The sequence below is a fragment of the Physella acuta genome, unplaced genomic scaffold, assembly GCF_028476545.2.
Source record: "Physella acuta isolate Inbredline_101_S28 unplaced genomic scaffold, ASM2847654v3 ptg000353l, whole genome shotgun sequence".
Lineage (NCBI taxonomy): Eukaryota > Metazoa > Mollusca > Gastropoda > Physidae > Physella > Physella acuta.
Window position 1 is genome coordinate 1,217,502 of NW_026731872.1, and position 288,358 is coordinate 1,505,859.

General features: G+C 39.8%; 11 protein-coding genes across 34 annotated transcripts in view; 3 read left to right on the forward strand and 8 right to left on the reverse strand.

The window, feature by feature from the left end:
• LOC131941215 (uncharacterized) overlaps positions 1-1,247 on the reverse strand; it is a 3,763-nt gene extending 2,516 nt beyond the window's left edge. The window contains exons 1-2 of one of the 3 annotated variants that reach the window (XM_059300291.1): positions 937-1,247; positions 1-517 (exon numbers count right to left, since the gene is read on the reverse strand). The exon at positions 1-517 is cut by the window's left edge and continues 2,516 nt beyond it. In XM_059300291.1, the coding sequence (XP_059156274.1) occupies positions 1-242 (242 nt within the window). In that variant the 5' untranslated portion in view covers positions 243-517; positions 937-1,247. Of the gene's footprint in view, positions 602-936 lie in introns of all 3 variants that reach the window. The other 2 variants (XM_059300294.1, XM_059300292.1) reach the window with 2 other exon arrangements.
• The window catches only part of LOC131941216 (monomeric sarcosine oxidase), a 20,124-nt gene extending 11,561 nt beyond the window's left edge, over positions 1-8,563 (forward strand). Inside the window, exons 7-9 of the mRNA XM_059300295.1 lie at positions 1,600-1,786; positions 3,898-4,031; positions 8,353-8,563. Coding sequence (XP_059156278.1) covers positions 1,600-1,786; positions 3,898-4,031; positions 8,353-8,509 — 478 coding nt within the window. The 3' untranslated portion in view covers positions 8,510-8,563. The remainder of the gene's footprint in view (positions 1-1,599; positions 1,787-3,897; positions 4,032-8,352) is intronic.
• A 10,676-nt stretch (positions 8,564-19,239) lies between these two features.
• On the forward strand, positions 19,240-61,353 carry LOC131941206 (leucine-rich repeat-containing protein 71). Of its 9 annotated transcripts, none has more exons than XM_059300245.1 (20): positions 19,240-19,391; positions 22,387-22,479; positions 23,472-23,501; positions 26,561-26,773; positions 26,986-27,111; positions 29,124-29,199; positions 29,404-29,478; positions 29,919-29,987; positions 31,607-31,766; positions 33,346-33,429; positions 33,717-33,803; positions 34,593-34,634; positions 36,086-36,170; positions 38,968-39,003; positions 46,687-46,772; positions 47,283-47,297; positions 49,322-49,430; positions 56,010-56,128; positions 56,605-56,706; positions 61,041-61,353. In XM_059300245.1, the coding sequence occupies exons 2-19, from the start codon at positions 22,392-22,394 to the stop codon at positions 56,701-56,703; spliced, it is 1,599 nt and encodes a 532-aa protein (XP_059156228.1). In that variant the 5' UTR covers positions 19,240-19,391; positions 22,387-22,391; the 3' UTR covers positions 56,704-56,706; positions 61,041-61,353. The 9 variants fall into 9 exon arrangements, with proteins under 9 accessions (XP_059156228.1, XP_059156230.1, XP_059156222.1 ...); XM_059300247.1 differs by lacking the exon at positions 34,593-34,634 and adding an exon at positions 35,048-35,149 and having other exon boundaries at positions 26,561-26,668; positions 61,041-61,350; XM_059300239.1 differs by lacking the exon at positions 34,593-34,634 and adding an exon at positions 35,048-35,149 and having other exon boundaries at positions 61,041-61,349.
• Positions 61,354-63,934: 2,581 nt separating this feature from the next.
• On the reverse strand, positions 63,935-74,865 carry LOC131941205 (WD repeat-containing protein 20). 2 transcript variants are annotated; one of them, XM_059300238.1, is made up of 4 exons: positions 74,620-74,865; positions 71,432-71,614; positions 69,435-70,679; positions 63,935-65,886 (listed from the first exon to the last, which is right to left on the reverse strand). In XM_059300238.1, the coding sequence occupies exons 1-4, from the start codon at positions 74,857-74,859 to the stop codon at positions 65,866-65,868; spliced, it is 1,689 nt and encodes a 562-aa protein (XP_059156221.1). In that variant the 5' UTR covers positions 74,860-74,865; the 3' UTR covers positions 63,935-65,865. The 2 variants fall into 2 exon arrangements, with proteins under 2 accessions (XP_059156221.1, XP_059156220.1); XM_059300237.1 differs by having other exon boundaries at positions 63,940-65,886; positions 74,611-74,865.
• A 7,633-nt stretch (positions 74,866-82,498) lies between these two features.
• On the reverse strand, positions 82,499-90,841 carry LOC131941204 (heat shock protein HSP 90-beta). The gene is made up of 6 exons (XM_059300236.1): positions 90,687-90,841; positions 86,154-87,467; positions 84,851-84,998; positions 84,481-84,749; positions 83,675-84,008; positions 82,499-82,821 (listed from the first exon to the last, which is right to left on the reverse strand). The coding sequence occupies exons 2-6, from the start codon at positions 87,465-87,467 to the stop codon at positions 82,700-82,702; spliced, it is 2,187 nt and encodes a 728-aa protein (XP_059156219.1). The 5' UTR covers positions 90,687-90,841; the 3' UTR covers positions 82,499-82,699.
• A 5,579-nt stretch (positions 90,842-96,420) lies between these two features.
• On the reverse strand, positions 96,421-103,550 carry LOC131941241 (uncharacterized). The gene is made up of 7 exons (XM_059300357.1): positions 103,000-103,550; positions 101,755-101,843; positions 100,961-101,044; positions 100,695-100,805; positions 99,916-100,023; positions 98,949-99,021; positions 96,421-97,239 (listed from the first exon to the last, which is right to left on the reverse strand). Exons 1-7 carry the CDS (start codon positions 103,202-103,204, stop codon positions 97,073-97,075), a joined length of 837 nt encoding a protein of 278 aa, XP_059156340.1. The 5' UTR covers positions 103,205-103,550; the 3' UTR covers positions 96,421-97,072.
• Positions 103,551-110,462: 6,912 nt separating this feature from the next.
• LOC131941213 (uncharacterized) lies at positions 110,463-172,661 on the reverse strand. Of its 2 annotated transcripts, none has more exons than XM_059300276.1 (10): positions 172,484-172,661; positions 171,442-171,701; positions 169,237-169,423; positions 161,902-161,985; positions 161,624-161,817; positions 160,532-160,620; positions 159,682-159,735; positions 159,072-159,194; positions 157,294-157,413; positions 110,463-111,607 (listed from the first exon to the last, which is right to left on the reverse strand). In XM_059300276.1, the coding sequence occupies exons 1-10, from the start codon at positions 172,537-172,539 to the stop codon at positions 111,437-111,439; spliced, it is 1,338 nt and encodes a 445-aa protein (XP_059156259.1). In that variant the 5' UTR covers positions 172,540-172,661; the 3' UTR covers positions 110,463-111,436. The 2 variants fall into 2 exon arrangements, with proteins under 2 accessions (XP_059156259.1, XP_059156260.1); XM_059300277.1 differs by having other exon boundaries at positions 172,404-172,536.
• A 12,690-nt stretch (positions 172,662-185,351) lies between these two features.
• LOC131941200 (tubulin epsilon and delta complex protein 1) lies at positions 185,352-216,394 on the reverse strand. 6 transcript variants are annotated; one of them, XM_059300222.1, is made up of 11 exons: positions 216,315-216,394; positions 216,238-216,261; positions 212,709-212,858; positions 211,749-211,845; positions 203,522-203,631; positions 201,007-201,168; positions 200,353-200,451; positions 196,863-196,949; positions 196,133-196,294; positions 194,202-194,450; positions 185,352-185,829 (listed from the first exon to the last, which is right to left on the reverse strand). In XM_059300222.1, the coding sequence occupies exons 3-11, from the start codon at positions 212,844-212,846 to the stop codon at positions 185,671-185,673; spliced, it is 1,263 nt and encodes a 420-aa protein (XP_059156205.1). In that variant the 5' UTR covers positions 212,847-212,858; positions 216,238-216,261; positions 216,315-216,394; the 3' UTR covers positions 185,352-185,670. The 6 variants fall into 6 exon arrangements, with proteins under 6 accessions (XP_059156205.1, XP_059156204.1, XP_059156209.1 ...); XM_059300225.1 differs by having other exon boundaries at positions 185,353-185,814; positions 194,202-194,236; positions 194,363-194,450; positions 216,238-216,394; XM_059300224.1 differs by having other exon boundaries at positions 185,353-185,829; positions 194,202-194,236; positions 194,363-194,450; positions 216,238-216,394.
• A 30-nt stretch (positions 216,395-216,424) lies between these two features.
• Positions 216,425-251,422, forward strand: LOC131941199 (putative lipid scramblase CLPTM1). Its single transcript, XM_059300220.1, has 14 exons — positions 216,425-216,579; positions 221,669-221,854; positions 223,756-223,914; positions 229,023-229,146; positions 234,589-234,674; positions 235,090-235,207; positions 239,079-239,181; positions 239,262-239,403; positions 239,864-239,957; positions 242,655-242,845; positions 248,319-248,414; positions 249,456-249,591; positions 250,369-250,536; positions 250,769-251,422. The coding sequence occupies exons 1-14, from the start codon at positions 216,517-216,519 to the stop codon at positions 250,942-250,944; spliced, it is 1,842 nt and encodes a 613-aa protein (XP_059156203.1). The 5' UTR covers positions 216,425-216,516; the 3' UTR covers positions 250,945-251,422.
• A 474-nt stretch (positions 251,423-251,896) lies between these two features.
• On the reverse strand, positions 251,897-259,966 carry LOC131941242 (chitinase-like protein 3). Its single transcript, XM_059300359.1, has 11 exons — positions 259,689-259,966; positions 258,050-258,355; positions 257,757-257,942; positions 256,083-256,245; positions 255,320-255,413; positions 255,023-255,147; positions 253,964-254,093; positions 253,528-253,713; positions 253,211-253,333; positions 252,706-253,096; positions 251,897-252,220 (listed from the first exon to the last, which is right to left on the reverse strand). Exons 2-11 carry the CDS (start codon positions 258,345-258,347, stop codon positions 252,030-252,032), a joined length of 1,887 nt encoding a protein of 628 aa, XP_059156342.1. The 5' UTR covers positions 258,348-258,355; positions 259,689-259,966; the 3' UTR covers positions 251,897-252,029.
• Positions 259,967-274,924: 14,958 nt separating this feature from the next.
• Positions 274,925-288,358, reverse strand: part of LOC131941212 (von Willebrand factor A domain-containing protein 8) — a 75,775-nt gene continuing 62,341 nt past the window's right edge. For all 7 annotated transcript variants that reach the window (XM_059300274.1, XM_059300269.1, XM_059300273.1 and 4 more), the window contains 5 exons: positions 287,839-287,947; positions 281,132-281,257; positions 278,434-278,592; positions 276,385-276,722; positions 274,925-275,120 (listed from right to left, as the gene is read on the reverse strand). In XM_059300274.1, the coding sequence (XP_059156257.1) occupies positions 275,012-275,120; positions 276,385-276,722; positions 278,434-278,592; positions 281,132-281,257; positions 287,839-287,947 (841 nt within the window). In that variant the 3' untranslated portion in view covers positions 274,925-275,011. The remainder of the gene's footprint in view (positions 275,121-276,384; positions 276,723-278,433; positions 278,593-281,131; positions 281,258-287,838; positions 287,948-288,358) is intronic.

A 288,358-nucleotide genomic window follows, 5' to 3' on the forward strand; every position in this document is an offset into this window, starting at 1 on the left:
AACTTTAGTCTGGCCTCAAACTCCCTATCAACAATTTCCACTTCCCGTGCCAAAACTTCAGAAAGAAGACTCTCATCTAGCATGCCTTCATTAATGAAGTAAACAATAACTTTGTCCTTCAACACCCTAGAGGTCTGAGTAACAATATAGTCCAGGTTTAACTTTTTGACAACTGTTATCAACTCTTTCCTACTTAAGTTCTCAACTGCTTCCACAGTAGGACTTAACAACAAAGCCTCCATAGCTACAAAGTAACAATGTTTACCTTCAACTGATAACAAAAACAACTACTCAATAACTAGTTCAACTTCTTCGAACTACTGACCAAACTCTAAATCACAAACTCAAACTAATGCCAAACTTGCACATAAATCAAAATACCGGTCGAGCCCTCACTTGTTATGTCCGACCTCCGACAGCCAGTCAGGAGCGGACACCCCAGGTTCGTTTGGTATGGTACCGATAGAAGACGTTGTAACGGAATCTCAACAACTTGCCGTGAGCTCGTTAATGCAGTCTAGGGGTAAAACACGACAAATCGAAGAGACTCACACGACTTAAACTATGAATACCTTTTTAATTTATGTACAAGATAATGACACTAGGTAAGATCAAAATGTACAGATTCTCAGTGTAATATAAATAAACTCAACTCCAACTTACAGTTTGAGGAAAAATCACAATTCATCACAGCTGTGATAAATCATTAATACACACAACTGAACTGGCCTCATAATAATTACAACAAAAGACCAAGGAGAGACAATTTGCCTCTACAACAACAGAAATCCTTATACAGGTTGAACTATCACCGATAGTCAAAAAGGTGTAATAATACACCAGAACACAAATTCAGTAAACTACAACTAGTCACATAATTCCTTATACAAAAGGTGAAATCATGTCACAAAATAACAATACTGCAAAATGGCGTACCTAACCACAGGCACACCTCTCCTGGTCCCTAGGTCAATCTGGCGGCCCCTGGACATGAAAATCTCGTGATTAAATACAACTCAGAGTAAGGGGAAATAACTCAAAAGTCTTACGACTATTGGTTGAGGGTCAGTCAAGGATCCTCACGGTCGCAAGTCCATTGGTTGAGGTTCTGCCAGGGATTAAACTTACAATCACATGATGTGACAGCGTTCAGTTGACCGGGTTGTACCAGTGAACTGACAATTCTCCCAAGGACAAATACATAACTCAGGAGATTAAATATACATAAAGCCAAACAGACCTAAGTAGGTCACATCACCATAATCTAGTCAGTGTATCACCATAATCTAGTCAATATGTCACCATAATCTAGTCAATATGTCACCAAAATCTAGTCAATATGTCACCATAATCTAGTCAATATATCACCATAATCTAGTCAATATGTCACCATAATCTAGTCAATATGTCACATAATCTAGTCAATATGTCACCATAATCTAGTCAATATGTCACCATAATCTAGTCAATATGTCACCAAAATCTAGTCAATATGTCACCAAAATCTAGTCAATATGTCACCATAATCTAGTCAATATATCACCATAATCTAGTCAATTTGTCACCATAATCTAGTCAATACGTCACCGTGATCCCTAGATTCCCAATGTTTATCTACCACGCCCCTGGAAATGACATTTATGGACTTCCGGTACACGGAATAAGTGGCACGAAGATTGGAATCGATGCGGCTGGTCCTGTTGTTAGCGGCGACACGAGGACCTGGACCCCAGACCCCGTCCGTCTAGAGAGGGTGCAGGGTTTCTTGGCGAAACATTTGCCAAAGGTAGGGCATCATTATGGCTACACAGGGCATCATTATGGCTACACAAAGTAGGGCATCATTATGGCTACACAAGGTAGGGCATCATTATGGCTACACAAAGTAGGGCATCATTATGGCTACACAGGGCATCATTATGGCTACACAGGGCATCATTATGGCTACACAAGGTAGGGCATCATTATGGCTCCACAGGGTAGGGCATCATTATGGCTACACAGGGCATCATTATGGCTACACAGGGCATCATTATGGCTACACAGGGCATCATTATGGCTACACAGGGCATCATTATGGCTACAGAAAGTAGGGCATCATTATGGCTACACAAGGTAGGGCATCATTATGGCTACACAAGGTAGGGCATCATTATGGCTACACAAGATAGGGCATCATTATGGCTACATAAAGGTAGGGCATCATTATGGCTACACAGGGCATCATTATGGCTACAGAAAGTAGGGCATCATTATGGCTACACAAAGTAGGGCATCATTATGGCTACACAAGGTAGGGCATCATTATGGCTACAAAAAGTAGGGCATCATTATGGCTACATAAAGGTAGGGCATCATTATGGCTACACAGGGCATCATTATGGCTACAGAAAGTAGGGCATCATTATGGCTACACAAAGTAGGGCATCATTATGGCTACACAGGGCATCATTATGGCTACACAGGGCATCATTATGGCTACACAGGGCATCATTATGGCTACAGAAAGTTAGGGCATCATTATGGCTACACAAAGTAGGGCATCATTATGGCTAGACATGGTAGGGCATCATTATGGCTACACAGGGCATCATTATGGCTACAAAAAGTAGGGCATCATTATGGCTACAGAAAGTAGGGCATCATTATGGCTACACAAAGTAGGGCATCATTATGGCTAGACATGGTAGGGCATCATTATGGCTACACAGGGTAGGGCATCATTATGGCTACACAGGGCATCATTATGGCTACACAGGGCATCATTATGGCTACACAAAGTAGGGCATCATTATGGCTACATAGGGCATCATTATGGCTACACAAAGTAGGGCATCATTATGGCTACACAGGGCATCATTATGGCTACACAAAGTAGGGCATCATTATAGCTACACAAGGTAGGGCATCATTATGGCTACACAAAGTAGGGCATCATTATAGCTACACAAGGTAGGGCATCATTATGGCTACACAGGGCATCATTATGGCTACAGAAAGTAGGGCATCATTATGGCTACACAAGATAGGGCATCATTATGGCTACACAAAGTAGGGCATCATTATGGCTACACAAAGTAGGGCATCATTATGGCTACACAAAGTAGGGCATCATTATGGCTACACAAAGTAGGGCATCATTATGGCTACACAAAGTAGGGCATCATTATGGCTAGACATGGTAGGGCATCATTATGGCTACACAGGGCATCATTATGGCTACACAGGGCATCATTATGGCTACACAAAGTAGGGCATCATTATGGCTACACAAGATAGGGCATCATTATGGCTACACATGGCATCATTATGGCTACACAGGGCATCATTATGACTACACAGGGCATCATTATGGCTACAGAAAGTAGGGCATCATTATGGCTACACAAGATAGGGCATCATTATGGCTACACAAGATAGGGCATCATTATGGCTACACAAGGTAGGGCATCATTATGGCTAGACATGGTAGGGCACCCATTTCATTTTTTCTGTCTATGTTGTTCTTTGAGAGGGGTGGGGGACGAGCTTGGGGGGGGGGGGGGATGTTAGAGATGCCTAAAATGAACTAGAGGAACATAACGTGGTATGAGAATTTTTTTTTAATCCATTGAATTTGTTTGATACAAGGGATGTAATCTGTTTGATTAAACTAGATTGTGTGTACGTGTGTGTGTGTGTGATTGTGTGACATTATGTGTACTAGTGTGTGTGTGGTTGTGTGACATTGTGTGTACTAGAGTGTGTGTGGTTGTGTGGTGTTGTGTGTACTAGAATGTGTGTGTGGTTGTGTATGGTTGAGTATGTCTGATTAGATCGTCTCTCAGTTCCTAGGTCCGGTGATGAACTGTGTGTGGTTGTGTATGGTTGAGTATGTCTGATTAGATCGTCTCTCAGTTCCTAGGTCCGGTGATGAAAACAAAGACGTGTCTGTACACGATGACCCCTGACCGGGACTTCCTGATTGACACCTGCGCCAAACTGGGTTTTCCCGATATCGTCGTCTGCTGTGGTGCTGGCCACGCCTACAAGTAGATCTACTTACAATTTTCTTTTAGATCAATTTCCTAACATATTTCATATTTGCCTGTATAACTTTGTATTATTATATATCAATAAATAAAATCAATAGAGTAGATTACTCATGTAATAGATTGAAATAATTGTGAGGTCAAGGGAACTCACTCTTCTGTATTAGTTATATTTATAATATTGTTATCTTGAGTGATGTCCCTTGTGTACTTCCTCCCGTCCTCTCTGGTGTTACCATCGTGAGGTAGTTAGACCCATTAAATGTGTTATATACAACCACAGGCTTCTGTCGTCAATCTATTATAATTGGCGACGAAGGATAAACATCTACTAGAAAGAGCACCTACTTACGCAAAAAAGAGGTTTGCTAGAGCTTATTAGCTAATTATTTCTAGAATTATGGCGCTGTATGGCCAAATAAAAGAATTTGATGCGAATGATGAAATCATTCAAGATTACCTAGAGAGGTTAAGCTTTTACCTAGAAGCAAACAACGTGACGATAGAAGCCAAAAAGAGAGCTGTTTTGTTAACAGTCATAGGGCCTCAACAATTTAGGCTACTAAAAGACTTATGCGCACCAGCCAGTCTAACTACCAAGAGCTTTAACGAGCTGAGCAAATTGCTAACAGACCACCATGCGCCTACCCCATCAAAGTTTCTATGTAGAGCTAGATTTGACAGTAGGACTCGTCAACCAAACGAGTCAATATCAGAATATGTTGCTGCTTTACGTCATTTAAGTGAATTTTGTGAATTCGGAGAAACGCTGTCTGACAGACTGTGTGAAAAGTTTGTGACAGGTGTAAACAGCCCTGATATTCAAAGAAAGTTGCTGCTCGAGTCAGATCTAACATTAGAAAAAGCAATACAACTTGCAACTTTATTCCAGCAGTCATCAGATGCGGCGAGATCTTTAGCACCTTCAGGGATCCATGCAGTAAACAGCAGGTTAGTCAATAAACATCAACCCCATCAGAGCATTCCAACTTATGCTAAACAGCCTGCTCGTTCAAATCCTAGATCTAAATCTAGTAATAATTATCAAAAATGTCATCGATGCAAAGGTTCCCATGCATCTCATCGGTGCAAGTTCAAGTTAGCAACTTGTTATAAGTGCGGTAAGCAAGGTCACATTGCCAAGGCCTGCTTTGCAAAGTCTTCGTCTGTTGCTAAATCTAGCCAGTCAAGACAGTACCGCAACCAAAGGCAGCACTACGTTAACTCTCACCAAGACTACCTAACCCAACCAATGAACCACTCTACCTGTGAAAATGCTCAAACTGATTCGCAGCCGGATTTCAACCTGTTCTCTGTTAAATCAATAAGTCATGCTCCCATCAATGTACAAGTTAATATCAACGGTAAGAGCATCAGCTTCCAACTTGACACTGGAGCATCTCTAACAGTCATAACAAAGAAAGATTTTGACGCTGTCACAGGAGGATCAGTGCCTCTACAGCCATGTCACAAGTGTCTAACAACATACACTGGTGACAATGTTCCGGTAATAGGAGAGTGTATGGTTCATGTAAATTATAATGGTCAAAGTGTTAAACTTCCTCTTCTTGTGGTTGAAGGAAATGGACCGCCATTACTAGGTAGGAACTGGTTAAGTGATCTTAAGTTAAATTGGGAGAGTATTTGTTCATTGAAGAATGTAAAAGAATCTAGTCTTACTTCACTAGATAAAGTTATATCTGAAAATAAATGTGTTTTTGGTAATTCAGGTTTACTAAATGATAGAACAGTGAAGTTAAGCATTAAAGATACAAATCCAAGATACTGCAAAGCTAGAGTTCCACCTTATGCAATGAGGAATAAAATTGAAAATGAGCTAAGTAGATTGGAATCTAATGGCATTATAAAGATGGTAGACTATTCCGATTGGGCGACGCCCATTGTGCCAGTGTTAAAGAAGGATGGTTCTATAAGAATTTGTGGAGATTATAAAACTACACTGAATAAGCAAATAGAGCTAAATAGGTACCCTATACCTAACATTGAGGAAATCTCTTTGAATTTGGCAGGAGGAGACAAATTCACTGAATTAGACTTTAGTCATGCTTACACTCAACTAGAACTGCATCCAGATTCAAAAGTCTATACGACAATAAACACACATAAAGGACTCTACCAATATGAAAGACTATGTTTTGGCATATCATCTAGCCCTGGAATTTTCCAAGCTGTCATGGACAGTATTTTTAAGGATATTCCAAATGTTTGTGTTTATTTTGACAATGTATACATAACTGGTAAGAATGACACTGAACATCTTAAAACACTTGATAAAGTATTGAAAATTGTTGGTGAAAAAGGTTTAAAGATAAACAAAGATAAATGTCAATTCATGTTGACAGAAATTAGTTTTCTTGGTTATATATTAAGCAAGCAAGGCATCAGACCTCAACCTGAGAAAACAAAAGCCATTAAAGAAGCACCCAAACCTGAAAATACCCAACAACTAAGAGCTTTTTTGGGCTTGATAAATTACTATGCAAAGTTCATAGGGAATCTGTCTGGTAAACTATCACCACTGTACAAGCTGCTACAGAAAAATGCAACTTGGCACTGGGGTAAACAACAAGAAGCTGCTTTTAACACAGCAAAAGAGGCTTTGTCTACTGACACCTTACTAACTCACTATGACCCAGGGAAAAGACTTGTATTGACATGTGATGCTTCACCAGATGGTGTAGGAGCAGTCTTGTCCCACATGGATGAGAAGGGTGACAGACCCATTGCTTTTGCCAGTAGATCTTTGAATCAGGCTGAGAAAAATTATTCTCAGTTAGATAGGGAAGGCTTAGGCATCATTTTTGGTGTTAAGAAATTTCATAAGTTTCTGTTTGGTAGGAAGTTCACCATCTTTACAGATCATAAACCATTGCTAGGTTTATTTGGAGAAAACAAAACCCTACCTGAGCATGCCTCACCAAGAATTCAAAGATGGGCTATCACACTAACTGCATACAATTATGAATTGAAATACAAACCTGGATCTGAGAATAGTGCAGATAGTCTTAGTAGATTACCTTTAAAAAACCAAAGCCTGAGCTATGTACCAGAAGATGTATTTGTTCTCTTCACTATCATGGATAACTCCAATATAGATGTGAATGATATTAAAAGAGAAACACAAAAAGATGAGTGCTTAATAAAAGTATATGAGCACTGTAAGAATGGTTGGCCTGAAAAGTCTGTGAATGATGACTTAAGGCCATATAAAATAAGAAATTAAAACCCTTTGTGAAGATAATATAAAAGATGGAGAAGATGCAGTCCATTATCAGTCAGAGTTGCCTAAACAAAGTATTTGTAACTTAATAAATGATTATGGTGATATGGCAATTTCAAATACATTAGTAAGAAGGAATGTGATCATCAAACAACTTTGCTAACATCATTAGCACTTACAGAAACTAAAAGGGTAACATCAAAAGAAAAAAAAAAAGATTTTTTGCCATTTAATACTTTCAGATGCCAATTCAAAAATAGTTCCATTAAATCATGACAACTCATGCATTGAAAGAGAATTTGGTGTTAATAAGAATGTGTATCTAAGAAATTATGGGAGAAAGGAAAAATGGATACCAGGTCAAATTGTTCAATGTACAGGACCTGTGTCTTATAAAGTTAAAAATAACTTGTGCAGATAATAAGTGTGAATCTGTCAATCCCACCAAATCTGATCAGTTCACTAACTCAGTTTGTTCCACAACCAAGTTCTGTTGATATGAGTGAACCAAGTTGTCTGGAGTCAGAAAATGTAAATTCTGGAGTTAATGATTTAAATCCTAGACCTCCTGAGATAGAGAATCCAGATGGTCAGAATATTGAGTCACCAAATCAAAAGCCACTGAGAAGGTCAAGCAGGACAATCAAGGTCCCAAATAAGTTAGACCTATGATTCTAAAGGTCAAAAGGACTTTGACATTATTGTTTTGTATTTTGATTATGTTGTAGCATATTGTGCATTGTTTGTAAGGATGTAATCTACCATAGTGTTCATGTTACAATATAATTGGTGATTTTAGGATACTATCAATTGTTCTATTGAGAGATGTGTTATTGTGTTCTAAGGGTAAAGGGATGTAATAGATTGAAATAATTGTGAGGTCAAGGGAACTCACTCTTCTGTATTAGTTATATTTATAATATTGTTATCTTGAGTGATGTCCCTTGTGTACTTCCTCCCGTCCTCTCTGGTGTTACCATCGTGAGGTAGTTAGACCCATTAAATGTGTTATATACAACCACAGGCTTCTGTCGTCAATCTATTATAACTCATTTTAAAATTTGAATTTTTCTCTTCAAGGTTTGCTTCACTGCTGGGTAAAATCCTCAGTGAGCTGGCGGTAGATGGACGAACCACGTACGACATTTCGGAGTTCTCTTGGAACCGCGAAGCTCTGACCAACCCCAACTTTACCCCCGTGTTTGTCATGGGTACAAGCAAGCCAAGCAAACTCTGAATCCATTTCAAGAGATGGTCGTTGTAACGGATGCAGTAAAAAAATTCTCTTGTTTTTTTTTGTTCGTGTTCTTCTTTAGGTCCTAACTCAAGGCGATAAAAGTACGACACCAAACGAAGGCGACTTTAACTCCTTCCCCGAATCTCACATGTCACATGTCATCGTCAGAGAACCAACCATGTAGAAAACTGACCTCACGAATCTCGTCTGGACCTCAGCCCCACCCTGTGGTCCAACAGCCCCACCCTGTGGTCCAACAGTCCCACCCTGTGGTCCAACAGCCCCACCCTGTGGTCCAACAGTCCCACCCTGTGGTCCAACAGTCCCACCCTGTGGTCCAACAGCCCCACCCTGTGGTCCAACAGTCCCACCCTGTGGTCCAACAGTCCCACCCTGTGGTCCAACAGCCCCACCCTGTGGTCCAACAGTCCCACCCTGTGGTCCAACAGCCCCACCCTGTGGTCCAACAGTCCCACCCTGTGGTCCAACAGTCCCACCCTGTGGTCCAACAGTCCCACCCTGTGGCCCCACCCTGTGGTCCAACAGTCCCACCCTGTGGTCCAACAGTCCCACCCTGTGGTCCAACAGTCCCACCCTGTGGTCCAACAGCCCCACCCTGTGGTCCAACAGTCCCACCCTGTGGTCCAACAGCCCCACCCTGTGGTCCAACAGCCCCACCCTGTGGCCCCACCCTGTGGTCCAACAGTCCCACCCTGTGGTCCAACAGCCCACCCTGTGGTCCAACAGCGCCACCCTGTCGTCCCACCCTGTGGTCCAACAGCCCCACCCTGTGGTCCAACAGTCCCACCCTGTGGTCCAACAGCCCCACCCTGTGGTCCAACAGTCCCACCCTGTGGTCCAACAGCCCCACCCTGTGGTCCAACAGCCCCACCCTGTGGTCCAACAGTCCCACCCTGTGGTCCAACAGCCCCACCCTGTGGCCCCACCCTGTGGTCCAACAGTCCCACCCTGTGGTCCAACAGTCCCACCCTGTGGTCCAACAGTCCCACCCTGTGGTCCAACAGCCCCACCCTGTGGTCCAACAGCCCCACCCTGTGGTCCAACAGCCCCACCCTGTGGTCCAACAGCCCCACCCTGTGGTCCAACAGCCCCACCCTGTGGTCCAACAGCCCCACCCTGTGGTCCAACAGCCCCACCCTGTGGTCCAACAGCCCAACCCTGTGGCCCCACCCTGTGGTTCAACAGCCCAACCCTGTGGTCCAACAGCGCCACCCTGTCGTCCCACCCTGTGGTCCAACAGCCCCACCCTGTGGTCCAACAGCGCCACCCTGTCGTCCCACCCTGTGGTCCAACAGCCCCACCCTGTGGTCCAACAGTCCCACCCTGTGGTCCAACAGCCCCACCCTGTGGTCCAACAGTCCCACCCTGTGGTCCAACAGTCCCACCCTGTGGTCCAACAGTCCCACCCTGTGGTCCAACAGCCCCACCCTGTGGTCCAACAGTCCCACCCTGTGGTCCAACAGCCCCACCCTGTGGTCCAACAGTCCCACCCTGTGGTCCAACAGCCCCACCCTGTGGTCCAACAGTCCCACCCTGTGGTCCAACAGCCCCACCCTGTGGTCCAACAGCCCAACCCTGTGGCCCCACCCTGTGGTCCAACAGCCCCACCCTGTGGCCCCACCCTGTGGCCCCACCCTGTGGTCCAACAGCCCCACCCTGTGGTCCAACAGCGCCACCCTGTCGTCCCACCCTGTGGTCCAACAGCCCCACCCTGTGGTCCAACAGTCCCACCCTGTGGTCCAACAGCCCCACCCTGTGGTCCAACAGCCCAACCCTGTGGCCCCACCCTGTGGTCCAACAGCCCCACCCTGTGGTCCAACAGTCCCACCCTGTGGTCCAACAGCCCCACCCTGTGGTCCAACAGTCCCACCCTGTGGTCCAACAGCCCCACCCTGTGGTCCAACAGTCCCACCCTGTGGTCCAACAGCCCCACCCTGTGGTCCAACAGTCCCACCCTGTGGTCCAACAGTCCCACCCTGTGGTCCAACAGTCCCACCCTGTGGTCCAACAGCCCCACCCTGTGGTCCAACAGTCCCACCCTGTGGTCCAACAGTCCCACCCTGTGGTCCAACAGCCCCACCCTGTGGTCCAACAGCCCCACCCTGTGGCCCCACCCTGTGGTCCAACAGTCCCACCCTGTGGTCCAACAGCCCAACCCTGTGGTCCAACAGCGCCACCCTGTCGTCCCACCCTGTGGTCCAACAGCCCCACCCTGTGGTCCAACAGTCCCACCCTGTGGTCCAACAGCCCCACCCTGTGGCCCCACCCTGTGGTCCAACAGTCCCACCCTGTGGTCCAACAGTCCCACCCTGTGGTCCAACAGTCCCACCCTGTGGTCCAACAGCCCCACCCTGTGGTCCAACAGCCCCACCCTGTGGTCCAACAGCCCCACCCTGTGGTCCAACAGCCCCACCCTGTGGTCCAACAGCCCCACCCTGTGGTCCAACAGCCCAACCCTGTGGCCCCACCCTGTGGTTCAACAGCCCAACCCTGTGGTCCAACAGCGCCACCCTGTCGTCCCACCCTGTGGTCCAACAGCCCCACCCTGTGGTCCAACAGCGCCACCCTGTCGTCCCACCCTGTGGTCCAACAGCCCCACCCTGTGGTCCAACAGTCCCACCCTGTGGTCCAACAGCCCCACCCTGTGGTCCAACAGTCCCACCCTGTGGTCCAACAGCCCCACCCTGTGGTCCAACAGTCCCACCCTGTGGTCCAACAGCCCCACCCTGTGGTCCAACAGCCCAACCCTGTGGTCCAACAGCGCCACCCTGTCGTCCCACCCTGTGGTCCAACAGCCCCACCCTGTGGTCCAACAGCGCCACCCTGTCGTCCCACCCTGTGGTCCAACAGCCCCACCCTGTGGTCCAACAGCCCCACCCTGTGGTCCAACAGCCCCACCCTGTGGTCCAACAGCCCCACCCTGTGGTCCAACAGTCCCACCCTGTGGTCCAACAGTCCCACCCTGTGGTCCAACAGCCCCACCCTGTGGTCCAACAGCCCCACCCTGTGGTCCAACAGCCCCACCCTGTGGTCCAACAGCCCCACCCTGTGGTCCAACAGTCCCACCCTGTGGTCCAACAGCCCCACCCTGTGGTCCAACAGTCCCACCCTGTGGTCCAACAGTCCCACCCTGTGGTCCAACAGTCCCACCCTGTGGTCCAACAGCCCCACCCTGTGGTCCAACAGTCCCACCCTGTGGTCCAACAGTCCCACCCTGTGGTCCAACAGCCCCACCCTGTGGTCCAACAGTCCCACCCTGTGGTCCAACAGCCCCACCCTGTGGTCCAACAGCCCCACCCTGTGGCCCCACCCTGTGGTCCAACAGTCCCACCCTGTGGTCCAACAGCCCACCCTGTGGTCCAACAGCGCCACCCTGTCGTCCCACCCTGTGGTCCAACAGCCCCACCCTGTGGTCCAACAGTCCCACCCTGTGGTCCAACAGCCCCACCCTGTGGTCCAACAGCCCCACCCTGTGGTCCAACAGCCCCACCCTGTGGTCCAACAGCCCAACCCTGTGGCCCCACCCTGTGGTTCAACAGCCCAACCCTGTGGTCCAACAGCGCCACCCTGTCGTCCCACCCTGTGGTCCAACAGCCCCACCCTGTGGTCCAACAGCGCCACCCTGTCGTCCCACCCTGTGGTCCAACAGCCCCACCCTGTGGTCCAACAGTCCCACCCTGTGGTCCAACAGCCCCACCCTGTGGTCCAACAGTCCCACCCTGTGGTCCAACAGTCCCACCCTGTGGTCCAACAGTCCCACCCTGTGGTCCAACAGCCCCACCCTGTGGTCCAACAGTCCCACCCTGTGGTCCAACAGCCCCACCCTGTGGTCCAACAGTCCCACCCTGTGGTCCAACAGCCCCACCCTGTGGTCCAACAGTCCCACCCTGTGGTCCAACAGCCCCACCCTGTGGTCCAACAGCCCAACCCTGTGGCCCCACCCTGTGGTCCAACAGCCCCACCCTGTGGCCCCACCCTGTGGCCCCACCCTGTGGTCCAACAGCCCCACCCTGTGGTCCAACAGCGCCACCCTGTCGTCCCACCCTGTGGTCCAACAGCCCCACCCTGTGGTCCAACAGTCCCACCCTGTGGTCCAACAGCCCCACCCTGTGGTCCAACAGCCCAACCCTGTGGCCCCACCCTGTGGTCCAACAGCCCCACCCTGTGGTCCAACAGTCCCACCCTGTGGTCCAACAGCCCCACCCTGTGGTCCAACAGTCCCACCCTGTGGTCCAACAGCCCCACCCTGTGGTCCAACAGTCCCACCCTGTGGTCCAACAGCCCCACCCTGTGGTCCAACAGTCCCACCCTGTGGTCCAACAGTCCCACCCTGTGGTCCAACAGCCCCACCCTGTGGTCCAACAGTCCCACCCTGTGGTCCAACAGTCCCACCCTGTGGTCCAACAGCCCCACCCTGTGGTCCAACAGCCCCACCCTGTGGCCCCACCCTGTGGTCCAACAGTCCCACCCTGTGGTCCAACAGCCCAACCCTGTGGTCCAACAGCGCCACCCTGTCGTCCCACCCTGTGGTCCAACAGCCCCACCCTGTGGTCCAACAGTCCCACCCTGTGGTCCAACAGCCCCACCCTGTGGTCCAACAGTCCCACCCTGTGGTCCAACAGCCCCACCCTGTGGTCCAACAGCCCCACCCTGTGGTCCAACAGTCCCACCCTGTGGTCCAACAGCCCCACCCTGTGGCCCCACCCTGTGGTCCAACAGTCCCACCCTGTGGTCCAACAGTCCCACCCTGTGGTCCAACAGTCCCACCCTGTGGTCCAACAGCCCCACCCTGTGGTCCAACAGCCCCACCCTGTGGTCCAACAGCCCCACCCTGTGGTCCAACAGCCCCACCCTGTGGTCCAACAGCGCCACCCCGTCGTCCCACCCTGTGGTCCAACAGCCCCACCCTGTGGTCCAACAGTCCCACCCTGTGGTCCAACAGCCCCACCCTGTGGTCCAACAGCCCCACCCTGTGGTCCAACAGTCCCACCCTGTGGTCCAACAGCCCCACCCTGTGGTCCAACAGTCCCACCCTGTGGTCCAACAGCCCCACCCTGTGGTCCAACAGCCCAACCCTGTGGTCCAACAGCGCCACCCTGTCGTCCCACCCTGTGGTCCAACAGCCCCACCCTGTGGTCCAACAGCGCCACCCTGTCGTCCCACCCTGTGGTCCAACAGCCCCACCCTGTGGTCCAACAGCCCCACCCTGTGGTCCAACAGCCCCACCCTGTGGTCCAACAGCCCAACCCTGTGGCCCCACCCTGTGGTTCAACAGTCCCACCCTGTGGTCCAACAGCCCCACCCTGTGGTCCAACAGCCCCACCCTGTGGTCCAACAGCCCCACCCTGTGGTCCAACAGTCCCACCCTGTGGTCCAACAGCCCCACCCTGTGGTCCAACAGTCCCACCCTGTGGTCCAACAGCCCCACCCTGTGGTCCAACAGTCCCACCCTGTGGTCCAACAGCCCCACCCTGTGGTCCAACAGCCCCACCCTGTGGTCCAACAGTCCCACCCTGTGGTCCAACAGTCCCACCCTGTGGTCCAACAGCGCCACCCTGTCGTCCCACCCTGTGGTCCAACAGCCCCACCCTGTGGTCCAACAGCCCCACCCTGTGGTCCAACAGTCCCACCCTGTGGCCCCACCCTGTGGTCCAACAGCCCCACCCTGTGGTCCAACAGTCCCACCCTGTGGTCCAACAGCCCCACCCTGTGGTCCAACAGCCCCACCCTGTGGTCCAACAGTCCCACCCTGTGGCCCCACCCTGTGGTCCAACAGCCCCACCCTGTGGTCCAACAGTCCCACCCTGTGGTCCAACAGCCCCACCCTGTGGTCCAACAAATAGCGAATGGCTGAAGGGAGAGAACACACTTAAATGGATGCTTATGAGTATTTCATTAGTTATTTCCCTTTGGCCATATCGTACGTTTTGTTTCCGTCTCCAATACAAATCTATGAGTTATAAATTATATTTATTACAAGTAACTCGGTAACCTAAAAATATCTAACCTGTACCACTCTCTAGACTCTAGGGCCAAAATAGGATCTTGTCCAGATAAGCCCCGCTATAAAGTTAAACCCTGTCACTCAAAAACAGTTCTTTAAAAATGAGATGAAACTTGATCAGGGGTAGTTCTCAAGATAAAATTGGAGCTCGCAAGAGATGCCTGGAAGAAACTCTGTCCGTAATTTTGTGACCATGTGTAACATCACACTTTTGCATTATAAAAAAGCAATGTTAGAAAACGAGATTTAGCCGTTATTTCTCGTTTTAGAAATCGGGTTTAATAAATTGTAATAGGAATTGATCAAAATACTCTATGTTGACAGAGTTCAGACAAGATTTTGAAAAAATATCGATGTTTTAAGAACTGCAATGTTGAGGGGGTGGGGAGGGGTGTGTAAGTGCTGAGGTGTGACTCATTTTAGGGGGGTCTGGCTTTTTGTGACGATGTGTGACAGGGGGTGGGGGACGGGATAAAAATCGTCAAAAAAGCGAGACGTCATTTATGGATGACTCCATACACAATAAACGGAACTTCCATTCTCAGTTGTATCAACTAGACTCTTGCTCTAGATCTAGTAGTGGCAGTGCTGTAGTAGTACTGTAGTAGTGCTGTAGTAGTACTGTAGTAGTGCCGTAGTAGTGCTGTAGTAGTACTGTAGTAGTACTGTAGTAGTGCCGTAGTAGTACTGTAGTAGTACTGTAGTAGTGCCGTAGTAGTGCTGTAGTAGTACTATAGTAGTACTGTAGTAGTGCCGTAGTAGTGCTGTAGTAGTACTGTAGTAGTACTGTAGTAGTGCTGTAGTAGTACTGTAGTAGTACTGTAGTAGTGCCGTAGTAGTACTGTAGTAGTACTGTAGTAGTGCCGTAGTAGTGCTGTAGTAGTACTGTAGTAGTACTGTAGTAGTGCCGTAGTAGTGCTGTAGTAGTACTATAGTAGTACTGTAGTAGTGCCGTAGTAGTGCTGTAGTAGTACTGTAGTAGTACTGTAGTAGTGCTGTAGTAGTACTGTAGTAGTACTGTAGTAGTGCCGTAGTAGTGCTGTAGTAGTACTGTAGTAGTGCTGTAGTAGTGCTGTAGTAGTACTGTAGTAGTGCTGTAGTAGTGTGTCAAACAATGAAAAGGATCAACAGAGAAGTCACAATCGGGTTTTTATGTTCTCATCCGAAGTGTCTCGCCAAGTCAGCAGAAAATGAGCAGAGCATCTCGAGTTGTAAGCCTAGATGTTGACGCTACAAAGTCCACACTACGAGGGAGGGGATATAGTGGGCTGTCACAGTATTCACACAAAGCGTGGAGAGGCTAATGATTGAGTCTACTCAACTGTGTCAAGCAGCTTGTTACCAACTTTCAAATCTTTGTCTAACACATACCAGTCAGGGGGGATAAGTTACAATTTATTGGGTTGCTGCCCCTGTGGGGCCGCACCTGTTATGTTATTTTTTATGATCTTCTGTGAGCGATGTTCACCATGTTCACATGTCATGTGACCTCTGGGACTCTGGGTAGCTGTGCCTGTGTCTGCTGCATTCAAACCCCAGGCTGCTAATGACTAGGACCGTTCTGTTGCTGACGTGGGCATAGGTTAACTAGGTTATATATAGACCTAATTCTGACATGGGCATAGGTTAACTAGGTTATATATAGACCTAATGAAGGTAGTGTAATTTTATATTAATGGTTTTTTAGCATACTAGTGCCGCATGTTGCGGACTAGTTAGGTGAAGTATTTACATTGAGAATACTTGTTGGTAGTATTGTATACCTATTTAATGACACCTGTGTATTCAGATATGTAACATATTGTTTGTTTACATGTGCTTTATAGTTAAACGAGCTGACGTAGCATACGCCGCTATTTAGTTGTTTTATTTTCTATTTTTCAGTAATTCATAATTTGTGAATTCGACACTACCAGTGCTGCGACTGAAAATATTTTTCTTTAAAACACTATCAGTAGCTCGTGAAGGACGATTATCCTCACCCTCACTTTCTACTCTCCCCCCCCCCCCCTGAAAGCAGAACTTATTACCTCCCCTTAGTTTCAAATTGTTTAAAAACTAATTTATCTGCCCATAATAGCCGTCACCAATTCGACCCGGCTCTACAATTGAGTTAATCACAGTTCACCAAACTGGTGGGGGTGGTAGGGATATGCCTAAAGAGCAGGGGAGTAAGGGCGTGCGTTTACGTGGTGTCTCGCATGGTTCCATGAAGAGAATTCTATATATAGATGGCGTCACAGCAGCTTGCCGAGAAGACGGCTGATGGCGGAGCTACACGCACATGCGCAGCGGCCCGTGACGGTGGAGGTGTGTGCTCCAGCACACAGCAAACTGAACGAGTTCACCGGCCTTCCACCCACTAGTGGAGGGGAGGTGAGTTTTCTGGACTGGGAAAGCAAAGTTCAAGGTTTGCTGCGGAACACCAACGTTCCCAACTCGTTGCCACGCATCTTAGGCAGTCTGAGAGGGATTGGCTATGAGCAGTTAAAAACATGCTGTGAGTGCCGAGAAAGTGCTAAGCATATTGCAATGTACTTATGGCGAAATCCAGTGTGCCGACGACAGGTATCTGCAGTTCAGCCGACTCACTCCACATCCAAGAGAGTCAGCGTCGGAATTTCTCTGCCGACTGTGGTCAGAGATGACGAGGCTGAACCAGCAGCGTATCTTTACTGAGGCCGATGCCCAGAAGAAGGTGTATCACACTTTCTGCAAGGGGGTTTCACCTCTTCTGGCGCTCGAACTTCGTGGCACATTTGGTTTCGCAGGGGAAGCCAGTCCGAAGTTGGAGGACGTCCTGAAAGCTGTTAAAAGGCTGGACGGGACAACTGAGTCCCCAGTCGTAGCCACAGCAGCAGCTAACAGGACTATCCAGGTCGACGCAGTAACGGCAGCTGTTCGCCAAGAGACGACGCCGCTGATGCTCACGGAGGAACAACTCGACCGTCTGGCGGAGAAGGTGGCAGCCACATCCACAGGAGCCTGCTAGGGCGCGGATCCTTGGAGCACTTTGTTTGCGACTGTCCGAGGAAAGTTGGCAGGCGACGGGGTCATCAGCAGGTAAGCTCAAGTCCATCGGCGTCTCACGAGCGGATGCTGATACTAGTGATACGTGGTCTACCTAGATATTTGCCAGATGTGTTATTGGGGATAAAATTTTACTTTCTTGTAAATAGAATTATTGAGGAGGTATTATAGTCATGTACGAAATCGAAAAAGAGAAATTTAAACAAAATTTTGTCTGTATGTAGATCTACGTCTGGATAACTTGAGTGCAGTTGACAAATTTCTAAGTATTTGTACTTTTCTGTCTTTTATACTACTTTAGGGCCTCTTGAAATTTATATGATTTAATATTTAATAATTAAAATATCTGTACTAAAGAGGCATAACATGTTTCATAACTAGAATAATAATGAAAATATTAAGATAAAAATGTGATTAATAAATAAAGGGAATTAACCAAGGCTAGCTAATAATGCAAAAAACCATTAACTTGGTTATTTCCCTTAAGCCATACACATTATGCACTGAAGTAGTTCAAATTGGTCAACGAAGGGTGTTTTAGTTACTTTTACCTCTTGTGGATGGGGGGGGGGGGGGGGGACCGCACCGGGTGATACCATTTAGGAGGGTGACACCAAGATACAAAAAATATGGAAGATAATGCTTTTGCTAGTTTAAGTGAAAATTGATTAACAGTTAAAAAGTATTTTAAGTACAAATTGACGATCCCGACATGTTTTTTTTTTTGGGGGGGGGGGGGGGGGGGGGGGGGGTTGACACCATGACTTAAACATGCTAACTATAGAGAAAGCACAATGCTATATCCAGCTATATCAATAACCGACTATGGATAAACATCTTTACTATTAACTTTGCATACCCTAAAACCCATGGGGGGGGGGGGGGGACACCAACTTGAATATTTTTAAAACTTTTAAGTCAGTCAATGACCGGTGTGGGTGTGACAACATAAAGTGCCGCGACCTAGCGACGCCCCTGGCTGAATGTCTAGGGGGTTTGTTGGTGTAGTGACAAAGGTAGATCGAGAAAATAAGGTCACTCGTCTAAAATACATCATTGGTATCACAAAATTGGTTATCACGAGTTTTCTTGAATTGTAGCATCGCGCGCGACAGGTAGGGGCCTACGCAAGTTATATATATATATATATATATATATATATATATATATATATATATATATATATATATGCCATGTATTGCGCATAAAAACGTTAAAAATTAAGATTATATTAAGTATAAATGAAGAATGTAAAGCCCTGTAGTACTAGCCAGACAAGTCCGTTATGAGCTTTGTGAACCTAAATTACTAATCTGCTAGTCTTTACTTGGTATTCGTATTAAGTGAAAATATCTCCCTGTTTTAATGTTGTATGTGTGTGTTTTTCTATAAATATGTTCCACTTGAGTGTTTAAGGCATTTGACTCATTTTGAGTAATTTAGTCTGCCCAAAAAACGCTACGGCGCGTCGCTAAGATGAATATGAGGGCTTACTCATTAAAAATATCATTGCGCTAACTAAAAAAAAAAATAATCAATTGGCCTATTAAGTTGCTTAATTTTAATTCTTTACAGACAAAATTTTATAATTCTATTACTATTCAATATATTTCATAATGCTTTAATAAGAAGTTTTACAGTTTGATGTTTTTAATGTACGAACTATTTTATTTTGGTTTAGACAGATTATAGTAGTTATTAGGTTGTCGACAACTTTGTTTACAAATGGCGTACTGTTGGTGATAGCTGCTTGGCGATATTAGTTTATTACGCCTACTAATCCGTATCTTTAGGCGAACTGTGTTAAACCTTAACCTATTTATCTAGGTAGCTTTTATATTAATTTTGGGTAAAACTCTATTTTAGCGTATTTTATTCCCCGCTTCACGTTCACCTCCAGTTGAGCGTATTTTAACACGTTTTTAACACGTTTTTCTTAACTCAGCTTTGCGTTTGTGGATTTGTTTGTTTGTTGTTAAAATTGACATCGAAAATTAGCCCACTTCTGATTGCTCTAGAGATCTGAAATTTGGCATACACGCTACTTTCGCCTAACAATTTCAGATGCAATCATAAAAACTAGCAATTAGAGACCGTAATTAGCTTAATTTAATTACGCCCCAAGGACGATAAAATTGAGGACATGATTTCTAAAGATACCGACAAGACTGTAGGCTTATTGACACAGTTACTTCGGCCCCATTCGATGTGAGCGCGCTGGCCGTGATCGTATAGTGGTTAGTACTTCGCGTTGTGGCCGCGACAACCCAGGTTCGAATCCTGGACGCTCAAGATTTTTTTAGTCCGTGTATTTATAAACACTTAGAAAAGTCATACTTAATCAAGTCATTAGATAAAGTAGAAAATAAACTATATAAAAAACTTTTTTAAAAACCACGTTTTTCATGTGTAGCAACGGACTAAAAAGGAGAAAATAAAATACTTAAAAAAAACTTTTTTAAAAAACCACGTTTTTCTTGTGGACTAAAAAGTAGAAAATAACTATTTACATACATTTGATGACAAAAAACGTGGGTCGGGCAGATGGGTCGGGAAATTTGATGGTGAACGTACCCACGTTTTTTGTCATCAAATGTATGTAAATAGTTATTTTCTACTTTTTAGTCCACAAGAAAAACGTGGTTTTTTAAAAAAGTTTTTTTTAAGTATTTTATTTTCTTCTTAACTCAGCTTCGCGTTTGTTTGTTTGTTTGTTGTTAAAATTGACATCGAAAATTAGCCCACTTCTGATTGCTCTAGAGACCTGAAATTTGGCATGCATGCTACTTTCGCCTAACAATTTCAGATGCAATCATAAAAACTAGCAATTAGTGACCGTAATTAGCTTAATTTAATTACGCCCCAAGGACCATAAAATTGAGGACATGATTTCTAAAGATACCGACAAGACTTGAGGCCTATTGACACAGTTACTTCGGCCCCAATCGATGTGAGCGCGCTGGCCGTGATCGTATAGTGGTTAGTACTTCGCGTTGTGGCCGCGACAACCCAGGTTCGAATCCTGGTCGCTCAAGATTTTTAGTCCGTGTATTTATAAACACTTTTTTAAAAACCACGTTTTTCATGTGTAGCAACGGACTAAAAAGGAGAAAATAAAATACTTAAAAAAAACTTTTTAAAAAACCACGTTTTTTATGTGTAGCAACGGACTAAAAAGGAGAACGGACACGGTAACACATTGTTAACGGTGACACGGTTGGTACGCTGGGCATGCTAAAATACACATTAACACGTTTTTCCTTAACTCAGCTTCGCGTTTATTTGTTTGTTTATGGGAGATTTGATCACGTGATTCGTGAGTAGATCTCCACGCCAGCAACGTAAATTACACCCTTTCTCTGTTTAAAGCGTATCGGTCGCTCAAGATTTTTTTAGTCCGTGTATTTAAAAACACTTAGTCAAGTCATACTTAATCAAGTGATTAGATAAAGTAGAAAATAAACTATATAAAAAACTTTTTAAAAACCACGTTTTTCATGTGTAGCAACGGACTAAAAAGGAGAAAATAAAATACTTAAAAAAAACTTTTTAAAAAAACACGTTTTTCTTGTGGACTAAAAAGTAGAAAATAAATTTTTCTTTTGTGCTTCCTCGAGCTGTGCAGATTCTTGTGATGACTGACAAAAAACGTGGGTCGGGCAGATGGGTCGGGAAATTTGATGGTGAACGTACCCACGTTTTTTTGTCAGTCATCACAAGAATCTGCACAGCTCGAGGAAGCACAAAAGAAAAATTTATTTTCTACTTTTTAGTCCACAAGAAAAACGTGGTTTTTTAAAAAGTTTTTTTTAAGTATTTTATTATTATAATATAAATATAATATTAATAAACACAATGTGACAATTGAGGCACACAAATATTAGGAAAACACTTGGCCCATTTATTTATGTTTTTTGTTTTAGTTATTGATAATTTACTTTTGTTAAAACTTATGAAAAATCCAAATTTGAAACATTAAATGTGCACTATTTACTGTATCTCACACGCATGAAACTTTTATGAACTTAAAAAAGTTACTTAAGTGACTCAAAAACTGATGTAACCATAATTTCAAATAGCTATGATGTATGATGATAATTAAAGTGAATGTGAACTCATGGTGAACCATTGATTGTGTATGGATTTTTTGCCCGCTGATGTGAAAACGCGAGCCGGTGATCACACGCTATTTAATTGGAACTGTAGGCCTAATGCTTATTTATTATTTATGGTTTTTACCTGTTCTAATTAAAATACAATCATTAAAAAAATAAGTAGATATAGATCTAGTGTTTTCCTAACGTCTTTGTGTGTTTTGGCTGTGTTTATAATAAAATACACTCAACCGGAGAATAAAATATGCTAAAATGGAGTTTTACCCTAGCTCATTAATAACAATACAAAATAATGCAATAGTCAATAGTTATATTACTGAACTGATCATATTCATATGTCAGACTGTCATATGACATGTATAGAGTTTAGTATTATAGATCTATCTAGATCTTACATTGTAACCATATTATCTTAAGAATTTTGTTGACAACTATTTGTGAACAATTGATTTCATTTGTAACCCTCCAGGTCTCTGAACCTTAAAGCAGTACTACCTTAATATTTAATATAGTATCAACTATACAATAAATAACTTTCTATTCAATGTTATTATTACCAAAAATAAATTCCTAGTCATCACTTTTATAACTGGCAAATCATTTTTAATGCATTGGGCTTTTTTTTTCATACATTAAAAGTTAGGTCAATTCTTCTAAAACTCTTTACTGATACACAAAAGATAAAATGAATTTCTCATCTAAAACAGTTAAAATGGGTAAAAAGGTGGAAAAGAATTTGTCTAAAGACCGGCACCTATCATCAGCACACCACGAAGACGAGAGTTTGACTAAAACACCAGGTAACTTGTTGTTGAACCAACTTTATGTTTTGGGTTGGTTGAAAGATTTGGGTTGCTTGAAAGATTTGGGTTGGTTGAAAGATTTGGGTTGCTTGAAAGATTTGGGTTGCTTGAAAGATTTGGGTTGGTTGAAAGATTTGGGTTGGTTGAAAGATTTGGGTTGGTTGAGAGATTTGGGTTGGTTGAGAGATTTGGGTTGGTTGAGAGATTTGGGTTGCTTGAGAGATTTGGGTTGGTTGAAAGATTTGGGTTGGTTGAAAAATTTGGGTTGGTTGAAAAATTTGGGTTGGTTGAAAAATTTGGGTTGGTTGAAAAATTTGGGTTGGTTGAAAAATTTGGGTTGGTTGAAAGATTTGGGTTGGTTGAAAGATTTGGGTTGGTTGAAAGATTTGGGTTGGTTGAAAGATTTGGGTTGGTTGAGAGATTTGGGTTGGTTGAAAGATTTGGGTTGGTTGAAAGATTTGGGTTGGTTGAGAGATTTGGGTTGGTTGAGAGATTTGGGTTGGTTGAAAGATTTGGGTTGCTTGAAAGATTTGGGTTGGTTGAAAGATTTGGGTTGGTTGAAAGATTTGGGTTGGTTGAGAGATTTGGGTTGGTTGAAAGATTTGGGTTGGTTGAGAGATTTGGGTTGGTTGAGAGATTTGGGTTGGTTGAGAGATTTGGGTTGGTTGAAAGATTTGGGTTGGTTGAAAGATTTGGGTTGGTTGAAAGATTTGGGTTGGTTGAAAGATTTGGGTTGCTTGAAAGATTTGGGTTGCTTGAAAGATTTGGGCTTATCTTGTGAATAATATGTCATTGAGAACTTTGCACTTATATTTGTTGTTAGTAATTGACAAGATAGAACAGACTGCAGGCTCTGACATAGGCCTCAATATAAATTCTGTTAGCTTCTTTCTTTTTCTGCAACTTTTAGCAAAGATATCCCCTGGGAACTGAATATTTTCAAAAACTAGTTTATTCCAATAATAAAATGTTTTGATGCTAAATTTTAGAGATATTGCATGATGCTGACAGCTCAGAGCGTAAGTCATGGTGTTGTATGCTGTTTTTTTTTCTCCTGGTATTTAAGAGTTATCTTTCCATGTGTTTGTTTAGCATGTTGTATTTGAGTTTTCCTCTTTTTACTAGCTTGTATTCTGAAGAAAGTCATTTTAGTCAGTTTTTCAACCAATCAAATGTATAGGCATTTTTCAGTGTATGTTAATATGAAAATAAATGTCACACAAAAAGCCAGAGCTACACATCAACCCTCAACCAAAATGTTTTTTTTTTTAAAAATCAATTTTGGCTAAGTAGGGTGCTGACCCTACTATAATATTTGACATACTTTCCATTTAAATTTTGAAGGGAGGCCAATCTTAATCTTTATGTAAAATTACGCCAAATATTATCTTAAATGAAAGTTTATCCTAATTAAATCTATTCTAGTACTACAAAACAGATTTATATGAAATATTTAAGGCCTTAAATAGTTGAGTCAAATAAATACAGTTATTCTGACTTGTTTTTTGTTTTTAACTAATTGATATTTATTTGAAAAAACCTCTCAGACAAACCTTGGTTTTAAACTTCTAGATTCTAGTTTCTCCTAAATAAAATCATTAGATTCTCAAATTAGATCTGTCAATTTAATGCTATTGAAAATTGTTAATAGTGTTGGAACCTAATAAAAATAACTAGCAGACATTATAAAAGCTACCTACAGCCAAAATTTAGCTTACAATGCAATCAACTTTTTAATCAACTTTTTAATCAGCAACATAGCCTAGATTCCATGGAAGCCATGTTGTAAAAATAGTGTTCTCAAGTTGAACAATTAAAAGTGTGTTTTTACAGATAAATATGACATTCATTCAATTTAGATCTTTTGAAAAAAAAAACCTTTTTCTCTCCATAAATACATACATTTTATAGTTGAACACATATTTTGGATGCTCTGATGAAGCAATATGGACAAATTCATATCCAGACTTGTCAACATAGTTGAGTTTTAGAAGTTTAAAGATACTGTCGGGGGGGGGGGGGGGGGCAGAGCAGCAGTGTTTTTTCCACTTTTTTCTCAGGGGGGGGGGGGGGGGGGGCACTTGAAATTTTTGGGGGCAGACACTGTTAAAAGTATATATTTTCTATATAGGCCCCACTAAAGAGATGCCTGGAAGAAACACTGGGGAAGAGTTGCTCCCCCTACAACCATCTAAAGGACAATGGCACCTTTTTCTGAGATTAATTAAATAAAATACAAAACAACCTTGGCAACACAAAATTTAATTAAAAAAGCAAACACATTACTAAAAATATGAATTTAAAACAGTCATGTAACGTAGCCTAAATACCACACTTTAAATGCCTAGGCCTATACTTCTTGGCTTACTTCTCTGATCCTAGATGCTTGACAGGCACAAGCGAGGTGCTTTATATCAATCCACGTCAGCACCTGTACATCTGCTGTTTGTCACCATGACAACCCACGTCAGCACCTGTACACCTGCTGTTTGTCTCCTTCTGGTTACTTAAAATATCACAGCTCACAATTTGGCAATCTTGGCACAACCCACTACATGTTTTAATAGATTCATTTTTATTGTTCCCTTTTTACCCTAAGGCTTTGCAAATGTTTTTGGTATTGGCATAGACTATAGAATAATATCCACACAGTGTTGTAAATGTATTGGCATAGACTATAGAATAATATCCACACAGTGTTGTAAATGTATTGGCATAGACTATAGAATAATATCCACACAGTGTTGTAAATGTATTGGCATAGAGTATAGAATAATATCCACACAGTGTTGTAAATGTATTGGCATAGAGTATAGAATAATATCCACACAGTGTTGTAAATGTATGAGCATAGAGTATAGAATAATATCCACACAGTGTTGTAAATGTATTGGCATAGAGTATAGAATAATATCCACACAGTGTTGTAAATGTATTGGCATAGAGTATAGAATAATATCCACACAGTGTTGTAAATGTATTGGCATAGAGTATAGAATAATATCCACACAGTGTTGTAAATGTATTGGCATAGAGTATAGAATAATATCCACACAGTGTTGTAAATGTATTGGCATAGAGTATAGAATAATATCCACACAGTGTTGTAAATGTATTGGCATAGAGTATAGAATAATATCCACACAGTGTTGTAAATGTATTGGCATAGAGTATAGAATAATATCCACACAGTGTTGTAAATGTATTGGCATAGAGTATAGAATAATATCCACACAGTGTTGTAAATGTATTGGCATAGAGTATAGAATAATATCCACACAGTGTTGTAAATGTATTGGCATAGAGTATAGAATAATATCCACACAGTGTTGTAAATGTATTGGCATAGAGTATAGAATAATATCCACACAGTGTTGTAAATGTATTGGCATAGAGTATAGAATAATATCCACACAGTGTTGTAAATGTATTGGCATAGAGTATAGAATAATATCCACACAGTGTTGTAAATGTATTGGCATAGAGTATAGAATAATATCCACAGTGTTGTAAATGTATTGGCATAGAGTATAGAATAATATCCACACAGTGTTGTAAATGTATTGGCATAGAGTATAGAATAATATCCACACAGTGTTGTAAATGTATTGGCATAGAGTATAGAATAATATCCACACACACAGTGTTGTAAATGTATTGGCATAGAGTATAGAATAATATCCACACAGTGTTGTAAATGTATTGGCATAGAGTATAGAATAATATCCACACAGTGTTGTAAATGTATTGGCATAGAGTATAGAATAATATCCACACAGTGTTGTAAATGTATTGGCATAGAGTATAGAATAATATCCACACACACAGTGTTGTAAATGTATTGGCATAGACTATAGAATAATATCCACACAGTGTTGTAAATGTATTGGCATAGACTATAGAATAATATCCACACACACAGTGTTGATTTGTCTAGAATGTTGCTGAGCTCAGTTTTTCTGTTTTCTAAATGTAAACTTTGCTATAGATCTTCAAGTTACATATAATGAACCTGTCCAGGCAGGTAGACAAGAAGAAAAATATTTTGCTGAGAATTTTTTATTTGAAATCTCTACAGAGCCATACAAATGTGTCGGGAATTTTTTAGTTGACTTTACAGAACTGTGCAAGCAAAACTCTATGGCTGTCATCCCAAGCGTGACTGTCCGCCCCAAACCTCCTGCAGGTCAGTCAGGTTCTGTTGAGTTGAAATCTTCAAAAAAAGAGGATAAAAAACAGGTGATTCAAGTTCATGACCCTGAGCCAGACACAGAGCACCCAGAAGATGGAGGTCTGTTCCCATTGGTTTACTCTCTGAGTCATAACATTTTACACCATAAATACTGAACTCTTCATTTTTAAAGTTGCAAATTTTGTTCTTCTTTTGAGCATTAGTATATTAATTTTAATTCTATACTTGAAAAACAAATCACTGAATAAAGTTTAGAGTTAATACCTGTAGTTGTTTATATTTAGAATCTCCGTGCACATTTTGATCTTCAGAAGTGGGAGAGTGGCTTCCTAAAACCTATACAACTAAACCAAAGTCTGAATATTTCAAGCCCTCAGTGCAGGTGGAGTTGGATGTAGCTGAGAGATGGGACACAGTCACTGAGGTGCATGTGCGAGGTGAGGGCTGCTCAGTTTGGCTACTTCAGATTTACTACAACACTACTTTAGATTTACTACTGTGTGTGGGGATGTTGGGTTGTGTGTAGGGGGGGGGGGAATGTTGGGTTGTGTGTGGGGGGGGGGGAAATGTTGGGTTGTGTGTGTGTGTGGGGGGGGGGGAAATGTTCGGTTGTGTGTGGGGGGAATATTGGGTTGTATGTGTGGGGAATATTGGGTTGTATGTGTGGGGGGGGGGGGGGAAATTGGGATGTGTGGGGGTATGGTGGGTTGTGTGTGAGATGTTGGGTTGTATGTCAGATGTTGTATGTCAGATGTTGTATGTCAGATGTTGTATGTCAGATGTTGTATGTCAGATGTTGGGTTGTATGTCAGATGTTGGGTTGTATGTCAGATGTTGGGTTGTATGTCAGATGCTGGGTTGTATGTCAGATGCTGGGTTGTATGTCAGATGCTGGGTTGTATGTCAAATGTTGTATGTCAGATGTTGGGTTGTATGTCAGATGTTGGGTTGTATGTCAGATGTTGGGTTGTATGTCAGATGTTGGGTTGTATGTCAGATGCTGGGTTGTATGTCAGATGCTGGGTTGTATGTCAGATGCTGGGTTGTATGTCAGATGTTGTATGTCAGATGTTGTATGTCAGATGTTGGGTTGTATGTCAGATGTTGGGTTGTATGTCAGATGTTGGGTTGTATGTCAGATGTTGTATGTCAGATGTTGGGTTGTATGTCAGATGTTGGGTTGTATGTCAGATGTTGTATGTCAGATGTTGGGTTGTATGTCAGATGTTGTATGTCAGATGTTGGGTTGTATGTCAGATGTTGGGTTGTATGTCAGATGTTGGGTTGTATGTCAGATGTTGGGTTGTATGTCAGATGTTGTATGTCAGATGTTGTATGTCAGATGTTGTATGTCAGATGTTGGGTTGTATGTCAGATGTTGGGTTGTATGTCAGATGTTGTATGTCAGATGTTGTATGTCAGATGTTGGGTTGTATGTCAGATGTTGGGTTGTATGTCAGATGTTGGGTTGTATGTCAGATGTTGTATGTCAGATGTTGTATGTCAGATGTTGTATGTCAGATGTTGGGTTGTATGTCAGATGTTGGGTTGTATGTCAGATGCTGGGTTGTATGTCAGATGCTGGGTTGTATGTCAGATGCTGGGTTGTATGTCAGATGCTGGGTTGTATGTCAAATGTTGTATGTCAAATGTTGTATGTCAAATGTTGTATGTCAGATGTTGGGTTGTATGTCAGATGTTGGGTTGTATGTCAGATGTTGTATGTCAGATGTTGTATGTCAGATGTTGTATGTCAGATGTTGGGTTGTATGTCAGATGTTGGGTTGTATGTCAGATGCTGGGTTGTATGTCAGATGCTGGGTTGTATGTCAGATGCTGGGTTGTATGTCAGATGCTGGGTTGTATGTCAAATGTTGTATGTCAAATGTTGTATGTCAGATGTTGTATGTCAGATGTTGTATGTCAGATGTTGTATGTCAGATGTTGTATGTCAGATGTTGTATGTCAGATGTTGTATGTCAGATGTTGTATGTCAGATGTTGTATGTCAGATGTTGTATGTCAGATGTTGTATGTCAGATGTTGTATGTCAGATGTTGTATGTCAGATGTTGTATGTCAGATGTTGTATGTCAGATGTTGTATGTCAGATGTTGTATGTCAGATGTTGTATGTCAGATGTTGTATGTCAGATGTTGTATGTCAGATGTTGTATGTCAGATGTTGTATGTCAGATGTTGTATGTCAGATGTTGTATGTCAGATGTTGTATGTCAGATGTTGTATGTCAGATGTTGTATGTCAGATGTTGTATGTCAGATGTTGTATGTCAGATGTATGTCAGATGTATGTCAGATGTATGTCAGATGTATGTCAGATGTATGTCAGATGTATGTCAGATGTATGTCAGATGTATGTCAGATGTTGGGTTGTATGTCAGATGTTGGGTTGTATGTCAGATGTTGGGTTGTATGACTATTTTGTTTTTAAGGCTGGAAGATCGACACGTCTATGATGGAAACATTTCGTCAGTGCTGGACCCTACTGGAGCGCCTGCATACAATCAAGTCAGTCTCTTACACGTTGGCTTCTTCTCATGTACAAAAATAACTTCTCAATACCCCAGGGTCAGGGTTTTGGTTAGGGTTTTGGTTAGGGTTAGGGTTTTGGTCAGGGTCAGGGTTTGGGTCAGGGTTTTGGTCAGGTTCAGGGTTTTGGTCAGGGTCAGGGTTAGGCTTGTATTGAAATGTTGAGAACCTTTTTCCCACCAGCTTGTGGAACACTGGGCTGACTGAAGCTTCACTAGTCTCACTGGCCGCCTTTCTGCCTCTGTGTCTTCACCTCAGGTGGGTCAACTTACAGAAATGTCAAACACATTCTTGCATGAGCTAAGTTTAACTTTGTTTAACTCACAGAAATGTCAAACACATTCTTGCATGAGCTAAGTTTAACTTTGTTTAACTCACAGAAATGTCAAACACATTCTTGCATGAGCTAAGTTTAACTTTGTTTAACTCACAGAAATGTCAAACACATTCTTGCATGAGCTAAGTTTAACTTTGTTTAACTCACAGAAATGTCAAACACATTCTTGCATGAGCTAAGTTTAACTTTGTTTAACTCACAGAAATGTCAAACACATTCTTGCATGAGCTAAGTTTAACTTTGTTTAACTCACAGAAATGTCAAACACATTCTTGCATGAGCTAAGTTTAACTTTGTTTAACTCACAGAAATGTCAAACACATTCTTGCATGAGCTAAGTTTAACTTTGTTTAACTCACAGAAATGTCATCTTAGATGGAAACAATGTCAAGGGAGAGAACTGGTCCGAGCTGATTGGTGCAGATAGCTTGTGAGTGGTTGTGTGGACCTTGTGTGATTGTGTGGACCTTGTGAGTGCTAGTGTGAGTGATTGTGTGGACATTGTGTGTGGTTGTGTGGACCTTGTGTGTGGTTGTGTGGACCTTGTGAGTGATTGTGTGGACCTTGTGAGTGATTGTGTGGACCTTGTGAGTGCTAGTGTGAGTGATTGTGTGGACATTGTGTGTGGTTGTGTGGACCTTGTGTGTGGTTGTGTTGACCTTGTGAGTGGTTGTGTGGACATTGTGAGTGATTGTGTGGACCTTGTGTGTGATTGTGTGGACCTTGTGAGTGATTGTGTGGACCTTGTGAGTGCTAGTGTGAGTGATTGTGTGGACATTGTGTGTGGTTGTGTGGACCTTGTGTGTGGTTGTGTTGACCTTGTGTGTGGTTGTGTGGACCTTGTGAGTGGTTGTGTGGACATTGTGAGTGATTGTGTGGACCTTGTGTGTGATTGTGTGGACCTTGTGAGTGATTGTGTGGACCTTGTGAGTGCTAGTGTTAGTGATTGTGTGGACATTGTGAGTGGTTGTGTGGACCTTGTGAGTGATTGTGTGGACCTTGTGAGTGATTGTGTGGACCTTGTGTGTGGTTGTGTGGACCTTGTGTGTGATTGTGTGGACCTTGTGTGTGGTTGTGTGGACCTTGTGAGTGATTGTGTGGACATTGTGAGTGATTGTGTTGACCTTGTGTGTGGTTGTGTGGACCTTGTGAGTGGTTGTGTGGACATTGTGAGTGATTGTGTGGACCTTGTGAGTGATTGTGTGGATCTTGTGAGTGATTGTGTGGACCTTGTGTGTGATTGTGTGGACCTTGTGAGTGATTGTGTGGACATTGTGAGTGATTGTGTGGACCTTGTGAGTGATTGTGTGGACCTTGTGTGTGGTTGTGTGGACCTTGTGGTTGTGTGGACCTTGTGTGTGGTTGTGTGGACCTTGTGTGTGCTAGTGTGTGTGGTTGTGTGTGCTAGTGTGTGGTTGTGTGTGCTAGTGTGTGTGGTTGTGTGTGCTAGTGTGTGTGGCTGTGTGTATTAGTGTGTGGTTGTGTGTATTAGTGTGTGGTTGTGTGTGCTAGTGTGTGTGGTTGTGTGTGCTAGTGTGTGTGGTTGTGTGTGCTAGTGTGTGTGGTTGTGTGTGCTAGTGTGTGGTTGTGTGTGCTAGTGTGTGGTTGTGTGTACTAGTGTGTGGTTGTGTGTATTAGTGTGTGGTTGTGTGTGCTAGTGTGTGTGGTTGTGTGTGCTAGTGTGTGGTTGTGTGTGTGGTTGTGTGTGCTAGTGTGTGTGGTTGTGTGTGCTAGTGTGTGGTTGTGTGTGCTAGTGTGTGTGGTTGTGTGTGCTAGTGTGTGTGGTGGTGTGTATTAGTGTGTGTGGTTGTGTGTGGTTGTGTGTATTAGTGTGTGTGGTTGTGTGTATTAGTGTGTGTGGTTGTGTGTATTAGTGTGTGTGGTTGTGTGTGCTAGTGTGTGTGGTTGTGTGTGCTAGTGTGTGGTTGTGTGTGCTAGTGTGTGTGGTTGTGTGGGCTAGTGTGTGTGGTTGTGTGTGCTAGTGTGTGTGGTTGTGTGTGCCAGTGTGTGTGGCTGTGTACCATTAATTTGTCTGTTGGTGTCCCCCAGGATCCAGATGTTGTCGCTGCGCCACTGCGGCATCACAGACACCGGTGCTTGTGGCATCGGCCGGGTGCTGGGGAACATGAAAGCACCCAACACCAAATTAATTTCACTCAACTTGTCTGGGAACCTGATAGGAGATGTCGGGGCAGAGAGCTTGGCATGGGTAAGACAGACAGACTGAGAGACAGACAAACTTGGCATGGGTAAGACAGACAGACTGAGAGACAGACAAACTTGGCATGGGTAAGACAGACAGACTGAGAGACAGACAAACTTGGCATGGGTAAGACAGACAGACTGAGAGACAGACAAACTTGGCATGGGTAAGACAGACAGACTGAGAGACAGACAAACTTGGCATGGGTAAGACAGACAGACTGAGAGACAGACAAACTTGGCATGGGTAAGACAGACAGACTGAGAGACAGACAAACTTGGCATGGGTAAGACAGACAGACTGAGAGACAGACAAACTTGGCATGGGTAAGACAGACAGACTGAGAGACAGACAAACTTGGCATGGGTAAGACAGACAGACTGAGAGACAGACAAACTTGGCATGGGTAAGACAGACTGAGAGACAGACAAACTTGGCTTGGGTAAGACAGACTGAGAGACAGACAAACTTGGCATGGGTGAGACAGACAGACTGAGAGACAAACTGGCACACTTTACACTTTTGTCTGTGTGTGGAGTTCTTTTCCCTTGACGAGCTGATCTCAATGTGTCCCAAATGTCACCTAAATAAAACAATGTGTCCCAAATGTCACCTAAATAAAACGTGTTCCAAATGTCACCTAAATAAAACTGTTCCAAATGTCACCTAAATAAAACTATGTGTTCCAAATGTCACCTAAATAAAACAGTGTCCCAAATGTCACCTAAATAAAACAATGTGTTCCAAATGTCACCTAAATAAAACAATGTGTTCCAAATGTCACCTAAATAAAACAATGTTCCAAATGTCACCTAAATAAAACAGTGTTCCAAATGTCACCTAAATAAAACAATGTGTCCCAAATGTCACCTAAATAAAACAATGTGTTCCAAATGTCTCCTAAATAAAACAATGTGTTCCAAATGTCACCTAAATAAAACAATGTGTTCCAAATGTCACCTAAATAAAACAATGTGTTCCAAATGTCACCTAAATAAAACAGTGTTCCAAATGTCACCTAAATAAAACGTGTTCCAAATGTCACCTAAATAAAACAATGTTCCAAATGTCACCTAAATAAAACAATGTTCCAAATGTCACCTAAATAAAACAATGTGTCCCAAATGTCACCTAAATAAAAAAATGTGTTCCAAATGTCACCTAAATAAAACAGTGTTCCAAATGTCACCTAAATAAAACAATGTGTTCCAAATGTCACCTAAATAAAACAATGTGTTCCAAATGTCACCTAAATAAAACAATGTGTCCCAAATGTCACCTAAATAAAACAATGTGTCCCAAATGTCACCTAAATAAAACAATGTGTTCCAAATGTCACCTAAATAAAACAATGTGTTCCAAATGTCACCTAAATAAAACAATGTGTTCCAAATGTCACCTAAATAAAACAATGTGTTCCAAATGTCACCTAAATAAAACAATGTGTCCCAAATGTCACCTAAATAAAACAATGTGTCCCAAATGTCACCTAAATAAAACAATGTGTTCCAAATGTCTCCTAAATAAAACAATGTGTTCCAAATGTCTCCTAAATAAAACAATGTGTTCCAAATGTCACCAACAGGGTCTTCGAATGAACCGCACATTAATGGCCTTGACCTTGCTAGGGAATAACATTGGTAACAAAGGTGCCATGAAAATTTCAGAGGTGAGTGGGGGGTGGGGGTGGGGGGAGCTGCCCTGGGTGCAACACCTAGGAGGCAGTGAGTCATTGATTGTGTAGAGAGTTGAGTGTCTTCCTGCCATTTGTCATATATATATATAGATATATATAGAGAGAGATAGAGATATATAGATAGATATATATACATCTAAATAGTAATTGGAGGCACAATTTATTAGTTATGGTTGCTGAAAGTGGTTGCCATGTTTCTGAGTGAGTTGTTGAGAAAAAACTAGCAATGAAATCAACACTGACATTTTCATCCACTCAAGGCCTTGTCGCGGTTCCCTTTGAGCCACGAAGAGACAGTAGAGAGACGCAAGCTGCTGTCTGACCACAGTTCTCCAGAGAGGAAGTCTGTAAGTTTCTCTTCACCCTACCAGGTGTTAGATTGACCTGACTTGTCTACCAGGTGTTAGATTGACCTGACTTGTCTACCAGGTGTTAGATTGACCTGACTTGTCTACCAGGTGTTAGATTGACCTGACTTGTCTACCAGGTGTTAGATTGACCTGACTTGTCTACCAGGTGTTAGATTGACCTGACTTGTCTACCAGGTGTTAGATTGACCTGACTTGTCTACCAGGTGTTAGATTGACCTGACTTGTCTACCAGGTGTTAGATTGACCTGACTTGTCAATTGACCTGACTTGTCTACCAGCTGTTAGATTGACCTGACTTGTCAATTGACCTGACTTGTCTACCAGGTGTTAGATTGACCTGACTTGTCAATTGACCTGACTTGTCTACCAGGTGTTAGATTGACTTGTCAACCAGGTGTTAGATTGACCTGACTTGTCTACCAGGTGTTAGATTGACCTGACTTGTCTACCAGGTGTTAGATTGACCTGACTTGTCTACCAGGTGTTAGATTGACCTGACTTGTCTACCAGGTGCTAGATTGACCTGACTTGTCTACCAGGTGTTAGATTGACCTGACTTGTCTACCAGGTGTTAGATTGACCTGACTTGTCTACCAGGTTTTAGACCACACTTTGGTAGCCAACATTGTGGGCTGACCACAATCAAAACATTTTTTTCTGCCTGATCTAAATGGGAGGTGCAATCTCTGCCTGAACTAAATGGTGTTAGATTGACCTGACTGATCTAATGGACCGATCTAACAAACTTTTTATTTTTGTAATTAGACAACGCCAGAGTTGTTGGAATTTCTTCCAGACATTGAGGAGGTAACATAAGGTTCTGCTTTGAATTTTTCATCACGTTTGGAAACTTGACGATATCAGTTATCACTTGACTGTTTTTGTTTTTAGCCATTGTTTTCACTTTTGATGGCCAAATATTTTAATGTTAATATTTTTATGAGTGGTTTCTAAGTCACACAGCACTGGTTAGTAAAAACCTTTAACCCACTGACCGGCCCATTAGTGGACCGGCCCATTAGTGGACCGGCCCATTAGTGGACCGGCCCATTAGTGGACCGGCCCATTAGTGGACCGGCCCATTAGTGGACCGGCCCATTAGTGGACCGGCCCATTAGTGGACCGGCCCATTAGTGGACCGGCCCACTAGCCTATAGCTTGGAAACCACTAGACTACCTGGTACATCCCAAATTTTCCTGAGTTGGTGCTGTGATTTCAGCCAGCACTGAGCAGGAGGGCGGAGTCCAAGGATAGGCCGGGCAGCGTGCGCAGCATGACCACCACGGACAAAACTAAACTCAAACAATCTGCCAAAAAAAAAGTGAGAACCCCAAGCTTGCTCACATAGTGGACATTTAGGTGTTAGGGGGCGTTAACAGTGGGAATGTTGGATTGAAAACATCTAGTTCAAATAGATTGCATTTGGTTCATAAAATGTTCAACTGATTGAGTGGGTGTATCATAGTGTATGGTTAAAGGAGTGTTGCTTGAAGGAGTGAGCTTTGGTTAATAAAAAGGACATTTCGGCTACAAATTGCCATTTACAATCAATCTATGTCAATCTGTTATGAAGGAAAAAACAAAAATTGCAATGAGTGTACCATGTAGTCATTTTTTTGTTATTCATAGTGTTGTGTTGGAAAGGGTTTTAATATTTTTATTTGAAATGTTAAAAAAATGGTAGGAATTATTGCCAGAAGGTAAGTCTCTTCAATTTCATTTCAAATTCTGGACATCTGTTGTGATCACATCAGCCATCTGGTCAATTCTTCATTTTAGAGTTACCTCCCATAGGTTTTTGATCATATAATGCTGAAACAATTATTAGACTATTCCATTGGCCTTGAAAGAGTTAAGATCATTAATAGCTCATTTTTTTTTTAAATCTGTTTAATTCAAAATAATTAATTTTGAAATTCTTGTTTGATGAATTATTGCTTCATGAGTTAACAAAAATCGGTCAATTTGTCATTCAATCTTGGAAAAATATTCCACATTTATTTTGTCCAAATTTTCATCTTTTTAAAATGAAGTTAACATTTAATTTTAATCAAAGATTCAACTAACTTTAAAATAAAAAAAAATTATTTCTCTTTTGAACTAGATGAAACATAGTAACACTACAGTAGCAATAAGATTTATTTCAATCAAATAATTTTCTTTTTATTTCAATCAAATAATTTTCTTTTTATTTCAATAAAATAATTTTCTTTTTATTTCAATAAAATAATTTTCTTTTTATTTGAACCAAACAAAGGAGGTCAAAGGTAAAGACACAAAAGATGAGACAAAGACAGTCAAAAAGGAAGAGCCAAGAGAGAGTAGAGGATCCAAAACTAAAGGTTTGAAATAATTCTTAAAACATCTTAGCTAGAGTCTAGGATCCAAAACTAAAGGCGGGGGGGGGGGGGGGGGGGGGGGGGGTTGTGTTATATATAAGTGTTACATCAAACCAAAATAATTTTGATACTTATTGCTTTATAAAATATATTGAATATACTGTCAACCCAGTTTATTATTTGACCAATGTCATGAGAATTGAGCAAGTGAATGTTGACCTCCCTAAACTAACCCACATTCCTGGCTGATGAATGTTTTAGGTCTTTGAATATCTTAGTCAATTACTTGAGAAATCTAACTAGGTCTGTCAAAATCTTTCAGCTTTATGGGGTAAGCTGTTTTTTATATAGATCAACCAGCTTAATCCATCAGAACAACCGGCTTAACGGTTAGATCAACCGGCTTAATGGTTAGATCAACCGGCTTACTGGTTAGATCAACCGGCTTAATCCATCAGAACAACCAGCTTAATGGTTAGATCAACCGGCTTAATGGTTAGATCAACCAGATTACTGGTTAGATCAACCAGATTACTGGTTAGATCAACCGGCTTACTGGTTAGATCAACCGGCTTAATCCATCAGAACAACCAGCTTAACGGTTAGATCAACCGGCTTAATGGTTAGATCAACCAGATTACTGGTTAGATCAACCAGATTACTGGTTAGATCAACCAGATTACTGGTTAGATCAACCAGATTACTGGTTAGATCAACCGGCTTACTGGTTAGATCAACCGGCTTACTGGTTAGATCAACCAGATTACTGGTTAGATCAACCGGCTTACTGGTTAGATCAACCGGCTTACTGGTTAGATCAACCGGCTTACTGGTTAGATCAACCGGCTTACTGGTTAGATCAACCGGCTTAACAGCTCAAGTTGCTAATGCTTGTTTGGTCTGGGTCTGTGTTTGATGAAAGCTTTTTGCTGTCCTGTACAAAACTTGATCCAAATTTTATTTTTGCTGTCCTGTACAAAACTTGATCCAGATTTTATTTTTGCTGTCCTGTACAAAACTTGATCCAGATTTTATTTTTGATGTCCTGTACAAAACTTGATCCAGATTTTATTTTTGCTGTCCTGTACAAAACTTGATCCAGATTTTATTTTTGCTGTCCTGTACAAAACTTGATCCAGATTTTATTTTTGGCTTAGAAAGCTTTAACAGCATGAACATGTTTCATTCACTCAATTATCATCACAAATCTGCACCATCTGTTTAACATATAGATGTAAGTATCTCTAGAAGAAATTTCTAGAAAAATTCAATTGGTCAAGTTGATCTGTCACAAAAGTTAATTGGTGTAATAGTCAATCCCAACTACTGTATTTACAATCCAAACTTCTGTATTTAGATCAGTCCAATTTTTATCAGAGAAGTTTTTCTTAAATTTAATTACCTTTAAAAACCTAAATTTGGTCTTATATTTCTTTTAATTATAACGAGCCGACCCGCGGTGTATCATACGCCGCTATTTAGTTGTTTTTTTTTTCTACTTTTCAGTAATTCATAATTTGTGAATTCGACAGTACCAATGCTGCCACTGAAAATATTTGCTTTACAACACTAACCCCCCCCCCCCCCCCCCCCCGTGAAAGCAGCCTCCTCTTAGTTACCTCTAAGTTTAAAATCGTTTCAAACTAAATTATCTGCCCCTAATAGCCGTCACCAAACCCGGATTTGTAAAATGTAAACAGCGTGAACCACAGCTCACCAGGCCATGTGAGGGGGGTGGGGGGGTGGTAGCGACAGAGAGGAAGAGAGGAGAGGGGATTGCAAGGCGCGTTTGCAGCTTGTTTTCTAACGGCTCCCAGAAGAGAATTATATATACGAGCCGACCCGCTGCGTATCATACGCCGCTATTTAGTTGTTTTTTTTTCTACTTTTCAGTAATTTATAATTTGTGAATTCAACAGTACCAATGCTGCCATTAAAACTATTTGCTTAAAAACACTACCCCCCCCCCCCCCCCACGTGAAAGCAGCCTCCTCTTAGTTACCTCCTCTAAGTTTAAAATCGTTTCAAACTAAATTATCTGCCCCTAATAGCCGTCACCAAACCCATCTCTATGATTGTAAAATGTAAACAGAGTGAACACCGCTCACCAGATCATGTGGGGGTGGGGTGGGGGTGGTAGTGATAGTGATAGAGAGGAAGAGAGGGGACTGCTAAGGCACGCTTGCAGCTTGTTTTCTAACTGATCCCAGAAGAGAATTATATATATAGATTATACATAACTATATATATATATATATATATATATATATATAAATATATATATATATATATATATATATAATAAATCAAGCACCAAATTCTAAAGGGAAATAACCTGCTTCCTGCGTACATCAACTCTACAGTACATCACCAGACTCTCGTTTTTTTATTTGGTTTCCTTTGTGATCACATGACCTTTTATTGGCACAATAACTCTAATTATCATAACAAATTAGCATTCAGAGTATTTAAGATTTTAAATATTATTTAAACAAATATTTATATATTTTTTAAACTAATATTATGGCATTCAGTGAAGTAATAGTTTATATATGATGTTTTTAGTTTCAAATAGTCGTAAAAAGTTAAAAGTTGTGTAGGTTGTAGGTTGTTCTATATTAACAGATGTATGTCTCTGTATGTCATGTTGTGCCATATATACTGTGTACGTCCATCATGCCTCATACATAACATGTATGCCCATGGTGTTCAATGTATAATATGTGTATGTGTAGTTAAAAAATTTTCAGTGTAGACCATATTGACTTATGCCACCTCACTAACCCCCCCCCCCCCTCAGGTTCTTTAAAAGCAGCTCTCCAACTGATGGCCTCTGGTAACTCTACATGTCTAGTGGTACTAGGGTTAGGGTTAGTCTCTGGTTGCATGATTGATGTACTAATCTCTAGGGTTAGGGTTAGTCTCTGGTTGCGTGATTGATGTACTAATCTCTAGGGTTAGGGTTAGTCTCTGGTTGCATGATTGATGTACTAATCTCTAGGGTTAGGGTTAGTCTCTGGTTGCATGATTGATGTACTAATCTCTAGGGTTAGGGTTAGTCTCTGGTTGCATGATTGATGTACTAATCTCTAGGGTTAGGGTTAGTCTCTGGTTGCATGATTGATGTACTAATCTCTAGGGTTAGTCTCTGGTTGCATGATTGATGTACTAATCTCTAGGGTTAGGGTTAGTCTCTGGTTGCATGATTGATGTACTAATCTCTAGGGTTAGGGTTAGTCTCTGGTTGCATGATTGATGTACTAATCTCTAGGGTTAGGGTTAGTCTCTGGTTGCATGATTGATGTACTAATCTCTAGGGTTAGGGTTAGTCTCTGGTTGCATGATTGATGTACTAATCTCTAGGGTTAGGGTTAGTCTCTGGTTGCATGATTGATGTACTAATCTCTAGGGTTAGGGTTAGTCTCTGGTTGCATGATTGATGTACTAATCTCTAGGGTTAGTCTCTGGTTGCATGATTGATGTACTAATCTCTAGGGTTAGTCTCTGGTTGCATGATTGATGCACGCCAGTCTGTGTTAGATTTCTTTAGAGAACTGAAACATTGACATCCATACATACAGCAGGTTGATGAGCCCACTAAATGGCTCACAAGTTGACCAATGGCTCACAATACTTTATTTTAAACACATAGAAAGCCAATTGAATGAACACTAACAGGAAGAATTTTTTTTTTCGTTGCATCTTTTGAAGTCAAATAGTTGAAAACAATTGATAGTGTGAGTTAAAAACAATTGATATTGTGAGTTGAAAACAATTGATAGTGTGAGTTGAAAACAATTGATAGTGTGAGTTGAAAACAATTGATAGTGTGAGTTGAAAACAATTGATAGTGTGAGTTGAAAACAATTGATATTGTGAGTTGAAAACAATTGATAGTGTGAGTTGAAAACAATTGATAGTGTGAGTTGAAAACAATTGATAGTGTGAGTTGAAAACAATTGATAGTGTGAGTTGAAAACAATTGATAGTGTGAGTTGAAAACAATTGATAGTGTGAGTTGAAAACAATTGATAGTGTGAGTTGAAAACAATTGATAGTGTGAGTTGAAAACAATTGATAGTGTGAGTTGAAAACAATTGATAGTGTGAGTTGAAAACAATTGATATTGTGAGTTGAAAACAATTGATAGTGTGAGTTGAAAACAATTGATATTGTGAGTTGAAAACAATTGATAGTGTGAGTTGAAAACAATTGATAGTGTGAGTTGAAAACAATTGATATTGTGAGTTGAAAACAATTGATATTGTGAGTTGAAAACAATTGATAGTGTGAGTTGAAAACAATTGATATTGTGAGTTGAAAACAATTGATAGTGTGAGTTGAAAACAATTGATAGTGTGAGTTGAAAACAATTGATAGTGTGAGTTGAAAACAATTGATAGTGTGAGTTGAAAACAATTGATAGTGTGAGTTGAAAACAATTGATATTGTGAATCCCTGCATGGCTCTCCCCTGTGTTAGAGTAAGATCTCCTAGCCACATACAACCCTGGCCACACACATACACATACAACCCTGGCCACACACATACACATACAACCCTAGCCACACACATACACATACAACCCTAGCCACACACATACACATACAACCCTGGCCACACACATACACATACAACCCTAGCCACACACATACACATACAACCCTGGCCACACACATACACATACAACCCTGGCCACACACATACACATACAACCCTAGCCACACACATACACATACAACCCTGGCCACACACATACACATACAACCCTGGCCACACACATACAACCCTGGCCACACACATACACATACAACCCTGGCCACACACATACACATACAACCCTAGCCACACACATACACATACAACCCTAGCCACACACATACACATACAACCCTAGCCACACACATACACATGCAACCCTGGCCACACACATACACATATAACCCTGGCCACACACATACATACAACCCTGGCCACACACACACACATACAACCCTGGCCACACACATACATACAACCCTGGCCACACACACACATACAACCCTGGCCACACACACACATACAACCCTGGCCACACACATACAACCCTGGCCATACACACACACACATACAACCCTGGCCACACACATACAACCCTGGCCACACACATACAACCCTGGCCACACACATACAACCCTGGCCACACACACACACATACAACCCTGGCCACACACATACAACCCTGGCCACACACATACACATACAACCCTGGCCACACACACTCATACAACCCTGGCCACACACACACATACAACCCTGGCCACACACACACATACAACCCTGGCCACACACATACACATACAACCCTGGCCACACACATACACATACAACCCTGGCCACACACACACACATACAACCCTGGCCACACACACACACATACAACCCTGGCCACACACACACATACAACCCTGGCCACACACACATACAACCCTGGCCACACACACACATACAACCCTGGCCGCACACACACATACAACCCTGGCCACACACACACATACAACCCTGGCCACACACACACATACAACCCTGGCCACACACACACATACAACCCTGGCCACACACACACAACCCTGGCCACACACATACAACCCTGGCCACACACACACACACATACAACCCTGGCCACACACATACACATACAACCCTGGCCACACACACACATGCAACCCTGGCCACACACATACACATGCAACCCTGGCCACACACACACATACAACCCTGGCCACACACATACACATACAACCCTGGCCACACACATACAACCCTGGCCACACACATACAACCCTGGCCACACACATACACATACAACCCTGGCCACACACACACACATAGAACCCTGGCCACACACATACACATACAACCCTGGCCACACACATACACATACAACCCTGGCCACACACATACATACAACCCTGGCCACACACATACACATACAACCCTGGCCACACACACACACACATACAATCCTGGCCACACACACACACACATACAATCCTGGCCACACACACACACATACAAAACTGGCCACACACACACACATACAACGCTGGCCACACACACACACATACAACCCTGGCCACACACACATACACATACAACCCTGGCCACACACACACACATACAACCCTGGCCACACACACACATACAACCCTGGCCACACACACACACATAAAACCCTGGCCACACACACACATACAACCCTGGCCACACACACACATACAACCCTGGCCACACACATACAACCCTGGCCACACACATACAACCCTGGCCACACACACACATACAACCCTGGCCACACACACACACATACAACCCTGGCCACACACACATACATACAACCCTGGCCACACACACACACACATACAACCCTGGCCACACACACACACACATACAAAACTGGCCACACACACACACACATACAAAACTGGCCACACACACACACATACAAAACTAGCCACACACACACACATACAACCCTGGCCACACACACACACACATACAACCCTGGCCACACACATACACATACAACCCTGGCCACACACACACATACAACCCTGGCCACACACATACATACAACCCTGGCCACACACACACACATACAACCCTGGCCACACACATACATACAACCCTGGCCACACACACACACATACAACCCTGGCCACACACACACACATACAACCCTGGCCACACACACACATACAACCCTGGCCACACACACACATACAACCCTGGCCACACACACACACATACAACCCTGGCCACACACACTCAACCCTGGCCACACACATAGAACCCTGGCCACACACATACACATACAACCCTGGCCACACACACACATACAACCCTGGCCACACACACACACATAAAACCCTGGCCACACACATACAACCCTGGCCACACACATACACATACAACCCTGGCCACACACATACACATACAACCCTGGCCACACACACACACACAACCCTGGCCACACACACACATACAACCCTGGCCACACACACACACATACAATCCTGGCCACACACACACATACAACCCTGGCCACACACATACATACAACCCTGGCCACACACATACACATATAACCCTGGCCACACACATACACATATAACCCTGGCCACACACATACACATATAACCCTGGCCACACACATACACATACAACCCTGGCCACACACACTCATACAACCCTGGCCACACACACACATACAACCCTGGCCACACACACACATACAACCCTGGCCACACACACACATACAACCCTGGCCACACACACACATACAAAACTGGCCACACACATACAACCCTGGCCACACACATACAACCCTGGCCATAGACACACACATACAACCCTGGCCACACACATACACATACAACCCTGGCCACACACATACACATACAACCCTGGCCACACACATACACATACAACCCTGACCACACACATACACATACAACCCTGGCCACACACATACACATACAACCCTGGCCACACACATACACATACAACCCTGGCCACACACATACACATACAACCCTGGCCACACACACACACATACAACCCTGGCCACACACACACACATACAACCCTGGCCACACACACACACATACAACCCTGGCCACACTCATACACACATACAACCCTGGCCACACTCATACACACATACAAAACTGGCCACACTCATACACACATACAAAACTGGCCACACAAACACACACATACAAAACTGGCCACACAAACACACACATACAACCCTGGCCACACACACACACATACAACCCTGGCCACACACACACACATACAAAACTGGCCACACACATTCAACCCTGGCCACACACACATACAACCCTGGCCACACACACACACATACAAAACTGGCCACACACATACAAAACTGGCCACACACATACAAAACTGGCCACACACACACACACACATACAAAACTGGCCACACACACACACATACAAAACTGGCCACACACACACACATACAAAACTGGCCACACACACACACACATACAAAACTGGCCACACACACACATACAAAACTGGCCACACACACACACATACAAAACTGGCCACACACACACACATACAAAACTGGCCACACACATACACATACAACCCTGGCCACACACACATACACATACAACCCTGGCCACACACACATACAACCCTGGCCACACACATACACACATACAAAACTGGCCACACACACACACATACAAAACTGGCCACACACATACACATACAACCCTGGCCACACACACACATACAACCCTGGCCACACACATACACACATACAAAACTGGCCACACACACACACATACAAAACTGGCCACTCACACACACATACAAAACTGGCCACACAAACACACACATACAAAACTGGCCACACACACACACATACAACCCTGGCCACACACACACACATACAACCCTGGCCACACACATACAACCCTGGCCACACACACACACACATACAAAACTGGCCACACACACACACATACAACCCTGGCCACACACACACACATACAACCCTGGCCACACACACACACATACAAAACTGGCCACACACACACATACAAAACTGGCCACACACACACACATACAAAACTGGCCACACACACACACACACTATACAAAACTGGCCACACACACACACACACTATACAACCCTGGCCACACACATACACATACAACCCTGGCCACACACACACATACAACCCTGGCCACACACACACATACAACTCTGGCCACACACACTCATACAACCCTGGCCACACACATACACATACAACCCTGGCCACACACAACCCTGGCCACACACACACATACAACCCTGGCCACACACACACATACAACCCTGGCCACACACACACATACAACCCTGGCCACACACACACATACAACCCTGGCCACACACACACATACAACCCTGGCCACACACATACAACCCTGGCCACACACATACAACCCTGGCCACACACACTCAACCCTGGCCACACACATACACATACAACCCTGGCCACACACATACACATACAACCCTGGCCACACACACACACATACAAAACTGGCCACACACACACACACATACAACCCTGGCCACACACACACACACATACAACCCTGGCCACACACACACACATACAAAACTGGCCACACACACACACATACAAAACTGGCCACACACACACATACAACCCTGGCCACACACACACACATACAACCCTGGCCACACACACACACATACAACCCTGGCCACACACACACACATACAAAACTGGCCACTCACACACACAAAACTGGCCACACACACACACATACAAAACTGGCCACACACACACACATACAAAACTGGCCACACACACACACATACAACCCTGGCCACACACACACACATACAACCCTGGCCACACACACACACATACAAAACTGGCCACACACATACAACCCTGGCCACACACACACATACAAAACTGGCCACACACACACACATACAACCCTGGCCACACACATACAACCCTGGCCACACACATACAACCCTGGCCACACACATACAACCCTGGCCACACACACACACATACAAAACTGGCCACACACACACACACATACAACCCTGGCCACACACACACACATACAACCCTGGCCACACATACAACCCTGGCCACACACACACACATACAACCCTGGCCACACACACACACACATAAAAAACTGGCCACACACACACACACATACAAAACTGGCCACACACACACACATACAAAACTGGCCACACACACACACATACAACCCTGGCCACACACACACACATACAACCCTGGCCACACACACACACATACAACCCTGGCCACACACACACACATACAAAACTGGCCACACACACACATACAAAACTGGCCACACACACACATACAAAACTGGCCACACACACACACATACAACCCTGGCCACACACATACAACCCTGGCCACACACACACACATACAAAACTGGCCACACACACACACACATAACCCTGGCCACACATACAACCCTGGCCACACACACACACATACAACCCTGGCCACACACACACACATACAACCCTGGCCACACACACACACACATACAAAACTGGCCACACACACACACATACAAAACTGGCCACACACACACACATACAACCCTGGCCACACACACACACATACAACCCTGGCCACACACATACACATACAACCCTGGCCACACACACACACATACAAAACTGGCCACACACATACACATACAACCCTGGCCACAATCTGTGCTTTCTAAATAAAGTTTTGTTTTTAATGTGTAAGTTTTGACAGCAAATAATTTTATGTAGAACACATCTCATTGTACTGACTTTGTATATTGAAATAGGTGAAAGTAAATTGAATAGCTGCCTGTAGCACTAATTGATCATCAATTGTTTGAAAATCAACTGTAACAAAAACTATGTTCCCTCTAGCCAGCGTTGCGGAGTCAGCCAAGTCACAGAACAAAGCAAAAGAGAAAAAAAAAGAGAAAACCAAAAGTTCCGTCAACGAGTCTGACGTAAGTTCAGAAATGCTTTGTGGCGTCAGTTTTTTGTTCAAATCTTAAAAAAACTTTTTATTTAAATATGGCCAACTCCAAGTAACAATAGGCTGTGGCCAAATGTTTGACAGATGTCCAGGCATCTCTTCGGGGGGGGGGGGGCTTCGCAGTAAGATGTAATGAAAAATTATGTGTACTAGATAGCAGTAAGATCTAATGATAAATAATGTGTACTAGATCTAGATAGTAAGATGTAATGATAAATAATGTGTACTAGATAGCAGTAAGATCTAATGATAAATAATGTGTACTAGATCTAGATAGTAAGATGTAATGATAAATAATGTGTACTAGATAGCAGTAAGATCTAATGATAAATAATGTGTACTAGATAGCAGTAAGATCTAATGATAAATAGTGTGTACTAGATAGCAGTAAGATGTAATGATAAATAATGTGTACTAGATAGCAGTAAGATCTAATGATAAATAATGTGTACTAGTACTAGAAAACATTTTTCTATCTCAGGACTCCGACGCACTGGTGAGACTTGAGATTCTGTTTTTTGTTTTTTTGTTGAGACAATTTTTTGTTGTCTACACTCAAAATTTTATTTCAATCAATTAAACAGTTTAAGTTTTGTTATAGTTAAATCCAAAAGTCTTTCAAGGAGATTTTTTTAAATAGAAAGTAATGACAGACATTAGAGGGTTCATGACAGACATTAGAGGGTTCATGACAGCATTAGAGGGTTCATGACAGACATTGGAGGGTTCATGACAGACATTAGAGGGTTCATGCACACATGTGATCTCAACAAAGTCAACATTTCAATGACTGAATAACCTACTCAATGGGACCATTATTGGACAGTCGTTGACAGCAACTTGCTGCTGACTTGATGACATGGCAACTGGTGAACTTGACTTGACGACATTGTATAGAACCGTACAATAGCTAGACAATACCTAGACACCCCCCCCCCCCCCATACAATAACTAGACACACCCTTCCGCGCCCCCCCCCCCCCCATCCAATAACTAGACACTACCTAGAGTGACTCTACCCCCCCCCATCCAATAACTAGACACTACCTAGAGTGACTCTACCCCCCCCCCCATGTTTTAATGTATCCATCCCAATCTTCCTTTTCATATGCATATGGTTCTAATGTACACCTTGTACACTATCATATGGTTCTAATGTACACCTTGTACACTATCATATGGTTCTAATGTACACCTTGTACACTATCATATGGTTCTAATGTACACCTTGTACACTATCATATGGTTCTAATGTACACCTTGTACACTATCATATGGTTCTAATGTACACCTTGTACACTATCATATGGTTCTAATGTACACCTTGTACACTATCATATGGTTCTAATGTACACCTTGTACACTATCATATGGTTCTAATGTACACCTTGTACACTATCATATGGTTCTAATGTACGCCTTGTACACTATCATATGGTTCTAATGTACACCTTGTACACTATCATATGGTTCTAATGTACACCTTGTACACTATCATATGGTTACAATGTACACCTTGTACACTATCATATGGTTACAATGTACACCTTGTACACTATCATATGGTTCTAATCTACACCTTTTACACTATCATATGGTTCTAATGTACACCTTGTACACTATCATATGGTTCCAATGTAACATCTTCATCTGACATTATTGCACTGACAAGCCACAAAATGTACTGGCACTGACAAGTGACAAAATGGCACTGACAAGCGACAAAATGGCAATGACAAGCGACAAAATGGCACTGACAAGCGACAAAATGGCACTGACAAGCGACAAAATGGCACTGACAAGCGACAAAATGGCACTGACAAGCGACAAAATGGCACTGACAAGCGACAAAATGGCACTGACAAGCGACAAAATGGCACTGACAAGCGACAAAATGGCACTGACATGCGACAAAATGGCACTGACATGCGACAAAATGGCACTGACAAGCGACAAAATGGCACTGACAAGCGACAAAATGGCACTGACAAGCGACAAAATGGCACTGACAAGCGACAAAATGGCACTGACAAGCGACAAAATGGCACTGACAAGCGACAAAATGGCACTGACAAGCGACAAAATGGCACTGACAAGCGACAAAATGGCACTGACAAGCGACAAAATGGCACTGACAAGCGACAAAATGGCACTGACAAGCGACAAAATGGCACTGACAAGCGACAAAATGGCACTGACAAGCGACAAAATGGCACTGACAAGCGACAAAATGGCACTGACAAGCGACAAAATGGCACTGACAAGCGACAAAATGGCACTGACAAGCGACAAAATGGCACTGACAAGCGACAAAATGGCACTGACAAGCGACAAAATGGCACTGACAAGCGACAAAATGGCACTGACAAGCGACAAAATGGCACTGACAAGCGACAAAATGGCACTGACAAGCGACAAAATGGCACTGACAAGCGACAAAATGTACTGGCACTGACAAGCGACAAAATGTACTGGCACTGACAAGCGACAAAATGAGCCCAGCACTGATTGATGTTCCAGAGTCAGGAGCTGAGTGACCAGATGAACCCATTGTTAGAGACCACGGACCTGCTGGATGGCAACTTGTGGATAGCTGGCAACAGGACACTCATTCTCCTCAATTTATCACGTAGGTCCCTACTTATGCTGTATGCTGTCACGTAGGTCCCTACTTATGCTGTATGCTGTCACGTAGGTCCCAACTTATGCTGTATGCTGTCGCCTAGGTCCCTACTTATGCTGTATGCTGTCGCGTAGGTCCCTACTTATGCTGTATGCTGTCGCGTAGGTCCCTACATATGCTGTCATGTAGATCCCTACATATGCTGTATGCTGTCACATAGGTCCCGACATAGCTGTATGCTGTCACGTAGGTCCCTACATATGTTGTATGCTGTCACGTAGGTCCCTACGTATGTTGTATGCTGTCACATAGGTCCCTACATCTTGTATGCTGTCACATAGGTCCCCACATATGCTGTATGCTGTCACGTAGGTCCCTACTTATGCTGTATGCTGTCACATAGGTCCCTACTTATGCTGTATGCTGTCGCGTAGGTCCCAACTTATGCTGTATGCTGTCGCCTAGGTCCCTACTTATGCTGTATGCTGTCACGTAGGTCCCTACATATGCTGTCATGTAGATCCCTAAATATGCTGTATGCTGTCACATAGGTCCCGACATAGCTGTATGCTGTCACGTAGGTCCCTACATATGTTGTATGCTGTCACGTAGGTCCCTACATATGTTGTATGCTGTCACATAGGTCCCCACATATGCTGTAAGCTGTCACGTAGGTCCCTACATATGCTGTCACGTAGGTCCCTACATATGCTGAATGCTGTCACGTAGGTCCCGACATATGTTGTATGCTGTCACGTAGGTCCCAATATATGTTGTATGCTGTCACGTAGGTCCCGACATATGCTGTATGCTGTCACGTAGGTCCCTACATATGCTGTATGCTGTCATGTAGGTCCCTACATATGCTGTATGCTGTCACGTAGGTCCCTACATATGCTGTCATGTAGGTCCCTACATATCGATGGTCTCGGTCGCAAACCGTCTAACTCAAAAAAATTCGATTTTCTTTTTTTTACATAAATCAAAAGCCAATATTATTCCCCATAATGCCTGAAAATATTAGAGAAATCTGTTGAATGATTATTGAGATATAATCATTTGAACAAACCGCCTATTATTTCTAGCGCTAAAAATCTCGGCGCAAAACGAATATCGCTATATTTGTCAGTACACTTTTGATCGGGAATGCAGTCGTACGCTGCAATCACACAATTTTACAGCACAGCAGTCACAGTACTTATAGGTAAGGATATTGGATTAATTATGTTCAACTATTCTATTACATTTTATCATTTTAAAGAATAATAAACAAATAGTATTTGTTTAATATAGCCTATTTCCAGATTTTCAATAACCAAACTGATTTGTTTACAATTTTTTAGGCTAACACAATGCTTTGAAACTAGATCTTCATTCTAGAATTTAAATATCAATCAAAACAATATTATTCGAATTATATTTCCACAAGAATGTGCAATAAATTTCATTATTGTTAATTCACTACTAGCTTTAGATTGAGGGTTTAGATACGTGTTAAGAAATGTTTATATGGTAGGTTACAAAATGTTTGGCGTACATGTTTAACGATATGGTTAGTTGTCTTTAGTAAATGCTTTTATGATTAATTTTTCAATAGACAAGCCTATCTCAACACACCAGCCTCTCACAACAGACCAGTCTTACCACATAACAGACCAGCCTCTCTCAACAGATCAGCCTCTCTCAACAGACCAGCCTCTCAACAGACCAGCCTCTCTCAACAGACCAGCCTCTCTCAACAGACCAGCCTCTCTCAACAGACCAGCCTCTCTCAACAGATCAGCCTCTCTCAACAGACCAGCCTCTCAACAGACCAGCCTCTCTCAACAGACCAGCCTCTCTCAACAGACCAGCCTCTCTCAACAGACCAGCCTCTCTCAACAGATCAGCCTCTCTCAACAGACCAGCCTCTCTCAACAGACCAGCCTATCAACAGACCAGCCTCTCTCAACAGACCAGCCTCTCTCAACAGACCAGCCTCTCTCGACATACCAGCCTCTCTCAACAGATTAGGCTCTCTCAAAAGACCAGCCTCTCTCAACATATCAGCCTCTATCAACAGACCAGCCTCTCTCAACAGACCAGCCTCTCTCAACAGACCACTCTCTCTCGACATACCAGCTTCTCTCAACAGATTAGCCTCTCTTAAAAGACTAGCCTCTCTCAACATATCAGTCTCTCTCAACAGACCAGCCTCTCTCAAAAGACCAGCCTCTCCCAAAAAACCAGCATCTCTCAACAGACCAGCCTCTCTCAACAGACCAGCCTCTCTCAACAGACCAGCCTCTCTCAACAGACCCGCCTCTCTCAACAGACCAGCCTCTCTCAACAGACCCGCCTCTCTCAACAGACCCGCCTCTCTCAACAGATCAGCCTCTCTCAACAGATCAGCCTCTCTTGACATACCAGCCTCTTTCAACAGATCAGCCTCTCTCAACAGACCAGCCTCTCTCAACAGACCCGCCTCTCTCAACAGACCAGCCTCTCTTAACATACCAGCTTCTCTCAACAGAGTAGCCTCTCTTAACAGATCAGCCTCTCTCAACAGACCAGCCTCTCTCGACATACCAGCCTCTCTCAACAGATTAGGCTCTCTCAAAAGACTAGCCTCTCTCAACATATCAGCCTCTATCAACAGACCAGCCTCTCTCAACAGACCAGCCTCTCTCAAAAGACCAGCCTCTCTCAACAGACCAGCCTCTCTCAACAGACCACTCTCTCTCGACATACCAGCCTCTCTCAACAGATTAGCCTCTCTTAAAAGACTAACCTCTCTCAACATATCAGTCTCTCTCAACAGACCAGCCTCTCTCAAAAGACCAGCCTCTCTCAAAAGACCAGCATCTCTCAACAGACTAGCCTCTCTCAACAGACCAGCCTCTCTCAAAAGACTCGCCTCTCTCAACAGACCAGCCTCTCTCTCAACAGATCAGCCTCTCTCAACAGATCAGCCTCTCTCAACAGACCAGCCTCTCTTGACATACCAGCCTCTTTCAACAGATCAGCCTCTCTCAACAGACCAGCCTCTCTTGACATACCAGCCTCTTTCAACAGATCAGCCTCTCTCAACAGACCAGCCTCTCAACATATCCGTCTCTCTCAACAGACCAGTCTTACCATACAAGACACCAACATCTCTCAACAGACCTGCCTTTCACAACAGACCAGTCGTAACATACAAAAGACCAGATTTTCTTAAATGACTAATCTTACCATACAAGACACCAGAATATCTCAACAAACTAGTCTAACCCTCTAAGAGACCAGCAACTCTCAACAGACCAGTCTTACCATACAAAACACCAGTCTCTCTCAGCAGACCAGTCGTAATATACAAAAGACCAATCTCTCTCAACTGACCAATCTTACCCTCCAAGATACCAGCCTCTCTCAACAGACCATTCTTAGCATACATTAGACCAGCCTCTCTCAAAAGATTAGTCTTATCATACAATAGACAAGCCTCTCTCAACACACCAGTCCTACCATACAATACACCAGCCTTTCTTAACAGATCAGTCGTAACATACAATAGACCAGCTTCACATAACAGACATTAGACACCAACCTCTCTCAAAAAGACCAGCCTTACCATACAAAAGACCAGCCGATCTCAAAAGACCAGTCAGACCTATCAAGAATTCAAAGCGACAGATATTCGTGCACTGCAGTACAAGCCTGATGCTACTGTCTACTTCAAAGTGAATTAGCAGATAGCTGGCAATTGCTAAGCTAGGGTCGTAAGATTATGATCTCATCTGTAGCCCCTGTCAAGTTGTACAAGAGCAGAAAAAAGATAAAAGCTGTCATATTTAAGCACCTAAAAGCAAGTTATAAACACACCTTTTTATAATGATTTCCCTGATTTTAAAAATATGTTGCCATTTTGATGTTTCTTTATGTGACGTTTATTCAAAGAATAAATTTTAAAAATAAACACATTTTTTTGTGTTACATTTTTGTAAAATACGTAAACATTAAGTCAGTATTAATGTGATTAGTGTGTTATGTCTCATTCATAATATATCTTACAATACGGTTTTTGTTTTTACTATTATCATTCTACAAACTCAGCACCCACCAGATTTAGTAAAATAAACTGTGAGAATAGAAAGATGTAATAAATAAAGCATAACCTTCAACAGTTAACAAGTCTAGTGCTAAATACAGACATAATGAATACAGTCGAAAGCGATAAAGCCATACTAAAACATCTCTACTAAAAATTAAACTGACCCCATAATGTAGAATAAACTCAAATAATTAAAATATGAGCCCAAAACTATAATCTAAATATTATGAGGTGTTAATTATAACTTAAAAACATAAACATAACTAAATAACGTGCATTGGACAAAACGAACGAACGCGGATGAGACCAAAATTCTCGGCTCAAAACAGCTAAGTCTGCGCGCGCACAGATCAGGGGCGGAACTACAGTGCCGCCAGACCCCGCAATGCGGGGGGGGCCCACGCCATTTAGGGGCCCAGAGCCGACCATAATAAAAAAAATGTATAGTTTAAAAAAAAGTAATTAATTTTCTTTCATTTTTGACTTAATGGTTGTTTTGTAAAAATATTACTGTAGCTGCGGTTGGATTATCTTTATTCTATAGACACCACCCCACGCTCTTGTATCTTCTTTTTCCCTTTGTTTTTAAACAACTGTGAAAGACTAGTCTTTCTCCTACAATTAAACTCATCAAACATAAGCACATGTTCAAACCACTTCCATGACTTATTTCCCTTTTATTAAAAATAGTCAAATAGGGGTGATCATAAGCTCCTTTTAATAGATTTGTACTAAACAAATTCAAAAGCAATTACTTCTCTTAATTATTATCTTTTTAAAGTAATTACTAAAGAGTAATATTGTATAAAAAGGAAATGCATTGAAATATATTAAATCAATAATATTTAAAACATTAATAATATAAATCCAGAAAAATAAATAAAAATAAACATAACACGAGACACCATTACTTATACAAAGCTTTCATGTTTTATATTATTGTGACCGACTTGATCCTAGGAGTAGGGCATCTATAAAAATTAATTAAAACTGATTTTCACCTAACACACTAATGCATATACACACATGACATGATGTTGGAAAAAATTTATTTGATGTTTTTCAAACCGAACAGGCCAGCAACTAGCATCCTATGTTCGTATTTTGTGATTGTATATATATATATATATATATATATATATATATATATATATATATATATATATATATATATATATATATATATATATATGGGGGGGGGGGCCTAAAAAATTTTTTTGCGGGGTGGCCCTTTTTTTCTAGTTCCGCCACTGGCACAGATAGACGGTTTGCACCGAGAATTTTAGACCGAGCAAACCGTCTATCTTTTTAAACCTGCTATAATTTTGTAAATATTAACAAAACTCATTTTAAAACGCTACAGTATAGTCGGCAGAGAGTTTCTTCGGAGATATCATTTTAAAAAATGTGTATTAGAGCGACCGAGAAGGAAATAATCAGTTTTTTGTCTCTCCTGTAAAATTTACATTTTCGGAGTTAGACGGTTTGCGACCGAGACCATCGATATGCTGTATGCTGTCACGTAGGTCCCTACATATGCTGTATGCTGTCACGTAGGTCCCAACATATGTTTTATGCTGTCACGTAGGCCCCGACATACGCTGTATGCTGTCACGTAGGTCCTTAAATATGCTGTGTGCTGTCACGTAGGTCCCTACATATGCTGTCATGTAGGTCCTTACATATGCTGTATGCTGTCACGTAGGTCCCTACATATGCTGTATGCTGTCACGTAGGTCCCTACATATGCTGTATGCTGTCACGTAGGTCCCTACATATGCTGTATGCTGTCACGTAGGTCCCGACATATGCTGTGTGCGGTCACGTAGGTCCTTAAATATGCTGTATGCTGTCACGTAGGTTCTGACATACGCTGTATGCTGTCACATAGGTCCCTACATATGCTGTGTGCGGTCACATAGGTCCCGACATATGCTGTATGCTGTTACGTAGGTCCCTACATATGTTGTATGCTGTCACGTAGGTCCCAACATATGCTGTATGCTGTCACGTGGTCCCTACATATGCTGTCACGTAGGTCCCGACATGTTTTATGCTGTCACGTAGGTCCCGACATACGCTGTATGCTGTCACGTAGGTCCCTACATATGCTGTGTGCTGTCACGTAGGTCCTTAAATATGCTGTGTGCTGTCAATTAGGTCCCTACATATGCTGTATGCTGTCACGTAGGTCCCGACCTATGTTGTGTGCGGTCACGTAGGTCCTTAAAATGCTGTATGCTGTCACGTAGGTTCCGACATACGCTGTATGCTGTCACGTAGGTCCCTACATATGCTGTGTGCGGTCATGTAGGTCCTTAAATATGCTGTATGCTGTCACGTAGGTTCCGACATACGCTGTATGCTGTCACGTAGGTCCCTACATATGCTGTGTGCTGTCACGTAGGTCCTTACATATGCTGTGTGCTGTATGCTATCATATATCAGGCAGACATCTCATCTTGTTCAAGAAAAAAATTAATTTAAAAAAATGGTAAAACTTGATTCTTCAGGCAATAAGATAGGCGCTGAGGGCATTGAACATTTGCTGCGGGCTGTCCAATACCAGACAACACTGACATCACTAGAACACAAGCCTGGCGCCATGGGTCTGATGCGGCTAGCACTCAACGTAAGTGGCTAGTACATTCCCACTTGCTCGCTTCATTCCCTGCTACACTAAGTTTTTATTAACCAAAATATCAACTGACTTTAATCTTCTTATAGTTTCTGAATAATAAACACATAAAATTCTTAGTAAGTTTTAAATTGGACTAAAAAGCTTAAAGAAATAAGTTATTTTTACCTAAAATCTTTTTTTTAAAGTTACAATTAATTTTTTTCTCTTCACAGAAACAAAGAAATTTTTATTTTTAAATCTGGCCAGTTTTCTTGTTTCTGTTGGTGTAAAAATCGGTTTCCTAATAAATTGTAAAACTATTCAATGACATTGTTGGCTTATCAATACTTGGCCAGCTTGGGCAGTTGATTTTTTCAAACTTTTTTTAAAATGCTACATATTGATCATATAGATATTTGCTAGACAGAAATTGTTACCTGTTGCTAGATATTTGCTAGACAGAAATTGTTACCTGTTGCTATCAACAGAAAAATCCTGTGCCAGCTGACAATGAAAGTTTGAAGAAAATTTTGGACCTGATGCAGCCTAAAGACCCTTTTTATATCAGCTCTGTGGTGGCCCCTTAACAGGTGGGTACTGTGGTCACTTGGCCAGTAGATAGAGGTGACTTGATGGACCATTATACTAGTAGGACCAGTGGTCACTTGGCCAGTAGATAGAGGTGATTTGATGGACCATTATACTAGTAGGACCAGTGGTCACTTGGCCAGTAGATAGAGGTGATTTGATGGACCATTATACTAGTAGGACCAGTGGTCACTTGGCCAGTAGATAGAGGTGATTTGATGGACCATTATACTAGTAGGACCAGTGGTCACTTGGCCAGTAGATAGAGGTGATTTGATGGACCATTATACTAGTAGGACCAGTGGTCACTTGGCCAGTAGATAGAGGTGATTTGATGGACCATTATACTAGTAGGACCAGTGGTCACTTGGCCAGTAGATAGAGGTGATTTGATGGACCATTATACTAGTAGGACCAGTGGTCACTTGGCCAGTAGATAGAGGTGACTTGATGGACCATTATACTAGTAGGACCAGTGGTCACTTGGCCAGTAGATAGAGGTGATTTGATGGACCATTATACTAGTAGGACCAGTGGTCACTTGGCCAGTAGATAGAGGTGATTTGATGGACCATTATACTAGTAGGACCAGTGGTCACTTGGCCAGTAGATAGAGGTGATTTGATGGACCATTATACTAGTAGGACCAGTGGTCACTTGGCCAGTAGATAGAGGTGATTTGATGGACCATTATACTAGTAGGACCAGTGGTCACTTGGCCAGTAGATAGAGGTGATTTGATGGACCATTATACTAGTAGGACCAGTGGTCACTTGGCCAGTAGATAGAGGTGACTTGATGGACCATTATACTAGTAGGACCAGTGGTCACTTGGCCAGTAGATAGAGGTGATTTGATGGACCATTATACTAGTAGGACCAGTGGTCACTTGGCCAGTAGATAGAGGTGATTTGATGGACCATTATACTAGTAGGACCAGTGGTCACTTGGCCAGTAGATAGAGGTGATTTGATGGACCATTATACTAGTAGGACCAGTGGTCACTTGGCCAGTAGATAGAGGTGATTTGATGGACCATTATACTAGTAGGACCAGTGGTCACTTGGCCAGTAGATAGAGGTGATTTGATGGACCATTATACTAGTAGGACCAGTGGTCACTTGGCCAGTAGATAGAGGTGATTTGATGGACCATTATACTAGTAGGACCAGTGGTCACTTGGCCAGTAGATAGAGGTGATTTGATGGACCATTATACTAGTAGGACCAGTGGTCACTTGGCCAGTAGATAGAGGTGATTTGATGGACCATTATACTAGTAGGACCAGTGGTCACTTGGCCAGTAGATAGAGGTGATTTGATGGACCATTATACTAGTAGGACCAGTGGTCACTTGGCCAGTAGATAGAGGTGACTTGATGGACCATTATACTAGTAGGACCAGTGGTCACTTGGCCAGTAGATAGAGGTGATTTGATGGACCATTATACTAGTAGGACCAGTGGTCACTTGGCCAGTAGATAGAGGTGACTTGATGGACCATTATACTAGTAGGACCAGTGGTCACTTGGCCAGTAGATAGAGGTGACTTGATGGACCATTATACTAGTAGGACCAGTGGTCACTTGGCCAGTAGATAGAGGTGATTTGATGGACCATTATACTAGTAGGACCAGTGGTCACTTGGCCAGTAGATAGAGGTGATTTGATGGACCATTATACTAGTAGGACCAGTGGTCACTTGGCCAGTAGATAGAGGTGATTTGATGGACCATTATACTAGTAGGACCAGTGGTCACTTGGCCAGTAGATAGAGGTGACTTGATGGACCATTATACTAGTAGGACCAGTGGTCACTTGGCCAGTAGATAGAGGTGACTTGATGGACCATTATACTAGTAGGACCAGTGGTCACTTGGCCAGTAGATAGAGGTGATTTGATGGACCATTATACTAGTAGGACCAGTGGTCACTTGGCCAGTAGATAGAGGTGATTTGATGGACCATTATACTAGTAGGACCAGTGGTCACTTGGCCAGTAGATAGAGGTGATTTGATGGACCATTATACTAGTAGGACCAGTGGTCACTTGGCCAGTAGATAGAGGTGACTTGATGGACCATTATACTAGTAGGACCAGTGGTCACTTGGCCAGTAGATAGAGGTGATTTGATGGACCATTATACTAGTAGGACCAGTGGTCACTTGGCCAGTAGATAGAGGTGACTTGATGGACCATTATACTAGTAGGACCAGTGGTCACTTGGCCAGTAGATAGAGGTGACTTGATGGACCATTATACTAGTAGGACCAGTGGTCACTTGGCCAGTAGATAGAGGTGACTTGATGGACCATTATACTAGTAGGACCAGTGGTCACTTGGCCAGTAGATAGAGGTGACTTGATGGACCATTATACTAGTAGGACCAGTGGTCACTTGGCCAGTAGATAGAGGTGATTTGATGGACCATTATACTAGTAGGACCAGTGGTCACTTGGCCAGTAGATAGAGGTGACTTGATGGACCATTATTCTAGTAGGACCAGTGGTCACTTGGCCAGTAGATAGAGGTGACTTGATGGACCATTATACTAGTAGGACCAGTGGTCACTTGGCCAGTAGATAGAGGTGACTTGATGGACCATTATACTAGTAGGACCAGTGGTCACTTGGCCAGTAGATAGAGGTGACTTGATGGACCATTATACTAGTAGGACCAGTGGTCACTTGGCCAGTAGATAGAGGTGATTTGATGGACCATTATACTAGTAGGACCAGTGGTCACTAGGCCAGTAGATAGAGGTGACTTGATGGACCATTATACTAGTAGGACCAGTGGTCACTAGGCCAGTAGATAGAGGTGACTTGATGGACCATTATACTAGTAGGACCAGTGGTCACTTGGCCAGTAGATAGAGGTGATTTGATGGACCATTATACTAGTAGGACCAGTGGTCACTTGGCCAGTAGATAGAGGTGACTTGATGGACCATTATACTAGTAGGACCAGTGGTCACTTGGCCAGTAGATAGAGGTGACTTGATGGACCATTATACTAGTAGGACCAGTGGTCACTTGGCCAGTAGATAGAGGTGACTTGATGGGCCAGTAGATAGAGGTGACTTGATGGACCATTATACTAGTAGGACCAGTGGTCACTTGGCCAGTAGATAGAGGTGACTTGATGGACCATTATACTAGTAGGACCAGTGGTCACTTGGCCAGTAGATAGAGGTGACTTGATGGACCATTATACTAGTAGGACCAGTGGTCACTTGGCCAGTAGATAGAGGTGATTTGATGGACCATTATACTAGTAGGACCAGTGGTCACTTGGCCAGTAGATAGAGGTGACTTGATGGACCATTATACTAGTAGGACCAGTGGTCACTTGGCCAGTAGATAGAGGTGACTTGATGGACCATTATACTAGTAGGACCAGTGGTCACTTGGCCAGTAGATAGAGGTGACTTGATGGACCATTATACTAGTAGGACCAGTGGTCACTTGGCCAGTAGATAGAGGTGATTTGATGGACCATTATACTAGTAGGACCAGTGGTCACTTGGCCAGTAGATAGAGGTGACTTGATGGACCATTATACTAGTAGGACCAGTGGTCACTTGGCCAGTAGATAGAGGTGACTTGATGGACCATTATACTAGTAGGACCAGTGGTCACTTGGCCAGTAGATAGAGGTGATTTGATGGACCATTATACTAGTAGGACCAGTGGTCACTTGGCCAGTAGATAGAGGTGATTTGATGGACCATTATACTAGTAGGACCAGTGGTCACTTGGCCAGTAGATAGAGGTGATTTGATGGACCATTATACTAGTAGGACCAGTGGTCACTTGGCCAGTAGATAGAGGTGACTTGATGGACCATTATACTAGTAGAACCAGTGGTCACTAGGCCAGTAGATAGAGGTGATTTGATGGACCATTATACTAGTAGAACCAGTGGTCACTTGGCCAGTTGATAGAGGTGACTTGATGGACCATTATACCAGTAGATAGAGGTGATTTGATGGACCATTATACTAGTAGAACCAGTGGTCACTTGGCCAGTAGATAGAGGTGACTTGATGGACCATTATACCAGTAGATAGAGGTGATTTGATGGACCATTATACTAGTAGGACCAGTGGTCACTTGGCCAGTAGATAGAGGTGATTTGATGGACCATTATACTAGTAGGACCAGTGGTCACTTGGCCAGTAGATAGAGGTGACTTGATGGACCATTATACTAGTAGGACCAGTGGTCACTAGGCCAGTAGATAGAGGTGATTTGATGGACCATTATACTAGTAGGACCAGTGGTTTACTCAATCTGCAATTGGAACTAAAATACTTGAAATCTTCCATCCACAGATCAATGTCTTGAGTGGTGTGCCCAGTCAGCTATGTCCACAAATATCAAGTGATATTTTCTAACTTCTGCTTTACTCCATTTTGTACATTTATATTTATATTTTTTAAATATACACATCCAAACAAAGCAGTAGCGTTTTTCTCAATCACTTTGTTAAAATGTACCAAATAAACCAATAATTACCTTCTGAATTGATGCTGTGGCAAGTTTTTGGTTTGAGCAAATAAACTCCGCTGATTAAGTATTGAAACAGAATTTTATTAGATAAATAAAACCAATGAGCAGAAATGTGACAAAGATGCATATTTGAATCATTAAAAACTTGCAACAATTTTATGTGCTCAACAACAGCAGTCAACTAGCTGTCATCCATTAGGGGAGGGCAGTCAACATGACATCTGTCATCCATTAGGGGAGGGCAGTCAACATCTGTCATCCATTAGGGGAGGGCAGTCAACATCTGTCATCCATTAGGGGAGGGCAGTCAACATCTGTCATCCATTAGGGGAGGGTAGTCAACATGACATCTGTCATCCATTAGGGGAGGGCAGTCAACTGACATCTGTCATCCATTAGGGGAGGGCAGTCAACATCTGTCATCCATTAGGGGAGGGCAGTCAACATGACATCTGTCATCCATTAGGGGAGGGCAGTCAACATCTGTCATCCATAAGGGGAGGGCAGTCAACTGACATCTGTCATCCATTAGGGGAGGGCAGTCAACATGACTTCTGTCATCCATTAGGGGAGGGCAGTCAACATCTGTCATCCATTAGGGGAGGGCAGTCAACATGACTTCTGTCATCCATTAGGGGAGGGCAGTCAACATGACATCTGTCATCCATTAGGGGAGGGCAGTCAACATGACATCTGTCATCCATTAGGGGAGGGTAGTCAACATGACATCTGTCATCCATTAGGGGAGGGCAGTCAACTGACATCTGTCATCCATTAGGGGAGGGCAGTCAACATCTGTCATCCATTAGGGGAGGGCAGTCAACATCTGTCATCCATTAGGGGAGGGTAGTCAACATCTGTCATCCATTAGGGGAGGGCAGTCAACATCTGTCATCCATTAGGGGAGGGCAGTCAACATGACATCTGTCATCCATTAGGGGAGGGCAGTCAACATCTGTCATCCATTAGGGGAGGGCAGTCAACATGACATCTGTCATCCATTAGGGGAGGGCAGTCAACATCTGTCATCCATTAGGGGAGGGCAGTCAACATGACATCTGTCATCCATTAGGGGAGGGCAGTCAACATCTGTCATCCATTAGGGGAGGGCAGTCAACATGACATCTGTCATCCATTAGGGGAGGGCAGTCAACATCTGTCATCCATTAGGGGAGGGCAGTCAACATCTGTCATCCATTAGGGGAGGGCAGTCAATATGACATCTGTCATCCATTAGAGGAGGGCAGTCAACATCTATCATCCATTAGGGGAGGGCAGTCAACTGACATCTGTCATCCATTAGGGGAGGGCAGTCAACATCTGTCATCCATTAGGGGAGGGCAGTCAACATGACATCTATCATCCATTAGGGGAGGGCAGTCAACATCTGTCATCCATTAGGGGAGGGCAGTCAACATCTGTCATCCATTAGGGGAGGGCAGTCAACATGACATCTGTCATCCATTAGGGGAGGGCAGTCAACATGACATCTGTCATCCATTAGGGGAGGGCAGTCAACATGACATCTGTCATCCATTAGGGGAGGGCAGTCAACATCTGTCATCCATTAGGGGAGGGCAGTCAACATCTGTCATCCATTAGGGGAGGGCAGTCAACATCTGTCATCCATTAGGGGAGGGCAGTCAACATCTGTCATCCATTAGGGGAGGGCAGTCAACATCTGTCATCCATTAGGGGAGGGCAGTCAACATCTGTCATCCATTAGGGGAGGGCAGTCAACATGACATCTGTCATCCATTAGGGGAGGGCAGTCAACATGACATCTATCATCCATTAGGGGAGGGCAGTCAACTGACATCTGTCATCCATTAGGGGAGGGCAGTCAACATCTGTCATCCATTAGGGGAGGGCAGTCAACATCTGTCATCCATTAGGGGAGGGCAGTCAACATGACATCTGTCATCCATTAGGGGAGGGCAGTCAACATCTGTCATCCATTACGGGAGGGCATTCAACATCTGTCATCCATTAGGGGAGGGCAGTCAACATGACATCTGTCATCCATTAGGGGAGGGCAGTCAACATGACATGTGTCATCTATTAGGGGACTGTAGTCAACATGACATCTGTCATCCATTAGGGGAGGGCAGTCAACATCTGTCATCCATTAGGGGAGGGCAGTCAACATCTGTCATCCATTACGGGAGGGCATTCAACATCTGTCATCCATTAGGGGAGGGCAGTCAACATGACATCTGTCATCCATTAGGGGAGGGCAGTCAACATGACATGTGTCATCTATTAGGGGACTGTAGTCAACATGACATCTGTCATCCATAAGGGGAGGGCAGTCAACATCTGTCATCCATTAGGGGAGGGCAGTCAACATGACATCTATCATCCATTAGGGGAGGGCAGTCAACATGACATCTGTCATCCATTAGGGGAGGGCAGTCAACATCTGTCATCCATTAGGGGAGGGCAGTCAACATCTGTCATCCATTAGGGGAGGGCAGTCAACATCTGTCATCCATTAGGGGAGGGCAGTCAACATCTGTCATCCATTAGGGGAGGGCAGTCAACATCTGTCATCCATTAGGGGAGGGCAGTCAACATCTGTCATCCATTAGGGGAGGGCAGTCAACATCTGTCATCCATTAGGGGAGGGCAGTCAACATCTGTCATCCATTAGGGGAGGGCAGTCAACATGACATCTATCATCCATTAGGGGAGGGCAGTCAACATCTATCATCCATTAGGGGAGGGCAGTCAACATGACATCTGTCATCCATTAGGGGAGGGCAGTCAACATCTGTCATCCATTAGGGGAGGGCAGTCAACATGACATCTATCATCCATTAGGGGAGGGCAGTCAACTGACATCTGTCATCCATTAGGGGAGGGCAGTCAACATCTGTCATCCATTAGGGGAGGGCAGTCAACATGACATCTATCATCCATTAGGGGAGGGCAGTCAACATGACTTCTGTCATCCATTAGGGGAGGGCATTCAACATGACATCTGTCATCCATTAGGGGAGGGTAGTCAACATGACATCTGTCATCCATTAGGGGAGGGCAGTCAACATCTGTCATCCATTAGGGGAGGGCAGTCAACATGACATCTATCATCCATTAGGGGAGGGCAGTCAACTGACATCTGTCATCCATTAGGGGAGGGCAGTCAACATCTGTCATCCATTAGGGGAGGGCAGTCAACATGACATCTATCATCCATTAGGGGAGGGCAGTCAACTGACATCTGTCATCCATTAGGGGAGGGCAGTCAACATCTGTCATCCATTAGGGGAGGGCAGTCAACATGACATCTATCATCCATTAGGGGAGGGCAGTCAACTGACATCTGTCATCCATTAGAGGAGGGCAGTCAACATCTGTCATCCATTAGGGGAGGGCAGTCAACATCTGTCATCCATTAGGGGAGGGCAGTCAACATCTGTCATCCATTAGGGGAGGGCAGTCAACATCTGTCATCCATTAGGGGAGGGCAGTCAACATGACATCTGTCATCCATTAGGGGAGGGCAGTCAACATCTGTCATCCATTAGGGGAGGGCAGTCAACATGACATCTGTCATCCATTAGGGGAGGGTAGTCAACATGACATCTGTCATCCATTAGGGGAGGGCAGTCAACATCTGTCATCCATTAGGGGAGGGCAGTCAACATGACATCTATCATCCATTAGGGGAGGGCAGTCAACTGACATCTGTCATCCATTAGGGGAGGGCAGTCAACATCTGTCATCCATTAGGGGAGGGCAGTCAACATGACATCTATCATCCATTAGGGGAGGGCAGTCAACTGACATCTGTCATCCATTAGGGGAGGGCAGTCAACATCTGTCATCCATTAGGGGAGGGCAGTCAACATGACATCTATCATCCATTAGGGGAGGGCAGTCAACTGACATCTGTCATCCATTAGGGGAGGGCAGTCAACATCTGTCATCCATTAGGGGAGGGCAGTCAACATCTGTCATCCATTAGGGGAGGGCATTCAACATGACATCTGTCATCCATTAGGGGAGGGCAGTCAACATCTGTCATCCATTAGGGGAGGGCAGTCAACATCTGTCATCCATTAGGGGAGGGCATTCAACATCTGTCATCCATTAGGGGAGGGCAGTCAACATCTGTCATCCATTAGGGGAGGGCATTCAACATGACATCTGTCATCCATTAGGGGAGGGCAGTCAACATGACATCTGTCATCCATTAGGGGAGGGCAGTCAACATCTGTCATCCATTAGGGGAGGGCATTCAACATCTGTCATCCATTAGGGGAGGGCAGTCAACATGACATCTGTCAGGTACATCTCTAGTGTCACATGACTAGAAAACCTAATCTGGTCATTCCTTTCTTTCTCTAACCCTCACATTATCTGACATATATAAAATCCTCACATTACGTAATTTTTTAAAATATGTGTTTCTTACATACTGAAATGATTACACACTTTCTTATATAATCATCCATTACATTTTGTAGTCCAATGCTATTGTTATTCCATATCTTACAATACACAATTATTACATTGTCATTTTTTGTCTGATCCTTACACACAATCTTACATTCTGTAATCCTTGGATCCACCTAGGGGTCTGGAATAAAAACAAGGCCTCTTCAAGCAAACAAATAAATAAGACAGTGCCTGCCTGTCACCTCATTCATTGCCTTCTCTCATCTGAAACAAAATCAGTTGTTTTATTAGAGCAGCACAACAGTCAACTTGATTTAGCCAATAACCTAGCACACAACTAGTAGTGCCAACTAGAATAAAAACACCCCCCCCCCAAAAATATTTCCGTGCCCCACTCATATATATATCTATATGTCTATATATAGCCTACAAATATTAGCAGACTGTCTCCCTAGATTATTAAACTATTTAATAATGTAACCAATAATACAGTCTGTTACATAACCTATTGAAATATATCCATCCTGAGACAACATAGCACACAGAAATCAGCTCAAACTAATTTCTGGCCTTCAATTATTGAGTTTTAAATATGTCTTTATCTTCTTTATGCCCGACGAATATTGTGAAAAGTGTAATTTCATATCCGTCAATCAAATGAATATGAACCACGGAAGTTTGATATGTGTAATGGTTTCCTGTGTTCGTTTCATTTTTATGTTGTTTTTTTTGCATGTATATTATTAATTTTCTCTGAATTCCTTTTTAAAGCTATATCATTCGTTAGTATGCTTTATTTAAATAATATTAAGAGAACAAATTGCTTTTTAATTTGCTAAGTAAAAACTATTTCAATGAGCTTTATGAGCACCACCATTAGGCTATTTATAGAAGAGCAATAGGACGTGGGAGTGGTTTGGAGGTTGGCCTTTCTTTCACACAACAACTCATGTAGTTTGTGGTGGTTCTGGTGGTATGGTAGTTCTGGTGGTATGGTAGTTCTGGTGGTATGGTAGTTCTGGTGGTATGATGGTTCTGGTGGTATGGTAGTTCTGGTGGTATGGTAGTTCTGGTGGTATGGTAGTTCTGGTGGTATGGTAGTTCTGGTGGTATGGTAGTTCTGGTGGTATGGTAGTTCTGGTGGTATGGTAGTTCTGGTGGTATGGTGGTTCTGGTGGTATGGTAGTTCTGGTGGTATGGTGGTTCTGGTGGTATGGTGGTTCTGGTGGTATGGTGGTTCTGGTGGTATGGTAGTTCTGGTGGTATGGTAGTTCTGGTGGTATGATGGTTCTGGTGGTATGGTAGTTCTGGTGGTATGGTAGTTCTGGTGGTATGGTAGTTCTGGTGGTAAGGTAGTTCTGGTGGTATGGTGGTTCTGGTGGTATGTTGGTTCTGGTGGTATGGTAGTTCTGGTGGTATGGTAGTTCTGGTGGTATGGTAGTTCTGGTGGTATGGTAGTTCTGGTGGTATGGTAGTTCTGGTGGTAAGGTAGTTCTGGTGGTATGGTGGTTCTGGTGGTATGGTGGTTCTGGTGGTATGGTAGTTCTGGTGGTATGGTAGTTCTGGTGGTATGGTAGTTCTGGTGGTATGGTAGTTCTGGTGGTATGGTAGTTCTGGTGGTAAGGTAGTTCTGGTGGTATGTTGGTTCTGGTGGTATGGTAGTTCTGGTGGTATGGTAGTTCTGGTGGTATGGTAGTTCTGGTGGTATGGTAGTTCTGGTGGTATGGTAGTTCTGGTGGTATGGTAGTTCTGGTGGTATGGTGGTTCTGGTGGTATGGTGGTTCTGGTGGTATGGTAGTTCTGGTGGTATGGTGGTTCTGGTGGTATGGTAGTTCTGGTGGTATGGTGGTTCTGGTGGTATGGTGGTTCTGGTGGTATGGTAGTTCCGTCCCTGACAACTAGACAGCAACTCAAGTTGATGTGTCAAATTTAATATATAAAACCTAGCACACAACTAGCCAGCAACTCAAGTTGATGTACACAACAACTCCAAAAACAAAAAAAATTAAAACAAATAAGTAAAACAAACTCAAATAAAATGACAACACAACAAAAAACACTAATAGCATTGTGTATAACAACACCTCCCTTTCTGCATAAACCAGCCCATACTCTCACAGCATGATCAAATCCACTAGAATTCAATGCATGAGTGACCAGTACCACATCTGGCTGTCAGAAATCTTTGTCCAGCTAACTTAACAGTACTCAAGTTATTTTATTCACACACAGACAGTCAGACACACATACACTATACAGACAGTCAGACAAGCAGACATACAGTCAAGCAGACACACATACAATATACAGACAGTCAGACAAGCAGACATACAGTCAAGCAGACACACATACACTATACAGACAGTCAGACAAGCAGACATACAGTTAAGCAGACACACATACACTATACAGATAAGCAAACAGACAAGCAGACACTATACAGACAAGCAGAAACTATACAGACAAGCAGACACACAGAAACTATATAGACAATCACACACACAGACATAATACAGACAAGCAGACACACATACACTATACAGACAAGCAGACACACAGACACTATACAGACAAGCAAACAGACACTATACAGACACAGACACTATACAGACACATACACTATACAGACACGGACACTATACAGACACAGACACTACACAGACACACAGACAAGCACACACACACAGACACTATACAGACAAGCAGACACTATACAGACACACAGACAAGCAGACACTATACAGACACACAGACAAGCAGACACTATACAGACACACAGACAAGCAGACACTATACAGACACACAGACAAGCAGACACTATACAGACACACAGACAAGCACACACACACAGACACTATACAGACAAGCAGACACTATACAGACACACAGACAAGCAGACACTATACAGACACACAGACAAGCAGACACTATACAGACACACAGACAAGCAGACACTATACAGACACACAGACAAGCACACACACACAGACACTATACAGACAAGCAGACACTATACAGACACACAGACAAGCAGACACTATACAGACACACAGGCACTTGAAACAACATGTCTGTAACACTTGGAATTTAAATTGTAGGACAATCACTGCATTCAAAAAGCAACCCAAAGGAGAATACTTTCACAGAAGCAGGAGTACACAATTAGGCCTACATTCTTTTTGAAAAACTTTCTCTATGCTAAAAAAAATAAATTTCTAGATGTTCAAATCACTTCCTACTCATTCAATGTAAGAACGGGGGTGATGAAGATTGAAGGATTGAAAGAACAGAGGTGATGAAGATTGAAGGATTGAAAAAACAGGGGTGATGAAGATTGAAAGAACAGGGGTGATGAAGATTGAAAGAACAGGGGTGATGAAGATTGAAGGATTGAAAGAACAGGGGTGATGAAGATTGAAAGAACAGGGGTGATGAAGATTGAAGGATTGAAAGAACAGGGGTGATGAAGATTGAAAGAACAGGGGTGATGAAGATTGAAAGAACAGGGGTGATGAAGATTGAAAGAACAGGGGTGATGAAGATTGAAGGATTGAAAGAACAGGGGTGATGAAGATTGAAAGAACAGGGGTGATGAAGATTGAAGGATTGAAAGAACAGGGGTGATGAAGATTGAAAGAACAAGAGTGATGAAGATTGAAAGAACAGGGGTGATGAAGATTGAAGGATTGAAAGAACAGGGGTGATGAAGATCGAAAGAACAGGGGTGATGAAGATTCAAAGAACAGGGGTGATGAAGATTGAAAGAACAGGGGTGATGAAGATTGAAAGAACAGGGTCTAAATTGTACTCACTTGTCCTGGCCTGGCCCATGTCAGGACAATGCCCTCCTGACAAGCTGTAACAATGCACTCGTTGCGGAATGAAATTGAAGTCAGTCTCTCATGGGAAACTTTTTTGCAAACTAAAGGTTCTAAGATAGGGACTTGGTCAAGCCTTGGACATGCCTGAGTTCCATACAGCTTCATGGCACTGTCCACTGGACGCAGATGGTTTGATTTAACTACACAAGACTTTTCACAATTTCTTGCCGCTAAACTCAAGTTTCTTTTATGTTCTTTTTTATCACTAGCATCTTTACGCTCAGACAAAGTAGCAAACTTGGTATTCATCACAGGATAAGCATGACCATCTGCATAGGCATTGGAGGAAACATCGTTGGCTCCACAATTTTGTGAATGAGGTAAACTATTAGAACGTGGTAGAGGTACCAACCCTACACTGCTAGTCCGTGATTTCCCGTAAGGCTGCTTTAATACATCTTCTGTCAAGTCCCATAAACACAGCTCAGTGTCTTGCCCCACTGAACCAAAACGGTAAGAAATACAATTGAGTGTTGTGCTTGTTTCTAAGGTTGAAGAAGAATAATGGTTGGAAGTACTAATGTGAGCACCATTTGGATGCTGATGTGGTGTGTGGGGGTGCCCACAGCTGGAGTCAATGTGGTTAGTTCCTTCATTGACTGGTAGCAAACCACCTTCTGGTGCTATCACATCAGTCAGTTCTTCATCACAAACTATACATGTGTAGGGGTCAAATGCCACCATGTTGACCCAGGATTTATGGCCATGACCACGACATACAACACGTTTTTCATGAAAGGACCAAACAGTGACCAAGTCGTCCTCTCCACCAGTGACCAAATACTTGCCATCAGGTGACCAGTTGACACACAATAACCCACCAAAAAAACTCTTCATTGTCCCCAACAACTCCATTGTACTGTATTGAAAAACACGAAGATGCCCATCTTGGCTGACCACAGCTAAATACTTGGCACAGGGCGAGAAGGCAAATTCATGAATAGCACCTTGACCAATGAGCCAGCGATACATTGGATTGCGAGTACTTTTAGTTTTACAAGTGAAAACAGCGTAGCCTTCTCCTTGTTTAAAGGGTTGATAATTGGGCGGTGTCTGCCCACATGGGAGCTCTTCATTGTAAAGATACATTTGTCCAGAGGCGTGGGACACAAGGAACTGGTTGGGTGAGTTAGGAATCCACTTGATACAGGTCACTTTAGTCTTGTCAATCAGCCTCTGAAATCAAGTCAGGTAAAGCTATTTCAACAACTACTTTATGAAAAGTCTTTTGGAGTGCACTAACCCTGGATTTATCTCTTGGAAACTGCAGTGGACAATCAATGTTCCATAAATGTTCTCATTAATAAATAGTCAAACACAAAATAAGAATGCATCTACTTGCATCTTTTCTACATTGGGAACAAAAACAAACAAGATGTTTCTTCAATAAACCAAGTTCTTAGGTCAAAGTGCTACCTAGATCAAAAGTTTTATAACATAGCTAAAAAGTGCTACCTAGGTCAAAAGTTTTACAACATAGCTAAAAAGTGCTACCTAGGTCAAAAGTTTTACAACATAGCTAAAAAGTGCTACCTAGGTCAAAAGTTTTATAACATAGCTAAAAAGTGCTACCTAGGTCAAAAGTTTTATAACATAGCTAAAAAGTGCTACCTAGGTCAAAAGTTTTATAACATAGCTAAAAAGTGCTACCTAGATCAAAAGTTTTATAACATAGCTAAAAAGTACTACCTAGATCAAAAGCTTTACGTTATAGCTAAATAGTGCTACCTAGATCAAAAGCTTTATGTTATAGCTAAAAAGTGCTAGCTAGATCAAAGTTTACTTTTTGTTTCAGTTCAGTGCAACTCGAAATATATAAAAATAAATTCTTAAAATCAATGGCTAAATGTTGAGCCCTGAATTCAATGTGCTTATCTCTCAATAAGTGATAGTGTGTGTGTGTGTGTGTGTGAGGGAGAGAAAGATACCTCTTCATTGTAGAGTTTGCTAATCTCCTTTTTGATGGGGTCAATGAGCTGGACCTGGCCGGCAGTGAAGCCAACCAAGAGCAGCACACTGTCAGGGTTAAGAAAATGTTGGTTGAAGTCATGGCATGTGGGCAGCGTTCCCTTGTAGATCCTTTTATCTATTGGCTTGCTTAGGTCTGCTGCCTGAAATCAAATGGTAAATTTTTGCAATTTTGTTTCCACCAACATTTCATGTCATAACCTCACACATCCACCAACATTTCATGTCATAACCTCACACATCCACCAACATTTCATGTCATAACCTCACACATCCACCAACATTTCATGTCATAACCTCACACATCCACCTACAATCCCTCTTAAAATTGTAGCTTCTGCTCCTTTTTTTAAATCCATTTCTACTAATACCATATCTACCAAGTTCAGTTATTATGGTATAAAAATAATTTCTATTAATTTCTATTATAGTTTACAATAATTCTCAGTCTAACATGTAAAAATAATTTCTAAGGAAACGATAAAAAAATCAAGTGAAATAAACCGGGAGTGATCTCCCCTAAACCTTCTCGAATATTCTTATATAACACTACAGGAGATGGCACATCATGATTTTTAATACATATTTAATTACTTAAACTTTTTAAAATAGAATAAAATCTCGTAGAAAAAAGAATTGCACAACAATTGAATGAAAAACAGCATGCGTATAACAGTGCGGAATATTATTAGTACTTTATAAATTCATATGCGGGTTTTTTTGAGAAATCTGAAATAGCGTAATTTACTACTTCCGGTCAACGGAAATTGCTCAAAATTTGACAGAAGGCAGAGAATAAGATATTTTACTTTTATGTGAAATGCCATTTATCTATCTGAAACAGTACTCAAGTATAAGTTCCCTTTTCAAACCTGACGGTCTATAAGGCAAGTGAAGTAGAGTTCACTTGTTTCTGTGACCTCGGCATATGAAGAGATAGTGTGGTCAGCCATATGCCCAGCCGCCTTTACTTTCCCTAATGTGAGTTAGGTACCCATCAGAGTTGGGTGGACTCAGGGACGGTCTACTGACTTGAACCCAGATTCAAACTCGAGACTTACGGGTTAGCAGTCCAGCTCTCTACTGCTAGACCACTACGTCCCCTCAAGATATAGGTTTTGAAAAATTGAAAGTAGAAAAAGTTCCACTTCCGCTTATCGGAAATTGCTGAAAAGTTGATACAGAACTACAAATTTAATATAATACTTATATATAAAATTTCATCAACCTAGCTGTAACGGTACTCAAGGTATCGTGTTTACACACAGACAGACACACAGACAGACATACGGACAAGAATTATGTTTTCCGTATCAGTGAGGTGTAAAACGTTGAGATTTGTAAAAATCTCGATTTTTTTTTTGCTTGATTACAAGACTTTCTCTATAGGCCTACTTCGTATATACGAGAAAGTAAAAAATATATTAGGTAATACTTTGATGTTTAAAACACAAATTTTCCTTTGTAGACTCTAGATTCTACTTTTAGTATTTAAGCCTAATAATAAACATTATTGAAAATATTAAAGCTGTATATCGGTTATTAGGTACACAATTTGTGTTATTGAAATAAAAAATTGGTAGTAACAAGTAATGAGGGGTCTATTAAATTTGGCTGATTCTAGAGGGAAAAAGATTTAATTGTATTTACAAACAAACCTCATAACCCTAACACCAACCCTAACCCTAGCGCAGCTAATAAAGTCACTACGAATGCGCAGAACTATTAAGTTTTGTATCTTCTGCCGCCGATCAGATAGAGATGCTGGGGCGAAATTTTTTTGGATGTCAATGTGTTTGTATGTGTGTGTGTGTGGGGGGGGGGGGAATTGAGTTTTGTCAAATGTGGACTCATGTAGACAGGGTGAGTGGTGTAATATCCAAAATTTTTGTGGACATCATAAAAATTACCCTGTAATGACTAAATTTCAGTTTCTAGCATTACTTTTAAAATGTTTAAGTGTTGTTACACTTTTTGAACTCCGTGCCCCATGTCACATTATTCTCACACTATTCTGAACTGCCTCTCCCTCTAAGGAGAGTGAAATCATTTATGGACAACCCCTACACTACAAATTTTAATACACTGTATAACATAGAGGCTAAGCCAGTACTAGCTCCTCAAATCCACCAAAAAAGCAATAAAAAGTGCATCTTAAATAATCTTTTGTTCAGCTTGGGACAGACTTTCCAAGCAGATGTTTTTTTCAGGCCTTAAATCAGTTTGGGCCTTAACTTCTGAGTTTTGTTAGATCTATATGATAATGGATAGGCCTACCTTGCAATGGAGTTTAATTTTTCATTTTATGAGACAGCCCAATAAAATAAGGCCGATACTAGCCGGAATAAGATACGCATGCGCAATGGAGAGAAACTACAACTTGCCGTCGTGGCGATGTTTTCGATGGTACTGCGCATGTGTGTGTTTACAACCGCAGAACCCTAATACCAACCCTAACCCTAATCCTATCCCTAACCCTATCCCTATCCCTAACCCTAACTCTAATCTTACCCCTAACCCTCATTCTAGCCCTAACCCTAGCCATATGTCACTGCGCATGCCCAGAGCTATCTTTTGCCGACTAAGTGGAGACGTTGGGGAGAAAAATCTTCTTCCGAGTAGTCACTTTGATAAAATAATAAAGGCCGATACTAGCCGGAATAAGATATGCATGCGATATGCATGCGCAATGGAGAGAAACTACGACTTGCCTTCGCGGCGATGTTTTCGATGGTACTGCGCATGCGTGTGTTTACAACCGCAGAACCCTAACACCAACCATAATCCTAACCCTAACCCTATCCTATCCCTAATCCTACCCCTAACCCTCATTCTAGCCCTAACCCTAGCCATAGGTCACTGCGCATGCGCAGAGCTATCTTTTGCCGACTAAGTGGAGACATTGGGGAGAAAAATCTTCCGAGTAGTCACTTCGAATAATAAATCTAGAAAAAAAAATCTAGATCATAGTAGATAGGTTACTAAGAATCACTAAGAAGATGATCGAATTTTCTATGGGTCTGGCCTAGTCTAATAAAAATTTACTATGGGAGCTGATAACTCAGATAACTGAGCTAAATCTAAATGGTATAATAATCTACTTATTTAAAACAGATGACCTCCCAATGGGTAATATTACCTTACGTACACCTTTGTAAACATAGACGTACAGCTCCCTGCCAACATTAAAACACAAACGATCAGGTGACGTTGTACCGTCATTAACATCTACAAATGAAACTTTAACGGGAGTGTTTGCTTGACCATTAAATGCAACACGGCTTGGCTTTGAATACTCAGAATGGGACATCAGTTTATAGGATCCTTCGCGAGTAACGAAATGTGTTTTTATGTCATCTTTACCCCCACCCTCACTCTGAGCAGCCATGTTGAGATTTGGATAACTTCTAAGCGATACCCGGATATTAACTAATAAGGCGCATGTACCTGTAATGGTTCCTGTTATTAAACCCTAAACTAGATCTAGAATCTAGATCTAGACTCTAGATCTATATATCAAATTTGAAATATAGTTTTCTAGAGGCCTACTAATGTTTGTCTTTATATATTTTATTATTGTTTCTGTTTATTAAAATAACAATTTGCAATACGTTGGACATTTTTGCCTTTTTAAAAAAAACAGTATGATTTTTGTTGGGCCATCAGCATCAACTATGATCAACAGCGCAGAGCAGCCCGCTTATGAAAATCAAATTAAAATTTACCTTTAATAAGCTTCTGAAGTATAATTGTAAACACTATTAAACAGGGTTTCTTTTGTACATTTTTCTCCGGGGCGAGGGGCAGAGGCGTAGCGAGGGGGGGGCGGGGACATATGTCCCCGGGCGCCGACCTTAGGGGGGGCGCCAAATTGAAAGTTTGAGGGGGGGTGCAAATGAAAAGTTCGAGGGGGGGGGGTGCAAATCGAAAGTTTGAGGGGGGGGTGTGCAAATGAAAAGTTCGAGGGGGGGGTGCAAATCGAAAATTTGCTCCCGAGGGGGGCGCCAAATTGAAAGTATGTCCCCGGGCGCCGGGAAGGGTCGCTACGCCTCTGGCGAGGGGGGGGTGAAACTTCCGCCGCTAGTTAATCAGATAGTCAAGTTATCTTATTTCTGCTCGTGTACCCGTTACACTGCAAGAGAGGAAATTATATAAGTTTGTCCACACCACACTTAGACGCCCGAGGGTGCCCTTGTGTTTCTTCCAGACTTGTCTTTCTCCGGGGAGGGGGGGGGGGCGACGACTAAATTTTACGGGGGGGGGGGGGGCGGACACTGGTTAAGGTATATATTTTCTATATAAATTTCCATTTCGTTCGGGGGGGGGGGCGGTAGACTTTCTTCATTTCGAGTCAGTGTTTCTTACTTAAATGAGAATCAGAAGTGTAGGCTAATCACTCTCAATTATGGCGAGGAAGAACCTACAGTTCATGGCGTCAGAGACGTAGCGAGGGCGGGGGGTGCGGACCGCACCGGTGACACAATTTAGGGGGGGGGGGGGTGACAGCTTGGCAAAAAAATTGCAAAATGTACAGTAGAAAAATGCTTTTTTTTCTAGTTCCATTAATGATTAATTAATGTCAGATAGTCTTTTAAGTTAAAAGCGACAAGTATTACAAGAGTGTGGGGGTGAAACCTTGACGTAAACGTGCATACTATAATACATCACACTGTATTATTAATAGACTATAGATAAACATCGTTACTATAACGTCTGCAGTGATTAAAGCGTATACACATACATGTATACGTATACGGCGTATATTTAAATTATTAGGCCTATGTAGGCCGACACACACGCACATACCCCACCACACACCCACACACATGTGTATATATATATATATATATATATATATATATATATATATATATATATATATATATATATATATATATATATATATATATATATATATATATATATATATATATATATATATATATATATATTTATATGTAACTAGGGGAAGTTACCAGAGACATGAGAACGCAGTACAGCGCTGTCAACTTTGACACGACTGATGTAATAACGCAGGTGTTGGCTGATAACGATCAGAAAGCCAAGGCGTAGTATCTTGGGAAGCGATACGAGAAGAACGCAATACGGTCTGTCAACTTTGATGTGACAGGATGCAGATGGCTTATTAAATCGGACTGTACGACAGAAGCGGCGTAATTAACATTCTGATGCAACGATTAGAATCGATTACGACTACGATTATGATAGGACCGAATACGATTACGAATACGAAGGGGATATATAGGAAGGCGACGGCTGAGCTCGGTCTCTCTCTCTCGCTCGCTCTCGATCAGTCAGTCTGTGTGGCAGTATCAAGTTGGTTATTGAACGGGTTAGCCGTATTGTGTTAAGAAGGACGATAGACATGTGCATTCAGTTATGTGAAGACTAGTGAGGACTGTTGGGGGTCAGTTGATTCAGACTATTATTGTGAAGCATTCCTTTTGATTCATTATATTATTGTGAAGCATTTCTTTGATTCATGTAATAAAAGGATCAATAGCGAACCTGCATCTTCGAGTATCTATACTGTGGTCGATGTTGTGTAGAATGAGTGGTTAGACTCGGTAACATTTGGCGTTGTCGAGCAGAACTCGTTAACATTTGGCACTACAGGCAAATAGTCTCGTTACATATATATATATATATACACCTTTCTTGTGGGGGGGGGGGGTGACACCCCGAAGTGCCACTCTTTCAAAATGTAGGCCTATATATGCGTCACATTTCTCACGCGGAACACTCAGTTTACCGGTCACTTGAGTGCTGGGGCATCGGAAAAGCAAGGACGATCAATAGACGTATCCTAGAGATAGCCACGTATCCTAGAGATAGCCACGTATCCTAGAGATAGCCACGTATCCTAGAGATAGCCACGTATCCTAGAGATAGCCACGTATCCTAGAGATAGCCACGTATCCTAGAGATAGCCACGGTGGAACTCTTATTCAACTTACTCACTGAATGTCGTTTGACATCATGTCCCTATTGTTGGGTGCTCTATATAATGAATGTAAGCTTAATAGTGCTCTTGGGGAGCCCATGGCGCTCCAGGTTACCCAAGGTGCGTGACGCCGGCAGACGCACCTGATTCGATATAAACGACAGTTAAAGTAGCCCACCGTATCCTAAAGGTATAACGTACTTAAAGACGAACGTAGGCTTCATAATGCTCATGGGGGGGGAGAGTCAGCGGCGCCAAATCACACAATATCGGGGTGCCAATAGATGCGCCTGAATCAATTTTTTTTGTCATTTACGTAGCTCATTTCCGACACAATCTAAAGTGAAAGGGAGGGGGGGGGGACCTCTCTGGGAAAGTGAGGAAATCGTGGCGAAAAAAGCAAAGACCGAAGAAGAGAAAATAAGTGATGAAAATTAAGGGGAATTAATTTTGAAATTCCTAAAAAAAACTTTTAATAACAAACTTTTATATAATTATAATGATGCACTGAAAGTAGAAAATAAATGATAATAAAGTGACCCACCCTTTTTATATTTAGTGATTTACATAATAGTGCGCTGGTATTTACAAAAAAAAATATTTTTTTTTTTAATTTTAAGTGTATTATTATTTTTTAAAAGCAGAAAATGTTTTAATAACAAGATTTTATGTAATAATTCACTAAAAAGGAGAAAATAAATGATTTTCTTTAAGGGGGAAGGCTCCGGTAAAAAAAAAAAATTTAATACTCGTTAGAAAACAGTTATTTCTTTACAGCTTTATTAAGATTATTCCGAATATGCATTTCCACTAAAAAAATTGGTTTAAAAATCTTGGTACATATGACAACGGCGGCCATCTTGAAAGATGTTTTCCACAATACATAAAATATTATATTTTAAGCTCAATAAACAATGAATTCATAATCTTCTTCCATATTTTGGGGCACTCAGCTAAAAATTTTACGTGCATATCTTCAAAATAATTTATTAGGAATTTTCAAAATTTGTGTCCGTTCAAAACACTTAATTTTGGGGAATTTTGGGGCATTAAAACTAGTGTTTTAAATGGACCCCCCCAATTTGAAAATTCATAAAAATTTAAACCCTAACCCATCCCCCGTAGTGTTATATACGAATATTCGAAAAAGTTTTGGGGAGATCACTCCCGGTTTATTTATTTTTCTATATTACGCAAGAGCGGTGTCCCGGGAGGGTGCGATTTTTATTTAGCCTATTTACGGTATATGAACACCTCTGGGATTATATCTGTGGGGGAATAATCTATTTCGTACGGGCGTCGCCCCGGCTGGGTGCGATTTTGCGCCCCGGGCTTTCCTGTGAGCGCTATAGCGTTTTAAGGATAAGAGGGAGTTTTATGGTCGTTCACTAAATTGAATCAGGAGAGTTCGCAGGCGCCCGGCAGGATGTGATCTGTGTCCCGGGCTATGGCGCCTACGTTAGTTTTAAACAGTGCGAAAGACTATGCATAAGATGGGGTATCATTAGCGTCGTTCACTAAACAAAATTTTGGTTCATCATCCTTTGGAGGCAGTTTTACTCTTATCATCCACAGTATTTTTCTATTGCTTTAACTAAATTTACCCGGTATATTTAATTGTATACACAATTTTTTGAAGTTGTGTGTGAATGTGATTGTTATGTGATTTATTCTACTTCCTCAAAAGTATGCATCTGAACAAGATAAGCTGACATACAAGGGGTTCCCAGAAAGAAGCGCAACAGAAAAAAAGCGCAATGGAAAAAAGCGCAAAAAAAGCGCAATGGAAAAAAGCGCAAAAAATGCGCAACGGAAAAAAGCGGAAACAGAAAAAAGCGCAAAAAGAAAAAAGCGCAAACAGAAAAAAGCACAACGGAAAAATGCGCAAGGGAAAAAAGCGCAAAAAAAAAAAGAAAAAAACGCAAACAGAAAAAACACACACAGAAAAGTGTGCACATCGAAAAATGCGCAGAGAAATTTTAGCACAAAGACCTCTTTATTAGGGCTGCTGTGAGAGGGTCGTGTTTGACCTGACGCGATCTACTACCATTTAAAGAATACCACTACCATGTGCATTCATATTGCCACGATGCACTACGATACAGGCGATAATCGCTTGACACTACGCCAATTATTTTCTTGTTCACTATTTATTCAACTACTATTCTCGTATAAATAAACATAAAACTATCCTTGATATTGGCATTACACGGAGTATCTCTCACATTCTCCCTAGTCCGAACTCCCAAGCCTGCCTACTATATTAACCCGTTCCTATCGCAAAACTTCACTCTCTTTCTTCCGCGTCATCAAACATGCATTCGCTATATCTCTCGCACACAACACTCATTCGCACCAAAATACCATGATAAAACACACATCATAATCATTATGTATTTAATATTATTTCATCATGCACCTACCTACCTGTACTTCCTGTATTCTACAAATAATCATCAAGAATATAACAATAATTTCGGTTTTACGTACGTTTACTAATGTTTGTTTTACAAAATACGTAATCAGATGGTTTTCCTCCGTGTGAGCTGGGCACATACAGCTGTACACGTGAACACCGTGTGTCTGTCTTTTTATGCGTTACTACACCCTTCATTTGGGGGATAGGTGTACTACTTGAATCATCAGTCTCGCTGCATTAGGGACCTCCGCCGGGGGAGGGGGGTGCGGGATGAGCTTTATTTTTAAAGTTTCGCCACTGGCACCTTGATAGTGGTTTTGTAAATAAAGAGTAGTGATGTTATACAGTAGCTAAGACATGCTGTTGCGTAAAAAGAAATATACATAGTGTATAGTGTAGTGTGAAAGAAAGGAAAACATTCAAACTACTTCCATGAATTATTTCCCTTTTTTAAATAGTCAAAGAGGGGTACTCATAAGCTCCTTCTGATAGAAGAAATATACATAAGCTGTAGTGTGAAAGAAAGGAAAACATTCAAACTACTTCCATGAATTATTTCCCTTTTTTAAATAGTCAAAGAGGGGTACTCATAAGCTTCTTCTGATAGAAGAAATATACATAAGCTGTAGTGTGAAAGAAAGGAAAACATTCAAACTACTTCCATGAATTATTTCCCTTTTTTAAATAGTCAAAGAGGGGTACTCATAAGCTTCTTCTGATAGAAGAAATATACATAAGCTGTAGTGTGAAAGAAAGGAAAACATTCAAACTACTTCCATGAATTATTTCCCTTTTTTAAATAGTCAAAGAGGGGTACAGTCTGATAGATTTGTACTAAACAAATCAAAAAGCAATTTTTCTCTTAATCATTATGTTTTTAAAAAATACTTACTAAAGAATAACATGTGTAAAAAGGAAATGTATCTAAAATGAATAATATAAATAAAAAAAAAACAAAAATAAACAACACGAAACACCATTACTTATACTAAGCTTTCATGTTTTATATTGTTTTGACCGACTTGAGAATTAGGGGTCTTATGGCAAAGATAAAATAAAACAGATTTTCAAAACATGACATGTTGATGTATTTTGTTTTAATTGAAAAAAAAAATTGGCGGAACTAGAAAAAAGGGCCACCCAGCAAAAAAAATGTGCCCCCCATATATATATATATATTTTGCTGGGTGGCCTTTTTTTTCTAGTTATGTATATATGTATATATATATATATATATATATATATATATATATGGGGGGCACATTTTTTTGCTGGGTGGCCTTTTTTTTCTAGTTCCGCCACTGGTTCGAAGTGAGTTTTCATACAAGCTCAACGTTCTAATTAAGGCTGTCGCAAATGATGTAACATGTCAAAAACCTTCCATAACTTTTTTATATAGAAACAAAGAGAGATTAAGTTTTATTATAACTTCAGACTTTGACTCGGACCTACTTCAATGGTGTCTACATTGTTAAATTGATTAACTATTTAATTTAATGTAGGGCTTAATTGGCTCAATGGAAATATGCATTATCTGTATCATCTACACTACACTATTGTTTCTTCCAGACTTTTTTCTCCGGGGGCTCTAAAAATTTTCAAGGATAGTTTTGTTTATTTATACGAGAATAGTAGTTGAATAAATAGTGAACAAGAAAATAATTGGCGTAGTGTCAAGCGATTATCGCCTGTATCGTAGTGATATGAATGCACATGGTAGTGGTATTCTTTAAATGGTAGTAGATCGCGTCAGGTCAAACACGACCCTCTCACAGCAGCCCTAAAAAAGAGATCTCTGCGCATTTTTCGATGTGCACACTTTTCTGTGTGCTTTTTTTCTTTATTTGCGCTTCTTGAAAGTTCTTCCGGTCACCAATACAAATGACCTTTCACTTCCCGCTAGTACTACAACATCAAAGATAAGCTAAATCGTATATGATTGCCTACTTCTTAAAACTCTAAGTAATCGGCCTTCCGTATAAAAGATCGCTAAATTGAATTAAAGCAAAGGATATACTTGCGAATTGTATCAATGTATGAGTGGCTGACCACATCCATCAAGAATAACACAAACAGCCGGCGTACAGGCAGAGACGTCGTGATGTCACCCCCCCCCCCCCCAAAGTATGTGGGTGTCGGCCTATTTATTAAGTTTTATAATTAAAATATATGTATTTGTATAAACTTTAATCATTGCAGTAATAATAAATCCATCTAATTTGCCTTGTCAAACCCCCCACCCCCATTATGTGCCCTCAGTAATGACAATTTGGTACCTGATCTTGCAGGATTATCTACTACCATCTGAGCATTTCAACAACGATGCTTATATTACTGATAAGTGTTAAAATTCGCAGACCACAAGTTATGTGACACATGTATGAAATTCACATATTTACTTTAATCTGCAACCTCCATTTAGTCATGGGACGTGTAGTATACACCTCCTAATCTACAAAGTACTTCCCCTAACATGCCAAGGGCATTAACTGTCACAGAGAAAGTTAATGTTGAGGTCAATTTCAGAAGCAGGGTATTCACCCTATTGCAGATAAAAAATTGGCCCCATGTGAGACCAAAACAATTTTATTAATTGTAGTTAAAACAAGCTACTACACACAGTACTTGACAAAATTGCAATAACAAAATTCAACCTTTTATTCAACTTAAAAAATTGCACAACAAATGACATGGCAGTAGTCAAATATTCGAAGGATCAAGTTTGATTCAGCAATATCTATAAATAGGCAGATGAAAAGCTACAATGATGGAATGAAAAAAAAAAATGAACTAGAGGCTAAATTATTGGTCACGTAAACCAAAACTTCAAATAGTATAGTCAATTTAATCCACTTCCTCCATACGTGATGCATCATCCTCATCTCCTTCCAGTGGTGGCATCTCTTCAGCACTTGCACCTTCAGAACTAGGTGTCTCAGTGGCTGTAGTATCATCCTCATCAATACCTGAGGTTGGAAAATAACTGGGCTTTAGACAAGAGTCATTTTTTTAAAATGAGCCATGAAATGTGTACAATTTTGTATTCTAATTTTTAAATGTACTACAATAAAATATCTCCAGTATTTTGTGCAGTCCTTTTCTTCGTTCTTAATTTTTAGTGTTGGAAGGGATCGAGCCTTTATGCCAGAGGGTTTGAACTCTCAACTTTTTTGAATTTATCAACCATGAACTTTGCCTCCATCACAATTAAGGCTACGTGTCAGTGTCAACTGGTTATGCGTCATAGAGGCCATTGACTCAGATTTCAGCCTGCTTTTCTTTTTAGATTTGCTTCCATAGCATTTGTTCAGCCAAGAACAAACTACAAGGCATCAGTTGTTTGATTTTGCAGTCTCTCCTAGAAGAGTTGCTGCCCCCCCCCCCCCCCCAGCTAACTAGCCTCATCTGCCCGAGGGTTTGAACTCGAGACTTTTCTGTGCAGTCCAAATTCTGTGTGGTTAGATCCAAGTTAAAATGTATATAATTGCCATACCATCAAGGCATTCATTGAAGTATGCTCTTGGACTGTTATAATGGGGACATAAAATTACATCATACTATGCAGTTAAGTGGCACTATCCAAAATGGAAATCAAATGGCACAAGAATGCTGCTTTGATATAGGTCAAAATAAGAGGCACCCAACCTATGTAAAACCATTTGATTTTTAATGAAGGAATTGCCCATTAAGCTTAGTTTTTGAAAATGGTGGAAGATTTTTTACTTATAGTACAGTAAGTTAAAACATCTACCAAGCCTCTTTCCATATATTGGCAAGGATTTTACCATAAAAAAAAAAACACACAACCAAAATACTTACCCAATCCCAACTTAATCATTCTGTGAATCCTGTTTGCATGTGAGGTTGGGTCCTCAAGACTAAAGCCAGATGCTAAAAGAGAAGTTTCAAACAAGAGGAGACAAAGGTCTTTCACTGCTTTATCATTTTTATCAGCATCAGCCTTCTCCTTTAGAGTTTTGACTATAGGATGGTCTGGGTTGATCTCTAGGTGTTTTTTGGCTGCCATATAGCCCATAGTGCTTGTGTCTCTCAGAGCTTGTGCTTTCATTATTCTCTCCATGTTTGCTGACCAGCCATACTGAGATGTGACAATACAGCATGGAGATGTCACTAGCCTATTTGATACAACCACCTGTAGACATTGAAGTTATAGCTAAATTATTACAAATAAAAGCAATAAATACCTTACCGTATCCATTACACTTATTTGGCTACAATTTCACAACCAACTCAAACATATGTAAATGTTTGCACTGTAGAACTGCTGATATTTTAGCCCTACGATACCACAAAAGCTCAGAATAACCTAATAAATAAATATGGGGGGGGGGGGGGAGAGGAGGAGAGAAAGGATATAAAAATAGTGGTTTTCACTTCTGCATGAATAGTTCAATAAACGGGCTTAATAAACAACTGCCAAACAATGAGCCCTATTTAAGATCAATGAAAAACAATTCGACAAAAGGTTATAAATGAGTTATTAAATATGGTTGAAAGATGTCTTGCTAAACCTTATACAAAACACTTCTGGCTTTCCAAATTGATAAACATTTTAAAGAAATATAAATTTTGACCCACATCATGACCCAACAGTCAACACAAACCTTTTCTACTTTTTTGTCCAAGATTTCCTTCATTACTTTACAGAGTCCCTCAAATTGAGCTTTAGCTTCCTCCAAGCGCTTCTTCTCAGCCTCATCTTCTGGCAGTTCAAGGCCTTCTTTAGTGACACAAACTAAATTCTTGCCCTCATACTCTTTCAGCTGCTGAACTGAGTACTCATCAATGGGATCTATCATGTAAATCACCTCATATCCTCTCTTCTTAACTCTTTCAACAAAAGCTGAATTCTGAACAGACTCTTTTGTTTCACCTATTGTGGGGAGAAAAAAAAAATATTTTAAAAATATAAAAAAATAAATAACCCAAAATCAATGATGACCCACCGCATTTTAAAAATATCACTATACAAACCTGTAATGTAATAGATATCTTTCTGGTTCTCTTTCATTCTTGATACATAATCTTTCAATGATGTCAACTCATCACCAGACTGAGATGTGTAGTACCTCAAGAAATCTGCCAATTTCTTCCTGTTCGTACTGTCTTCATGGATTCCCAACTAGAGAAGAAATATTGTTAAATCTATAAAGGACTAGGATAACCCACTTAATTCCTTAAATTCCTTCCCCAGTCTCTAAGCATTAAATAACCAACAACTTGTTTGAAATGTTAAAATAGATTTAATAATATTAAAAAAATAAAAAATAAATCCCAAGCAAAATAAAACACTACAAATATTTCTGTAAATAGTGTATTTTAAATGCTAAAACAAGGTAATTAAAAAGTCTAGTGACAATTTTAGCGCAATTTCCTTATGTTATCTAAAAATAGCTCTGTCGTAGCGTAAATCAAGAGCAGGGTTAGTAAAACCATTGGTTAGTTATTAAAACTTTTTTTATTAATTTTTTTTCAGTATTTTACATGTTTTATTTACAATAGAGTTACATGACTAAAAACCATCGCGCGCCTACTGAACATGATGGCGCAGCCATGGAATGCGATGGCGCAGCTATTGAACGTGATGACGCGTGTGGTGTGGTTGGAAAAAATGCCTACTAATTCGGTCCAAATTTTAATTAATTTAATTTTTTGTGACCAAACGAAAGGATATTTTTGAAAACTTTCTTAGGCAATAGTGTTCTAAATTATGGCAGGAATCGATTGGTACATGTTTCAAGTCGCTAAGTGGTCTGGTTGATGAGATATGGGCCAAAAACTGCTTTTTTTCGAGGTTTTTTGGCTTTTCCGGGAAATCCATGAAAGAAGCCCGGAATTTTTATGGCCTATGCTCATCCTCGTAACTTGCTTAACATATTTGCTTTTGGAACTAGTCCTCGATATTGCTTCGTTGAGGAGGAGATACGACTTAAAGCTGCGGACACATTCATACATTCATCCAGAAATGACGGGTTAATAAACGCAATTCTCCAGAATGTAAATTGCGCAAAAAATATGAAATAACTGGAAAGTAAAAAAAAATTAAACTAAATAGCAATGTATGCTACGCCGCAGGGCAGCTTGCTAAGTTATAAGTTACAAAAATACTAGAATATTCCAATAGCTATTTTGGAAAAAATAGAACTTTCACATTCTTGTACTAAAATATGTAAACGAAAGCGTAGTAGCACTTTCTGCATTAAAATAAAGCGATAGAAACATAGTTAAAGATGCAATGGCGGTTGCATAATGTTGAAAATGAGATAAAATAACATACCTTTAGATTCTTGGAAAACTGCTCAAAGAACTTTTTGTAGTTCTCTTTATCCTCAGTCAAGTCCTCAATAAGTTCAATGCACTTTTTGACTAGGTTTTTCCTAATCACTTTCAGAATTTTACTTTGTTGTAGCATTTCTCTTGATATGTTAAGAGGCAAGTCTTCTGAATCTACAACACCTTTGACAAAATTTAAGTATTCTGGAATCAAATCTTCACAATTGTCCATGATAAAAACTCTACGCACATACAACTTAATATTGTTCTTTTTCTTCTTATTTTCAAACATATCAAATGGAGCCCGCTTTGGAATGAATAAAAGAGCCCTGAATTCCAATTGACCTTCAACTGAAAAGTGTTTCACTGCCAGATGGTCTTCCCAGTCATTGGTGAGAGATTTGTAGAACTCTGCATATTCCTCTTGAGTAATATCATCAGAGTTTCTGGTCCACAGTGGCTTCGTTTTGTTCAACTCTTCTTCTTCGTTGTACTTTTCTTTAATCTTCTTTTTCTTTTTCTTGTCTTTTACATCTGCATCTTCCTCATTATCATCAAGATCTTCAACCTTTGGTTTATCTTCATCTTTTTTCTCATCTGCATCATCTTCTTTCTTCTCTTCCTCTTCATCATCAGAAACCTCCTTGTCACGCTCTTTCTCTACCAATAGTTTAATTGGGTAACCAATAAACTGGCTGTGCTTTTTAATAACATCTTTTATTTTCTTTTCCTCAAGGTATTCAAGCTGATCTTCTTTCATGTGCAAGGTAATTCTTGTGCCTCTTGACAATGGTGCTGATCGTGATGAAGCAACAGTGAAAGACCCACCAGCTGATGACTCCCAAGTATATTGCTCATCATCATTGTGCTTTGAGTCAACAACCACTCGATCAGCAACAAGATAGGCTGAGTAAAAGCCCACACCAAACTGTCCAATCATAGAAATGTCTGCCCCAGCTTGCAGAGCCTCCATAAAAGCCTTGGTTCCAGACTTTGCAATTGTTCCCAAGTTGTTCACCAGGTCTGCCTTTGTCATACCAATACCAGTGTCCTCAAGAGTTAGAGTTTTGTTCTCTTTGTCAGGTATTATTCTAATGTGAAGATCTTTTCCTGAATCAAGCTTGCTAGGGTCAGTTAAAGATTCATATCGAATTTTATCTAAAGCATCAGAAGCATTTGAAATCAGCTCTCTGAGAAAAATTTCTTTGTTGCTGTAGAACGTATTGATGATAAGACTCATCAGCTGTGCAATCTCAGCTTGAAAAGCGAAGGTTTCCTTTTCCCCCTCCATATCTTCAGCAGGATTTATTTCAGGCATCTGAAACAATCATGAAAATTAATAGGGATTTCCTACTGATTACTATTTAGCCAATAATGGATAACCACACATTTATCATAATACATCATGGTGGAATGCACCCAATTTCATACTTATGTCTGCCATAGGCACACTATTTGGTCTGGCGTACTGGGACATCATGTGTGTCTATCTACCCAGTCCATTACTAGGGCACTAAAATAGACATGTAAATTAGTCATGGGCCATTAAAATAACCGGTTTCCTGTTGTAGGAAAACATCTGATTCCAAAATAAAACCACGGGTACAGAAACTTGTAACCGGGAAATCAACATTTTAACAGTTCTGGCCTTAATATAAGTTGAACTTGTATCAAATACAACTGCTGCGTAAAACAATGGCAAAGTCTGTCAAACAGTTCTGGAATCAGCTGGAAGTACTGTAATCCATACTTTATTTGGTGTCATCTTGTATGTTAAATACAAAAATGTTTAAAATATGGATAGAAATATTTTACTTGTGTGTTAAATACTGCTTTACTAATCATATTGCTAGTTATATTAAAGTGTTTCTGCTTCTAAACATTGTTTAACAGGGCCCTTACGCAGTGGTGGTGGAGGAGTTACACAGCATTCCAAAAAATTGTTACTTTATGGAAGAATTATTCGTCATACAAAAAGGCTGGTAAATATGTTACCAACAAGGTTCTATGGCTCATGTAGGTTTTATTGAGCCGCAGAACTGGTTAGTGACCTACTTACCAGACCTATTCTTGACCCTTTTATTTGAAACAGCTATTGTTCCTTAGGTTTGTCTAGGTTTGCAGGCAATATATATAAAAAAAGGGAAGCTGCAAGTGGTAGGCTACGTATAATTTATCTACCTGCACTTACAATTCACCTTCCGTTTAAATGTTTTTGGAATCTTCGCAAAAGCTGACCATTAGGGCTAGACTAACACACCACCCCTTGTAAAAGGTCACTATTATCTTAAATTTGTATGAACTGACTGACCACAAGTATGAAGTTCTTGTTTGGGTGGGAGGGGGAAATAGGTTACAGTTTATGCTTCGTATTAGACTGGACTACACTGACCCCCACCTACCATGTCTTGCGTGTACATTTGTTTCATTTTCACAAGTGTATGAACCCTGTTTTTTTAAAGACTGTCGTAATTTTACTTGGCTTAGCAGCTAGCTAGATCTAATTTAATTAACCGATTGATAGACGCAAATCCGCTGTAAGCCAAAAAACTATCGAATCAACTTTAAAACAATTTACTACAACCAACTTCATATTTCATAGTAAAATTAACTGTAACTTTACATAACTTAAACATTATACCAGGTAAACTAAGGTTTTACCCTTTGCTGTTCAATGCAATGTCCTAAAACTAAGCATTTTGGTAAAAATGTTTCTATTTATCACAGAATGATAAAATTTACATAGCATCAGAAAACGACATGTGACGTTTCAGGGTCAGAGGTAAACAGTAAACAGCCATCTAAGCAACAAACCGGCCTACTAATTACAGTTTCTATGAGCAAAAACCCGACGAAGTGTTCGCTCCTACGTAGTGTTCGGTGTGTGTCAGCAAAGTGTAAGGTACTCATAGTGTTTTTCATAGGGGGAACTAGAATCGCCTACGACGTCATACCTCAACTTAAATTTAAGAACTTGTCTTCAAGGAGAAAAAAAAAATTTGACCTGGATATATTTAGATCTAGAAATGGACACGCATTCAGCAGATACTAGATCTAGTTTCATATAAAACATCCTAACAATTATATTTATAGAAGCAATAAACAGACTCACCGCTCAAGGCGTTAAGGCTTGAACGCGCAGAGGAAATCTAGAGTAAAGTTCCGCGTGGGATCGCACATAGCGAAAAATTCCAAACTCCCGATTTTTATCGGGCGCTATTTTGTAACCGTTTCACACAGAAACAAACCGAAAGTACGTTATTACTCCACTGCCATTCTACTCTAATATGCATGAAGTATTTTGTATTCATACGCATAGTATTTGAGATATTCATGTTTTAGTGACGAACCTGCTTGGGATCAACTTTTCCCCCTTTTTTTTTTGCTTGAGATCACCTGTCCCTGCTTGGGATCACTAGCATATTTTTTACGTTTTGATCCAATTTTAACAATTGAATTAACATTTTACACATTTAAACGTATTGTTGATTGTATAATTAATTAATAGATTGCAAAACTAAATAAAAAACATGTTAATTAAATTTATTAACTACACATTACGGATGACCCAGTGATGACTCAAGGGACGCAACTATAACAATCATAACAAAGGGACGTAACAATCACTAACATGACATAACATTTGCTTAACATATGATTGAATGAGAGATACAAACTAGATTTAGAAGAGGTAGATGATTGAAATAATTTAAAACAACAGAAAAAAATAGAAAGTATACAGATTCTAGGCTTAGCTTGAAATATAGAGCATCTAGATCTAGGCTAGTCTAGCTCAAGTCGTAGGTGTACCCAGCGAGGTTAAAACACAAAAATCGTTACCCCAGCTGGGATCACCCCCATTTCACCTCCAAGATTGTTTTAATAGCCTTAACTACAGTATTTTCAGTGTCCCGCACATAAATAGAAGCTATTTATAGTTAACCTAGTTATAAAAGCTTTGATTGGTTGGTTTTATTCATCTCATCCGGAACCTAGTGCTTTTCATAGGGGGGAACTAGAATGGCCAACGACGTCATACCTCGAAACTTGAAAATTTAAAAACTAGTCTTCCAGAAGGAGGGAAACAAAAGAATTTGACCTGGATATATTTAGAAATGGACATGTTTACAGTAGATATTGGTAGTTTCGTATAAAACATCCAAACAAATATTATACGAAGCGATAAACAGGAATGTGATCCCACCGAGGTTTTGATCTCACGCGGAACTTTACTCTAGATCTAGTCTAGAATGATTTTTTGAAAATGCGCGAGTGAGCATTATTAGAAGTTTATCAGCCTATCAATTAAAAGAAATAGGCCTATAACGAGTCTATAAGATTCTAGAACTAAATCTAGATCTAGATTTCTCTCTAATCTAGAAAAGGCCTAATGAATAATATTACCGGCATCACACAAATTGAAAAAAAAAAAAGCATGTGATAGCTTTTTGGTAATTAGAATCTTGAAATAGACCTCGTTAGATGTAGTCCTAGATTTAGATAAGAAATAGACTAGATCCTACGTAGCTTTACTTACGGTTTATCTCTCTTAGGGTAGATCTTGTGGTCTACCTGTACACTTGCAATTAGTATTTCAACCCGGCGTCAGTTGAAAATTTCTTAGAATGGCGTGGTTGACTACGCTAAAATAGTTTTCGAGTAATGTATTCTTGCGCTCATTCTTTAAAATATTTGCTACATATTTGGTTACATTTTAGCTAAATTAAAGTTAATATTGTTATTTCTAGTCATTATTATAAACTTTAAATAGTCGTCATATTATGTTGAATTGTTTTTTTCAATTTTATAGCATTAATAAAATTCAGACTATTTTAGGAAGTCGCAAACGCATACGATAATAAAAGCAGTAACGAAGCTGTTCTGGATCGTTCTTGAATCTCGTCGAAACTTTCGGAAGCTCCGGTGGTATTACAACTTCCCATCGGCATGCTGTTGGCTAATTTTAGTAACGGAAATAAAACGGTTGGAAAGGTTTTCTGGAAGTACCGAGAAAAACAGAAACCAAATGATACTACTAGTCTAGATCTCAATCTATACAAGTAGTGATCTAAATTTAAAATACAAATCCTACAGCCAGTTTAATGTATTCAGAACATTTTATTTGCTGAACTGATTCTTGCGTTTACACTTGGAACTGTTTTAATACCGTAATGGATCAAGATACATTTTCTAACCATAACGGCTAGGCGTTGCTCCAACCACATATGGTCATGTTTAAATTTAAATATTTAAACATACAGATTTAGACATAGGCTTTATGTATGTTAAAATATTTTTTTTAAAAAAGCGATGAATAACTATGTGCCCAAACCAGCAACATGTACAATTTAGCCTGATCCTAATAATTAACCAACATCGCCTATAATTCCCCGATAATATGAGGGGGGGGGGGGGGGGCTCTTACATCGGATTAGCGAGTAGATAAATCTATTAAGACTATAGAAGAAAACAAACAATAGTATCCTTATAGAGAGAGAGCAATGTTCGCACTTTTCTCTATGTGTGAAACTTATATACGTGATATAATGATAATCTAGTAACTCACGCTTTACTTTATAGGATTGCAAAACACCATAACTGCCATAAGGTTATTAAACGTTTCATTTTTTCATTTTCGCGTTTAGATTTTCCGTATACGATAAAGTAGTGGGATGTAAAATGACAAAAACTAAAAATTTTCTATTCTCCGTATAAGTACTATAAGAGAAAGTAAAAAAAACGAGCGTTTTTATTTTTAATCGCAAACATCTATATTATTAGGAATAGGACGAGAAACTTTAGGGATTTTTGTGAGACTTCGATCTGAATATCTGGTGACAACACTAATCACCCGGTATCAGACAGGCCTACAATCCCACCCTGTTTGGCTGAGATAAATATACTATACCGGAACACTGATTGATTTATCACTGAATAGAGCAGATTTCTAGATAAATGGAAAGAGAATAATTTTTTTTGGAAAATCTCAAGTGCCGTACAAATAAAGCGAGAGTGATCTATCCTAAACTTTTTCGAATCTTTATAAAATCTATTTATATAAAAAGCAATGTATGATATGCGTGTGTCTGTCGGTCTGTCTGTGTGTCTGTCTTTTAAGCATGACTACACGTTTCTTCCGGTCGCCGTGAAACTTTGGGAAGTTGTTGAGAATATCCCTGGGAAGGTTTCTGCGGACAAAAATTTCAAATTCGCATGGGTGGCGCCCCGGCAGGGCGCGATTTGTTTTCTTCTCTCTATGCGGTATATAAAAAATAAAAGTCGATTGCGGTCATCCGATCACCGTTCATCAAACTTTGGTGAGTTCATTAGAACACTCCAGGGAAGGGTTCTGTAAAAAAAAAAAAAAAAAAAAAAAAAAAAAATTAATTTCGCAAGGGCGGCGCCACGGGAGGATGCGATTTTCTCTACATACGGTATATAAAAATAAAAGTCGATTGCGGTTTCACACCGTTCATCCGATCGCCATCAAATTTTGGTGGGTTTATTAGAACACTCCAGGGAAGGGTTCAGTAAAAAAACTTTTTTTTTTAAATTTGCAAGGGCGGTGCCACGGGAGGGTGCGATTTTTCTCTATATACGGTGTATAAAAATAAAAGTCGATTGCGGTTTGACACCGCCTATTCGAGTGCCATACAAATTTAGGGAGTTGATGAATACTCACGAAAGGTTTCTGGGGAGGGTGGGTGGATTTAATTTTGCATGGGCGGCCCTCGGCAGGATGCGAATCGGCGCCCTGGTTTTTTCCGAGAGCGCTATGGCAACTACGTTCGGTCTAAACAGTGTGATAGACAATGGATAAGATGGGGCGTTACAGTCGCTAATTAAATTGAATCAGGCGTGTTCACCGACGCCCTGGTAGGGTGCGATTTGGCTGCAAACAAAAATTTTAGTTTCGGCCTCCAAAGGCTCACATGGGCCGCTGAGGGCCATGTGATACGTTTTATTTTAATTATCAGAAAAATTAACCAGATGTTTCTTTTTGTCCGTAAAAAAATCCTAACAGTTTCGTCGCTTTGCGAATGATGCAGCTAGTATCTATTTTTAGACGATCCAATCAGAAATTGAGATCATCAAATAATAGACCATTAGTAACGCTAACATATTGCATCAGTCACACTGATGTTTAAAACATCAGATAATTTGTTTACGTGTTAAAGAAAAATTCCTGTTCTTTTGTGTCACTTTAGCGAATGACGCAATCTGCATCATTGTTAACATGATTTTATGATGGCGAATGTTATTTTTAAGGAGCCAGGGGTCGTACGCGGCGCCTTTGCGGTAGTGTAATCGTGGGGGGGGGGGATGCTCCTGAGACCGCCCCTCTACGTCCCTGACACATGGGCAGTCACCCAAGTGTGTTCTACCTCATTATTTCGGTGAGTGATAAATGTACACGCAAGCTTTCATGCGGTAGTGTAGGTAAACCCGTGTCCCGATATGTATGATCCAAGCGCAGGCATTGTTTACATTTAAACAACTCACTTTTAGAAAACAAGGATTGGTAACGCATGGATGAAACCCTTATTATATATCTCGTCGTACTTTCTTCTATCCGCGCGGCAACGCGCGGGGACGGGTACGCTAGTTACATATAAAGCAATGCATGTTTTTCTGTCATGCTGTCTGTCTCTTATGCATTACTACACCTTTCATCCGATCGCCATGCAACTTTGGGGAGTTGATTAGAACACTCCAGGGTAGGTTTTTGCGAAAAATCTTTTTTTTTTTTTAAATTTCGCAAGGGCGGCGCCCCAGGATGGTGCAATGTTTCTTTATACGGTATATAAATAATAAAAGTAGGATGCGGTTCCACACCGTTCATCCGAGTGCCATGAAACTTTGGGCAGTTGATGAGAATACTCCGAGAAGGTTTCTGCGGGAAAAAAATTAATTTCTTATGGTCGGCGCCCAGGAGAGTGCGATTTATATCAATACACGGTTTGGCGCTCAGAGTTCCAGAGCGGTTATGTTAGCACTTGACATCCGATAATCGGGCGTCTTGCATAGCGTGTGAGGGGCACTACTATATTCAGCGTTAAAACTTCAACAGGCGCAGCCGCCGGCGTTCCGGCTATTGCATGACCCAAAGCGCCCCTGGCTTCCTTGAGAGCACGATGGCTCCTACGTTCGTTTAAAAAAGGCAAAACACTAAAGACACGATGGGCAACACTAACCGTTGACTATATCGAATCAGGCGCGTCCTCCGACGCCTCTACAGCGTGCGATTTGGCTTCTTGAAAATTTCCCGTTAGTGCAATGGCGCCTACTTAAAGAATGGATGAAACACTCCTAATACTAATATATTTCGTCAGACTTTATTTGTCTTTTATGCATTACTTCACCTTTCATTCGACCGCCATGAAACTTTAGACGGTTGTTGAGAATACTCCTAGTGAGGCTTCTGTGGAAATAAAAATTCAATTTCGCACAGGCGGCGCCTCGGTAGGGTGCAATTGGCGCCCCGGGTTATCCCGTGAGCGCTAAGGCGCCTACGTTCGTTTTAAACAATGCGACAGACTATGGATAAGATGGGGCGTTATAGTCGTTCATTAATTTCAATCAGGCTTGTTCGCTGGCAGGGTGTGGTTTGCCCCAGGCGATCCTCTGACTTTCTTTTGAGACAGCGGGAACGCACATGACGGCCACGCTAGTATTCTTATATCAACTTGTAGAAAATAAAATGGGAATGATCTCCCCTAAACTTTCTCAAAAATTCTTATATAACACTACGGGGGATGGTAACTCGGAATAATCCATTTTTAATTACTTAAACTTTTAAAAATAGAATAAAATCTCGTAAAAAAAAAGAATAACACACAATGTAAACGGCAAACAATATCTGTATAATAGTACGGAATAATAGTACTTTAGAAATTCATATACGTTTTTTTTTTAATTTTTTTGCGAAATCGGAAATCGCGGAAATTACTAAAAAATTTGACAGAAGGCAGAAAATAAGATCTTTTACTTACATGTGAAATTTTATGTATCTATCAGAAACAGTACTCAAGTTATAGGATATATTAAAATAAAATGAAAGAATAAGTTCCACTTCCGGTTACCGGAAATCGCTGAAAAGAGTTGATACAGAACTACGAATCTGATATAATACTTATATATGAAATTTCATTAACCTAGCTGTACCGGTACTCAAGTTATCGTGTTCACAGACAGACATACACACATACACACATAGAGACATACGGAAAAAATTGCAAAACTCAGGGAGGTGTAAAAGTAAAACGTCGAGATTTGTAAAAATCTCGATTTTTTAATACGATTACAATACTTGCTCTATACTTCCTATACGAGAAAGTTAAAACGTGATGACCATGGGAAAAAAGTTTTCTTGAGGATTGTAATAACTGACACGTCAATCCACGTCTGGAGTTGAGGTGACACCAAATTTAGTAATTCACTAGGAATACAATGATTATTCCAATTGAATTAATAACCGTTATAATTCTGCCCCTCAATGCTGTTTCTAGGTGGATGCTCAAATTGTCACACAAAAAGTTAGGGGGATGACACCAAATACACCGAAGTGGATTGGGGTGAAACCTAATTGGAAATTTACAAATCTACATATCATTCGATCTAGCAAATTATTATACAACAACCTACGTATGTGTGTATGTAAGTGTGTGTGTGCAGGCGGGTGGCAGACACCAGTAGAACAATAGTTGTACCTTTGATTGTGCTTAAGTTGTTGATTTGTTATTATGGTGTGTGATATGTTTAATGGGTTATTTTTCAATTCCTAGTAAAAGTTGTGTGATATATATCCATGCATCACAATCTAAATGTGTAGTAAAGCACAAATATATGAATCCATGAATCACAAGCTAGTGCTTAATTCACAATATCTGTGGCGAATCTTGTAACTCAATTTTGATCCACTTCTGTGATGCGCTATTTTATTCAAACTTTCCAGTAACACATTTGTCTCTGTGAGGATGTTTATTTTTAATCTTATTAGACATTAAAATTTCATGTAAAAATGTCAAAGTTCAATAGCAACTGGAGAGATAAGATTCAATGCTAGAGTCTAGTGACCAGCCAGCTGTCAATGATGAATTTTTTTTTCATGGTTGAGTAATTTTTTTCCCTCAGTGTGGACTAAAATTGTCTTTTAGAGACTGCAAGCTACTGATTCAGTTGAAACATCAGTATTTCAAATATTAGCCTCTGTCTATTGAAAACAAAGGACTAAGTGGAAAAAAAGAAATATGAAAAAACCCAAATGCCAAGCCTTTTAATAAAGTTTCACACAACATTTTTATGATAAGATGGAGGAAACAACAAAGACAGTCAATAAAGAATTTAATGCTGATCAATATTTCAACATCACAGTAATACTTGTAGAAACCTTGAAACCTACTTGAAGATTTAAAAAAAAATGTACATGAAATACTTTATTGATATTCATATAGAACTTATTTAGAATAAAATATCACAAGTTGAAAACATCATACTGGTATCAAGTACTGAACACCCTCATGATCTATTAAACACCCTCATGATCTATTAAACACCCTCATGATCTATTAAGCACCCTCATGATATATTAAACACCCTCATGGTCCATTAAACACCCTCATGATCTATTAAACACCCTCATGATCTATTAAACACCCTCATGATCCATTAAACACCCTCATGATTATGATCACAGTAGCAAATCCTGTGACCTTTTTTTCTCACGCTGCCCAGAGTGGACAGCCTAGCAGTTTTCCTCACAGAACTTTTTCTTTGACTAGATGTAAAAGCACATTTATTTTCATACAATACAATTTTTAAAAAATCAAGAGATCTATCTCAAATACACGTCATTGCACTTTTATACGTGTAGTACTGAGTCATGCATCCAAATAATGAGGCGGATCCAAGCAGCAGAAACCATCATGAGCCAAAAAAATCTGGGTCAAACAGCTCTTTTGTATCAGATCCTTTTCTCATAAATGCAGCATCATAGCTATCCACTGTGCTTGCACTGACCACTGGTCGTACTTGACCTACTTTTTTCTTGAGACCATATTCTTCTTCCTCCTGGGAACCAAGCCACGAATCTGTCAAATAAAAAGGGTCAAGGTCAGGGTTTTAAAAAGCACACCAATATCAAATGTGTTTCAAATAAAGAGGTTTAGAGTTTGACACTACTATTTTAGGCATCCAATAGCTCAAGTTGTTCCAGGAAAAAGACAAGCATTGAGTTGTGGGCCAAAAGATATTTTCAAATTTGAAAGCTAAAATATTTTAACATTGTATCTTAATAAACTGGGAGTAAAAGTTCCCTTTTCAAACCTGACGGTCTATAGGGCAAGTGAAGTAAAGTTCACTTGTTTCTGTGACCTCGGCAGATGAAGAGATAGTGTGGTCAGCACTATGCCCAGCCGCCTTTACTTTCCCTAATGTGTAAACTGGGAGTGATCTCCACTAAACTTTCTCGAATATTCTTATATAAGACATGATTTTTAATCCATTTTTAATTACTTAAACTTTTTAAAATAGAATAGAATCTCGTAGAAAAAAGAATTGCGCACCAAGTGAACGCCAAAAAATCTGTATAATAGTGAGGAATATTATTAGTACTTTATAAATTCACATGCGTTTTTTGAGAAATCGGAAATAGCGTAAATTACTACTTCTGGTCAATGGAATTTACTCAAATTTTGACAGAAGGCAGAGAATTAGATGTTTGACTTTTAGATCTATGTGAAATTTCATTTATCACTGCCTGCATTAAACTCCACATCAAAGTTTGTCTTACCATCACTGCCAGCATTAAACTCCACATCAAAGTTTGTCTTACCATCACTGCCAGCATTAAACTCCACATCAAAGTTTGTCTTACCATCACTGCCTGCATTAAACTCCACATCAAAGTTTGTCTTACCATCACTGCCAGCATTAAACTCCACATCAAAGTTTGTCTTACCATCACTGCCAGCATTAAACTCCACATCAAAGTTTGTCTTACCATCACTGCCAGCATTAAACTCCACATCAAAGTTTGTCTTACCATCACTGCCAGCATTAAACTCCACATCAAAGTTTGTCTTACCATCACTGCCAGCATTAAACTCCACATCAAAGTTTGTCTTACCATCACTGCCAGCATTAAACTCCACATCAAAGTTTGTCTTACCATCACTGCCAGCATTAAACTCCACATCAAAGTTTGTCTTACCATCACTGCCAGCATTAAACTCCACATCAAAGTTTGTCTTACCATCACTGCCAGCATTAAACTCCACATCAAAGTTTGTCTTACCATCACTGCCAGCATTAAACTCCACATCAAAGTTTGTCTTAACATCACTGCCAGCATTAAACTCCACATCAAAGTTTGTCTTACCATCACTGCCAGCATTAAACTCCACATCAAAGTTTGTCTTACCATCACTGCCAGCATTAAACTCCACATCAAAGTTTGTCTTACCATCACTGCCAGCATTAAACTCCACATCAAAGTTTGTCTTACCATCACTGCCAGCATTAAACTCCACATCAAAGTTTGTCTTACCATCACTGCCAGCATTAAACTCCACATCAAAGTTTGTCTTACCATCACTGCCAGCATTAAACTCCACATCAAAGTTTGTCTTACCATCACTGCCAGCATTAAACTCCACATCAAAGTTTGTCTTACCATCACTGCCAGCATTAAACTCCACATCAAAGTTTGTCTTACCATCACTGCCAGCATTAAACTCCACATCAAAGTTTGTCTTACCATCACTGCCAGCATTAAACTCCACATCAAAGTTTGTCTTACCATCACTGCCAGCATTAAACTCCACATCATTCTCAACTTCCACATCCTCTGATCCTGCCTGAATACTCTTGGCCTAAATAACGACAAAATAAATTTTCTGAATGGAATTACATGACTTTTGCTATACTTAACCACATGACATAAGCCACATTAACTTACTCCTAATCCTAACCACACAAGTCACATTAACTTACCCATAATCCTTAGCCTTAATTGTGAATTATTTTGTCTACCATGTTATTTTATAACTAGTGTTAAGTAAGTCCAGCACCCTGTTGGACCACAGCATTTAAAGGGATAAGTGCTCAGCATATGCCCAACTGCTTTTACTTGCCCTAACCTGAATTAAGTACCCATCAGAGCTGGGTGGACTAGAGTCAGGTACCCATCAGAGCTGGGTGGACTAGAGTCAGGTACCCATCAGAGCTGAGTGGACTAGAGTCAGGTACCCATCAGAGCTGGGTGGACTAGAGTCAGGTACCCATCAGAGCTGGGTGGACTAGTCAGGTAACCATCAGAGCTGGGTGGACTAGAGTCAGGTACAAAAACCATGGGTTCACAGAGGTAAGCTCTACCACCCCATTTCACTGTCCCCCTAAATACTTACAGGGGACGGAGTGGTCTAGAGAGCTGGACTGCTAACCCGTAAGTCTCGAGTTCGAATCCAGGTTCAAGTCACTAGACCATCCCCGAGTCCACCCAACTGATGGGTACCTAACTCACGTTAGGGAAAGTAAAGGCGGCTGGGCATAGTGCTGACCACACTATCTCTTCATATGTTGAGGTCACAGAAACAAGTGAACTCTACTTCACTTGTCCTATAGACCGTCAGGTTTGAAAAGGGAACTTAACCTTTTAAATGCTTACATGTTAAAGGCAAAAGGGTCTTACACTGTGGTAATAATGAGGTGCAACAGTGCGCATTATCAGTGCACCAGCATAAAGGAAGATAAAACGTGTGACCAACCCTTTCCCTGGCTCTCCTGGCTCGCTCTTCTCGCAGTTTTTGTTTTTCTTTGATTTCCATCAGCTTCCGTTCTCTATTGAGTTGGGCCATGTTGTCTCTGGTCTCAGCCTGAATGCAAAAAGTAGGTCAGCAATATGTCCACCAATATGTCATGGGGCTCTATAAATAGATCTTAAAACTAAACTAGACTATCTTCAGTGAAGAGGATGGCAGCATCAGACTCCATGCATTTTAGTAAGACACGTCACAGTCAAACACAAACTGAACTGAAATAAACATCAAACCTTGACCTTTAAAAACTGAACTGAAATAAACATCAAACCTTGACCTTTAAAAACTGAACTGAAATAAACATCAAACCTTGACCTTTAAAAACTGAACTGAAATAAACATCAAACCTTGACCTTTAAAAACTGAACTGAAATAAACATCAAACCTTGACCTTTAAAAACTGAACTGAAATAAACATCAAACCTTGACCTTTAAAAACTGAACTGAAATAAACATCAAACCCTGACCTTTAAAAACTGAACTGAAATAAACATCAAACCCTGACCTTTAAAAACTGAACTGAAATAAACATCAAACCTTGACCTTTAAAAACTGAACTGAAATAAACATCAAACCTTGACCTTTAAAAACTGAACTGAAATAAACATCAAACCTTGACCTTTAAAAACTGAACTGAAATAAACATCAAACCCTGACCTTTAAAAACTGAACTGAAATAAACATCAAACCTTGACCTTTAAAAACTGAACTGAAATTCAATATCAAACCTTCACATTTTCTACTTCTAGTTGCTGTTTTAAACCAAATTCTCGAGCTTGAAGCAATTCACGTCTTCTCTTCGATGATCTCTGAGAGCTTTTAATCTTTTTCTGTTTCATCTGAGAAATTAAGAAAGCAGAGAATTTATCCCATCAGTTACAAAACATTTGATCAACTACATTATATCTATATTTTAATAAATTGGTTTTTCAAAATTTAGACTAAAATCTTTGTTACAAATTACAAAAGACTATTCCTGTATATGAAGTCTTACTTTTTCTCTTTTCTCTTCAGCCATGCGCATCTTGTCAGCTAATTGTTCCGCCGTCAGTCTGGGAAAATTAAGGGGCTCCAATGTCTGAAATTGAGTTAAAATGATTTTATGTAATAACATCAAGTGTTAGAGTGAGAGCCTTTAACATTCACACGTGTCCTGCCATCTTATTTCTATAGTCAACTACTGGACATTTAGAAATAGATAAAGAAGAGCCACTCTACTTCACCAGACTGGTGGAAAGAAATTTAGCTAAGTGTGCACAGACAGGCCTACTGATATGATTATATTATAACAATTGAGGCTTAGCATTTGTTGTGGACTTGCCATTTGTTGTTTATTTTTCAGCTTGAGTTTATTGCTGTAGAAGTTCTCAGACTGAGGAAACTTGGGCCAGTGTCATCCCCCCCACTGCCCCAAAAATTTTAAGTGCCCCCCCATGAGAAAAAAGTCTGGAAGAAATGCTGATACTGGGTGGGGTGAGGATTAAGTTGCAGTATGCTTGGTGGGGTTGCCCTTTTATGCATTTACCTCTCCCGCTGACTATGAAGAACTAGCTACACTCCTCACTAATGTCCATCAAGCGTTTCTTTCAGACATTTCTCTCCAGGAAGGGTGGACAATGGTTACATAGTTTCTTTATTAACTATATTTAAAAAAATTTTTGCCAGGGGACACATCCACCAACTTCTGACAAGATGCCTGAAAGAAACTCTGAGACCATTAGTTTAGTTAAGGTCTAATTAATGACCATGTGTTTAGTTAAGGTTTCATTAATGACCTTGACTTCTTACCAGAAGATTTGGAGGTCGTCTTTTAAACAGCAATAAGTTGCCTCCACTTTCACCATCCAATGTGACATCGAACGCAACACTTTTTGGGACTGCAAGGACAAATAATAATTGATACTAGACTACCCGTTATCTAGTTAAATAACTGTCGGTTTCGGGGGGGGGGGGTCATCCATAAATGACATCACGTCTGCCAGCACTTATCATCCCTAAATAACCAGACCCCACATTCAAAAAGACGTTTTTTATATTTTAAAAACTCTACTAAACTCTACTTCACCTGCCCAGTGCCCCGCCAAGTCTCAGACAAATTTGTATTTTAAAAAAAACGATTCCGGCCGAGCATGGCTCTGACCATACTACCCCTTCATATGCTGAGAACATAGAAACAGGTGAAGTCCACTTCACTGGCCCTGTGCCCCGCGAGGTCGTGATAGTCAACCCTATCATTCACATATAGGTCTTAAGAATAAATAATTGAAAACATTGTTGTAAAAAAAAATCATTTTAATATTATTAAAGTCATTGTTCTAAACTTTAATAATTAATGTGGTTAATCTACCAATGAATATATCAATAAATTAATTAACGGCTTTAAATTAGTTTGTAATTAACAGTGTGTTCAAGAAAGAACAATATTTATCATCCAAAATCCTATTATACAGCTATACACATAATGTAGATTCTCCCCAATAACAAATAAAAAAAACAAACAAACAAAAAATGAGTTTTGAAACGTGACTATTCAGTCAAAGTTAAGCCATTGTTCTAAAACTTTAAAATTAATGTGGTTAATCTACCTATGAATAAATCAAAAAATTAATTAACGTCTTTAAATAAATGTGTGATTAACAGTCTGTCTGCAATCAAAAATTGTTCTCTACCTACATACTATTTTACAGCCCCCCATATAGAACAGTTTCCTTACCGTACCAAATCAGACAAACAAACAAATATTCAAACATGTAAACAAACTTGAGTTTTAGTAGTATATACGAAGTATATAGATAAGATAGATGAAGTAGTTACATGACTCCATGATGGTAAATTATTTCATCTGCACATTAAACTGTAACATTAATTCCATGTTCATCAAAATGCAAACAAAATTACCATAATAACTTTTACGTTAATCATTAATGTCGACGGGCAGAATGTAGGCCCTACTTAACTAGGTAGGCTAGACTTATTAGGTTTCAGTTGATAAATGTGGTGTGGGTGTCTATAGAATAGATGTGTTTAAAATACCTGGAAATTGTTCCTTGACTAGTATAGTGTTGGCATTTCTGTCAATGTCTGGAATCTTTTTCTTCTGAAATACATCTGTCTTGTTATCATCTTTTGGTAACACATTTTCATTTGTTTGTTTGACAGAGGATACATCTGAGTTGTTTTCCACATTGTCTGTAGATCTAGAAGGTTTGGGGTTTATACGTGAGGAAGAGCATCCCATAGTCACTATGATAGTGGAGAGTGAATGCTTCAAAGTTTAAATCAAAGTGAATCAAACTGTGGCCCTCTTGCCTTATCTTTATATCTTACTTTAACTTTAATAAATTAAATTAAATCTGGTTCATTTACGCTCAAATAATTTCACAATTTTTATTGAAATCGAAACATTCGAACTGTAATTCAAATTTTAAATACACTCAAGTTTAAAAAAAAATAGATTCTAGACTAAGTAAACGCCACTCAACGCAGCCTCGAGTAGCGGGAATGTAAGTTTTCGTGATTTTATTAAAAGAAACATCCCCAACAATAAACATGTTTCGTGACGTAGCGTCTCATGGAGACATGTAAACAACTATATTATTAAATCTAGTTCCGGTGCATTACAATCGTCAATAGTCGCGCCATATTTTATTCTTTAAAAACAGAAATGGTATTTTAAAATTAATTTTGAAACAAATTAACTAATTTGTTTCGCTTAACCATGCAATGTTATAAAATGTTTACTCTAGTCCTAGTGATCATTTTTTTAACATTAAAAGAGCATTCACCGAAACATTAAATTACAAAACTAAAAGGTAAATTCCAATAACAATGAATCAATGAAGGCCTACTCGTGCATGAGAAGTAAAGAGCTGTTTTCAGAGGGTTGGTGGGGTGACTTGTTACGCCATTTTAGGTGTTTTGTCCTGACGTAGGGGAGAAGAAGGTAAAATTTTTGATAAAAAACGTTTAAAAACACAATTGCGGGACGTGTCCTGGTGGGGGGGGGGGGGGGGGGGGGAGGGGAGGGCTGTGATGCACTACAAAAGAGTCTCATCCGGTTTTGTATTACCGCCCGGGACCGCGGTGACAAAAAGTTGTCCGTGTCTACAATTAGGGCGTCAGAGTGTGTGAGTTGAGTTTACCCTAGAGCAGGGGTTCCCAACCTTTTTTACTCTAGAGCACATTCTAAAATATCGGTAGGGTGGCGGGCACCACCTATTTTAAATCGACAAACTCCTTCCAGAGGCGTAGCGACCCTTCCCGTCACCCGGGGACAAAACTTTCGATTTGCACCCCCTCCCCTCAAATTTTCGATTTGCACCCCCCCCCAATAATGTTTATGAAAAAAATTCTGTCTCTGTCGAATAGTGAGAGGCGGGCACATACGAATTGTTTGGCGGGCGCCATGGCGCCCGCGGGCACGTGATTGGGAACCCCTGCCCTAGAGTATTGTTACCCCCGGTGTGTTTATGTATAGTTGTCCCAAGGTTGAATGCGGTAAAAAGTTGGAGTGGATGGTTGTCAGGGTTAGTTGGTAGCGGTTAGAGCGACCCTGTAACGTTGACGTGAAACTAAATAAAAGTTTACAATATGTGCCACGAATCGTTGTTGAGTTGAATCGAACCGGGACGTAATATCAATGACTACCATAGGACCAGTGGCGTAGCGAGGTCGGGTGTCACCCGATGCGGCACTTAATGGTGTCACCTCCCAGCGACCCTTCCCGGGGACAAACTTTCAAATTTTTGATTTGCACCCCCCCTCAAACTTTCGATTTGCGCCCCCCCCTCAAGTTTTTCTCTATATATTTTGCTATTCTTTGCCTTGGTGTCACCCCCGACCCCCCCCCCCCCTCTGCACAGGACTACCCTTTCCCTGATGCCCGCTTTTTCTATATAAGTTTTGCCATAAGGACAGTGTAATGTTAAAATGAATGACAGACGACTGAGTGTTATAATTTGTTTTGGCTGAGATCGGCAAATATATAGAAAGTTACGATGACACCATGACACAACATATCGCAATTTAAAAAAAAAAATAAAAAAAATAATAAAAAATTGCTTTAAAAAATAAATTAATGCCACCTATGCTATAGTTAACACGTTTACGTCATGTTGTCACGCAAACCCTCTTGTAATAATTGTGCATTTGTACTTAAAAGACTATTTTTTTCTCAAGTATTTAAGCTAGACGATTTTTTTAATAATAAAAAGTAAACATAACTAAATAATGGATAACACAATGAGCCCGTGTGACACTGTTCAGCGACGTTGTCCAGTGGAGAGAACCGCCTAAGATTTTTAAACTATTATTAACAAATTTCCATAAAACATTTTAATAGGTCTACATTTTCAAAATACAATTCAAACGTTTTTACTTTCTCGTATACAGAGTATAGAGAAAGTCTTGTAATCGTGCAAAAAATAAAATAATAATCAAGATTTTGCAAATCTCGACGTTTTACACCTCTTGTCCGTATGTCTGTGTGTATGTGAAAACGATCACTTGAGTACCGTTACAGCTAGGTTGATGAAATTTCATATACAAGTATTATATCAAATTTGTAGTTCTATATAAACTTTTCAGCGATTTCCGATAACCGGAACCTTTTCTACTTTAAATTTTTCAAAAGCCTATAACTTGAGTACTATTTCAGATAAATAAATGAAATTTCACGTGTAAGTAAGAGATCAAATTCTCTGCCGTCTATCAAATTTTGAGTAATTTCCGTTGACAGGAAGTAGTAATTTAAGCTATTTCCGATTATTCCGCACTATTATACACATTTTGTTTAGCGTTCACTTGGTGCTTAATTCTTTTTTCTACGAGATTCTATTATATTTTAAAAAGTTTAATGGTATAAAAATCATGTCTATATCCCGAGTTGCATCCCCTGTTGTTTTATATAAGAGTATTCAAGAAAGTTTAGGGAAGATCACTCCCGGTTTATTAAATTTGTAGTATACATTCTATATTTACAATAAAACATTTAGGGTACAAAAATAACATTAATATTTACAATAAAACATTTAGTGGTACAAAAATAACAATATTTACAATAAAACATTTAGGGGTACAAAAATAATATTATTTACAATAAAACATTTAGTGGTACAAAAATAACAATATTTACAATAAAACATTTAGGGGTACAAAAATAATATTATTTACAATAAAACTATAGAAATTTAGGTCTACATAAGTAGGGGCCTTTAAAGAGCCCGGGTCACCCGACCATCGCATGCCGCCTCTATTGATGTTTGACAGTGAAATCAAGTAATTCCCCCCCCCCCCCCCTCTGCGTAGGAAACCTAATTTACGGACCCCATATGCTCAGGGGCGATCAACTGCTGCCGGGGCACTCAGTGACGACCCTGCGTTGATGAAGTTATCGACTCAAATAGCCCATAGTGTATGGCGATCCTTAAAACAAACGTAGGCTTCACAGTGTTCGTCCGCCGGCGGATTCGCACCGTGCAGTGTGAGCATAGAATCAATTAGTAAATTAGTACCTCTGACCCCTTGTGCAAGACGCCCAATCATGGGGCCCCTATGAAACATAATGGATCAACAGACACATATAGAAATACATACAGAATATATATATACATACAGATACATATAGAAATATAAACGAGATGTTGGGGACCGAGTTCAGAAAGAACTTTGTGCTTGACCAATCAATTGAGTAGTGTTAAGGTCAAACAAACATTGAAAAGAGAAAAATTAAATTTATAAAACGATAATTGAAAAAATTACAATCTGCTGGTTAAAGCAGGAAATAATCACAGTACATTACCAGCTACAGGCAATACCAGCTATAGACAATACCAAGTATAGGCAATACCAGCTATAGGCAGTACCAGCTATAGGCAGTACCAGCTATAGACAATACCAACTATGGCAATACCAACTATGGCAATACCAACTATGGCAATACCAACTATGGCAATACCAACTATGGCAATACCAGCTATATGTAATAGTACAGCTACTTGTTTGCAAGGGCAGGTTTTTGTCTCTTGGTCAGCAAATATATGATTTAGGTCTAATAAATTTTTTTAGACACGTCAGTTCAAACCAGATGAAGTTAATGTCAGTCCTACATCAGTTTAAGGTGTGAGGTTTGGACAACATCAGTTTAAGGTGTGAGGTTTGGACAACATCAGTTTAAGGTGTGAGGTTTGGACACATGACAACATCAGTTTAAGGTGTGAGGTTTGGACACATGACAACATCAGTTTAAGGTGTGAGGTTTGGACAACATCAGTTTAAGGTGTGAGGTTTGGACACCTGACAACATCAGTTTAAGGTGTGAGGTTTGGACACCTGACAACATCAGTTTAAGGTGTGAGGTTTGGACACATGACAACATCAGTTTAAGGCGTGAGGTTTGGACTACATCAGTTTAAGGTGTGAGGTTTGGACACCTGACAACATCAGTTTAAGGTGTGAGGTTTGGACACCTGACAACATCAGTTTAAGGTGTGAGGTTTGGACACATGACAACATCAGTTTAAGGTGTGAGGTTTGGACACATGACAACATCAGTTTAAGGTGTGAGGTTTGGACAACATCAGTTTAAGGTGTGAGGTTTGGACAACATCAGTTTAAGGTGTGAGGTTTGGACACATGACTACATCAGTTTAAGGTGTGAGGTTTGGACACATGACATGACAACATCAGTTTAAGGTGTGAGGTTTGGACACCTGACAACATCAGTTTAAGGTGTGAGGTTTGGACACCTGACAACATCAGTTTAAGGTGTGAGGTTTGGACAACATCAGTTTAAGGTGTGAGGTTTGGACAACATCAGTTTAAGGTGTGAGGTTTGGACACCTGACAACATCAGTTTAAGGTGTGAGGTTTGGACACCTGACAACATCAGTTTAAGGTGTGAGGTTTGGACACCTGACAACATCAGTTTAAGGTGTGAGGTTTGGACACCTGACAACATCAGTTTAAGGTGTGAGGTTTGGACAACATCAGTTTAAGGTGTGAGGTTTGGACACCTGACTACATCAGTTTAAGGTGTGAGGTTTGGACACCTGACTACATCAGTTTAAGGTGTGAGGTTTGGACAACATCAGTTTAAGGTGTGAGGTTTGGACAACATCAGTTTAAGGTGTGAGGTTTGGACACCTGACAACATCAGTTTAAGGTGTGAGGTTTGGACACCTGACAACATCAGTTTAAGGTGTGAGGTTTGGACAACATCAGTTTAAGGTGTGAGGTTTGGACACCTGACAACATCAGTTTAAGGTGTGAGGTTTGGACACCTGACAACATCAGTTTAAGGTGTGAGGTTTGGACAACATCAGTTTAAGGTGTGAGGTTTGGACAACATCAGTTTAAGGTGTGAGGTTTGGACAACATCAGTTTAAGGTGTGAGGTTTGGACAACATCAGTTTAAGGTGTGAGGTTTGGACACCTGACAACATCAGTTTAAGGTGTGAGGTTTGGACACCTGACAACATCAGTTTAAGGTGTGAGGTTTGGACAACATCAGTTTAAGGTGTGAGGTTTGGACAACATCAGTTTAAGGTGTGAGGTTTGGACAACATCAGTTTAAGGTGTGAGGTTTGGACACCTGACAACATCAGTTTAAGGTGTGAGGTTTGGACACCTGACAACATCAGTTTAAGGTGTGAGGTTTGGACAACATCAGTTTAAGGTGTGAGGTTTGGACACCTGACAACATCAGTTTAAGGTGTGAGGTTTGGACACCTGACAACATCAGTTTAAGGTGTGAGGTTTGGACAACATCAGTTTAAGGTGTGAGGTTTGGACAACATCAGTTTAAGGTGTGAGGTTTGGACACCTGACAACATCAGTTTAAGGTGTGAGGTTTGGACAACATCAGTTTAAGGTGTGAGGTTTGGACACCTGACAACATCAGTTTAAGGTGTGAGGTTTGGACACCTGACAACATCAGTTTAAGGTGTGAGGTTTGGACAACATCAGTTTAAGGTGTGAGGTTTGGACACCTGACAACATCAGTTTAAGGTGTGAGGTTTGGACAACATCAGTTTAAGGTGTGAGGTTTGGACAACATCAGTTTAAGATGTGAGGTTTGGACACCTGACAACATCAGTTTAAGGTGTGAGGTTTGGACACCTGACAACATCAGTTTAAGGTGTGAGGTTTGGACAACATCAGTTTAAGGCGTGAGGTTTGGACTACATCAGTTTAAGGTGTGAGGTTTGGACAACATCAGTTTAAGGTGTGAGGTTTGGACACCTGACAACATCAGTTTAAGGTGTGAGGTTTGGACACATGACAACATCAGTTTAAGGTGTGAGGTTTGGACACATGACAACATCAGTTTAAGGTGTGAGGTTTGGACAACATCAGTTTAAGGTGTGAGGTTTGGACAACATCAGTTTAAGGTGTGAGGTTTGGACAACATCAGTTTAAGGTGTGAGGTTTGGACAACATCAGTTTAAGGTGTGAGGTTTGGACAACATCAGTTTAAGGTGTGAGGTTTGGACACCTGACAACATCAGTTTAAGGTGTGAGGTTTGGACACCTGACAACATCAGTTTAAGGTGTGAGGTTTGGACACATGACAACATCAGTTTAAGGTGTGAGGTTTGGACACCTGACAACATCAGTTTAAGGTGTGAGGTTTGGACAACATCAGTTTAAGGTGTGAGGTTTGGACACATGACAACATCAGTTTAAGGTGTGAGGTTTGGACAACATCAGTTTAAGGTGTGAGGTTTGGACAACATCAGTTTAAGGTGTGAGGTTTGGACACATGACAACATCAGTTTAAGGTGTGAGGTTTGGACAACATCAGTTTAAGGTGTGAGGTTTGGACACCTGACAACATCAGTTTAAGGTGTGAGGTTTGGACAACATCAGTTTAAGGTGTGAGGTTTGGACACCTGACAACATCAGTTTAAGGTGTGAGGTTTGGACAACATCAGTTTAAGGCGTGAGGTTTGGACTACATCAGTTTAAGGTGTGAGGTTTGGACACCTGACAACATCAGTTTAAGGTGTGAGGTTTGGACACCTGACAACATCAGTTTAAGGTGTGAGGTTTGGACACCTGACAACATCAGTTTAAGGTGTGAGGTTTGGACACCTGACAACATCAGTTTAAGGTGTGAGGTTTGGACACCTGACTACATCAGTTTAAGGTGTGAGGTTTGGACAACATCAGTTTAAGGTGTGAGGTTTGGACAACATCAGTTTAAGGTGTGAGGTTTGGACACATGACAACATCAGTTTAAGGTGTGAGGTTTGGACAACATCAGTTTAAGGTGTGAGGTTTGGACACCTGACAACATCAGTTTAAGGTGTGAGGTTTGGACAACATCAGTTTAAGGTGTGAGGTTTGGACACCTGACAACATCAGTTTAAGGTGTGAGGTTTGGACAACATCAGTTTAAGGCGTGAGGTTTGGAACCTGACAACATCAGTTTAAGGTGTGAGGTTTGGACACCTGACAACATCAGTTTAAGGTGTGAGGTTTGGACACCTGACAACATCAGTTTAAGGTGTGAGGTTTGGACACATGACAACATCAGTTTAAGGTGTGAGGTTTGGACACATGACAACATCAGTTTAAGGTGTGAGGTTTGGACAACATCAGTTTAAGGTGTGAGGTTTGGACACATGACAACATCAGTTTAAGGTGTGAGGTTTGGACAACATCAGTTTAAGGTGTGAGGTTTGGACACCTGACAACATCAGTTTAAGGTGTGAGGTTTGGACAACATCAGTTTAAGGTGTGAGGTTTGGACAACATCAGTTTAAGGTGTGAGGTTTGGACAACATCAGTTTAAGGTGTGAGGTTTGGACACATGACAACATCAGTTTAAGGTGTGAGGTTTGGACAACATCAGTTTAAGGTGTGAGGTTTGGACACCTGACAACATCAGTTTAAGGTGTGAGGTTTGGACACATGACAACATCAGTTTAAGGTGTGAGGTTTGGACAACATCAGTTTAAGGTGTGAGGTTTGGACAACATCAGTTTAAGGTGTGAGGTTTGGACAACATCAGTTTAAGGTGTGAGGTTTGGACACATGACAACATCAGTTTAAGGTGTGAGGTTTGGACAACATCAGTTTAAGGTGTGAGGTTTGGACAACATCAGTTTAAGGTGTGAGGTTTGGACACATGACAACATCAGTTTAAGGTGTGAGGTTTGGACAACATCAGTTTAAGGTGTGAGGTTTGGACACCTGACAACATCAGTTTAAGGTGTGAGGTTTGGACAACATCAGTTTAAGGTGTGAGGTTTGGACACCTGACAACATCAGTTTAAGGTGTGAGGTTTGGACAACATCAGTTTAAGGTGTGAGGTTTGGACACCTGACAACATCAGTTTAAGGTGTGAGGTTTGGACAACATCAGTTTAAGGTGTGAGGTTTGGACACCTGACAACATCAGTTTAAGGTGTGAGGTTTGGACACCTGACAACATCAGTTTAAGGTGTGAGGTTTGGACAACATCAGTTTAAGGTGTGAGGTTTGGACACATGACAACGTGTAGTTTACACAGGCTGTGGCTGACTGACTCGACTTTACCACGACACTTGCAGCGGTACCTCCGACCATCTGGATCTGCCTCCAAGAAACTTTCCCTGGCATTTTCATAATTGCAGTAAGCAAAAAGCACAACATTTTTCTGGGGAGGAAAACGAAATCTATTTATTTGAATGACAACATTGGATGTTGACAAAACCACTTTCCCAAAGAAATTATTTTAAAATCTCTCCCACCCCCTGCTCAAAATTTCCGGAACAGAATAATACAGTTGTTGTTGACAGAATAAGACAGTTGTTGTAGTTGCTGACATAATAAGACAGTTGTTGCTGACAGAATAAGACAGTTGTTGCTGACAGAATAAGACAGTTGTTGCTGACAAAATAAGACAGTTGTTGCTGACAGAATAAGACAGTTGTTGCTGACAGAATAAGACAGTTGTTGCTGACAGAATAAGACAGTTGTTGCTGACAGAATAAGACAGTTGTTGCTGACAGAATAAGACAGTTGTTGCTGACAGAATAAGACAGTTGTTGTAGTTGCTGACAGAATAAGACAGTTGTTGTAGCTGCTGACAGAATAAGACAGTTGTTGCTGACAGAATAAGACAGTTGTTGCTGACAGAATAAGACAGTTGTTGCTGACAGAATAAGACAGTTGTTGTAGTTGCTGACAGAATAAGACAGTTGTTGCTGACAGAATAAGACAGTTGTTGTAGTTGTTGACAGAATAAGACAGTTGTTGCTGACAGAATAAGACAGTTGTTGCTGACAGAATAAGACAGTTGTTGTAGTTGCTGACAGAATAAGACAGTTGTTGTAGTTGCTGACAGAATAAGACAGTTGTTGCTGACAGAATAAGACAGTTGTTGTAGTTGCTGACAAAATAAGACAGTTGTTGCTGACAGAATAAGACAGTTGTTGCTGACAGAATAAGACAGTTGTTGCTGACAAAATAAGACAGTTGTTGCTGACAGAATAAGACAGTTGTTGCTGACAGAATAAGACAGTTGTTGCTGACAGAATAAGACAGTTGTTGCTGACAGAATAAGACAGTTGTTGCTGACAGAATAAGACAGTTGTTGTAGTTGCTGACAGAATAAGACAGTTGTTGCTGACAGAATAAGACAGTTGTTGCTGACAGAATAAGACAGTTGTTGTAGTTGCTGACAGAATAAGACAGTTGTTGTAGCTGCTGACAGAATAAGACAGTTGTTGCTGACAGAATAAGACAGTTGTTGCTGACAGAATAAGACAGTTGTTGCTGACAGAATAAGACAGTTGTTGCTGACAGAATAAGACAGTTGTTGCTGACAGAATAAGACAGTTGTTGTAGTTGCTGACAGAATAAGACAGTTGTTGCTGACAGAATAAGACAGTTGTTGCTGACAGAATAAGACAGTTGTTGCTGACAGAATAAGACAGTTGTTGTAGCTGCTGACAGAATAAGACAGTTGTTGCTGACAGAATAAGACAGTTGTTGCTGACAAAATAAGACAGTTGTTGCTGACAGAATAAGACAGTTGTTGCTGACAGAATAAGACAGTTGTTGCTGACAGAATAAGACAGTTGTTGCTGACAGAATAAGACAGTTGTTGTAGTTGCTGACAGAATAAGACAGTTGTTGCTGACAGAATAAGACAGTTGTTGCTGACAGAATAAGACAGTTGTTGCTGACAGAATAAGACAGTTGTTGTAGTTGCTGACAGAATAAGACAGTTGTTGCTGACAGAATAAGACAGTTGTTGTAGTTGTTGACAGAATAAGACAGTTGTTGCTGACAGAATAAGACATTTGTTGCTGACAGAATAAGACAGTTGTTGCTGACAGAATAAGACAGTTGTTGTAGTTGTTGACAGAATAAGACAGTTGTTGCTGACAGAATAAGACAGTTGTTGCTGACAAAATAAGACAGTTGTTGCTGACAGAATAAGACAGTTGTTGCTGACAGAATAAGACAGTTGTTGCTGACAGAATAAGACAGTTGTTGCTGACAGAATAAGACAGTTGTTGTAGTTGCTGACAGAATAAGACAGTTGTTGCTGACAGAATAAGACAGTTGTTGCTGACAGAATAAGACAGTTGTTGCTGACAGAATAAGACAGTTGTTGTAGTTGCTGACAGAATAAGACAGTTGTTGCTGACAGAATAAGACAGTTGTTGTAGTTGTTGACAGAATAAGACAGTTGTTGCTGACAGAATAAGACAGTTGTTGCTGACAGAATAAGACAGTTGTTGCTGACAGAATAAGACAGTTGTTGTAGTTGTTGACAGAATAAGACAGTTGTTGCTGACAGAATAAGACAGTTGTTGCTGACAGAATAAGACAGTTGTTGCTGACAGAATAAGACAGTTGTTGCTGACAGAATAAGACAGTTGTTGCTGACAGAATAAGACAGTTGTTGCTGACAGAATAAGACAGTTGTTGTAGTTGCTGACAGAATAAGACAGTTGTTGCTGACAGAATAAGACAGTTGTTGCTGACAGAATAAGACAGTTGTTGCTGACAGAATAAGACAGTTGTTGCTGACAGAATAAGACAGTTGTTGTAGCTGCTGACAGAATAAGACAGTTGTTGTAGTTGTTGACAGAATAAGACAGTTGTTGTAGTTGTTGACAGAATAAGACAGTTGTTGTAGTTGCTGACAGAATAAGACAGTTGTTGCTGACAGAATAAGACAGTTGTTGCTGACAGAATAAGACAGTTGTTGCTGACAGAATAAGACAGTTGTTGCTGACAGAATAAGACAGTTGTTGCTGACAGAATAAGACAGTAGTTGCTGACAGAATAAGACAGTTGTTGTAGTTGCTGACAGAATAAGACAGTTGTTGCTGACAGAATAAGACAGTTGTTGCTGACAGAATAAGACAGTTGTTGCTGACAGAATAAGACAGTTGTTGTAGTTGCTGACAGAATAAGACAGTTGTTGCTGACAGAATAAGACAGTTGTTGCTGACAGAATAAGACAGTTGTTGTAGTTGCTGACAGAATAAGACAGTTGTTGCTGACAGAATAAGACAGTTGTTGCTGACAGAATAAGACAGTTGTTGTAGCTGCTGACAGAATAAGACAGTTGTTGCTGACAGAATAAGACAGTTGTTGCTGACAGAATAAGACAGTTGTTGCTGACAGAATAAGACAGTTGTTGCTGACAGAATAAGACAGTTGTTGTAGTTGCTGACAGAATAAGACAGTTGTTGCTGACAGAATAAGACAGTTGTTGCTGACAGAATAAGACAGTTGTTGCTGACAGAATAAGACAGTTGTTGTAGCTGCTGACAGAATAAGACAGTTGTTGCTGACAGAATAAGACAGTTGTTGCTGACAAAATAAGACAGTTGTTGCTGACAGAATAAGACAGTTGTTGCTGACAGAATAAGACAGTTGTTGCTGACAGAATAAGACAGTTGTTGCTGACAGAATAAGACAGTTGTTGTAGTTGCTGACAGAATAAGACAGTTGTTGCTGACAGAATAAGACAGTTGTTGCTGACAGAATAAGACAGTTGTTGCTGACAGAATAAGACAGTTGTTGTAGTTGCTGACAGAATAAGACAGTTGTTGCTGACAGAATAAGACAGTTGTTGTAGTTGTTGACAGAATAAGACAGTTGTTGCTGACAGAATAAGACAGTTGTTGCTGACAGAATAAGACAGTTGTTGCTGACAGAATAAGACAGTTGTTGTAGTTGTTGACAGAATAAGACAGTTGTTGCTGACAGAATAAGACAGTTGTTGCTGACAGAATAAGACAGTTGTTGCTGACAGAATAAGACAGTTGTTGCTGACAGAATAAGACAGTTGTTGTAGTTGCTGACAGAATAAGACAGTTGTTGTAGTTGCTGACAGAATAAGACAGTTGTTGCTGACAGAATAAGACAGTTGTTGTAGTTGCTGACAAAATAAGACAGTTGTTGCTGACAGAATAAGACAGTTGTTGCTGACAGAATAAGACAGTTGTTGCTGACAAAATAAGACAGTTTTTGCTGACAGAATAAGACAGTTGTTGCTGACAGAATAAGACAGTTGTTGCTGACAGAATAAGACAGTTGTTGCTGACAGAATAAGACAGTTGTTGTAGTTGCTGACAGAATAAGACAGTTGTTGCTGACAGAATAAGACAGTTGTTGCTGACAGAATAAGACAGTTGTTGCTGACAGAATAAGACAGTTGTTGCTGACAGAATAAGACAGTTGTTGTAGTTGCTGACAGAATAAGACAGTTGTTGTAGTTGCTGACAGAATAAGACAGTTGTTGCTGACAGAATAAGACAGTTGTTGCTGACAGAATAAGACAGTTGTTGTAGTTGCTGACAAAATAAGACAGTTGTTGCTGACAGAATAAGACAGTTGTTGCTGACAGAATAAGACAGTTGTTGCTGACAAAATAAGAAAGTTGTTGCTGACAGAATAAGACAGTTGTTGCTGACTAAATAAGACAGTTGTTGCTGACAGAATAAGACAGTTGTTGTAGTTGTTGACAGAATAAGACAGTTGTTGCTGACAAAATAAGACAGTTGTTGTAGTTGCTGACATAATAAGACAGTTGTTGCTGACAGAATAAGACAGTTGTTGCTGACAAAATAAGACAGTTGTTGCTGACAGAATAAGACAGTTGTTGTAGTTGCTGACAGAATAAGACAGTTGTTGTAGCTGCTGACAGAATAAGACAGTTGTTGCTGACAGAATAAGACAGTTGTTGCTGACAGAATAAGACAGTTGTTGCTGACAGAATAAGACAGTTGTTGCTGACAGAATAAGACAGTTGTTGCTGACAGAATAAGACAGTTGTTGTAGTTGCTGACAGAATAAGACAGTTGTTGTAGTTGCTGACAGAATAAGACAGTTGTTGCTGACAGAATAAGACAGTTGTTGCTGACAGAATAAGACAGTTGTTGCTGACAGAATAAGACAGTTGTTGCTGACAGAATAAGACAGTTGTTGTAGCTGCTGACAGAATAAGACAGTTGTTTCTGACAGAATAAGACAGTTGTTGCTGACAGAATAAGACAGTTGTTGTAGTTGCTGACAGAATAAGACAGTTGTTGTAGCTGCTGACAGAATAAGACAGTTGTTGCTGACAGAATAAGACAGTTGTTGCTGACAGAATAAGACAGTTGTTGCTGACAGAATAAGACAGTTGTTGCTGACAGAATAAGACAGTTGTTGCTGACAGAATAAGACAGTTGTTGTAGTTGCTGACAGAATAAGACAGTTGTTGCTGACAGAATAAGACAGTTGTTGCTGACAGAATAAGACAGTTGTTGCTGACAGAATAAGACAGTTGTTGTAGCTGCTGACAGAATAAGACAGTTGTTGCTGACAGAATAAGACAGTTGTTGCTGACAAAATAAGACAGTTGTTGCTGACAGAATAAGACAGTTGTTGCTGACAGAATAAGACAGTTGTTGCTGACAGAATAAGACAGTTGTTGCTGACAGAATAAGACAGTTGTTGTAGTTGCTGACAGAATAAGACAGTTGTTGCTGACAGAATAAGACAGTTGTTGCTGACAGAATAAGACAGTTGTTGCTGACAGAATAAGACAGTTGTTGTAGTTGCTGACAGAATAAGACAGTTGTTGCTGACAGAATAAGACAGTTGTTGTAGTTGTTGACAGAATAAGACAGTTGTTGCTGACAGAATAAGACAGTTGTTGCTGACAGAATAAGACAGTTGTTGCTGACAGAATAAGACAGTTGTTGTAGTTGTTGACAGAATAAGACAGTTGTTGCTGACAGAATAAGACAGTTGTTGCTGACAGAATAAGACAGTTGTTGCTGACAGAATAAGACAGTTGTTGCTGACAGAATAAGACAGTTGTTGCTGACAGAATAAGACAGTTGTTGTAGTTGCTGACAGAATAAGACAGTTGTTGTAGTTGCTGACAGAATAAGACAGTTGTTGCTGACAGAATAAGACAGTTGTTGCTGACAGAATAAGACAGTTGTTGCTGACAGAATAAGACAGTTGTTGCTGACAGAATAAGACAGTTGTTGTAGCTGCTGACAGAATAAGACAGTTGTTGCTGACAGAATAAGACAGTTGTTGCTGACAGAATAAGACAGTTGTTGTAGTTGCTGACAGAATAAGACAGTTGTTGCTGACAGAATAAGACAGTTGTTGCTGACAGAATAAGACAGTTGTTGTAGTTGCTGACAGAATAAGACAGTTGTTGCTGACAGAATAAGACAGTTGTTGCTGACAGAATAAGACAGTTGTTGTAGCTGCTGACAGAATAAGACAGTTGTTGCTGACAGAATAAGACAGTTGTTGCTGACAGAATAAGACAGTTGTTGCTGACAGAATAAGACAGTTGTTGCTGACAGAATAAGACAGTTGTTGTAGTTGCTGACAGAATAAGACAGTTGTTGCTGACAGAATAAGACAGTTGTTGCTGACAGAATAAGACAGTTGTTGCTGACAGAATAAGACAGTTGTTGTAGCTGCTGACAGAATAAGACAGTTGTTGCTGACAGAATAAGACAGTTGTTGCTGACAAAATAAGACAGTTGTTGCTGACAGAATAAGACAGTTGTTGCTGACAGAATAAGACAGTTGTTGCTGACAGAATAAGACAGTTGTTGCTGACAGAATAAGACAGTTGTTGTAGTTGCTGACAGAATAAGACAGTTGTTGCTGACAGAATAAGACAGTTGTTGCTGACAGAATAAGACAGTTGTTGCTGACAGAATAAGACAGTTGTTGTAGTTGCTGACAGAATAAGACAGTTGTTGCTGACAGAATAAGACAGTTGTTGTAGTTGTTGACAGAATAAGACAGTTGTTGCTGACAGAATAAGACAGTTGTTGCTGACAGAATAAGACAGTTGTTGCTGACAGAATAAGACAGTTGTTGTAGTTGTTGACAGAATAAGACAGTTGTTGCTGACAGAATAAGACAGTTGTTGCTGACAGAATAAGACAGTTGTTGCTGACAGAATAAGACAGTTGTTGCTGACAGAATAAGACAGTTGTTGTAGTTGCTGACAGAATAAGACAGTTGTTGCTGACAGAATAAGACAGTTGTTGCTGACAGAATAAGACAGTTGTTGCTGACAGAATAAGACAGTTGTTGCTGACAGAATAAGACAGTTGTTGCTGACAGAATAAGACAGTTGTTGTAATTGTTGACAGAATAAGACAGTTGTTGCTGACAGAATAAGACAGTTGTTGCTGACAGAATAAGACAGTTGTTGCTGACAGAATAAGACAGTTGTTGCTGACAGAATAAGACAGTTGTTGCTGACAGAATAAGACAGTTGTTGTAGTTGCTGACAGAATAAGACAGTTGTTGTAGTTGCTGACAGAATAAGACAGTTGTTGCTGACAGAATAAGACAGTTGTTGTTGTTGCTGACAGAATAAGACAGTTGTTGCTGACAGAATAAGACAGTTGTTGCTGACAGAATAAGACAGTTGTTGCTGACAGAATAAGACAGTTGTTGCTGACAGAATAAGACAGTTGTTGCTGACAGAATAAGACAGTTGTTGCTGACAGAATAAGACAGTTGTTGTAGTTGCTGACAGAATAAGACAGTTGTTGTAGTTGCTGACAGAATAAGACAGTTGTTGCTGACAGAATAAGACAGTTGTTGCTGACAGAATAAGACAGTTGTTGTAGTTGCTGACAAAATAAGACAGTTGTTGCTGACAGAATAAGAAGTTGTTGCTGACAGAATAAGACAGTTGTTGCTGACAAAATAAGAAAGTTGTTGCTGACAGAATAAGACAGTTGTTGCTGACTAAATAAGACAGTTGTTGCTGACAGAATAAGACAGTTGTTGTAGTTGTTGACAGAATAAGACAGTTGTTGCTGACAAAATAAGACAGTTGTTGTAGTTGCTGACATAATAAGACAGTTGTTGCTGACAGAATAAGACAGTTGTTGCTGACAAAATAAGACAGTTGTTGCTGACAGAATAAGACAGTTGTTGTAGTTGCTGACAGAATAAGACAGTTGTTGTAGCTGCTGACAGAATAAGACAGTTGTTGCTGACAGAATAAGACAGTTGTTGCTGACAGAATAAGACAGTTGTTGCTGACAGAATAAGACAGTTGTTGCTGACAGAATAAGACAGTTGTTGTAGTTGTTGACAGAATAAGACAGTTGTTGCTGACAGAATAAGACAGTTGTTGTAGTTGCTGACAGAATAAGACAGTTGTTGCTGACAGAATAAGACAGTTGTTGCTGACAGAATAAGACAGTTGTTGCTGACAGAATAAGACAGTTGTTGCTGACAGAATAAGACAGTTGTTGTAGCTGCTGACAGAATAAGACAGTTGTTTCTGACAGAATAAGACAGTTGTTGCTGACAGAATAAGACAGTTGTTGTAGTTGCTGACAGAATAAGACAGTTGTTGTAGCTGCTGACAGAATAAGACAGTTGTTGCTGACAGAATAAGACAGTTGTTGCTGACAGAATAAGACAGTTGTTGCTGACAGAATAAGACAGTTGTTGCTGACAGAATAAGACAGTTGTTGCTGACAGAATAAGACAGTTGTTGTAGTTGCTGACAGAATAAGACAGTTGTTGCTGACAGAATAAGACAGTTGTTGCTGACAGAATAAGACAGTTGTTGCTGACAGAATAAGACAGTTGTTGTAGCTGCTGACAGAATAAGACAGTTGTTGCTGACAGAATAAGACAGTTGTTGCTGACAAAATAAGACAGTTGTTGCTGACAGAATAAGACAGTTGTTGCTGACAGAATAAGACAGTTGTTGCTGACAGAATAAGACAGTTGTTGCTGACAGAATAAGACAGTTGTTGTAGTTGCTGACAGAATAAGACAGTTGTTGCTGACAGAATAAGACAGTTGTTGCTGACAGAATAAGACAGTTGTTGCTGACAGAATAAGACAGTTGTTGTAGTTGCTGACAGAATAAGACAGTTGTTGCTGACAGAATAAGACAGTTGTTGTAGTTGTTGACAGAATAAGACAGTTGTTGCTGACAGAATAAGACATTTGTTGCTGACAGAATAAGACAGTTGTTGCTGACAGAATAAGACAGTTGTTGTAGTTGTTGACAGAATAAGACAGTTGTTGCTGACAGAATAAGACAGTTGTTGCTGACAGAATAAGACAGTTGTTGCTGACAGAATAAGACAGTTGTTGCTGACAGAATAAGACAGTTGTTGCTGACAGAATAAGACAGTTGTTGTAGTTGCTGACAGAATAAGACAGTTGTTGTAGTTGCTGACAGAATAAGACAGTTGTTGCTGACAGAATAAGACAGTTGTTGTTGTTGCTGACAGAATAAGACAGTTGTTGCTGACAGAATAAGACAGTTGTTGCTGACAGAATAAGACAGTTGTTGTAGTTGTTGACAGAATAAGACAGTTGTTGCTGACAGAATAAGACAGTTGTTGCTGACAGAATAAGACAGTTGTTGCTGACAGAATAAGACAGTTGTTGTAGTTGCTGACAAAATAAGACAGTTGTTGCTGACAGAATAAGACAGTTGTTGCTGACAAAATAAGACAGTTGTTGTAGTTGCTGACAGAATAAGACAGTTGTTGTAGCTGCTGACAGAATAAGACAGTTGTTGCTGACAGAATAAGACAGTTGTTGCTGACAAAATAAGACAGTTGTTGCTGACAGAATAAGACAGTTGTTGCTGACAGAATAAGACAGTTGTTGCTGACAGAATAAGACAGTTGTTGTAGTTGCTGACAGAATAAGACAGTTGTTGTAGTTGCTGACAGAATAAGACAGTTGTTGCTGACAGAATAAGACAGTTGTTGCTGACAGAATAAGACAGTTGTTGCTGACAGAATAAGACAGTTGTTGTAGTTGCTGACAGAATAAGACAGTTGCTGCTGACAGAATAAGACAGTTGTTGCTGACAGAATAAGACAGTTGTTGCTGACAGAATAAGACAGTTGTTGCTGACAGAATAAGACAGTTGTTGCTGACAGAATAAGACAGTTGTTGCTGACAAAATAAGACAGTTGTTGCTGACAGAATAAGACAGTTGTTGCTGACAGAATAAGACAGTTGTTGCTGACAGAATAAGACAGTTGTTGCTGACAGAATAAGAAAGTTGTTGTAGTTGCTGACAGCATAAGACAGTTGTTGCTGACAGAATAAGACAGTTGTTGCTGACAGAATAAGACAGTTGTTGCTGACAGAATAAGACAGTTGTTGTAGTTGCTGACAGAATAAGACAGTTGTTGTAGTTGCTGACAGAATAAGACAGTTGTTGCTGACAAAATAAGACAGTAGTTGCTGACAGAATAAGACAGTTGTTGCTGACAGAATAAGACAGTTGTTGTAGTTGTTGACAGAATAAGACAGTTGTTGCTGACAAAATAAGACAGTTGTTGCTGACAGAATAAGACAGTTGTTGCTGACAAAATAAGACAGTTGTTGCTGACAAAATAAGACAGTTGTTGCTGACAGAATAAGACAGTTGTTGCTGACAGAATAAGACAGTTGTTGCTGACAAAATAAGACAGTTGTTGCTGACAGAATAAGACAGTTGTTGCTGACAGAATAAGACAGTTGTTGCTGACAAAATAAGACAGTTGTTGTAGTTGCTGACAGAATAAGACAGTTGTTGTAGCTGCTGACAGAATAAGACAGTTGTTGCTGACAGAATAAGACAGTTGTTGTAGTTGCTGACAGAATAAGACAGTTGTTGCTGACAGAATAAGACAGTTGTTGCTGACAGAATAAGACAGTTGTTGCTGACAGAATAAGACAGTTGTTGTAGTTGCTGACAGAATAAGACAGTTGTTGCTGACAGAATAAGACAGTTGTTGTAGTTGTTGACAGAATAAGACAGTTGTTGCTGACAGAATAAGACAGTTGTTGCTGACAGAATAAGACAGTTGTTGCTGACAGAATAAGACAGTTGTTGTAGTTGTTGACAGAATAAGACAGTTGTTGCTGACAGAATTAGACAGTTGTTGCTGACAGAATAAGACAGTTGTTGTAGTTGCTGACAGAATAAGACAGTTGTTGTAGCTGCTGACAGAATAAGACAGTTGTTGCTGACAGAATAAGACAGTTGTTGCTGACAAAATAAGACAGTTGTTGCTGACAGAATAAGACAGTTGTTGCTGACAGAATAAGACAGTTGTTGCTGACAGAATAAGACAGTTGTTGCTGACAGAATAAGACAGTTGTTGTAGTTGCTGACAGAATAAGACAGTTGTTGCTGACAGAATAAGACAGTTGTTGCTGACAGAATAAGACAGTTGTTGCTGACAGAATAAGACAGTTGTTGTAGTTGCTGACAGAATAAGACAGTTGCTGCTGACAGAATAAGACAGTTGTTGCTGACAGAATAAGACAGTTGTTGCTGACAGAATAAGACAGTTGTTGCTGACAGAATAAGACAGTTGTTGCTGACAGAATAAGACAGTTGTTGCTGACAAAATAAGACAGTTGTTGCTGACAGAATAAGACAGTTGTTGCTGACAGAATAAGACAGTTGTTGCTGACAGAATAAGACAGTTGTTGCTGACAGAATAAGACAGTTGTTGTAGTTGCTGACAGAATAAGACAGTTGTTGCTGACAGAATAAGACAGTTGTTGCTGACAGAATAAGACAGTTGTTGCTGACAGAATAAGACAGTTGTTGTAGTTGCTGACAGAATAAGACAGTTGTTGTAGTTGCTGACAGAATAAGACAGTTGTTGCTGACAAAATAAGACAGTAGTTGCTGACAGAATAAGACAGTTGTTGCTGACAGAATAAGACAGTTGTTGTAGTTGTTGACAGAATAAGACAGTTGTTGCTGACAAAATAAGACAGTTGTTGCTGACAGAATAAGACAGTTGTTGCTGACAAAATAAGACAGTTGTTGCTGACAAAATAAGACAGTTGTTGCTGACAGAATAAGACAGTTGTTGCTGACAGAATAAGACAGTTGTTGCTGACAAAATAAGACAGTTGTTGCTGACAGAATAAGACAGTTGTTGCTGACAGAATAAGACAGTTGTTGCTGACAAAATAAGACAGTTGTTGTAGTTGCTGACAGAATAAGACAGTTGTTGTAGCTGCTGACAGAATAAGACAGTTGTTGCTGACAGAATAAGACAGTTGTTGTAGTTGCTGACAGAATAAGACAGTTGTTGCTGACAGAATAAGACAGTTGTTGCTGACAGAATAAGACAGTTGTTGTAGTTGCTGACAGAATAAGACAGTTGTTGCTGACAGAATAAGACAGTTGTTGTAGTTGCTGACAAAATAAGACAGTTGTTGCTGACAGAATAAGACAGTTGTTGCTGACAGAATAAGACAGTTGTTGCTGACAGAATAAGACAGTTGTTGCTGACAGAATAAGACAGTTGTTGCTGACAGAATAAGACAGTTGTTGCTGACAGAATAAGACAGTTGTTGCTGACAGAATAAGACAGTTGTTGCTGACAGAATAAGACAGTTGTTGTAGTTGCTGACAGAATAAGACAGTTGTTGTAGTTGCTGACAGAATAAGACAGTTGTTGCTGACAGAATAAGACAGTTGTTGCTGACAGAATAAGACAGTTGTTGTAGTTGCTGACAAAATAAGACAGTTGTTGCTGACAGAATAAGAAGTTGTTGCTGACAGAATAAGACAGTTGTTGCTGACAGAATAAGACAGTTGTTGCTGACAGAATAAGACAGTTGTTGTAGTTGCTGACAAAATAAGACAGTTGTTGCTGACAGAATAAGAAGTTGTTGCTGACAGAATAAGACAGTTGTTGCTGACAAAATAAGAAAGTTGTTGCTGACAGAATAAGACAGTTGTTGCTGACTAAATAAGACAGTTGTTGCTGACAGAATAAGACAGTTGTTGTAGTTGTTGACAGAATAAGACAGTTGTTGCTGACAAAATAAGACAGTTGTTGTAGTTGCTGACATAATAAGACAGTTGTTGCTGACAGAATAAGACAGTTGTTGCTGACAAAATAAGACAGTTGTTGCTGACAGAATAAGACAGTTGTTGTAGTTGCTGACAGAATAAGACAGTTGTTGTAGCTGCTGACAGAATAAGACAGTTGTTGCTGACAGAATAAGACAGTTGTTGCTGACAGAATAAGACAGTTGTTGCTGACAGAATAAGACAGTTGTTGCTGACAGAATAAGACAGTTGTTGTAGTTGTTGACAGAATAAGACAGTTGTTGCTGACAGAATAAGACAGTTGTTGTAGTTGCTGACAGAATAAGACAGTTGTTGCTGACAGAATAAGACAGTTGTTGCTGACAGAATAAGACAGTTGTTGCTGACAGAATAAGACAGTTGTTGCTGACAGAATAAGACAGTTGTTGTAGCTGCTGACAGAATAAGACAGTTGTTTCTGACAGAATAAGACAGTTGTTGCTGACAGAATAAGACAGTTGTTGTAGTTGCTGACAGAATAAGACAGTTGTTGTAGCTGCTGACAGAATAAGACAGTTGTTGCTGACAGAATAAGACAGTTGTTGCTGACAGAATAAGACAGTTGTTGCTGACAGAATAAGACAGTTGTTGCTGACAGAATAAGACAGTTGTTGCTGACAGAATAAGACAGTTGTTGTAGTTGCTGACAGAATAAGACAGTTGTTGCTGACAGAATAAGACAGTTGTTGTAGTTGTTGACAGAATAAGACAGTTGTTGCTGACAGAATAAGACAGTTGTTGCTGACAGAATAAGACAGTTGTTGCTGACAGAATAAGACAGTTGTTGTAGTTGTTGACAGAATAAGACAGTTGTTGCTGACAGAATAAGACAGTTGTTGCTGACAGAATAAGACAGTTGTTGTAGTTGCTGACAGAATAAGACAGTTGTTGTAGCTGCTGACAGAATAAGACAGTTGTTGCTGACAGAATAAGACAGTTGTTGCTGACAAAATAAGACAGTTGTTGCTGACAGAATAAGACAGTTGTTGCTGACAGAATAAGACAGTTGTTGCTGACAGAATAAGACAGTTGTTGCTGACAGAATAAGACAGTTGTTGTAGTTGCTGACAGAATAAGACAGTTGTTGCTGACAGAATAAGACAGTTGTTGCTGACAGAATAAGACAGTTGTTGCTGACAGAATAAGACAGTTGTTGTAGTTGCTGACAGAATAAGACAGTTGTTGCTGACAGAATAAGACAGTTGTTGCTGACAGAATAAGACAGTTGTTGCTGACAGAATAAGACAGTTGTTGCTGACAGAATAAGACAGTTGTTGCTGACAGAATAAGACAGTTGTTGTAATTGTTGACAGAATAAGACAGTTGTTGCTGACAGAATAAGACAGTTGTTGCTGACAGAATAAGACAGTTGTTGCTGACAGAATAAGACAGTTGTTGCTGACAGAATAAGACAGTTGTTGCTGACAGAATAAGACAGTTGTTGTAGTTGCTGACAGAATAAGACAGTTGTTGTAGTTGCTGACAGAATAAGACAGTTGTTGCTGACAGAATAAGACAGTTGTTGTTGTTGCTGACAGAATAAGACAGTTGTTGCTGACAGAATAAGACAGTTGTTGCTGACAGAATAAGACAGTTGTTGCTGACAGAATAAGACAGTTGTTGCTGACAGAATAAGACAGTTGTTGCTGACAGAATAAGACAGTTGTTGCTGACAGAATAAGACAGTTGTTGTAGTTGCTGACAGAATAAGACAGTTGTTGTAGTTGCTGACAGAATAAGACAGTTGTTGCTGACAGAATAAGACAGTTGTTGCTGACAGAATAAGACAGTTGTTGTAGTTGCTGACAAAATAAGACAGTTGTTGCTGACAGAATAAGAAGTTGTTGCTGACAGAATAAGACAGTTGTTGCTGACAAAATAAGAAAGTTGTTGCTGACAGAATAAGACAGTTGTTGCTGACTAAATAAGACAGTTGTTGCTGACAGAATAAGACAGTTGTTGTAGTTGTTGACAGAATAAGACAGTTGTTGCTGACAAAATAAGACAGTTGTTGTAGTTGCTGACATAATAAGACAGTTGTTGCTGACAGAATAAGACAGTTGTTGCTGACAAAATAAGACAGTTGTTGCTGACAGAATAAGACAGTTGTTGTAGTTGCTGACAGAATAAGACAGTTGTTGTAGCTGCTGACAGAATAAGACAGTTGTTGCTGACAGAATAAGACAGTTGTTGCTGACAGAATAAGACAGTTGTTGCTGACAGAATAAGACAGTTGTTGCTGACAGAATAAGACAGTTGTTGTAGTTGTTGACAGAATAAGACAGTTGTTGCTGACAGAATAAGACAGTTGTTGTAGTTGCTGACAGAATAAGACAGTTGTTGCTGACAGAATAAGACAGTTGTTGCTGACAGAATAAGACAGTTGTTGCTGACAGAATAAGACAGTTGTTGCTGACAGAATAAGACAGTTGTTGTAGCTGCTGACAGAATAAGACAGTTGTTTCTGACAGAATAAGACAGTTGTTGCTGACAGAATAAGACAGTTGTTGTAGTTGCTGACAGAATAAGACAGTTGTTGTAGCTGCTGACAGAATAAGACAGTTGTTGCTGACAGAATAAGACAGTTGTTGCTGACAGAATAAGACAGTTGTTGCTGACAGAATAAGACAGTTGTTGCTGACAGAATAAGACAGTTGTTGCTGACAGAATAAGACAGTTGTTGTAGTTGCTGACAGAATAAGACAGTTGTTGCTGACAGAATAAGACAGTTGTTGCTGACAGAATAAGACAGTTGTTGCTGACAGAATAAGACAGTTGTTGTAGCTGCTGACAGAATAAGACAGTTGTTGCTGACAGAATAAGACAGTTGTTGCTGACAAAATAAGACAGTTGTTGCTGACAGAATAAGACAGTTGTTGCTGACAGAATAAGACAGTTGTTGCTGACAGAATAAGACAGTTGTTGCTGACAGAATAAGACAGTTGTTGTAGTTGCTGACAGAATAAGACAGTTGTTGCTGACAGAATAAGACAGTTGTTGCTGACAGAATAAGACAGTTGTTGCTGACAGAATAAGACAGTTGTTGTAGTTGCTGACAGAATAAGACAGTTGTTGCTGACAGAATAAGACAGTTGTTGTAGTTGTTGACAGAATAAGACAGTTGTTGCTGACAGAATAAGACATTTGTTGCTGACAGAATAAGACAGTTGTTGCTGACAGAATAAGACAGTTGTTGTAGTTGTTGACAGAATAAGACAGTTGTTGCTGACAGAATAAGACAGTTGTTGCTGACAGAATAAGACAGTTGTTGCTGACAGAATAAGACAGTTGTTGCTGACAGAATAAGACAGTTGTTGCTGACAGAATAAGACAGTTGTTGTAGTTGCTGACAGAATAAGACAGTTGTTGTAGTTGCTGACAGAATAAGACAGTTGTTGCTGACAGAATAAGACAGTTGTTGTTGTTGCTGACAGAATAAGACAGTTGTTGCTGACAGAATAAGACAGTTGTTGCTGACAGAATAAGACAGTTGTTGCTGACAGAATAAGACAGTTGTTGTAGTTGTTGACAGAATAAGACAGTTGTTGCTGACAGAATAAGACAGTTGTTGCTGACAGAATAAGACAGTTGTTGCTGACAGAATAAGACAGTTGTTGTAGTTGCTGACAAAATAAGACAGTTGTTGCTGACAGAATAAGACAGTTGTTGCTGACAAAATAAGACAGTTGTTGTAGTTGCTGACAGAATAAGACAGTTGTTGTAGCTGCTGACAGAATAAGACAGTTGTTGCTGACAGAATAAGACAGTTGTTGCTGACAAAATAAGACAGTTGTTGCTGACAGAATAAGACAGTTGTTGCTGACAGAATAAGACAGTTGTTGCTGACAGAATAAGACAGTTGTTGTAGTTGCTGACAGAATAAGACAGTTGTTGTAGTTGCTGACAGAATAAGACAGTTGTTGCTGACAGAATAAGACAGTTGTTGCTGACAGAATAAGACAGTTGTTGCTGACAGAATAAGACAGTTGTTGTAGTTGCTGACAGAATAAGACAGTTGCTGCTGACAGAATAAGACAGTTGTTGCTGACAGAATAAGACAGTTGTTGCTGACAGAATAAGACAGTTGTTGCTGACAGAATAAGACAGTTGTTGCTGACAGAATAAGACAGTTGTTGCTGACAAAATAAGACAGTTGTTGCTGACAGAATAAGACAGTTGTTGCTGACAGAATAAGACAGTTGTTGCTGACAGAATAAGACAGTTGTTGCTGACAGAATAAGAAAGTTGTTGTAGTTGCTGACAGAATAAGACAGTTGTTGCTGACAGAATAAGACAGTTGTTGCTGACAGAATAAGACAGTTGTTGCTGACAGAATAAGACAGTTGTTGTAGTTGCTGACAGAATAAGACAGTTGTTGTAGTTGCTGACAGAATAAGACAGTTGTTGCTGACAAAATAAGACAGTAGTTGCTGACAGAATAAGACAGTTGTTGCTGACAGAATAAGACAGTTGTTGTAGTTGTTGACAGAATAAGACAGTTGTTGCTGACAAAATAAGACAGTTGTTGCTGACAGAATAAGACAGTTGTTGCTGACAAAATAAGACAGTTGTTGCTGACAAAATAAGACAGTTGTTGCTGACAGAATAAGACAGTTGTTGCTGACAGAATAAGACAGTTGTTGCTGACAAAATAAGACAGTTGTTGCTGACAGAATAAGACAGTTGTTGCTGACAGAATAAGACAGTTGTTGCTGACAAAATAAGACAGTTGTTGTAGTTGCTGACAGAATAAGACAGTTGTTGTAGCTGCTGACAGAATAAGACAGTTGTTGCTGACAGAATAAGACAGTTGTTGTAGTTGCTGACAGAATAAGACAGTTGTTGCTGACAGAATAAGACAGTTGTTGCTGACAGAATAAGACAGTTGTTGCTGACAGAATAAGACAGTTGTTGTAGTTGCTGACAGAATAAGACAGTTGTTGCTGACAGAATAAGACAGTTGTTGTAGTTGTTGACAGAATAAGACAGTTGTTGCTGACAGAATAAGACAGTTGTTGCTGACAGAATAAGACAGTTGTTGCTGACAGAATAAGACAGTTGTTGTAGTTGTTGACAGAATAAGACAGTTGTTGCTGACAGAATAAGACAGTTGTTGCTGACAGAATAAGACAGTTGTTGTAGTTGCTGACAGAATAAGACAGTTGTTGTAGCTGCTGACAGAATAAGACAGTTGTTGCTGACAGAATAAGACAGTTGTTGCTGACAAAATAAGACAGTTGTTGCTGACAGAATAAGACAGTTGTTGCTGACAGAATAAGACAGTTGTTGCTGACAGAATAAGACAGTTGTTGCTGACAGAATAAGACAGTTGTTGTAGTTGCTGACAGAATAAGACAGTTGTTGCTGACAGAATAAGACAGTTGTTGCTGACAGAATAAGACAGTTGTTGCTGACAGAATAAGACAGTTGTTGTAGTTGCTGACAGAATAAGACAGTTGCTGCTGACAGAATAAGACAGTTGTTGCTGACAGAATAAGACAGTTGTTGCTGACAGAATAAGACAGTTGTTGCTGACAGAATAAGACAGTTGTTGCTGACAGAATAAGACAGTTGTTGCTGACAAAATAAGACAGTTGTTGCTGACAGAATAAGACAGTTGTTGCTGACAGAATAAGACAGTTGTTGCTGACAGAATAAGACAGTTGTTGCTGACAGAATAAGACAGTTGTTGTAGTTGCTGACAGAATAAGACAGTTGTTGCTGACAGAATAAGACAGTTGTTGCTGACAGAATAAGACAGTTGTTGCTGACAGAATAAGACAGTTGTTGTAGTTGCTGACAGAATAAGACAGTTGTTGTAGTTGCTGACAGAATAAGACAGTTGTTGCTGACAAAATAAGACAGTAGTTGCTGACAGAATAAGACAGTTGTTGCTGACAGAATAAGACAGTTGTTGTAGTTGTTGACAGAATAAGACAGTTGTTGCTGACAAAATAAGACAGTTGTTGCTGACAGAATAAGACAGTTGTTGCTGACAAAATAAGACAGTTGTTGCTGACAAAATAAGACAGTTGTTGCTGACAGAATAAGACAGTTGTTGCTGACAGAATAAGACAGTTGTTGCTGACAGAATAAGACAGTTGTTGCTGACAGAATAAGACAGTTGTTGCTGACAGAATAAGACAGTTGTTGCTGACAGAATAAGACAGTTGTTGTAGTTGCTGACAGAATAAGACAGTTGTTGTAGTTGCTGACAGAATAAGACAGTTGTTGCTGACAGAATAAGACAGTTGTTGCTGACAGAATAAGACAGTTGTTGTAGTTGCTGACAAAATAAGACAGTTGTTGCTGACAGAATAAGAAGTTGTTGCTGACAGAATAAGACAGTTGTTGCTGACAGAATAAGACAGTTGTTGCTGACAGAATAAGACAGTTGTTGTAGTTGCTGACAAAATAAGACAGTTGTTGCTGACAGAATAAGAAGTTGTTGCTGACAGAATAAGACAGTTGTTGCTGACAAAATAAGAAAGTTGTTGCTGACAGAATAAGACAGTTGTTGCTGACTAAATAAGACAGTTGTTGCTGACAGAATAAGACAGTTGTTGTAGTTGTTGACAGAATAAGACAGTTGTTGCTGACAAAATAAGACAGTTGTTGTAGTTGCTGACATAATAAGACAGTTGTTGCTGACAGAATAAGACAGTTGTTGCTGACAAAATAAGACAGTTGTTGCTGACAGAATAAGACAGTTGTTGTAGTTGCTGACAGAATAAGACAGTTGTTGTAGCTGCTGACAGAATAAGACAGTTGTTGCTGACAGAATAAGACAGTTGTTGCTGACAGAATAAGACAGTTGTTGCTGACAGAATAAGACAGTTGTTGCTGACAGAATAAGACAGTTGTTGTAGTTGTTGACAGAATAAGACAGTTGTTGCTGACAGAATAAGACAGTTGTTGTAGTTGCTGACAGAATAAGACAGTTGTTGCTGACAGAATAAGACAGTTGTTGCTGACAGAATAAGACAGTTGTTGCTGACAGAATAAGACAGTTGTTGCTGACAGAATAAGACAGTTGTTGTAGCTGCTGACAGAATAAGACAGTTGTTTCTGACAGAATAAGACAGTTGTTGCTGACAGAATAAGACAGTTGTTGTAGTTGCTGACAGAATAAGACAGTTGTTGTAGCTGCTGACAGAATAAGACAGTTGTTGCTGACAGAATAAGACAGTTGTTGCTGACAGAATAAGACAGTTGTTGCTGACAGAATAAGACAGTTGTTGCTGACAGAATAAGACAGTTGTTGCTGACAGAATAAGACAGTTGTTGTAGTTGCTGACAGAATAAGACAGTTGTTGCTGACAGAATAAGACAGTTGTTGTAGTTGTTGACAGAATAAGACAGTTGTTGCTGACAGAATAAGACAGTTGTTGCTGACAGAATAAGACAGTTGTTGCTGACAGAATAAGACAGTTGTTGCTGACAGAATAAGACAGTTGTTGTAGCTGCTGACAGAATAAGACAGTTGTTTCTGACAGAATAAGACAGTTGTTGCTGACAGAATAAGACAGTTGTTGTAGTTGCTGACAGAATAAGACAGTTGTTGTAGCTGCTGACAGAATAAGACAGTTGTTGCTGACAGAATAAGACAGTTGTTGCTGACAAAATAAGACAGTTGTTGCTGACAGAATAAGACAGTTGTTGCTGACAGAATAAGACAGTTGTTGCTGACAGAATAAGACAGTTGTTGCTGACAGAATAAGACAGTTGTTGTAGTTGCTGACAGAATAAGACAGTTGTTGCTGACAGAATAAGACAGTTGTTGCTGACAGAATAAGACAGTTGTTGCTGACAGAATAAGACAGTTGTTGTAGTTGCTGACAGAATAAGACAGTTGCTGCTGACAGAATAAGACAGTTGTTGCTGACAGAATAAGACAGTTGTTGCTGACAGAATAAGACAGTTGTTGCTGACAGAATAAGACAGTTGTTGCTGACAGAATAAGACAGTTGTTGCTGACAAAATAAGACAGTTGTTGCTGACAGAATAAGACAGTTGTTGCTGACAGAATAAGACAGTTGTTGCTGACAGAATAAGACAGTTGTTGCTGACAGAATAAGACAGTTGTTGCTGACAGAATAAGACAGTTGTTGCTGACAGAATAAGACAGTTGTTGTAGTTGCTGACAGAATAAGACAGTTGTTGCTGACAGAATAAGACAGTTGTTGCTGACAGAATAAGACAGTTGTTGCTGACAGAATAAGACAGTTGTTGTAGTTGCTGACAGAATAAGACAGTTGTTGTAGTTGCTGACAGAATAAGACAGTTGTTGCTGACAAAATAAGACAGTAGTTGCTGACAGAATAAGACAGTTGTTGCTGACAGAATAAGACAGTTGTTGTAGTTGTTGACAGAATAAGACAGTTGTTGCTGACAAAATAAGACAGTTGTTGCTGACAGAATAAGACAGTTGTTGCTGACAAAATAAGACAGTTGTTGCTGACAAAATAAGACAGTTGTTGCTGACAGAATAAGACAGTTGTTGCTGACAGAATAAGACAGTTGTTGCTGACAAAATAAGACAGTTGTTGCTGACAGAATAAGACAGTTGTTGCTGACAGAATAAGACAGTTGTTGCTGACAAAATAAGACAGTTGTTGTAGTTGCTGACAGAATAAGACAGTTGTTGTAGCTGCTGACAGAATAAGACAGTTGTTGCTGACAGAATAAGACAGTTGTTGTAGTTGCTGACAGAATAAGACAGTTGTTGCTGACAGAATAAGACAGTTGTTGCTGACAGAATAAGACAGTTGTTGTAGTTGCTGACAGAATAAGACAGTTGTTGCTGACAGAATAAGACAGTTGTTGTAGTTGCTGACAAAATAAGACAGTTGTTGCTGACAGAATAAGACAGTTGTTGCTGACAGAATAAGACAGTTGTTGCTGACAGAATAAGACAGTTGTTGCTGACAGAATAAGACAGTTGTTGCTGACAGAATAAGACAGTTGTTGCTGACAGAATAAGACAGTTGTTGCTGACAGAATAAGACAGTTGTTGCTGACAGAATAAGACAGTTGTTGTAGTTGCTGACAGAATAAGACAGTTGTTGTAGTTGCTGACAGAATAAGACAGTTGTTGCTGACAGAATAAGACAGTTGTTGCTGACAGAATAAGACAGTTGTTGTAGTTGCTGACAAAATAAGACAGTTGTTGCTGACAGAATAAGAAGTTGTTGCTGACAGAATAAGACAGTTGTTGCTGACAAAATAAGAAAGTTGTTGCTGACAGAATAAGACAGTTGTTGCTGACTAAATAAGACAGTTGTTGCTGACAGAATAAGACAGTTGTTGTAGTTGTTGACAGAATAAGACAGTTGTTGCTGACAAAATAAGACAGTTGTTGTAGTTGCTGACATAATAAGACAGTTGTTGCTGACAGAATAAGACAGTTGTTGCTGACAAAATAAGACAGTTGTTGCTGACAGAATAAGACAGTTGTTGTAGTTGCTGACAGAATAAGACAGTTGTTGTAGCTGCTGACAGAATAAGACAGTTGTTGCTGACAGAATAAGACAGTTGTTGCTGACAGAATAAGACAGTTGTTGCTGACAGAATAAGACAGTTGTTGCTGACAGAATAAGACAGTTGTTGTAGTTGTTGACAGAATAAGACAGTTGTTGCTGACAGAATAAGACAGTTGTTGTAGTTGCTGACAGAATAAGACAGTTGTTGCTGACAGAATAAGACAGTTGTTGCTGACAGAATAAGACAGTTGTTGCTGACAGAATAAGACAGTTGTTGCTGACAGAATAAGACAGTTGTTGTAGCTGCTGACAGAATAAGACAGTTGTGTCTGACAGAATAAGACAGTTGTTGCTGACAGAATAAGACAGTTGTTGTAGTTGCTGACAGAATAAGACAGTTGTTGTAGCTGCTGACAGAATAAGACAGTTGTTGCTGACAGAATAAGACAGTTGTTGCTGACAGAATAAGACAGTTGTTGCTGACAGAATAAGACAGTTGTTGCTGACAGAATAAGACAGTTGTTGCTGACAGAATAAGACAGTTGTTGTAGTTGCTGACAGAATAAGACAGTTGTTGCTGACAGAATAAGACAGTTGTTGCTGACAGAATAAGACAGTTGTTGCTGACAGAATAAGACAGTTGTTGTAGCTGCTGACAGAATAAGACAGTTGTTGCTGACAGAATAAGACAGTTGTTGCTGACAAAATAAGACAGTTGTTGCTGACAGAATAAGACAGTTGTTGCTGACAGAATAAGACAGTTGTTGCTGACAGAATAAGACAGTTGTTGCTGACAGAATAAGACAGTTGTTGTAGTTGCTGACAGAATAAGACAGTTGTTGCTGACAGAATAAGACAGTTGTTGCTGACAGAATAAGACAGTTGTTGCTGACAGAATAAGACAGTTGTTGTAGTTGCTGACAGAATAAGACAGTTGTTGCTGACAGAATAAGACAGTTGTTGTAGTTGTTGACAGAATAAGACAGTTGTTGCTGACAGAATAAGACAGTTGTTGCTGACAGAATAAGACAGTTGTTGCTGACAGAATAAGACAGTTGTTGTAGTTGTTGACAGAATAAGACAGTTGTTGCTGACAGAATAAGACAGTTGTTGCTGACAGAATAAGACAGTTGTTGCTGACAGAATAAGACAGTTGTTGCTGACAGAATAAGACAGTTGTTGCTGACAGAATAAGACAGTTGTTGCTGACAGAATAAGACAGTTGTTGCTGACAGAATAAGACAGTTGTTGTAGTTGCTGACAGAATAAGACAGTTGTTGCTGACAGAATAAGACAGTTGTTGCTGACAGAATAAGACAGTTGTTGCTGACAGAATAAGACAGTTGTTGTAGTTGCTGACAGAATAAGACAGTTGCTGCTGACAGAATAAGACAGTTGTTGCTGACAGAATAAGACAGTTGTTGCTGACAGAATAAGACAGTTGTTGCTGACAGAATAAGACAGTTGTTGCTGACAGAATAAGACAGTTGTTGCTGACAAAATAAGACAGTTGTTGCTGACAGAATAAGACAGTTGTTGCTGACAGAATAAGACAGTTGTTGCTGACAGAATAAGACAGTTGTTGCTGACAGAATAAGACAGTTGTTGCTGACAGAATAAGACAGTTGTTGCTGACAGAATAAGACAGTTGTTGTAGTTGCTGACAGAATAAGACAGTTGTTGCTGACAGAATAAGACAGTTGTTGCTGACAGAATAAGACAGTTGTTGCTGACAGAATAAGACAGTTGTTGTAGTTGCTGACAGAATAAGACAGTTGTTGTAGTTGCTGACAGAATAAGACAGTTGTTGCTGACAAAATAAGACAGTAGTTGCTGACAGAATAAGACAGTTGTTGCTGACAGAATAAGACAGTTGTTGTAGTTGTTGACAGAATAAGACAGTTGTTGCTGACAAAATAAGACAGTTGTTGCTGACAGAATAAGACAGTTGTTGCTGACAAAATAAGACAGTTGTTGCTGACAAAATAAGACAGTTGTTGCTGACAGAATAAGACAGTTGTTGCTGACAGAATAAGACAGTTGTTGCTGACAAAATAAGACAGTTGTTGCTGACAGAATAAGACAGTTGTTGCTGACAGAATAAGACAGTTGTTGCTGACAAAATAAGACAGTTGTTGTAGTTGCTGACAGAATAAGACAGTTGTTGTAGCTGCTGACAGAATAAGACAGTTGTTGCTGACAGAATAAGACAGTTGTTGTAGTTGCTGACAGAATAAGACAGTTGTTGCTGACAGAATAAGACAGTTGTTGCTGACAGAATAAGACAGTTGTTGTAGTTGCTGACAGAATAAGACAGTTGTTGCTGACAGAATAAGACAGTTGTTGTAGTTGCTGACAAAATAAGACAGTTGTTGCTGACAGAATAAGACAGTTGTTGCTGACAGAATAAGACAGTTGTTGCTGACAGAATAAGACAGTTGTTGCTGACAGAATAAGACAGTTGTTGCTGACAGAATAAGACAGTTGTTGCTGACAGAATAAGACAGTTGTTGCTGACAGAATAAGACAGTTGTTGCTGACAGAATAAGACAGTTGTTGTAGTTGCTGACAGAATAAGACAGTTGTTGTAGTTGCTGACAGAATAAGACAGTTGTTGCTGACAGAATAAGACAGTTGTTGCTGACAGAATAAGACAGTTGTTGTAGTTGCTGACAAAATAAGACAGTTGTTGCTGACAGAATAAGAAGTTGTTGCTGACAGAATAAGACAGTTGTTGCTGACAAAATAAGAAAGTTGTTGCTGACAGAATAAGACAGTTGTTGCTGACTAAATAAGACAGTTGTTGCTGACAGAATAAGACAGTTGTTGTAGTTGTTGACAGAATAAGACAGTTGTTGCTGACAAAATAAGACAGTTGTTGTAGTTGCTGACATAATAAGACAGTTGTTGCTGACAGAATAAGACAGTTGTTGCTGACAAAATAAGACAGTTGTTGCTGACAGAATAAGACAGTTGTTGTAGTTGCTGACAGAATAAGACAGTTGTTGTAGCTGCTGACAGAATAAGACAGTTGTTGCTGACAGAATAAGACAGTTGTTGCTGACAGAATAAGACAGTTGTTGCTGACAGAATAAGACAGTTGTTGCTGACAGAATAAGACAGTTGTTGTAGTTGTTGACAGAATAAGACAGTTGTTGCTGACAGAATAAGACAGTTGTTGTAGTTGCTGACAGAATAAGACAGTTGTTGCTGACAGAATAAGACAGTTGTTGTAGCTGCTGACAGAATAAGACAGTTGTTGCTGACAGAATAAGACAGTTGTTGCTGACAGAATAAGACAGTTGTTGTAGCTGCTGACAGAATAAGACAGTTGTTTCTGACAGAATAAGACAGTTGTTGCTGACAGAATAAGACAGTTGTTGTAGTTGCTGACAGAATAAGACAGTTGTTGTAGCTGCTGACAGAATAAGACAGTTGTTGCTGACAGAATAAGACAGTTGTTGCTGACAGAATAAGACAGTTGTTGCTGACAGAATAAGACAGTTGTTGCTGACAGAATAAGACAGTTGTTGCTGACAGAATAAGACAGTTGTTGTAGTTGCTGACAGAATAAGACAGTTGTTGCTGACAGAATAAGACAGTTGTTGCTGACAGAATAAGACAGTTGTTGCTGACAGAATAAGACAGTTGTTGTAGCTGCTGACAGAATAAGACAGTTGTTGCTGACAGAATAAGACAGTTGTTGCTGACAAAATAAGACAGTTGTTGCTGACAGAATAAGACAGTTGTTGCTGACAGAATAAGACAGTTGTTGCTGACAGAATAAGACAGTTGTTGCTGACAGAATAAGACAGTTGTTGTAGTTGCTGACAGAATAAGACAGTTGTTGCTGACAGAATAAGACAGTTGTTGCTGACAGAATAAGACAGTTGTTGCTGACAGAATAAGACAGTTGTTGTAGTTGCTGACAGAATAAGACAGTTGTTGCTGACAGAATAAGACAGTTGTTGTAGTTGTTGACAGAATAAGACAGTTGTTGCTGACAGAATAAGACAGTTGTTGCTGACAGAATAAGACAGTTGTTGCTGACAGAATAAGACAGTTGTTGTAGTTGTTGACAGAATAAGACAGTTGTTGCTGACAGAATAAGACAGTTGTTGCTGACAGAATAAGACAGTTGTTGCTGACAGAATAAGACAGTTGTTGCTGACAGAATAAGACAGTTGTTGCTGACAGAATAAGACAGTTGTTGTAGTTGCTGACAGAATAAGACAGTTGTTGTAGTTGCTGACAGAATAAGACAGTTGTTGCTGACAGAATAAGACAGTTGTTGTTGTTGCTGACAGAATAAGACAGTTGTTGCTGACAGAATAAGACAGTTGTTGCTGACAGAATAAGACAGTTGTTGCTGACAGAATAAGACAGTTGTTGTAGTTGTTGACAGAATAAGACAGTTGTTGCTGACAGAATAAGACAGTTGTTGCTGACAGAATAAGACAGTTGTTGCTGACAAAATAAGACAGTTGTTGCTGACAGAATAAGACAGTTGTTGCTGACAGAATAAGACAGTTGTTGCTGACAGAATAAGACAGTTGTTGTAGCTGCTGACAGAATAAGACAGTTGTTGCTGACAGAATAAGACAGTTGTTGCTGACAAAATAAGACAGTTGTTGCTGACAGAATAAGACAGTTGTTGCTGACAGAATAAGACAGTTGTTGCTGACAGAATAAGACAGTTGTTGCTGACAGAATAAGACAGTTGTTGTAGTTGCTGACAGAATAAGACAGTTGTTGCTGACAGAATAAGACAGTTGTTGCTGACAGAATAAGACAGTTGTTGCTGACAGAATAAGACAGTTGTTGTAGTTGCTGACAGAATAAGACAGTTGTTGCTGACAGAATAAGACAGTTGTTGTAGTTGTTGACAGAATAAGACAGTTGTTGCTGACAGAATAAGACAGTTGTTGCTGACAGAATAAGACAGTTGTTGCTGACAGAATAAGACAGTTGTTGTAGTTGTTGACAGAATAAGACAGTTGTTGCTGACAGAATAAGACAGTTGTTGCTGACAGAATAAGACAGTTGTTGCTGACAGAATAAGACAGTTGTTGCTGACAGAATAAGACAGTTGTTGTAGTTGCTGACAGAATAAGACAGTTGTTGCTGACAGAATAAGACAGTTGTTGCTGACAGAATAAGACAGTTGTTGCTGACAGAATAAGACAGTTGTTGCTGACAGAATAAGACAGTTGTTGCTGACAGAATAAGACAGTTGTTGTAATTGTTGACAGAATAAGACAGTTGTTGCTGACAGAATAAGACAGTTGTTGCTGACAGAATAAGACAGTTGTTGCTGACAGAATAAGACAGTTGTTGCTGACAGAATAAGACAGTTGTTGCTGACAGAATAAGACAGTTGTTGTAGTTGCTGACAGAATAAGACAGTTGTTGTAGTTGCTGACAGAATAAGACAGTTGTTGCTGACAGAATAAGACAGTTGTTGTTGTTGCTGACAGAATAAGACAGTTGTTGCTGACAGAATAAGATAGTTGTTGCTGACAGAATAAGACAGTTGTTGCTGACAGAATAAGACAGTTGTTGCTGACAGAATAAGACAGTTGTTGCTGACAGAATAAGACAGTTGTTGCTGACAGAATAAGACAGTTGTTGTAGTTGCTGACAGAATAAGACAGTTGTTGCTGACAGAATAAGACAGTTGTTGCTGACAGAATAAGACAGTTGTTGTAGTTGCTGACAAAATAAGACAGTTGTTGCTGACAGAATAAGAAGTTGTTGCTGACAGAATAAGACAGTTGTTGCTGACAAAATAAGAAAGTTGTTGCTGACAGAATAAGACAGTTGTTGCTGACTAAATAAGACAGTTGTTGCTGACAGAATAAGACAGTTGTTGTAGTTGTTGACAGAATAAGACAGTTGTTGCTGACAAAATAAGACAGTTGTTGTAGTTGCTGACATAATAAGACAGTTGTTGCTGACAGAATAAGACAGTTGTTGCTGACAAAATAAGACAGTTGTTGCTGACAGAATAAGACAGTTGTTGTAGTTGCTGACAGAATAAGACAGTTGTTGTAGCTGCTGACAGAATAAGACAGTTGTTGCTGACAGAATAAGACAGTTGTTGCTGACAGAATAAGACAGTTGTTGCTGACAGAATAAGACAGTTGTTGCTGACAGAATAAGACAGTTGTTGTAGTTGTTGACAGAATAAGACAGTTGTTGCTGACAGAATAAGACAGTTGTTGTAGTTGCTGACAGAATAAGACAGTTGTTGCTGACAGAATAAGACAGTTGTTGCTGACAGAATAAGACAGTTGTTGCTGACAGAATAAGACAGTTGTTGCTGACAGAATAAGACAGTTGTTGTAGCTGCTGACAGAATAAGACAGTTGTTTCTGACAGAATAAGACAGTTGTTGCTGACAGAATAAGACAGTTGTTGTAGTTGCTGACAGAATAAGACAGTTGTTGTAGCTGCTGACAGAATAAGACAGTTGTTGCTGACAGAATAAGACAGTTGTTGCTGACAGAATAAGACAGTTGTTGCTGACAGAATAAGACAGTTGTTGCTGACAGAATAAGACAGTTGTTGCTGACAGAATAAGACAGTTGTTGTAGTTGCTGACAGAATAAGACAGTTGTTGCTGACAGAATAAGACAGTTGTTGCTGACAGAATAAGACAGTTGTTGCTGACAGAATAAGACAGTTGTTGTAGCTGCTGACAGAATAAGACAGTTGTTGCTGACAGAATAAGACAGTTGTTGCTGACAAAATAAGACAGTTGTTGCTGACAGAATAAGACAGTTGTTGCTGACAGAATAAGACAGTTGTTGCTGACAGAATAAGACAGTTGTTGCTGACAGAATAAGACAGTTGTTGCTGACAGAATAAGACAGTTGTTGCTGACAGAATAAGACAGTTGTTGTAGCTGCTGACAGAATAAGACAGTTGTTGCTGACAGAATAAGACAGTTGTTGCTGACAAAATAAGACAGTTGTTGCTGACAGAATAAGACAGTTGTTGTAGCTGCTGACAGAATAAGACAGTTGTTGCTGACAGAATAAGACAGTTGTTGTAGTTGCTGACAGAATAAGACAGTTGTTGCTGACAGAATAAGACAGTTGTTGCTGACAGAATAAGACAGTTGTTGCTGACAGAATAAGACAGTTGTTGTAGTTGCTGACAGAATAAGACAGTTGTTGCTGACAGAATAAGACAGTTGTTGTAGTTGCTGACAAAATAAGACAGTTGTTGCTGACAGAATAAGACAGTTGTTGCTGACAGAATAAGACAGTTGTTGCTGACAGAATAAGACAGTTGTTGCTGACAGAATAAGACAGTTGTTGTAGTTGCTGACAGAATAAGACAGTTGTTGCTGACAGAATAAGACAGTTGTTGCTGACAGAATAAGACAGTTGTTGTAGTTGCTGACAGAATAAGACAGTTGCTGCTGACAGAATAAGACAGTTGTTGCTGACAGAATAAGACAGTTGTTGCTGACAGAATAAGACAGTTGTTGTAGTTGCTGACAGAATAAGACAGTTGCTGCTGACAGAATAAGACAGTTGTTGCTGACAGAATAAGACAGCTGTTGCTGACAAAATAAGACAGTTGTTGCTGACAGAATAAGACAGTTGTTGCTGACAGAATAAGACAGTTGTTGCTGACAGAATAAGACAGTTGTTGCTGACAGAATAAGACAGTTGTTGTAGTTGCTGACAGAATAAGACAGTTGTTGCTGATAGAATAAGACAGTTGTTGTAGTTGTTGACAGAATAAGACAGTTGTTGCTGACAAAATAAGACAGTAGTTGCTGACAGAATAAGACAGTTGTTGTAGTTGCTGACAGAATAAGACAGTTGTTGCTGACAGAATAAGACAGTTGTTGTAGTTGCTGACAGAATAAGACAGTTGTTGTAGTTGCTGACAGAATAAGACAGTTGTTGCTGACAAAATAAGACAGTAGTTGCTGACAGAATAAGACAGTTGTTGCTGACAGAATAAGACAGTTGTTGTAGTTGTTGACAGAATAAGACAGTTGTTGCTGACAAAATAAGACAGTTGTTGCTGACAGAATAAGACAGTTGTTGCTGACAAAATAAGACAGTTGTTGCTGACAGAATAAGACAGTTGTTGTTGACAGAATAAGACAGTTGTTGCTGGCAGAATAAGACAGTTGTTGCTGACAGAATAAGACAGTTGTTGCTGACAGAATAAGACAGTTGTTGCTGACAGAATAAGACAGTTGTTGCTGGCAAAATAAGACAGTTGTTTCTGACAGAATAAGACAGTTGTTGCTGACAGAATAAGACAGTTGTTGCTGACAGAATAAGACTGTTGTTGCTGACAGAATAAGACAGTTGTTGCTGACAGAATAAGACAGTTGTTGCTGACAGAATAAGACAGTTGTTGCTGACAGAATAAGACAGTTGTTGTAGTTGCTGACAGAATAAGACAGTTGTTGCTGACAGAATAAGACAGTTGTTGTAGTTGTTGACAGAATAAGACAGTTGTTGCTGACAGAATAAGACAGTTGTTGTAGTTGCTGACAGAATAAGACAGTTGTTGTAGTTGCTGACAGAATAAGACAGTTGTTGCTGACAAAATAAGACAGTAGTTGCTGACAGAATAAGACAGTTGTTGCTGACAGAATAAGACAGTTGTTGTAGTTGCTGACAGAATAAGACAGTTGTTGTAGCTGCTGACAGAATAAGACAGTTGTTGCTGACAGAATAAGACAGTTGTTGCTGACAGAATAAGACAGTTGTTGCTGACAGAATAAGACAGTTGTTGCTGACAGAATAAGACAGTTGTTGTAGTTGTTGACAGAATAAGACAGTTGTTGCTGACAGAATAAGACAGTTGTTGTAGTTGCTGACAGAATAAGACAGTTGTTGCTGACAGAATAAGACAGTTGTTGCTGACAGAATAAGACAGTTGTTGCTGACAGAATAAGACAGTTGTTGTAGCTGCTGACAGAATAAGACAGTTGTTGCTGACAGAATAAGACAGTTGTTGCTGACAGAATAAGACAGTTGTTGTAGTTGCTGACAGAATAAGACAGTTGTTGCTGACAGAATAAGACAGTTGTTGCTGACAGAATAAGACAGTTGTTGCTGACAAAATAAGACAGTTGTTGTAGTTGCTGACAGAATAAGACAGTTGTTGCTGACAGAATAAGACAGTTGTTGTAGTTGTTGACAGAATAAGACAGTTGTTGCTGACAGAATAAGACAGTTGTTGCTGACAGAATAAGACAGTTGTTGCTGACAGAATAAGACAGTTGTTGCTGACAGAATAAGACAGTTGTTGCTGACAGAATAAGACAGTTGTTGCTGACAAAATAAGACAGTTGTTGCTGACAAAATAAGACAGTTGTTGTAGCTGCTGACAGAGTAAGTCAGTTGCTGACAGAATAAGACAGTTGTTGCTGACAGAATAAGACAGTTGTTGTAGTTGCTGACAAAATAAGACAGTTGTTGCTGACAGAATAAGACAGTTGTTGCTGACAGAATAAGACAGTTGTTGCTGACAGAATAAGACAGTTGTTGCTGACAAAATAAGACAGTTGTTGCTGACAGAATAAGACAGTTGTTGCTGACAGAATAAGACAGTTGTTGCTGACAGAATAAGACAGTTGCTGCTGACAGAATAAGACAGTTGTTGCTGACAGAATAAGACAGTTGTTGCTGACAGAATAAGACAGTTGTTGCTGACAGAATAAGACAGTTGTAGTTGCTGACAGAATAAGACAGTTGTTGCTGACAGAATAAGACAGTTGTTGCTGACAGAATAAGACAGTTGTTGCTGACAGAATAAGACAGTTGTTGCTGACAGAATAAGACAGTTGTTGTAGTTGCTGACAGAATAAGACAGTTGTTGCTGACAGAATAAGACAGTTGTTGTAGCTGCTGACAGAATAAGACAGTTGTTGCTGACAGAATAAGACAGTTGTTGCTGACAGAATAAGACAGTTGTTGTAGTTGCTGACAGAATAAGACAGTTGTTGTAGTTGCTGACAGAATAAGACAGTTGTTGCTGACAGAATAAGACAGTTGTTGTAGTTGCTGACAAAATAAGACAGTTGTTGCTGACAGAATAAGACAGTTGTTGCTGACAGAATAAGACAGTTGTTGCTGACAAAATAAGACAGTTGTTGCTGACAGAATAAGACAGTTGTTGCTGACAGAATAAGACAGTTGTTGCTGACAGAATAAGACAGTTGTTGCTGACAGAATAAGACAGTTGTTGCTGACAGAATAAGACAGTTGTTGTAGTTGCTGACAGAATAAGACAGTTGTTGTAGTTGCTGACAGAATAAGACAGTTGTTGCTGACAGAATAAGACAGTTGTTGCTGACAGAATAAGACAGTTGTTGTAGTTGCTGACAAAATAAGACAGTTGTTGCTGACAGAATAAGACAGTTGTTGCTGACAGAATAAGACAGTTGTTGCTGACAAAATAAGAAAGTTGTTGCTGACAGAATAAGACAGTTGTTGCTGACTAAATAAGACAGTTGTTGCTGACAGAATAAGACAGTTGTTATAGTTGTTGACAGAATAAGACAGTTGTTGCTGACAAAATAAGACAGTTGTTGTAGTTGCTGACATAATAAGACAGTTGTTGCTGACAGAATAAGACAGTTGTTGCTGACAAAATAAGACAGTTGTTGCTGACAGAATAAGACAGTTGTTGTAGTTGCTGACAGAATAAGACAGTTGTTGTAGCTGCTGACAGAATAAGACAGTTGTTGCTGACAGAATAAGACAGTTGTTGCTGACAGAATAAGACAGTTGTTGCTGACAGAATAAGACAGTTGTTGCTGACAGAATAAGACAGTTGTTGTAGTTGTTGACAGAATAAGACAGTTGTTGCTGACAGAATAAGACAGTTGTTGTAGTTGCTGACAGAATAAGACAGTTGTTGCTGACAGAATAAGACAGTTGTTGCTGACAGAATAAGACAGCTGTTGCTGACAAAATAAGACAGTTGTTGCTGACAGAATAAGACAGTTGTTGCTGACAGAATAAGACAGTTGTTGCTGACAGAATAAGACAGTTGTTGCTGACAGAATAAGACAGTTGTTGTAGTTGCTGACAGAATAAGACAGTTGTTGCTGATAGAATAAGACAGTTGTTGTAGTTGTTGACAGAATAAGACAGTTGTTGCTGACAAAATAAGACAGTAGTTGCTGACAGAATAAGACAGTTGTTGTAGTTGCTGACAGAATAAGACAGTTGTTGCTGACAGAATAAGACAGTTGTTGTAGTTGCTGACAGAATAAGACAGTTGTTGTAGTTGCTGACAGAATAAGACAGTTGTTGCTGACAAAATAAGACAGTAGTTGCTGACAGAATAAGACAGTTGTTGCTGACAGAATAAGACAGTTGTTGTAGTTGTTGACAGAATAAGACAGTTGTTGCTGACAAAATAAGACAGTTGTTGCTGACAGAATAAGACAGTTGTTGCTGACAAAATAAGACAGTTGTTGCTGACAGAATAAGACAGTTGTTGTTGACAGAATAAGACAGTTGTTGCTGGCAGAATAAGACAGTTGTTGCTGACAGAATAAGACAGTTGTTGCTGACAGAATAAGACAGTTGTTGCTGACAGAATAAGACAGTTGTTGCTGGCAAAATAAGACAGTTGTTTCTGACAGAATAAGACAGTTGTTGCTGACAGAATAAGACAGTTGTTGCTGACAGAATAAGACTGTTGTTGCTGACAGAATAAGACAGTTGTTGCTGACAGAATAAGACAGTTGTTGCTGACAGAATAAGACAGTTGTTGCTGACAGAATAAGACAGTTGTTGTAGTTGCTGACAGAATAAGACAGTTGTTGCTGACAGAATAAGACAGTTGTTGTAGTTGTTGACAGAATAAGACAGTTGTTGCTGACAGAATAAGACAGTTGTTGTAGTTGCTGACAGAATAAGACAGTTGTTGTAGTTGCTGACAGAATAAGACAGTTGTTGCTGACAAAATAAGACAGTAGTTGCTGACAGAATAAGACAGTTGTTGCTGACAGAATAAGACAGTTGTTGTAGTTGCTGACAGAATAAGACAGTTGTTGTAGCTGCTGACAGAATAAGACAGTTGTTGCTGACAGAATAAGACAGTTGTTGCTGACAGAATAAGACAGTTGTTGCTGACAGAATAAGACAGTTGTTGCTGACAGAATAAGACAGTTGTTGTAGTTGTTGACAGAATAAGACAGTTGTTGCTGACAGAATAAGACAGTTGTTGTAGTTGCTGACAGAATAAGACAGTTGTTGCTGACAGAATAAGACAGTTGTTGCTGACAGAATAAGACAGTTGTTGCTGACAGAATAAGACAGTTGTTGTAGCTGCTGACAGAATAAGACAGTTGTTGCTGACAGAATAAGACAGTTGTTGCTGACAGAATAAGACAGTTGTTGTAGTTGCTGACAGAATAAGACAGTTGTTGCTGACAGAATAAGACAGTTGTTGCTGACAGAATAAGACAGTTGTTGCTGACAGAATAAGACAGTTGTTGTAGTTGCTGACAGAATAAGACAGTTGTTGCTGACAGAATAAGACAGTTGTTGTAGTTGTTGACAGAATAAGACAGTTGTTGCTGACAGAATAAGACAGTTGTTGCTGACAGAATAAGACAGTTGTTGCTGACAGAATAAGACAGTTGTTGCTGACAGAATAAGACAGTTGTTGCTGACAGAATAAGACAGTTGTTGCTGACAAAATAAGACAGTTGTTGCTGACAAAATAAGACAGTTGTTGTAGCTGCTGACAGAGTAAGTCAGTTGCTGACAGAATAAGACAGTTGTTGCTGACAGAATAAGACAGTTGTTGTAGTTGCTGACAAAATAAGACAGTTGTTGCTGACAGAATAAGACAGTTGTTGCTGACAGAATAAGACAGTTGTTGCTGACAGAATAAGACAGTTGTTGCTGACAAAATAAGACAGTTGTTGCTGACAGAATAAGACAGTTGTTGCTGACAGAATAAGACAGTTGTTGCTGACAGAATAAGACAGTTGCTGCTGACAGAATAAGACAGTTGTTGCTGACAGAATAAGACAGTTGTTGCTGACAGAATAAGACAGTTGTTGCTGACAGAATAAGACAGTTGTAGTTGCTGACAGAATAAGACAGTTGTTGCTGACAGAATAAGACAGTTGTTGCTGACAGAATAAGACAGTTGTTGCTGACAGAATAAGACAGTTGTTGCTGACAGAATAAGACAGTTGTTGTAGTTGCTGACAGAATAAGACAGTTGTTGCTGACAGAATAAGACAGTTGTTGTAGCTGCTGACAGAATAAGACAGTTGTTGCTGACAGAATAAGACAGTTGTTGCTGACAGAATAAGACAGTTGTTGTAGTTGCTGACAGAATAAGACAGTTGTTGTAGTTGCTGACAGAATAAGACAGTTGTTGCTGACAGAATAAGACAGTTGTTGTAGTTGCTGACAAAATAAGACAGTTGTTGCTGACAGAATAAGACAGTTGTTGCTGACAGAATAAGACAGTTGTTGCTGACAAAATAAGACAGTTGTTGCTGACAGAATAAGACAGTTGTTGCTGACAGAATAAGACAGTTGTTGCTGACAGAATAAGACAGTTGTTGCTGACAGAATAAGACAGTTGTTGCTGACAGAATAAGACAGTTGTTGTAGTTGCTGACAGAATAAGACAGTTGTTGTAGTTGCTGACAGAATAAGACAGTTGTTGCTGACAGAATAAGACAGTTGTTGCTGACAGAATAAGACAGTTGTTGTAGTTGCTGACAAAATAAGACAGTTGTTGCTGACAGAATAAGACAGTTGTTGCTGACAGAATAAGACAGTTGTTGCTGACAAAATAAGAAAGTTGTTGCTGACAGAATAAGACAGTTGTTGCTGACTAAATAAGACAGTTGTTGCTGACAGAATAAGACAGTTGTTATAGTTGTTGACAGAATAAGACAGTTGTTGCTGACAAAATAAGACAGTTGTTGTAGTTGCTGACATAATAAGACAGTTGTTGCTGACAGAATAAGACAGTTGTTGCTGACAAAATAAGACAGTTGTTGCTGACAGAATAAGACAGTTGTTGTAGTTGCTGACAGAATAAGACAGTTGTTGTAGCTGCTGACAGAATAAGACAGTTGTTGCTGACAGAATAAGACAGTTGTTGCTGACAGAATAAGACAGTTGTTGCTGACAGAATAAGACAGTTGTTGCTGACAGAATAAGACAGTTGTTGTAGTTGTTGACAGAATAAGACAGTTGTTGCTGACAGAATAAGACAGTTGTTGTAGTTGCTGACAGAATAAGACAGTTGTTGCTGACAGAATAAGACAGTTGTTGCTGACAGAATAAGACAGTTGTTGCTGACAGAATAAGACAGTTGTTGTAGCTGCTGACAGAATAAGACAGTTGTTTCTGACAGAATAAGACAGTTGTTGCTGACAGAATAAGACAGTTGTTGTAGTTGCTGACAGAATAAGACAGTTGTTGTAGCTGCTGACAGAATAAGACAGTTGTTGCTGACAGAATAAGACAGTTGTTGCTGACAGAATAAGACAGTTGTTGCTGACAGAATAAGACAGTTGTTGCTGACAGAATAAGACAGTTGTTGCTGACAGAATAAGACAGTTGTTGTAGTTGCTGACAGAATAAGACAGTTGTTGCTGACAGAATAAGACATTTGTTGCTGACAGAATAAGACAGTTGTTGCTGACAGAATAAGACAGTTGTTGTAGCTGCTGACAGAATAAGACAGTTGTTGCTGACAGAATAAGACAGTTGTTGCTGACAAAATAAGACAGTTGTTGCTGACAGAATAAGACAGTTGTTGCTGACAGAATAAGACAGTTGTTGCTGACAGAATAAGACAGTTGTTGCTGACAGAATAAGACAGTTGTTGTAGTTGCTGACAGAATAAGACAGTTGTTGCTGACAGAATAAGACAGTTGTTGCTGACAGAATAAGACAGTTGTTGCTGACAGAATAAGACAGTTGTTGTAGTTGCTGACAGAATAAGACAGTTGTTGCTGACAGAATAAGACAGTTGTTGTAGTTGTTGACAGAATAAGACAGTTGTTGCTGACAGAATAAGACAGTTGTTGCTGACAGAATAAGACAGTTGTTGCTGACAGAATAAGACAGTTGTTGTAGTTGTTGACAGAATAAGACAGTTGTTGCTGACAGAATAAGACAGTTGTTGCTGACAGAATAAGACAGTTGTTGCTGACAGAATAAGACAGTTGTTGCTGACAGAATAAGACAGTTGTTGCTGACAGAATAAGACAGTTGTTGTAGTTGCTGACAGAATAAGACAGTTGTTGTAGTTGCTGACAGAATAAGACAGTTGTTGCTGACAGAATAAGACAGTTGTTGCTGACAGAATAAGACAGTTGTTGTTGTTGCTGACAGAATAAGACAGTTGTTGCTGACAGAATAAGACAGTTGTTGCTGACAGAATAAGACAGTTGTTGCTGACAGAATAAGACAGTTGTTGCTGACAGAATAAGACAGTTGTTGCTGACAGAATAAGACAGTTGTTGCTGACAGAATAAGACAGTTGTTGTAGTTGCTGACAGAATAAGACAGTTGTTGTAGTTGCTGACAGAATAAGACAGTTGTTGCTGACAGAATAAGACAGTTGTTGCTGACAGAATAAGACAGTTGTTGTAGTTGCTGACAAAATAAGACAGTTGTTGCTGACAGAATAAGACAGTTGTTGCTGACAGAATAAGACAGTTGTTGCTGACAAAATAAGAAAGTTGTTGCTGACAGAATAAGACAGTTGTTGCTGACTAAATAAGACAGTTGTTGCTGACAGAATAAGACAGTTGTTGTAGTTGTTGACAGAATAAGACAGTTGTTGCTGACAAAATAAGACAGTTGTTGTAGTTGCTGACATAATAAGACAGTTGTTGCTGACAGAATAAGACAGTTGTTGCTGACAAAATAAGACAGTTGTTGCTGACAGAATAAGACAGTTGTTGTAGTTGCTGACAGAATAAGACAGTTGTTGTAGCTGCTGACAGAATAAGACAGTTGTTGCTGACAGAATAAGACAGTTGTTGCTGACAGAATAAGACAGTTGTTGCTGACAGAATAAGACAGTTGTTGCTGACAGAATAAGACAGTTGTTGTAGTTGCTGACAGAATAAGACAGTTGTTGTAGCTGCTGACAGAATAAGACAGTTGTTGCTGACAGAATAAGACAGTTGTTGCTGACAGAATAAGACAGTTGTTGCTGACAGAATAAGACAGTTGTTGCTGACAGAATAAGACAGTTGTTGCTGACAGAATAAGACAGTTGTTGTAGTTGCTGACAGAATAAGACAGTTGTTGCTGACAGAATAAGACAGTTGTTGCTGACAAAATAAGACAGTTGTTGCTGACAGAATAAGACAGTTGTTGTAGCTGCTGACAGAATAAGACAGTTGTTGCTGACAGAATAAGACAGTTGTTGCTGACAAAATAAGACAGTTGTTGCTGACAGAATAAGACAGTTGTTGCTGACAGAATAAGACAGTTGTTGCTGACAGAATAAGACAGTTGTTGCTGACAGAATAAGACAGTTGTTGTAGTTGCTGACAGAATAAGACAGTTGTTGCTGACAGAATAAGACAGTTGTTGCTGACAGAATAAGACAGTTGTTGTAGTTGTTGACAGAATAAGACAGTTGTTGCTGACAGAATAAGACTGTTGTTGCTGACAGAATAAGACAGTTGTTGTAGTTGTTGACAGAATAGGACAGTTGTTGCTGACAGAATAAGACAGTTGTTGCTGACAGAATAAGACAGTTGTTGCTGACAGAATAAGACAGTTGTTGTAGTTGTTGACAGAATAAGACAGTTGTTGCTGACAGAATAAGACAGTTGTTGCTGACAGAATAAGACAGTTGTTGCTGACAGAATAAGACAGTTGTTGCTGACAGAATAAGACAGTTGTTGCTGACAGAATAAGACAGTTGTTGTAGTTGCTGACAGAATAAGACAGTTGTTGTAGTTGCTGACAGAATAAGACAGTTGTTGCTGACAGAATAAGACAGTTGTTGTTGTTGCTGACAGAATAAGACAGTTGTTGCTGACAGAATAAGACAGTTGTTGCTGACAGAATAAGACAGTTGTTGCTGACAGAATAAGACAGTTGTTGTAGTTGTTGACAGAATAAGACAGTTGTTGCTGACAGAATAAGACAGTTGTTGCTGACAGAATAAGACAGTTGTTGCTGACAGAATAAGACAGTTGTTGTAGTTGCTGACAAAATAAGACAGTTGTTGCTGACAGAATAAGACAGTTGTTGCTGACAAAATAAGACAGTTGTTGCTGACAGAATAAGACAGTTGTTGCTGACAGAATAAGACAGTTGTTGCTGACAGAATAAGACAGTTGTTGTAGTTGCTGACAGAATAAGACAGTTGTTGTAGCTGCTGACAGAATAAGACAGTTGTTGCTGACAGAATAAGACAGTTGTTGTAGTTGCTGACAGAATAAGACAGTTGCTGCTGACAGAATAAGACAGTTGTTGCTGACAGAATAAGACAGTTGTTGCTGACAGAATAAGACAGTTGTTGCTGACAGAATAAGACAGTTGTTGCTGACAGAATAAGACAGTTGTTGCTGACAGAATAAGACAGTTGTTGTAGTTGCTGACAGAATAAGACAGTTGTTGTAGCTGCTGACAGAATAAGACAGTTGTTGCTGACAGAATAAGACAGTTGTTGCTGACAGAATAAGACAGTTGTTGCTGACAGAATAAGACAGTTGTTGCTGACAGAATAAGACAGTTGTTGCTGACTAAATAAGACAGTTGTTGCTGACAGAATAAGACAGTTGTTGTAGTTGTTGACAGAATAAGACAGTTGTTGCTGACAAAATAAGACAGTTGTTGTAGTTGCTGACATAATAAGACAGTTGTTGCTGACAGAATAAGACAGTTGTTGCTGACAAAATAAGACAGTTGTTGCTGACAGAATAAGACAGTTGTTGTAGTTGCTGACAGAATAAGACAGTTGTTGTAGCTGCTGACAGAATAAGACAGTTGTTGCTGACAGAATAAGACAGTTGTTGCTGACAGAATAAGACAGTTGTTGCTGACAGAATAAGACAGTTGTTGCTGACAGAATAAGACAGTTGTTGTAGTTGCTGACAGAATAAGACAGTTGTTGCTGACAGAATAAGACAGTTGTTGCTGACAGAATAAGACAGTTGTTGTAGTTGTTGACAGAATAAGACAGTTGTTGCTGACAGAATAAGACTGTTGTTGCTGACAGAATAAGACAGTTGTTGTAGTTGTTGACAGAATAAGACAGTTGTTGCTGACAGAATAAGACAGTTGTCGCTGACAGAATAAGACAGTTGTTGCTGACAGAATAAGACAGTTGTTGTAGTTGTTGACAGAATAAGACAGTTGTTGCTGACAGAATAAGACAGTTGTTGCTGACAGAATAAGACAGTTGTTGCTGACAGAATAAGACAGTTGTTGCTGACAGAATAAGACAGTTGTTGCTGACAGAATAAGACAGTTGTTGTAGTTGCTGACAGAATAAGACAGTTGTTGTAGTTGCTGACAGAATAAGACAGTTGTTGCTGACAGAATAAGACAGTTGTTGTTGTTGCTGACAGAATAAGACAGTTGTTGCTGACAGAATAAGACAGTTGTTGCTGACAGAATAAGACAGTTGTTGCTGACAGAATAAGACAGTTGTTGTAGTTGCTGACAGAATAAGACAGTTGTTGTAGTTGTTGACAGAATAAGACAGTTGTTGCTGACAGAATAAGACAGTTGTTGCTGACAGAATAAGACAGTTGTTGCTGACAGAATAAGACAGTTGTTGTAGTTGCTGACAAAATAAGACAGTTGTTGCTGACAGAATAAGACAGTTGTTGCTGACAAAATAAGACAGTTGTTGCTGACAGAATAAGACAGTTGTTGCTGACAGAATAAGACAGTTGTTGCTGACAGAATAAGACAGTTGTTGCTGACAGAATAAGACAGTTGTTGCTGACAGAATAAGACAGTTGTTGTAGTTGCTGACAGAATAAGACAGTTGTTGTAGCTGCTGACAGAATAAGACAGTTGTTGCTGACAGAATAAGACAGTTGTTGCTGACAGAATAAGACAGTTGTTGCTGACAAAATAAGACAGTTGTTGCTGACAGAATAAGACAGTTGTTGCTGACAAAATAAGACAGTTGTTGTAGTTGTTGACAGAATAAGACAGTTGTTGTAGTTGCTGACAGAATAAGACAGTTGTTGCTGACAAAATAAGACAGTAGTTGCTGACAGAATAAGACAGTTGTTGTAGTTGTTGACAGAATAAGACAGTTGTTGTAGCTGCTGACAGAATAAGACAGTTGTTGCTGACAGAATAAGACAGTTGTTGCTGACAGAATAAGACAGTTGTTGCTGACAGAATAAGACAGTTGTTGCTGACAGAATAAGACAGTTGTTGTAGTTGCTGACAGAATAAGACAGTTGTTGCTGACAGAATAAGACAGTTGTTGCTGACAGAATAAGACAGTTGTTGCTGACAGAATAAGACAGTTGTTGTAGTTGCTGACAGAATAAGACAGTTGCTGCTGACAGAATAAGACAGTTGTTGCTGACAGAATAAGACAGTTGTTGCTGACAGAATAAGACAGTTGTTGCTGACAGAATAAGACAGTTGTTGCTGACAGAATAAGACAGTTGTTGCTGACAAAATAAGACAGTTGTTGCTGACAGAATAAGACAGTTGTTGCTGACAGAATAAGACAGTTGTTGCTGACAGAATAAGACAGTTGTTGCTGACAGAATAAGACAGTTGTTGTAGTTGCTGACAGAATAAGACAGTTGTTGCTGACAGAATAAGACAGTTGTTGCTGACAGAATAAGACAGTTGTTGCTGACAGAATAAGACAGTTGTTGTAGTTGCTGACAGAATAAGACAGTTGTTGTAGTTGCTGACAGAATAAGACAGTTGTTGCTGACAAAATAAGACAGTAGTTGCTGACAGAATAAGACAGTTGTTGCTGACAGAATAAGACAGTTGTTGTAGTTGTTGACAGAATAAGACAGTTGTTGCTGACAAAATAAGACAGTTGTTGCTGACAGAATAAGACAGTTGTTGCTGACAAAATAAGACAGTTGTTGCTGACAAAATAAGACAGTTGTTGCTGACAGAATAAGACAGTTGTTGCTGACAGAATAAGACAGTTGTTGCTGACAAAATAAGACAGTTGTTGCTGACAGAATAAGACAGTTGTTGCTGACAGAATAAGACAGTTGTTGCTGACAAAATAAGACAGTTGTTGTTGTTGCTGACAGAATAAGACAGTTGTTGTAGCTGCTGACAGAATAAGACAGTTGTTGCTGACAGAATAAGACAGTTGTTGTAGTTGCTGACAGAATAAGACAGTTGTTGCTGACAGAATAAGACAGTTGTTGCTGACAGAATAAGACAGTTGTTGTAGTTGCTGACAGAATAAGACAGTTGTTGCTGACAGAATAAGACAGTTGTTGTAGTTGCTGACAAAATAAGACAGTTGTTGCTGACAGAATAAGACAGTTGTTGCTGACAGAATAAGACAGTTGTTGCTGACAGAATAAGACAGTTGTTGCTGACAGAATAAGACAGTTGTTGTAGTTGCTGACAGAATAAGACAGTTGTTGCTGACAGAATAAGACAGTTGTTGCTGACAGAATAAGACAGTTGTTGTAGTTGCTGACAGAATAAGACAGTTGCTGCTGACAGAATAAGACAGTTGTTGCTGACAGAATAAGACAGTTGTTGCTGACAGAATAAGACAGTTGTTGTAGTTGCTGACAGAATAAGACAGTTATCTGCTGACAGAATAAGACAGTTGTTGCTGACAGAATAAGACAGTTGTTGCTGACAGAATAAGACAGTTGTTGCTGACAGAATAAGACAGTTGTTGCTGACAGAATAAGACAGTTGTTGCTTACAAAATAAGACAGTTGTTGCTGACAGAATAAGACAGTTGTTGCTGACAGAATAAGACAGTTGTTGCTGACAGAATAAGACAGTTGTTGTAGTTGCTGACAGAATAAGACAGTTGTTGCTGATAGAATAAGACAGTTGTTGTAGTTGTTGACAGAATAAGACAGTTGTTGCTGACAGAATAAGACAGTTGTTGTAGTTGCTGACAGAATAAGACAGTTGTTGTAGTTGCTGACAGAATAAGACAGTTGTTGCTGACAAAATAAGACAGTAGTTGCTGACAGAATAAGACAGTTGTTGCTGACAGAATAAGACAGTTGTTGTAGTTGTTGACAGAATAAGACAGTTGTTGCTGACAAAATAAGACAGTTGTTGCTGACAGAATAAGACAGTTGTTGCTGACAAAATAAGACAGTTGTTGCTGACAGAATAAGACAGTTGTTGTTGACAGAATAAGACAGTTGTTGCTGGCAGAATAAGACAGTTGTTGCTGACAGAATAAGACAGTTGTTGCTGACAGAATAAGACAGTTGTTGCTGACAGAATAAGACAGTTGTTGCTGGCAGAATAAGACAGTTGTCGTGACAGAATAAGACAGTTGTTGCTGACAGAATAAGACAGTTGTTGCTGACAGAATAAGACTGTTGTTGCTGACAGAATAAGACAGTTGTTGCTGACAGAATAAGACAGTTGTTGCTGACAGAATAAGACAGTTGTTGCTGACAGAATAAGACAGTTGTTGTAGTTGCTGACAGAATAAGACAGTTGTTGCTGACAGAATAAGACAGTTGTTGTAGTTGTTGACAGAATAAGACAGTTGTTGCTGACAGAATAAGACAGTTGTTGTAGTTGCTGACAGAATAAGACAGTTGTTGTAGTTGCTGACAGAATAAGACAGTTGTTGCTGACAAAATAAGACAGTAGTTGCTGACAGAATAAGACAGTTGTTGCTGACAGAATAAGACAGTTGTTGTAGTTGTTGACAGAATAAGACAGTTGTTGCTGACAAAATAAGACAGTTGTTGCTGACAGAATAAGACAGTTGTTGCTGACAAAATAAGACAGTTGTTGCTGACAGAATAAGACAGTTGTTGTTGACAGAATAAGACAGTTGTTGCTGGCAGAATAAGACAGTTGTTGCTGACAGAATAAGACAGTTGTTGCTGACAGAATAAGACAGTTGTTGCTGACAGAATAAGACAGTTGTTGTTATCAGAATAAGACAGTTGTTGCTGGCAGAATAAGACAGTTGTTGCTGACAGAATAAGACAGTTGTTGTAGTTGTTGACAGAATAAGACAGTTGTTGCTGACAGAATAAGACAGTTGTTGTACTTGCTGACAGAATAAGACAGTTGTTGCTGACAGAATAAGACAGTTGTTGCTGACAAAATAAGACAGTTGTTGTAGTTGCTGACAGAATAAGACAGTTGTTGCTGACAGAGTAAGACAGTTGTTGCTGACAGAATAAGACAGTTGTTGTAGTTGCTGACAGAATAAGACAGTTGTTGCTGACAGAATAAGACAGTTGTTGCTGACAGAATAAGACAGTTGTTGTAGCTGCTGACAGAATAAGACAGTAGTTGCTGACAGAATAAGACAGTTGTTGCTGACAGAATAAGACAGTTGTTGCTGACAGAATAAGACAGTTGTTGCTGACAGAATAAGACAGTTGTTGCTGACAGAATAAGACAGTTGTTGCTGACAGAATAAGACAGTTGTTGTAGTTGCTGACAGAATAAGACAGTTGTTGTAGCTGTTGACAGAATAAGACAGTTGTTGCTGACAGAATAAGACAGTTGTTGCTGACAAAATAAGACAGTTGTTGCTGACAGAATAAGACAGTTGTTGCTGACAGAATAAGACAGTTGTTGCTGACAGAATAAGACAGTTGTTGTAGTTGTTGACAGAATAAGACAGTTGTTGTAGTTGTTGACAGAATAAGACAGTTGTTGTAGTTGCTGACAGAATAAGACAGTTGTTGCTGACAGAATAAGACAGTTGTTGCTGACAGAATAAGACAGTTGTTGCTGACAGAATAAGACAGTTGTTGTAGTTGCTGACAGAATAAGACAGTTGTTGCTGACAGAATAAGACAGTTGTTGTAGTTGTTGACAGAATAAGACAGTTGTTGCTGACAAAATAAGACAGTTGTTGCTGACAGAATAAGACAGTTGTTGCTGACAGAATAAGACAGTTGTTGCTGACAAAATAAGACAGTTGTTGCTGACAGAATAAGGCAGTTGTTGCTGACAGAATAAGACAGTTGTTGCTGACAAAATAAGACAGTTGTTGCTGACAGAATAAGACAGTTGTTGTTGACAGAATAAGACAGTTGTTGCTGGCAGAATAAGACAGTTGTTGCTGACAGAATAAGACAGTTGTTGCTGACAGAATAAGACAGTTGCTGCTGACAGAATAAGACAGTTGTTGTTGCTGCTGTATGTCACCATTTTTATTCTGGACCACAGCACAAGGCCGGAATGTAAAACTAAATTCCTTACTGCTAGCTTCATGAGGATTAAGAAGATGTTGAAATGTTCACTAGAAAGTCTACAAGAAAGCTAAGATGTTTAATTTTACTTGTAAATCTTCGGGGCTGGGCAAGAAATGTGTGGGGAAGAACACGAGCTCGCTGGAAACAAACTTGACAACTTCCGACTTTTGAGTGCACAGAGAAAAATTCACTGTTCCTGGCAGGCCCTGTGGAATCCAATAGAGCGCCGACTTTGAACCAATACACCAAGGTAGGTCATACTCGTAGGGGGTTCATATTCAGTCGTGCAGTAAGTGCAACCAGTTGTAATATGGTATTAGGTCTATGTCTTAATTATGTTATTGGCATTCGTGTTTCTACTTATAAAGACGTACGCTATGAAATATATACAATTTTCTCGGCCAAAAGTAATACAAAGTTCTTTTAAAAAACAACATAAATACCATTGAACAGCCGTGTTTTTAACGGAATAATTTAAGTCTCTGAATTAATCAGTGTGTATGGTATTGTGTTGACTAATAATGTATATAACTTGGTTTTTCTAATAGGTGTTGATAGCCGGTGTTATTTTTAATGTGTCGGATTTTTAGCTAGTTAGTTATTTTTTTGCTTTGTTACTAATATCGTTCGACGTGTAGTTAAGCACATTGCATTTTGATCAATTACTATTTTATAAAATACAAGCCGACCCACGGCGTAGCATGCGCTGCTATTTAGTTGTTTTATTGTCTACTTTTCAGTAATTTATAAGTTTTAACACTACCAATGCTGCCACGGAAAATATTTTGCTTGCTTAAAACACTATCAGTAGCGCGTGATGGGCGATTATTTCTCCCCCCCCCCCCCCGCGTGAAATCAGCCGTCCCTGGCGACATTTTACAGACGACAATGAAAAGATTAAGCAGAACTGGCTACCTTCCCTCAGTTTCAAAACATTTAAAAACTAAATTATCTGCCCTAAATAGCCGTCACCAATTCGACCCGGCTCTACGATTGTAAACATTGGGCATGAACCACAGCTCACTAGACTGGTGGGGGTGTGGGTGTGGGTGGGGGTGTGGGTGGGGGTGTGGGTGTGGGTGATGACGATATGGTCTGTTGCGCATGCCTGGAGAGCGAGGGAGGGGCGGGAGGAGGGTAAGCCAGCTTGCTGCGTCATAGTGTCCTTGAAGAGAATCTATTCTTCTATCTATATATATATAATTCTCTTATTGGAGACGTTAGAAAACAAGCTGTAAGCGCGCCTTGCATTCCCCTCTCTTCCTCTCTAGGAAGTCTGGTGAGCTGTGATTCACGCTAAATGTTTACAATCGTAGAGCCGGGTTTAGTGACGGCTATTAGGGGCAGATAATTTAGTTTGAAATGATTTTAAACTTAGGGGAGGTAACTGAGAGGAGGCTGCTTTCACGGGGGGGGGGGGGGGGGTTAGGGGAAAGGAGAGGGGGTTATCGTCCTTAACGACTTACTGATAGTGTTTTAAAGCAAATATTTTCAGGGACAGCAGTGGTACTGTCGGATTCACAAATTATGAATTACTGAAAAGTAGAAAAAATAAAACAACTAAATAGCGGCGTATGATACGCCGCGGGTCGGCTCGTTATATATAAAGAACATATAGATTTTTCTTAAACAAGTATAACATTAAAATATATGTCTATATGTCACGTATAACGGGTACCGACGGCTAGTACTGTCACTTGAGTCTGACTGCCCACAGCCCTTTTATATAATAAAAAACTCATGTATTCTTTTTTATTGTAGAGGCATCAAGTCATAGATTATGCTACAGAGGCATCAAGTCATAGATTATATTGAAACAGTTTGATGAAAACAAATCTATGAAATCATCGTCTAATAAACTTACATTGTCTCCCTTTAAAAGGCTGATGTTTTGAATTTCGGCCAACAGTTTTCTCTCCAGTGCCTCCATCCCCACTGTCAAATTCTTCTTTTCATTTCGCCATTTTTTCATCTCGTTCTGCAGCGGCTAAAATCAAGTGTTGAATGTATAGTTTGACCACCCACAACTACAGACATAATCCTAGTACTGACTTGGGTATAGTTTGACCACCCACAACTACAGACATAATCCTAGGACTGACTTGGGTAGAACTCGCTTTCTTACACTACCTCACAGTAAGGTCTGCTATGTACGTAGAATCACTCGACCATTAGGTTCGACTTTAAAAAGGTATTGGACAGCCAATCAAGTTACAGATCTTAAGGTATTAATAGATCTCAGCCAATCATGTTACAGATCTTAAGGTATTAATAGATCTCAGCCAATCATGTTACAGATCTTAAGGTATTAATAGATCTCAGCCAATCATGTTACAGATCTTAAGGTATTAATAGATCTCAGCCAATCATGTTACAGATCTTAAGGTATTAATAGATCTCAGCCAATCATGTTACAGATCTTAAGGTATTAATAAGTATCAGCTTTAAATGGGATAAGATAATGAGTTTGTTACCTCAATACTGTCCGTTGGAAGTTTTTTCCCCAATTCTTCCAGTAGTATTTTGTGCTGAGCAATAAAAAATAAAAACCGAATTAGCAGCTAAAATAAATTTGGACTGAACAAAATGTATACTGTGTTGTGCATACAGTGAACTGAGTGAACTATCTTTTTAGTAGCCATAAAACCGTAAATCTTATGAGTGAACTATCCTTTTAATAGCCATAAAACCGTCAATCTTATGAGTGAACTATCCTTTTAGTAGCCATAAAACCGTAAATCTTATGAGTGAACTATCCTTTTAGTAGCCATAAAACCGTAAATCTTATGAGTGAACTATCCTTTTAGTAGCCATAAAACCGTAAATCTTATGAGTGAACTATCTTTTTAGTAGCCATAAAACCGTAAATCTTATGAGTGAACTATCCTTTTAGTAGCCATAAAACCGTCAATCTTACGAGTGAACTATCCTTTTAGTAGCCATAAAACCGTAAATCTTATGAGTGAACTATCTTTTTAGTAGCCATAAAACCGTAAATCTTATGAGTGAACTATCCTTTTAATAGCCATAAAACCGTCAATCTTACGAGTGAACTATCCTTTTAGTAGCCATAAAACCGTAAATCTTATGAGTGAACTATCCTTTTAGTAGCCATAAAACCGTCAATCTTACGAGTGAACTATCCTTTTAGTAGCCATAAAACCGTAAATCTTACGAGTGAACTATCCTTTTAGTAGCCATAAAACCGTAAATCTTATGAGTGTGAACTATCCTTTTAGTAGCCATAAAACCGTAAATCTTATGAGTGAACTATCCTTTTAGTAGTCATAAAATCTTTTTAGAATTGTTTCATACAGGGCCTACCATCTCGGTCAAGTTTTGAATTTTATTTTGTAAATAGGTGAGCTCCAAATGTGTCTGCTGTGTTGTAGTCTGGTTGTTGTCTGGTATTTCTATTGGGTGAAAACATTTTGATTAGCAATCAAGACACAATGTTTAATTTTTTAAATTGGTACAATTTAACTTATATATATATATATATATATATATATATATATATATATATATATATATATATATATATATATATATATAACACCAATCCACCATATTTATAACCAATCAGCCTATTTCCTACCTTAAAAAATGAAGCGACAGTGAGCTCCCCGAAACGTTTTCATAAATTTGTATATAAGTAATATACCACTCATATATTTGTATATAAGTAATATACCACTTATATATTTGTATATAAGTAGTATACCACTCATATATTTGTATATAAGTAATATACCACTCATATATTTGTATATAAGTAATATACCACTCATATATTTGTATATAAGTAATATACCACTCATATATTTGTATATAAGTAATATACCACTCATATATTTGTATATAAGTAATATACCACTCATATATTTGTATATAAGTAATATACCACTCATATATTTGTATATAAGTAATATACCACTCATATATTTGTATATAAGTAATATACCACTCATATATTTGTATATAAGTAATATACCACTCATATATTTGTATATAAGTAATATACCACTCATATATTTGTATAGGAGTAATATACCAGTAGGTGTTTGGGTTGCAGTGATACTACCAGTGGAACTGACCATGCTAGACAGGTTTGTGACAAAACTAATAAACCGTTTTGGAGATAAGAAAGAGGCAAATTTTGAAAAAATGAGCGGAATTCTATGCAGCAAATTTTGCTAAAGAGTTTTTGAGAGAAGATCTGACAATAAGGGGGAGCTGTAGCTCGGGTCAGTGTGACCTACACGAGACAGGATTGGACATTTCCCAGTCCACAATTATTCCCATTTGCCTCTGTTTGGCATAAGGTTGACCTAGTTTATAAATGCAACCATTTGACCCACTTTTGATAAGGAAAATATTTGACCTACTTTTATACAATGCAAATATTTGACCTACTTTTATACAAGGCAAATATTCCTAATGCAAGTGAGGTGAAGGACACGAGAAAGACGATGGCAAGAGCTATGACGTAGTGAACTGAGCATCGATTGGCTAGATGTTGAGCTGGGACGACCTTGGCTTCGACTTGTAGCTGGGAGTAAATGTGGGAGGACGGGAAGGGCTGGTCACCGGAAGGGCTGGACAGTGTCCTGGAAACACAAACACATTCAGCTAACGGATCAAGTCATTCTCTTTGTTCGAGACTGAGAAGAAAAAATTAAGTTCAAACTTACTCGGCAATAGAAATGGGTATCACGTGATTATTCTCTGGGTTGTGGTTGGGTAGGGCTGGAGGTGGACAAGTGCTCCGGGATTTACTGAACTCAATTCAATCACGTCAAAATTAACAAAATAGAAAAAAAAATATTTCAAACAGTGTGTATTGAAACATTATATATATATATATATATATATATATATATATATATATATATATATATGTAACGGTCAAAGCCCGAAGTGCGGCCAAAGCGCGGATTGGCCGGCCAATCCGCGCATTGGCCGGCTCTCTTGGCCAAAGCCCGAAGAACTTAGCACTAAGATCGTATTTCGTACATTGGCCGGCCAATGCGCGCACTGGCCGGGACGTACTGGCCAAAGTCCGAAGCGCTTAAACTTGTCAGCGTATTTTGTACATTGGCCGGCCAATGCGCGCACTGGCCGGGATGTCCTGGCCAATGTTCTATCTAGACTAAGTTGTGATCGCATTTTCATTATTCTGGGTGCGTTTTCATTGAGAGTAACGTATTGTTTAGCTCTTGTTTGTATAGCATTCTATATGCAAGACGACATGGATCAAAAGGGCCGTCAGACCATGAGACAGACATAGCAAATGGCTGTCAAAAGAAAAAAAATGTAAATCCATGTTAGTTTCATATAAAATAGTTACTGAGAAAGATCTTGAGAACATTGAACAAAAAATGGAGGTTGCCATAAATGCAACGACATCCTCAGCTAACCCATCTGCTGCCGTGGCGGAACGTCCAGACCAGTTGCGTGACAATAATGTGGCCAACAGATTCTATATAGTTTGTGAAAAACATTGTAGTGCAGCTCATTCTTGTGGATCCTGTGGCAACGATGTCCATCAGATCAGCAGCTCATACTGGCTTGCAAACTCAAGGTGCTAAGATGCTTAAAGCATCAAATATATAATTTAAAGATGGTGAAGTGGGTGACAATGTACGCATCCGTTTTCCAAATGTTGACAGAGGTCACGGTGATCCCCGAAGCGTGATTGCAGTTGTCATGAGCGTCGAGGGCGGTTTCTACAAATTAGGAACGGAACATGGTGTTCTAAAACAACTGTATGCTAGAAGTGAGTTTTCAATTCTTCACGAAAAACTGCTCTTATTGTCGTCAGTTGGCACTGATAAAAATCACTACGAACCATCGCATCTTCACAATCATTGACTGGGGGCCAAGGCTGCACTCGCTGCAATTGCACAACTAAGTGCACAACAAATCGCTGCAAGTGTAAAAAATAACAAGCTGCTATGTAATTCTAAATGCCATAAAAGTTCAACTTGTTGTAACAAATGATGATATTGATAGATTGAGACTATAGTACAATAAAAAATTTGAATGTTTCTGTCATTTACTTTAATTAATAATCAATAAAGACTTAATTTCGTGATCCTTACGGCATTAAAAAAACAAAATCTGCTCATGATCTTTTAATTCGGACTTTGACCGGTCGTCCCTAGCCAGATGATCTTCTAATTAAGACTTTGGCCGGTCCACCATGGCCAGTCTGCGGATTGGCCGGCCAAAGGCCGAAATCAAGCAAGGTTTCGGACTTTGACCGACCTATGGGAGGCGATATTGGCCAATGCGCGGATTGGCCGGCCAATCCTAGCATTGGCCGACTTCGGGCTTTGACCGTAACATATATATATATATATATATATATATATATATATATATATATATATATATATATATATATATATATATATAAAACGGTCAAAGCCCGAAGTGCGGCCAAAGCCCGCATTGGCCGGCCGATGTGCGCATTGGCTGGCTCTCTTGGCCAAAGCCCGAAGAGCTTTGCACTAAGAGCGTATTTTGTACATTGGCCGGCCAATGTACTGGCCAAAGTTCGAAACGCTTAAACTTGACAGCATATTTTGCACATTGGCCGGCCAATGCGCGCACTAGCCGGGATGTCCTGGCCAATGTCATAACTAGACTAAGTTGTGATCGTGTTTTCATTATTCTGGGTGCGGTTTCATTGTGAGTAACGTATTGTTTAGCTCTTGTTTGTATAGCATTCTATATGCAATGCAACATGGACCAAAAGGACCGCCAGATCAAAGACAGACATACCAGATGACTGCCAAAATAAATAATCCAAAAACTAATGGAAAAGAATTTGTGAATCATGCTATTTCTGAACTAAAGAACATGTGGCATAGACTTAAACTAGTTCACAGAAAACCAAGGCATAGCCAAAGCCAATGTTCAGTAGAACGTGCCAACTAAGATGTTCAAAACATGATGATGACAAGGATGCAGACAAATGAATGAGCTTATTGGGCTGAGAGTCTTGAATTCATTCAATTTATGAAAAACCGTAATTTTCATCAAGGAATCCAACAATCGCCATTGAAACCTTGTTTGGGTGAAAAGCAAATGTGGGACTTAGCACTTCAAATCTACCAAGAGAGGCTCTCGATAATTTAGCTACTGAGGAAGATCTTGAGAACATTGAACAAGAAATGGAGGTTGCCATAAATGCAACGACATCCTCAGCTAACACATCTGCTGCCGTGGCGCAACGTCCAGACTGCGTGACAATAATAAGACCAACAGATTCTGTGTAGTTTGTGAAAAATATTGTAGTGCAGCCCATTCTTGTGGATCCTGTGGCAACGATGTCCATGCAATATGCGGAATAGCCAATGAAGCAGACTAAGGGTACGCAGGGAACATTACTTTCAGGATATGTCACAATAAACAAGAATCCATGGACAAGAGGTCAGCATCTTATACTACCTTGCAAACTCAAGGTGCCAAGATGCTAACAAAATTTAAACAAACTGAAGTTGGAGATACTGGTCGCATCCGTATATCAGATGTTGACAGAGGTCGCGGTGATCCTCGAAGCGTCATTGCAGTTGGCATGAGCGTCGAGGGCGCTTTCTACAAGCTAGGAACGGAACATGGTGTATTTAAACAACTATATGCAAGAAATGAGTTTTCAATTCTTCACCAAAAACTGCTCTCATTGTCGCCCGTTGGCACTGAGGTAAATCACTACGAACCATCGCATCTTCACAATCACTGACCGGCGGCCAAGGCTACATTTGCTGCAATTGCACAACCTAGTGCACAACAAATCGCTGCAAGCGTAAAAATAACAATTTAATTCTAAATAATAATCAACTAAGACTTAATTTTTATGATCCTTACGGTATAAAAAAAAATCTGCTCATGATCTTCTAATTCGGACTTCGACCGGTCGACCCTAGCCAGATGATCTTATTCGGACTGGCCGGTCCACCATGGCCAGTCTGCGGACTGGCCGGACAAAGGCAGAAATCAAGAGCCATTTCAGACTTTGGCCATATCGTCATTAGTAGCCAGTCACAACACAAATTTTCAAAAGTTCGGCCCAATTTCTAACTTTTATGAAAACTAGTGGGTAAAATCGTGTGGCAGTGTCCATGCACGATCACTGGTAAAACATCGTCATGATCATTGTAGGTTTACACGTCGTAGACTAACAATCGCCTTTCCTCCTACCCTGAATGACGTTGATATAGTATAGAGTTTCTTTCAAGCATCTTTTGATAAGGGGGGGGGGGAGCGAAAAAAGTCTACCCCCCGGACAAAATGGAATTTATATAGAAAATTTAAACTTTTACCAGTGCCCGACCCCCCCCCCCCCCCCTAGTTTTTTTTCTTTCATGTTACGAATATTGTCCGCCAAAAATAAAAACAATTGTTGTATATATATGTATGTATATATATATATAGTATATATATATATAGTATATATATATAGTATATATATATATATATATATATATATATATATATATATATATATATATATATATATATACTAGCGTACCCGTCCCCGCGCGTTGCCGCGGGAATAGAAGAAAAGTCTGATGAAATATATAAGAAGGGTTTCATCCATGCGTCACCAATCCTATATTCTTAGACTCGTGACCTTGTGTTCTAAAAGTGAGTTAATTAATGTAAACAATGCCTGCGCTTGGATCATGAATACCGGGACACGGGTTTACCTACACTACCGCATGAAAACCTGAGTGCACATTAATCACTCACCGAAATAATGATGTAGAACACACTTCGGTGACTGCCCATGTGTCAGGAACGTAGAGGGGCGATCTCAGGAACCCCCCCCCCCCCCACGATTACACTACCGCATAGGCTCCTTAAAACTAACAGACGCCATCGTGCCAAATAACGCCATGTTAACAATGATGCAGATTGCCTCATTCGCTAAAGTGACACAAATGAACAGGATTTTTTCTTTAACACGTTAACAAATTATTTGACGTGTTTTGAACATCAGTGTGACTGATGCAATATGTTAACGTTACTAATGGTCTATTATTAGATGCTCGATCTCAATTTCTGATAGGATTGTCTAAAAATAGATGCTTATTGCATCATTCGCAAAGTGACGAAACTGTTTTGATTTTTTTACGGACAAAAAGAAACATCCCAGTTAATAATCTAACCTTGGTTAATTTTTCTGATAATTAAAAATAAAACGTATCACATGGCCCTCAGCGGCCCATGTGAGCCTTTGGGGGCCGAAACTGAAATTTTTGTTTGCAGCCGCCAAATCACACCCTACCATGGCGCCGGCGGACACGCCTGATTCAATTTATTGAAGGTTTGTAACGCCCCATCCTATCCATTGTCTTTCACACTGTTTAGATCGATCTTAGTCGCCATAGCGCTCATCGGAAAAACCAGGGCGCCAAAATCGCATCCTGCCGGGGGGCCGCCCATTCAAAATTATATTCCCCTCCCACCATCCCCCACCACAGTAACCTTCTCGTGAGTATTCATTAACTCCCTACAGTTTTATGGCAATCGGATAAACTGTGTCGAACCGAAATCGTCTTTTATTTTTATATACCGTATATAGAGAAAAATCAGACCATCGGAAAGTTTGATGGCGATCGCATGAACGGTGTATACCGCAATCGACTTTTATTTTTATGTACGGTATATATAGAAAAAAAAACAAATAGCACCCTGCCGGGGTGCCGCCCCTGCGAATTTGAATTTTTTTTCCCGCAGAACCCTCCCCAAAAATATTCTCAGCAACTTCCCAAAGTTTCATGGCGATGTGATGAGAGGTGTAGTAATGCATAAAAGACAAACACACATACATCGCTTTATATATATATATATATATATATATATATATATATATATATATATATATATATATATATATATATATATATATATATATATATTTTTTTTTTTTTTTAAATACTTTTATTTGCAATTAAAACAAGTACATCAACATCACATTTTTTACATAGTTTTAAATGAAAACGAAAGGTTTTGAATATATATATATATATATATATATATATATATATATATATATATATATATATATATATATATATATATATATATATATATATATATGTATATATATATATATATATATATGCGTATATATATATGTCGTTGACATACTTCAATGGATTTAAGTGTTAGATTATTATCGTGCTCATAGTCTACATTGATGAGTTAAAAAATTACTATTGAAAGTGTTGGGAAATAATTTTCATTTTTCAAACTGATATTAATAATTGTCGGCGTGTTCATTAAACACAATTTAAAAAAAAATATCATCTTTTACAAAAACTCTAATTATGTCTGAAAATTATTTATATTTAGTCCTTTAGCACTTACTTCCCTTTGATAAATTAGGAAAACACAATTACTTCCCTTTATAAAATATTGCATTAGTGGAAAAGAATTTACTTTTTATTACTTTGTTTTGGTGTTGGGAAAAAAATAATTACAAAATTAGCGGGGATTGATCAAGTGCAAATGTTGTAGGTATTTTACGGATAAGCTTGGAGTATTATAATTGGTTATTTGGTTTGGTTTGGCACCTACGTTCGTTTAAGTGAGTGCAAAAGACTATGAATAAGTTGGGGTACTATAGTCGTTTATTAAGCTGAAACAGGCGATTCTGTCCCGGGCTAGACTGTGAGCACTTTGCGTTTATGTTTTCTTTGTCTTTAGATTGGGTATGCATTAGTGGTTGCGTTTTGATTTGGTTCGTTTTTTTGTTCTTTCTTTTTTCGTTTTCGTTTCTGTTTTTTTTCTTTGGGTTTGTGTTTGTATTTGTGTTTGGTTTTGCGTTTGGATTTGGTTTGTTTTCGTTTGCTTTTTCGTTTGTTTTTTTCTTTGTGTTCGTATTGGTGTTTGTGGTTGTGGTTGGGTTTGTTGTTAGGTTTTTGTTTTCGTTTGCTTTTTTGTTTGTTTTTTCTTTGTGTTTGTATTGGTGTTTGTGGTTGTGTTTGTTGTTAGGTTTTTGTTTTCGTTTGTATTTGTAATTGTGTTAGCGTTATGTTTGCGTTTTGTTGTTTTGGTTTTGGTGGGCAATGCCGGGTTTATGATGATTACTAAACACACAGGTAATGGTCTTTAACAGAAAGGTTTTTCACAGAAGCCAGAGCAGGGCCTGGCCGGGACGGCTAGTATATATATATATATATATATGAATAAAAACCTTCTGATCACAAGTCTTTAAGTAATAATGCACACAAAAGAGAACATAAATTATTTTCTTTATATATATATATATATATATATATATATATATATATATATATATATATATATATATATATATATATATATATATATATATATATATATATATATATATATATATATAGGCCTATATATATATATATATATATATATATATATATATATATATATAATAGTTTACTATTTAAATAACTATAAAGAGTGAGTCACTATATAATTTATTGGATACTTTACTAATGTCAGTATTGTCAGGTCTAGAAACAAATACAGCTACGGGTATTAAGCTTAAGTATAGGTATAGTTAAAGGATAGGTAAGGGATAGGTATAGTTACAGGATATGAAAGGGATAGGTATAGTTACATATGAAAAGGATAGGTACAGTTACAGGATATGAAAGGGATAGGTACAGTAACAGGATATGAAAAGGATAGGTATAGCGACAGGAATCGGCTAGGAAAATAGGTTTAAAAAGTTGACATGATATCAAGTCTCAAGGACGAAGATCTAGAACAAAATAAATCAAGGCAAATAATATATCTGACAAATGATCTCAGACATAATATATGTGATACTGCGAAAAGATTAATTGAGTTATTTCACGATATTTAAGTTCCAGCAAAAAAAAAAGGTGGCTGAAACTCTGATTGAGTAAGGCGCATTGTTTTCCACGCACAGTAAAACTTCAGGTTCAATTCTTACGTTACATCGTTACATCCTTACATCGTTACATCCTTACATCGTTACAAATGCAATGAAAACAGGAAAGACAGACCTGTGGTTACCGAACACCTCGATGTCTTCATAATGTTGTTCTAAAGGTCTACTGGTAGCGTCTCGATCATGGCGTCTATTGGTATCGTCTATATGTATCGTTGGCTGGTATCGTCTATTGTTATCGTCTATATGTATCGTTGGCTGATATCGTCTATTGGTATCGTCTGAAAAGCTGTCGCCCATGCCTAAAGACATTTAAAAATCAAATTCAACATTTGGAGTGCCACTATACAGACAGACCCATTCCCTAACGTTATATCGACTCCCGATAAAATAACTTCCGACCTATTGGCTCGCAATAGCACCCTTCTCCCCCCCCCCCCCCCCCCCCCCCACTCTTTAAATTTTTTTTTTATCTTTTATAAAAAAAAAAGCATAAGCCTTCAATTAGAAAATATATTTTACGAAGGCGACTGACTACAAGATCTCGATATTATCCCCCATTGGGGGGGGGGGGGGGGGGCGTTAGCAGTGTTTCTTCCAGTCATCTCTTCTTGGGGGCTCCGCTCCCCCCCCCCCTCCCCCGAAAGAAATGGAATTTATTTAGAAAATATATCCTTTTATTTATTGTCAGTCAAAGTTGAGAAAATATTCAAAATCAGAAATACAAATGAAATCTCCTTAATTAACTAAACATTTATTTTACTCAATATTTGATTAACAAAACATTAAATTAACACAAATCAATAAGGGAAGTGGCCAAATCAGACTATCAATAAGGGAAGTGGCCAAATCAGACTATCAATAAGGGAAGTGGCCAAATCAGACTATCAATAAGGGAAGTGGCCAAATCAGACTATCAATAAGGGAAGTGGCCAAATCAGACTATCAATAAGGGAAGTGGCCAAATCAGACTATCAATAAGGGAAGTGGCCAAATCAGACTATCAATAAGGGAAGTGGCCAAATCAGACAATCAATAAGGGAAGTGGCCAAATCAGACTATCAATAAGGGAAGTGGCCAAATCAGACTATCAATAAGGGAAGTGGCCAAACAACCGAGATCTGAACTCGAGACTTTCGGGCTTGCAGCCACACGCTCAACCATTCGGACACGCCTTCCTTGGAATCGTATGACGATTGAAGTCCTTATTACGGTTACATGTAACAAAAGATGCGTATTTTATAAAGACAATTCATTAAAATCAATTAAGATTCTTAATCTTTGCTGTGAATCATAATTATTATTTTCTTAGATTATCCCCAACCCTAATCCTGAACAGAATCCTAATTTCTAGACCTAACACATAACCCTCATGCTTTAAAATTATATTATTAATACCATTAATACCATTTACGCTAAAAAAAAAAACCCATCTCAAACCTCCAATTAGTCTCTCAACCACGGCGACACTCAAAGCATATGTCAAAATATTTGAGTATTATTTCAAATCAGTCCAAATTCCGTTAAAAATATTTGAGTATTATTTCAAATCAGTCCAAATTCCGTTAAAAATATTTAAGTATTATTTCAAATCAGTCCTAATTCTGTAAAAAAATATTTAAGTATTATTTCAAATCAGTCCAAATTCCGTTAAAAATATTTAAGTATTATTTCAAATCAGTCCAAATTCCGTTAAAAATATTTGAGTATTATTTCAAATCAGTCCAAATTCAGTTAAAAATATTTGAGTATTATTTCAAATCAGTCCAAATTCCGTTAAAAATATTTAAGTATTATTTCAAATCAGTCCAAATTTCGTTAAAAATATTTAAGTATTATTTCAAATCAGTCCAAATTTCGTTAAAAATATTTGAGTATTATTTCAAATCAGTCCAAAGTCCGTTAAAAACTCTTAAAATATCTTTAGATCACGTGACAAAATACGCACGTTAATTTCGTCACTTATTGACCGAAATGAGCACATCCAGAAGTTTTGGTATACACGGCCATATACACGGCCATATACACGGCCATATACAGAGTCATGATGAGACCTGCGTCAACAAAATCAATGTTGCCATGGAAACCTGTCTCACCACGACTGATAGTTGCAAGAATTGAGTGCTAAGGACTGTAAGACTAATGTCATTCAATGACTTGCGCCCACCAATACAGCGTCAGAAAGAGAAAAGAGAATAATTCTACAAGAATTCCATAGGAGAGATGAAGATGATTCGTTGACTCAACATTTATGTGACACAATTGAATGAACTAAAGACCGGATGAGAGCGTGGGTTAAAGGTCAAGTAAATAAGCTGACCCGAGTCAATTCTCCCAGTTTTTAGTGCAGTCTCCGTCAACTCGCTGTACGAGGGCGGGGCTAGTGGCTGGAGGTACACGCTGTCGTCTGAGATGGTCGGGTCAGCTGACACGTAACCACACTCGCTCCACCTCCCCTCGTGGTCACTGGTGCGTTGGTCAACATCTGCCATTTCCCGCCTTAAGTTCTGGAAGGTGTGAGCAACTGGCAGGTCATTGACCAGGGGAGTCAACTCGCTATCAATGGACGCATCGTTCAGTCTGAAAACAAATACTCTGTTAACACATCTGACTCAAGCAACTGACACAACTGACTCAACCAACTGACTCAATCAAGTGACTCAACCAACTGACTCATCTGACTCAACCAACTGACTCATCTGACTCAACCAACTGACTCAACCAACTGACTCAATCAAGTGACTCAACCAACTGACTCATCTGACTCAACCAACTGACTCAACCAACTGACTCAATCAAGTGACTCAACCAACTGACTCATCTGACTCAACCGATTGACTCATCTGACTCAACCAACTGTCTCAACAAACTGACTCAACCAAGTGACTCAACCAACTGACTCAACCAACTGACTCAACCAAGTAACTCAACCAACTGACTCAACCAACTGACTCAACCAACTGACTCAACCAAGTAACTCAACCAAGTGACTCAACCAAGTGACTCAACCAACTGACTCAACCAACTGACACATCTGACTCAACCATGTTGGAGTGATTGTGTGAGTGACGTTTGAATGATTGTGTTAGTTCGAGTAATTGTGTGAGCTATGTTTGAATGATTGTGTGAGTGACGTTTGAATGATTGTGTTAGTTCGAGTGATTGTGTGAGTATTGTTTGAATTATTGTGTGAGTGACGTTTGAATGATTGTGTTAGTTCGAGTGATTGTGTGAGTTAGGTTTGAGTGACTGTTATCTGTTTTAACACATATTTAACTCCACCTGATTAAGATAAAAACGAGTAGGCAGTGTTGTAACGTTCTGGTATATTCGCCGCGTTAGACCATGTCAAGAATTCCTACCTTGTCTGTTTAACGGAAGTTTCTTCTAAAGGAAACTGAAAATAAGCGTTGCTCATGTTGCTAACTAATTACTGTACACTGTGATAAAAGTTTGAGCGGGGATACTATCAATCTTCTGATGCTGTATATCCTCTCAGCCACTACTGCATAGGCCGGTATGTGCAGTGAACAGGATGCACAGTCGCTACACACTTGCCTGTTGACACCCGTCAGCTGTGTCTCGGCCTACTTTCTCAGACCGGATGAGCCGACCATAGTGAATAGCTGCTGTCTTCAAGTGCTAGGCCGAGTTTCGGGTAGTCCAAATTTTATATATTTCTTCAACCCTAGTGCAAACCTTATAAACATGGGACCCAAGCCTAAGAAACTAGTTCCAAGAAACATTGATTGTTATTATGTTAAAATTAAACTTTAATCCTTCTTTGACCGCCATCTGTTCAGAGTTTCTTCCAGGCATCTCTTCGGGGGTGGCGAAGCCCCCCCCCCCGAAATTTTTTTACCGCCCCCCCCCCCCCCCGAACGGAATGAAATTTATATAATTTATATAGAAAATATATACTTTTAACAGTGTCCGCCCCCCCCCCCCGAAGAAAGTTTACCGCCCCCCCCCCCCCCCCCGAAAATTTCAAGTGCCCCCCCGGAGAAAAAAGTCTGGAAGAAACACTGCATCTGTTAGTATAATTTGCAAAAGAAAAGCGTGGGTCTCTTAAAGATATCCAATAGACCATTATATTTATTTAAATATATTACTATATAAAGAAAATAATTTATTTTCTACTTTTTAGTGAATTATTACATAAATTAAAAGCTTATTAAAACGTTTCTATACAATTTTTTTCCAACATTAAAATAAAAACATACTTTTTTCATTCCGATATAACGTTTTGTTTTTTACTTTCTCGTATACAGATAGGAATTGTGCAAAATAATCACATGAAATTTGAGTTTTCAGTTCACCGTTTTACTTCTTAGTACTTCATCATATACGGAGTTCATGTGACTTATTTTAATCGGGCAACAATTCTAAATCCAGATTTATCAAAATCTAGGCGTTTTACGCGTAATCGAGTCGGAAAAACTGCTTTGCAATTCTGTCCGTATGAATGTATCTATATCAAATTTGTAGTTCTGTATCATTTTTTCAGCGATTTCCGAAAACCAAAGTGGAACTTATATTCTACTTTCGGTTTTTCAAAAGCCTATAACTAGAGAACTGTTTTAAATAGATAAATGAAATTTCATAAGTAATAAGTAAAAGATCTAAGGGGTCGTCCATAAATGACGTCACACTCGTAGGGGGGAGTCCGTAATTTTGTGACGGTGAGTGATGAAGGGAATGGGGGGGGGGTTCAGATGGTGCGACGTCACACTTTTGCATTACAAAAAAGCAATATTAGAAAACAAATTTTAGATGTTATTTCGCGTTTTGGACAACTGTTGTAATAGGAATTGATTAAAATACTCTATTTTGACAGAGTTCAGACAAGATTTTAGAAAAATATCGATGTTTAAAAAAAAATTCAACTGCAATTTTGAGGGGGGTTGTAGGCTGAGGTGTGTCGTCATTTTAGGGGGGAGGGGGTTATGGTTTTTTGTTACGACGTGTGACGGAGGGGAGGAGGTAAAAATCGTCAAAAAAGCGTGACGTCATTTATAGATGACCCCTAATCGTCTGCTTTCTGTCAAATTTTAAGTAATTTCCATTGACCGACAGTAGTAATTTACGCTATTTCTGATTTCTCAAAAAAAAATCTAATAAAGATTTTATAAAGTACTAATATTCCGCAATATTACAGACAAATTGTTTGCTGTTCACTTGTTGCGCAGTTCTTTTTTTACGAGATTCTATTCCATTTAAAAAGTTTAAGTAATTAAAAAATTGATTGAAAATCACGTCTATATTCCGAGTCGCCCTACACCGTATATAAGTATACTAGCTACATACCCGTGCTTCGCCACAGTAAATCTTTTTTTTTAATGTACAAACCTGGGAACTGAACACAAAAGAAAATGCAAACCCAAACACAAAGCAGCACGCAAACACAAATACAAAAGAAAACACAAAAGCAAACACGAAAAACAAAAAACTACAAAAGAAATCGCAAACACAAACAACAACACACGCACAAACGAAAACACAAACGCTAACGCAAAAGAAAAACAAACGCAACGCAACCCAAACTAAAAAAAAATACAAAAGAAAAAAGCAAACACAAAAACAACACAACACAACCACACAAAAAAACCCTCAAACGCTAACACAACACACACAAAAACGAAAACGCTAACGTTACACCCAAACACAAAAAAAAAAAATGCAAACACAAAAGAAAACGCAAACTTTATTTAAAAAAAAACAACCGCCGAGTATTCCAACTATAATGTCTTCATCGACGTCCGCGCAATTTTCATTCACATATTACTTTTTCGTATACGAAGCATAGAGAAAGTAACTTGTATCAACTTTTCAGCGATTTCCGATAACGGGAAGTGGAACCTTTTCTACTTTTAATTTTTTTTACCATTGCAGGTAGATAAATGAAATTTCACACGTAAGTAAAAGATCTAATTCTCTGCCTTCTGTCAAATTTTGAGTAATTTCCGGTGAACAGAAGTAGTAACTTGCGTTATTTCCGATTTCTCAAAAAGCGCATGTGAATTTATTAAGTACTAATAATATTCAGCAATAATTTTACACATGTTTGCTGTTCACTTGGTGCGCAATTATTTTTTTCTTCGAAAAAATGGATTAACAATAGTCTATATCCCGAGTTGCCATCCCTCGTAGTGTTATATAAGAATATTCGAGAAAGTTTAGGGGAGATAACTCCCGGTTTATTTATTTAAAATAACTAACAATATTTAGCGTGAGTTGAATTTCTTTTTAAATTACATCCCATGGCATAATTATTAAACATTTTAATTTTTTTTTCCAACTCTACTGTTATAAAAGTATCATTTTTTTTCCCAAGAATCTAAGCGAAAATATTATTCTACATTGATCCGTTTAACATGTTTTAGCAATGTGCGTGTATCTAATTTCTTCACTTTATGCGCAATAGTAATAAATTATAGACTACTATTTAAATAACTATAAAGAAAAGCGTGGGTCACTTTAGTATCTATTGGATACCTTTACTAATGTTAAGGAAGACACCCACGCTTTTCTTTATAGTTATTTAAATAGTAGTCTATAATTTATTTTCTACTTTTTTAGTGCATTATTACATAAAAGCTTGTTATTAAAACGTTTTTGTTATGAATTTTTTATGCTTTTTCGTTTATACGAAGTATAGAGAAAGTCTTGTAATCGTGCAAAAAAAAATCGAGATTTTTACAAATCTCGACGTTTTACATGTCACTGATACGGAAAAACATAATTTTGCAATCTTGTCCGTATGTCTGTCTGTCTGTGTGCCTGTGTGTGTGTGTAAACACGATAACTTGAGTACCGTTACAGCTAGGTTGCTGAAATTTTATATATAAGTATTTTATCAAAATCGTAGATCCGTATCAACTTTTGAGCGATTTTCGATAACCGGAAGTGGTACTTTTTCTACTTTGAATTTTTCAAAAGCCTATAACTTGAGTACTATTTCAGATAGATAAATGAAATTTCACATTTAAGTAAAAGATCTAATTCTCTACCTTCTGTCAAATTTTGAGTAATTTCCATTGACCGGAAGTACTAATTTACGCTATTTCCGATTTCTCAATAAACGCATGTAAATTTATAAAATACTAATAATATTGCGCACCATTATGCACATTTTTTTTTGTGTTCGCTTGTTGCGCAATTCTTTTTTCTGTGAGATTCTATTCTATTTTTAAAAGTTTAAGTAATTAAAAATCATGTCTAATTTCCAAGTTATATAAGAATATTCGAGAAAGTTTAGGGGAGATCGCTCCCGGTTTATTTTTCAATACTTTACATGTTTTATTTACAATAGAGTTACATGACTAAAAACCATTGCGCGCCTACTGAACGTGATGGCGCAGCCATTGAACGTGATGGTGCAGCTATTGAACGTGATGACGTGTGTGGTGTGGTTGGATAGACATGCCTACTAATTCGGTCCAAATTTTAATTAATTCATAAAAAAATTAATTAGGCATCCAATTAAGTCGAATTTAATTTCAGATTGCATTGTCTTTATGTCTTGACCCACGTGCCAAGTGTGAATCGTATCGATCAAGTAGAAGTTTCCGAATTTTCACTCCGGCGTTTCGGTCTAGACAGACAGACTGTCGAGGAAGTGAGTTAAATAAAAGCTTGTAAAAAAAATTCATAAAAAACGTTTTAATAACAAGCTTTTATGTAATAATGCACTAAAAAGTAGAAAATAAATTATAGACTACTATTTAAATAACTATAAAGAAAAGCGTGGGTGTCTTCCTTAACATTAGTAAAGGTATCCAATAGATACTAAAGTGACCCACGCTTTTCTTTATAGTTATTTAAATAGTAGTCTATAATGTATTTTCTACTTTTTAGTGCATTATTACATAAAAGCTTGTTATTAAAACGTTTTTTATGAATTTTTTTTCAGTACTTTACATGTTTTATTTACAATAGAGTTACATGACTAAAAACCATTGCGCGCCTACTGAACATCACGTTCAGTAGGCGCGCAATGGTTTTTGAACGCAGCCATTGAAGCTATTGAAGGTGATGACGCGTGTGGTGTGGTTGGCTAGACATGCCTACTAATTCGGTCCAAATTTTTATTAATTCGTAAAAAATTAATTAGGCATCCAATTAAGTCAAATTTAGTTTCAGATTGCATTGTCTTCATGTCTTGACCCACGTGCCAACTGTGAATCGTATCGGTCAAGTAGAACTGTCCGAATTTTCACTCCTGCGTTTCCGTCTAGACAGACAGACAGAGGAAGTGAGTTAAATAAAAGCTTGTAAAAAATTCATAAAAAACGTTTTAATAACAAGCTTTTATGTAACAATGCACTAAAAAGTAGAAAATAAATTATAGACTACTATTTAAATAACTATAAAGAAAAGCGTGGGTCACTTTAGTATCTATTGGATACCTTTACTAATGTTAAGGAAGACACCCACGCTTTTCTTTATAGTTATTTAAATAGTAGTCTATAATTTATTTTCTACTTTTTAGTGCATTGTTACATAAAAGCTTGTTATTAAAACGTTTTTTATGAATTTTTTTTTCAGTACTTTACATGTTTTATTTACAATAGAGTTACATGACTAAAAACCATTGCGCGCCTACTGAACATCACGTTCAGTAGGCGCGCAATGGTTTTTGAACGCAGCCTTTACGTGATGGCGCAGCTATTGAAGGTGATGACGCGTGTGGTGTGGTTGGCTAGACATGCCTACTAATTCGGTCCAAATTTTAATTAATTAAAAAAAATTAATTAGGCATCCAATTAAGTCAAATTTAGTTTCAGATTGCATTGTCTTCATGTCTTGATCCACGTGCCAACTGTGAATCGTATCGGTCAAGTAGAACTGTCCGAATTTTCACTCCTGCGTTTCCGTCTAGACAGACTGACGAGGAAGTGAGTTAAATAAAAGCTTGTAAAAAAAATTCATAAAAACGTTTTAATAACAAGCTTTTATGTAATGATGCACTAAAAAGTAGAAAATAAATTATAGACTACTATTTAAATAACTATAAAGAAAAGCGTGGGTCACTTTAGTATCTATTGGATACCTTTACTAATGTTAAGGAAGACACCCACGCTTTTCTTTATAGTTATTTAAATAGTAGTCTATAATTTATTTTCTACTTTTTAGTGCATCATTATATAAAAGCTTGTTATTAAAACGTTTTTATGAATTTTTTTTCAGTACTTTACATGTTTTATCTACAATAGAGTTACATGACTAAAAACCATTGCGCGCCTACTGAATATCACGTTCAGTAGGCGCGCAATGGTTTTTGAACGCAGCCAGCCATAGAACTTGTAAGTGTATCGTTCTTTCTCGCGTTAATTCGTGTCTGGTTAGCCAGGGAGAGATAAAAGTTTTAGAACTAAATCAATTGTTGTGAACGGGGTTTCCCATTGATAACAAAAAACATGGCGGCTATTTGTTAGTAGGTCCCGCTTCAAGATTTCAAAATCATCAAACGTTCCAGAAATGCAACAACTGTAAAAACTTTCAACGCTGTTTTGTTCATATGGATGGGAACAAACACATGTGTATGCATTTTTTAATATAAAAAGTTTTGTGGCGGTAAGTATATTGATTTTATTTCTTTTGTTGATAGTTTGTCCAAGGCTAGGGGACATTACTCTGACTCTACTCAGTCTTTGCTACGAGACTTAAGATTCCCAGACCTAGACCTAGATTCTAGAATCTACCTACTAAGATCTACATTGCTTTAATCTAGTTCTAAGAGTATAAGTTCATGAATTAGAATATATTAGATCTAGATTCTAGATCTAGTATTTTAGTGATCTAGATAAAATATTAAAAATATTAAGAAAAGGATGACGGTAAAAACTAAAACAACAGGAAAATGAGGATGACTTCCAGTCTCACTCAGCCTACGACTTACTTATTAATACTTATTAATCGAATCTAGATTCTAGATCTAGATATTAGATCTAGATATATAGAACTTAGACAACAATGTTAATGTTAATAGACCTAGATCTAGATCTAGCTAGATTACTGAACTAGACTCTAGTACTGATTACTCAGTGATTAGCCTACTGTTTAATATTTTAGAAGTAGGCCTATTATATATTAGTTATTAGAAGTAGCTTGTAGATAGATGGCTAGATAGATAGTATTTCTAGATCTAGATAGAGATAGTAGAATAGATCTAGATCTAGATTCTAGTTGCAGATGGTAGTATGGTAGGCACTAGATCTAAAATCTAGATCTAGAGAATCTAGTAGATCTAGATAGATTCTAGATCTAGATTAGATCTAGTTTAGGTAAAACCTACCCTAGTTAAGTTTAGTAAGAGCTAGATCTAGATCTAGTAATGCCTAGTAAGGCTAACCTGTTTTTAATTTTAAATTAATTTTTTTTATATCTAGAATCTAGACTAGATCTACTTTAGCTATTTACTAGATCTAGATCAGTAGCCAGTAGAGTGATTAGAGTAGTAGTAGAGTGTAGTGTAGAGTACTGTAGACTATTGTAGAGTGTAGGTACTAATAACTAGACTGAAACTAAATTAGACTAGAATCTAGGTCTAGATACATTTAGGGCTTACAGACTTATCAGACTACAGTGTTGCAATGAGTAGATCTAGTAATATATAGATTAAATTTAGTTTGAAATTGTTACAGTAGTGCTACTACTTTTCTAAGTAGTAAGTAGTGTAGACTACTAGAAGAGCAAGATGATAGATCTCCATCAAGCTACAATAGAGTTTAGTTAGTAGTTAGTTAGTCATAGTAATAGTACCAAAAGCAGTGTAAGTAGCACAGTAAAATAAAAGTATTACTAGGCCATCTATTATTGTATTAGGCCCTTTTATTTTTAGCAAGTTAAAGTTTGGTTAAGTACTAGTCTTCTAGCAAGTCGCCTAGTAGTAAACTTATAAACTAGATCATGTGTATTAGTACTATTAGACTTGTAGGCTAGTCTTGTTAGTCTAGACCAGGGACTATAAAATCTACAATTGATAACTTTCGGCCTTTTAGTATAAGCCTAATTATTAATGAATTACAGGGTACAAAAATTAATAAATTGGTCAGAGTCAGTATGGTTACAGTTAGCTGTTAATAGAATTAAGTTTTAGATCTATTGACTACAATTTTTAGTTACAAGTAATGAAAATGAAACTAATAGTTTTGTAATAGTTAAGATATGGTTAACTGTAAACCAGATATTTTAGTTTTTAAGACAAGCTAAGTAGATAGAAAACTGAACCTTTACAATAAATTAAACCTTTTATAAATATAAATATATATATATATATATATATATATATATATATATATATATATATATATATATATATATATATATATATATATATATATTAATATCTCATATTAGTTAAATAATTATTTTAATATAATATATGGATAAACTTAATAATTTATTATATTTAAATTCCCTAGGTACTTGGCAAGCAATTTTCTCACACTTTACTGTGGCTATTGGTGCTGATCTTGAACTAAAGGTGAGCTGAATTTTTTTTTATAATAAGCCATTTTTCAGCTTAAGCCCAAGTTTGAAATCGATTCAGTGTTCTAATTCTTAAAGAATATGTTGCTACTAAGATTATATACTGTAAGTATTAATATGTATGGCTTGATAGTGGGACTGTCAGACAGTAGCTTTCACATTTCTATCCTAAAAGATAAGAGTTCAGATCCCTGGTTTTAGTCCTGGTATGATGTCCTAAGTCTCATGAGTACCAGCTCTCATGAGTACCTGGCTCAAGATAGGGAAATTAAAGGTGGCTGGGTATATACCTCTGAACACTCTAATTTTACATGCAAATGTCACAGAAACAGGTGAATTTTAATTCAACTGCTATATTGGCTGTCTGTTTTAATCAATGATTAATTTTTTCATATTACAGAAAGTTGTTAAAAATATTATTTATTTAATTTCTAGGTAAATGGAACAGCATGGATGTGGATTTTTAGACACAAGGAAGCTGAATTTAACTTTTAATGAAGAATTTAAATGATGATTGTCCATGAAAAGAAATATTAATCATATACATTGTAATGCTGTATTGATGCATCTTCTGTTTTAAGTAATTAAAAAACCATCCATTTATGAAATTATTTTCATTTTTTTTTTTTCAATTTTAAAACTGTAGTTCTGTTTTGTTATTTGAAAACAATGATGAAAGTATACTGAACTGCCATTGACATATTAATATAAATGCTATTGTTTATAGTTTAATTCTTTCAGAAGCAACTATATTGACATCAAAACTGAATCTTTATTGTACACTAAGTATAAAAGCTTACCCGCAAACCAGTCCATGTCAACAATTTATTGACATTCAAACATTAAATTTTTTTAAAGGTGATTTTTCTTAAATAAAACAGACTACTTTCATATGGGATAAGAAACATTTAATTTTGAAATCGATTGGTTTATTAAATTTTAATGGAGCTGGAAGTAAAACACTGGGTACAAATTTATTATTACTTTGTTTCTCAGAAAATTGCAAATTTTGAACATAAGAACTGTGGGAAGTAGGCAATGATGTTAAAATATCTCTTGAAACTTGAAGAAATTGTGGAAGGTTTAGAGATAGAAAACAACATTTCAGAAGATGATGTTTGAAATAATGGTAAAATATCTTTAGCAATTGTCACTGAATAAATATTTTCATTAGACAAATCACATTTAGATATAGAAGAATAAGGTATGTCTTCAGATTTTCTTATCAGCGAAGATCCTGGGTGATTCTCTTTGTTACCATCGGTCAAACGACAAGCCACTTCTGGAAAATTCATTGGGTTCTTTGCCTGGGCAGCTAAATATATTTAAATTAAGTTCATGCAAGGCTTTAGAAACATCAATTGGATAAAACTCTATAATTTCATTAACTTTTTATTAATATCAGCTCCAAAGGAATAATATAAACAAGTTACACATCATCAATAAATCAAATTTGCAGATATTTCCATTTCACCAAACTTTCTCTAAGTCATAATATATATTTTAAATTCATGGCATTTTGTTAGGCTAGATATGTTGACTTTTATTTACCACAATAATCTGATTATATAAATTAGGATTACCCAGCTATCATACATTCTTCTTTTTACTGCCCTCCTTTATGAGGGGGAGGTAAAAATCATCATAAAATGTGTGATGCAATTTACAGATGAACCCTCTCTCTCTCTCTACCCCTCCCCCTATATATATATGTATATCTACATAATCTCTAAAATCATGTTGGTACCTCTACCTGTTTGAATGTTAGGCCCATTTCCTTAAACTGTTTCTGTGTGGATCTTCTCCATGGGGGTCATCTATAAATGACGTCACGCATTTTTTGACGATTTTTACCTCCCCCCCCCTCCCCCTACACATCGTCACAAAAAGCCAGACCCCCACCCCCTAAAATGACGTCACACAGTACTAGATTCTAGATCTAAATTACTACAGTTGCCTACACTCTAGATTTAGTTCTTAAGTTCTACAACAAGACTACACTAAACTTCGCTAGATCTAGAATAATCTAGATTCTATATATAAATTGATATTGAACATATTCTAGTCTACCTGTCTTAAAGTAAATAGCCTATTTAGTAATTAATTCCACTCAACTACACTGTAAAATAAAAGAAACTAGATCTAGAATCTAGATCTCTAGACTACTCTTGAGTCTATAAATTAAAAATAAATCCTGTATGTCGTATGTTACTGTCTAAGTCGTAATTTTCAAGAGGGTTTTTTTTAAGTCATAGATCTAGATATAGAGTTCTAGATCTAGAAATCTAGACTCTAGATCTAGGCTATAGATCTATATATTTATTATTATTAATTAAATTAGGCTTGATTTCAGATTTACGATTGAAATCTTTTAGGCCTATAAATATCATATTTTATATAGATTATAGATGTATTATTATTATACAGGTTGTATTCTAGATCTATCTAGATCTATATAAAATATAATATATTTGAGTGTGTGTGTGTTATTTTAAACTTAATTTACTTAAAACAACTTATTGTCGGAGTTTTTTTTTATTCCAAAAACGAAAGTAGATTTCATAACTTAAAAAAAAAAAAAAAAAATATTCACATTTGGTTTGAAAAAACAAAAAAACGCCAGCTGGCAACTACCGGAGCGAGAACTTGGTAAGCTACTTTAACAACTTACAAGCCCAATTACGTGGTCGTGATGGCGCAGCTATTGATGACGCGTGTGGTGTGGTTGACTAGACATGCCTACTAATTCGGTCCAAATTTTAATTAATTCATAAAAAATCAATTAGGCATCCAATTAAGTCAAATTTAGTTTCAGATTGCATTGTCTTCATGTCTTGACCCACGTGCCAACTGTGAATCGTGTCGGTCAAGTAGAACTGTCCAAATTTTCACTCCTGCGTTTCCGTCAAGACAGACTGACGACAGACTGACGACAGACTGTCGAGGAAGTGAGTTAAATAAAAGCTTGTAAAAACTGTGCCACTTATACAAACAAATGTAAATCCTTACATAAATAGTTTAAATAGACCCAACCCCATTAATTAGAAGACAATGCGATGCACTATCACCAGATTTATTAATGCGAGAAAGTTTAGGGGTGTTCACTCCCGCTTAATTTAAATGGTAAAGGAAGTAATAAGTACAAAGGACGTCATTTGTATATTTTATTCAAACGTAAATTGGAATTTTTGTAAAGGGTATTATATTTATTTTAATTTCGTTCTTTGCACATTACGTCACTCAAAATGATAAGTTTGGAAGATGAATATTTAAATATTAAATTGAAAATGATCAAAATTGAGTTTTTAAAATTATCTTTTGAGAATTTAGTACAAAATAAACAATTTAAAAATATTACACTATGATCAAGTCGAGTTTTTTTAGTAGATTCTAAATTTATCCACCCGTCCGCCTGAGTCCACTTTAAACATAAAGAACGAGAATCCTAGTCTGTGCCGGCCCACGTATAACTTCCACACACAATGTACGCTCAATTAAAATAAAACAAAATTAATTATTCATCCGCTCACATTAATTAAATTAATTTTACTTTCTTGTAAACAGTGGAGAGAGGGAGTATCGTGGTCGTGCTGCATTTATTTTGACAGTTTTCGCCCCCCCCCCCCCCATCCCCAATAGTTGCCTGAAATAAAACTAAATGCAACTTTTAGGTGCAGGGTTTAAGGGTATGACTACGATTATATTTAGTATGAATGTGCAGTAACTATGTGTAGATAAAAGGTTAAATTACCGATTCTTGATAAAAATCCGTTTTCAAAGACATTTTTCCTCGATTCCTGTTAAATTTGAGGTTGAGGTGGTGATCGAGAAAAAGCTAACACTATCAACCCAGCGCCAGTTGTATTTCTCTCTCAACGGGTCATTTATCTAGTATTATTATCGGGTCAATGTGAACGTTCATATTTTGAATATAACAACAAAATACTTACATTTACAAAAAAAAAAAATAGCTGCACATAAAATGGGTGGTTATACAATCGGCAGTTCTCGTGTTAAATACCCGCAGCACAATTTGTGAATGAAAGTTATCAGAAATGTAACTATATCGCCCGCCTAAGAAAAAAAGCGGAGATTTCTTTACAAACAGAAGGGGAGGGGGCATTGACAGCGGCTAGTTTCGAAAACAATTCACAGTATTTAAGGTTTATTTTGCTCCACTTTTTAAATGTTATTTAGGCCTAGTAATAGATGTTACCAGGAACTATCAAATCCCTATATTGACATTACAATAGCATAGCAAGGTCTAGGCCTATATCACATGTGAATACATTTTAACAGCATGTTTCTGTAACGCCCCTTCACCCTATGCATAAGTCCAAGTAGCGGCCAACAGGTGATGAAATAGTCGCCGGTGCCAACCCCACCTTACTCCAGTATGTCAATTTTTGTATGGCAACAACCTTCCAAAGCTTTGTTATCATCAACCAAATAGTGTAGTAATGCATAACTGTCAGACCCACCCTAACACACAAATGCTTTTATTTATATGGATGCCTCTCTCTTTCTCTCTCTCTCTCTATATATATATGGCTTGTTTATGTGATTTTTTAAAGTGTTAGCGTAGTTTTATTTAGTGTGAAGCTTTTGTGCCCATCTAGTCATTGGGGCTAATTAGGTCGGTACATGGCAAAAAATTTTCTTTTTGCCTGCCAACATGAGAGAATAGAAGGATGGTGTGACCCCGTCTCCACAGGGTCGTACAACGTTTTCAAAATGAAATTCCAGACTTTTTTTGAAAAATTCCAGACTTTATTCAGATGTGTTAAATGTTAACTCTAGCACAGCTTAGTTGACTGTTAAAACTTTAGCACAGTTAACCCATAACAGTTTTAATATGAGCATCAGCGAAATACATACAATAAAATACATTATAGTTTCCAAACAAATTGTTCTATATTAAGCACAGATCAATTAATTTATTTTAACATTTGAAGTCAATAAACAATCAGACCATCTCTGATCTAGATTAGCAATATGCATCACTTTTTATACATTTTATACATTCTTGCCCTAGTATAAATGACGTGTATGCATGTCATTTTCTTGCCTGTATACAAATGACATCTGGGTACATTTGTAGGAAAGCTCCAATTTCCTCAATTTTTTCAACTTGACATTTCTGGAGCTGGACTTGCAGGTTGCCAACCAGTGCGGCCTGCTTCAACATTTCCTCTTGTAACTGGAACACAGCAATCTAAAACATCACTCTGATAAAAATACATCTAGCCCACATAAACCAGCCCACATGAACCAGAACCAGCCCACATGAACCAGAACCAGCCCACATGAACCAGCCCACATGAACCAGAACCAGCCCACATAAACCAGAACCAGCCCACATGAACCAGAACCAGCCCACATGAACCAGAACCAGCCCACATGAACCAGAACCAGCCCACATGAACCAGAACCAGCCCACATGAACCAGAACCAGCCCACATGAACCTGAACTAGCCCACATGAACCAGAACCAGCCCACATGAACCAGAACCAGCCCACATGAACCAGAACCAGCCCACATGAACCAGAACCAGCCCACATGAACCAGAACTAGCCCACATGAACCAGAACTAGCCCACATGAACCAGAACCAGCCCACATGAACCAGCCCACATGAACCAGAACCAGCCCACATGAACCAGCCCACATGAACCAGAACCAGCCCACATGAACCAGAACTAGCCCACATGAACCAGAACCAGCCCACATGAACCAGAACTAGCCCACATGAACCAGAACCAGCCCACATGAACCAGCCCACATCAACCAGAACCAGCCCACATGAACAAGAACCAGCCCACATGAACTAGCCCACATGAACCAGAACCAGCCCACATGAACCAGAACCAGCCCACATGAACCAGAACCAGCCCACATGAACCAGAACCAGCCCACATGAACTAGCCCACATGAACCAGAACCAGCCCACATGAACCAGAACCAGCCCACATGAACCAGCACCAGCCCACATGAACCAGAACCAGCCCACATGAACCAGCCCACATGAACCAGCCCACATGAACAAGAACCAGCCCACATGAACCAGCCCACATGAACCAGAACCAGCCCACATGAACCAGAACCAGCCCACATGAACCAGAACCAGCCCACATGAACCAGCCCACATGTACTAGCCCACATGAACTAACCCACATGAACCAGAACCAGCCCACATGAACCAGAACCAGCCCACATGAACCAGAACCAGCCCACATGAACCAGAACCAGCCCACATGAACCAGAACCAGCCCACATGAAGTAGCCCACATGAACCAGAACCAGCCCACATGAACCAGCCCACATGAACCAGAACCAGCCCACATGAACCAGAACCAGCCCACATGAACCAGAACCAGCCCACATGAACCAGAACCAGCCCACATGAACTAGCCCACATGAACCAGCCCAAATGAACCAGAACCAGCCCAAATGAACCAGAACCAGCCCACATGAACCAGAACCAGCCCACATGAACCAGAACCAGCCCACATGAACCAGAACCAGCCCACATAAACCAGCCCACATGAACTAACCCACATGAACCAGAACCAGCCCACATGAACCAGAACCAGCCCACATGAACCAGAACCAGCCCACATGAACCAGAACCAGCCCACATGAACCAGAACCAGCCCACATGAACCAGCCCACATGTACTAGCCCACATGAACTAACCCACATGAACCAGAACCAGCCCACATGAACCAGAACCAGCCCACATGAACCAGAACCAGCCCACATGAACCAGAACCAGCCCACATGAACCAGCCCACATGAACCAGAACCAGCCCACATGAACCAGAACCAGCCCACATGAACCAGAACCAGCCCACATGAACCAGAACCAGCCCACATGAACGAGCCCACATGTACTAGCCCACATGAACTAACCCACATGAACCAGAACCAGCCCACATGAACCAGAACCAACCCACATGAACCAGAACCAGCCCACATGAACCAGAACCAGCCCACATGAACCAGAACCAGCCCACATGAACCAGAACCAGCCATCATGAACTAGCCCACATGAACCAGAACCAGCCCACATGAACCAGAACCAGCCCACATGAACCAGAACCAGCCCACATGAACTAGCCCACATGAACCAGCCCAAATGAACCAGAACCAGCCCAAATGAACCAGAACCAGCCCACATGAACCAGAACCAGCCCACATGAACCAGCCCACATGAACCAGAACCAGCCCACATGAACCAGCCCACATGTACTAGCCCACATGAACTAACCCACATGAACCAGAACCAGCCCACATGAACCAGAACCAGCCCACATGAACCAGAACCAGCCCACATGAACCAGAACCAGCCCACATGAACCAGCCCACATGAACTAGCCCACATGAACCAGAACCAGCCCACATGAACCAGCCCACATGAACCAGAACCAGCCCACATGAACTAGCCCACATGAACCAGAACCAGCCCACATGAACTAGCCCACATGAACCAGAACCAGCCCACATGAACTAGCCCACATGAACCAGCCCACATGAACCAGAACCAGCCCACATGAACCAGAACCAGCCCACATGAACCAGAACCAGCCCACATGAACCAGAACCAGCCCACATGAACCAGAACCAGCCCACATGAACCAGAACCAGCCCACATGAACCAGAACCAGCCCACATGAACCAGCCCACATGAACCAGAACCAGCCCACATGAACCAGAACCAGTCCACATGAACCAGAACCAGCCCACATGAACCAGAACCAGCCCACATGAACCAGAACCAGCCCACATGAACCAGCCCACATGAATTAGAACCAGCCCACATGAATTAGAACCAGCCCACATGAACCAGCCCACATGAACCAGAACCAGCCCACATGAACCAGCCCACATGAACCAGAACCAGCCCACATGAACCAGAACCAGCCCACATGAACCAGAACCAGCCCACATGAACCAGCCCACATGAACTAGCCCACATGAACCAGAACCAGCCCACATGAACCAGCCCACATGAACCAGCCCACATGAACCAGCCCACATGAACCAGCCCACATGAATCAGAACTAGCCCACATGAACCAGCCCACATGAACCAGCCCACATGAACCAGCCCACATGTACCAGCCCACATGAACCAGAACCAGCCCACATGAACCAGCCCACATGAACCAGAACCAGCCCACATGAACCAGAACCAGCCCACATGAACCAGAACCAGCCCACATGAACTAGCCCACATGAACCAGAACCAGCCCACATGAACCAGAACCAGCCCACATGAACTAGCCCACATGAACCAGAACCAGCCCACATGAACCAGAACCAGCCCACATAAACCAGAACCAGCCCACATGAACCAGCCCACATGAACCAGAACCAGCCCACATGAACCAGAACCAGCCCACATGAACCAGAACCAGCCCACATGAACCAGCCCACATGAACCAGAACCAGCCCACATGAACCAGCCCACATGAACCAGAACCAGCCCACATGAACCAGAACCAGCCCACATGAACCAGAACCAGCCCACATGAACCAGCCCACATGAACTAGCCCACATGAACCAGAACCAGCCCACATGAACCAGCCCACATGAACCAGCCCACATGAACCAGCCCACATGAATCAGAACTAGCCCACATGAACCAGCCCACATGAACCAGCCCACATGAAACAGCCCACATGTACCAGCCCACATGAACCAGAACCAGCCCACATGAACCAGCCCACATGAACCAGAACCAGCCCACATGAACCAGAACCAGCCCACATGAACCAGAACCAGCCCACATGAACTAGCCCACATGAACCAGAACCAGCCCACATGAACCAGCCCACATGAACTAGCCCACATGAACCAGAACCAGCCCACATGAACCAGCCCACATGAACCAGCCCACATGAACCAGCCCACATGAATCAGAACTAGCCCACATGAACCAGCCCACATGAACCAGCCCACATGAAACAGCCCACATGTACCAGCCCACATGAACCAGAACCAGCCCACATGAACCAGCCCACATGAACCAGAACCAGCCCACATGAACCAGAACCAGCCCACATGAACCAGAACCAGCCCACATGAACTAGCCCACATTAACCAGAACCAGCCCACATGAACCAGCCCACATGAACCAGCCCACATGAACCAGCCCACATGAACCAGAACCAGCCCACATGAACTAGCCCACATGAACCAGAACCAGCCCACATGAACCAGAACCAGCCCACATGAACCAGAACCAGCCCACATGAGCCAGAACTAGCCCACATGAACCAGAACTAGCCCACATGAACCAGAACTAGCCCACATGAACCAGCCCACATGTACCAGCCCACATGAACCAGAACCAGCCCACATGAACCAGAACCAGCCCACATGAACTAGCCCACATGAACTAGCCCACATGAACCAGAACCAGCCCACATGAACCAGAACCAGCCCACATGTACCAGCCCACATGAACTAGCCCACATGAACCAGAACCAGCCCACATGAACTAGCCCACATAAACTAGCCCACATGAACCAGAACCAGCCCACATGAACCAGAACCAGCCCACATGTACCAGCCCACATGAACCAGAACCAGCCCACATGAACCAGAACCAGCCCACATGAACCAGCCCACATGAACCAGCCCACATGAACCAGAACCAGCCCACATGAACCAGAACTAGCCCACATGAACCAGAACCAGCCCACATGAACCAGCCCACATCAACCAGAACCAGCCCACATGAACCAGCCCACATGAAATAGCCCACATGAACCAGAACCAGCCCACATGAACCAGAACCAGCCCACATGAACCAGCACCAGCCCACATGAACCAGAACCAGCCCACATGAACCAGAACCAGCCCACATGAACCAGCCCACATGAACAAGAACCAGCCCACATGAACCAGCCCACATGAACCAGCCCACATGAACTAGAACCAGCCCACATGAACCAGAACCAGCCCACATGAACCAGCCCACATGAACTAGCCCACATGAACCAGCCCAAATGAACCAGAACCAGCCCAAATGAACCAGAACCAGCCCACATGAACCAGAACCAGCCCACATGAACCAGAACCAGCCCACATGAACCAGCCCACATGTACTAGCCCACATGAACTAACCCACATGAACCAGAACCAGCCCACATGAACCAGAACCAGCCCACATGAACCAGAACCAGCCCACATGAACCAGCCCACATGAACCAGCCCACATGAACCAGCCCACATGAACTAGCCCACATGAACCAGAACCAGCCCACATGAACCAGAACCAGCCCACATGAACCAGAACCAGCCCACATGAACCAGCCCACATGAACCAGAACCAGCCCACATGAACCAGCCCACATGAACCAGAACCAGCCCACATGAACCAGAACCAGCCCACATGAACCAGAACCAGCCCACATGAACCAGAACCAGCCCACATGAACCAGAACCAGCCCACATGAACCAGCCCACATGAACCAGAACCAGCCCACATGAACCAGAACCAGCCCACATGAACCAGAACCAGCCCACATGAACCAGCCCACATGAACCAGAACCAGCCCACATGAACCAGCCCACATAAACCAGAACAAGCCCACATGAACCAGAACCAGCCCACATGTACCAGCCCACATGAACCAGAACCAGCCCACATGAACCAGAACCAGCCCACATGAACCAGAACCAGCCCACATGAACCAGCCCACATGAACCAGAACCAGCCCACATGAACCAGAACCAGCCCACATGAACCAGAACTAGCCCACATGAACCAGAACCAGCCCACATGAACCAGCCCACATGAACCAGAACTAGCCCACATGAACCAGAACCAGCCCACATGAACCAGCCCACATGAACCAGAACCAGCCCACATGAACTAGCCCACATGAACCAGCCCACATGAACCAGAACCAGCCCACATGAACCAGAACCAGCCCACATGAACCAGCCCACATGAAATAGTCTACATGAACCAGCCCACATGAACCAGAACCAGCCCACATGAACCAGCACCAGCCCACATGAACCAGCACCAGCCCACATGAACCAGAACCAGCCCACATGAACCAGCCCACATGAACAAGAACCAGCCCACATGAACCAGCCCATATGAACCAGCCCACATGGACAAGAAACAGCCCACATGAACCAGAACCAGCCCACATGAACTAGCCCACATGAACCAGAACCAGCCCAAATGAACCAGAACCAGCCCACATGAACCAGAACCAGCCCACATGAACCAGAACCAGCCCACATGAACCAGCCCACATGAACCAGCCCACATGGACAAGAAACAGCCCACATGAACCAGAACCAGCCCACATGAACTAGCCCACATGAACCAGAACCAGCCCACATGAACCAGAACCAGCCCACATGAACCAGCCCACATGAACCAGAACCAGCCCACATGAACCAGAACCAGCCCACATGAACTAGCCCACATGAACCAGAACCAGCCCACATGAACCAGCCCACATGAACCAGAACCAGCCCACATGAACTAGCCCACATGAACCAGAACCAGCCCACATGAACCAGAACCAGCCCACATGAACCAGCCCACATGAACCAGAACCAGCCCACATGAACCAGAACCAGCCCACATGAACCAGAACCAGCCCACATGAACCAGAACCAGCCCACATGAACCAGCCCACATGAACCAGAACCAGCCCACATGAACCAGAACCAGCCCACATGAACCAGAACCAGCCCACATGAACCAGCCCACATGAACCAGAACCAGCCCACATGAACCAGCCCACATGAACCAGAACCAGCCCACATGAACCAGAACCAGCCCACATGAACCAGAACCAGCCCACATGAACCAGAACCAGCCCACATGAACCAGAACCAGCCCACATGAACCAGCCCACATGAACCAGAACCAGCCCACATGAACCAGCCCACATGAACCAGCCCACATGAACCAGAACCAGCCCACATGAACCAGCCCACATGAACCACCAGAACCAGCCCACATGAACCAGCCCACATGAACCAGCCCACATGAACCAGAACCAGCCCACATGAACCAGCCCACATGAACCAGAACCAGCCCACATGAACCAGAACCAGCCCACATGAACCAGAACCAGCCCACATGAACCAGCCCACATGAACCAGAACCAGCCCACATGAACCAGCCCACATGAACCAGAACCAGCCCACATGAACCAGAACTAGCCCACATGAACCAGAACTAGCCCACATGAACCAGCCCACATGTACCAGCCCACATGAACCAGAACCAGCCCACATGAACCAGAACCAGCCCACATGAACTAGCCCACATGAACTAGCCCACATGAACCAGAACCAGCCCACATGAACCAGAACCAGCCCACATGTACCAGCCCACATGAACTAGCCCACATGAACCAGAACCAGCCCACATGAACTAGCCCACATGAACTAGCCCACATGAACCAGAACCAGCCCACATGAACCAGAACCAGCCCACATGAACTAGCCCACATGAACTAGCCCACATGAACCAGAACCAGCCCACATGAACCAGAACCAGCCCACATGAACTAGCCCACATGAACTAGCCCACATGAACCAGAACCAGCCCACATGAACCAGAACCAGCCCACATGTACCATAACCAGCCCACATGAACCAGAACCAGCCCACATGAACCAGCCCACATGAACCAGAACCAGCCCACATGAACCAGAACCAGCCCACATGAACCAGAACCAGCCCACATGAACCAGAACCAGCCCACATGAACCAGAACCAGCCCACATGAACCAGCCCACATGAACCAGAACCAGCCCACATGAACCAGAACCAGCCCACATGAACCAGAAGCAGCCCACATGAACCAGAACCAGCCCACATAAACCAGAACCAGCCCACATGAACCAGAACCAGCCCACATGAACCAGCCCACATGAACCAGAACCAGCCCACATGAACCAGCCCACATGAACCAGCCCACATGAACCAGAACCAGCCCACATGAACTAGCCCACATGAACCAGAACCAGCCCACATGAACCAGCCCACATGAACCAGAACCAGCCCACATGAACCAGAACCAGCCCACATGTACCAGCCCACATAAACCAGAACCAGCCCACATGAACTAGCCCACATGAACCAGCCCACATGAACCAGAACCAGCCCACATGAACCAGAACCAGCCCACATGAACCAGAACCAGCCCACACGAACCAGCCCACATGAACCAGAACCAGCCCACATGAACCAGAACCAGCCCACATGAACCAGAACCAGCCCACATGAACCAGAACCAGCCCACATGAACCAGAACCAGCCCACATGAACCAGTCCACATGAACCAGAACCAGCCCACATGAACCAGAACCAGCCCACATGAACCAGAACCAGCCCACATGAACCAGAACCAGCCCACATGAACCAGAACCAGCCCACATGAACCAGAACCAGCCCACATGAACCAGAACCAGCCCACATGAACCAGAACCAGCCCACATGAACCAGAACCAGCCCACATGAACCAGTCCACATGAACCAGAACCAGCCCACATGAACCAGCCCACATGACCCAGCCCCTAGAAACCAGAACATACGTACAGCTGTGTTTTGCACTTGTCCACTTGTCTGCTGGGGGCAGGGTACAGCACTGTGAGACAGCTGGTTGGGGCAGGGTACAGCACTGTGAGACAGCTGCTGGGGGCAGGGTACAGCACTGTGAGACAGCTGGTGGGGACAGGGTACAGCACTGTGAGACAGCTGGCAGGGTACAGCACTGTGAGACAGCAACTGCGTGAGACCTAGCAGTTCTAAATCCACTTGCTCAACCCATCCTATTGAAGTTGATCTCTAAACAAACATTGCATTAAAAACGTTTTTAATAGCAATAGGAGAAAATGATTTTCTTTAAATATATATTACTATGCTACTATTTGAATAACCATAAAGAAAAGCGTGGGTCACTTAAGTATCTATCTACTTTATGGTCGTTCACAAATAAATGTTTACACCAGATCCTCAAAATAAGATGGTCGGACAAAATATCAAATAAGGACCTGTGGCAAAACAAAAACAACAGCCCATAGATACGGACATCCAAGCCCGTAAATGGGGGATGGTTTGGACATACCACGAGAAGGGAAGAAGATAATATTCCATAGAAAACTATGGACTGGAATCATGAACAGTGTTTCTCCCAGACTTTTTTCTCCATGGGGGCAGTTGAAATTATATTGGGGGGGGGGGGGGGAATGACGACAACACTGTTAAATGTATATATTTTCTATATAATTCCATTTCGTTCCGGAGGGGGGGGGGGGCGGAAGACTTGTATGTGTAGCTAGACTGACCTTGAGTGTGAAGCTAGACCAGTGGCGGAACTAGAAAAAAAGGGCCACCCCGCAAAAAAAAATAATTGTAGCCTCCCCATGAAGTAAGTAAAGTTCCCTTTTCAAACCTGACGGTCTCTGGGGCAAGTGAAGTAGAGTTCACTTGTTTCTGTGACCTCAGCATATGAAGAGATAGTGTGGTCAGCACTATGCCCAGCCGCCTTTACTTTCCCTAACGTGAGTTAGGTACCCATCAGAGTTGGGTGGACTCAGGGATGGTCTAGTGACTTGAACCCGGATTCGAACTCGATACTTACGGGTTAGCAGTCCAGCTCTCTACCGCTAGACCACTCCGTCCCTTATATATATATATAGGAGGGGGGGGCTACAAACACAAAATACAAACATGGGATACTCATTGCTGGCCTGTTAGGATTTTGAAAAAAAAAGTTGTTTTTTTTCAATTAAAACAATTTACAACATGTCATGTGTGTAGGTGCATTAGTCTGTTTTATTTTTTTAATTAAGTTTGAAAATCAGTTTAATTTTATCTCTGCTACAAGACCTATTAAACTCTGGGCGGTCAAAAGAATATAAAACATGAAAGCTTTGTATAAGTAATGGTGTCTCGCGTTATGTTTATTTTTTTGTTTTTTTTGTGTATTCATATTATTCATTTTAAATACATTTCCTTTAAATTTAAATACAATGTCATTCTTTAGTAAGTAATTTATTATAAAATAATAATTAAGAGAAGTAATTGCTTTTTTATTTGTTTTGTACAAATCTATTAATTAAAAGGAGCTTATGAGCACCCCTATTTGACTATTTAAAAAAGGGAGTTAAGTCATGGAAGTGGTTTGAACGTATGCTTATCTTTGATAAGTTTGATTGTAGGAGAAAGAGGACTCGGCTTTCACAGTGGTTTTAAAAAACAAAGGGTAAAAGAATATACAAGAGCGTGGGGTGGTGTCTATAGAAGAAAGATAATCCAACCGCAGCAAAAGGAATCTTTTTTCAAAACAACCATCAAGTCAAAAATGCAAGAAAATAATTTTTTTGTAAACTATAAAAAAAATTATTGTGGTCGGCTGAGGGCCCCTAAATGGCGTGGCCCCCCCACCCCCCTGGCGGCACTGTAGTTCCCCTGTAGTTCCACACCTTGAGTGTGGCGAGACTGACCTTGAGTGTGGTGAGACTGACCTTGAGTGGAATGAGCTGCTCAAGTCTATTCATGTCTGGCTCGTGATTTAGAATCAACTCTCTGACCTTTGACCTTGCTGTGCTAATGTCCTGTCCTAAATTCTCAGCAATTTGTCCAGCATCTGGTCCAGTTGACCTCTGCTCCAGCTCCAGTACACTGGCCTGAAAGCAACCAATCACAGTACTACATGACATCATACACTCAACCAATCACAGTACTACATGACATCATACACTCAACCAATCACAGAACACAGTACTACATGACATCATACACTCAACCAATCACAGTACTACATGACATCATACACTCAACCAATCACAGAACACAGTACTACATGACATCATACACTCAACCAATCACAGTACTACATGACATCATACACTCAACCAATCACAGAACACAGTACTACATGACATCATACACTCAACCAATCACAGTACTACATGACATCATACACTCAACCAATCACAGAACACAGTACTAAATGACATCATACACTCAACCAATCACAGTACTACATGACATCATACACTCAACCAATCACAGAACACAGTACTACATGACATCATACACTCAACCAATCACAGTACTACATGACATCATACACTCAACCAATCACAGAACACAGTACTACATGACATCATACACTCAACCATCACATTATGAAAAACCTTTTGTTTCATTCAATATTCAACAATAGTTCTAATAGAAAAAATGGCCTCCTACCATCCAATGCCAGAAAACAGATTTCTTTTCCTTCCATTCAAGTAAATGTTGCAGGGATCTCATCTCAGCTTCAAGGTCAACCAGCAGCTAAAAATAGACATTTGCTTATGAAACAACAACTCTCCTCAGGTTTAGACACTGGCCAGGAATAATCATACACATCTGCTTTATCCATACACATCTGCTTCATCCATACACATCTGCTTCATCCATACACATCTGCTTTATCCATACACATCTGCTTCATCCATACACATCTGCTTCATCCATACACATCTGCTTCATCCATACACATCTGCTTCATCCATACACATCTGCTTCATCCATACACATCTGCTTCATCCATACACATCTGCTTCATCCATACACATCTGCTTCATCCATACACGCCTGCTTCATCCATACACATCTGCTTCATCCATACACATCTGCTTCATCCATACACATCTGCTTCATCCATACATGCCTGCTTCATCCATACACATCTGCTTCATCCATACACATCTGCTTCATCCATACACATCTGCTTCATCCATACACATCTGCTTCATCCATACATGCCTGCTTCATCCATACACATCTGCTTCATCCATACACATCTGCTTCATCCATACACATCTGCTTCATCCATACACATCTGCTTCATCCATACACATCTGCTTCATCCATACATGCCTGCTTCATCCATACATGCCTGCTTCATCCATACACATCTGCTTCATCCATACATGCCTGCTTCATCCATACATGCCTGCTTCATCCATACACATCTGCTTCATCCATACATGCCTGCTTCATCCATACATGCCTGCTTCATCCATACATGCCTGCTTCATCCATACACATCTGCTTCATCCATACATGCCTGCTTCATCCATACACATCTGCTTCATCCATACATGCCTGCTTCATCCATACATGCCTGCTTCATCCATACATGCCTGCTTCATCCATACACATCTGCTTCATCCATACATGCCTGCTTCATCTATACATGCCTGCTTCATCCATACATGCCTGCTTCATCCATACACATCTGCTTCATCCATACATGCCTGCTTCATCCATACACATCTGCTTCATCCATACATGCCTGCTTCATCCATACATGCCTGCTTCATCCATACACATCTGCTTCATCCATACATGCCTGCTTCATCCATACATGCCTGCTTCATCCATACACATCTGCTTCATCCATACACATCTGCTTCATCCATACACGCCTGCTTCATCCATACATGTCTGCTTCATCCATACACATCTGCTTCATCCATACATGCCTGCTTCATCCATACATGCCTGCTTCATCCATACATGCCTGCTTCATCCATACACATCTGCTTCATCCATACATGCCTGCTTCATCCATACACATCTGCTTCATCCATACATGCCTGCTTCATCCATACATGCCTGCTTCATCCATACACATCTGCTTCATCCATACATGCCTGCTTCATCCATACACATCTGCTTCATCCATACATGCCTGCTTCATCCATACATGCCTGCTTCATCCATACATGCCTGCTTCATCCATACACATCTGCTTCATCCATACATGCCTGCTTCATCTATACATGCCTGCTTCATCCATACATGCCTGCTTCATCCATACACATCTGCTTCATCCATACATGCCTGCTTCATCCATACACATCTGCTTCATCCATACATGCCTGCTTCATCCATACATGCCTGCTTCATCCATACACATCTGCTTCATCCATACATGCCTGCTTCATCCATACATGCCTGCTTCATCCATACACATCTGCTTCATCCATACACATCTGCTTCATCCATACACGCCTGCTTCATCCATACATGTCTGCTTCATCCATACACATCTGCTTCATCCATATATGCCTGCTTCATCCATACATGCCTGCTTCATCCATACACATCTGCTTCATCCATACATGCCTGCTTCATCCATACACATCTGCTTCATCCATACATGCCTGCTTCATCCATACATGCCTGCTTCATCCATACACATCTGCTTCATCCATACATGCCTGCTTCATCTATACATGCCTGCTTCATCCATACATGCCTGCTTCATCCATACACATCTGCTTCATCCATACATGCCTGCTTCATCCATACACATCTGCTTCATCCATACATGCCTGCTTCATCCATACATGCCTGCTTCATCCATACATGCCTGCTTCATCCATACATGCCTGCTTCATCCATACATGCCTGCTTCATCCATACATGCCTGCTTCATCCATACATGCCTGCTTCATCCATACATGCCTGCTTCATCCATACATGCCTGCTTCATCCATACACATCTGCTTCATCCATACACATCTGCTTCATCCATATATGCCTGCTTCATCCATACATGCCTGCTTCATCCATACATGCCTGCTTCATCCATACATGCCTGCTTCATCCATACATGCCTGCTTCATCCATACACATCTGCTTCATCCATACATGCCTGCTTCATCTATACATGCCTGCTTCATCCATACATGCCTGCTTCATCCATACACATCTGCTTCATCCATACATGCCTGCTTCATCCATACATATCTGCTTCATCCATACATGCCTGCTTCATCCATACATGCCTGCTTCATCCATACATGCCTGCTTCATCCATACATGCCTGCTTCATCCATACATGCCTGCTTCATCCATACATGCCTGCTTCATCCATACACATCTGCTTCATCCATACACATCTGCTTCATCCATATATGCCTGCTTCATCCATACATGCCTGCTTCATCCATACATGCCTGCTTCATCCATACACATCTGCTTCATCCATACACATCTGCTTCATCCATACATGCCTGCTTCATCCATACATGCCTGCTTCATCCATACATGCCTGCTTCATCCATACATGCCTGCTTCATCCATACACATCTGCTTCATCCATACATGCCTGCTTCATCCATACATGCCTGCTTCATCCATACACATCTGCTTCATCCATACATGCCTGCTTCATCCATACATGCCTGCTTCATCCATACATGCCTGCTTCATCCATACATGCCTGCTTCATCCATACATGCCTGCTTCATCCATACATGCCTGCTCCATCCATACATGCCTGCTTCATCCATATATGCCTGCTTCATCCATACATGCCTGCTTCATCCATACGCATCTGCTTCATCCATACACATCTGCTTCATCCATATATGCCTGCTTCATCCATACATGCCTGCTTCATCCATACACATCTGCTTCATCCATACATGCCTGCTTCATCCATACATGCCTGCTTCATCCATATATGCCTGCTTCATCCATACATGCCTGCTTCATCCATATATGCCTGCTTCATCCATACACATCTGCTTCATCCATACATGCCTGCTTCATCCATATATGCCTGCTTCATCCATACACATCTGCTTCATCCATACATGCCTGCTTCATCCATATATGCCTGCTTCATCCATACATGCCTGCTTCATCCATATATGCCTGCTTCATCTACCATATGTACCTGTAGTAACCTGTCAGGGTTTTTTAGCAGATAAACTTGTGCAGCAGTTAAATGGTCCCAGCCAACTTGTAAGCTAAGTCCTGCTGTATGCTGAGCTATCTGTTGGGTTAGATCAAACTACATTAACAGAAAAGCACAATGACCTACAAAAGTGACAAGCATGATGACCTAGAAAACAGCATGATGACCTAGAAAAGTGACAAGCAAGATGACCTAGAAAACAGCATGACCTAGAAAAGTGACAAGCAAGATGACCTAGAAAACAGCAAGATGACCTAGAAAACAGACAAGCATGATGACCTACAAAAGTGCCAAGCAAGATGACCTAGAAAACAGCAAGATGACCTAGAAAACAGACAAGCATGATGACCTACAAAAGTGCCAAGCAAGATGACCTAGAAAACAGCAAGATGACCTAGAAAACAGACAAGCATGATGACCTACAAAAGTGACAAGCAAGATGACCTAGAAAACAGCAAGATGACCTAGAAAACAGACAAGCATGATGACCTACAAAAGTGACAAGCAAGATGACCTAGAAAACAGCAAGATGACCTAGAAAACAGACAAGCATGATGACCTACAAAAGTGACAATCAAGATGGCCTAGAAAACAGCAAGATGACCTAGAAAACATACAAGCATGATGACCTACCTTATTTGTGAGAATTGCCAGTTCTTGCTGTAGACCATACAGCCTACGCCATGCTAGCCTCAGTTTACCACACAAAAGAAGATGTTGGCCCATTTTTTCATGGGGTAACAAATCTCTTGATGGAGCAACTTTTTCATCTCTTGATGGAGCAAATCTTTCATCCTGTAATTATAATATTTCATGACATCATCAAAGGTGAATATGTTTTCAGAAGCTAGGCCTGTGCTCACGCAAGTTACCAGCTAGACCTGTGCTAATCCAAGTTACCAGCTAGACATGTGCTCACCCAAGTTACCAGCTAGACCTGTGCTCACCCAAGTTACCAGCTAGACCTGTGCTAATCCAAGTTACCAGCTAGACCTGTGCTCACCCAAGTTACCAGCTAGACCTGTGCTCACCCAAGTTACCAGCTAGACCTGTGCTCACCCAAGTTACCAGAAGCTAGACCTGTGCTCACCCAAGTTACCAGAAGCTAGACCTGTGCTCACCCAAGTTACCAGCTAGACCTGTGCTCACCCAAGTTACCAGAAGCTAGACCTGTGCTCACCCAAGTTACCAGAAGCTAGACCTGTGCTCACCCAAGTTACCAAAAGCTAGACCTGTGCTCACCCAAGTTACCAGCTAGACCTGTGCTAATCCAAGTTACCAGCTAGACCTGTGCTCACCCAAGTTACCAGCTAGACCTGTGCTCACCCAAGTTACCAGAAGCTAGACCTGTGCTCACCCAAGTTACCAGAAGCTAGACCTGTGCTCACACAAGTTACCAGCTAGACCTGTGCTCACCCAAGTTACCAGAAGCTAGACCTGTGCTCACCCAAGTTACCAGCTAGACCTGTGCTAATCCAAGTTACCAGCTAGACCTGTGCTCACCCAAGTTACCAGAAGCTAGACCTGTTATCACCCAAGTTACCAGAAGCTAGACCTGTGCTCACCCAAGTTACCAGAAGCTAGACCTGTGCTCACCCAAGTTACCAGAAGCTAGACCTGTGCTCACCCAAGTTACCAGCTAGACCTGTGCTCACCCAAGTTACCAGAAGCTGGACCTGTGCTCACCCAAGTTACCAGAAGCTGGACCTGTGCTCACCCAAGTTACCAGAAGCTAGACCTGTGCTCACCCAAGTTACCAGAAGCTAGACCTGTGCTCACCCAAGTTACCAGAAGCTAGACCTGTGCTCACCCAAGTTACCAGCTAGACCTGTGCTCACCCAAGTTACCAGAAGCTAGACCTGTTTTCAACTAAGTTACCAGCTAGACCTGTGCTCACCCAAGTTACCAGCTTGACCTGTGCTCACCCAAGTTACCAGAAGCTAGACCTGTGCTCACCCAAGTTACCAGAAGCTAGACCTGTGCTCACCCAAGTTACCAGAAGCTAGACCTGTGCTCACCCAAGTTACCAGAAGCTAGACCTGTGCTCACCCAAGTTACCAGCTAGACCTGTGCTCACCCAAGTTACCAGCTAGACCTGTGCTCACCCAAGTTACCAGAAGCTAGACCTGTGCTCACCCAAGTTACCAGCTAGACCTGTGCTCACCCAAGTTACCAGCTAGACCTGTGCTCACCCAAGTTACCAGAAGCTAGACCTGTGCTCACATAAGTTACCAGAAGCTAGACCTGTGCTCACCCAAGTTACCAGCTGGACCTGTGCTCACCCAAGTTACCAGCTAGACCTGTGCTCACCCAAGTTACCAGAAGCTAGACCTGTGCTCACCCAAGTTACCAGAAGCTAGACCTGTGCTCACCCAAGGTACCAGCTAGACCTGTGCTCACCCAAGTTACCAGAAGCTAGACCTGTGCTCACCCAAGTTACCAGAAGCTAGACCTGTGCTCACCCAAGTTACCAGAAGCTAGACCTGTGCTCACCCAAGTTACCAGCTAGACCTGTGCTCACCCAAGTTACCAGCTAGACCTGTGCTCACCCAAGTTACCAGCTAGACCTGTGCTCACCCAAGTTACCAGAAGCTAGACCTGTTCTCACCCAAGTTACCAGAAGCTAGACCTGTGCTCACCCAAGTTACCAGAAGCTAGACCTGTGCTCACCCAAGGTACCAGAAGCTAGACCTGTGCTCACCCAAGTTACCAGCTAGACCTGTGCTCACCCAAGTTACCAGAAGCTAGACCTGTGCTCACCCAAGTTACCAGAAGCTAGACCTGTGCTCACCTAAGTTACCAGAAGCTAGACCTGTGCTCACCCAAGTTACCAGCTAGACCTGTGCTCACCCAAGTTACCAGCTAGACCTGTGCTCACCCAAGTTACCAGAAGCTAGACCTGTGCTCACCCAAGTTACCAGAAGCTAGACCTGTGCTCACCCAAGTTACCAGCTAGACCTGTGCTCACCCAAGTTACCAGCTAGACCTGTGCTCACCCAAGTTACCAGAAGCTAGACCTGTGCTCACCCAAGTTACCAGCTAGACCTGTGCTCACCCAAGTTACCAGCTAGACCTGTGCTCACCCAAGTTACCAGAAGCTAGACATGTGAAATTTTCTTATCTTTTATGTGCCAACAAAAGTTCTTACCTGAAGAAGCTCCACATCTAATGGATTTGACCTTGTATAAATAATGTCTTCAATCAGGTTTGTTTTGTGAATCAGCCAGCCCAGCACTAACAAAAGTTGTCTGCTAGAACCTGACAAGACAAAATTTGTCTGCTAGAACCTAACAAAAGTTGTCTGCTAGAACCTGACAAAAGTTGTCTGCTAGAACCTGACAAAAGTTGTCTGCTAGAACCTGACAAGACAAAAGTTGTCTGCTAGAACCTGACAAAAGTTGTCTGCTAGAACCTGACAAAAGTTGTCTGCTAGAACCTGACAAAAGTTGACTGCTAGAACCTGACAAAAGTTGTCTGCTAGAACCTGACAAGACAAAAGTTGTCTGCTAGAACCTGACAAGACAAAAGTTGTCTGCTAGAACCTGACAAAAGTTGTCTGCTAGAACCTGACAAAAGTTGTTTGCTAGAACCTGACAAAAGTTGACTGCTAGAACCTGACAAAAGTTGTCTGCTAGAACCTGACAAGACAAAAGTTGTCTGCTAGAACCTGACAAAAGTTGTCTGCTAGAACCTGACAAAAGTTGTCTGCTAGAACCTGACAAAAGTTGACTGCTAGAACCTGACAGAAGTTGACTGCTAGAACCTGACAAATGTTGACTGCTAGAATCTGACAAAAGTTGTCTGCTAGAACCTGACAAAAGTTGTCTGCTAGAACCTGACAAAAGTTGTCTGCTAGAACCTGACAAAAGTTGTCTGCTAGAACCTGACAAAAGTTGTCTGCTAGAACCTGACAAAAGTTGTCTGCTAGAACCTGACAAAAGTTGTCTGCTAGAACCTGACAAGACAAAAGTTGTCTGCTAGAACCTAACAAAAGTTGTCTGCTAGAACCTGACAAGACAAAAGTTGACTGCTAGAACCTGAGAAGACAAAAGTTGACTGTTAGAACCTGACAAGACAAAAGTTGTCTGCTAGAACCTGACAAATGTTGACTGCTAGAACCAGACAAGACAAAAGTTGTCTGCTAGAACCTAACAAAAGTTGACTGTTAGAACCTGACAAGACAAAAGTTGTCTGCTAGAACCTGACAAATGTTGACTGCTAGAACCAGACAAGACAAAAGTTGTCTGCTAGAACCTGACAAAAGTTGTCTGCTAGAACCTGACAAAAGTTGACTGCTAGAACCTGACAAGACAAAAGTTGTCTGGTAGAACCTGACAAAAGTTGTCTGCTAGAACCTGACAAAAGTTGTTTGCTAGAACCTAAAAAGACAAAAGTTGTCTGCTTAAACCTGACAAGACAAAAGTTGTCTGCTAGAACCTGACAAGACAAAAGTTGTCTGCTAGAACCTGACAAAAGTTGTCTGCTAGAACCTGACAAGACAAAAGTTGACTGCTAGAACCTGACAAGACAAAAGTTGTCTGCTAGAACCTGACAAGACAAAAGTTGACTGCTAGAACCTGGCAAACGTTGTCTGCTAGAACCTGACAAGACAAAAGTTGTCTGCTAGAACCTGACAAGACAAAAGTTGACTGCTAGAACTTGACAAGACAAAAGTTGTCCACTAGAACCTGACAAAAGTTGCCTGCTAGAACCTGACAAATGTTGACTGCTAGAACCAGACAAGACAAAAGTTGACTGCTAGAACCTGACAAGACAAAAGTTGTCTGCTAGAACCTGACAAAAAATGTCTGCTAGAACCTGACAAGACAAAATTTGTCTGCTAGAACCTGACAAAAGTTGTCTGCTAGAACCTGACAAAAGTTGTCTGCTAGAACCTGACAAAAGTTGTCTGCTAGAACCTGACAAGACAAAAGTTGACTGCTAGAACCTGACAAGACAAAAGTTGACTGCTAGAACCTGACAAGACAAAAGTTGACTGCTAGAACTTGACAAGACAAAAGTTGTCCACTAGAACCTGACAAAAGTTGCCTGCTAGAACCTGACAAATGTTGACTGCTAGAACCAGACAAGACAAAAGTTGACTGCTAGAACCTGACAAGACAAAAGTTGTCTGCTAGAACCTGACAAAAAATGTCTGCTAGAACCTGACAAGACAAAATTTGTCTGCTAGAACCTGACAAAAGTTGTCTGCTAGAACCTGACAAAAGTTGTCTGCTAGAACCTGACAAAAGTTGTCTGCTAGAACCTGACAAAAGTTGTCTGCTACAACCTGACAAAAGTTGTCTGCTAGAACCTGACAAGACAAAAGTTGACTGCTAGAACCTGACAAGACAAAAGTTGTCTGCTAGAACCTGACAAAACAAAAGTTGACTGCTAGAACCTGGCAAACATTGTCTGCTAGAACCTGACAAGACAAAAGTTGTCTGCTAGAACCTGACAAGACAAAAGTTGTCTGCTAGAACCTGACAAGACAAAAGTTGACTGCTAGAACCTGGCAAACGTCTGCTAGAACCTGACAAGACAAAAGTTGTCTGCTAGAACCTGACAAGACAAAAGTTGACTGCTAGAACTTGACAAGACAAAAGTTGTCCGCTAGAACCTGACAAAAGTTGCCTGCTAGAACCTGACAAATGTTGACTGCTAGAACCAGACAAGACAAAAGTTGTCTGCTAGAACCTAACAAAAGTTGTCTGCTAGAACCTGACAAGACAAAAGTTGACTGCTAGAACCTGGCAAAAGTTGACTGCTAGAACCTGACAAAAGTTGTCTGCTAGAACCTGACAAGACAAAAGTTGACTGCTAGAACCTGACAAAAGTTGACTGCTAGAATCTGACAAAAGTTGTCTGCTAGAACCTGACAAAAGTTGACTGCTAGAATCTGACAAAAGTTGTTTGCTAGAACCTGAAAAGACAAAAGTTGTCTGCTTAAACCTGACAAGACAAAAGTTGACTGCTAGAACCTGACAAGACAAAAGTTGTCTGCTAGAACCTGACAAGAACAAAGTTGTCTGCTAGAACCTGACAAGACAAAAGTTGACGGCTAGAACCTGACAAGAACAAAGTTGTCTGCTAGAACCTGACAAAAGTTGTCTGCTAGAACCTGTCAAAAGTTGTCTGCTAGAACCTGACAAGACAAAAGTTGACTGCTAGAACCTGACAAGACAAAAGTTGTCTGCTAGAACCTGACAAGAAAAAAGTTGTCTGCTAGAACCTGACAAGACAAAAGTTGTCTGCTAGAACCTAGCAAACGTTGTCTGCTAGAACCTGACAAGACAAAAGTTGTCTGCTAGAACCTGACAAAAGTTGTCTGCTAGAACCTGACAAATGTTGACTGCTAGAACCAGACAAGACAAAAGTTGTCTGGTAGAACCTGACAAAAGTTGTCTGCTAGAACCTGACAAGACAAAAGTTGACTGCTAGAACCTGACAAGACAAAAGTTGTCTGCTAGAACCTGACAAGACAAAATTGTCTGCTAGAACCTGACAAGACAAAAGTTGACTGCTAGAACTTGACAAGACAAAAGTTGTCCACTAGAACCTGACAAAAGTTGCCTGCTAGAACCTGACAAATGTTGACTGCTAGAACCAGACAAGACAAAAGTTGACTGCTAGAACCTGACAAGACAAAAGTTGTCTGCTAGAACCTGACAAAAAATGTCTGCTAGAACCTGACAAGACAAAATTTGTCTGCTAGAACCTGACAAAAGTTGTCTGCTAGAACCTGACAAAAGTTGTCTGCTAGAACCTGACAAAAGTTGTCTGCTAGAACCTGACAAAAGTTGTCTGCTAGAACCTGACAAGACAAAAGTTGACTGCTAGAACCTGGCAAGACAAAAGTTGTCTGCTAGAACCTGACAAGACAAAAGTTGTCTGCTAGAACCTGACAAGACAAAAGTTGACTGCTAGAACCTGGCAAACGTTGTCTGCTAGAACCTGACAAGACAAAAGTTGTCTGCTAGAACCTGACAAGACAAAAGTTGACTGCTAGAACTTGACAAGACAAAAGTTGTCCGCTAGAACCTGACAAAAGTTGCCTGCTAGAACCTGACAAATGTTGACTGCTAGAACCAGACAAGACAAAAGTTGTCTGCTAGAACCTAACAAAAGTTGTCTGCTAGAACCTGACAAGACAAGAGTTGACTGCTAGAACCTGGCAAAAGTTGTCTGCTAGAACCTGACAAGACAAAAGTTGTCTGCTAGAACCTGACAAGACAAAAGTTGACTGCTAGAACCTGACAAAAGTTGACTGCTAGAACCTGACAAATGTTGACTGCTAGAATCTGACAAAAGTTGTCTGCTAGAACCTGACAAAAGTTGACTGCTAGAATCTGACAAAAGTTGTCTGCTAGAACCTAACAAAAGTTGACTGCTAGAACCTGACGACAAAAGTTGACTGCTAGAACTTGACAAGACAAAAGTTGTCCGCTAGAACCTGACAAAAGTTGCCTGCTAGAACCTGACAAATGTTGACTGCTAGAACCAGACAAGACAAAAGTTGTCTGTTAGAACCTAACAAAAGTTGTCTGCTAGAACCTGACAAGACAAAAGTTGACTGCTAGAACCAGACAAGACAAAAGTTGACTGCTAGAACCTGACAAAAGTTGTCTGCTAGAACCTGGCAAAAGTTGTCTGCTAGAACCAGACAAGACAAAAGTTGACTGCTAGAACCTGACAAGACAAATGTTGTCTGCTAGAACCTGACAAAAGTTGTCTGCTAGAACCTGACAAGACAAAAGTTGTCTGCTTAAACCTGACAAGACAAAAGTTGACTGCTAGAACCTGACAAGACAAAATTTGTCTGCTAGAACCTGACAAGACAAAAGTTGACTGCTTGAACCTGACAAGACAAAAGTTGACTGCTAGAACCTGGCAAAAGTTGACTGCTAGAACCTGACAAAAGTTGACTGCTAGAACCTGACAAAATTTGTCTGCTAGAACCTGACAAAAGTTGTCTGCTAGAAACTGACAAAAGTTGACTGCTAGAACCTGACAAGACAAAAGTTGACTGCTAGAACCTGGCAAACATTTTCTGCTAGAACCTGACAAGACAAAAGTTGTCTGCTAGAACCTGACAAGACAAAAGTTGTCTGCTAGAACCTGACAAGACAAAAGTTGACTGCTAGAACCTGGCAAACGTTGTCTGCTAGAACCTGACAAAAGTTGACTGCTAGAACCTGACAAAAGTTGTCTGCTAGAACCTGACAAGACAAAAGTTGTCTGCTAGAACCTGACAAGACAAAAGTTGTCTGCTAGAACCTGACAAGACAAAAGTTGACTGCTAGAACTTGACAAGACAAAAGTTGTCCGCTAGAACCTGACAAAAGTTGCCTGCTAGAACCTGACAAATGTTGACTGCTAGAACCAGACAAGACAAAAGTTGTCTGCTAGAACCTAACAAAAGTTGTCTGCTAGAACCTGACAAGACAAAAGTTGACTGCTAGAACCTGGCAAAAGTTGACTGCTAGAACCTGACAAAAGTTGACTGCTAGAACCTGACAAATGTTGACTGCTAGAATCTGACAAAAGTTGTCTGCTAGAACCTGACAAAAGTTGACTGCTAGAATCTGACAAAAGTTGTTTGCTAGAACCTGAAAAGACAAAAGTTGTCTGCTTAAACCTGACAAGACAAAAGTTGACTGCTAGAACCTGACAAGACAAAAGTTGTCTGCTAGAACCTGACAAAAGTTGTCTGCTAGAACCTGACAAAAGTTGTCTGCTAGAACCTGACAAGACAAAAGTTGACTGCTAGAACCTGACAATACAAAAGTTGTCTGCTAGAACCTGACAAGAAAAAAGTTGTCCGCTAGAACCTGGCAAACGTTGTCTGCTAGAACCTGACAAGACAAAAGTTGACTGCTAGAACCTGACAAAAGTTGTCTGCTAGAACCTGACAAGACAAAAGTTGTCTGCTAGAACCTGACAAGACAAAAGTTGACTGCTAGAACCTGACAAGACAAAAGTTGTCTGCTAGAACCTGACAAGAAAAAAGTTGTCTGCTAGAACCTGGCAAACGTTGTCTGCTAGAACCTGACAAGACAAAAGTTGTCTGGTAGAACCTGACAAGACAAAAGTTGACTGCTAGAACCTGACAAAAGTTGTCTGCTAGAACCTGACAAGACAAAAGTTGACTGCTAGAACCTGACAAGAAAAAAGTTGTCCGCTAGAACCTGGCAAACGTTGTCTGCTAGAACCTGACAAGACAAAAGTTGCCTGCTAGAACCTGACAAAAGTTGACTGCTAGAACCAGACAAGACAAAAGTTGACTGCTAGAACCTGACAAGACAAAAGTTGTCTGCTAGAACCTGACAAAAAATGTCTGCTAGAACCTGACAAGACAAAAGTTGACTGCTAGAACCTGACAAGACAAAAGTTGTCTGCTAGAACTTGACAAGACAAAAGTTGTCCACTAGAACCTGACAAAAGTTGCCTGCTAGAACCTGACAAAAGTTGACTGCTAGAACCAGACAAGACAAAAGTTGACTGCTAGAACCTGACAAGACAAAAGTTGTCTGCTAGAACCTGACAAAAAATGTCTGCTAGAACCTGACAAGACAAAATTTGTCTGCTAGAACCTGACAAAAGTTGTCTGCTAGAACCTGACAAAAGTTGTCTGCTAGAACCTGACAAAAGTTGTCTGCTAGAACCTGACAAAAGTTGTCTGCTAGAACCTGACAAGACAAAAGTTGACTGCTAGAACCTGACAAGACAAAAGTTGTCTGCTAGAACCTGACAAGACAAAAGTTGACTGCTAGAACCTGGCAAAAGTTGTCTGCTAGAATCTGACAAAAGTTGTCTGCTAGAACCTGACAAATGTTGACTGCTAGAACCTGACAAAAGTTGACTGCTAGAACCTGACAAATGTTGACTGCTAGAATCTGACAAAAGTTGTCTGCTAGAACCTGACAAAAGTTGACTGCTAGAATCTGACAAAAGTTGTCTGCTAGAACCTGACAAGACAAAAGTTGTCTGCTTGAACCTAACAAAAGTTGACTGCTAGAACCTGACGACAAAAGTTGACTGCTAGAACTTGACAAGACAAAAGTTGTCCGCTAGAACCTGACAAAAGTTGCCTGCTAGAACCTGACAAATGTTGACTGCTAGAACCAGACAAGACAAAAGTTGTCTGTTAGAACCTGGCAAAAGTTGTCTGCTAGAACCAGACAAGACAAAAGTTGACTGCTAGAACCTGACAAGACAAATGTTGTCTGCTAGAACCTGACAAAAGTTGTCTGCTAGAACCTGACAAGACAAAAGTTGTCTGCTTAAACCTGACAAGACAAAAGTTGACTGCTAGAACCTGACAAGACAAAATTTGTCTGCTAGAACCTGACAAGACAAAAGTTGACTGCTAGAACCTGGCAAAAGTTGACTGCTAGAACCTGACAAGACAAAATTTGTCTGCTAGAACCTGACAAGACAAAAGTTGTCTGCTTAAACCTGACAAGACAAAAGTTGACTGCTAGAACCTGACAAGACAAAATTTGTCTGCTAGAACCTGACAAGACAAAAGTTGACTGCTAGAACCTGGCAAAAGTTGTCTGCTAGAACCTGACAAGACAAAAGTTGACTGCTTGAACCTGACAAGACAAAAGTTGACTGCTAGAACCTGACAAGACAAAAGTTGACTGTTAGAACCTGACAAAGGTTGACTGCTAGAACCTGACAAATGTTGACTGCTAGAATCTGACAAAAGTTGTCTGCTAGAACCTGACAAATGTTGACTGCTAGAATCTGACAAAAGTTGTCTGCTAGAACCTGACAAAAGTTGTCTGCTAGAACCTGACAAATGTTGACTGCTAGAATCTGACAAAAGTTGTCTGCTAGAACCTGACAAAAGTTGTCTGCTAGAACCTGACAAATGGTGACTGCTAGAACCAGACAAGACAAAAGTTGACTGCTAGAATCTGACAAAAGTTGTCTGCTAGAACCTGACAAAAGTAGACTGCTTGAACCAGACAAGACAAAAGTTGTCTGCTAGAACCTGGCAAAAGTTGTCTGCTAGAACCTGACAAAAGTTGACTGCTAGAACCTGACAAAAGTTGTCTGCTAGAACCTGACAAGACAAAAGTTGTCTGCTAGAACCTGAAAAAAGTTGACTGCTAGAACTTGACAAAAGTTGTCTGCTAGAACTTGACAAGACAAAAGTTGACTGCTAGAACCTGACAAAAGTTGACTGCTAGAACCGGACAAAAGTTGACTGCTAGTGCCTGACTCAATTTTTAGTAGACAAAATTACAAGCTGCCATCTATTTATAAACTTTTTATTTAAATTGAAACAAAAATCATTTAATGAGAACAAAGATGCTTTAGATCACAGTGACATAAAACGTAAAAAAAAAATCTTATCAAAATACCTGAAAATGTTTCAAGCTTGTTCAGTTTCAACTTGAACATTTTATGATTTGAACAGTAGTAGACAATGTCAGAGACAAGATTCCACATTTCTCTCGTCTACATCAAACAAATCAGAAAAAAAACAATGTCCTGTTTAAAAAAATACATAAATATACTCTGTTCATCACCAAACATCCCCCAAAAAACCCAGAAGCTAACAAGAACATGGCGATATAAACAAACAAACAAACAAACCCAGAAGCTAATAAGAACATGGTGATATAAACAAACAAACAAACAAACAAACCCAGAAGCTAATAAGAACATGGTGATATAAACAAACAAACCCAGAAGCTAATAAGAACATGGTGATATAAACAAACAAACAAACAAACCCAGAAGCTAATAAGAACATGGTGATATAAACAAACAAACAAATAAACAAACCCAGAAGCTAATAAGAACATGGTGATATAAACAAACAAACAAACAAACAAACCCAGAAGCTAATAAGAACATGGTGATATAAACAAACAAACAAACCCAGAAGCTAATAAGAACATGGTGATATAAACAAACAAACCCAGAAGCTAATAAGAACATGGTGATATAAACAAACAAACAAACAAACCCAGAAGCTAATAAGAACATGGTGATATAAACAAACAAACCCAGAAACTAATAAGAACATGGTGATATAAACAAACAAACAAACAAACAAACCCAGAAGCTAATAAGAACATGGTGATATAAACAAACAAACAAACAAACCCAGAAGCTAATAAGAACATGGTGATATAAACAAACAAACAAACAAAACCAGAAGCTAATAAGAACATGGTGATATAAACAAACCCAGAAGCTGATAGATCAAACATGATGATATAAACAAATAAACCTGTAAACTAATGGACCAAATATTCTACTTGTTTCATAAAGTTGTGGCCTAATAATTTTAAACTATGTAATATTCAACTCACACAACCATCCTTATTAAATTTAGCTTGGCGTAATGTTTCTGCACGAATGGTGGTTATGTTGTTTTCTTCAAGAATTGTGCAGAGTAATTCTATAACAGATCTCACTTGCCTGGAGCCTTGTTGACCATCAGAGGCCATTCAAGTGGGGATCTATGGGCAAAAACAACTCAAAACTATATGCATCACAAACCTACATCACAAACCTACATCACAAACCTACATCACAAACCTACATCACAAACCTGCATTACAAACCTGCATCACAAACCTGCATCACAAACCTACATCACAAACCTGCATCACAAACCTGCATCACAAACCTACATCACAAACCTACATCACAAACCTACATCACAAACCTACATCACAAAACTACATCATTTACTACACATCATTTATTCTACAAAATAAAAATCTTTAAAGGCCTATGTACATTTATCTATCCATAATAAAACAGTAAAATAGGTACAGTTGGTAGATCTAGGTCTTTCTAAGAAATAAAGAAGTCTGTAGGCCAAATCAGCTTAAAGATAAATAAGGCATAAGTGATGCCCAAAGTTATCAATGTTTATTGGTAGTAGACTATTAGTATAATATGATAAAACCTAGTTTATAGTTTCAAAACATTACTCATGAGATCTTTTACATATTTTAGCAACCAAAGCTCATTTTCTTATTTTTAGTGCATGTAAAAGCTTGCTATTAGAAAGATTTTTTTTTTTAAAAATATATGTTTTATTTTCTATTTTTTAGTAATTATAATCTGTATTTACCAATGCTGCAACTAAAAATATTTGCTTTAAAAGATCATTAATAGCTCATGAAAGGTGATTATAAACATTATAAACATTCTCGTGAACCACAGCTGATCAGACTGTTAGGGTGATAGTAATCTATCGAGTGGTTTAATTTTGTTATCTCCCCTTAATTTCAACACCGTTTAATTAATTTAAACGAATTAAAATGCTACTTAAATTAAAAAACAAACAGACAGACTTGTATTGTCATCGAAACGCATCTGGAAAGGTTGAACTAAATCGTGTGTTGGGAAATTGCGAGACGCAAAACGGCGAGGCGGTAAACTTCTAGAAGAAAATGCAAGACATACCTGTGGAATGACGGGTAAATAGCGAGACACAGTTTGCGAAAAAAAGTTTGTTTCATGCGTTTTGGTGTTATTTTTAATAGTTATAGACTAGAGAAGCTGATATATCCTGAATGTTGTATGCTGTTCTTTATATTAAAAAATCTTAACATCCTATGACCGCCGTTTTCTTGTCAGCGGATAGAAGGGTCAGTATGAGTTCATAAAGAAAATATTATTTAGGCTATATTTTTAAAATCTATATCTAGATATTCAAAATTCGAAACATTGTCGTCCGCGTCTCACCCGCTCACGAGAGAAAAAAATAAACCGCTGTTTGAGGGGTCACAGTCAGTGCATATAAAAACTGAAACATAGGTCGGTATACATTTCTAGCCGTCCAACTTTTACTTATTAAGTCAACATCATGACAAGACACTGTGCGACCTTAATATGTTACTTGCTGTCTTGATTTTTTTAGGGGAAAAAGTATACCCGCATGCCGCAACGTCATTCAAGGTCAACACCTCGACGTATTATTTTTTGCTCGGTTTCAATGAATATACAGCCCTCCCCCCTATTTTCCGTTTAAAAAAAAATTACTAACGTTGTCAGGGTCAAAAGTGTAACGTTTGATTCAAGAAAGGGAGCGGTGGTATTGAAACAACGCAGCAGTTTCTTAATAGTAAAAATAAATTATACAGTAAATTTGAAATCTGATTATATTGGAATATATTACTGTTTTGAGTTTATATTTAACTCAATGCAACAAACCCGTAGCTTGGTTGAGGTCACACCATTTTGCTAAGTAATAAAACAAAATTACTTTCCAACAATACAATATGTTTGTGGCTGCAGGCTGCCCCAGTGTTCCACACAAAAGAAATAAGTTGATCTATCGTCGACAGTATTTCAGGCGGTTTAGAACAAGATGGTATTCTAAGTCCACACAAAAGATGGTGAAGTTGACAAATAATCAGAATGCCTAGCGATGAAAAATCAGAAGTTTTAACCATGTAAACTATTGTAAACGAAACGTCTTTGAAGTCTGCATCAAATATCATTGTAAATCGGTCGCAGTAAAATTTTCACAGATAGCTTTGTATCCTACCACCACCCTGCGTTAGTATCGGGGTGGTGGTAAAATGCGAGGCAAAAATGTCACGTGACCGACAGCTTTTGCGCCCTTCTCGCCTATTTTGCATTTCCCAATTTCCCAACACCCAACTAAATCGCTGCATTGCCAGTCAACTGTGTCAAAAAATGAGTTACAAGATTTGCCACAAACGTTTATAACAGATGTAAATAAAAGCTTGTAAAAAACAACTAGATCTAGATCTATGTAGTAATTTGTACGCAACTCACAACTTTGCTGATAAAATTTTATTAAAATAAAATAACTATTTTAAAACCGCTTGAAATAACCTGTTGGATTATTATAGATATTGGTGTCCGATAATGGAATCTTCTTTAAAAAGGGGTATTGTATTTTAATTTAGTTAAAAACGCGGTAGAAAATTTAACTATAAAAAAAAAATTTAGGCACATTTTGCCGTAGGCTATTCTCTGGTCGGCCTCTCCTCAGTAGGCATTGTCCGAACATATTTTGTGTTGTTGACGTCATGCGTCAATGACAGCATTCGAACCTTGTCGGCTTTCTTTTTTGATCCTAAGTGTTGTTATGTAATGAGCGTGATAAATGTGGGCAGTAAAGGTGGTTGAACTAAACATCTAAACATAACTATTGTGGCCATGAGTTGAGGGCAGCAAGTCAGACGAACTTACCATTTCACGGTAATTTAATATTGGTATTTTAAAAAAAACAGGATTAAAACCGTGGACTTTGGAGCATTCTATTAAACGCTACTAATCTTAAGTTTAAAATAATTACAATCAACATACTTCATACTAAATATTTTTAGATGAATTATAAAAATTCCTATGCGTATACAGCCTACACACATTACATTACATTTAATTAATCCTAAGTTAATTTGCACTCTCTGAATATTTAATACATAAAAGTATTAACAAGATTCATGCAAATATATATTTGTGACTTTTTTTCCTGTGACTTTTTTTCCTGTTTTTTTTTCCTGTGACTTTTTTCCTACAATCAAACTAACACCCCTTTATTAAAGAAGTATTCATATATACTAATTAATTAACTTGTCCAGTATTTATATATTTATTTTATCCTGGACAGTCTGCTCAAATACTATACTGGACTGTCCAGTTCAAAACTGGACACCTGGCAACCCTACTAGCTACGTTGGAATTTACGACGCTAAACTAAGATTTTACCATAAGCATAAAGATAAACCTAATGTTTTGTTTTCCTAACAACGTTTTCGTGTGTTTTGGTTGTGTTTATAAATAAAATACGCTCAACTGGAGGTTAACGTGAAACGGGGAATAAAATACGCTAGTAAAATGGAGTTTTACCGTAGATTCTTATTTCAGATTAGATAGATCTAGATCTAGACTAGATCTAGATTGTAGGCCTAAATCTAGACTAGATCTAGATCTAGATGATGTACTAGATTCTAAGTATAATATGGTATGACAGTGTGTACTGTTCTGGCACTTGCATTCGCTTTTTATTTTAAGGATAGTACTGAGAATCGAAAAAAAAAATAGATTTATGTTCTAGCCTAGCCTGCATAAGTACGGTTAAACCATAGTCTTAGGCTAGCAATTTAGTTTGTTAGATCTCTATTCAACATGGCGGACACCAATGTGGTAGCTACTGAAGAAAATGTTCCCGTAGTTAACGCTAACGAGCAGGTAGGCTAGTTGATCTAGACACTAATCTAGTAGTAGATCTCTAGAATCTTTTTGGGTAATATTATATCGTTCTAGGACCATAAAATCAGTGGAAAATGTTAAGTATTGTAAGTAGGGACTTGGAGAGAATTTCAATTCTAAAAAAAAATAGGCCTAATAGGTAGGCTTATTGGGAATTTCCTAATTATCATAGAATGATAAAATGGACCCAGATTAATCCTATAATATACCCCATTGATAAAAATATCAAAATTATCATTCTAGGCCTAATAGTTTTTTTTATATGAATTTTCAAAGTTATGTGTTTAACTTATGTTTCATTGTAACCTGCATTCCAGACGTGTGATTGGCTTTAAACTTGCATACCAATGTTGCTATTAAAGATATAATGATAAAACTTTGCACATTTGTACTCAATGATATAGGCAATAGAAGTCTACAAATAAAATAAAAATTAGAAAAGAGGTAACTAGAAATAATGAAGTTAAATTAAGGGGTGCGGCACTGTTCTATACTGACTGCCATAAGAGGATTTCCAGACTGCACAGCTAGGTTGCTATTACATTTTATACTGGCATATACCATCATGAAACTTTATATATTAGGACTAGAGCATGTAAAAAATACAATCATGCAAGTAAAATAAACATAGCTAGAGGAAAACTATAAATAGTGAACTTGAATATGGTACAGCGCAATTAGACTATGATGATTAACTACAGGCTAATATGACAATATGTTGCATTTATTTGTTGCTACTATAAAAATAAAGATTAAACTTTACATATTGATTCTGGTGTTAGTAATAAGAATGCTAGTATACATATTGTACAGGTAATGTATAGAGTTAGAACTTACAAGTCAAATACAGCACAATATGATCAAGATACTTAACGATTTGCCATAAACATTGGATTTGTGTCTGTGTATAACATGGTAAAAATGTTATTATTAATTTAGAAAATTTTGGTTCTTGTAATGTTTCTGATGAAAAGTGTTGAGAAGAGCTAAAGCTCAAAGATTGACATTTCACAGTATTCTTATTTATAAAATGTTTACTGAAGTTGACGTATCCTTTGATAAATTCTTAAATGACATTAATTAAAGTGTTAATGTTTTCTTTCTATTATAGTTGCCTCCTATAACTAAAACTGTAATGCAGTGCAGCTTATAAAATTGGGCATTATTATTTTTAATTTAGGCCATTTAGTACTTTATAAAGTTTATAGATCTAGATACTACAGATAGGCCTGTCAGTATTTACATTAAGGCCTAATAGTTTATATATATTATTACACATCTCTAGACCCATTATTGTTTTAGTGTTTTCATTTCCATTTAGATCTAGATTCTATTTTTTTTAAAACTGTTTACAATAAATATAGATTTTGTCTACTTGAAAATGCCTTTATAATATATTTATCTGCAATTCGTTAATGCTAGTTTGCTAGATCTAGTTAACCTAGTATTAAGAAGGTTAATAAAAATCTGGCTAATTTAAAATTTTATAATTTATTTAGGCAGCAATTAGGCCTAATTACATTCTTTCCATTTTTAATCCAATAATTTAGATCTACAGTATATTTATTTTAAAGCCCATTTTATTGTAACAGTCCATTTAAAAACAAACAGCTATTAAAAAACATCGTATGCGCATATCTATTAATATCTCGTAACCCGGCCGCCATTATGAAATTACGCACGCTTTCTCGTTCCTACCCCTACGAGTTTTATCGCGCTACTCCTCATTGGCCCGTGCTTAAAAACCCTTCAAATCGACATTTCTATTTATCCAAATAGTTGGCATGCTATTTAAGCCTATTTTCATGCAACTTAAAGGATTATTTATATCTGAAATTTAGTTGTCAATGCGCCAGTTCGGTAGCGTCGGCATTTCGACAAATATTTGCTATTATCGTGATCGCTTTCGGTATCGGACAATGTAAAACGGGAGCTAATTCATTTATTAGTATGTATAAAAGATGAAATTCAACTCAAATATTCACATCGAATACATTTTATTCTTCGATTCCGATGGCGAGAATTAACATGTTAAAAAATGACGAATTTCAACAAGTACGATGAAAAAGTCAGGATGTGGTCGTACCGAATCGAAACAGCGGAAGTCGAAATGCCTATAATAGGGGTAATGTAATAGAATCTAGTAATAGCAGCATCTGATAGAGCTCATTTAGAATCTAGAAAGGAACAAAGATACTTTCATTTTAATTTTAGCTTAAACGGTTACAAAGTTATGATTTTTAAACGTATTTAATTTTCAGGGTTATTTTATTATGGGATTTTCCAATTTTTTGCTTTCCTATTTTTTGGACGTGAATAAAAAACTTTGTAACCTTTTAATTAGCAGGTATTTTTTTAATGAAAATTCACTAGGATCAAGCTTATCATATCAGTAAAAGAGTAAAATAACAATAGGGGCCTAATTGTAGGCATTCCATTAAAAAAATTAAAATTGGCTAATTAAATGTATGAGCATTGCAAAAATATTGTGCTTGATGTAACTAGAATAACACTGAAAAAATTTTCTTTCTAGCTTCAGTAGTTTTTAGCGCAATTTCCATTCTGGAGAATTGCGTTTATTAACTCGTCATTTCTGGGAATGGATGGATGGATGGATGAATGAATGAATGGATGAATGTGTGTCCGGGCTTTAAGTCGTATCTCCTCCTCAACGAAGCAATATCGATGACTAGTTCCAAAAGCAATTATGTTAAGCAAGTTACGAGAATGAGCATAGGCCATAAAAATTCCGGGTTTCTTTCATGTATTTCCCGTAAAAGCCAAAAAACCTCGAAAAAATGCAGTTTTTGGCCCATATCTCGGCAACCAGACCACTTAGCGACTTGAAACATGTACCAATCGATTCCTGCCATAATTTAGAACAATATTGCCGAAGAAAGTTTTCAAAAATATCCTCTCGTTCGGTCACAAATTTTAAAACTACATAAACACCTACAAACCGATCGCTCTTCTAGCTTGAACGCACCCCATCATTATACGTCAGAGCTATTTTTAGATAACATAAGGAAATTGCGCATAAATGTCACTAGACTTTTTTAATTAACTTGCGCGCCTACTGAACGTGATGGCGCAGCCATGGAACGCGATGACGCATCTATTGAACGTGATGACGCGTGTGGTGTGGTTGTATATACATGCCGGAAGTAGAGATCTATCATCTTAATGATTATCATGTTGATAATCAAGTTCAACTAACCAATGGTTTTAATAACCCTGCTCTTGATTTCAAGGTGCTTAGTTTAGTTAGTAGTTAGGTTTATTTAATAAAAAACGTTTTAATAACTAACCAATGGTTTTACTAACCCTGCTCTTGATTTACGCTACGACAGAGCTATTTTTAGATAACATAAGGAAATTGCGCTAAAATTGTCACTAGACTTTTTAATTAACTTGTTTTTTTAATGAATTTTTTACGTAATGGGTGAATGTCCACTATATTTCTTTGTAAGTCATGAAAATCACTGTCCCCTAACTTTGAAATAGCACTGCTCAGTTATTTTTAAAGAATAGGCCTAAGTGGTAATCTATCGTTTTAGGTAAGTAAAATCGCCCACGACTAGCAATGTGAAAACAGGTGACTCCTTAAATTTTAATAATTATTTCACATTTTGAGGAGGATTTATGTTTTGAAAAATACAAAAATATTTCCTTATTTTATTTATATACCTGTTTTAAACAACTGAATTAAAACTATTCAGTGATAAATGAAGACTAGCTATGTTTCCAACCGATGCAACCATGCTCATTTACTATAGTAGCCGTCTTGTTTATTTTTTTCTTATTGTAAACTTATAGCGCAAGATTCAGGGGAAGCCACTCTAACTTACAGATGGCCGCTTTTTATATAGCAAATCCTGCTCGCAAACACTGCTGTTTAAAGTTAATTTCTTGCCTATATTGATATATTTAGCCATTGATTAAGGTTTATTATTCATGTATCTATAATATTTGACACAAATATATCACAATATACTTCTATTAAAGCCTTGACAACGAGGTGACTTTTTCATACATTACTAGCCGCGGGCGATTTTAAGTACCTAAAACGATAGATTACCAGATCTCTAGATCTAGTAGCTAAGACTAGGAGTAACGATTGTACAGTAGGAAAAAAAGTCACAGGAAAAAAAAAACAGAAAAAAAGTCACAAATACATATTTGCATGGAATTTGTTATTACTTTTATGAATTATATATTCAGAGAGTGCAAATTAACTTAGGATTAATTAAATGTAATGTGTGTAGTTTAGGGACTTGGATGAAATTTTAATTTAAAAAAAAATGTAATAGCACCAGTTTATAGAGCTCATTTATGCAAGAACAAAGATACTTTCATTTTAATTTTAGCTTAAACAGTTACGGAGTTATGAATTTTTAACATATTTAATTTTCAGGGTTATTTTATTATGGGATTTTCCAATTTTTTGCTTCCCTATTTTTTGGACGTGAATAAAAAACTTGTGTAACTTTTTAATTAGCAGGTATTTTTTAATGAAAATTCACTAGGATCAAGCTTATGATATCAGTAAAAGAGTAAGATAAAAATAATTGAAGTGGATTTGAATCAACATTAAAAATAATGTTAACAAAGAGGGTCACCCCCCTAAAAAATTTTAATAAGCGTCTTTTATAGGCAACACACAATCTGTTGCCAAATTTTTATTATATGGAATATCTTACTGAGGTAAAAATTTAGAGAAAACCCTTGATATTTCATAGTATCCTCCGCCAACCAATCAAACGCGCTTTCAAAGCGTTTTGGTTGGCGGCTGACGTCACGCGACCCGTAAACACAGCGTTTTTGGAGCTAAAAAGGGCAGAAAAAGCCATTTTTTTTCTACGTATAGTTCGGATTTTTTACGTTTTTTAAAATGGGCCAAAAAATGACCCTTTTAAAAATAGACAGCCATTTTTTGAAGAATTAATTTAAAAAAGGGCCGTTTTGAGCTATGTTTTGATGTAAACAAAGTTTTGACATGGGTTAAGCTACAAAATATTTTTTTTTTTCCTTCTATAGCTTTACTTTTTTTCTCAATCCATTTCAACAGCAGCAACAACCGCGACCAAATGGGTGGTCCATTTTTAAAACACTTGCTATACGGATGGTGTTCATCTACTTCATTGCTAGCATGTTCAGGCGATCCCCTCAGCCTCAGGACACCACCACTGTAGATGGTCAATCTGGACAAACCCTCAAACCATCCTCTAATGTGTTTGAAAAATTTACAAACATGGTAAGTGGTATAGGCTAGATTTTTATATGACCAGACTAATGAAAGGGAAAGGCAGACAATGAAAAATGTTAGAGAGCCATTGGGCATTGAAACTAGATGAAGATATGGCTCCAGAGTGTTTGGTTATTAGATAAGATTTAGGGGGCAGTTGGTTGATAGGTTATAAGACAAGAGGAAGCATTGATTTTAGTGTTGGGGGCAGTTGGTTGATAGGCTATAAGACAAGAGGAAGCATTGATTTTAGTGTTGGGGGCAGTTGGTTGATAGTTTATAAGACAAGAGGAAGCATTGATTTTAGTGTTACACTTAGGGGGAGGTTGAAAGAACAAAAGTCTTTCTCATTACATGCAGGTTAAATTTCTAGTTATAGTATAGATATAGAAACCTTTTGACAGCATTATCTTTCAAACTCACCAGGGTTTGTATATTTAATTAAAATATCTATAGATATTAGCTTTTCCTTCGCTGCCATTCCTGTGGTTCCCAAAGAAAGACTGATGTAATATTTTAAGAGTATTTCATCAATGTGTTATCATTCATATATATTTAGACGGGTGACCTTGTTTTCAATTTCAATATAAACAAAACAGTTGCTATATGTCTTGGATCATAGTTCTTGGGGTCCGGGTTTGTCCACACAAACTGACCAATTTACACATGGGCCAGACCCAATGACATCACACAAACTGACCAATTTACACGTGGGCCAGACCCAATGACATCACACAAACTGACCAATTTACACGTGGGTCAGACCAAATGACATCACACAAACTGACCAATTTACACGTGGGTCAGACCAAATGACATCACACAAACTGACCAATTTACACGTGGGTCAGACCCAATGACATCACACAAACTGACCAATTTACACGTGGGCCAGACCTGATGACATCACACAAACTGACCAATTTACACGTGGGCCAGACCCAATGACATCACACAAACTGACCAATTTACACGTGGGCCAGACCTGATGACATCACACAAACTGACCAATTTACACGTGGGCCAGACCCAATGACATCACACAAACTGACCAATTTACACGTGGGCCAGACCTAATGACATCACACAAACTGACCAATTTACACGTGGGTCAGACCAAATGACATCACACAAACTGACCAATTTACACGTGGGTCAGACCCAATGACATCACACAAACTGACCAATTTACACGTGGGCCAGACCTGATGACATCACACAAACTGACCAATTTACACGTGGGCCAGACCCAATGACATCAAATTTGACTTAGTTGGATGTTTAATTAATTTTTTCAAGAATTAATTAAAATTTCCTATATAAAGTACTATATTCCATGCTATTATATGCACATTGTTGTTCATGTTCATTTGGTGTGCAATGTTTTTTAGTCATACATATACAAGTCTATTGGGTTAACAATTTTAAAGTACTGAAAAAATTCATAAACATTTTAATACGTTTTTATGTAATAATGTACTAAAAAGAAGAAAATAAACGATTTTCATTAAATATATAATAATTGCACCACTATTTAAATAACCAGAGAAAAGTGTGGTTTGCATCTTAAAATTTGAGTGATTTTATTCAATACATAATTTTTTAACATAGTGATAGAATTGCTCAAGTTACTGGTGATGGTTTAGATTCCAGTTCAATTTAGTCTTTTAAGGAAAGCAAAACTTTTCTTTTTGTACAAAAGTTATATTTTATTCTCTTCATCTTTATAGATATTTCAGAAAAGAATAATTTTAATAAATCATTCTACATTCGTTTTCATTGCACTGTACACATGCAGGGTTTCTTTCATGCAAGTTAATTCACATGGAGATAACTCAAATATTTCATTTGTGTAGATCACCCTTTATTAAAATGTACAATGAATCAATCCACCTTTGTTTCTTCCAAAGGATATGTATGTTTACATATCAGAGCAAGAAATTTTTACTGATTTCAAAAATGAAAAAGCACTTTTCTGGTTGGAAAAGGGATTAGTGTATGGTGACTGGACAGAAGGAGCAAATGAAGATGGCACATTTGAAATGTTTGGGCAGGTGGAAATATCTCAGGTAAGGTTGCTTCAGCTCTTTTCATTTATGACACATTTTTCCATTAGTCTTAGTCTGTGTGAACTATAAATATGGCCTTTGTCTTTGGGTGAGTATAAGTGCAAGGTTTATAGGGTGAGTATAGGTGCAAGGGTTATAGGGTGAGTATAGGTGCAAGGTTTATAGGGTGAGTATAGTTGCAAGGTTTATAGGGTCAGCATAGCAAGGTTTATAGGATGAGTATAGTTGCAAGGTTTATAGGGTCAGTATAGGTGCAAGGTTTATAGGGTGAGTATAGGTGCAAGGTTTATAGGGTGAGTATAGGTGCAAGGTTTATAGGGTCAGTATAGGTGCAAGGTTTATAGGGTCAGTATAGTTGCAAGGTTTATAGGGTCAGTATAGGTGCAAGGTTTATAGGGTCAGTATAGCAAGGTTTATAGGGTCAGTATAGTTGCAAGGTTTATAGGGTCAGTATAGGTGCAAGGTTTATAGGGTCAGTATAGGTGCAAGGTTTATAGGGTCAGTATAGGTGCAAGGTTTATAGGGTCAGTATAGTTGCAAGGTTTATAGGGTCAGTATAGGTGCAAGGTTTATAGGGTCAGTATAGGTGCAAGGTTTATAGGGTCAGTATAGGTGCAAGGTTTATAGGATGAGTATAGGTGCAAGGTTTATAGGGTCAGTATAGGTGCAAGGTTTATAGGGTCAGTATAGCAAGGTTTATAGGGTCAGTATAGTTGCAAGGTTTATAGGGTCAGTATAGTTGCAAGGTTTATAGGATGAGTATAGGTGCAAGGTTTATAGGGTGAGTATAGGTGCAAGGTTTATAGGGTGAGTATAGGTGCAAGGTTTATAGGGTCAGCATAGCAAGGTTTAAGTGTAAGACTAGCAGAGATGTCTTTTTTGCGTTATTATCCCAAAATCCGCTTTTTCTGTTTGAGAACAATTTTTTGCCACAATAATTCAATATTTTCCACCTACCGACTTTTTTAAAAGTAATTAACTCTCACTATTATGCAATACCATATTTTGCAATATTAAGGAGTTTATCCTTTGTGTTTAAGATTACCTTAATCTCCAGTCGCTAGGACCCAATGGTTCACCTTATAAGGGTAGCAACTAGCATCGTCTCTTGAATTTTCCGCCTTATTTCATGTGGGCGATAATGCCAGCCGCCCTGGACTTCATTCTTCAAATATTGTCTAAATAGGAACTATGTAGTAATATATTTTGCTATATTAAAATCCTTGTTTGTCTGCCTTTTTGATGTCTGCCTGTAGTCAGTGTTGGCCTTTTGTCAGTGTTGGCCTTTTGTCCACCTATTGGATGTCAGCCTTTTGTCAGTGTTGGCCTTTTGTCAGTGTTGGCCTTTTGTCCACCTATTGGATGTCAGCCTTTTGTCAGTGTTGGCCTTTTGTCAGTGTTGGCCTTTTGTCAGTGTTGGCCTTTTGTCAGTGTTGGCCTTTTGTCAGTGTTGGCCTTTTGTCAGTGTTGGCCTTTTGTCAGTGTTGGCCTTTTGTCAGTGTTGGCCTTTTGTCAGTGTTGGCCTTTTGTCAGTGTTGGCCTTTTGTCAGTGTTGGCCTTTTGTCAGTGTTGGCCTTTTGTCCACCTATTGGATGTCAGCCTTTTGTCAGTGTTGGCCTTTTGTCAGTGTTGGCCTTTTGTCAGTGTTGGCCTTTTGTCAGTGTTGGCCTTTTGTCAGTGTTGGCCTTTTGTCAGTGTTGGCCTTTTGTCAGTGTTGGCCTTTTGTCAGTGTTGGCCTTTTGTCAGTGTTGGCCTTTTGTCCACCTATTGGATGTCAGCCTTTAGTCAGTGTTGGCCTTTTGTCAGTGTTGGCCTTTTGTCAGTGTTGGCCTTTTGTCAGTGTTGGCCTTTTGTCAGTGTTGGCCTTTTGTCAGTGTTGGCCTTTTGTCAGTGTTGGCCTTTTGTCAGTGTTGGCCTTTTGTCAGTGTTGGCCTTTTGTCAGTGTTGGCCTTTAGTCAGTGTTGGCCTTTTGTCAGTGTTGGCCTTTTGTCAGTGTTGGCCTTTTGTCCACCTATTGGATGTCAGCCTTTAGTCAGTGTTGGCCTTTTGTCAGTGTTGGCCTTTTGTCAGTGTTGGCCTTTTGTCAGTGTTGGCCTTTTGTCAGTGTTGGCCTTTTGTCCACCTATTGGATGTCAGCCTTTAGTCAGTGTTGGCCTTTTGTCAGTGTTGGCCTTTTGTCAGTGTTGGCCTTTTGTCAGTGTTGGCCTTTTGTCCACCTATTGGATGTCAGCCTTTAGTCAGTGTTGGCCTTTTGTCAGTGTTGGCCTTTTGTCAGTGTTGGCCTTTTGTCCACCTATTGGATGTTGGCCTTTTGTCAGTGTTGGCCTTTTGTCAGTGTTGGCCTTTTGTCAGTGTTGGCCTTTTGTCAGTGTTGGCCTTTTGTCAGTGTTGGCCTTTTGTCAGTGTTGGCCTTTTGTCAGTGTCGGCCTTTTGTCAGTCTATTGGATGTCAGCCTTTTGTCAGTGTTGGCCTTTTGTCAGTGTTGGCCTTTTGTCAGTGTTGGCCTTTTGTCAGTGTTGGCCTTTTGTCAGTGTTGGCCTTTTGTCAGTGTTGGCCTTTTGTCAGTGTTGGCCTTTTGTCAGTCTATTGGATGTCTGCCTTTAGTCAGTGTTGGCCTTTTGTCAGTGTTGGCCTTTTGTCCACCTATTGGATGTCAGCCTTTTGTCAGTGTTGGCCTTTTGTCAGTGTTGGCCTTTTGTCAGTGTTGGCCTTTTGTCAGTCTATTGGATGTCTGCCTTTAGTCAGTGTTGGCCTTTTGTCAGTGTTGGCCTTTTGTCAGTGTTGGCCTTTTGTCAGTGTTGGCCTTTTGTCCACCTATTGGATGTCTGCCTTTTGTCAGTGTTAGCCTTTTGTCAGTGTTGGCCTTTTGTCAGTGTTGGCCTTTTGTCAGTGTTGGCCTTTTGTCCACCTATTGGATGTCAGCTATTTGTCAGTGTTGGCCTTTTGTCAGTGTTGGCCTTTTGTCAGTGTTGGCCTTTTGTCCACCTATTGGATGTCAGCCTTTTGTCAGTGTTGGCCTTTTGTCAGTGTTGGCCTTTTGTCAGTGTTGGCCTTTTGTCCACCTATTGGATGTCAGCTATTTGTCAGTGTTGGCCTTTTGTCAGTGTTGGCCTTTTGTCAGTGTTGGCCTTTTGTCAGTGTTGGCCTTTTGTCAGTGTTGGCCTTTTGTCAGTGTTGGCCTTTTGTCAGTGTTGGCCTTTTGTCAGTGTTGGCCTTTTGTCAGTGTTGGCCTTTTGTCAGTCTATTGGATGTCTGCCTTTAGTCAGTGTTGGCCTTTTATCAGTGTTGGCCTTTTGTCAGTGTTGGCCTTTTGTCCACCTATTGGATGTCTGCCTTTTGTCAGTGTTGGCCTTTTGTCAGTGTTGGCCTTTTGTCCACCTATTGGATGTCTGCCTTTTGTCAGTGTTGGCCTTTTGTCAGTGTTGGCCTTTTGTCCACCTATTGGATGTCTGCCTTTTGTCAGTGTTGGCCTTTTGTCAGTGTTGGCCTTTTGTCAGTGTTGGCCTTTTGTCAGTGTTGGCCTTTTGTCCACCTATTGGATGTCAGCCTTTTGTCAGTGTTGGCCTTTTGTCAGTGTTGGCCTTTTGTCAGTGTTGGCCTTTTGTCAGTGTTGGCCTTTTGTCAGTGTTGGCCTTTTGTCAGTGTTGGCCTTTTGTCAGTGTTGGCCTTTTGTCAGTGTTGGCCTTTTGTCCACCTATTGGATGTCAGCTATTTGTCAGTGTTGGCCTTTTGTCAGTGTTGGCCTTTTGTCCACCTATTGGATGTCAGCTATTTTTCAGTGTTGGCCTTTTGTCAGTGTTGGCCTTTTGTCAGTGTTGGCCTTTTGTCCACCTATTGGATGTCAGCAATTCCCTCCTGCTGTGAGAAAGCTCAAATGAGACGCAGAATGGGAGGGTTGTATTACAATATGCATGTTAATAGAAAGTAGATCTAGGGCCTAGGACAATGGAATCAAATTACCTGGGCTAAAACTAGATTGAGGCTGACTGTTACGGGTCAGTTGTAGGTTAGACTAGAATAGGATAGAATGATCTAGAATTAGGGGAGAGTGAGTGTGTGAGTTGAGTTTACCCTAGAATATTGTTAACCCCGGTGTGTTTGTGTATTGTTATCCCAAGGTCGAATGCTGTATAAAAGCTGGAGTGAATGGTTGTCAGGGGTTAGTTAGTTGGCAGGGTTAGGTCGAGGGCTATGTTGTAATGTGATATGTGAGACCTAATAAACGTATCGAACGTTAACCCGAGTCGTTCTTGAATTCGAATCTAACCCGGACGTAACACTGACATGAAATTTCCAATTGTTGTTGTATTACAATATGCATGTTAATAGAAAGTAGATCTAGGGCCTAGGACAATGGAATCAAATGACCTTGGCTAAAACTAGATTGAGGCTGACATGAAATTTCCAATTGTTGTTGTATTACAATATGCATGTTAATAGAAAGTAGATCTAGGGCCTAGGACAATGGAATCAAATGACGTGGGCTAAAACTAGATTGAGGCTGACATGAAATTTCCAATTGTTTAAACTTCAGGCTTATCACAATTTTCCACACTCATGAGAACAAATTGAAACCAAACCCAAAGGACACCGGTTAAAGTAAGCTATAGATCTCTATTTAAAAGAATCAACAAAAAACTGTAAGCAGAAAATTTTACTGATTCTGTCATATTTGATTACCTTTAAGTCTAAAACGCACACATAAAAAAACCCTAAAATGATTGATGCAAGTGAAAATTTCAGGAGAAATGTTCATATTCCAGAATTTTCTGGTTTTTTAAATTTCAGGAGAATTTCATGACACTCTGAAATTTCAAGAGGCCATGGAAACCATGTCATAGGTGTTCTTTCTTTTTTGTTTCATTTAGGAAGAGAATAGACTTTCCACATTGTGCCAAAGTTTAATTATAAATTGATTGTTTCTTTATTTATATTTATAGTGGTATTTTGAAATATATATTTCTGTAATGAAAAATAAAAATTTGAAATTGGCGGATTGAATTTTATTCCGTGTTTTATTTTGTGTGCGATGTATAGATGTGGCTACCTCCTTATGTTCAATACAGGGTTTGTAGTAATGATGATTGGTTTTTTTTTTTTACTTTCAGAATGTACAAAACAATGGGTCTCTCTACATACATGTGTTTTTTGTGAAAGAAGGAATGTCACCTGACCCTAATGACAGATCTGCAAAGACCTATTCAAAAAAGTACACAGCACATCGATCAAAAAGTAGGTAAACAACTTTAACAGGGCTGGAATTTAATTGTAATTGGGTTTGCAGCTAACTAGTGGGGAAGGAAACTTTAGGGACAGCAAATGGAATGTTGCTATGTCAGTCATTGAGATTCTATGATCGTGGATACCAAATTTATTCATATAGCTCAAGTACTCAAAAAAAGTTTAAAATTTTTAGTTTTTTGTTTCAACATGCCAAAAATGCCATGTTTAAGAGGTTATATTTGTAAAAGTATATGAGACAAACTCAACCTAAACACTTGTAAACAGAGAACAGACACAATTTTTTAAAACCTTTATAACAAGTACATTATTTAAATTGATAGCAATGAAATAAGGTTTTATCACTTTCCAATGAAATAAGGTTTTATCACTTTCAATGAAATAAGGTTTTATCACTTTCCAATGAAATAAGGTTTTATCACTTTCCAATGAAATAAGGTTTTATCACTTTCCAATGAAATAAGGTTTTATCACTTTCCAATGAAATAAGGTTTTATCACTTTCCAATGAAATAAGGTTTTATCACTTTCCAATGAAATAAGGTTTTATCACTTTCCAATGAAATAAGGTTTTATCACTTTCCAATGAAATAAGGTTTTATCACTTTCCAATGAAATAAGGTTTTATCACTTTCCAATGAAATAAGGTTTTATCACTTTCAATGAAATAAGGTTTTATCACTTTCCAATGAAATAAGGTTTTATCACTTTCCAATGAAATAAGGTTTTATCACTTTCCAATGAAATAAGGTTTTATCACTTTCCAATGAAATAAGGTTTTATCACTTTCCAATGAAATAAGGTTTTATCACTTTCCAATGAAATAAGGTTTTATCACTTTCCAATGAAATAAGGTTTTATCACTTTCCAATGAAATAAGGTTTTATCACTTTCCAATGAAATAAGGTTTTATCACTTTCCAATGAAATAAGGTTTTATCACTTTCCAATGAAATAAGGTTTTATCACTTTCCAATGAAATAAGGTTTTATCACTTTCCAATGAAATAAGGTTTTATCACTTTCCATTAAAATTAACCAGGGAGGTAAAAATAACTTTAGATGGCATTTGTTGTATGGTCGTCTAGCAGTGAATGACAATATGGGTTGGGGTAAAATTCAGCTCGTTAAGGTGACATCAACTATGTACGACAGCCAGGCTGCGCCTTACATAACTTACCCAACGTGGTTCTTTTTAGGATTATCTTTAGCACAGGTGAAACTTTTCCTTTTTTACGGAACTCTGCTTTTTGCTGAAGAAAAACCCATACTTGGACTCTATTTGACTCATGAATGGGGTGAACGAGCAGCCAAGGACGCAAGACCGTGCCACACATTCTACGAGCATTTTAATTTAAATTATCTAATTTAACGTGGTTATTTTGAATTTTTTTACTAAATTAAAACAAAAACCACTCAGTATGTCTTAACTTTTGATACAAAATACTGATGTAAGCTAGTACTATTATGTGGCTACACATCTAAGGCTTAGATCTAATAGTCTTTACACTAATGTAAAAAAAGTAAATTTTTTTTACTGCTCTGCTGTCACTGTAAACACCATACTCACACAACCCACTTTTTTCTGACTTGGTTGGTTACATTTCTGGTTTATTACTTATTGAAAAAACAAAAGTATATGACCTCAGGTTTGACGTTTTGAAGAAGCCTTCAAGATGAAAAGGGTTATTAAATATTATAGTCGTGTAAAAATACCAAAATCAAAAGACATAAAAGTCAAATTCTAATTTAATTATCACACTTTAAATGTTATAAAAAATCTAAAAATACTTATTTTTTTTTTGAAGAAAAAAAAATGAGTTGATGAATGAAAGGAAACTTGTAGAGCTGTCCATTGTTTAGGTATAATTTGACTGCACTGCCTACACCTGTTAGGATGATGTTGGAAACTATTTGGTGTAAACCTTCTGGCTATGGCTGTCGTCATGTTGTAAGCCTAAGTATATATACTAGCATGCCCATCTGAAGAAAGTCTGATGAAATATATAAGAATGGTTTCATCAATGTGTTACCAATCCTATATTCTTAGACGTGTACGTAATCACTCACCGTAATTGTGAGGTAGAACACATTTTGGTAACAATCCTATATTCTTAGACGTGTACGTAATCACTCACCGTAATAGTGAGGTAGAACACATTTTGGTAACAATCCTATATTCTTAGACGTGTATGTAATCACTCACCGTAATAGTGAGGTAGAACACATTTTGGTAACAATCCTATATTCTTAGACGTGTACGTAATCACTGACCGTAATAGTGAGGTAGAAGACATTTTGGTAAGCGCCCATGTGTCAGGGTCTGAGAGAGATGCTCTCTGGAGCCCCTGATAACACTTCTGCATGGGTGCTGCATTGGGCCCATGGCTCCTTAAACTAACATAGGCTCCTTAAACTAACATAGGCTCCTTAAACTAACATAGGCGCCTGCGGATGAGCTTGATACAATTTTATTCGTAGTCTTTCGCACCGTTTAAAAGGTTAAAACTAACGTAGGCACCATAGCGCTCATGGGATAGCCCAGGGTGCTAAAACGCACCCTGCTGGGGCGCTGGTTGGATGCATCTGATTCAATACATTGAACGATTATAATGCCCCATAGGGTTCCCTCAGCCGGGAAACCCGGAAAATAAGGGAATTTTAAGAAATGTTGATTATAGCCTGGAATTTTCATCATTCCCCCCAAACCTTGACCTTGTTTTCTAAAACTGGGTTATTTAAATGTAAACAATGCCTGCGCTTGGATCATAAATATCGGGACAAGGGGCTTACCTACACTAACCACATAAAAACCTTGAGTGTATGTTAATTACTCACTGAAATAATATGGTAGAACACAGTTCGGTGATTGCCCATGTGTCAGGGACGTAGAGGAGCGCTCTTGGGAGCCCCCTAATTACACTACCCCAGAGGCGCCGCGTACTGCCCCTTGCTCCTTAAAACTAACATAGGCGCCGTAGTGCTCACAGGATAACCCTAACCCTGACTGCCAAATATCATCCTGTTAACAATGATGCAGATGGCGTCATTCGCTAAAGTGACACAAATCAATAGGAATTTTTCTTTATCACGTAAAAAAATAATTATTTGATGTGTTTTAAACATCAGTGTGACTGATGCAATTTGTTAGCGTTACTAATTGTCTATTATTATTTGATGCTCGATCTCAATTTCTGATCGTCTAAAAATAGATGCTAATTGCATCATTTGCAAAGTGACGAAACTGTTTGGATTTTTTTTTACCGACAAAAGGAAACAACCCAGTTAATAATTTAACCTTGGTTAATTTTTCAGATTATAAAAAAAATGTATTACAGGGCCCTCAGTGGCATATGTGACAGGGCCCTCAGTGGCATATGTGACAGGGCCCACAGTGGCATATGTGACAGGGCCCTTAGTGGCATATGTGACAGGGCCCACAGTGCCATATGTGACAGGGCCCACAGTGCCATATGTGACAGGGCCCTCAGTGGCATATGTGACAGGGCCCTCAGTGGCATATGTGACAGGGCCCACAGTGGCATATGTGACAGGGCCCTTAGTGGCATATGTGACAGGGCCCACAGTGCCATATGTGACAGGGCCCACAGTGCCATATGTGACAGGGCCCTCAGTGGCATATGTGACAGGGCCCACAGTGCCATATGTGACAGGGCCCAAAGTGCCATATGTGACAGGGCCCAAAGTGCCATATGTGACAGGGCCCACAGTGCCATATGTGACAGGGCCCACAGTGCCATATGTGACAGGGCCCTCAGTGGCATATGTGACAGGGCCCTCAGTGAGCCTTTTGGGGCCGAAACTGAAATTTTTTTCACAGCCAAATTGCAAAATAGAGAAAAATGGCACCCTCCCATAGCACCGCCCTTGCGAAATTAAAAATAATTTTTTTTTACAGAAACCTTACAGGGATTGTTTTAATTAGCTTCCCAAAGTTTGATGGCCATCGGATGAAAGGTGTCAAACCACAATCAACTTTTAATTTTATTGAAATCGCACGCTCCTGGGTGGCGCCCTTTCAAAATTGAAAATGATTTTTTACAGAAACCTCACCTGGATTGTTCTCATCAGCTCCCAAAGTTTCATGGCACTCGGATGAACGGTGTTGAGCCACATCCGACTTTTATAAAAATCGCACTCTCCCGGCGCGCCACCCTAGCGAAATTAAAAGATTTTTTTTGCAGGAACCTCTCATCAACTCCCCAAAGTTTCATGCTTATAGGACTAACGGTTTCAAACCACAATAGTCTTTTATTTTTTATAAACCATATCTAGATTAAAAAAAAGAAATCGCGCCCTACTGGGGAGCCACCTCTGCGAATTTGGAAAATTTTTATTCACAGAAACCTCCCCAGGAATATTCCCAACAACATCACTGCGATGTGATGAGAGGAGTAGTAATGCATAAAAGACACACAGACAGACAAACATACATTGCTTTTTATATAATGCCGCGGGGATAGAAGTAAGTCTGATGAAATATATAAGACGGGAGCCGGACGTTTTCCCGAAAGACACTTGCCCGAATGCCGTTTGCCCGAAGGCCGATTTCCCGAATGGACACTTGCCCGAATGCGACAAATGCCCGAATGGACACTTGCCCGAATGCGACAAATGCCCGAATGGACACTTGCCCGAATGCGACAAATGCCCGAATGCCACTTGTATATATATATGTATATATGCGTATATATACGTATATATGCGTATGTATGCGTATGTATACGTAGGTATACGTATGTATATATACGTATGTATATACACGTATGTATATACACGTATGTATATACACGTATGTACATACACGTATGTACATACACGTATGTACATACACGTATGTACATACACGTATGTACATACACGTATGTACATACACGTATGTACATACACGTATGTACATACACGTATGTACATACACGTATGTACATACACGTATGTACATACACGTATGTACATACACGTATGTACATACACGTATGTACATACACGTATGTACATACACGTATGTACATACACGTATGTACATACACGTATGTACATACACGTATGTATATGTATATATATGGTTTGGGTGGGCAATGCCGGGTTGATGATGATTACTAAACACACAGGTAATGGTCTTTAACAGAAAGGTTTTTCACAAAAGCCAGAGCAGGGCCTGGCTGGGACGGCTAGTATATATATATATATATATATATATATATATATATATATATATATATATATACCCATAGAAAAAGTCAAAATATAGACCAATAGGTATTTTATATTTCTGGCTACAAGATATTTTATTTGGAAACTATTGACAGATATTTTATTTGGAAGCAGTTTACTTAGTGCTTTATTTGTGATACTCAATAATGTCTTGTTTTGGGATTGCTTTGTTGAATAAAGCTGGAAGAAATTTTGTTTCAGGACTAAACAAATTTAAAAAGCGCAAGTTTCACAAGACAGTCAATTTACTGACTGGTCAAACGGATGTCCACCCTGACCTAGTACAGGTAATACTTAATTCTTTATTGAGCAAGTTTACTGCTTCCTTAGAAAGAAAATTTTACAAATGCATTATTTCCTCAGAAAGAAAATTTTACAAATGTATTATTTTCTCAGAAAGAAAATCTTTACAAATGTATTATTTCCTCAGAAAGAAAATCTTTACAAATGTCTTATTTCCTCAGAAAGAAAATCTTTACAAATGTATTATTTCCTCAGAAAGAAAATCTTTACAAATGTATTATTTCCTCAGAAAGAAAATCTTTACAAATGTCTTATTTCCTCAGAAAGAAAATCTTTACAAATGTATTATTTCCTCAGAAAGAAAATCTTTACAAATGTCTTATTTCCTCAGAAAGAAAATCTTTACAAATGTATTATTTCCTCAGAAAGAAAATCTTTACAAATGTCTTATTTCCTCAGAAAGAAAACTCCTCCTCCTATGAAATACTTTCCCACTGGCACCCTAACCTCACAATCAACCTTCTGGATGACCATTCACCATGGCTGCCTGGCTCCGTACCTCCACCATTGGATGAATGTAGGTTTTATCTGAATTCTGCACCAACTTTTTGTAATATTTTTTATTCTAAGTTTATTTACAGTATAACTATGCAATGTTAATTGTTTCATATATTAAATTTATACCTATTTCTCAGCAATATTTTTAAAATCTATACTAAATTTATACCTAGTTGTCAGCAAACTAGTGTGTCCATCCCTGTGTGTGGTGCTGCGGTCTCAAAAGAAAGTCTGACGCAATATTTTTAGACTGTTTCATCATTGCGATACCAATCAGATATCCTTAGACGTGTGACCTGGTTTCCAAAAATTGAGTTATTTAAATATAAACAAAGCCTGCGCTATATTTCTTGGATCATATTTGTCACTGCTTTACCCACACTACTGCCCAGCACAACCCATTATGTGCTGTATGTTGAGTGTACGTTAACCCTTTGGCCCAGAATAGCCGGTTTTCCGGCCCGACGATCTAGCATCATAGTCCTGGGGGCTGGTATACCATCTTATTAAATATAATTAGCGGCGTATTGAATAAAACGGCGCATATGTCTTTTTAGTGCAGGATTATGATTCTAAAAATAGATTTTAGGGTAAAGTTGAAAGTGAAAGTGTTTGCATTTCGTAAAATACATTGTCAACAAAAAAAATTGGTTATTTTATATTATTATATTATACGGTTATAATTATTATTATAATAACAGTAAATAGGTAAGTTACTCTAGTTTTGTCATTATGTTTAGTAAGTATATAAAACAATTATCGGTATATAAATGTTTTATTAGTGCAAACTTTTGTTGTAAAAATTATTTTTTATTTTTTTAAGCAATGCCGACGTATTGAAAAAACATTGTAAAAAAACAAAGAATTTCCAAATCTTGCTGAATTGTTTGATACTGAGCCTTGATACCAAATCTGGCTTGATTATCTCAAATGGTGTCTGATTTTAGTGTTTAGTGTAAAGCCTTTTTTTAACAAACATAGGCACCTTAGTGCTCACAGAGGAGCCCAGGGTGCTTAGGGTTGACAGCAACTGCACCTGTTGCAGTTTACCGTTGAATATATTAGTACCCCTTACCCGCTATGCAAGACCCCCAATTAAGTGCTAAGATAGCCGGACTGGAACTTGGGGTGCCAAACTGTGTATTGACAAAAATCACACACTCCTGAGCACTGCTCATAAGAAATTTAAATTTTTTTTCGCTCAAATCTTCTCATATATTCTCATCAACTCCCCAAAGTTCCATGGCACTTGGATAAACGGTGTCAAACCGCAAATGACTTTTTTTTTAAATACAGCATGTAGAGAAAAATCCCCCCTTTCTCCCCCCCCCCCCCCTGGTGGGGAAGAAAAATTTCTGAAAGACACTACTCATTAGTAGATCATACAGGCCAAAGGTAGGCCCTTCTTCTATTATCTAGACCCGTACCTACTTTTGGCTGCTAAACCTCAATCATGCAGATTGTGTTTCTTCAGACTTTTTATCTCCATGGGTGGGGGGACACTCGGCTAACACTGGTAAAAGTATATATTTTCTACATAAAATTTATTTGAATGATTTTAAGATTAGAATTAGGCGGTAGTGTTCTTGTCTTTATTATTAAATACTGATGACGTTCTTTATTATTGTGTATTTTTTCGGCATTGAATTTTTAATTGTATGTTTACTCTAGAATCAATGGCGTCATTTGATTATGTGTTCTTTAGAACTACATATTTCGATACGTTTTGAAAATTTCCTGTGTTCTATGTGACATCACAGTCGTGGGAAGTTTAGTTTTTCGTTTGAATGAAAGTTTTTACTTTGCTTGTATTTTCTTTAGATTGTTCCTGACAGACAGAATAGCACAATTATTATTCTAGATATTTTTGTAGATGTTCCTGACAGACAGAAATAGCACAATTATTATTCTAGATATTTTTGTAGAAACCTCCCGTGGAGTACTCATCACCTGCCCAAAGTTTCATGGTGCTGCTGGGATCAACTGTTTCAAACCGCGATGAACTTTTATTTTTATATCCCTTTTATTTAGAAGAATCGCAATGAACTTTTATTTTTATATCCCTTATATTTAGAAGAATCACAATGAACTTTTATTTCCCATATATATATATATATATATATATATATATATATATATATATATATATATATATATATATATATATATATATATATATATATATATATATATATATATATATATATATATATATATCTATATATATAAAAAGCAATGTATGTGTGTTTGTCCTTTATGCATTACTACACCTCTCATCACATCGCCGTGAAACTTTGGGAAGTTGTTGAGAATATTCCTGGGGAGGTTTCTGCGAAAAAAAAAATTTCTAATTCGCAGGGGTGGCGCCCCGACAGGGCGCGAATTGTTTTTCTCTATATACCGTATATAAAAATAATAAAAGTGAATAGCCGTGACACTGTTTACACGATCGGCAAGAAACTTTAGGAAGTTGTTGAGAATATTCCTGGGGAGGTTTCTGCGAAAAAAAAATTTCAACTTCGCAGGGGTGGCGCCCCGATAGGGCGCGATTTGTTTTTTTTTTCTATTTACGGTATATAAAACTAAAAGTCGATTTTGGTTTGGCATCGTTCATCCAATAGCCATGAGACTTTGGGGAGTTCATTATACCACTCTAGGGAAGGGTTCTGTAAAAAAAATTTTTTAATTTCGAAAGGGCGTCGCCACGGGAGGTTGCGATTTTTCTCTATATACGGTTTATAAAAATAAAAGTCGATTTTGGTGAGACACCGTTATCCGATAGCCATGAGACTTTGGGGAGATGATTAGATCATTCAATGGTAGGGTTCTGCAAAAAAAATATTGTTTAATATTGCAAGGGCGGCGCCCCCGGGGGGGGGGGGGGCGTTTTTTTCCCTCTATACATGGTATATAAAAAATAAAACTCGGATGCGGTTCATCCGAGTGCCATGAAACTTTAGGGAGTAGATGAGAATACTCCCGAGAATATTTCTGCGAAAAAGAAAACTAAAGTTTCTTATGGGCGGCGCCATATAGGGTACAACTTTCGTCAATACACGGTTTGGCGCCCAGAGTTTTAGAGCGACTATGTTGGCACTTGACATCCGTTAATCGAGCGTCCTGCATAGCGAGTAAGGGGTACTACTATATTCAGCGGTAAAACTACAACAGGCTTCTAAAAATAACTTTGTAACGCGAGGAAATCCTTCTGTACAGTTTTGTCACCTTGCGAAAGATGAAAAAATAACTTTTTGAATATGAGGAGCCTACTGTAGAGTTTCGTCACTTTGCGAATGATGCAATAAGCATCTATTATTTGACAATCCAGTCAGAAATTGAGATCGAGTATCTAATAATAGACCATTAGTAACGCTAGCATATTGCATCAGTCACACTGATATTTAAAACACGTCAAATAATTTTTTTAAATGGCGCCTGTTAGTTTTAAGGAGCCAGGGGTCGTACGCCGCGCATATGCGGTAGTGTAATCGGGGGGGTGGGGGCCCTGAGAGCGCCCCTCTACGTCTCTGACACATGGGCGGTCACCGAAGTGTGTTCTACCATATTATTTCGGTGAGTGATTAATGTACACTCAAGGTTTTCATGCGGTAGTGTAGGTAAACCCGTGTCCTGATATTTATGATCCAAGCGCAGGCATTGTTTACATTTAAATAACTCATTTTTAGAAAAGAAGGTCACGCGTCTAAGAACATATAATTATAATTGATAACGCGTTGGTGAAATCCTAATATATTTCGTCAAACTTTCTTCTATCCCCGCGGCAACGCGCGGGGGTCGGGTACGCTAGTATGTATATATATATATTAATATATATATATATTAATATATATTATTTATACCTAGTTCAAAGCTAAATTTTTGTGTTTCAGACATTGAGTTTATACCTAGTTCAAACAAATATTATCCTGTCATCTATCTCAATGACTATTGGAACTTGAATGCAGATTACATGCCCATCAATGACACCACCAAGTGAGTCTGGTACCTCCTTAATAGATAAACAATTGTTGAATAATCCAGAAGTTATTTCCTGAACTTTTTTTTCCCCTCAGAAACCTGAACCTGTCCCTAACCTACAGTCCTATGTCCTTATTTAAGTGGCAGTTGTATGCAGCTCAGGGAATGAGGAACAAATGGATTAATATGCTTGGCTCAGATGGTGGAGAAGAAGAAGAAGATCAGGATTCACTTAAGGTTCCAATGATTGGCTGGTCTTGGCTAGAATGATTGGCTGGTCTTGGCTAGAATGATTGGCTGGTCTTGGCTAGAATGATTGGCTGGTCTTGGCTAGAATGATTGGCTGGTCTTGGCTAGAATGATTGGCTGGTCTTGGCTAGAATGATTGGCTGGTCTTGGCTAGAATGATTGGCTGGTCTTGGCTAGAATGATTGGCTGGTCTTGGCTAGAATGATTGGCTGGTCTTGGCTAGAATGATTGGCTGGTCTTGGCTAGAATGATTGGCTGGTCTTGGCTAGAATGATTGGCTAGTCTTGGCTAGAATGATTGGTTGGTCTTGGCTAGAATGATTGGCTGGTCTTGGCTAGAATGATTGGCTGGTCTTGGCTAGAATGATTGGACATGTTGTTGGATAATTTACTGCTATTAGTATTACCATTAGCAAGATGAGTTATGACAAACATTTTTCTTGTGACAGGTTGCCTTCCTTGAGACCAGCCCCTATCTGCTTGGCATGACTATTATTGTTTCAATTCTGCATAGTATATTTGAGTTTCTGGCATTTAAAAATGGTAAGATTGAACATTCAACAATTTTTACTCCCCAATAATTGAACATTCAACAATGTTTGATCCTTTATGATTGTACTGTCAACAACCTTTGACCCTTTTGTCTCCTAGCCCTTAAATTGACTCATGTTTCTCAAGTAGTATAAAAAATTATGGCGTTTTGAAAATTTGGTTTTTCATTTAAATAAATTGTATTGCAATAGGCTTTCTGTCACAAAGGGGAGTATAAGAAAAAACAAATTGGGTACATTTTAAAAAATAGCCAAAAATGTCATATGAAAGAGCATATATGATAAGAATATCAAATGTTGACATAAAACTCAGGTGTTGGAACCAAAGGGTTAATGTACTGACTTATTTAGTCAGTTGGTTGAATGTCACACTTGTATTGTTCTGGCATTCCTTAATGTTCAAAGGCTATTCAGTTTTGCACATTTTACATGTATTTATAAAGAAATCCGTTGAATGGTAAAAAAATTTTTTGGAGTTTAATGGGAGTGGGTCAAAATCTGTGTGTGACTGCGGGTGAAAAATCATCTCGGTTATAATTTTCTAAAGTTAAATGAGATTTTTTTCTGGCTGTTTGACATAGCTACTCTAATCAACTTAATCTTATCTGGGTACAATGTGTACAATGTTCAGTCTAGTCTTTGACATAGCTACTCTAATCAACTCAATCTTATCTGCGTACAGTGTGTACAATGTTTAGTCTAGTGTTTGACATAGCTACTCTAATCAACTCAATCTTATCTGGGTACAGTGTGTACAATGTTTAGTCTAGTGTTTGACATAGCTACTCTAATCAACTCAATCTTATCTGCGTACAGTGTGTACAATGTTTAGTCTAGTGTTTGACATAGCTACTCTAATCAACTCAATCTTATCTGCGTACAGTGTGTACAATGTTTAGTCTAGTGTTTGACATAGCTACTCTAATCAACTCAATCTTATCTGCGTACAGTGTGTACAATGTTTAGTCTAGTGTTTGACATAGCTACTCTAATCAACTCAATCTTATCTGGGTACAGTGTGTACAATGTTTAGTCTAGTGTTTGACATAGCTACTCTAATCAACTCAATCTTATCTGCGTACAGTGTGTACAATGTTTAGTCTAGTGTTTGACATAGCTACTCTAATCAACTCAATCGTTAACGAGCTACTTAAAGTGTTTTAAAGAAATATTTTCAGTGTCAGCGTTGGTACTGTCGAATTCACAAATTATGAATAACTGAAAAGTAGAAAAAACAACAAAATAGCGGCGTATGTTATGCCGCGGGCCGGCTCGTATGTTATAGAGTCAGAGAATGCAGGCAGTCCTGCTTTTTTTTTTTATATTGAAAATACTGTAGACAGAATTTTTTACTGTCTTTTGTGGCTGTCTAACTATCAACAATTATATGGGTTCGGGTAAATTCGGCTAATCAACGTGTCGTCATTAAGTAACTCATCTTTACACTGCTTGTGTTTCCATAACAAACCGCCTTTCCTCCTTTTTTGTTGTTGCGCTGATTGTTAGCCCTACACACCAAGCGAGCACATAATACACGCGCTGATATTTAAATATCTAATAACAACGTAGTTTTGATTTTTTTACATTAAACAAGTTAATAAAAAGTCTAGTGACAATTTAAGCGCAATTTCCTAGCTAAACAAAACCTTGTAATTGTAACTCCCTATCACTCTCATATAAATTATAAATTAAACCACACGAGCAGAGCTAGTCCCCGCCCCCTCGCGAAATCTGCGCGAGTCTGGCCAATGGCAGAGTGTGTAGACGTTACCTCTCACTAGCGACTGCCTCAACTAGCGACTGCCTCAGCCGGTGTGCTATATTTGTATATTCTTAGTAATCTTAGCCAATACAAATTAGAAGAAATTAATTTTTTGTGACCGAACGAAAGGATATTTTTTAAAACTTTCTTCGGCAATATTGTTCTAAATTATGGCAGGAATCGATTGGTAAATGTTTCAAGTCGCTAAGTGGTCTGGTTGCCGAGATATGGGCCAAAAACTGCATTTTTTCGAGGGTTTTTTTTTTTTGGCTTTTCTGGGAAATCCAGGAAGGAAACCCGGGAATTTTTTTGGCCTTGGAACTTGCTTAACATTTTTGCTTTGGAACTAGTCCTCGATATTGCTTCGTTGAGGAGGAGATACGACTTAAAGCTGCAGACATCCATCCATCCACCCATCCATCCATACAGAAATGACGGGTTAATAAACGCAATTCTCCAGAATGGAAATTGCGCTAAAAAATGACTAGATCTACATCATCTTAGGCTTTGACACAAAATAATGATGTAGGCCTACTATGATTTAGTTACAAGTGTTTGAAATGTTTAAAAATAAACTTGAAATACCATGAATTGTTTTAGAAAATTGCAGCGATCACTGCCCCATCCCCTCCCGCTTGTAAAAAAAAACGCTTTTTCTTCTTAGGCGGGTGGTAAACAGTTACATCACTCCATTTACCACGAGAACTGCCGATTTAATATATAAACTACAATTTACATGTATTTTTAAAATTTATTTTTTAAATTATCAAATGTAAGTATTATGTGGTTTAATTCCACATTTGGATGTCCACATTAACCCTAACCCCCAGTCCAGACGCATCCACAAATTTTTTTCTGAGCCCTTTACCGGGGCACAATGCGTATCATGTTTACTGCATGTATCCATTGGCTGTGAATCTCATTTAGATATCCAGTTCTGGAAAAGTCGCAAGTCACTGGAGGGACTGTCTGTCAGATCTGTGTTCTTCAATGTCATCCAGTCCCTGATTGTTCTTCTCTACATCATGGACAATGAGACCAACACTGTTGTTAAGATTAGTGTTTTTATTGGACTTTGTATTGAAATCTGGAAGATCAACAAGGTGGTCAATGCACAGGTCAGTCTAGATGGAACTAACACAGCTTTTATCTCTGTTCCCTCTGGTCAGTCTAGATGGAACTAACACATCTCTGTTCCCTCTGGTCAGTCTAGATGGAACTAACACAGCTTTTATCTCTGTTCCCTCTGGTCAGTCTAGATGGAACTAACACAGACCTTATATATCCTCATGTATTGTGGACCTTATATATCCCCATGTATTGTGGACCTTATATATCCTCATGTATTGTGGACCTTATATATCCTCATGTATTGTGGACCTTATATATCCCCATGTATTGTGGACCTTATATATCCCCATGTATTGTGGACCTTATATATCCTCATGTATTGTGGACCTTATATATCCTCATGTATTGTGGACCTTATATATCCTCATGTATTGTGGACCTTATATATCCTCATGTATTGTGGACCTTATATATCCCCATGTATTGTGGACCTTATATATCCCCATGTATTGTGGACCTTATATATCCTCATGTATTGTGGACCTTATATATCCCCATGTATTGTGGACCTTATATATCCTCATGTATTGTGGACCTTATATATCCTCATGTATTGTGGACCTTATATATCCCCATGTATTGTGGACCTTATATATCATGTATTGTGGACCTTATATATCCCCATGTATTGTGGACCTTATATATCATGTATTGTGGACCTTATATATCCCCATGTATTGTGGACCTTATATAACCTCATGTATTGTGGACCTTATATATCCTCATGTATTGTGGACCTTATATATCCTCATGTATTGTGGACCTTTTATATCCTCATGTATTGTGGACCTTATATATCCCCATGTATTGTGGACCTTATATATCCTCATGTATTGTGGACCTTATATATCATGTATTGTGTCCTGGTGGACCTTATATATCCCCATGTATTGTGGACCTTATATATCCTCATGTATTGTGGACCTTATATATCCCCATGTATTGTGGACCTTATATATCCCCATGTATTGTGGACCTTTTATATCCTCATGTATTGTGGACCTTATATATCCTCATGTATTGTGGACCTTATATATCCCCATGTATTGTGGACCTTATATATCCTCATGTATTGTGGACCTTTTATATCCTCATGTATTGTGGACCTTATATATCCCCATGTATTGTGGACCTTATATATCCCCATGTATTGTGGACCTTTTATATCCTCATGTATTGTGGACCTTATATATCCTCATGTATTGTGGACCTTATATATCCTCATGTATTGTGGACCTTTTATATCCTCATGTATTGTGGACCTTATATATCCTCATGTATTGTGGACCTTATATATCCCCATGTATTGTGGACCTTATATATCCTCATGTATTGTGGACCTTATATATCCCCATGTATTGTGGACCTTATATATCCTCATGTATTGTGGACCTTTTATATCCTCATGTATTGTGGACCTTATATATCCTCATGTATTGTGGACCTTATATATCCTCATGTATTGTGGACCTTATATATCCCCATGTATTGTGGACCTTATATATCCCCATGTATTGTGGACCTTATATATCCCCATGTATTGTGGACCTTATATAACCTCATGTATTGTGGACCTTATATATCCCCATGTATTGTGGACCATATATATATCCCTATGTATTGTGGACCTTATATATCCCCATGTATTGTGGACCTTTTATATCCTCATGTATTGTGGACCTTATATATCCTCATGTATTGTGGACCTTATATATCATGTATTGTGTCCTGGTGGACCTTATATATCCCCATGTATTGTGGACCTTATATATCCCTATGTATTGTGGACCTTATATATCCCCATGTATTGTGGACCTTATATATCCCTATGTATTGTGGACCTTATATATCCTCATGTATTGTGGACCTTATATATCCCTATGTATTGTGGACCTTATATATCCTCATGTATTGTGGACCTTATATATCATGTATTGTGTCCTGGTGGACCTTATATATCCTCATGTATTGTGGACCTTATATATCCCTATGTATTGTGGACCTTATATATCCTCATGTATTGTGGACCTTATATATCCCCATGTATTGTGGACCTTATATATCCTCATGTATTGTGGACATATATATCCTCATGTATTGTGGACCTTATATATCCTCATGTATTGTGGACCTTATATATCCGCATGTATTGTGGACCTTATATATCCTCATGTATTGTGGACCTTATATAACCTCATGTATTGTGGACCTTATATATCCCCATGTATTGTGGACCTTATATATCCTCATGTATTGTGGACCTTATATATCCTCATGTATTGTGGACCTTATATATCCTCATGTATTGTGGACCTTATATATCCTCATGTATTGTGGACCTTATATATCCCCATGTATTGTGGACCTTATATATCCCTATGTATTGTGGACCTTATATATCCTCATGTATTGTGGACCTTATATATCATGTATTGTGTCCTGGTGGACCTTATATATCCTCATGTATTGTGGACCTTATATATCCCTATGTATTGTGGACCTTATATATCCTCATGTATTGTGGACCTTATATATCCCCATGTATTGTGGACCTTATATATCCTCATGTATTGTGGACCTTATATATCCTCATGTATTGTGGACCTTATATATCCTCATGTATTGTGGACCTTATATATCCGCATGTATTGTGGACCTTATATATCCTCATGTATTGTGGACCTTATATAACCTCATGTATTGTGGACCTTATATATCCCCATGTATTGTGGACCTTATATATCCTCATGTATTGTGGACCTTATATATCCTCATGTATTGTGGACCTTATATATCCCCATGTATTGTGGACCTTATATATCCCCATGTATTGTGGACCTTATATATCCCCATGTATTGTGGACCATATATATATCCCTATGTATTGTGGACCTTATATATCCCCATGTATTGTGGACCTTTTATATCCTCATGTATTGTGGACCTTATATATCCTCATGTATTGTGGACCTTATATATCATGTATTGTGTCCTGGTGGACCTTATATATCCCCATGTATTGTGGACCTTATATATCCCTATGTATTGTGGACCTTATATATCCCCATGTATTGTGGACCTTATATATCCCTATGTATTGTGGACCTTATATATCCTCATGTATTGTGGACCTTATATATCCCTATGTATTGTGGACCTTATATATCCTCATGTATTGTGGACTTTATATATCATGTATTGTGTCCTGGTGGACCTTATATATCCTCATGTATTGTGGACCTTATATATCCCTATGTATTGTGGACCTTATATATCCTCATGTATTGTGGACCTTATATATCCCCATGTATTGTGGACCTTATATATCCTCATGTATTGTGGACCTTATATATCCTCATGTATTGTGGACCTTATATATCCTCATGTATTGTGGACCTTATATATCCGCATGTATTGTGGACCTTATATATCCTCATGTATTGTGGACCTTATATAACCTCATGTATTGTGGACCTTATATATCCCCATGTATTGTGGACCTTATATATCCTCATGTATTGTGGACCTTATATATCCTCATGTATTGTGGACCTTATATATCCTCATGTATTGTGGACCTTATATATCCTCATGTATTGTGGACCTTATATATCCCCATGTATTGTGGACCTTATATATCCCTATGTATTGTGGACCTTATATATCCTCATGTATTGTGGACCTTATATATCCTCATGTATTGTGGACCTTATATATCCCCATGTATTGTGGACCTTATATATCCTCATGTATTGTGGACCTTATATATCCTCATGTATTGTGGACCTTATATATCCCCATGTATTGTGGACCTTATATATCCCCATGTATTGTGGACCTTATATATCCTCATGTATTGTGGACCTTTTATATCCTCATGTATTGTGGACCTTATATATCCCCATGTATTGTGGACCTTATATAACCTCATGTATTGTGGACCTTATATATCCCCATGTATTGTGGACCTTATATATCCTCATGTATTGTGGACCTTATATATCCTCATGTATTGTGGACCTTATATATCCCCATGTATTGTGGACCTTATATATCCCCATGTATTGTGGACCTTATATATCCTCATGTATTGTGGACCTTATATATCCTCATGTATTGTGGACCTTATATATCCTCATGTATTGTGGACCTTATATATCCTCATGTATTGTGGACCTTATATATCCCCATGTATTGTGGACCTTATATATCCCTATGTATTGTGGACCTTATATATCCTCATGTATTGTGGACCTTATATATCCTCATGTATTGTGGACCTTATATATCCTCATGTATTGTGGACCTTATATATCCTCATGTATTGTGGACCTTATATATCCTCATGTATTGTGGACCTTATATATCCTCATGTATTGTGGACCTTATATATCCTCATGTATTGTGGACCTTATATATCCTCATGTATTGTGGACCTTATATATCCTCATGTATTGTGGACCTTATATATCCTCATGTATTGTGGACCTTATATATCCTCATGTATTGTGGACCTTATATATCCCCATGTATTGTGGACCTTATATATCCTCATGTATTGTGGACCTTTTATATCCTCATGTATTGTGGACCTTTTATATCCTCATGTATTGTGGACCTTTTATATCCTCATGTATTGTGGACCTTATATATCCTCATGTATTGTGGACCTTATATATCCACATGTATTGTGGACCTTATATATCCCCATGTATTGTGGACCTTATATATCCTCATGTATTGTGGACCTTATATATCCTCATGTATTGTGGACCTTATATATCCCCATGTATTGTGGACCTTATATATCCCCATGTATTGTGGACCTTATATATCCTCATGTATTGTGGACCTTATATATCCCCATGTATTGTGGACCTTATATATCCCCATGTATTGTGGACCTTATATATCCTCATGTATTGTGGACCCTATATATCATGTATTGTGTCCTGGTGGACCTTATATGTCTACGTGTTATTTCTGCTCCTGTGTTGTGCGTTATTATTTATAGGTGTTTGAGTACTTTGGTAATTGGCTATTATTTATAGGTGTTTGAGTACTTTGGTAATTGGCTATTATTTATAGGTGTTTGAGTACTTTTGTAATTGGCTATTATTTATAGGTGTTTGAGTACTTTTGTAATTGGCTATTATTTATAGGTGTTTGAGTACTTTTGTAATTGGCTATTATTTATAGGTGTTTGAGTACTTTGGTAATTGGCTATTATTTATAGGTGTTTGAGTACTTTGGTAATTGGCTATTATTTATAGGTGTTTGAGTACTTTGGTAATTGGCTATTATTTATAGGTGTTTGAGTACTTTTGTAATTGGCTATTATTTATAGGTGTTTGAGTACTTTGGTAATTGGCTATTATTTATAGGTGTTTGAGTACTTTGGTAATTGGCTACACCACTGATCTTGACAACAATTTGCAATATGTTCTTTTTTTTTTTCAGCTAGACAGAGAGAACAAAATTCTGGGTATATTTCCTCGGCCCAGACTAACAGAGAAATCAACTTACACAGAATCACATACAAAGAAATATGATATTGTGAGTCCATGAAAATGCTCTTGTTAAAATATGGTTAACCCTTGTGTGTTACAGGCCCCTGCATTAGCCTGAAGGCAGTCAAGTACAGCTGCTTGTGAGATTTACAATTGGGAAATGATCAGTCCCTCATTTTGTACCCATGTTTGAAGTTAAGATTATTTTTTTTAATAACGGCAATGTGGTTAGTACAAATTAAAACAATTAAAAGAAATGGTTACTACTCTTTAAAATAGAACTTGAATATAGGGAAGGTTTTTTTTTTAATTCACAAGTAAAATTTTGATCAACAAACCTTTTTAAAAAACAGACGACAATACATAATTGAATAAAATATAAACAAGGTCTTTATTGCATTGAGTGAAACCAAAGTCTGAAATAGAAACAAGATCTTTATTGCATTGAGTGAAACCAAAGTCTGAAATATAAAACTTGGGTGTTGGAACCAAAGGGTTAACTAGTGACTTGTTAGGGGTAACACAAGCAGTGACTTGTATGTACCCACCTAGTTAGGGGTAACACTAAGAGTGACTTGTATGTACCCAGCTAGTTAGGAGTAACACTAAGAGTGACTTGTATGTACCCAGCTAGTTAGGAGTAACACTAAGAGTGACTTGTATGTACCCAGCTAGTTAGGGGTAACACTAAGAATGACTTGTATGTACCCAGCTAGTTAGGGGTAACACAAGCAGTGACTTGTATGTACCCACCTAGTTAGGGGTAACACTAAGAGTGACTTGTATGTACCCACCTAGTTAGGGGTAACACTAAGAGTGACTTGTATGTACCCAGCTAGTTAGGGGTAACACTAAGAATGACTTGTATGTACCCACCTAGTTAGGGGTAACACTAAGAGTGACTTGTATGTACCCAGCTAGTTAGGGGTAACACTAAGAGTGACTTGTATGTACCCAGCTAGTTAGGGGTAACACTAAGAGTGACTTGTATGTACCCACCTAGTTAGGGGTAACACTAAGAGTGACTTGTATGTACCCAGCTAGTTAGGGGTAACACTAAGAGTGACTTTGTTTTTCCACTCCACAGTTGGCATTCCGCTACCTCTCATGGTTGTTGTACCCTCTTCTGGGCTGCTATGCTGTATACTCACTAGTGTATCAAGAACATAAGGGCTGGTACTCCTGGGTCCTCAGCATGTTGTATGGCTTTTTGCTCACATTTGGTAGGTTCAAAAGGCCAGGTTTGTATGGCTTTTTGCTCACATTTGGTAGGTTCAAAAGGCCAGGTTTGTATGGCTTTTTGCTCACATTTGGTAGGTTCAAAAGGCCAGGTTTGTATGGCTTTTTGCTCACATTTGGTAGGTTTAAAAGGCCAGGTTTGTATGGCTTTTTGCTCACATTTGGTAGGTTCAAAAGGCCAGGTTTGTATGGCTTTTGTTTTAACAGGGATATGACTTTTCCTATTTTTTCCAGATTTCCAATTAAAAAAAAAACTTACAATTCCACTTCCACTAACATTTTCAGTTACATATTTTCAAATCAAACCACCCCTTTTTAAAAGTGGAATAAAATGTTGCCGTTCTATAAAGGAAATGTACATCTCTAAGCCTGGTTTTTTAAATGTTATCTTGCACAGGTGGTAACTGGTATCCTAAGTCAAATTTTTGACCTTTTCTAATCTACTTGTCAGCCAGCTCCTGGCCTCTGTGAAAACTTTTGTGTAAAGGACCATGATGGTTTACCTGTGGGGTGGGGGTACCTGATGGCTTACCTGTGGTGTGGGTGTACATGATGGTTTACCTGTGGGGTGGGGGTACAGGATGGTTTACCTGTGGGGTGGGTGTACATGATGGTTTACCTGTGGGGTGGGTGTACATGATGGTTTACCTGTGAGGTGGGGGTACATGATGGTTTACCTGTGGGGTGGGTGTACATGATGGTTTACCTGAGGGGTGGGGTATACATAATTGAGGTGTTAAACCAATGTCTTTCTCCTGAAGGTTTTATCATGATGACACCCCAACTATTTATCAATTACAAACTCAAGTCTGTTGCACACTTACCATGGAGAATGCTGACCTATAAAGCCCTAAATACTTTCATTGATGATATTTTTGCCTTTGTGATCAAAATGCCAACCTTGTATAGACTTGGATGCTTAAGGGACGGTGAGTTTGTTCCTATCAATTTCTGATTCCAATATAATCCACACATAAAAATATTTGTGTATGCAATACTTGCATTGAAATGACTGGGTAGTGAGCTATTCAGTTGCCATTTTAAAAAGAAGGCTGATTTAAAAAGACAATTGAAGGTCATAGATTGATTGTTTATAATTGGTCTACTGAAGGTCGTAGAAAGATTTTAATTGGCTTTTTGAAACCTTTGTTTCATCTCCAGATGTGATATTTTTTATCTACCTGTATCAGCGCTACATTTATTCTGTGGACCCCAAGAGAGTGAATGAGTTTGGAACAAGCCAAGAAATGCTAGAGACTAAAGAGATAACAGATGATAATAAAGTCAAGGAAGAAAATGGTTCAGTCAAGCAACTAGAAGAGAAAAAAAATGATTAAAACAGTTTGGCCTGAGCACGACCATCCTGTCATTTAGTTGATTAGAAAAGTCCCCCATGAGGAGATAAATACCACAATGACAAAACATAGCCATCTACAAAGACTAATTATTCCAAGTTGAACTTTGTCAGATGTATTTGTATGAACTTTTGGATGTTTTTAAATGTTGAGTGAGTGGATCCATGTTTTGGTTGATGCTTGGATCAAGTGTGTGTCAATTGACATCTGTATTGCATTGGTGTAGTCAATGTTTCTTCTTAGTACACCGTGTGTTCAAGTAGTGCCCATGCTGTTTAGATAGTAGATGTAGTTTAAGCCATTGGAGTCAGCCCTACCTACCCTGTGTCTGCCTGAATGTTACAAGAACCTGACACCACACCCACTTACATTATAATCAGAACTTTGATGGAATCAGAAGAAATCCATTGGGGAAAAAAAAATCAAGCTGTTGAATTAAAGTCAACATAAAGTGATCAAACTATTTGTGTCGTTTCTTTCTTTTTGAGGTGATTTTTCTAGAATACTACATGTCTAAAATCAATGATAGTTATTACATAAAGTAGACTATGAAGATGTTAATTTTAACATAAGCAAGCAAAATAAAACCATTTGGTACCACTATTGACCAAGACCTCTTACTGTCCAATGTTTACATAAATTAAAATGGAAACTTGGAAATATTTTTAATTTTTTTGTTGGAATTTTTCTCCATCACAAGTATCTTTAAATTTTAGTCCAACATAAGGTACTTTTTTTTACTTAATATTTTAAAATTACTTTTCGACATGTAAACTGTTAGAATCATTTATCAGTAAAAATTTGATTCAGATTTTCTTAAATTGTTCAGAGATGTCCTTCTGAAGGGAACTTACTCAATTTTTTTGGGAAAACCTTTCCTTGGCTTATTTGAGATTATGCAAGAAATGTATAACAAAATAACTTTCATTGGGAAAAAACCATTTATTCACCTCCAAGGATAAGAAGCAGAATTTAAAATTTAAGTCCAATGGTCACATTTCTGCTAGGTTATAAACGGACTGCTGGTATGAAGATGAACACAAAATGAGAAGAAATATGTTGTAAGTTTAGTCATGCACGCAGTGTACATTGTGCTGGTGATTGCAGATCTTGAGGTGAGCATCATACAATGTCCCTGACGGGCAGCTCATTTTAAAGGCTCCCATTTCACTCTGACTGGATGGCGTACACAAAATAAAATGGTGGCAAGAACTTGGGTCTGGGTGAATTCCAAGACCAGAACTGTGGCAGTCAAAGTCTGCAAGAATAAAAATGTAGGAACAAAATGGCACCATTAATAGCTCTACTTGTCTCGCGGAAAAAAAATTAAAATTAAGTTACTAATGTGGACCCCACTATGGGATGATATGTTTTGATGATTGGTAGAGCTTAAGACTGCTAAGCCAAAAGTCTCGAGTTCAGATCCAGTCCATCCAACCAGCTCTGAATCTGATGGGTGATTCACTAAGGTGGCTTGGAGTACTGCCCACAACACGATCCCCTGTTTGTAGAGGTTCAATGAAACTCTACTTTACCTGCTCCATGTGTCTTGGGCATGAATGGTAAAAGATGTTAGACACGAGTCATGAATGACCCCTAGACCACATTGTTACAGAAGCCACAGATCATGACCCCTAGACCTGGCCCAGTGAACACATCTTGCTATTGGTGACCAGAGCAACTCTGTGTTGCACCTCCATACCCCCCCCCCCCCCCCACACACACACCTCCATCCAAGTTTACCTATGGCTGTCCCTTCATCATTAACATTGTAGTCTGCCATCTCCTCATGAGACCCGTCATGTGTGTGTTCTGATGAGTGAGATCCGTCATGCGTGTGTTCTGAGGAATGATCGTGGGCACCAGATGCAGCGGCAGACGCTGAATGATGATCTCCATGTGAGTGGAGAGACGCTGATTCAGACTTGATGCTGGGCAGGTCAGATTTGATACCTGACAGGTCAGACTTGATGTCAGACAGCTTTAGGTTACTGACACTGGAAGATTGGGTGAAGACTTCATAAATTGTCCTCAACATGGGATACTTTGGCCCTCCACAGTGTCCATTAAAGTCGTCCATCTCAACTGACCAGACAAAAGCACCAGCCAACCCCTCTTTGATGATAGTGATAGCCTGAGAATTGTTTATTTTGCCTTTAGTAATGATGGTGATTGGTTGAGAATTATTTTGTAATGTTAACGCCAATAATACTATTAGTTTTGTCCAGCAACTGCTGAGCACTCATACCTTGAGGTAGAAGCTGTCAGGTGAATCAAAGCCAATCCACTCGCCTTGACCATAGGCATATGGCACTTTCTGTTCTTCTATCCACTCCACCTTCCAGCCATCATTAAGGATGTGTTCACAAATCTAACATTTTGTTTGGGTTTATTAAAAAAATAATTTGCTTGAAAAATAAAGTGGGCTGCATTTAAAAAGGAAATGTATAGAAAAATGAATAGAAATCTATTTTAAACCAAAGAATGTGAGATTATAAACTGACTCTAAAAATTTTTGAGTTTACAACAACAAGAACCATTCTCCCATCTAAGCTTAACCCTAACCTCATAATGAGACAGAATGCCAGATTCCTCTGTGTACTTTCCTTTAGTGTTGCCGCCATCTGCTGGTGCCCGTACGCCTGTTTTTGTCTCGTCTACCAACTTCCAGCCCAGCCCATATGTTGCTAGACCTATAACAATCTTCTCTCTTGGCACGCCGTGGTTCAGCCAGTACTTCACAGACCACAACTGCAACATTGAGGCTTGTCACATTCTGTCACACTTGTATCTAAAGTATTGTCACACTTGTATCTAAAGTATTGTCATACTTGCCTCTGGAGTTCATAAGGCACTTTCTTATTAAAGCTCTTAAAACCCTTCCTATGTTGACATGTGGTACAATGCCCTAAAAGTGGTCGGTGATATTGAGGTCAGTATGTTCAGCTTACTATATAAGGTCATCAAGTGGTCAGTGATGAGGTCAGTATGTTCAACTTACTATATACAGCTCTCTCTGCTCACCCTCTGGGTCAAGTGGGTGTGGCAGGAGAGGACTGTGGTGTCCTGTTTGCTTCTCCCAGCCTGAGCCATGGTAGTTGTAGGTCATAAGCAGCATGTAGTCAATATACCTGAGGGAACAATCATTTCTATCATGTAGTCAATAAACCTGAGGGAACAATCATTTCTATCATGTAGTCAATAAACCTGAGGGAACAATCATTTCTATCATGTAGTCAATAAACCTGAGGGAACAATCATTTCTATCATGTAGTCAATAAACCTGAGGGAACAATCATTTCTATCATGTAGTCAATAAACCTGAGGGAACAATCATTTCTATCATGTAGTCAATATACCTGAGGGAACAATCATTTCTATTGTAATATTTGTTTGAACAATTGCATACATACATCAGCTGCTAGGCCAAGGCATGTCATTTTGTTATATTAGCTTAGTAGGGTGCAAAATTCCACACTGAATTTGGGGAAACATCCTCATCAGTGGTCATTTATTAGATTAATGACAGGGTACGCAATGGATGAAAGGTTCAAAGAGACAGACAAGACAGAAGAAGCCTTTATTTCTGACCAGTAGCCAGGGGAGATAATTTCTTAGCTCACAAGTTTTGGTCTCATCCAGTGGGATGGTGTAGGTATAAATACTGCAAGTCTGAGATTCTCTCTCTCTCTCTCAACTTCAGTAGTTACGGTATAGCCTTGCTCAGAAAAACGTCTTTTTGATTGAATAAATAAACAATAGCAACTAACGCATACTAAGCAAGTCTCATTTGTATTATTTTACTGTGGTTGTTTCGGGGAACATTATTAAATTACCCCTAGACAATGACGGCCTGATTGCTAGTAACCTCTTCAGCCAGCAAGAAAGCATACAGACCACAACAAACTGTAAAACACAAGTCATTTTTATCTAGCTCAAAACTTCCACACAGCTGATTGTTGCCAGAAATCATTTTAAATAGAGGAGCATTGACCTGGAAAGTTCAATCATACAAAATTCTACACAACTGTCCACCCTGCCCCTCCCCACTGTCACTCACTTGTGTATCTCACTCTGCTCATATGATTTCTCCACATAGAAGGCGCTAGAGGCTGCTGCAAGGGTCAGGAGAAGTCTCTCCTTGCCAGAAGATTTGGATTCCTCTGCAAATCCTTCATACAATTCCTGTTAAAGAAGTTGGAATACAGTAAGTAAATGCATAAGTCACACACTCTGATGTCTGAATATATACATATATAAAGTATATACATATATACAATACATACACAAGCCTACACATATACATACACGTGGGGGATTTGAACTAAAAATGTAATGAATACTGGCAGCCAACAACCTTCATCATTAATGTGAACTTGTGGCGATCCTCAGGTCCACTTCCTCTCCAACCAGGAAACTCCCAGTCCATATCAAAACCATCAAAACCAAACCTGAAGGAAAGCAGCTTGTTTAAAGGTTGATGGTTAGGTGACTTCATTAGGTGATGGGTGGTTAGGTGACTTCATTAGGTGGTGGGTGGTTAGGTGACTTCATTAGGTGGTGGGTGGTTAGGTGACTTCATTAGGTGGTGAGTGGTTAGGTGATTACATTTGGTGGTGACTAGATTTGGTGGTAGGGGGTTAGGTGACTTCATTTGGTGGTGGGTGGTTAGGTGACTTCATTTGGTGGTGGGTGGTTAGGTGACTTCATTTGGTGGTGGGTGGTTAGGTGACTTCATTTGGTGGTGGGTGGTTAGGTGACTTCATTTGGTGGTGGGTGGTTAGGTGACTTCATTTGGTGGTGGGTGGTTAGGTGACTTCATTTGGTGGTGGGTGGTTAGGTGACTAGATTTGGTGGTGGGTGGTTAGATGACTTCATTTGGTGGTGGGTGGTTAGGTGACTTCATTTGGTGGTGGGTGGTTAGGTGATTACATTTGGTGGTGACTAGATTTGGTGGTGGGTGGTTAGATGACTTCATTTGGTGGTGGGTGGTTAGGTGCCTACATTTGGTGGTGGGTGGTTAGGTGACATTTGGTGGTATACAGTCTGATGAACTGATTTTTATGAGACATGACCTACTTGCTGAGGTAAAGAATGACAGTGAATCTGACATGACCTACTTTCTGAGGTAAAGAATGACATTCTGTGCCCAGGTTTTCCATGTTGCTTCACTTTCTATCACAGGTAGAAAGGGCGTTGACCCAATCTTCCAGCCACCCACCGCTAACAGAATCTTCAGGTCTGGATTTTTCACCTTCAGTTTCATCGTTCTGGCGTACAAGCCTAAAGAGGAAATAAAAAGTCTACAAGTGGCACCAGTCATTGTTACAGCATATTTTAGCAGTGGGAATTGGCCATAATGACATCTCGTCCAAAAGGAAGTTAGACATCCCCCCTCCACTAAAATTACATTACATTCCAATTCAATGGTTTTAATTTTAATATATTTTAGCACAACGGTATAAATCTATTTTAAAATGGGTATTACAATGTAATATTTACTTTAGTATACAAACAATTTTTTAAAGCCAAATATATAATCTAGGGTAACCTATCGTTTTAGGTACGTAAAATTGGCAGAGGATAGTAATGTGCGAGAAAGGTGGCTCATTAATATGGTTTTAATACTACAGGTATATTGTGATATTTTTGTGTTAAATATAATAGATAATTGAATAATAAACCAAAAGCTATGTCTAAATAAATAAGTAAGGGCCAGAAATTAACTTTAAACAGCCTTGTTTGAGAGCAAGATTTAGGTACATGAATCAAAGTTTGAAACATATTGTAACTTTTTACTTTTAAAACATTAGATCTAAATCCTTCTAAAAATGTGAAATAACAAGAAAAATTTGATGAGTCACCCTTTTTTTTACATTACTAGCCTCGGCGGATTTTATGTACCTAGTCCTGACGTCAACATCCGTAGATATTAGATACTTAGGGGTCGTCCATAAATGACGTCACACTCATAGGGGGGAGGGGGTCGGTAATTTTGTGATGATGTGTGATGAGGGGGAGGCAGAGTTTCTTCCAGGCATCTCTTTGGGGGGGCTTTGCCCCCCCGAAAATTTTTTACCACCCCCCCCCCCCCCCGAACGAAATGAAATGTATATAATTTTCATAGAAAATATATACTTTTAACAGTGTCCGCCCCCCTGAAGAAAGTTTACCGCCCCCCCCCCCCCCCCGAAGATTTCAAGTGCCCCCCCCCCCCCGGAGAAAAAAGTCTGGAAGAAACACTGGGGGGAGGGGGGTTCAGATGGTGCAACGTCACACTTTTGCTTTATAGAAAAGAAATGTTATAAAACGAATTTTAGACTTTTGCGTTTTAGAAAACAGTTTTAATAAATTGTAATAGGAATGGATTAAAATACTCTATTTTGACAGATTTTACTAATTTCAGACATGATTTTGGAAAAATATCATTCAATGTTTAAAAAAAAGTTCAACTGCAATTTTGAGGGGAGTAGTAGGCGGAGACGTGACGTCATTTTAGGGGGGTCTGGCTTTTTGTGACGACGTGTGACGGAGGGGAGGGGGGAGGTAAAAATCATCCAAAAAAAGCGTGACGTCATTTATGGATGACCCCTTAATAGATATCTTATTCGAATATTCTAGATCTAGGTCTATATCTACACATCTAATTGACAATTGTCTTAATACTAAAATTTTATTTCAAAATCATTTTTGAAATGCAATAAAGTGGCGTCACACTACGACCCCCCCCCCCCCCCCCCCAGTAACACGTCGTCAGTCGTCCCCATCATTTTAGGAGGAACCCTCAGACCTACCATTTTCTCCTAGATCGTTCCAGTTGTTTGGCCTCAGGCCTGTCCCATCCTCCGTGATGTCAACAAAAGCAAAAATTAAATGTGTGCAGAGAAACGGATCAATATTTTCAGGCCAGAATTTGCCCAGTTCAGGACGAGAGTTGGCCGACGAGCCATAGTAGCAAAAGATGTGCTTCTTTGGTTTGCCTGAAGAAAAAGGAATCTTTTAGACAAATCAAAGAATAAAAACCTTAAAGTGACGTTGTACTCTCAACTACAAACTCTTTTCTCAAATCCTCTCGACCTTGACTTACCTGATGAATGTCGCGTGAGTAGACCGGAAGTGGCGTGTTCCGGTGCTTCTTGGCTGCCCACTGAGTCGGGTTTGGGTTTGGTTTTTATATTAAGACTTTGATATGCGCTAATAGAAGGACCTCCTGTTTTATTCATGACTTCTGGATAAGGGTCAGTCCCATTAGAATTGTTGAGTGATGGTGTGTGTGACACATTGAATTCAGCTGTTGAGTTTTGGCTGGCGTTAATGTATACGGAGAAGCCGAGTAAAAAAACACTAACAAAAAGGTTGAAACTCGGCGGCATACAGGTCAACATTTTGTTTCCTAAAAATAAAAACAGCAATTAATTTTCCATCAAAACGGTTGACAAACATGTTAAGTCCAGAAGTAGAAACTAGCAACAATTTAAGCCCGATGACGTGTGAGTGTGTTTTGATGTAAAGAGGGTTGGTCAAGGTGGTGTGAGTACAATGGGGTAAAGATGGTTGGCAAAGATGGTTGGCAAAGATGGTGTGTATAATAGTATAAAGAGGGTTGGTCAAGATGGTGTGAGTAAAATGGGGTTTAAAGAAGGATGAAGATACCGTTAGTGAAGTTGGGCAGTGTCATTGAAGGTTTATAGCGATGCGATTAAATAAATTATGTTAATGGGTCTTGATGTTAATGTATTTTACAAGTAAATCTAGGGTGGTTTTTTCCCCACACATTTTTACTTTATCCTATACGAAGTATAGGGGAAGTATCAATGGCGGAACAGGAAAAAAGGGCCACCACGCAAAAAAATGTTTGGGCTCATATATATATATATATATATATATATATATATATGAATATATATATGCATATATACATATATATACATATATATGGTGACAGGACAAATGATCTCAGGACAAATGATCTCAGACAAAATATCTCAGACAAAATATCTTACGGACAAATGATCTCAATGACAAATGATCTCAATGACAAATGATCTCAAGGACAAATGATCTCAATGACAAATGATCTCAAGGACAAATGATCTCAAGGACAAATGTTCTCACGGACACAGTGATTTAAAAACAACGGGTTACAGAATGTACCATCGTGTGATGGTGTCTATATAACCCTTGTCCGTGTGTGTGTGGGAGGGGGGGGGGAGGAGATATTTTAAGAGATTCTCAGTTGAATGGATTATTAAGTACCTTGCGAGCTTGGAACAGTATTTCATTATACAAACTTTGCAGTATTTAATTTAAGGTGATAAATGACAATAGCGATACATGTTTTCTTGGGAGAGGAGGAGTTAAAATATCTATTGTTTGGTTTGGTAAAGTTGCTATACATTTACTTTTACCTAGGCCTACATTTAATATACATTTAACATAAGCCTACAATACATTTACTGTGTACTGTAACATAATTTAACATAGGCCTACCATATACTTACTGTAACACATACATTTAACATAGGCTTACCATACATTTACTGTAACATACATTTACTGTAACATACATTTACTGTAACATACATTTATTATAACACTAACTAAACAAAACAATTGAATAAAACATACATTTAATATACCATGCTATTTTCCCAAAACCTTAAACAAAATTGCTTTCGTGCTGCCATCAATACAATCAATATATGGGTGTAACTGAGCTAACTTACCTTTCAACAGTTGACAGAATGATACCTTTCCTTTCTGGACAGTTTTACTCAATTGAGTGTAGGGAGATCACTAATCTGGTCCGACAGCCCCGGGAGCTGGGCATTCTCTAACCAATTCTGATCTCAATAAAATATTCGTTACAAGGGGCGCTACTTAAATATACGAGACTCCCTGTCCAGGTATGGCTCACACAAACATGTCTCCCACTCTGACAGGGGGCAGTTGACTACAGGCTGCTTGCTGCAAACCAACAAAGAGGTGTAAACACACAGACTTCCTCTTTGTTATCTCTTTGTTATCCGCGATAGCAACCGTGAAAAATGTATTGCTACAATACTCAGCATACCGCCAGTCTCTTGACATCTCACTTAGAAGGTCGTCATGGACGACAAATCACAGAATCGACAACCCAAGACAGAAAGACAAACAGAGACAGCGGAGCTACACAAAAAAAGCCCCGTCGCAAGGCAAACAATCGTCCGCAATATGAGATATATATACCCGTATATATATATATATATATATATATATATATATATATATATATATATATATATATATATATATATATATATATATATATATATATATATATAATATACGAGCCGACCCGCGGTGTATCATACGCCGCTATTTAGTTTTTTTTTCTACTTTTCAGTAATTCATAATTTGTGAATTCGACAATGCTGCCAACATATTTGCTTTAAAACACTAACCCCCCCCCCCCCCCCCCCCCCCCCCCCCCCATGAAAGCAGCCTCCTCTTAGTTGCCTACTCTAAATTTTAAAAAGTTTCAAACTAAATTATCTGCCCCTAATAGCCGTCACCAAACCCGACTCTACGATTGTATTATGTAAACATTTAGCGTGAACCACAGCTCACCTGACCATGTGAGGGGGGGGGGGTAGCGATAGAGAGGAAGAGAGGGGACTGCAAGGCGCGCTTGCAGCTTGTTTTCTAACGTCTCCCAGAAGAGAATTATATATATATATATATATATATATATATATATATATATATATAATATAAGCGGGCTGTTAGTGTGGCAGTTCTTCCTTCCTTCATCGCTATAGCTTTTGGAAGCATATAAGTAATAGAGTAGGGGTTGTTTATATAACGACATAAAGTTATTTTATAGTTGTAACTGTTTTTTCTCTTTTGCATAACGTAAAGAAAATATTAAATACAGGCACATTGCTAAAACATATTAAAAGGATCAATGTCAAATATTATTTTCGTTTATAATCCTAGAAAAAGTGGAAACATTTTCATAACAGTAGGTCGAAAAAACTAATTAATTCAACTTTTTTGGTAATTTTTGCAAGGGAGGTAATTTAAAAATAAATTTAACTAATCAATAATTTAAGTTAATTTTTTTTTATTTCTACCGCATTGATTATTACGGTTCATAAGTAAAATAGAAAAATGTTAAGATTATTTATATTATTTTCTAATTAGTCTATGATCTTTCAAAATCACTATTTTTTGTTTTTGTTTTTCGGTATTAACAGATGGTGAAATTTTTTAATTATAGTGTAGAGAATGCTGGAAAGGCTCTATCTGGGCGCTGATGCCTGGAAAATCGTGTTTTTCGGTGGTGATTCTAATAACACGAGATAAATGGCCCGTTGAGGAAGGATACAACGGGCGCTAGGTTGATAGTGCTGTCTATTTTCTCTAAACCAAAGCCACCACCTTAACCTCAAATTGAATCGGAAACGACAAATTACTTTGAAAACGGATTTTTATCAAGATTTGTCATTTGGTCACTGGGTGTGATGTCACCAGTCCACTATTTGTTCACTGGGTGTGATGTCACCAGTCCACTATTTAGTCACTGGGTGTGATGTCACCAGTCCACTATTTGCTCACTGTGATGTCACCAGTCCACTATTTAGTCACTGTGATGTCACCAGTCCACTATTTGGTCACTGTGATGTCACCAGTCCACTATTTAGTCACTGTGATGTCACCAGTCCACTATTTGGTCACTGTGATGTCACCAGTCCACTATTTGGTCACTGTGATGTCACCAGTCCACTATTTGGTCACTGTGATGTCACCAGTCCACTATTTAGTCACTGTGGTGTCACCAGTCCACTATTAAGTCACTGTGGTGTCACCAGTCCACTATTTGGTCACTGTGATGTCACCAGTCCACTATTTGGTCACTATGATGTCACCAGTCCACTATTTGGTCACTGTGATGTCACCAGTCCACTATTTGGTCACTGGGTGTGATGTCACCAGTCCACTATTTGGTCACTGTGATGTCACCAGTCCACTATTTGGTCACTGTGATGTCACCAGTCCACTATTTAGTCACTGGGTGTGATGTCACCAGTCCACTATTTGGTCACTGTGGTGTCACCAGTCCACTATTTAGTCACTGGGTGTGATGTCACCAGTCCACTATTTGGTCACTGTGGTGTCACCAGTCCACTATTTGTTCACTGGGTGTGATGTCACCAGTCCACTATTTAGTCACTGGGTTTGATGTCACCAGTCCACTATTTGGTCACTGTGATGTCACCAGTCCACTATTTAGTCACTGTGATGTCACCAGTCCACTATTTAGTCACTGGGTGTGATGTCACCAGTCCACTATTTGTTCACTGGGTGTGATGTCACCAGTCCACTATTTAGTCACTGTGATGTCACCAGTCCACTATTTGGTCACTGTGATGTCACCAGTCCACTATTTGGTCACTATGATGTCACCAGTCCACTATTTGGTCACTGTGATGTCACCAGTCCACTATTTAGTCACTGTGGTGTCACCAGTCCACTATTTAGTCACTGTGGTGTCACCAGTCCACTATTTGGTCACTGTGATGTCACCAGTCCACTATTTGGTCACTATGATGTCACCAGTCCACTATTTGGTCACTGTGATGTCACCAGTCCACTATTTGGTCACTGGGTGTGATGTCACCAGTCCACTATTTGGTCACTGTGATGTCACCAGTCCACTATTTGGTCACTGGGTGTGATGTCACCAGTCCACTATTTGGTCACTGTGGTGTCACCAGTCCACTATTTAGTCACTGGGTGTGATGTCACCAGTCCACTATTTGGTCACTGTGGTGTCACCAGTCCACTATTTAGTCACTGGGTGTGATGTCACCAGTCCACTATTTGGTCACTGTGGTGTCACCAGTCCACTATTTGTTCACTGGGTGTGATGTCACCAGTCCACTATTTAGTCACTGGGTGTGATGTCACCAGTCCACTATTTGGTCACTGTGATGTCACCAGTCCACTATTTAGTCACTGTGATGTCACCAGTCCACTATTTAGTCACTGGGTGTGATGTCACCAGTCCACTATTTGTTCACTGGGTGTGATGTCACCAGTCCACTATTTAGTCACTGTGATGTCACCAGTCCACTATTTGGTCACTGTGATGTCACCAGTCCACTATTTGGTCACTGTGGTGTCACCAGTCCACTATTTAGTCACTGTGGTGTCACCAGTCCACTATTTGGTCACTGTGATGTCACCAGTCCACTATTTGGTCACTATGATGTCACCAGTCCACTATTTGGTCACTGTGATGTCACCAGTCCACTATTTGGTCACTGGGTGTGATGTCACCAGTCCACTATTTGGTCACTGTGATGTCACCAGTCCACTATTTGGTCACTGGGTGTGATGTCACCAGTCCACTATTTGGTCACTGTGGTGTCACCAGTTCACTATTTAGTCACTGTGATGTCACCAGTCCACTATTTAGTCACTGTGATGTCACCAGTCCACTATTTGGTCACTGGGTGTGATGTCACCAGTCCACTATTTAGTCACTGGGTGTGATGTCACCAGTCCACTATTTGGTCACTGGGTGTGATGTCACCAGTCCACTATTTGGTCACTGTGATGTCACCAGTTCACTATTTGGTCACTGTGATGTCACCAGTCCACTATTTGGTCACTGTGGTGTTACCAGTCCACTATTTAGTCACTGTGGTGTCACCAGTCCACTATTTAGTCACTGTGATGTCACCAGTCCACTATTTAGTCACTGTGATGTCACCAGTCCACTATTTGGTCACTGTGATGTCACCAGTCCACTATTTGGTCACTGGGTGTGATGTCACCAGTCCACTATTTGGTCACTGTGATGTCACCAGTCCACTATTTGGTCACTGGGTGTGATGTCACCAGTCCACTATTTGGTCACTGTGATGTCACCAGTCCACTATTTGGTCACTGTGATGTCACCAGTCCACTATTTGGTCACTGTGATGTCACCAGTCCACTATTTAGTCACTGGGTGTGATGTCACCAGTCCACTATTTGGTCACTGTGGTGTCACCAGTCCACTATTTAGTCACTGGGTGTGATGTCACCAGTCCACTATTTGGTCACTGTGGTGTCACCAGTCCACTATTTGTTCACTGGGTGTGATGTCACCAGTCCACTATTTAGTCACTGGGTGTGATGTCACCAGTCCACTATTTGGTCACTGTGATGTCACCAGTCCACTATTTAGTCACTGTGATGTCACCAGTCCACTATTTAGTCACTGGGTGTGATGTCACCAGTCCACTATTTGTTCACTGGGTGTGATGTCACCAGTCCACTATTTAGTCACTGTGATGTCACCAGTCCACTATTTGGTCACTGTGGTGTCACCAGTCCACTATTTAGTCACTGTGGTGTCACCAGTCCACTATTTGGTCACTGTGATGTCACCAGTCCACTATTTGGTCACTATGATGTCACCAGTCCACTATTTGGTCACTGTGATGTCACCAGTCCACTATTTGGTCACTGGGTGTGATGTCACCAGTCCACTATTTGGTCACTGTGATGTCACCAGTCCACTATTTGGTCACTGTGATGTCACCAGTCCACTATTTAGTCACTGTGATGTCACCAGTCCACTATTTGGTCACTGTGGTGTCACCAGTCCACTATTTGGTCACTGTGATGTCACCAGTCCACTATTTGGTCACTGTGATGTCACCAGTCCACTATTTAGTCACTGTGGTGTCACCAGTCCACTATTTGGTCACTGTGATGTCACCAGTCCACTATTTGGTCACTGTGATGTCACCAGTCCACTATTTGGTCACTGTGATGTCACCAGTCCACTATTTGGTCACTATGATGTCACCAGTCCACTATTTGGTCACTGTGATGTCACCAGTCCACTATTTGGTCACTGGGTGTGATGTCACCAGTCCACTATTTGGTCACTATGATGTCACCAGTCCACTATTTGGTCACTGTGATGTCACCAGTCCACTATTTGGTCACTGGGTGTGATGTCACCAGTCCACTATTTGGTCACTGTGATGTCACCAGTCCACTATTTGGTCACTGGGTGTGATGTCACCAGTCCACTATTTGGTCACTGTGATGTCACCAGTCCACTATTTGGTCACTGTGATGTCACCAGTCCACTATTTGGTCACTGTGATGTCACCAGTCCACTATTTGGTCACTATGATGTCACCAGTCCACTATTTGGTCACTGTGATGTCACCAGTCCACTATTTGGTCACTGGGTGTGATGTCACCAGTCCACTATTTGGTCACTATGATGTCACCAGTCCACTATTTGGTCACTGTGATGTCACCAGTCCACTATTTGGTCACTGGGTGTGATGTCACCAGTCCACTATTTGGTCACTGTGATGTCACCAGTCCACTATTTGGTCACTGGGTGTGATGTCACCAGTCCACTATTTGGTCACTGTGATGTCACCAGTCCACTATTTAGTCACTGGGTGTGATGTCACCAGTCCACTATTTGGTCACTGTGGTGTCACCAGTCCACTATTTAGTCACTGGGTGTGATGTCACCAGTCCACTATTTGGTCACTGTGGTGTCACCAGTCCACTATTTGTTCACTGGGTGTGATGTCACCAGTCCACTATTTAGTCACTGGGTGTGATGTCACCAGTCCACTATTTGGTCACTGTGATGTCACCAGTCCACTATTTAGTCACTGTGATGTCACCAGTCCACTATTTAGTCACTGGGTGTGATGTCACCAGTCCACTATTTGTTCACTGGGTGTGATGTCACCAGTCCACTATTTAGTCACTGGGTGTGATGTCACCAGTCCACTATTTGGTCACTGTGATGTAACCAGTCCACTATTTGGTCACTGTGGTGTCACCAGTCCACTATTTGGTCACTGTGATGTCACCAGTCCACTATTTGGTCACTATGATGTCACCAGTCCACTATTTGGTCACTGTGATGTCACCAGTCCACTATTTGGTCACTGGGTGTGATGTCACCAGTCCACTATTTGGTCACTGTGATGTCACCAGTCCACTATTTGGTCACTGGGTGTGATGTCACCAGTCCACTATTTGGTCACTGTGGTGTCACCAGTTCACTATTTAGTCACTGTGATGTCACCAGTCCACTATTTAGTCACTGTGATGTCACCAGTCCACTATTTGGTCACTGGGTGTGATGTCACCAGTCCACTATTTAGTCACTGTGATGTCACCAGTCCACTATTTGGTCACTGGGTGTGATGTCACCAGTCCACTATTTGGTCACTGTGATGTCACCAGTCCACTATTTGGTCACTGTGATGTCACCAGTCCACTATTTGGTCACTGTGGTGTTACCAGTCCACTATTTAGTCACTGTGGTGTCACCAGTCCACTATTTAGTCACTGTGATGTCACCAGTCCACTATTTAGTCACTGTGATGTCACCAGTCCACTATTTGGTCACTGTGATGTCACCAGTCCACTATTTGGTCACTGGGTGTGATGTCACCAGTCCACTATTTGGTCACTGTGATGTCACCAGTCCACTATTTGGTCACTGGGTGTGATGTCACCAGTCCACTATTTGGTCACTGTGGTGTCACCAGTCCACTATTTAGTCACTGGGTGTGATGTCACCAGTCCACTATTTGGTCACTGTGATGTCACCAGTCCACTATTTGGTCACTGTGATGTCACCAGTCCACTATTTAGTCACTGTGGTGTTACCAGTCCACTATTTAGTCACTGTGGTGTCACCAGTCCACTATTTGGTCACTGTGATGTCACCAGTCCACTATTTAGTGACTGTGATGTCACCAGTCCACTATTTAGTCACTGTGGTGTCACCAGTCCACTATTTGGTCACTGGGTGTGATGTCACCAGTCCACTATTTGGTCACTGGGTGTGATGTCACCAGTCCACTATTTGGTCACTGTGATGTCACCAGTCCACTATTTGGTCACTGTGATGTCACCAGTCCACTATTTAGTCACTGGGTGTGATGTCACCAGTCCACTATTTGGTCACTGTGATGTCACCAGTCCACTATTTGGTCACTATGATGTCACCAGTCCACTATTTAGTCACTGTGGTGTCACCAGTCCACTATTTGGTCACTGTGATGTCACCAGTCCACTATTTGGTCACTGTGATGTCACCAGTCCACTATTTGGTCACTGTGATGTCACCAGTCCACTATTTGGTCACTGTGATGTCACCAGTCCACTATTTGGTCACTGTGATGTCACCAGTCCACTATTTGGTCACTGTGATGTCACCAGTCCACTATTTGGTCACTGTGATGTCACCAGTCCACTATTTAGTCACTGTGGTGTCACCAGTCCACTATTTAGTCACTGGGTGTGATGTCACCAGTCCACTATTTGTTCACTGGGTGTGATGTCACCAGTCCACTATTTAGTCACTGTGATGTCACCAGTCCACTATTTGGTCACTGTGATGTCACCAGTCCACTATTTGGTCACTGTGGTGTCACCAGTCCACTATTTAGTCACTGTGGTGTCACCAGTCCACTATTTGGTCACTGTGATGTCACCAGTCCACTATTTGGTCACTGGGTGTGATGTCACCAGTCCACTATTTAGTCACTGGGTGTGATGTCACCAGTCCACTATTTGGTCACTGGGTGTGATGTCACCAGTCCACTATTTGGTCACTGTGATGTCACCAGTTCACTATTTGGTCACTGTGATGTCACCAGTCCACTATTTGGTCACTGTGGTGTTACCAGTCCACTATTTAGTCACTGTGGTGTCACCAGTCCACTATTTAGTCACTGTGATGTCACCAGTCCACTATTTAGTCAGTGTGATGTCACCAGTCCACTATTTGGTCACTGTGATGTCACCAGTCCACTATTTGGTCACTGGGGGTGATGTCACCAGTCCACTATTTGGTCACTGTGATGTCACCAGTCCACTATTTAGTCACTGGGTGTGATGTCACCAGTCCACTATTTGGTCACTGTGATGTCACCAGTCCACTATTTGGTCACTGTGATGTCACCAGTCCACTATTTGGTCACTGTGATGTCACCAGTCCACTATTTAGTCACTGGGTGTGATGTCACCAGTCCACTATTTGGTCACTGTGGTGTCACCAGTCCACTATTTAGTCACTGGGTGTGATGTTACCAGTCCACTATTTGGTCACTGTGGTGTCACCAGTCCACTATTCGTTCACTGGGTGTGATGTCACCAGTCCACTATTTAGTCACTGGGTGTGATGTCACCAGTCCACTATTTGGTCACTGTGATGTCACCAGTCCACTATTTAGTCACTGTGATGTCACCAGTCCACTATTTAGTCACTGGGTGTGATGTCACCAGTCCACTATTTGTTCACTGGGTGTGATGTCACCAGTCCACTATTTAGTCACTGTGATGTCACCAGTCCACTATTTGGTCACTGTGATGTCACCAGTCCACTATTTGGTCACTGTGGTGTCACCAGTCCACTATTTAGTCACTGTGGTGTCACCAGTCCACTATTTGGTCACTGTGATGTCACCAGTCCACTATTTGGTCACTATGATGTCACCAGTCCACTATTTGGTCACTGTGATGTCACCAGTCCACTATTTGGTCACTGGGTGTGATGTCACCAGTCCACTATTTGGTCACTGTGATGTCACCAGTCCACTATTTGGTCACTGTGATGTCACCAGTCCACTATTTAGTCACTGTGATGTCACCAGTCCACTATTTGGTCACTGTGGTGTCACCAGTCCACTATTTGGTCACTGTGATGTCACCAGTCCACTATTTGGTCACTGTGATGTCACCAGTCCACTATTTAGTCACTGTGGTGTCACCAGTCCACTATTTGGTCACTGTGATGTCACCAGTCCACTATTTGGTCACTATGATGTCAGCAGTCCACTATTTGGTCACTGTGATGTCACCAGTCCACTATTTGGTCACTGGGTGTGATGTCACCAGTCCACTATTTGGTCACTGTGATGTCACCAGTCCACTATTTGGTCACTGGGTGTGATGTCACCAGTCCACTATTTGGTCACTGTGATGTCACCAGTCCACTATTTAGTCACTGGGTGTGATGTCACCAGTCCACTATTTGGTCACTGTGGTGTCACCAGTCCACTATTTAGTCACTGGGTGTGATGTCACCAGTCCACTATTTGGTCACTGTGGTGTCACCAGTCCACTATTTGTTCACTGGGTGTGATGTCAGCAGTCCACTATTTAGTCACTGGGTGTGATGTCACCAGTCCACTATTTGGTCACTGTGATGTCACCAGTCCACTATTTAGTCACTGTGATGTCACCAGTCCACTATTTAGTCACTGGGTGTGATGTCACCAGTCCACTATTTGTTCACTGGGTGTGATGTCACCAGTCCACTATTTAGTCACTGTGATGTCACCAGTCCACTATTTGGTCACTGTGATGTCACCAGTCCACTATTTGGTCACTGTGGTGTCACCAGTCCACTATTTAGTCACTGTGGTGTCACCAGTCCACTATTTGGTCACTGTGGTGTCACCAGTCCACTATTTGGTCACTGTGATGTCACCAGTCCACTATTTGGTCACTATGATGTCACCAGTCCACTATTTGGTCACTGTGATGTCACCAGTCCACTATTTGGTCACTGGGTGTGATGTCACCAGTCCACTATTTGGTCACTGTGGTGTCACCAGTTCACTATTTAGTCACTGTGATGTCACCAGTCCACTATTTAGTCACTGTGATGTCACCAGTCCACTATTTGGTCACTGGGTGTGATGTCACCAGTCCACTATTTGGTCACTGTGATGTCACCAGTCCACTATTTAGTCACTGTGGTGTCACCAGTCCACTATTTGGTCACTGTGATGTCACCAGTCCACTATTTGGTCACTATGATGTCACCAGTCCACTATTTGGTCACTGTGATGTCACCAGTCCACTATTTGGTCACTGGGTGTGATGTCACCAGTCCACTATTTGGTCACTGTGATGTCACCAGTCCACTATTTGGTCACTGGGTGTGATGTCACCAGTCCACTATTTGGTCACTGTGATGTCACCAGTCCACTATTTAGTCACTGGGTGTGATGTCACCAGTCCACTATTTGGTCACTGTGGTGTCACCAGTCCACTATTTAGTCACTGGGTGTGATGTCACCAGTCCACTATTTGGTCACTGTGGTGTCACCAGTCCACTATTTGGTCACTGTGGTGTCACCAGTCCACTATTTGTTCACTGGGTGTGATGTCAGCAGTCCACTATTTAGTCACTGGGTGTGATGTCACCAGTCCACTATTTGGTCACTGTGATGTCACCAGTCCACTATTTAGTCACTGTGATGTCACCAGTCCACTATTTAGTCACTGGGTGTGATGTCATCAGTCCACTATTTGTTCACTGGGTGTGATGTCACCAGTCCACTATTTAGTCACTGTGATGTCACCAGTCCACTATTTGGTCACTGTGATGTCACCAGTCCACTATTTGGTCACTGTGGTGTCACCAGTCCACTATTTAGTCACGGTGGTGTCACCAGTCCACTATTTGGTCACTGTGATGTCACCAGTCCACTATTTGGTCACTATGATGTCACCAGTCCACTATTTGGTCACTGTGATGTCACCAGTCCACTATTTGGTCACTGGGTGTGATGTCACCAGTCCACTATTTGGTCACTGTGATGTCACCAGTCCACTATTTGGTCACTGGGTGTGATGTCACCAGTCCACTATTTGGTCACTGTGGTGTCACCAGTTCACTATTTAGTCACTGTGATGTCACCAGTCCACTATTTAGTCACTGTGATGTCACCAGTCCACTATTTGGTCACTGGGTGTGATGTCACCAGTCCACTATTTAGTCACTGTGATGTCACCAGTCCACTATTTGGTCACTGGGTGTGATGTCACCAGTCCACTATTTGGTCACTGTGATGTCACCAGTCCACTATTTGGTCACTGTGATGTCACCAGTCCACTATTTGGTCACTGTGGTGTTACCAGTCCACTATTTAGTCACTGTGGTGTCACCAGTCCACTATTTAGTCACTGTGGTGTCACCAGTCCACTATTTAGTCACTGTGATGTCACCAGTCCACTATTTGGTCACTGGGTGTGATGTCACCAGTCCACTATTTGGTCACTGGGTGTGATGTCACCAGTCCACTATTTGGTCACTGTGATGTCACCAGTCCACTATTTGGTCACTGGGTGTGATGTCACCAGTCCACTATTTGGTCACTGTGGTGTCACCAGTCCACTATTTAGTCACTGGGTGTGATGTCACCAGTCCACTATTTGGTCACTGTGATGTCACCAGTCCACTATTTGGTCACTGTGATGTCACCAGTCCACTATTTAGTCACTGTGGTGTTACCAGTCCACTATTTAGTCACTGTGGTGTCACCAGTCCACTATTTGGTCACTGTGATGTCACCAGTCCACTATTTAGTGACTGTGATGTCACCAGTCCACTATTTAGTCACTGTGGTGTCACCAGTCCACTATTTGGTCACTGGGTGTGATGTCACCAGTCCACTATTTGGTCACTGGGTGTGATGTCACCAGTCCACTATTTGGTCACTGTGATGTCACCAGTCCACTATTTGGTCACTGTGATGTCACCAGTCCACTATTTGGTCACTGTGGTGTCACCAGTCCACTATTTGGTCACTGTGGTGTCACCAGTCCACTATTTGGTCACTGGGTGTGATGTCACCAGTCCACTATTTGGTCACTGTGATGTCACCAGTCCACTATTTGGTCACTGTGATGTCACCAGTCCACTATTTGGTCACTGGGTGTGATGTCACCAGTCCACTATTTGGTCACTGTGGTGTCACCAGTCCACTATTTGGTCACTGTGGTGTCACCAGTCCACTATTTGGTCACTGTGGTGTCACCAGTCCACTATTTGGTCACTGTGATGTCACCAGTCCACTATTTGGTCACTGGGTGTGATGTCACCAGTCCACTATTTGGTCACTGGGTGTGATGTCACCAGTCCACTATTTGGTCACTGTGATGTCACCAGTCCACTATTTGGTCACTGGGTGTGATGTCACCAGTCCACTATTTGGTCACTGTGATGTCACCAGTCCACTATTTGGTCACTGTGATGTCACCAGTCCACTATTTGGTCACTGTGATGTCACCAGTCCACTATTTGGTCACTGTGATGTCACCAGTCCACTATTTGGTCACTGTGATGTCACCAGTCCACTATTTGGTCACTGTGATGTCACCAGTCCACTATTTGGTCACTGGGTGTGATGTCACCAGTCCACTATTTAGTGACTGTGATGTCACCAGTCCACTATTTGGTCACTGTGATGTCACCAGTCCACTATTTGGTCACTGTGATGTCACCAGTCCACTATTTAGTCACTGTGGTGTTACCAGTCCACTATTTGGTCACTGTGATGTCACCAGTCCACTATTTGGTCACTGGGTGTGATGTCACCAGTCCACTGTTTGGTCACTGTGATGTCACCAGTCCACTATTTAGTGACTGTGATGTCACCAGTCCACTATTTGGTCACTGGGTGTGATGTCACTAGTCCACTATTTGGTCACTGTGATGTCACCAGTCCACTATTTAGTCACTGGGTGTGATGTCACCAGTCCACTATTTGGTCACTGTGATGTCACCAGTCCACTATTTGGTCACTATGATGTCACCAGTCCACTATTTAGTCACTGTGATGTCACCAGTCCACTATTTGGTCACTGTGATGTCACCAGTCCACTATTTAGTCACTGGGTGTGATGTCACCAGTCCACTATTTGGTCACTGTGATGTCACCAGTCCACTATTTAGTCACTGTGATGTCACCAGTCCACTATTTAGTCACTGTGATGTCACCAGTCCACTATTTGGTCACTATGATGTCACCAGTCCACTATTTAGTCACTGTGATGTCACCAGTCCACTATTTAGTGACTGTGATGTCACCAGTCCACTATTTAGTCACTGTGATGTCACCAGTCCACTATTTAGTCACTGGGTGTGATGTCACCAGTCCACTATTTGGTCACTGTGATGTCACCAGTCCACTATTTAGTCACTGTGATGTCACCAGTCCACTATTTAGTGACTGTGATGTCACCAGTCCACTATTTAGTCACTGTGATGTCACCAGTCCACTATTTAGTCACTGGGTGTGATGTCACCAGTCCACTATTTGGTCACTGTGATGTCACCAGTCCACTATTTGGTCACTATGATGTCACCAGTCCACTATTTAGTCACTGTGATGTCACCAGTCCACTATTTGGTCACTGTGATGTCACCAGTCCACTATTTAGTCACTGGGTGTGATGTCACCAGTCCACTATTTGGTCACTGTGATGTCACCAGTCCACTATTTAGTCACTGTGATGTCACCAGTCCACTATTTAGTCACTGTGATGTCACCAGTCCACTATTTGGTCACTATGATGTCACCAGTCCACTATTTAGTCACTGTGATGTCACCAGTCCACTATTTAGTGACTGTGATGTCACCAGTCCACTATTTAGTCACTGTGATGTCACCAGTCCACTATTTAGTCACTGGGTGTGATGTCACCAGTCCACTATTTGGTCACTGTGATGTCACCAGTCCACTATTTAGTCACTGTGATGTCACCAGTCCACTATTTAGTGACTGTGATGTCACCAGTCCACTATTTAGTCACTGTGATGTCACCAGTCCACTATTTAGTCACTGGGTGTGATGTCACCAGTCCACTATTTGGTCACTGTGATGTCACCAGTCCACTATTTGGTCACTATGATGTCACCAGTCCACTATTTAGTCACTGTGATGTCACCAGTCCACTATTTGGTCACTGGGTGTGATGTCACCAGTCCACTATTTGGTCACTATGATGTCACCAGTCCACTATTTAGTCACTGTGATGTCACCAGTCCACTATTTAGTCACTGTGGTGTCACCAGTCCACTATTTAATCACTGTGGTGTCACCAGTCCACTATTTGGTCACTATGATGTCACCAGTCCACTATTTGGTCACTGTGATGTCACCAGTCCACTATTTGGTCACTGGGTGTGATGTCACCAGTCCACTATTTGGTCACTGTGATGTCACCAGTCCACTATTTGTTCACTGTGATGTCACCAGTCCACTATTAGGTCACTATGATGTCACCAGTCCACTATTTAGTCACTGTGATGTCACCAGTCCACTATTTAGTCACTGTGATGTCACCAGTCCACTATTTAGTCACTGTGGTGTCACCAGTTCACTATTTGGTCACTATGATGTCACCAGTCCACTATTTGGTCACTGTGATGTCACCAGTCCACTATTTGGTCACTGGGTGTGATGTCACCAGTCCACTATTTGGTCACTGTGATGTCACCAGTCCACTATTTGGTCACTGTGATGTCACCAGTCCACTATTTGGTCACTGTGATGTCACCAGTCCACTATTTGGTCACTGTGATGTCACCAGTCCACTATTTGGTCACTGGGTGTGATGTCACCAGTCCACTATTTGGTCACTGTGGTGTCACCAGTCCACTATTTGGTCACTGTGATGTCACCAGTCCACTATTTGGTCACTGTGATGTCACCAGTCCACTATTTGGTCACTGGGTGTGATGTCACCAGTCCACTATTTGGTCACTGGGTGTGATGTCACCAGTCCACTATTTGGTCACTGTGATGTCACCAGTCCACTATTTGGTCACTGTGATGTCACCAGTCCACTATTTGGTCACTGTGATGTCACCAGTCCACTATTTGGTCACTGTGGTGTCACCAGTCCACTATTTAGTCACTGTGATGTCACCAGTCCACTATTTGGTCACTGTGATGTCACCAGTCCACTATTTGGTCACTATGATGTCACCAGTCCACTATTTGGTCACTGTGATGTCACCAGTCCACTATTTGGTCACTGTGGTGTCACCAGTCCACTATTTAGTCACTGGGTGTGGTGATGACACTAGTAAAGATGTTTATTAAAAAGACAATAAAATCTTGATTTCCATTTGTCTTATTTTATTGTGTACTTGACATTATGAATGAACAAACCAAATGTCAAAAAACTGAAAGATTGGCATCTTGTGTCAGCTGGTCTATGATGAAGAGAGGAGTGTGGTAGAAAAAATCTGCTGAAGGATCTGAGGTAGCTGCTTGGTGTCCAGACAAACATATGAATGGCCCAGGGGAAGCTGCTTGTTCAGCCTGAAATGGTGGCCCCACAACTTGTTTAGCATTCAAAGCATTGAGGCTTGGGTTTAGACAACATTTATACAGGGGGTTAGGTTTAGACAACATTTATACAGGGGGTTAGGTTTAGACAACATTTATACAGGGGGTTAGGTTTAGACAACATTTATACAGGGGGTAAGGTTTAGACAACATTTATACAGGGGGTTAGGTTTAGACAACATTTATACAGGGGGTTAGGTTTAGACAACATTTATACAGGGGGTTAGGTTTAGACAACATTTATACAGGGGGTTAGGTTTAGACAACATTTATACAGGGGGTTAGGTTTAGACAACATTTATACAGGGGGTTAGGTTTAGACAACATTTATACAGGAGGTTAGGTTTAGACAACATTTATACAGGGGGTTAGGTTTAGACAAAAATTTATACAGGGGGTTAGGTTTAGACAACATTTATACAGGGGGTTAGGTTTAGACAACATTTATACAGGGGGTAAGGTTTAGACAACATTTATACAGGGGGTTAGGTTTAGACAACATTTATACAGGGGGTTAGGTTTAGACCATATAATGTCTTTTATTTTTATATGCATCTAGCCACCTGTCATTTAGGACAAGTTTAACTATAAAGGGCCATGTTTAACTGTGATTTAGACAAAGTTAACCTGGAATGTCTGCCAAGTTAAACTCGGATGCAAAGCATGCTAAACTCTAAGGTGGACGATGTATTTTAATGTTCTCTTTACGGTGAAAGTCAACATTCAGTGCTGTTCTTAAGCTGATTCTTTTTGGTTTCCATTCACCTTTTTGTTTTCCATTGTATTCTTATTTTAAGCCTTACAATAGATGCACTGTTATTAAATGTAGCCATTAGCTGTATGCGTGCAACTATTTAACAATGGACATCACTGAGAAGGGGTCATCCATAAATGACGTCACGCTTTTTTTTGACGATTTTTACTTCCCCCTCCCTGTCACACATCGTCACAAAAAGCCAAACCCTGCCCCCCTAAAATGACGTCACACCTCAGCCTACAACCCCCCTCAAATTGCAGTTGAATTTTTCTTAAAATACAATATTTTCCCAAAATCTGATCTGAACTCTGTCAACATAGAGTATTTTAATCAATTCCTATTATAATTTATTAAAACAGTTTTCTAAAATGTGAAATAACAGCAAAAGTGTTACGTCACAACATTTGAACCTCCTCCTCCTCCGACCCCCTAATTGACAATAGTCAGACAGTAAAGATCAATTCAATAAAAGCCTCCTACCTTACTGCTTGATCCCCCAAAGATCCAACAAAAATGGCAAAAGCCTTGACCTTTTGATCCAAGGTTAAAATCTCCCCAAATCTAGAAGGACGGATGCCATAGCGATCAAAATTAGCATCACTGAGTAAAATAAGAAAGTGTTCGTCAGCCTCCTCCTTGCTGATGGCGCTGATGTGGTGTCTGGCAGCTTCCAGTGTGTTGTCACCACTGATGCAGAACTGGGAGTGTGCTAGCATGTTCTTCAGGACAATTAATCTTTCATTGTTGTCTTTTGGGGCTCCATCTAACTTGACCAATTGCTCCAAGTAAGTTTCTCCAGAATGGCCATAGATGTCATACTGAAGGCATCAAGAAATCAATGAGGTGATGCTCAATACTAAGAAGCATAGATAAACAATGCTAAAGGAAAAATAAACCGGGAGTGATCTCCCCTAAACTTTCTTCAATTTTCTTATATGAAACAACAGTACTTTATAAATTCACATGCGTTTTTTGAGAAATCGGAAATAGCGAAAATTACTACTTCCTTCCGGTCAACGGAAATTACTCAAAATTTGAAAGAAGGCAGAGAATTAGATATTTTACTTACAAGTGAAATTTCATTTATCTATCTGAAATAGCACCCAAGTTATAGGCTTTTGAAAAATTCAAAGTACAAAAAGTTCCACTTCCGGTTATCGGAAATTGCTCAAAAGTTGATACGGATCTATGATTTTGATATAATACTTATATATGAAATTTCATCAACCTAGCTGTAACGGTACTAAAGTTATCGTGTTTACAGACACACACACACATCCACACATACAGACAAGATTGCAAAACTATAAATTTCCGACTCAGGGAGCTGTAAAACGTAGAGATTTGCAAAAATCTCGATTTTTTTTTTGGCACGATTTCAATACTTTCTCTATTCTCAGAAGCCATTGATTACACTACTGTAGAAGCACCAGGTACTCATTGAATGTTAAGCTAGCATATAGTCTGGAGACAAGACCTAGTTACACATGTTTGTTGAATTGTACCTGTAACTCAAATGGCATTCAACAGGTGGGTCTATTTAATAGTTAAAAAAACATTTGCAGCCTTAGTATAAAAACTTTGATTGCTTTTTCTAGAGCATTTTCATACAATCTGAAGTAGACTTTTTTGTTGTTACAAACATGTTCAACATTGGGTTTTCTTTCATGATTATATGGTAAAATTAAACAAACATCACTAACAAGATAAAATTAAACATGCTGACGTTACAAAGAATACATTTCAAATATTGACCAGAAATGAGATAGAGAAATGAAATCCTCTTAAAGACATGGGCGGGTGATGAAAACCAAAATAACCCAAATGCTTATTTCTCAACCTAATGCCTTGCTATAATATTTAGCATAGAGTTATGACTCAAATAAACATAAAAAATGGCTGAAAATTTCCTGCCATTGCCATGGTGGCCATCTTGGATTTTTTTTTACAATTTTAACATTGAAATAACTTTCTTAATTATTATTAAAATGTATCAAAATTTTCTCTAGTTATTCTGTATACACATACCAACAAAACTGATATAACAGGTTTTTGAAAAAGTGTATGTTTTTTCTTTTACAGTTAAAATGGTGTATTTTTTGCACAAATTTCAATGTTTAAAAAGTGATTTTCAGAAAAGAAATAGTAAAAACAAAAGTATTATACAATTTGAAAATGTAATCTATCACGATTGTTACCAACATGTATCTCTATAGTCCTGCAAGTTATTATTTGAGTTATTTCGATGTTAAAAAGGTAATAAAAATTCCTTGATGGTCGCCATCACCATGGCAACGGCATAAAATTTTCGGTCGTTTTTTGTCATTTTTACACAAAACCCCTTGAGTCATAACTATGTGGTAAATATTAAAGCATAAGGTTTTTTCTCAATTATAATTTTTTTAAGGCTACTTGGAATACAAAATCGCTAAATAATCATTTCTTTTATCCATTTCCACAATAATCATCAAATTCCTCTTATCAGAAATGGCTGATACCACTGTAGTGCTCATCAAGAAACGTACTGACCTTAAATTTGTCTTCGTATGTCTCAAAAGCTTCCATCACCATTAGTACAGCTTCCATTTGCCTGGTCAGCCGTGAGTCTTGACCATCAAATCGGTACATGCTGCCTGATACATCAACAAGCAGACGCAATCTTTTGGGGAGTTCTTGGGGTGAGCCCATCTGCCAGTTGGAGACTTGCTTAGTTTACACTTGTCTTTACATCATTAGTTTACACTTGTCTTTACATCATTAGTTTACAATTACTTGTACAAAATTCATTAACAGTTCTAGAAAAAAAAACGCCACTACAATATAATTTTTGGACCCTGTTTTATATATAGGCCTATATATATATATATATATATATATATATATATATATATATATATATATATATATATATATATATATATATATATATATATATATATATATATATATATATATATACATAATAAATAAAGGCAAAAGTGGTGCCAGCTGGGGCCAACATTGGCTGTTAAAGAAATTCTAACAGCTGAACAGATTGGATTCATTTTTGCAACACAGGAGCATTATAACACTGGGAAGGTTTTCACGCAATTTCTGGCTAAATGCAGTGATAATTTTAATTTTTTTCAAGATTTCAATTTTTCTGATATTTGCATATGCCATATAGGTGACATATTAAATTCTTCTAAATTTGAAAACTAAATTAGACAATTTTATAATTTATAATGTTTCTATGATTATAAATCGGATTCTACTTATTATTTTTTGTTTAAAAGCCCAACAAAGCTGCATAATTAACTAGTTATTATTTAAATTGAGATTGGGTAAGTGTTTTTAAATTTCAAAATGCTTAAAAATAAGACTTGGTAAATCATACTGCTCCGTTTTTGGATGTTTGAGTGAAATAAAAGCTACGAGCTGACCCGCTGCGTATCATACGCCGCTATTAAGTTGTTTTTTTTCTACTTTTCAGTAATTTATAATTTGTGAATTCGACAGTACCAATGCTGCCATTGAAAATATTTGCTTAAAAACACTACCCCCCCCCCCCCCCCCGCCACGTGAAAGCAGCCTCCTCTAAGTTTAAAATCGTTTCAAACTAAATTATCTGCCCCTAATAGCCGTCACCAAACCCGTCTCTGTGATTGTAAAATGTAAACAGAGTGAACACCGCTCACCAGATCATGTGGGGGTGGGGTGGGGGTGGTAGTGATAGTGATAGAGAGGAAGAGAGGGGACTGCAAAGGCGCGCTTGCAGCTTGTTTTCTAACTGATCTCAGAAGAGAATTATATATATAGATTGGTTAGGGATGCACTTCATGGCACCAATACCAGTTGCTTCCCAATAGAGGTTCATTATCTATAAAATAATGCTAGTGGTAGTGTGTCAGTCCGTCATCGCTAGAGATTTTGGAACCATAAAAGTATCCACCCCAACATGTAGTGCTTTTTACTTGCATCACAGTGTCTTATTATAAATAGATGGGTAGGGTTTATTTATATAACGACTAAAATTATTTGTATACTTGGCACTGTTTTTACTCTTTCGCATAACGTAAATAAAATATTAAATAAATGCACAATCCTAAAACATATTTAACAGATCAATGTCAAATAATACTTTCACTTGGATAACTAGAAAAAATTGGATACATTTTAATAACAGTAGGGTAAAAAAAACTAATTAATTAAAATCTTTTATAATTTTCCCAGTGAAGGTAATTTAAAAAGAAATTCAACACACTAATAAAAAAAATGTAAATGCAAATTCTGCGGACGTGCAAGAGGACATTATTGTTAAAATATTATAATTGGCATGGATTGATAAAATGCACCATGGTAGGTAAAACACGGATATTGCCTTTTGTTAATTTTATGGATAAGTTGGGATATTATAGTCGTGTACTAAGATAAGGCAGACGCTTCAGCTGTCGTCCTGGTTGAGTGCGATTTAGCGCCCCGAGCTAGACTCTGAGCCCTATGTGCTTATGTTTCCATTTAAGTTGTTTATGTTATGCGATTGTGTTTGTTTTTTTATGCTTGCATTTGTGTTTTCTGTAGTATTTGTGTGTTTTGTTTGTTTGTTTGTGTTAGAGTTTGCATAATGTTTCTGTTGTGTTTTCTTATGTGTTTGTGTTTTCTTTTTTGTTTGTGTTTCCTTTGTGTTTGTGTTTAGTTTTTTTTTCCCCCTAGTTGGTACATTTAAAAAAGATCTACCATCGCGGAGCACGGGTATGCAGCTATTTCAAATTATTAGAATAGATCTTTTTGTTCAATTTTTACTTTTTGCACAGCGTGTTCAAAACAGGTGCGCAACAGTCACTAAATTAAGCCAGTCTTTACTATGTTAGTATTTATCCTTTTGAAATAAAAATGGGGCTGAATTTATAAAAAATAGGGTTTTCAGTACTTTAAAATACTGCTATAATTAAAAATCGACATCACTTTGAAAGTTTAATTTAAAAGCCCAACAGAGTAGTAATGTTTGCTAATGATTATTTATTTTATCACTATTTTAGGTTACTGAATAGAATTTCAAGAAAGATCTTAAGATTAAGTTCTACTTGGTAAATTTACAATTCTACTTGGTTAGTTTCCAATATGTTACGTTGACAAATCTATTGGTACGTTGACAAATCTATTGGTACGTTAACAAATCTTCTTGGTAACTTTACGAATCTACATGGTACGTTAACAAATCTACTTGGTAAAGTTGGAGATTTAATACCTCTGGATCCTTCTCTCCCCTTCTTTTATAAATAAACTGTTCACCAGTCAGGCCGTCAATGAGTTTGCTGTCATCCAACTCTCCAGAAGATTGGTGTTTCATCCACTGGCGCTCCTTGCCTTTAGCCTGTCAGCACAATAAAAAGCACATAACACATTCAGGTTGTAGGTGTGAAATAACAGACCCAGGTTGTAAGTGTGAAATAACAGACCCAGGTTGTAAGTGTGAAATAACAGACCCAGGTTGTAAGTGTGAAATAACACACTCAGATTGTAAGTGTGAAATAACAGACCCAGATTGTAAGTGTGAAATAACAGACCCAGGTTGTAGGTGTGAAATAACAGACCCAGGTTGTAAGTGTGAAATAACAGACCCAGGTTGTAAGTGTGAAATAACAGACCCAGATTGTAAGTGTGAAATAACACACACAGGTTGTAAGTGTGAAATAACACACACAGATTGTAAGTGTGAAATAACAGACCCAGGTTGTAAGTGTGAAATAACAGACCCAGGTTGTAAGTGTGAAATAACAGACCCAGGTTGTAAGTGTGAAATAACACACTCAGATTGTAAGTGTGAAATAACAGACCCAGATTGTAAGTGTGAAATAACAGACCCAGGTTGTAGGTGTGAAATAACAGACCCAGGTTGTAAGTGTGAAATAACAGACCCAGGTTGTAAGTGTGAAATAACACACTCAGATTGTAAGTGTGAAATAACAGACCCAGATTGTAAGTGTGAAATAACAGACCCAGGTTGTAGGTGTGAAATAACAGACCCAGGTTGTAAGTGTGAAATAACAGACCCAGGTTGTAAGTGTGAAATAACAGACCCAGATTGTAAGTGTGAAATAACACACACAGGTTGTAAGTGTGAAATAACACACACAGATTGTAAGTGTGAAATAACAGACCCAGGTTGTAAGTGTGAAATAACACACACAGGTTGTAAGTGTGAAATAACACACACAGATTGTAAGTGTGAAATAACAGACCCAGGTTGTAAGTGTGAAATAACAGACTCAGGTTGTAGGTGTGAAATAACACACCCAAGTTGTAAGTGTGAAATAACAGACCCAGGTTGTAAGTGTGAAATAACAGACCCAAGTTGTAAGTGTGAAATAACAGACCCAGGTTGTAAGTGTGAAATAATAGACCCAGGTTGTAAGTGTGAAATAACACACCCAAGTTGTAAGTGTGAAATAACAGACCCAGGTTGTAAGTGTGAAATAACAGACCCAGGTTGTAAGTGTGAAATAACAGACCCAAGTTGTAAGTGTGAAATAACAGACCCAGGTTGTAAGTGTGAAATAATAGACCCAGGTTGTAAGTGTGAAATAACACACCCAAGTTGTAAGTGTGAAATAACAGACCCAGGTTGTAAGTGTGAAATAACAGACCCAGGTTGTAAGTGTGAAATAACAGACCCAGGTTGTAAGTGTGAAATAACACACACAGGTTGTAAGTGTGAAATAACACACACAGATTGTAAGTGTGAAATAACAGACCCAGGTTGTAAGTGTGAAATAACAGACTCAAGTTGTAGGTGTGAAATAACACACCCAAGTTGTAAGTGTGAAATAACAGACCCAGGTTGTAAGTGTGAAATAACAGACCCAAGTTGTAAGTGTGAAATAACAGACCCAGGTTGTAAGTGTGAAATAATAGACCCAGGTTGTAAGTGTGAAATAACACACCCAAGTTGTAAGTGTGAAATAACAGACCCAGGTTGTAAGTGTGAAATAACAGACCCAGGTTGTAAGTGTGAAATAACAGACCCAAGTTGTAAGTGTGAAATAACAGACCCAGGTTGTAAGTGTGAAATAATAGACCCAGGTTGTAAGTGTGAAATAACACACCCAAGTTGTAAGTGTGAAATAACAGACCCAGGTTGTAAGTGTGAAATAACAGACCCAGGTTGTAAGTGTGAAATAACAGACCCAGGTTGTAAGTGTGAAATAACACACTCAGGTTGTAGGTGTAAAGTAATAATAATTAAAATACTCTACTATTTAAATAATTATAAAAAAAAGCATGGGTTTCTTCTATTAATAAAAGTATCCAATAGATAATAAAGTGACTTATGTTTTCTTAATAGTTAATTAAATAGTAGCGTATTTAAATATGATTTTAAAAAATTATTTATTTTCTCTTTTTTAGTGAATTATAACATAAAAGCTTGTAATTAAAACGGTTTTTATGCATTTTTTCATGTAGGTAAGATAAGTTCATGTTTTTATGAAACTAGTGTGTAGTCCTAACCAATTGAAATTGTTTTCTTTTTCCCCCATAAAAGTAATTTAGTTAGGTCAGTGTTTTTTAAGATACTAATCAGATAGTTTTGAAACTGTTAATGAGCTTATTTAAGATTGAACAAGCTGAAAATGTGAGCTCTGGTTTGTGTCAATATTAGCCGGCCCAGGAATCAAAGAGCCCACTGTGTAGCAGGGACAAACAGCGGGCCATTGTTGAGCCACAGCAAACAGAAGAGCACAGGATCACAGAAGCAAAAGTTGGTCAGACAGCAAAGAGAAGAGACACAAGCATTATTTGCAGTCAACAGCACAACTATTTAGCTCACTACACACAAGTTCATCAGCTTAACATCAGCTTAACAAAACTACATCAGCTTAACTTCACATCAGCTAAACTAAACTACATCAGCTTAACTTAACTACATCAGCTTAACTTCATCAGCTTAACTTAGCTACATCAACTTAACTTTACATCAGCTTAACTAAACTACATCAGCTTAACTAAACTACATCAGCTTAACTTCACATCAGCTAAACTAAACTACATCAGCTTAACTTAACCACATCAGCTAAACTAAACTACATCAGCTTAACTAAACTACATCAGCTAAACTAAACTACATCAGCTTAACTAAATCAGCTTAACATCAGCTTAACTAAACTATATCAGCTAAACTAAACTACATCAGCTAAACTAAACTACATCAGCTAAACTAAACTACATCAGCTAAACTAAACTACATCAGCTTAACTAAACTACATCAGCTAAACTAAACTACATCAGCTAAACTAAACTACATCAACTTAACTTAACTAAACTACATCAGCTAAACTAAACAACATCAGCTAAACTACATCAGCTTAACTTAACAACAACAGCTAAACTAAAATACATTAGCTTAACTAAACTACATCAGCTTAACTTAACCACATCAGCTAAACTAAACTACGTCAGCTTAATTAAACTACATCAGCTAAACTAAACTACATCAGCTAAACTAAACTACATCAGCTAAACTAAACTTACATCAGCTAAACTAAACTACATCAGCTAAACTAAACTACATCAGCTTAACTGAACTACATCAGCTAAACTAAACTACATCAGCTAAACTAAACTACATCAGCTAAACTAAACTACATCAGCTAAACTAAACCACATCAGCTTAACTAAACTACATCAGCTTAACTTTACATCAGCTAAACTAAACTACATCAGCTTAACTTAACCACATCATCTAAACTAAACTACATCAGCTTAACTTTACATCAGCTAAACTAAACTACATCAGCTAAACTAAACTACATCAGCTTAACTAAACTACATCAGCTTAACTAAACTACATCAGCTTAACTTAACCACATCAGCTAAACTAAACTACATCAGCTTAACTTTACATCAGCTTAACCTAACTACATCAGCTAAACTAAACTACATCAGCTAAACTAAACTACATCAGCTAAACTAAACTACATCAGCTTAACTTAACCACATCAGCTTAACTAAACTACATCAGCTTAACTAAACTACATCAGCTAAACTAAACCACATCAGCTTAACTAAACTACATCAGCTTAACTTAACCACATCAGCTAAACTAAACTACATCAGCTTAACTAAACTACATCAGCTAAACTAAACTACATCAGCTAAACTAAACCACATCAGCTTAACTAAACTACATCAGCTTAACTTTACATCAGCTAAACTAAACTACATCAGCTTAACTTAACCACATCATCTAAACTAAACTACATCAGCTTAACTTTACATCAGCTAAACTAAACTACATCAGCTAAACTAAACTACATCAGCTTAACTAAACTACATCAGCATAACTAAACTACATCAGCTTAACTTAATCACATCAGCTAAACTAAACTACATCAGCTTAACTTTACATCAGCTTAACCTAACTACATCAGCTAAACTAAACTACATCAGCTAAACTAAACTACATCAGCTAAACTAAACAACATCAGCTTAACTTAACCACATCAGCTTAACTAAACTACATCAGCTTAACTAAACTACATCAGCTAAACTAAACCACATCAGCTTAACTAAACTACATCAGCTTAACTTAACCACATCAGCTAAACTAAACTACATCAGCTTAACTAAACTACATCAGCTAAACTAAACTACATCAGCTAAACTAAACCACATCAGCTTAACTAAACTACATCAGCTTAACTTTACATCAGCTTAACTAAACTACATCAGCTTAACTTTACATCAGCTAAACTAAACTACATCAGCTTAACTTAACCACATCATCTAAACTAAACTACATCAGCTTAACTTTACATCAGCTAAACTAAACTACATCAGCTAAACTAAACTACATCAGCTTAACTAAACTACATCAGCTAAACTAAACTACATCAGCTTAACTTTACATCAGCTAAACTAAACTACATCAGCTTAACTTAACCACATCATCTAAACTAAACTACATCAGCTTAACTTTACATCAGCTAAACTAAACTACATCAGCTAAACTAAACTACATCAGCTTAACTAAACTACATCAGCATAACTAAACTACATCAGCTTAACTTAATCACATCAGCTAAACTAAACTACATCAGCTTAACTTTACATCAGCTTAACCTAACTACATCAGCTAAACTAAACTACATCAGCTAAACTAAACTACATCAGCTAAACTAAACTACATCAGCTTAACTTAACCACATCAGCTTAACTAAACTACATCAGCTTAACTAAACTACATCAGCTAAACTAAACCACATCAGCTTAACTAAACTACATCAGCTTAACTTAACCACATCAGCTAAACTAAACTACATCAGCTTAACTAAACTACATCAGCTAAACTAAACTACATCAGCTAAACTAAACCACATCAGCTTAACTAAACTACATCAGCTTAACTTTACATCAGCTTAACTAAACTACATCAGCTTAACTTTACATCAGCTAAACTAAACTACATCAGCTTAACTTAACCACATCATCTAAACTAAACTACATCAGCTTAACTTTACATCAGCTAAACTAAACTACATCAGCTAAACTAAACTACATCAGCTTAACTAAACTACATCAGCTAAACTAAACTACATCAGCTTAAGTAAACTACATCAGCTAAACTAAACTACATCAGCTAAACTAAACTACATCAGCTTAACTAAACTACATCAGCTTAACTTAACTACATCAGCTAAACTAAACTACATCAGCTAAACTAAACTACATCAGCTTAACTAAACTACATCAGCTAAACTAAACTACATCAGCTTAAGTAAACTACATCAGCTAAACTAAACTACATCAGCTAAACTAAACTACATCAGCTTAACTAAACTACATCAGCTTAAGTAAACTACATCAGCTTATTATATTAATTAGTACCAACACATGAGTTGCGTGAGGTGTAGATTAATTGGCTACAGGACATTACCCCCCCCCCTGAAAATTACCCCCCCCCCCCACACCACGCAATTTCCTCGTCAATTCCCCCTGGGGAATTCCCCCCTCCCCACAAGTTAGAATCCTCCCCCCCTCCCCTCAAGTTAGAATCCTAACTCTAATTCAAATTCTATATCTATATATTACCTTAACCATAACCTTAAGAAAAAGACCAAAACCTAGGCATTCAACTCAGCCTAAAACTTAACACCAAACCAAAACCAACGCTAGATATTGGTTTAAGCCTAACCTTGACCATAACACTTATCCTAATCCTAACCCTCAATCTAGCCTTAAATCTAACCCTAACTGTACCGTAAGCTGAGTCGGGGGGGGGGGGGGTAATGTCGTACTGGGCAAGGGGGTAAATGACAGGGTGGTATTCACTCAGGGGGGGGGTAATGTCTGGGGAAGGGGGGGGGGGGGGTAATGCCCTGTTTCCAGATTAATTAGTAGTGGCACATGATGAGAGAGGTGAATGTTGTCAAACCTCAAAGCCACAATAGACTAAAGAGATAGATGTGGTGATGGAATGTGTAGGAAAGGACAGATCATTCAGTTTTAGAGTTTAAAATACTGATTGGGTTTTTATTTTGCAAATATTTCTAAAAGTAGCCAATTGTTAGTGTACTTCATTTTGAATGAACAGAATGTATTAATATAGAGTATGCCTATTCATTTTTTATTAAAACCTTAAATATTGACTTACAATTTACTTTTTTAAAATTCATTGCCACTTGTCAGCAGAAAATAGTTTTGACTCATGAATTTTAGCATTTTATAACTATGGTTTAAAAAAATTTGTTTATACAAATAGGTAAAGCACATACAGTGTGAGATCGGAGTCCAAGAGCAGCAACTGACCTGAAGTGGAGTCTAAGACCAGCAACTGACCTGAAGTGGAGTCTAAGACCAGCAACTGACCTGAAGTGGAGTCTAAGACCAGCAACTGACCTGAAGTGGAGTCTAAGACCAGCAACTGACCTGAAGTGGAGTCTAAAAGCAGCAACTGACCTGAAGTGAGTCCAGTATGAGACGAAGACTCTGGACCTGCCGTCTGATGTTACTGGAGTATCTGTTGTACAGCTGGCCATCATATGGGCTCATTTTGATTTCTTTTAATCTAAAGCCAATAGTGCTTCATAAGTACTCATCTAAACAACATAGTACTACTGAACTGTCACAATGTACAGCATGGCCAACTTTATGGCTACACAAATACAGAATGGCCACACAAATACAGCATGGCCAACTTTATGGCCACACAAATACAGCGTGGCCAACTTTATGGCCACACAAATACAGCATGGCCAACTTTATGGCTACACAAATACAGCGTGGCCAACTTTATGGCTACACAAATACAGCATGGCCAACTTTATGGCTACACAAATACAGCATGGCCAACTTTATGGCCACACAAATACAGCATGGCCAATTTTATGGCCACACAAATACAGCGTGGCCAACTTTATGGCCACACAAAAACAGCATGGCCAACTTTATGGCCACACAAATACAGCATGGCCAACTT

Bases quoted from the DNA above. Each gene is read 5' to 3' on its own strand.
- LOC131941206 (XM_059300239.1), top strand. From the start codon at position 22,392: ATGGGTAAAAAGGTGGAAAAGAATTTGTCTAAAGACCGGCACCTATCA. The intron at 29,200-29,403 runs GTCAGTCTCTTA...TTTTCCCACCAG, and splicing joins GAGCGCCTGCATACAATCAA to CTTGTGGAACACTGGGCTGA. The intron at 31,767-33,345 runs GTAAGACAGACA...TGTCACCAACAG, and splicing joins GGGCAGAGAGCTTGGCATGG to GGTCTTCGAATGAACCGCAC.
- LOC131941205 (XM_059300237.1), bottom strand. From the start codon at position 74,859: ATGGCTGCTCAGAGTGAGGGTGGGGGTAAAGATGACATAAAAACACAT. The intron at 71,615-74,610 runs GTAATATTACCC...ATTTGATTTCAG, and splicing joins TTTACAAAGGTGTACGTAAG to GCAGCAGACCTAAGCAAGCC. The intron at 65,887-69,434 runs GTGAGTACAATT...ATTTTGTTTCAG, and splicing joins CATGGGCCAGGCCAGGACAA to ATGAGAGAAGGCAATGAATG.
- LOC131941204 (XM_059300236.1), bottom strand. From the start codon at position 87,467: ATGCCTGAAATAAATCCTGCTGAAGATATGGAGGGGGAAAAGGAAACC. The intron at 84,750-84,850 runs GTTTGTATAGTG...TCCCCACAATAG, and splicing joins AGATATCTATTACATTACAG to GTGAAACAAAAGAGTCTGTT. The intron at 82,822-83,674 runs GTAAGTATTTTG...TTCCAACCTCAG, and splicing joins AATGATTAAGTTGGGATTGG to GTATTGATGAGGATGATACT.
- LOC131941241 (XM_059300357.1), bottom strand. From the start codon at position 103,204: ATGGGATGCTCTTCCTCACGTATAAACCCCAAACCTTCTAGATCTACA. The intron at 99,022-99,915 runs GTTGGTCACACG...GTCGTTATTTAG, and splicing joins CCAGGAGAGCCAGGGAAAGG to GCCAAGAGTATTCAGGCAGG. The intron at 97,240-98,948 runs GTAAGACAAACT...TTTATTTGACAG, and splicing joins GTTTAATGCTGGCAGTGATG to ATTCGTGGCTTGGTTCCCAG.
- LOC131941213 (XM_059300276.1), bottom strand. From the start codon at position 172,539: ATGAGCAACGCTTATTTTCAGTTTCCTTTAGAAGAAACTTCCGTTAAA. The intron at 169,424-171,441 runs GTCAGCTTATTT...AAATGTCTTTAG, and splicing joins AACTGGGAGAATTGACTCGG to GCATGGGCGACAGCTTTTCA. The intron at 159,736-160,531 runs GTAGGCCCTGTA...TTTATTGCTCAG, and splicing joins TTCAAAACTTGACCGAGATG to CACAAAATACTACTGGAAGA.
- LOC131941200 (XM_059300222.1), bottom strand. From the start codon at position 212,846: ATGGCCTCTGATGGTCAACAAGGCTCCAGGCAAGTGAGATCTGTTATA. The intron at 201,169-203,521 runs GTAAGAACTTTT...TTATAATTACAG, and splicing joins TAGATGTGGAGCTTCTTCAG to GATGAAAGATTTGCTCCATC. The intron at 196,295-196,862 runs GTAGGAGGCCAT...GGTTGCTTTCAG, and splicing joins CTGTTTTCTGGCATTGGATG to GCCAGTGTACTGGAGCTGGA.
- LOC131941199 (XM_059300220.1), top strand. From the start codon at position 216,517: ATGGCGGACACCAATGTGGTAGCTACTGAAGAAAATGTTCCCGTAGTT. The intron at 229,147-234,588 runs GTAGGTAAACAA...ATTTTGTTTCAG, and splicing joins CACAGCACATCGATCAAAAA to GACTAAACAAATTTAAAAAG. The intron at 239,404-239,863 runs GTTCCAATGATT...TTCTTGTGACAG, and splicing joins AAGATCAGGATTCACTTAAG to GTTGCCTTCCTTGAGACCAG.
- LOC131941242 (XM_059300359.1), bottom strand. From the start codon at position 258,347: ATGTTGACCTGTATGCCGCCGAGTTTCAACCTTTTTGTTAGTGTTTTT. The intron at 255,148-255,319 runs GTTGTTGGCTGC...CTTCTTTAACAG, and splicing joins AGTTCACATTAATGATGAAG to GAATTGTATGAAGGATTTGC. The intron at 253,097-253,210 runs GTATGAGTGCTC...AACAATTCTCAG, and splicing joins CTGACAGCTTCTACCTCAAG to GCTATCACTATCATCAAAGA.